The sequence below is a fragment of the Oryctolagus cuniculus genome, chromosome X (genome assembly GCF_051225735.1).
Source record: "Oryctolagus cuniculus isolate XC-2025 breed Fujian yellow rabbit chromosome X, ASM5122573v1, whole genome shotgun sequence".
Taxonomy (NCBI): domain Eukaryota; kingdom Metazoa; phylum Chordata; class Mammalia; order Lagomorpha; family Leporidae; genus Oryctolagus; species Oryctolagus cuniculus.
This window is the reverse complement of record NC_142888.1, coordinates 27,386,823-27,675,180: the sequence shown is the minus strand read 5'-3', so window position 1 is coordinate 27,675,180 and position 288,358 is coordinate 27,386,823. Positions and strand designations below refer to the sequence as shown.

The 288,358-nt window shown below is 42.2% G+C and overlaps 1 protein-coding gene, 2 long non-coding RNA genes, 1 other non-coding gene and 1 pseudogene across 8 annotated transcripts; 3 read left to right on the top strand and 2 right to left on the bottom strand.

Moving 5' to 3' along the window:
* Positions 1–78,871: 78,871 nt before the first annotated feature.
* On the bottom strand, positions 78,872–78,953 carry LOC127485035 (small nucleolar RNA SNORD82). Its single transcript, XR_007912236.1, has one exon. It is a non-coding gene; the product is annotated as a small nucleolar RNA SNORD82 (small nucleolar RNA).
* Positions 78,954–93,263: 14,310 nt separating this feature from the next.
* On the bottom strand, positions 93,264–231,764 carry LOC149119586 (uncharacterized). 5 transcript variants are annotated; one of them, XR_016228558.1, is made up of 6 exons: positions 231,609–231,764; positions 229,843–229,944; positions 198,670–198,764; positions 123,628–123,710; positions 122,308–122,357; positions 120,807–121,529 (listed from the first exon to the last, which is right to left on the bottom strand). It is a non-coding gene; the product is annotated as an uncharacterized LOC149119586 (long non-coding RNA). The 5 variants fall into 5 exon arrangements; XR_016228556.1 differs by lacking the exons at positions 120,807–121,529; positions 122,308–122,357; positions 198,670–198,764 and adding exons at positions 93,264–93,900; positions 94,750–94,814 and having other exon boundaries at positions 231,609–231,763; XR_016228555.1 differs by lacking the exon at positions 198,670–198,764 and having other exon boundaries at positions 231,609–231,763.
* On the top strand, positions 161,897–163,154 carry LOC100344605 (casein kinase I). Its single transcript, XM_051826896.3, has one exon. The coding sequence runs from the start codon at positions 161,897–161,899 to the stop codon at positions 162,920–162,922; it is 1,026 nt and encodes a 341-aa protein (XP_051682856.1). The 3' UTR covers positions 162,923–163,154.
* On the top strand, positions 206,035–206,731 carry LOC100344352 (inhibitor of growth protein 1 pseudogene; annotated as a pseudogene).
* A 13,663-nt stretch (positions 231,765–245,427) lies between the features above and the next one.
* Positions 245,428–247,845, top strand: LOC149119585 (uncharacterized). Its single transcript, XR_016227574.1, has 3 exons — positions 245,428–245,630; positions 247,521–247,581; positions 247,721–247,845. It is a non-coding gene; the product is annotated as an uncharacterized LOC149119585 (long non-coding RNA).
* Positions 247,846–288,358: the final 40,513 nt, after the last annotated feature.

Sequence of the window (288,358 nt, the reverse complement as noted above, 5' to 3'; positions counted from 1 at the left end):
AGCTGTTATACCATAGCTTTTAGGGAATAATGACAAGGAAAATGTCCAAGTGTAGTACACATGCACTCTAATTTTTCGAATATTTTCCATCTGTAGTTGATTCAATTCATGGATATAAAACCCATGGATGTGGAGCTCTGACTGTTGTGTTAATAATAATGATAGCAAGAAACTCATAAACTTCCATTCTCCCTTACATTGCATATTAGCAATTCATGCATAACAACTTTATGGAATTAATCAAATGTATCTGCCTAAGGCCATCTTGTTTCTCTTTTATTATATTTACTTTTGCTGGTTTTTAATCTTACCTCCCTGTAAAAATATTTAAGCCATTTTTGAGCATTATTATGAATTAGCTAGAGAGAGCAAGAAAGGGAGACAGACTGTGAACAGGGAAGACACACTCCTGAATATATAAACTAAAATATGGATGATATATTTTCAAGAAGCAGTTGACTCAAGGAGGAGGTGGTTGCATGAAGCAGAAAGGACAGAGGACATCTGAGCTTTAATCTGCAATCGAGAAAAATGCCCATACATGGAGGCCTTTACAGCTGAAGAAGCCAGAGAAAACTCTTGGAAGCCACACTGACCAGGGTATGGGAGCCCTGCCCTATGTATGCAGACATTTCCATACACATGGGTAATCCCAACCCTGTTGGAATGACAAGGCTAGACTAGGTTTCTTTGCTAGGGTATTGTTCCAGTTATAAGTGGAAATGGAAAAGCCTTGTGGGAATAGAAAATCATCTGGTCATTAATGCAGTCACCACAAACAAATTGTGTGGCAAGAAAGAGGCTAAAGCCTCTACTAAAAACAAGGCTACTTTGACATCTTTAAAAGGGTGCAGAAATCCACACCACAGATAACCATGAAGCTGCTGACCCTAATCCTAAATTATAACAGCATAAATACCCCCCTCTTTGTTTTGGAAGGAGGCTCATACTATCTGAGTCTCTCTGCCTCAGCCATTATGATTGTTGGCTACCAAAGAGCCCCATTTTCTATTATTATTTCCAGTGCCTTGGCAATGTAAGAGTGAATCCTCCACATTTAGGACTCTTGGCTGTGTTATGCAAGATTGTCAGGGTCATTCTGGTAAACTTTACGGGGGTTAAATACCCCTCAAGTAGATGGAATGCTCATTTAGGTTCCTCATATTCTCTTCTATTAGGAAGTAAGGTTTTTTTTCAGACCATCCTCCAGTATTTGTAATCATTATCAGGTTCCAACAAAACTGCTTTTTAATGTCAGAAACCAAGACAATGACATTGTGACGTCATCAAGGACCAAAAGAGAATAGAAGTATGAGTGGGTAGTGCTAATATCATATCAAGAAATTGTTAGACCCAGAAGACACCAGGTTGCTTGCACACTTAAAGGGTAAAAATTCTCATCTGGGGCCAGCGCTGTGGCGTAGCAGGTTAAAGCCCCAGCCTGCAGTGCTGGCATCCCATAAGGGCACTGGCTTGAGTCCCAGCTGCTCCACTTCTGATCCAGCTCTCTGCTAATGCACCTGGGAAAGCAGCAGAGGATGGCCCAAGTCCTTGAGCCCCTGTACCCATGTGGAAGACTCGTAGGAAGCTCCTGGCTCCCGGCTTCAGATCAGCTCAGCTCCAGCTGTTGTGGCCATTTGTGGAGTGGACCTTTCTGTGTGTGTGTGTCTCTACTTCTCTTTATAACTCTTTCAAATAAATAAAAGAAAAGAAAGAACTCTCATATGAAAGAAATAGCAAAGATCAATATCGGCCATGGTAAACAATAATAGCAAAAATTATTATGTGAATAATCAAGTCTACCACAGTACCATGTCTAAAGTACTGTTTTTAACGACTTATTTGTTTATTTGAAAGGCAAAGTATCAGAGAGAGAGAGAGAGAGATTGACTATCCATTCTTTGCTCCATTCCCCAAATGTCCCCCAACAGCCTGGAGCTGAGCCAGACTAAAACCAAGAGCCAAGAACTCCATCTTGGTCTCCTGTGTGCATAGCAGGGTCCGAAGCACTTGGGCCATCATCTGCTGCTTTCCCAGGAACATTAACAGGAAGCTAAATAAAAAATGCGGCAGCCAGGACTCGAGCTGGCACTCCAGTGTGGGATGCTGGTGTCACAAGCAGTGGCTTAACCCACTGTGCCACAGCACAGCCCCTCAAGTACTGTTGTAAATACTTTCTTTATCCATTTAATTCTTTCAACACGGCTATGAAGAAGTGCTAGTATTATTCCTATTTCACAAATAAGGACACTGAGATAAGAGGTTAAGTAACACTCACCTGGGAAATGTTCACAGATACTTTTTATCCAATATTCAACAAACAGCCCGAGGGTGTAGATAAGAGTAGTGGTGTGGGACATGTGGTTTAATTGAAGATATTCCCTTATAAAGTAAAAGAGAATTCAAATTTATTGATTATGACAACCTAAGGTGTTCAGTGTCTGAGCATTCCTCTTGTCTAGTAGCCAATAAGTCAACTAACCTTTGATTGTTTGCTATTAGCAGACACTATGCTGAACCTAAAAATACTCTACTCTGAAGCAAGCTAATCATCTAACTCTGAGTGATCAACCATAACAGTCATGACTGATGACCAAGGATAGCTATTGCTGGGGTCTGTATGTTTGAGTCCCCCTAAAATTTGTTTGTTGAGGGTTGGCATTGTGAAGCAGTGGGTTAAGCCACCACATGTGATGCTAGCATCCCATATCTGAATGCCATTTCTTTTTTTAAAGTTTTCCTTATTTATTTGAAAGTCAGAGTTAGAGAGAGAGAGAGAGAGAGAGAGATCATGAATTCCATTCATGAGGGCTCTGCTCTCATGATCCAATGACATCTGAAGTCCCCACTTCCTATCACCATCAGAGTTGTGGGTAGGTTTCAATAAATGAACTTTTGAAAAAGATTTATTTTGTGAACAGCAGAGTGAGAGAGACGGGGGGGGGGGAGAGAGAGAGAGAGAGAGAGAATTTTCCATCTGCTAGTTCACTACTCTCCAAATGGCTTCATGGATGGCAGGATCCCAAGCACTTGGGCCATCTTCTGCTACTTTCCCAGGCACATTAGCAGGAATCTGGATCAGAAGTGGAGCAGCTGGGACTTGAAGTGGCACTCAGGAGGCCAGAGTTGTGGTGCAGCAGATTAAGCCACCACTTGCAACCCTGGCATCCCATCTGAGCACTGGTTTCTAACCTGGCTGCTCCACTCTTTATTCAGCTCCCTTCTAATGTATCTGTGAAAGCAGTGGAAGATGGCCAAAGTACTTGGGCCCAATCCACTCATCTGGGAGACTCGGATGGAGTTCCAGGCTCCTAGCTTTGGCCTAGCCCAGCCCTGACTGTTGTAGCCATTTGAGGAGTAGTGAACTAGCAGATGGAAAATTCTCTCTCTCTCTCTCTCTCAGCTGTTCATATAAATAAGTCATTTTTAAAAGTTTGTTTTTTGAAACCTACTCACCAATGTGATGGTGTTAGGAAGTGGGGGCTTTGGATGTCATTGGGTTACGTGAGCAGAGCCCTTACAAAAGAAGCCACAGAGAGTTGCCTTGTCCCTTCCACTCTCGATAAACCAGGAAGTGAGACCTTACCAGACACAGAATCTGCTGGTTCCTTGATCTTGGACTTCTTAGCCTTCAGAACAGTAAGAAATAACTGTGTGTTGCATATGAGCTATCCAACCTCTGTCAGATTGTTACAGCAGCACAAACGGATTAAAACAGATGTTGAAGAGTCTGGCCATTATTAGAAGCAAGAATTGCTTATGCAACTTCTAGTGGAAACTGTTCGCAGTGTCCCCAGAATCTTTAAGATATTCATTTATTTGATTCCTAAAATTACTTTTATAAAAGCCTGTAACTTACCAAAACTGAAGTCTAGCTAAGTGCAGCACGGGTGGAGCTTCTAAACTGTCGTGTGAACTGTGTGCACAAGTACTTCAGAGTTTATGGATTAATGATAATCTATTATTTTTTCCTAAGCTTCATATGGAAACATCCTGATTATATGCTAATCAACAAAAAAAATCATCAGAGATGTCCAGACTAGCTTTTAAAATTTTTATTATACAAAATGTCCACTGTATACAAAGTAGACAGACTTATATAACAGACCTTATCACTCACTCAGCCTCAATAACTACAACATTCTTGCTTCATCATACACTTTCTTCCATTTTTCATCCACTATTATTTCTATAGAGATATAAGGTATATACATCAGAAGCAAAAATCTTAACTGTACAATTTTGACAAATACACAATATAATCACAGATATAAAGTAAGAGCATTCTCATCACTTCAGACAGCTTCTTCATGTCCATTTCCAGTCAATTTCTACCCCCAATCATTGTTCTGGTTTCTTTTTTCTACACCACAGGTTAGACTTACTGATTCTAGAATTTCATAGATAGAATTGTGCAATATATGGCCTCTTTGCTCTTTTGTGTCTAGGATATTTCCCTCAGATAATGTTTGTGATACTTATCCATGACAATGCATTCCTTTTTTCCCTAACTAGGATTCCAATGTATGACTATATCACAATTTATTTGCCTAGTCTCTTAAAATTGGACATTTAAGTCATTTCAAGTTTTTCAATATTATAAATAAGACTGCTATGAACATCCTTGTAATTGTGTGTATGTGCTTTGTGTGTGTGTGTGAGAGAGAGAGAGAGTGAAAAGAGAGAGAGAGAGAGAGAGAGAGAGAGATGCTTTTTCTTTTCTTTTGAGTAAATATCTACAAGTGGAATTCCTAAGTCAAAGGGTAAGTGAAATGCTACTTTATAATATATAAATTAGCTTTCTAGGTTTCCACAAGTGACTTGCAAATATTTCTTTTGAGAAAACCAAAGCATCTTTTAAATTGTTTTTCTGGATAGAGTGTCCCTCAAGAATACATTTTTGCTGTGGCAGGGAGCAACATGATATATGAAGCTACTACTTGCTAATTAGAAATAATGAAATAGTCCTCTAATTTATATGTGGAAGCTAAGTAAGTCCTGGGGCCCCCTGTGACCCAGTTGCAAAATTGCAAATGTTCTCTCCACTATCTTTTACCCTTGATAGTTCCATCTATTTGTATATTACATAATAGAAAAATTTAATAGAAAATTAATTAAATGAAACTTTAAGAGGGAAAGAAAAGAATGAAGAAGGGGAAACAAACTGTTTGCATTTGTTCTTCTTCAATAAAGTTCTAGAATGAAAGAGAAACCCCAAAGCAACCATGCATTTCAAGGTAACTTAGCTGAAATTACCAAAACAATTTGTCTTCTCTAAGCTGATTTTTCAGAAAGAGTTGGTCAAGGATTGTTTCACAGGAATGCCCTTATATACATAGCAATAAATTCATCTTGTTTTCTATGTTTAATCAAGGCTTACAATCCAGGTAAGGTTTCAGGTAGATGAGTAAAGTCAACTCTCTTCTATTACTACAGCACTGCCCCCATCAACCTTAGTGTCAACAAATAATTTGGAAAGTTTGTTAAAATAGATTCCTGTTCCCCACTCCACACTTACAGCATCAGAAACTCTCTAGTTGGAAAGTTTGGGAAAATGTCTACTTCGACACAGTCCTCATATGACCCTAATGCTTTTGGAGGACGGCATTTTGAAAAATAAGCCTTATATAATATCTTTCATACACTGCATTGCAATCCCAATTTCCTATTCACCGTTTGGCTTTCTTGCATTGGATCTACTTTTCCTAAGAATTGGCCACTTGCATAAGATTCAAAAGAATCACATTTGGGTGTTAGCATAAAAGGATCAGAAAGACTAGTTTCAGGTTTTAGTCTTACACAAAAGGATCTTTCATGCTACTCAGTTTGGCTCACCGGAAGTCATATTGGAATTCAGGTTAAGTATCTCTTATGCAAAATGCTTGGTACCAGAAGTGTTTCATATTTCAATTATTATTTTTTTATTTTAGAGTACTTGCATATACAAAATGAGATTACAGTGATGGGACCTACAGGCTGTAGGTAGTTTTATTTTTGTGCATGAAGAAAAGTTTTTTTGATGTGGAATTTTCCACTTGTGGCATCAGGTCAGTGCTCAAAATGTTTTAAATTTTGGAACATTTCTGGATTTGGGATTTTCATATTAGGGATGCTTGGCATGCAATAATACCAAATGGCCCTAACTGCTGGGGCTGGGCCAGGCTGAAGCCAAGAGGCTGGAACTCCATCCAGGTCTCCCACATGAGCGGCAGGGGCCCAAGCACTTGGGCTTTTCCAGGTGTGTTATCAGGGAGCTTGATCAGAAGTGGAGCAGCTGGACTTGAACAGGGTCCCATATGGAATACTGGCATTGCAGGTGGTGGCTTAACCCACTGCATCACATTGCTGGCCCCTCACTACTATCTTCCAAGCCTTACATACTCAGTTATCTAGAATAGGTAGCACTTTACTGATTAGTGAAACAACCTTAGGGGTACAAGAAGGACCAGCACACATGGTTGTATACAACTCCAGGGATTGTATATCTGTGTAGGTGCCTTACAGAGTTGTGTGGTATACACTCTGCACAACTATTCACAGTGTACAAGATAATATGTATTAGAACTGATAAGTGGTGTTTTATTAAATTAAACTAGATTAACATGACTGCCTTCATTTTCTAAGTAATTTTACTTGTAACTCTGCCCATCCTATTTTAGCCTCAGTCCTTACATTTTTTGACCTTTGCTTATCAGTCCTTCCCCCACATCTTTCCTATATATCCTCATCCCAAACTTGAAAATTTCTGTTCTACCTCCCTCTCTGCCTGGGGCTCAGGTCTATTTTTTTTATTTGTCTTTACTTAAGCTAAGAGATATTTCTATTGGACAATTGTTTTCAAGTTTTCAACTCTGTGAATTTTTAGAAACTGATTTTTCTCTGTTGAGTTGCTCTGAAACTTTTCTCAATGGAAAACGTTTATAAGAAGCCAGATCCAGCTGTCACAAGTAGACATTTTTATTCATGGCTCCTTTTCCACTGCTTTTGGTTCAAACGTCCAAGGATTAATTAATGTACTTGGCCCCAATACAGTGAGAAAATATTCCTTGCTAGCACACAACATGGCACATGGAATAAAAAACTTGGACAATAAAGGGTGAACAGAACTGTGGACCAAATACCACCTAGACCTCAGCTTTCTCATGTGCAAATGATATGAGCAAAAGTGAGTCCCAAGCCTCACTCTTCCATAAGAATCCCTATTGGGTGCTGAAAATAGAACTCTCAACATATGAATTTTGGGGGGACACACTCGAACCATAACACTCTGTACCAGATATTTTTCTTCTTATGCCATACACACTATGTAGTTGGTAAAAGCAAAGCAAGTGAGTTCCAGTTGCAGTAAAATTGCAGTAAACACACTCCATCCTGTCTCCCCAAATGATTACAACTAAGAATATTAGTAACTGTAGCGCAGTTTGAAAGAAAGTAACCGCGCAGTAGAAAAGTAACCACTCTAGAGCGTGTAACTTTGAAAAGGGATGGCCTGATCAGACGGCCTAACCGCAAACCACAAACCAACTGTCATAATTGTCGTCCCCATGACTACGGGACCATGGGAGGTCAGCGGGTAGGCAGGGCTAGCCTCTAGAAACTGTATATAAGGGGACCCTCAGACGCTGTAAACCAGAGGTTGCTCAGCCTCTCTCCCGGGTCTGTAGTGCCTTGTGCCCGTGGGGAGAAGCTCCTGGTCCGTAGTGCCTTGTTCCCGCAGGAGTAGGCTTGAGAGATCTGCTCCTCCTAGTCGCCTAGAGTACCAATAAAATGTGTTTAGCTTGACTTTTTTCAGTCTCCTCGACTCTTTCTTCACTGCAACCCAGCCAGTTCCCGGAGGGTGAGAGCCTGACAAAGAATCCTGTAAGAAATACATAAAGCGGCCACTTGGGGGGTGAAGCAATGGAAAAAGGAAGATCTCTCTCTCTCTCTCTCTCTCTCACTCACTAACTCTGCCTGTCAAAAAAAAATACATAAAGTAACTATCAGAAGACTGAAAGGATGATAAGAGCAAGTGGGCTGGATGTAGAATTCAGTACTCAAAGGACAAGTCAGCAATGAGTAGCCTGTTTTCTTCACTGTTTTCTATACCCCGGCTTAAGCTGTATGGCGACCTGAAATCAAAACTGGGAACAGGCACAGATAAAGTGAGATTCAAAAGAAGCTCACTCTGTTTAACCACAGAAGCAGGAATGAGGTTGGCGTGGAACAAACTCATTCTGACTCTCAAACCTTAGGAAGAAAACAGAGTTCCTTGTCCTCAAGTAAGATGGCCAGCAAAGGAAAGGCAGCCGACTCTCCAACTAGTATGGCAGCGACTGCCCCTCTGCAAGGAAGGAGCCTTTTTTTTTTCTTTGAGAGGCAGAAAGAGAGAGAGAAAGAGTGCCAAGGTGGGAAGAAAGCTCATCAGTTGCTCACTCCCCAAATGCCCACAACAGCTGGGGCTAGACTGAGGCTGAAACCAGGAGTCAGGAACTCAATCTAGGTCTCCCACATAGGTGACAAAAATCCGGGTACTTGAGCCCTCACTACTCTCTCCCCGGAAGCACATTAGCATGCTGCTGGAATCAGGAACAGAGCTAGGGCTGAAATGACTGAAACCTGGGCATTCCAATAGGCAAGCAGCATCTTAACTGCTATGCCACCGCCCCCACCCCCAGGAGTCCTTTGTGACTCCTTGTACACGACTTTTGGCAAAGGTGGTATCCATAGGGGCAGCGGTGGTAGTCCCAAATGTTCTTTGCTGTCATTATTTTGTCCCAAGTGGGCCCAGTCATAAGAAGTACATGCAAACGTGGGAAGGCTAAAACTGAATTTGTAGCCAGACTGGAAAAGGGATATCTGGGGATTGGAGAGAACTGCTGAGATGATGAAGCTGGAGAAGGGGGATTTAAAATCTCTGTGTGAAGTCTTGGGCTCCCTTCCAAGCTGCTTATGTTTGAAACCAGCTGAAATGGACACCGTAAAGGTTTTACTAATTGAAACACACCACAGATCACCACCTAGGTCCAAGATTGGCAGTAAGAATGTGAAACAGAGTGCAAACCAGAAGTGGACTTCAATAGCTTTGAAAACTAAACTGACATTGGAACCATAGCTTACATAAACTGGTTCAAGACTTGCAGTCCAGATTCAACAGACTTGGCTGCTTGCTAGAACAGATTTACTTATTTATTTGAAAGTCAGAGTACAGAGAAAGAGGGGGACTGCGTTCCACTGGCTCTCTCCCCAGGTGGCTGTGATACCCAGGGCTGGGCCAGGCTGAAGCCAGGAGCCAAGAACTACATCGAGGTCTCCCACATGGGTGCAGGGACTCAAACACTTGAGTCATTCTCTGTGTATTTCCCAGGGCATTAGCAGGGAGCTGGATTGGAAGTAGAGCAGCCAGGACATGAACTGGCACCCATATGGGTTGCTGCTGTAGCAGGCTATGGTTTTACTCACTAAGCCACAATGCTAGCCTGAGTCACATCATATGTTTAAAAATGGATTAAATACTTAAACTTGTAGGAAACAAAACATAGGAAAAACTCTTTGGGACTTCAGGCTAGGCATAGACTTCTTACATATGACAGCAAAAGCACAACGGTAAAAGAAATTGAAAAAGTGGACATCTAATTTTTTTTAGAGATTTATTTTATTTATTTGAAAGACTGAGTTACAGAAGAGAGGTAGAGACAGAGAGAGAGGTCTTCCATCCACTGGTTCACTCCCCAGATGGCCGCAATGGCTGGAGCTGCGCTGATCTGAAGCCAGGAGCCAAAAGCTTCTTCCAGGTCTCCCATGCGGGTGCAGGGGCCCAAGGACTTAGACCATCTTCTACTGCTTTCCCAGGCCATAGCAGAGAGCTGGATCAGAAAAGGAGCAGCCGGGACTCGAACCGGTGCCCATATGGGATGCCACACTGCAGGCCAGGGCTTTAACCCACCGCGCCACAGTGCCGGCCGCTAATTTTTAAAATTTTCTTTGTGAAAAATACAATAAAGTAAATGAAAAGACAAACTGCAAACTGGGAAATACATTTGAAAGTCACATATCTGACAAAAAATTATGTAAAGGTGTGTAATAAGAAAAATAACATGATTTTAAAAGGTGGGCAAAATAATTGAAGAGATATTTCACCAAAAAAGATATATGATGGCAAGCATATAAAAAGGTGCTCAACATCATTAGTCTTCAAGAATATGCAAATTAGGGTGGGCATTGTCTTCCAATGTTCAAGGCCATGGAATACCTACATACCATATCAGAGTGCCTAGGTTCAAGCCTACCTCCACTTCTGATTCCCCTTCCTGGTAATGCATACCTAGGGAAGCAGGAGAGTCTCTGCCATCCACATGGGAGATCTGGATGGAGTTCCTGACTTCCGGCTTAGGGCTGGCCCAGGTCCAAAAGTGGAGGGCATCTGAGGAGTGAACCAGTAGATGGAAGATTCATTCTCTCTCTCTCTCTTTCTCTCTCTCTCTCTGTCTCCACCCTCCCTCCCTGCCTTTCAAATAAATATTTAAAAAGGAATATGCAAATTAAAACCACAATGGGATAGGATTACTCTCCTGTTTAAAATAGCAAATAAAAGGTACTGATAATGCCTACTGCTGGTGAGGCTGTAGAACTACTGAAGCTCTCATACATTGTTGGAGGGAATGCAAAATGGTATTGTCACTCTGGAAAACTGTTTGACAATTTCTTATAAGTCTAAACACACACCTAAAAATGTTAAACATACAATTAGCATATGATCAAATAACCCCACTGCTAGGTATTTACCCTGGCGAAATGAAACTTATATTCACATAAACACCTGTACACAAACATTTATTTGCAGTCATCAAAATGCTAAAACAACCCAGTGTCCCTGAATAGGTGAATGGATAACCTACCCCAGCAGTCAGCAATCCAAAGGATAGATGCAACAGCACCTATTGATAGACGCACAACAGGAATGAATCTCAAACCCATTAAACTGAGTAAAAGAAATCAATCTCAATACTAAAGAATTTATTTCATATGGTGTTCTTTAGAAGGCAAAAGTATAGGGACAGACAGATCAAAGCACCAAAGGCAGGGAGAGTCTCTAATTGTGAAGAGGTCCCAAGTAGGAATTTTTGGAGAGTGTGAGAATTGCTCTATATCCTGTCAGTGGTAGTTACAAAGATCTATGCATGTGTTAAAATTGAAAACTGAATTTTACTATACTCATCTATAATGTAAAATAAGAATCCAAAACAACAATTAGCAAATCTGAGCTACTGATATTTTAATAAGTATATCAAATATATAATGCAAAATTATGTGAAATGAAATAGAAAGACAATAAAAAGAAATGAGAGCAAAGTAGGAAAAAGGCATCATGGAAGCAAATATAAAGATATAATAGGGGGCTGGCACTGTGGTGTAATGGGCTAAGCCTCTGCCTGCAGTGCTGGCATCCCGTATGGGCGCCGGTTCGAGTCCTGGCTCCTTCACTTCCAATCCAGCTCTCTGCTATGGCCTGGGAAAGCAGCAGAAGATGGCCCAAGTCCTTGGGCCCCTGCACCCACATGGGAGACCCGGAAGAAGCTTCTGGCTCCAGGCTTCAGATTGGCCCAGCTCCAACCATTGTGGCCATTTGGGGAATGAACCAGGGATGGAAGACCTCTCTCTGTCTTTCCTTCTCTCTATAACTTGGCCTTTCTAAGAAATAACAAATCTTTTAAAAAAATAAAAGAAATGGTCAATATAGGGGCAGGTGTTTGGAGTAGTAGTTAAGATACCAGTTAGGACATCCACATCCCACATCAGAGTACTTGGGTTCAGTACTTGAGTTCCAGCTCCTGACTCCAGCTTCCTACTAACCTGGACCCCAGGAGGCAGTGGCTCAAGTAATTGGGTTCCCACCAACCACATGGGGACCCGGATTGAATTCTCAGCTCCCAGCTTCAGCCCTGGCTGAGTCCCTCTCCTTCTACCTCTCTACCTCTCAAATAAATAAATAAATAAATAAATAATTGTAAACAGCCAATTCAGAAGACATATACAGACATAACCTAGGATTAAAGAAAAATTATCCTACCAGATAATGTCCCATTTTTTTCATATTTATAAAGATAGCTTTTTGTTTCTATAAACCTGACTACAGTTTTTAAAAGTAACCAAACATTGTGATTTATTTAAAAAAATGTTTCCCCAGCAATTATATGAATTCTTCCAAATTGAAAGGATGAGAATATTTGTAGTGAATCCAGTTTGAATAACGTGGTGGCCTTGTTTCTGCATTTAGAAAAGATGGTTTCATCAATCACAGGCAATGACACTTCTGACAGAAAGAAAATAAGATGTAAATTAGCTAGAGGAGAGAACAGAGCAGTGACTATTCCATTTGGAATAAGAAAGGCTCAGAAAAGCAAATTGTCATGCAGGAATTATGATCCTGTTGCAGTTCCATCACCTAATTTCCAAATGACTTGCAGCCTTCCTTCCAATTATGAAATCTGCAAATTTGGCTTGTTAAAACTGGCCAAAAGTGAAGAGAATCATTTGGCAAAGGCTGAAAGGGAGCAACCTTTTAGGAACCTGATGCATTTCTAGAAAGAAGCACTGTTCAATAGAACCACTATAATATAAACCATATTTTAACTTTTCTTGCAGCCATATTTTAAAAAGTAAAGAGAAGTGAGATTGATTTTAATATTTTATTTAATCCAATATATCAAAAATAGTGTTATTTCAACATGTAGTCAATATAAAGGTTATTAATGAGATCTGATTTTTTTCATACTAAGTCTTAAAAATCCTGTGCATATTTTACATTTATGGTGTGTCTCTATTAAAAGCAGCTGCATTTTAAGCACTTTATAGTCACACATAGCTAATGGCTAACATTGAACACTGCAGCTCTAAAGAGTTTTGTATCCATGGAAATGGGAGGCAGGATCATTTGCTTCACTCAGTAGTTGAAACTAAGGATAAATATTTAGAGGTCAATAAAAATTGGAAGAGAGTTGTTCAGACTGACTTCCTTGAAAAAGATGATAAAATATGTCATTAGGTGTTAGTAAAATTGATGTTATCATTTTACCATAGTTAAGGGTCACAATGAACATCAGGTCATATATTTTGTTTCCTTTGAGAAGAAGCTAAAATCTCACTTGCACCATGAGGCCTTTCTTGATTACTTACAGCTCCCTATAATACACCAATTGGTTCGATTTGTTTCTTTTCCTCTTCTTTATTTTCTGCCCTGCCCCACCCATGACAGGTAGTGAGGGACAGTGGCAACTGCACAGGTTGTGAAGTGAAATGACAGAGAAGCGCTCCTCCTAGCTGAGTCTCACTTACTGTCTCTTGCCCTCCTTATCCTGGTGCCTGGTATTGTAAGTACCTGCTCACCAAATCTGTTAGAGGACAGAGGCAGGACACATAATAGGAACCTCAGAGTCCTCATGGGTAGAGCTTAGACTCAACAACAATGATGAGCATTTCCAGACCTCTTATGCTGATCATAGCACTGAGTTTCTGCCTGGGATTCTCCGCTGAACACTCTTGGAAAACTCAGTGTCTAAGCTTTCATTGCTATGATTTGTCTACTGGAGTAGACTTCACTTTGATGCTCAGTATCACCCGAAGCACGCTCAGACTTGCTCAGCCTGTCTTGCTGGGGCGATTCTCTGCAGCTAGATGAGTTTGCCAAATTCCCTGTGTCTTCCTGTTAGAGATCCCTCCCATCAACCCCCTAATTTCACACCAGCCTAGAGCCCACTAACAATATGAAGACAGAGTAACTGTATTACATTCAGCAAATAATTCAGCCTTGACTTTCTTATTTGTAAAGTTGAAGTTAATAATAAGTGTTTACGAGATTATTATGAAGATCAATGAGACAATGCATGAGGAAATGTTTTGTAAACTATAAAGAGCTAAGCATTAGTTGCTAAGTTTTTGCTTAGTATTTATTATCCTAATGGCATTATACTTAAAAATAACAATCCAAGAACCACAAGCATTGCAGAAAGTGATATATTGCTGAAATGTTTACATAACACTCTTTGAATGGGACTGTAGGCTGTTATTTAACTGATCATTTTACAGAGAACTTTAAATAGTCCAAGAGAGCAGATTGGAAGCAAGATTATTGAAGTCAGGAGCACCATATATGACTCATAATTTAAGATTTCTCATTTTCAAATGTTGTTTCTTCCATATCCTCCCTTGATCAAGTTTATATTGGGTACTTAATACTTCAAATGGCAAATATAGTTGAAAATATGAGAATTATATATTTTATTCTTAGAAAGGGTTTAGGACAACCTGAATTACAGTGGGCATTGCAAAAATAGTTTTTTTCTACAATTTCCAGAGAAATAAATATTAGTAACCACAGATTATTTGGGTAGTGAGACAGATTCATAAATCACCTCACCAAATAAAAACTATAAAAAACCAGATTTAGACTTGGTGTCATGGTGTTCCCATCCCAACCAAAACCCTACAGATCTAGTCAAAGATTCATTTGTGCATCTGATACTATACATTTGAAGGAAGAAACTCTCTCAACCATCTTTTAGAAGCAATTGATTCAGATACCAGGACTGCTGGATTACCCAACAGATGAATCTCCTTGCCCATGGTGGCACAGCAGACTCTGACTCAATCTAGTATGGCATCCCTTGCCAAGTGAGGCTACTCAAGTATGTGGCCACGATGAAGCATGTAGTCAAGTTATGTTAGGCAGATCCTGGCAGGAAAACATCATCCCAGATGGCTCAAATTAAGAGACTTTATCTAAGGTCTACTTATAAAATTGAGAACAGAATTAAGGGAATAAAAAAATGGACATTGAGTCATACAGAGACTGGCAACAGCAGGATGCCATTAGTATTCCTAAGCTTAGGAGAGCCAGAGACTTGAAAGAAGGGCCATCTTTTTAAATCTATTTTTTATCTTTTACCCAGAAGCATTTTATTTAAGGAATACAAACTTCATGCATTTCATAAATACAACTAACTTTGGGAATATAGTGATTCTTCCCACTTTATCAGCCCTCCTCCTCCCACCGACACTCCCACCTGTCTACCTCCTCCATTTCCTATTCACATTCTTACTTTTTACTAAGATCTATTCCTATTCACATTCTTACGTTTTACTAAGATCTATTTTCAATTAACTCTATACATATATTATTAACTCTATACTAAATAAAGAATTCAAGAAATTGTATGAAAAAAAATACTGTTCCTCAACAGTCCACACAAAGGCTATTCAAAGTCATGGCATCTCAAAGTGTTAATTTTACTTCTATAGATTGCCTTTTAGGTGCTCTATTAGTTATCACAGATCAGGGAGAACATATGGTATTTGTCCTTTTGGGACTGGCTTATTTCACTAAGTATGATGTTGTCCAGGTTCATCCATTTTGTTGCAAATGACAGGATTTCATTTTTTACCACTGTAGTATTCCATGGTGTACATACCCCATAGTTTCTTTATCCAGTCTTCAGTTGATGGTCATTTGGGTTGATTCCATTTCTTAGCTATTGTGAATTGAACTGCAATAAATGGGGGTAACAGATAACTCTTTCATATGCTGATTTCATCTTAGTTGTATAAATTTTGAGGAGTAGGATGGCTAGGTCATATGGTAGGTCCATATTCAGATTCCTTACTGTCTTCCACAGTGGCTTTAACAGTTTGCATTCCCACTAACAGTGAATTAGGGTACTTTTTCCCCCACATCCTCCTTGTTTGTAGATTTCTGTATGAAAGCCATTCTTACTGGGGTGAGGTGAAACCTCATTGTGGTTTTGATTTGCATTTCCTGGATGGCTAGTGATCTTGAGCATTTTTTCATGTGTCTACTGGCCATTTGAATTTCTTCTTTTTGAAAAATGCCTGTTTATGTCCTTTGCCCAGTTCTTAACTGGGCTGTATGTTTTGTTGTTGTGGAGTTTCTTGGTCCTGTGGGAGCCGTAGACAAGAAGAGATGCTCCTGCAGCTACAGCTGAGTACCCAAGCAGGGAGCTCCTGCCCCCAGATCCGATACTGGAGACTCTCATTGGCCTAATCCAGATAATAAATACTTTAGGCTTTGCGAACCAAACAGTCTGTGTTACAGTTACTCAATTCTGTTTTTGTAGTGTGGCAACAACCATTGATGATAGATAAACAAATGAGTATGGCTGTGTTTCAATAAAACCTTACCTACAAAAACAGGTAATGGGCTGGATTTGGCCTGTGAGCCAAAAGCTATTCAAAAAGGAGCCCAGCTGAGGCAGTCTGACAGAGTCAGCCTATTGAGAAACAGAACTGAACAGAGAAATGGACAGAAATGGAACTGGGGCCAGGGGAAAGGCACAAACATCTAATAGCCAGCATACAGTTGTTCAGGTGGCTCACATAAGCATACAGAAATGACTTCGTCTTCACATAGAATGTGAAGAGCAATGTTCACTGCCAAAGGTGCAAGGAGTGGATCTAGGAGGAGTTGGGTCAGGGAGCAAAAGATTCAGTCAAGGAAGGAAGCTAGAGCTCAGGATGTCATCCAGAGCTAAAACAGGCAACAGTCTCCTAATCAGGGAGAAAGCTAGAAATTCAGCCACACACCTGAGGCCTACATGAGAAAACAGAAAATAAAGACTGGTGCTGAGCGAGCCTGGGAGTGTCTGGGACTCATGCCAGCTAGTGTTTCAAAATTCTCAGCAGTTATTCATCTCTGGGACTCAGAAATGAGAAATCAGAATTTCTGAGCATTCTCAGGAATTCTCAAATTCCCAATGTATTCTTAAAATACCTCTGACAGCCCTCATACTCTTTACTCATTATTGCTAACATCTGGAAAAAATATTTATTACATAGCAATGCTACGTTTTATAATATTTACAAAGGACTGTAGCCAGTAGCAAATCTTATTGAGTAGTATTTAATATAACATTTGTATCTCCTAGCTAACTTAATAACACTACATAGAATCACATATCAAAATTGCCAATTTAAGGACTTATTTTGCCCACAAACTTGTTATTTCTTGGAATACCACTCAAAGCATTTGTTTAGAGTATGCAATGTATATAAACTGACTAGTATTTATTTTATTTGCAAGGATGATTCACCACTGGCCCCAGTCATGCCCGCTTACATGAAGGCAACAGCTGCAAGTCAAGCCAATCAATTTGACTGTGACCACTTCTCTTCTATCTGTTCCTCCTCCCAAAGTGTTGACCTTGATCTCCCACTCAATCAGGCCAATGTTTCCTGCTCTTGCCTTTCATTTGAAACCAGTGAATTCCTTCCAATTGGTAACACCTCTTTGTTGCTTGTTAAGCTCTAATTCTTGCAGGAGAATTATTGTAACACATTTTCTAATTTTCTTGATTTCTCCACTGATTTTTATGTGGATGCTGGAATTGAAAAAATATGTTAGGCTTCTTGGGAAATTCTAGGAAAGAACTTCCACATGAAAACACACTACCAGGCCCAGCATTTGCAGGACTCATGGTAACTATGTTTGTTTCCACTCTGCCTGTCCATGGGACAGGTCTGAATGAACTGCCAGGCTGGGCCGCATGCATTTAGGGACTGAGTAAGTAGTTTAAGACCTTTCTGTTGCAGTGGGGCTGGAGTAGTCACATAAGGAGCAGTCATACTGATTATGGATTGCTGAGCTTTCTGATAGTCAGTGCCATAAATATGAACAGAAATGTCCATGATCTGTCATGCCAAGAAAACATTCCAATATGGACCCTGCTCCAAAATGTCTTACCAGAACCCAAGTATATGCTCAGTTCAACAATATTAGGAAAACTGAAATATTACTAGGGTAGAATGATTTCCATTTTAAATTTCTGAATGAAAATCATCATATGTTCCATCATTAAGAAACCAGTTCTGTATTCTAGTTGAACATGATTCCATTCTTTCCACAGATACCCTTTTCCCACCTCCTGACACTTCTTTTGTAGAAAATATTTGTCTCTCTATTTCTTTTTTTTTTTTTTTTGACAGGCAGAGTGGACAGTGAGAGAGAGAGAGACAGAGAGAAAGGTCTTCCTTTGCCGTTGGTTCACCCTCCAATGGCCGCCGCGGCCGGCGCGCTGCGGCCGGCGCACCGCGCTGATCCAATGGCAGGAGCCAGGAGCCAGGTGCTTTTCCTGGTCTCCCATGGGGTGCAGGGCCCAAGCACCTGGGCCATCCTCCACTGCACTCCCTGGCCACAGCAGAGAGCTGGCCTGGAAGAGGGGCAACCGGGACAGAATCCGGCGCCCCGACCGGGACTAGAACCCGGTGTGCCGGCGCCGCTAGGCGGAGGATTAGCCTAGTGAGCCGCGGCGCCGGCCTCTCTATTTCTTTTGAAAGGTAGAATGACAAATGGAGAGAGAGCCAGAGAGGGAGACAAAGATCTTCCATCCTCTGGTTTTCTCCCCAAATGGTTGCAACAGCCAGAGCTGGCCCAGGCCAAAACCAGGAGCTAGGAACTCCATCCTGGTCTCCCACATAAATGTCAGAGATCCAACTCTTTGCACCATCTTCTTCTGCTTTCCTAGGTGCATTAGCAGGGAGCTGGATGAGAAGTAGAGAAGCCAGGACTCGAACTAGCACTCTGGTGTGAGATGCTGGCATCGCAAGTAGTGGCTTAACCTGCTGCACCACAATGCTGGCCCCTTTCCTGGTACTTTTTTTCAGTAGGGCTCCAGAACCCCCAGATTGTGTTTCCAATCATTCATTTTATTTATTCATTCAACAAATGTTTATTATATGCTAGGTACCACACTACCTTCTGAAGACAAACTATATATATATATATATATATATATATATATATATATAAAACCTGCTTTTAGAAATCTTAATATATAGTAGGAAAGATAAGCAATATACAAATAATGATGCAGAATAATTAGTCAAATAATGTACTCCTCTGAAAAGTAGAAATTACAAGCTATAAGATGTGCTCCGAGCAGAAGAAGTAACTTTGTATATAATGGAAGATGAGGTGGGGGAGAGGGAATGCTGGAAGAAAAAGGAACAGCAGACATAAAGGTTTGAGGGGGAAGAGCATTCTAGGAGTTTTGAGAAAGTGGATAAATCCAGTGTGCCTGGACATAAGTAGACACTGAGAAGAGCCACCCAGCTCCCCTCCAGGTAAGTACTTGTCTCAGCTGTCTCCATCATCTGCCAGGGCTGCAGAGATCTTCTTTGCCCACCTTTGTGTCTGAAGTCATCCCAAGATCATGCTAGACAGGATACAATGGCCTGAAGCAGGACAACTCTGAGAGGCAAACCTCTCTCTAGAGCCTCCCACTATTTGGCCTAGGATTTGTTGAGGCTGTATCAGAGATTGCCTTCTTCCCCTACCCCATCTTGATTCTTCCTCCTTTGTTTTCACAAATTTGATGTCTACTAGTAAATACTGTGTGCCCTAAGCTCTGTCTCAGTGCAAACCTAGATGGAGTAAGTTACAAGATGAGCACGCAAAGGAGTCAAGTCATTCAAGTCTTCGTTAAACATTTGGGTCTTTTATACTAAGAGCCATTGAAAGTCATGTAAGCGTTTTAGGCAGACAAAAGGTATTATTTGAGTTACACAGTTGAATGCTGACTTTGGTTGCTGTATGAAGAAGGTTCAGTAGGAAGAGTGGTAAGAGTGGGTGGTAAGAGAGGAATAAATTGTGATTTTTGCATTGAATATGCTGAGTTTGAGGTGCCTTTGAGCCATCTAAGTAGAGGTACTTGGATGGCAGTTGGGTCTATGGATCTATAATGCAGAGAAGTCTGGGTTAGTCATCAGCAACGTAACAGGGCTCCCAATACAAGGGATCTTCAAAAAAGTACATGGACAACATGTATAACGAAAAAACTATGCTTGGATTTCATTTTCTTTTTTTTCTTGAATTGAAATAAACTTGTCATTTAATTCCTTTTTCCATGAACTTTTTGAAGTACCCTGGTACTTACCTGCCAACTAAAATTGAAAAACAAAGTAAAAATAAGCAACAGGAAAGGAAACATAGTACAATAAAAGTACTTCCCATCTGCCCTAGAATACACCTGTCTTTTATAGCTTCCTTCCTTCATCTGTGAGCTCACAAACTCTCCTAAATTAAGCTTCAAGATTTTTTAATGTATAAATGGAACCTAAGACAGGAGGTAGAATATTACAGCCATTTTTGTAAGCAAGGATTCTTGTCAGCTGGATTTGGTTATATGGGGAAGCTTTCTATATAAAGAAATTCTTAAAATAAATTGGAGATCAAAACCAATGCTCAAGATGCCATGGGAAATTCTACTCTGTCCCTCAAAGGACCTTCCAGGGGGCCCCCTTGAGCTAGCTTTAGGTTTCTGTGAGATCCTGATACCCCAGAGCTACCACACGGCCCTTCCCTTGGGACTGCCAGAAAGGTTAGTAGGACAAGGTAAAGGGAAGAAACTGCAAGGAAGAAGCTGCAGAAGGCCTAATCCTCCACTGCCAACTCTTTGAGTGGCTTCTGTTAGCATGGGGCTCCATTTGCAAATAGGCCAATCAGATCATGTAAGGTAACACCTGTAACCTCTTGAATTTCTTATATCTTCAAAGAAGGACCATATTGTTCACCACCCCATGGTAATTTTTTCACTTCCTGAGTCCAACATTATGGGAAGTCTTTAACTTCTGAAATCCTTAGTAGGAATGTTGACTCTTGTAGTGATGACACCCAAAGGAACATTCTGTTAACACAAGGCAAGCATCCAGACTTAGAAAAGCTATCGGCCTTCCTACTGTGGTGCATAATGCAGCTCTCACTATCAAAGACAGAGGACACACACAGCACAGACTTCCAATATCTTATTCCACGGTTTCTGCTATCAGTGAACCACGGTGATTCTACCAAACCTCCTAATAACCATCATAGCACTTCAGCTATTATTCCTGAGTCAGTCTCCCCCCCCCCCGCCATCTTTCCTTTATTTTTCTTTTTTTAAAGATTTATTTGTATTTATTTGAAAGACAGAGTTACAAAGAGAGGCAGAGAGAAAGGTCTTCCATCTGCTGGTTCACTCCCCAAATGACTGCAATGGCCAGAGCTGAGCCAGTCTGAAGCCAAGAGCCAGGAGCTTCTTCTGGGTCTCCCAAGTGGGTGCAGGGGCCCAAGCGCTTGAGCCATCCTCTACTGCTTTCCCAGGCCATTGCAGAGAGCTGGATCAGAAGAGGAGCACCCAGGACTAGAACTGGCACCCCTATGGGATGCCAGCACCCCAGGCTGGGGCTTTAACCTGCTGCAGCACAGCGCCCGCCCCTCTCCTCATCTTTCTTATCTGACCAGTACACATTCTCCATTCTCAGATTAGAATTAAGGAAAATACTTACCAGTTTTAGTTTGCTTCTGATTAGCATTGAGAGGACTTGTTTTTCTTGGCCAGTTCACTTTTTCACAGTTGGCAATCAGTCCTACAGTCATTTTGATTTGGTTCATGAGGTGATGGAGAAGGCCAAATTAACCATTTTTCCAACTTGTGTTTTTCATCTTACTGAAACTGCTTTTCTGTAAGATTTCAAGAAGGAAAATACAATGATTTGTTACTCAATATAAATTACCTGTACCTTTAACCACAACCAAGATAATCACCACATCTTTCAACTCCTAAGAAGTAACTTTTTGATTTCATAAATTTTTTTTGCTCCTAAGCTTCAGAGACATTCTAACCATAACATACAGTTTAATATAATATTCTGTTCAATCTCATTTCCCAAACTTCCTTATAAGTTACTGTTATTTCTCTTTTAGACTGTTCATAAATATTTTCTTTAGGGCTTGAAAGTCCTTTTTAGTCTTACCTTAAACTTGCATTTTGGGCACCATTATCTATGTTGCTTATGACACAATTGTATTTAGAAATGTGAGAGAACTTGAGGTTCCTTAAAATAAGTTGGTTTATTTTTTCCTAAGTCCAAAATTAATTAGTTTACAAATTAAAAACTTCCCACCTAATTGATTCTTTTTATAGAATTTCTTTATTTATTTGACAGAGTTAGACAGTGAGAGGGAGAGACAGAGAGAAAGGTCTTCCTTCCATTGGTTCACTCCCCAAATGGCCGCTACGGCTGGTGCTGCATCAATCCGAAGCCAGGAGCCAGGTGCTTCCTCCTGGTCTCCCATGCAGGTACAGGGGGCCAAGCACTTGGGCCATCCTCCACTGCCCTCCTGGGCCACAGCAGAGAGCTGGACTGGAAGAGGAGCAGCCGGGACTAGAACCCAGCGCCCATATGGGATGCCAGCACCGCAGGTGGAGGATTAACTAAGTGAGCCATGGCGCCGGCTCCGACCACTTAATTGATTCTTAATAACCAATGAGATGCTGGTGTTTCAGATTATTTTGGCAGTGAATCAAATTCATTCAACAATTTAAAATATTAAATATACCAATGTACAGATTTGTTGCCTCTTTCCGCATATGGTATTCCTTCTGTTTTGTTATAGAATTTTACTACAGTAAAATTTTCCAGGTTATACTTTATTTCTAGGTAGCTTCTGGAAAAATCAACAGAATCAGAATCCTCAGTGGCTTCAATGACCATTGGCCAATAATCTTTATGTCCCCTAGGAAGTAAGGATCTCTGCAGGAGAAGCAGCAGTCTTTTAGGACTTTCTCTCCTCTCTGTAGTAGCACAGGTCACTCCCATGCCTCACCAGTTCCTCCTCCATTAAAGAGATTTTAGCAAGGAGATTTTCCTAAACCATAGGGACTTAATCTGGAGACCCTTTGGGTTATAAGCTATGGCACTGGGAGAGACACCATTCACTGACCACAGTCTTTAGTCTTCAACCAAGTTAGTTGCAAACATCAGTGAGGAAACATGAACCATCGATTCCCACAGATCTGCGAGTCATCTGGGAGGCAAATGACCTTAACTGGCTCACCCAGGCAAGTCTGTTTCTCATATGCACATTCCAAGACTCATACTACAGGGACAGAAGTTGTCCAGTACTTAACATGAGATGACAGAGGCCCAAGAGGGTGAACAGAAGCTCATGAGCTTCTTAAGGCCTAGGCTCAGAATAGCACACTGACACTTCCACCTACATGCCATTGGCCAACACAAGTCACATGGCAAGGCCAAAATCAGGAGGAGTGAATATCTTCTTCTCATAATGAGATCATGATAAGGATGTGGATGAATGGAAGGGTGAAAATCTGGAGCTAATAACTGTATCTTCCATCAAAAATCTGATCAACCTATTCCCTACTTTCTGCTAGCCTCCCTATATGCAGTTTTGCTTCCTTTGATTTCAGCTACCTGCAGTTAATCTCAGTCTAAAAATACAATACAGTACAATATCTTAGGAGACAGAGGGAGATCAAATTACTATAATTGCTCTATTTCAGTATTAATGTTATTAATCTCTTATTGTGCCTAACTTATAAATTATACTTTACCCATGGGTTTGTATCTATAGGAAAAAAGAGAATACATATATGACTTGGTGCCTCTGTGGTTTCTAATATCTGTGGAACATCTTGTAATACACTCCCTGCAGATGAAGGGCAACTCCTATCTGGAGTCAGGATCTAAGTGCCCAATGTGCAATTAGAATGCAAGGTGGTATTAGGAAGAACATAACTGACATGGCGGTTTTCACTTCTCAGGTGGATAAAGTTCTATATCACAGGAACAGCCAGTTGGAGAAACAAGGGGTTATTTCATATGTGAGAGAAAAAATCAAAAGGGTCGCATCCGGTGTAATTTCACCTTATTTACTTCTGAATTCATTTTAGGTAATTCTTGGAGAGGTTGATTATGCTGCCTTTCCTCACTCATGGAACCATTGGGAGAAATCACAAGAGATTCTTTTACAGAGATGCTTTAAAAATTCATAACTTGATAGGAATTATATACTACTGTAGTATTAATGAATTTGTGACTACTTTAAAATTTTATGAGTGAAGTTGAACATCTTTTCATTTGATTATTGTTTATAGCCTCGGCATATTTTCCTGCTGGACTATGGGCTTTTTAGTTTTTATTTGCTGAATTTTTTTTTTTTTTTGACAGGCAGAGTGGACAGTGAGAGAGAGAGACAGAGAGAAAGGTCTTCCTTTTGCTGTTGGTTCACCCTCCAATGGCCGCCGCGGCCGGTGCGCTGCAGCCAGCGCACCGCGCTGATCCGAAGCCAGGAGCTTGGTGCTTCCTCCTGGTCTCCCATGGGGTGCAGGGCCCAAGCACTTGGGCCATCCTCCACTGCACTCCCGGGCCACAGCAGAGAGCTGGCCTGGAAGAGGGGCAACCGGGACAGAATCCAGCACCCCGACCGGGACTAGAACCCGGTGTGCCAGTGCCGCAAGGCGGAGGATTAGCCTACTGAGCCGCGGTGCCGGCCATTTGCTGAATTCTTTATTTAGTATACTCATCAAGCCTTTGACTAAAATATAAATTAAAATTTCACTTAAAAAACTAAACTATTAACATTTTTAAAATGCATAATAAAAATCAATGAAATTTTATTATCTCAGCTAAAAGTTTCATCTCTAAGGTTCCAAAAGCTTAGGATTATTTGGGAGGTAGGGCTGACTTTTTCCTCTGTGATGCCAATTTTGGACATAGTTATATCTTAATACTGGTTACCACTTGATTAAATATGACCCGTCTTTCACTCATTGTTCAGGCCTAGCTTAGATTTCACGTCTTGTGGGCAGCTTTTCTCTACCCCACCCCCAAGTCGAAATTGATTCCCCTGATCTGTGCTCCTGTCCCTGTCCCTCCCTCTTTTACTGTTCTGCAATTGATGCTTTCCTCATTATCTACTCCCATTCCACTCTCGACTCTCTCGGTCATTGAAGTAGGCAGAACCTTGCTCATCATTATATGAGCGGAGGGCCTGAGACACAGAAGGAGCTCAATCAGTATCTGCAGATGGAATGAATAAGCCCAGACTCAGGTAACCCTGGAGTCATCCACTATCGCACGACCTTGAGCAACAGGCTTTCCCTTTCTTCTTCTATAAGGTGAAGTACTTCGACGAGATGATTTGTTCTCAATCTCAGTGTCTATTGTGATTCAGAGGTTTATTGTCAGTATAATCATTAGTTATAAAGTTTCAACAAACTCAAAAGAGTTACTTTTCAGAAAATATCTAACAAAAGGTCTATTTATTAAAATAGTGCCACACAGATGGATTCCAGAGAATGTTGAGGGCAGTGACATTACTCTGTATGCTACCAAAGTATATGTCATTATATATTTGTCCGAACCTGTAGAATGTACAACACTAAGAATGAACCCTAATGTAAACTATGAGTTTTGAGTGATGATGATGTGTCAGGATAGGTTCATCAATTATAACCACTGTACCGCTTTAGTGGGAGATGTTGATAATGAGAGGGACTACACATGTGTGAGTATATGAGAAATCTCTGTACTTTCCACTGAATTTTGCTGTGGCCTAAAATTGCTCTGCAAAAAAATCTATTAAAAATAAAAATGTCATACTTATGTGCAGGCATTTTTATATGACTTCTTGAGGGAAGATAAAGATTACTGTCAGTCAGCACACACAAGGAATTCTTGAGTGAGTCTATGAGACCATGTTAATCTCATCAACATCATCCTTCATATATATCGCAGTAAGAAAATAAAAGAAATCCTCATATCCATGGGATCTCCAAATCACTTTCAAATGAGATTTCAAAACATTTCTTCCATGCATTTATATTTTTGCCTCATCATCTTAGAGTAGCAGAGGTAACACTATTAACTAAATTTTGTTAAGATTAATGTCATCTAGGACTTTTGAAAGTTAAAATTAACACAGAAAGAAATAAATACTAAATGAAAATGGAACTTTCAGTACAAGTTTAAGGGCTTTCTGCACAATTTCAGTTATGAAGAAAAATTGTCTGCACATTTTCATCTTCTTTGTGACCACGGAAAATTGAAGAAGTTGTCAGGAAGAGGCGTGATAGGAAAGTCATTCAATTTTCTTTTTTCCTCTCTGATTTATGGTAGCCTTAACAAGGTCAAATGCAAATCAAAAGAAGCCCCTAAAGTGACATGTACCCCACAAAGGTCCACCAGGATAAATACGTGGGCAAAGGGAGGTGATAAAGTGTGACCATTAAAATCTTGTTGGGAGAAAATATGGTGTGTTTTTTTCTATTTAGTTTTATAATCATGGTAATAGCTACCCTTTTTAATGGTTACTCTGTACTAGGAATAGCTTTTTTTTAAAAGTTTTTATTTAATGAATGCATTTTTCATAGATACAACTTTAGGAATATAGTGGTTCTTTCCCTCATACCCAGCTCCCACCCCAACCTCCATCCCACCCCCCTCTCCTTCTCCCATCCCCTTCTTCAATATGGTTCATTTTTAGTTTGATTTTATATACAGAGGACCAACTCTGTGTTAAGCACTGATTTCAACAGTTTGCACACACACACACATACACACACAACATACAGAGTACAGTTTGAGAACAAGATTTGCAGTTAATTCTCATAGCACAACTCATTAAGGACAGAGGGCCTGCATGAGGAGTAAGTGCGCAGTGACTTCTGTTGTTCCTTTAACAATTAACACTCTTATTAATGACGTCAGTGTTCACCTGAGGATCTTACCATGGGCTACCAAAGCTATGGAAGCCTTTTGTGACCATAGACTCCATCAGTATTTGGACACAGCCATAACCAAAGTGGAAGTTCTCTCCTCCCTTCAGAGAAAAGTACATCCTTCTTTGATGGCCCCTTCTTTCCACTGACGTCTCACAGAGATAGGAATAGCTTTTAATGCTTTTCTCTTTGCTAGCTCATCTAATCCTCAAGCACATAATAAAGTATATGCCATTGTTATCCCCATATATACAAATAAGAAAACTGAGACACAGACACAGAGATGGTCAATACAGAGCCAGAATTTAAAGCTGGGGAATCTAGAGCCATAGACTTCGTCACTCCATAGTAATATTCCATCAAAAAAAAACTAGGAACAACTATGAGTCACCGCAATAGGATAATCACATGTCAAGTATCCAGGCTTCATCCCTTTACTCCTTTGTTATTTACTTTGGCCATACTCTTGTTTTAAATCAAAAAGAAAAGAAAAGAACAGGTTCCAAGCTGGTATAGAAAGTAATCAAAATTTATTTATTCGCTCTGCATGATTATTGGTAGATCATCTGGGATTTTTTTTTTCTTTTTGTATGGAAATCTTCACACAAGCACAATTACACCATTCAGAGGCAAAACATGAATGAGAGATCAAGAATGAAAACTATGTTTCATATCAACAAATTATAACTAATCCCTCAGCATATAATGGTGTCCAGAATTGGGTCACTTAACACCTTTGATTATGCCTACCTTAATATATCAAATTGCCCTAATGGTTAAAAGCCTAGGATTGAAAATAATGCAGATCTGAGTTCAAGATCACATGTATTTCCTCCTGTTTGTATCATTTTAGGGTATTCCTCTCTAAATGTATTTTTCTTTTACAAAATGATAATAATGACATTTTCCTTATATAATTATCACGTAGGTTAAATAAAAATAAAATATCTAGCACAGTGCCTGATGTATGGCAAATGCATAGTAAGTACTAACTAAATAAAAAACAAATAGTGGAGGGGTGATGTCAGTAAAAGTGGCTGAATGGGTTTCTCCAAGGACTAGTCCCTCCTTAGAAGCAATGAAAAGTTAGCAAAAATTATCAGAGTCATCTTTGTAGGACTCTGGAAAAAGGTCCAAAATTTATAGCAATCAAACAAATGCTAAATCAAGAAAAAGACAATTCTCAATGTTTTTACCAGCCCTTGTCTCATGCTACTTCCTGGCTTTGCAGTAGTCATAAAGACAGTAGCCTATAGTCCAAGTGTGGGAATCTGGTCTCTTAGTCCAAAGGCCTTTGTTTAAAATAACTACCAACTCTCTCATGGAGGAAAAGAGGCTATGCAGAAGGGTTGTTCCTCAAAAAAATATTCAAAGGCAAATGAACAACACATTGCTGCCTGGAGCAAAAGATTACAGCTGCAACAAACAATAGGCACACAAAAAGCCTGGAAGGGAAAACTGGACACAGACTTTTAAAGAATTGAATCATTGAAAAGTGCCTGTGTATACTGGGAATTTAGCAACCCACACATTTCCAGTGTAGAACTCTAGCTCCAAAAAAGGACTGGGAAGACCCTAAATGTTCACCTAAGACTGAACTTTCTGTTTACTTAAGGCATTCAAGGAAACCTCTGTCAAAGTGCAAGCTAAAGGAACAGGGATTTCTGAGGCTACATAAAAAAAAAGAGAAACAGTCAACAAAATGGTAAGTAAAGTCACTAGACACAGAACCAAATGTAGCCCATACCAAACAACAAAATAATCCTTGAAGAGAGAGGAATAATCTGGTTTCCAGAGTTATCATGTTATAATACTCAAAATGTCTAATTTTCAACCAAAAATTACATAAACAAATGCAAAAAAATACAGACCATTCACAGGAGAAATTGACACAAATTGTCCCAGAGAAGCAAAGACATTGACCTTACTAGAAGATTTTAAATCAATAGTCTTAAGTATTCTCAAGGAGTTAAAAGAAACCAAGAGAATCATGTATGAAAAATAGAGAATATCAATCAATAAAGCTAAAAATTAAAAATGGACAAATAGAAATTCTAGAGCTGAGAAGTATGATAGCTGAAATGAAAAATTCACTAGAGGGTCTCAACCACAGTTTTGAGCAGGCAAAAGAAAGAGTCAGTGAACTTGGAGATAGGGTAACTGAAATTACTTGAGTCTGAGGAACAGAAAGAAAAAAGAATGAATAAGAATTAATTAACTTCAGAAAAAAAAGGTCTGAAAAAAATAATGATGAAAAACTCACCTTTATAAGGAAAGGCACAAATCTATACCTCAAAGAAGCTCAACAGGTAGAGTAAATGGGAAGAGGGTCACATCAAGACACATTATAATCAAATAGTCAAAATATAAAGGCACAAGGATAATTTTGAAAGTAGCAAGACAGAAGCAGCTCATCATATACAAGAGATCATCAATAACATTAACAGCTGAAATTTCAGCTAAAACCATAAAGGCTGAAAGTCATTGGAAAGACACATTTTAAGTGCTAAAGGAAAAGAAAAATATATCAACCAAGAATTATATATCAACAAATACAATCATTCAAAAGTGAATCAGAAAGTAAGACATAGATAAATGAAAGCTAAGCAAATTAACCAGTAGCAGATTTCCCCCATAAGGAATGCTAAAAAGAGTACTTCAAGCAGAAATGTAAGGCTACTAGACAGTGACTGAAAGCACTATGAAGGAACAAAGAACACCGGTAAAGATAACCACATAAGTAAACCTGAGAACCATTTTTTAAATATTTTTGGTGTGTAACTTATTCCTTTATATATGCAATGTAAGAGACAATGCAAACAATGGGGAGAATTTTAATAATGTAGTTTGTAACAACAGCAAGTGGGAGGTAAGACAGCTCCATAGGAACAGAGTTATGTAAATTATTGAAGCTAAGGTAGTATTAATTCAAAATAAGTTATTATAAATTGAAGAAGTTGATAGTAATCCTCAGTATAACTACTAAGAAAATAATTTTTAAAAAGAAAAACAGGAGCCAGCGCCGTGGCTCAATAGGCTAATCCTCCACCTTGCGGCGCCGGCACACCGGGTTCTAGTCCCGGTTGGGGCGCCGGATTCTGTCCCGGTTGCCCCTCTTCCAGGCCAGCTCTCTGCTATGGCCAGGGAGTGCAGTGGAGGATGGCCCAGGTGCTTGGGCCCTGCACCCCATGGGAGACCAGGAAAAGCACCTGGATCCTGGCTCCTGCCATCGGATCAGCGCGGTGTGCCGGCTGCAGCAGCGGCCATTGGAGGGTGAACCAACGGCAAAGGAAGACCTTTCTCTCTCTGTCTCTCTCTCTCACTGTCCACTCTGCCTGTCAAAAATAAAAAAAAAAAAAAAAAAAAAAGAAAATAATTTTTAAAAAGAAAAACAATTAAAATGGGATTAAAATATCACACTACAAAAAACACAAAAGGAGATAGTAGAGGAATTGAGGGACAAAAAGAAATGTTATGTAGAAAAAAAATACCAAACTATTAGTCCTTCCTTATCAGCAATTACTTTAAATGAAAATGGCTATACTTTCTAAATAAAAGTCACAGATTAGCAGAATACATTAAAAATATGATTTAACTGTTTGTTAGCTACAAAACACTAACTTTATATGCAAAGACATAGATAGATTAAAAGTGAAAGAATAGAAAAATATTGCATGCATATATCCATAAAAGAAAGATTAGAGTAGCTATACTAATATTAGACAAAGCAGACTTTAAATAAAAATTTATTTCAAAAGACAAATAAGAATATCATATATTCATAAAAGGTCCAGCACATCAAGAAGATACAATAGTTATAAATTTATATGTACTTAAGAGGAGATAAAAAATGTGAGGCAAAGGAAGCACATAAACAAGTCTAGTACCTGCTAATACTAACTGATAGAATAAATAAAGGGGAGAGTGATCCAACATGGGAAGTGAGATACTCAGCAGACTCATAGAATGGTGGATGTCCTAAACAGCACTCTGGCCTCAGAATCAGCCCTAGAGGCATTCCGATCTGGCTGAAAAGCCCATGAGAGTATTTCAGGCATGGAAAGCCAAGACACTCTGGCAAAAAAAAAAAAAAAAAAAAAAAACCCTAAATGAAAGATCTCTGTGAGTGAGATCCCAGTGGAAAGAACAGGCCTTCAAAGAAGGAGGTACCTTTCTCTGAAGGGAGGAGAGAACCTCCACTTTGAATATGACCTTGTCTAAACAAGATAAGAGTCGATGAACTCAAAGGGCTTCCATAGCCTTGGAAACTCATGACTGGTGCATAGGGAGATTACTGATGCCATAAACAGGAGTGTCAATTTGTAAAGTCAACAACAGGAGTCACTGTGCACTTACTCCTCATGTAGGATCTCTGTCCTTAATGTGCTGTACATTGAGACTTAATGCTATAATGAGTACTCAAACAGTATATTTCGCTTTGTGTTTCTATGGGGGTGCAAACTGTTGAAATCTTTACTTAATGTATACTAAACTGATCTTCTGTAAAAAAAAAAAAAAAAAAAAAAAAAAAAAAAGAAGACATTATCAATTCCCAACTTGACTCTCACTGGGATTAAACATGACAATAGGTCTGATCTGATTTCATCATCATTTAAAAAATCATCTATTATTTTTCACTTTATGTTTGTGTGGGAGCAAACTGTTGAAATCTTTACTTAATGTAAGCTAAACTCATCTTCTGTAGATAAAGAGAATCGAAAATGAATCCTCATGTGAATGGAAGGGGAGAGGGAGTGGGAAAGGGGAGGGATGCGGGTGGGAGAGACGATATGGGGGGGAAGCCATTGTAATCCATAAGCTGTACTTTGGAAATTTATATTCATTAAATAAAAGTTAAAAAATTTAAAAAAAAAACAAAGTTAAAAAAAATGTAAGGCAAACAATATCTATAAAACTGTACAGAAAAATTATTCTGTAAGAGTAGTTGGAGGGGCTGATGTCGTGGTGTAGCCAATAAAGCCACAGCTTGCAAGGCCGGCATCACATATGGCACTGGTTTGAGTCTTGGTTGCTCCTCTTACGATCCAGCTCCCTGTTAATGGCCTTGGAAAAGCACTAGAAAATGGCCAAATCCTTGGGCCCCGTCAGCTACATGGGAGACCCAGAAGAAGCTCCTGGCTCCTGGATTAGGCCTGGGCCCAGCAAGGCTGTTGCAGCCATATTGGGAGTGAATCAGTGGATGGGAGATCTCTCTCTCTCTCTCTTTCTCTCTTTCTCTCTCTCTCTCTCTCTTTCTCTCTCTCTCCCCCTGAATGTGTATGTGTGTGTGTTTCTGTCTAACTATTTCAAATAAATAAATCTTTTTAAAAAAGAGTAGTTGGAGACTTCAACACCTCAGTTTCTTTTTTTTAAGATTTATTTATTTATTTAAAAGGCAGAGTTAGAGAGAGAGAGGGAAAGAGGGAAAGAGAGAGAGAGAGAGAGAGAGAGAGATCTTCTATTTGTTCATTCACTTCCCACATGGCTGCAATGGCCACAACTGGGCCAGGAGCCAGGAGTCAGAAGCTTCTTGCAGGTCTCCCATGTGGGTGCAGGGGCCCAAGCACTTGCAGGAAGCTAGATCAAAAATGGAGTAGTGGGGAATCAAGCTGACACCAACAGGGTGCTGGCACCATAGGCAATGTTTTTATCTGCTATGCCACAGTGCCAACCCCAACACCTCATTTTCAATAATGAATAGAACAACAAAATAGATAAATAAGGAAATAGTGAATTTGAACAATACCAGCAACCAACTACAACTAAGAGATATATAGAACACTGCACTCAAAAACAGGAGAATCAAAAACAGGAGAATGCACATTTTTCTCAAATACACATGAAATGTTCTCCAAAGTAGACCATCCAATAAAGCAAAAAACTCAATAAATCTTAAAAGATTAAAATCATACAAAGTATTTTCTTCACTCACAATGAAATGAAAGTAGAAATCTATAATAGAAGGAAAATTAAATATTCAAAAATATGTGGACATTAAACACAACATTTAAAAACCAAGAGGTCAAAAAAATAAAAATATTAGGAAAGACTTTGAGATGAATGAAATGAAAACAGCATACCAAAGTATATAGGATGCTCAGAAGGCAATCTATAGCTGTAAAAATATTCTACATTTAAAATAAGGAGTAAATCAATAAACCGATTTTACATCTTACAGAACCAGAAAAAAAGAGCAAACTAAACTGAAAGTAGAATGAAGAGAACAGTGTCAGGATCTCCCCCTTTGGGAACTGGCCGGGTTACCCCGAAGGAAGAGTCGAGGAGACTGAGGAAGGTCAAGCTAAACACACTTTATTGATACTCTAGGTGACTAGGAGGAGAGATCGCTCAAGCCTACTCCTGCGGGCACTAGGCGCTAGGGACCAGGAGCTTCTCCCCGCGGGCACTAGGAACTACGGACTGGGGAGAGAGAGGCTGAGCAACCTCTGGTTTACAGTGTCTGAGGGTCCCCTTATATACAGTTTCTAGAGGCTAGCCCCACCCACATTCCAACCTCCCAGGGTCCTGTAGTCATAGCAACGACAGTTTGTGGTTAGGCCATCTAGTTAGGCTCTGTTTTCAAATCTTACCGGCTAGAGTGGTTACCTTTCTACTTTTCTTTCAAGCTGGGCTACTGCGCAGTTACTTTGTTTCAAACGGTGCTACAATTACTTTCTCCATGAATGGTTCCCTAACAAATAGTAAAGATCAGAGACAAAGTAAAATAAGAATATAAAAATAGTATAGAAAATCAATGAATCCGAAAGTTGGTTTTTTGAATCAACAAAATTTACAAGAATTTAACAAGATTTCTTAAGGAAAAAAAGAGGTAATTATTAAAACTATAAATGAAAAGGGGGACATTATTACTGGCCTAGAAAAATTAAAACAAAAAAGACTGTCATAGAATCAATCAGTAACTGTGTCAGTAACAAAATCTTCCTAAGAGAGAAAAACTCAGGACCAGATGACTTTACTGTCGAATCTAAAGTATAATTTGCAGCAGCTCTTCTCAAACTCTTCCCCCCAAAAATATAAGATATCACAATAGACGAAAAATTACAAACAATATCCTTTATAAATAGATGCAGTGCCTGGGGCTGTGGAACAGCAGATGGCATCCAATATTGGAGGGTCAGGGGAGTCCCAGCTGTTCTGCTTCTCATGAACTTCCTTGCCAATAGTCCTAGCAAGGCACTAGAACATGGCCCAAGTACTTGGACACCTGCCACCCACATGGGGGATCCAGATGGAGCTCCTAACTCCTGGCTTTGGCCTGGTCCAACTCTGACCATTGTGGCCATTTGGGGAGTGAACCAGCAGGTGGAAGATCTCAAGACCTCTCTCTCTCTCTCTCTCTCTCTCTCTCTCTCTCTGTGTGTGTGTGTGTGTGTGACTCTGCCTTTCAAATACATTAAATCTTTTAACAAATAGATGCAAAAATATCAAAATATCAAAAATACCACAATATCAGCATACTGAATCAAGTTACATGTCAAAAGAATTATACAGGGCATCTGTTAAGCCACCAATTGGAACATCCTTATCAGAGTGCCTGCGTTCAAATCTCAGCTCTGCTCCAGAATCCAACCTCCTGCTAATGCACAGCCTAGATGACACAAGTAACCTACATGGGAAATCTTGATTGAATTATGAGCCCGTTACTGCTTTGGCTTTCCTCTATCCAGGCTGCTGTGGGTATTTGGAGAGCGAACCAGCAAATGGGATCACTGTCTCTCTCTTCCATCTCTCTCTCTCCCTCTCAAATAAAATAACAAGGGTTCAACATATGAACACCAGTAAGTATAATACACCACAGTAATAGAACAAAGGGAAAAAAATCGCACACACAATCATCTCAATTGATACAAAGTTTTCAACAAATCTAACACCCTTTCATGAAAAAACAACCTGGAAGTTGAAAGAATTTCCTCAACCTCAAACAAGTGGAATCATACAACAACGGAAGCTTTTGTGTCTGTGTACTGTTTCTGAGGTATATGCATGTTCTAGCATGTATCAGTACTTTATACTTTTCTATGGGGAATAATGTTGCATTGAAAATATTCACAATAGGTAACTCGACAGAACACAGACAGCTGAATAATGGTTGCCAGAACCAAGTGGGAGAGGGGAATAGAATGACTGCTTAACTGCTTAATGGGTGAAGATTTGATTTCAGCGTGATGAGAATGCTTTGAAATTTGACAGATGTGGTTGTACAACATTGTGAATATACTAAATGCCACTGAATTGTAAACTTTAAAATTATTAACTTTGTGTTATGTGAATTTCAGCTCAATCTTTAAAAAGGCACAATCTGGCCATCTTTTTTTTTAAAGGATTTATTTATTTATTTGAAAGTCAGTGTTACACAGAGAGAGGAGAGGCAGAGAGAGAGAGAGAGGTCTTCTATCCGCTGGTTCACTCCCTAAATGGCTGCAATGGCCGGAGCTGCGCCAATCCGAAGCCAGGAGCCAGGAGCTTCTTCTGGGTCTCTCACACAGGTGCAGGGGCCCAAGGACTTGGGCCATCTTCTGCTGCTTTCCCAGGCCATAGCAGAGAGCTGGATCGGAAGTGGAGCAGCCAGGTCTCAAACTGGTGCCCCTATGGGATGCTGGTGCTGCAGGCCAGGGTGTTAACCCGCTGCACCACCGCACCCACCCCACTATTTTTTTTCCCAATAAAACTTTATTGACATATAATACATACATACATACATACATAGCAATAATGCGTTGCTCTGAGAAACACACTGTTTGACTATTTCATCTTTGTGCCACCATATAGAGTGTGATTACACAAACCTAGAGGTTTGGTCCACTGCACACCCAAGCAATGTGGTGCAGACCATTGTATAGGATCCACCGTTGAATAAAAGGGCACTCTATGGGGCATGGCCATGTTTGTCTTTCTGTGTCTGGCTTAGTCACATAGCATGTATCCTCCAGATTCATCCACGTTGTCACACATGGCAGAATTTCCCTCCTTTTTAAAGTGAAATAGTATGCTCTTGTGTGCATTGCACGTTTTCTTTATCCACTCATCCACTGGTATGTACTTAGATTGATTCCACAACTAGGCTATGGTGAATAACACTGCAACAGAAAACCACTCTCAGCTAGATCTGGTCAGTGGGCCTTGGCTGGCCAACCTCTGCTGCGTACCCCTAGGAAAGGCACACACGCTCTCAGAATTCTGTCTGCAATGCAGAGGTTCAGAGACCTCTGGATGCCACACTACAGACTTTGCCCTTGGACTCTGGGCTAGGACCTCTGTTTACAAAGGCTCTGTGAACCCTCAGATCTGCTGAGTCTGATGGAGAAGTACCTGACCTTGTCCCACACATCAGCAAGGTGTGGCCAGGGAGCCACAGGATACATTTCTCCTCAAGTCTCATGAAACCTCAGGCCTCAGACAAAGAGAGATCCATGAGGATGGTTGAATGAGGACACCAGGAAAGCCCAGCACACAGCTGGGCCCCATACTTGCCAGTTTCATCCAGAAGCTCCAGGGATACTTCCTGTACAGTCACTGGCTCAGATTCCCCACCCCCAAACACAGCGACTCTCCCCAAGGGAAATACACTAGGGAAGGAGCTCATGGCCAGGGAGACTTCAGAAGCTTTCCAAGAGGCCTCTGTTACTAAAGAGCTTGTAGCTACAACTTGAAGAGAATGCACTTGGATTCAGGGCCAGGGTGAAGGCAGAAGTGGGATAACCAAGATCAGAGGCTTGATATTGAGTGCAGCTGATCATTTCTTTTTAAAAAGAAGCCAGGCCTTCTCAGCAGTCCTTACTTTAAAGACAGTTGGAGGCCAGTGCTGTGGCACAGCGGGTTAACGCCCTGGCCTGAAGCACCAGCATCCCATATGGGCACCGGTTCGAAATCTGGCTGCTCCACATCTGGCCCAGCTCTCTGCTATGGCCTGGGATAGCAGTGGAAGATGGCCCAAGTCCTTGGGTCCCTGCACCCGCGTGGGAGTCCTGGAGGAAGCCTCTGGCTCCTGGCTTCGGATCGGCATAGCTCTGGCCATTACAGCCATTTGGGAAGTGAACCAGTGGATGGAAGACCTCTCTCTCTCTCTCCCTCCCTCCCTCCCTCTGCCTCTCTGTAACTCTACCTTTCAAAATAAATAAAATAAAAAAAAGAAGAGCATGTGGGAAGCAATATATACTGGTATAGTCGGCTTTAGAAAATACAACTGTTACTTGTCCAAGATTGGTTCCTTGCAAACTGGCTTCTCAGAAAAGGAGTTAACGTCTAACAAAGCTGTGTAAAAACCAGCTATGGCCCAGTATTAAGTACAGTCAACTTTTATTCAATTGTAAGCCGTAGGCCCTAGCTCCCTGACTTTGCCAGGGAAGGGACTAACTATTCCCTAATCATGAATGGTGAATTGGTGAATCTTAGCACTATTTGGCTTTCTCATGAACTTGTAACTGCAAATATTATAGTACTTTAGAGACCTTAAAATAGCAGAGGAGGGGCCAGTACTTCTGTAATTGTATCAGTCAAGATTCAATCAGAGAAGCAGAATCAGTAGGAGATTATATAGTTGTGTCCATAGATGCAGATAATATAAAGTAGGAGGTTTATATTATCTGCATCTATGGACATGAGATTGCATACAAGAATATATATATTCAAATGTATCTGTGTATGGATCTATACAAGGAACTATCTTACACAGTTGTAGTAGCTAATTAAGCAGTCTTTGTGAGGATATCTTCATGTCTGATGCTAGATGTTGAAGTCCACAGGGAAAGTAGTCAGGAAAGGAAGAACAGGAGCAGGCTGAGATCCTGTGATCACAACGGGCAAATCCACAATGATGGAGAGAAATCAGTCGTTTCTTGCTGCCCCTGAGACCAGGTGATCCCGGGGAAGGCGGAGCACTTCGTTAAACAGCTAAACACACACACCTAGCCATGAGGGGTCATGCCAGTGAGCAACAGGGTGTTTAAACTATAATGGCAGCTCAGGGCTGGAGCCGTGATGTAGCTGGTAAAGCTGCCGCCTGCGGTACCAGCAACCTAAATGGGCACTGGTTTGAGTCCCGGTTGCTCCAATTCTGATCCAGCTCTCTGCTATGGCCTGGGAAAGCAGCAGAAGATGGCCCAAGTCCTCGGACCCCTGCAGCTGCTTGGGAGACCCTGAGGAAGCTCTTGGCTCCTGGCTTCAGATTGGCACAGCTCCAGCCATTGTGCCTATCTGGGGAATGAACCAACAGATGGAAGATCTCTCTCTCTCTCTCTCTCTGCCTCTGCCTCTCTGTAACTCTGCCTTTCAAATAAATAAATCAATATTTAAAAAAAAAAAAACTATAATGGCAGCTGCCTCCCTGTAGTCCTCCAAAGCTCTGCAAAATCTCTCTTGTGGCCATACTAGCTAGAACCATACAAGAAAGAAATTCCGGAAAATATAGTTTAACCTAGCCAAGTTGACCTATTACAATGCCTTCACACTTATCTTTTTTTAAAAAAAAAGATTTATTTATTTGAAAGGCAGAGTTACAGAGATGCAGAGGCAGAGAGAGACAAAAGTATTCCATTTGCTAGTTCACTTCCCAAATGACTGCCACATCCCAAGCTGGACCGATCCAAAGCCAGGAGCCAGGAGTTTCTTCCAGGTCTCCTTTGCGAGTACAGGGTCCCAAGGACCCGGGCCATCCTCTACTGCTTTCCCAGGCCATAGCAGAGAGCTGGATTGGAAGTGGAGCAGCCGGATCTTGAACATGCACCCATATGGGATGCTGGCACTGCAGCTGGCTTTACCTGCTACGCCACAGTGCCAGCCCCCACACTTATCCTGCAGGCTAAAATCCAGCCAGCCAAGAGTCAGGACACATCATTTGGAATTGAATGTCTGATTCTGCTAGATCACCATGCACTGCCTTAGAATGAATGAGCAAGAGAGGACCTTTCTACCTGCTGTTGGTCTTGGCTCCGTGAGATTTTCATAATGACCAGTGATCCAGCAGATCTCAGGATGTGTGTCATCTGGTACTTGTCCTTGTTTGTATGACAATAGTTTAATAAAGTTAATGCAAAGATTAACTGAAAATTGATATTGAAGGCATAATACTGAGCTTGATGCATAATGTATGTTCAACAAAAGTGAGTTTTGGTTGCTACCATTTTTATCATTATTATTTCTATTTCTCTCTGCCAACATAGCTTTGGAACAGGTTATAGGAATTTCAACCATTCTGATTTTTAAAGGATTTCTTTCTTATTTATTTATTTGAAAGGCAAAATAAGAGAGAGAGAGAGAGAGAGAGAGAGAGAGAGAACACTTCCATTCCACTGATTCATTCCCCAGATGGCCACAAGTGGCTGCAAATGAACACAATGGCCAGGGCTGGGCCAGGCTGAAGCCAGGAGCCAGGAGCTTGGGGTATCTTCTACTGCTTTTCCCAGGCCATTAGCAGGGAGCTGGATTGGAAGTAGAGCAGCTGGGACAGGAACTAGTGCCCATCTGGGACATTGGCTTCACACGTGGCAGCTTTATCTGCTATGCCACAACTCCAGACCCTACTATAATTTTTGAAATAGCTTTTGTCAATTTTCAGCTAATAATTATAATTCTAGTAAGTCTGACAGCAGACATTAAAAAGCGTGGTCGTAGGGACTGCAACAATTCCTGACATTGTCAGGATCCATAACATACAAAGAACTTCCAAAGTTTGTAGAAATGGAGTTAAAAGATAACTTTATTTTACACCAAAATTATTGAAATAAAAACAATTTTTATAATATACATTTTTACATGAACTTTTTGAAGATCCCGTGAATAAGCTTTTTTTTTTTTTTTTTTTTTTTTTTTTTTGACAGGCAGCATGGACAGTGAGAGAGACAGACAGAGAGAAAGGTCTTCCTTTGCCGTTGGTTCACCCTCCAATGGCCGCCATGGCCAGCGCGCTGCAGCCAGCACACCGCGCTGATCCGAAGGCAGGAGCCAGGTGCCTATCCTGGTCTCCCATGGGGTGCAGGGCCCAAGCACTTGGGCCATCCTCCACTGCACTCCCTGGCCACAGCAGAGAGCTGGCCTGGAAGAGGGGCAACCGGGACAGAATCCGGCGCCCCGACCGGGACTAGAACCTGGTGTGCCGGCGCCACTAGGTGGAGGATTAGCCTACTGAGCCGCGGCGCCGACCTCCCATAAGCTTTTAAAAGCACCCTTGTACATGATAAATCGGCATTGAGGAGTTACAATCTCTTGAGTTTAGGTAAAATACTGCTTTTGTGGCATCTGAAGTTTATCCAATTTGGAAGACCTCTTTTTAGAAAGAAAATACAAAATAAAAATGGACATATAAAGGTAAATATCTAGAATGAGAAAAATCACAATATAATATACATTGTTTAACTTTAATAAATATAAATTTCCAAAGTACAGCTTTTGGATTACAGTGGCTTCCCCCCCCAATAACTTCCCTCCCACCCGCAACGCTCCCATCTCCCACTCCCTCTCCCCTTCCATTCACATCAAGATTCATTTTCAATTATCTTTATATACAGAAGATCAATTTAGTATATATTAAGTAAAGATTTCAACAGTTTGCACCCACACAAAAACTTTACACAAAGTGTAAAGTACTGTTTGAGTACTAGTTATAGCATTAATTCACATTGTACAACACATTAAGGACAGAGATCCTACATGGGGAGTAAATGCACAGTGACTCCTGTTGTTGACTTAACAATTGACACTCTTGTTTATGGCGTCAGTAATCACCCTAGGCGCTTGTCATGAGTTGCCAAGGCAATGGAAGCCTTTTGAGTTTGCCAACTCTGATCTTATTTAGACAAGGTCATAATTTTAAGTAGCTGGAAAATATAAGTAAAACAAAATCCAGAAAAATGTACATTTCTTTATTAATTGAAAGCCTGACCCAGCTCTATAATACATTTTCTTCACATTTTTTGTGCATACACTTTGATTACCTTTGCATGAGGTAATGGTTTTGTTGTATTTCAACGGAGAAAGTAGAATGATAATTTTTGTTTCCTAAAAAGGCTGCTCAAATTTTTTTATTATGAATATTTTAGAAAAGCTTTAACCAGGGCTCAGCGTTGTGGCAGGATGGGTGGAGCCACTGCCTGAGACACCCACATCCCATTTGTGCACCAGTTTGTGTCCCTTCCAAATCCCTGCTAATGCATGTGGGAAAGCAGCACCCACATGGGAGACCTGGAAGAAGCTCCTGGCTCCAGGCTCCTGGCTCTGGCCTGGCCCAGCCTGGCCATTGTGGCCATCTGGGAAGTGAACCAGCAGATGGAAGATCAATCTCTCTCTCCCTCCCTCTCTTTCCCTTTCTCGCCAACTCTGATTTTCACACAAAAAATAAATCTTTTTAAAAAGAAAAAGAAAAGTTTTAACCAATAGCTTATTAGTAGCAATTGCATGCGTTTTTTGTTGGTTGGTTCGTTGCTTGGTTGAATTGTCATATTTAGGAAAAATCTTTTTCAAGGAGAAAGCATTCAGTTTTGGTTGGCTTCAGTTTTACACCTTTGATGATTACGAGAATTTTCCAGTGACTGAAGGGCAGTCTCTGGTTGGATGTAATGAAGGTCACCTTTTGAGGATCCTAGGAGTCAGCCAGCCAGCCTTCCCTTCAAAGGAGTTCAGGGCTGATACTTGTTCTACAGCACCCTGTTGTTTCACATGGTTTGCCAAGGGTCAGTAAAAATGTTACTTAAGATGTAAGATGATTGGCAAGATGAAAAACACCATGCACAGAATGTTTTCCAATTTCTCTTGTCCGGTCTTTGATCATCTTAATATCTGCACTAAGGAGTATTTTTTGCCAGAGTACTCCTCTTTCTCATTTTCTTTCGAAGCTGCAGTGAACACTTTTGCACGTCTCCAGAGGAATTGCTGCATTCTGGTGTATGTGCACTTTCAGTTTTACTAGATAGCCCCCAATTTATCCAGCTCCTAATTTACCTCACTCTATAGCCTTAACTTCAAAGACTCCTGGAACTTTAATCAACAACAGTCTAGCTTTCATCTACCTCCTCTAGTTCAGCCTTCTAATCTCTAAATTCTCATGGTCATGTTTTTGTAAATTTTGCAAATCTAAGACATTTTACCTACAATCAAGGTCACAATTTGTTTCTATCCCGACTTTACAACAGACCAGACCAGTTAAGGGGTTATCTGTGTGCTTCCAGAGCTAGCTGATGACAGGACCAAAATTAAGTCCCAGGCAGCAAGGTCTCCCATGTTCCTTCTTTTCTCATTCCTCCTTGTATCCGAGTTTCATCTTACCATAATTTTAAATGTAATTTCATCTTATTTTAAATTTGAGAGACTCAAATCATCAGACCAGCATCTTCCGCAATTATCTCTTACTTTTCTCTCTTGAAGTTATAAAAGATTTTGAGTTTTCAGAACTACTAAAAGTCCAGAGAATAATACCATGAATACTCATGTACTCATAACCTGGCCTAATTAAAACATAGCAAGTAAAATTTAAGTCCCATACATTATCTCTCTCTATTAGTTTCCTACCCTCTACCACCTCCACCAAAGGAGCTACACTCCAGAGTTTGGTGTCAAGTATCCTTATAGGATTTTCATACTTTTTTTTTTTTACAAATGTTAATATCAAAAAACAATACATAATGTTGATTTTCATGTTTTAAAACTATATATAAATGGTTCCATCCTGTATCTACTCTTTTGAAATTTACTTTAACTTTGAATTTCCATGATATATCCAGGTTAACATAGATACTGCTAGCAGAATATTACATTGCATGAATTTATTACAAATTATACATTCTCTTGCTGATGACTAAAAGCTGCAAGGCACCTGTCTCCAGGGGAATTTCTGGATTCTAGGTATATGTACTATCAACTTTACTAGATGCTTGTAGTTTGAACATGAGTTGGCTCCTGAACTCAAGCAAAACTTTAAACTCCAAAATCATAATGATGAATGAAGAAGATGATGATTTAATCCTACCATGGTACTCAGCAGGTGGGCCTAGTGGGAAATCCTTAGCTCATCAGAGGCATGCCCCTGGAAAGTAGTTCTCATGAAAGGGCTGGTTATGAACTGTAGAAGCCAGCCCTCACCCCTTTCCTGGCACACCATGTTACTCTGTCATAATATACATTTCCCATTTGTTGATCATTTTCCCATTTGTTGATCATTCATGAATGGTAGCTTTGATGTAAACATGTTTGAATTTCAAGGTAGTTGAATTTACCATTTTTTTCCCATTATGCTAGTGTTTTGGGGGCCTTGTTTAACAAATAATTTCCTATGCAGGTCATAATGTCTTATGTATTTTCTTTCCTACTAAAATTCCCTTTTCTGCATTTGAGTATGTATTCACATGGAAGTCTGGTTTTAATATGGTGTGATTTAGGAAAGCAATTTTTCTATATAAATAACCAATTACCTCAGCAACATTTATTGAGCACTCTCTTCTTTGCTGCCTGTAGTGGTTTGAATTCTGTTACCCCAAAAGCTATGTCCAAGTCCTAATTCCCACTACCCGTGAATAAGATGGTATTTTGAAACATGCTTTTGCAAGTGCAATTAAGTGAAGGATCTGGAGATGAGATCATCCTGGACTGAGCTAGTGGACCTAAATGCAGCAATGAGCATACTTACAAGAGAAGGAGGGAGAAGACACACAGGGAGAAGTCCATTTGAAGACAGAGGTAGAAATTGGAGTGATACCGCTGCAAACCAAGGAGCACCTGGTGCCACCAGAAGCTGGGAGAAGCAAGGAAGGAATTACTCCTAGAGCTCTTGGAGGGAACAAGGCTCTGCCAGTACTTTGGTTTCTTTTTGTTTTTAAAGATTTATTTATGTATTTATTTGAAAAGCAGAGTGATAGAGAGGGAGAAACACAGAGAGGGAGAGGAAAATGGGGAGGGGAAGGGAGAGGGAGAGGGTAGGGGAGAGAGGGAGAGAGGGAGAGAGGGAGAGAGGGAGAGAGAGAGAGAGAGAGAGATTTTCCATTTGCTGATTCACTCCTCAAATAGCTGTAACAGCCAGGTCTGGGCCAAGTTGAAGCCAGGAGCCAGAAATTGCATCTGGATCTCCCACAAAGGGCAGCAAGGATCCAAGCACTTGGGTCATCATCCTTTGCTTTCCCAGGCACATTAGCAGGCAGATGGAACAGCAGCAGAGTATCTAGGACTTAAATCAGCACTCCAATATGAGATGTCAGCATCACACTGTGCCACAACATTGCCCCCCCCTCAATATTTTGATTTTAGTCTTCTGGTCTCCAGAATTATGAGAGAATAAATTTCTATTGCTTTCAGCAACAAGTTAGTAATCATTTTTTATGGGAACCCTAGGAAACTAACACACTCTCAGTGGTCTGTAGTGCCTCTTCTGTCAAGCATCGAGTCCCCACAGATGGGGAAACTATTAAGGCACTTCTGATTTGTTTCATTCATGTATGTGTATATTTCCAAAATAATACCATGCTATCTTCTTAATTACTGTAAGTTTTAATAAAGCATGTTATCTGAAAAAATAGATCCTCCCAACTCTTCCTAGCATTACTTTGATTATTCTTGACCTCTTTTTTTCTTATGTATAAATTTGACAACAAGGCTGTAAATTTTCATGAAAATTTTACATTGTATTTGAATAGCATGGAAAGAACTAATGTATTTAAAATATAATATATATCATAATATATATAATAATATCATCTATATCTCTTCATTTATTTTGGTCATATTAATATTTTTAATTGAATGTTTTGCAATTTTCTCCAAAAATATTGATATTTTTGTTAGATTGTTCTCTAGATCTTTTGTGTTTATTATTATTATTTTTAGGTTTAATTTTTGTGTGTATTACATACATATTGTGAAATCTCTTTCTTATTTTTCTCTCTTTCCAGTTCATATATGATCACACAATGTTGAATAGAAGTAGTGAGGCTTGTTGCTCTTTTTCTTGATTTCAAAGGGAATAAGCACTTGTTTTTCAGCACTGTTTGATGTTTAATGTATTTTTTCTTTTTCTGCCAAAAGGATCAAGCTGTCTTTGTCCTTTACTCTGTCCTTTTCATGATGATGAAACAGTCCTATATCAGCAATTTCATACGATTCCACATAATACATTAGTAGAGATTCTAATGTTATTCTATCCTTTCATGCCATCATTTCATGAGGCTGACTTGGCCAAGCTGGATTTCTTCAAGTTGGCCAAATTAGTCACATGAAAAAAATACATTACAAAGTATTTTCCTTCTTTTTCTCTTCCCTAGAGTAATGTATATAAGACAGGGATTGTATAGTCTTTGAATACATTGTTAAAACTATCCTGAAAGGTAATCTTCACTTGATATTTTTGCATGTGGAGGGAAGGTGTAGATTTTGTCTGCTAATTCAATGGGTTACTTTTTAAGAAATTTACAATGTTGTCTAAGTTTTTCAAACTCATTGGCATAAAGCTTTTCATAACATTCTGTTATATTTTAGTGTCTGATCTATCATAGATATGCCCTTCTCCTCATTTCCACAGTTGTTTCTTTGTCCTCTTTTTTTCTTGACCTATATTGCCACAGATCTCTCAAGTTTGCCCATCTTCTCAAAGAACCAGCTATTGGTTGATAATGCTTACTCTTGTATGTTTGTTCTTTGTGTTAAAAAGTTTTATTCTAATCCCTTTCATTCTGATATTTGTGTTTCCTTGGGGCTACCATTTTTCATCTTTTTAATAACTTCTTGAGTTGGATACATGAATCATTAATCTTCAATCTTTCTTTTCTAATTTGATATAGTAAGTAAGTAAGACTATAAATTTTGTTTTTAGTATTGATAAAGACTGAAACTCACACTATTTAGTATTTCATTATCTTTTACCTCTTTTTTCTAATTTTAACATTTTATTTGGCTTATGAATTATTTAGGAGGGAGTTTTCTAATTTTCCTTATTTGATGTTTGAGTAGTTACTTAATTCTACCTTATATATTCTACCTTAACTGCACAAGCATACACAAAATCTGTGGGGAGAATGGAATTAAAAGAAATTTATTTTGGTGCAAAAATTTTTGAAATCCATTTTTGGGGTTTTTTGGTAATAAACATTTTTCATGAATGTTTTGGAGACCCCTCATTTAGTAGACTGCCTAGCCTGAGTCTCTGTGATAAGTACACACTTTCCTGATAGCACTTATCACGTTGTGTTAAAATGATGCAGGCATCTGTCTACCTTCTGAGTAGACAGCAGGCTCCTTGAGAACAGAGACTGTGTCTTTTATTACACTAACCCTAGACTTCTCAAAATGGCAATGCAAAGAGTAGGTGCCTAACAAATTCTGATGAAATAGTGAGTGAATAGGGGCTGGCGCTATGTCATAGCGGGTAAAGCCACTGCCTGCAGTGCCGGCATCCCATATGGGCGCCGGTTCAAATCCCGGCTGCTCCACTTCTGATCCAGCTCTCTGCTATGGCCTGGGAAAGCAATAGAGGATGGCCCAAGGCCTTGGGCCCCCGCGCCCACGTGGGAGACCCAGAGGAAGCTCCTGACTCCTGGCTTTGGATCGGTGCAGCTCTGGCAGTTGTGGCCAATTGGGAAGTGAACCAGCGTATGGAAGACCTCTCTCTGTCTGCCTCTCCTTCTCTCTGTCTAACTCTTACTTTCAAATAAATAAATAAATATTTAGAAAAAGATACAAAATCATAAAAAATATTAAAAAAAATAGTGAGTGAATAAACTGTACCATTAATAATTTTGCCTAATTTTATACAGTTTCTATTTTCTACCCAACAGAAAATTGGGTTCAGTTGTTTTAAAATAGCTTAAACAAAATATCTATCTTAAAAATTAGGCAAAACTAGCATATTCAATTAAGTAAGCTAGAGTTAGCAAAATTTCAGTAGCTAGTGGAGGGGTCACGGCTGATCTGGAGACACTTCGTGGAAATGTTGGTCAAGTATCACCTGTGCGATCAAGTAGCGTGTAGTTCACAGCGTCATTCTCTTCTGAAGACGCTGAAGGTGCCTGAGTAAGAGCAGATGATGCCATCAGCTAATGATCTGAAGCTGTCAGGCACTTAAGGTATTAGAAGATAATTTTGAAATCAGTAGGTTGCTTTCATAATGTATAAAATGTGAAAAATAAAGATATCAGTATCTAAATAAGAGAGTTCTAAATAGTGATTAAGCTGTGAAACCATCCATTTAATTTTTATTACTATAAGATTTTATGTAACAAATTGTCTATCTGAGGTATTCAGTAGCAATAGATATAAATAAATGTACTATTTTATTCACTGGATAAAGAAAAAAGCATGATCCATCAAAGAAAGAGATCAAACACTTCTCCACTTAAAAACTTGATCTAATGCATACAATAAATTTCAGAAGTTTTTAGTACATGCAATCATTTGCTTCTGTATGAAAAAAATATTCTCCCAGGCAGAAGTTTCTCCTTTTACTAAGTGTCAAAGCCTTATGAAGCTATTATGACATGAAACTGTCCCTTTATCATGCTGTAAATAGTAAACAACTGTAACAACTGAATAAGTGATGTGACTACCTCTCATGAGCCACTGCAGTTGTGAGGCAAGATCCATTGGATTCCATTCACATTTTAAATTATTGTCAGGAAAATGTTCATCTTTGAAATGGGCCTAATACAGCATTAATTATATTTTTTTGACAGGCAGAGTTAGACAGTAAGAGAGAGAGAGAGAGAGAAAGGTCTTCTTTTTCCATTGGTTCACCCCCCAAATGGTTGCTAAGGCTGGTACGCTGTGCTGATCCGAAGCCAAGAGCCAGGTGCTTCCTCCTGGTCTCCCACATGGGTGCAGGGCCCAAGAACTTGGGCCATCCTCCACTGCCTTCCCGAGCCACAGCAGAGAGCTGGACTGTAAGAACAACTGGGACAGAATCCGGCGCCCCAACCAGGACTAGAACCCGGGGTGCTGGAGCCGCAGGTGGAGGATTAGCCATGTGAGCCGTGATGCCGGCAAGCATTAATTATTATTAAATTGTGTTTCTATGTGTGAAGGGAGAGAGAAAGAGGGAAGGTGTTAGTTCTAACCCCCTGATTGCCACCACCAGAAACTCACGAATTTTTTTAAACTTTTATTTAACAACCAAACGAAGAGCTGGTTTTTTGAAAAAGTAAATAAAATTGACGCCCCATTGGCCCAACTAACTAAAAAAAGAAAAGACCCAAATCAATAAAATCAGAGATGAAAAAGGGAATATAACAAGAGACACCACAAAAATAAAAACAGTCATCAGAAATTACTACAAAGAGTTGTATGCCAACAAACAGGGAAATCTATCAGAAATGGAGAGATTCCTGGACACATACAACCTACCTAAATTGAACCAGGAAGACACAGAAAACCTAAACAGACCCATAACTGAGACAGAAATTGAAACAGTAATAAAGGCCCTCCCAACAAAGAAAAGCCCAGGACCAGATGGATTCACTGCTGAATTCTACCAGACATTTAAAGAAGAACTAACTACAATTCTTCCCAAACTATTCAGAACAATCAAAAAAGAGGGAGTCCTCCCAAATTCTTTCTATGAAGCCAGCATCACCTTAGTTCCTAAACCTGAAAAAGATGCAGCAGAGAAAGAGAATTACAAATTTTTCATTCTGATATGTCATTAAATTTAGTAGAACTATTTTCTACTATAAACCACATCTGAGCACAAAATACACAAGGTATCCATGAACAAGTTGCATAAGAATAATGTAAATGTATAATATATTCAGTTCATGGGGACAATCATTAGCCTTCCTTGACCCATGTGCTCATAATTTATGATGCCACAAAACACAAAACATAAATACAGACATCATTAATACATTTGTGAGGGGCTTAACATTGAGGATAAACTAGATAAATATTTTAACAAGCATTAATTGAGCACTTATGGTATTCTCACCTTGGTGAGAAGATGAGGTTCTTCCCTGACAAAATTTATAATGCAGGTGCAGAAAAACAGCAAACTCAGATCCCCATACTTTTTTGCCTGTCATCCTCTCTGCCAGGTACATTTCATCTAGAACACCATTCATCCTTTAAAGCAAGGATCAGGTAGTGAGTGATCTGTGGGCCATCCAGTCTCTACCACAACTACTCAGCTATGCCCTTGTAGCATTAAAGTAGTCATGGAAAATAGTAAATGAGGGGGTGCAGCTTTGTTCCAAAAAATGCTTTATTTACACAAATCTAAAGCAAGTCATTTGTGACCTGAGGACTATAGTTTACCAATCTACTGTTTAAAACTACATATTTCGAGAAGCAACAGAATATAAGGAATAAAACATAGTCTATGAAGCCTGACAGCCTGATTTTTAATTCTGGCTCTGCCATTTAAAAACTGTGTCCACAAGTAAGTAATATAATACTCTGTGCCTGTTACCCATCTGAAAAATATAGAGTATGATACCCATGGACGTGTAGAGCTTTTGTGAGCTGTAAATGAGTTAATAAGTGCTAACAGAAACCAGCGAAATGCCTGAGATATAGTGTTATGTAGTATATGGGTTACCAATTATGACCATATATCACTCTGTATATTGTCTTATTCTAGGTGATTTAGTATGTTATTTATTTAGAACAGGAATGCAGGAATTAAATAAGAGCTACAGGCAGAATCAATTGCAATAACTCATAAAAGGCCTTGAAATGAGAACACCAAAGTTAATCTAAATAAGGAAAAGGGTAGTTTCCTAACAGAATGAAGGATATGTGAGTACAGCAGTAAGTAACCAGATGTCTCCAGTGCAGTACACTGTAAAAGTAGGATAAAGGACAAAAGTATAAAAAAGGAATGAATGCCCCAAATAACAGGAATAAAGGAAAGGCAGGGAAGTAAACAACTTTAGTATAGTATGAAGCAGAGAGGGGAGTCTATCACTTGAATTCTAGGTTTCACTGGAATACTACCAGTTGTTTTGGTTATATAAAGATCCACCATGTTTATCATAGCTCTATTCACAATAGGCAAGATATGGAATCAACCAAGATTTCCATCATCAGATGAATATATAAAGAAAATGTGATATATACAGACAGTAGAATACTCTTCAGTCTTCAAAAAGAATACAAAAAGAATGAAATCCTGCCATTTGCAGCAAAATGGATTAACTGGAAGACATCCTATATATAGTAAGCCAGGCATAGAAAGACAACTGTCACATGACCTATCCTATATGTGGAAGCTAAAGAAAAAAAAAAAAAAAAACCTCAATCTGAACACAGAATGCTGATTACTAGAGGCTGGGAGGCATGGCAGGGATAGAGGGAGTTTGGATACTGGGTGCCAAATCAGACTTAGATCATAGGAATAAGTTACTAACACTAGATAGCATAATGGTGAGACTGTAGTTCGTAATAACCTAGAACATATTTTATGAAATGAAGAATAAGGCTACAAGTCTCCAACCATAAAGTAATGATAAGAGAGGAGCATGCTGACTACCCTGATCTGATCAGTACACATTGCATACATATACCAAATTGTCACAATATAGCCCATAAATATATATAATCATTGACAATAATTTTTTAAAGTTTCACTTGGTCAAATGGAATAAATGTTGAGCATAACGTTCAGAATTTAAAATCAGGTTCCAGAAACTAATACTTAAATTCCAGTAAGACAGAGACATCTGGCAATTCGTGCAGCAGGCACCTACATTCCATATAGGAGTGCTTGGATTTGAGTTCCAGCTTCCTGCTAATGTGCACTCTGGGAGGCACTGGTGGTAGTTCAAGTGACTGAATCCATGCCACTGACGTGGGAGACCTGGATCAAGTTCAAGGCTCCTGAATTCAGTCTGGACCAGCCCCAGACATTGAGGGTATTGGAGAGTAAATCAGCAGATGAAAGATCTCTCCCTGTCTCTTTTTTTTTTAAGATGTATTTGTTTTATTTGAAAGGCAGAGTTATGGGAGTGCGGAGTGAGGTGGGGGGAGAGAAAGAGAAAGAGAGAGAGAATCTTCCATCCACTGGTTCACTCCACTAATGGCTGCAATGGCCAGGGCTGGACCAGCCTGAAACCAGGAGCCCAGAACTCCATCCGGGTCTCCCATGTGGGTGCAGGGACCCAAGCACTTGGGCCATCATATACTACTTTACCAGGTGCATTAGCTGGGAGAAGGATCAGAAGTGGCACAGCCAGATTTGAACCTGTGCCCTTGTGGGATGCTGGCATCGCAGGTGGCAGCTTAACCCACTTTGTTACAATGCCAATCCCTCTCTTTCTGCTTTTTAAATAAATATAAGTAAATAAATAAAAAAATTTTTTTGACAGGCAGAGTGGACAGTGAGAGAGAGACAGAGAGAGAAAGGTCTTCCTTTGCCGTTGGTTCACCCTCCAATGGCCGCCGCTGCAGCCGGCGCACCACGCTGATCCGATGGCAGGAGCCAGGATCCAGGTGCTTTTCCTGGTCTCCCATGGGGTGCAGGGCCCAAGCACCTGGGCCATCCTCCACTGCACTCCCTGGCCATAGCAGAGAGCTGGCCTGGAAGAGGGGCAACCGGGACAGAATCCGGCGCCCCAACCGGGACTAGACCCTGGTGTGCCGGCGCCGCAAGGTGGAGGATTAGCCTATTGAGCCACGGCGCCGGCTCAAATAAATAAAAATTTTAAAATGACAGAGATAACTTCAGGTTCTAAGAGAGGTACCTGGGTGAACAGGTATCTCACAGTTAGCTAGTATCAAATCAAGAGAAGTTGTCTGTGCTTTGGGATCCTTATTTGAAGATAGTAAAAACAAATGCTAAGAAGTGCCTTTCATATGGCTTCTGTATAAGTTAGTCTATATTAGGTACTGTTCTACCCACAAAAAAAAACCTCAAAACTTCAGGGGCCTTAAACAACAAAGGTTTATTTCTCACTCACGCTACATGACTGTTATAGATTGGCACAGGGTTCTATTCCATGGAGTCCTTACTCTGAGACCTTGGCATATGGAAGGAGAACTCCAGAAAGTTTAGCATTGGTAATTTATGTTCCAGCCTGGAAATAATACTCCATCACTTTCAACTCAACTTCTAAAACAGAATTAATCAGGTGGCCTGATCCAACCACAGGAGGGCCAAGTGCTGAGAAGTTGGAGAGCCAGAAGTATTTGATAAGCAACCAATAATGACTCCCAAAGTTTTCAACTTCATACAAAACACAGTTATCCCAGCTTCCTTCAGACAAGTGGTTTTGAAAACACTGAGGGGCTGGCACCATGGAATAGTGGATAAATGTGGCACTGTCATCCAATATGAGTGTCAGTTTGAGTACTCGCTGTTCCACTTCCAATCCAACTCCCTGCTAATGCTCCTGGGAAAGCAGTAGAAGATGGTCCAAGTCCTTGGGCCCCTGCACCCACGGTGGGGAACCTGGAAGAAACTCCTGGCTCCTGGCTTTGGATCGGCTCAGCTCCAGCCATTGTGACCATTTGGGGAGTGAACCAGCAGATGGAAGACCTCTTTCTCTCTCTCTCCTTCTTTTTCTCTGTAACTTTTTCAGATAAATAAATAAATAAATCGTAAAAAAAAAAAAAGAAGAAAGAAGAGAATACTGAAAGAGTCAGCTTCTAGGTTCTACAAAAAGAATTGTAAATACTACCATGGAGAATCCCTCTTCCACCCAAACAGCCTTGGCTAGTGGAGCAAGCACTGAAAACAGTAACCACTGGCCGCACACCTGGAAGAAGCTCCCCTGCCATTATCAAGCACTCCAGCCACCAAGACCCAGGAAAGAGCAGGACTGAGGTGGTGGGAAGTTTGGGGTCCCAGTGTTTGCTTTGCAGGAATTTGAAGCCAGGGGCTGCCAAGATTACGTCCATGTCCTGGAGGCTTCAGAGGCCCGGGGAAAGTATGAGTTTGTCAGTGCTGTCTCCTGGTGGACACAGGCCTATGCTCTTTTTGTAAGGGCTCATGTCTTGCCTGGAATCTGACAGGAGACTGTGCAGCAAATAGGAAGACTATATTCTCTTCTTAGAAATGAAGTGAAAAGCTATTCGCAGCGCTGGCCAAGATGGAGTAAGCCTCTTAATTATAATTCAAAACTCTGCACAAAATACTGAAAAACGGCAACCCACCGACTCTGAGAAGTAAACAAAAGCAGGCAGATTGTGGAAAGGAATCACATCTTGAAGAAGTGACCCGTATGGCAGAATGAGTTTTCCAGGTGTTTTTCCTCTTTTTTTTTTTTTTTTTTTTCTTGTAGCCCAGAAATGAACACTAGCTAAGAGCTGTGGCAGTGCCTGGATAGGCAATAAAATCTCTAAGAGAGCCATCATCTTTCTAGCCATAGGACCAAAAAAAGAGCCCTCTACAAGCTAATGTGTGTGTCAGTGGGGAGGGAGGGCGGAAGAATCCCAGAGAAGCGAGAGGTGGAGAAGGTGATTTCTGGGCTGGCGCCACGGCTCACTAGGCTAATCCTCCACCTTGCGGTGCCGGCACACCGGGTTCTAATCCCGGTCAGGGCACCGGATTCTGTCCCGGTTGCCCCTCTTCCAGGCCAGCTCTCTGCTGTGGCCCGGGAGTGCAGTGGAGGATGGCCCAGGTGCTTGGGCCCTGCACCCCATGGGAGACCAGGAGGAAGCACCTGACTCCTGCCTTCCAATCAGTGTGGTGTGCCGGCTGCAGCGCGCCGGCTGCAGCGCGCCGGCCACGCCAGCCATTGGAGGGTGAACCAACGGCAAAGGAAGACCTTTCTCTCTGTCTCTCTCTCTCACTGTCCACTCTGCCTGTCAAAAAAAAAAAAAAAAAAAGAAAAAAAAGAAGAAGAAGAAGAAGAAGAAGGTGATTTCTGAATCCCATGTGTCATCTCAGGCAAGACCCGAGCACACACCTGAGCTGTGCATGCTGAGGACAGACCAAAATCAGCAAGGAAAGACTTTGAGAACTAGACCAAGAATCACTCCTAAATCCTGGAATCATCCCGAGTGGCTTACGCATGGGGACAAAACAAAGACAGCGTAGGGAAAGCTTTGAGAGCTGAGATGCACTATAAACCACTTCCTCGTTTCCAGATCGACGCCAAAGTGGTGCACACATGGGACAAGCCCAAAGAAAGGACTTTGAAAACAGAACAGACCTTGGAACCACTAACGACAGAGAATAAAATAACAACTTATGGTCTGTATCTAACTGGATTGATTGTCTGATACACAAAACACATGTACACACACACATAGGTACACACCCACAAACACACATACATGCACACATCATTTTCTAGATAAATTTAAAAGGATTCAGTGTTTCACAACACAAAATTGAAGATGTACAGAATGTTGCCCACAGTTATTTAATGTACAAAGAACTGGAAAAGTATGACCATTTTCAAGGGAAAAAAGTAATCAACAGGAACCAACTCCAAGATGATTGTGTTCTGAGATTATAAGACATTAAAGGAATTGTAATAACTATTTTTGATGAGGTAAAGATATACACACTTGGGGGCAGCGCTGTGACATAGTGGGCTAAGCCTCTGCCTGCAGTGTCAGAATCCCATATGGGCGCCGGTTTGAGTCCTGGCTGCTCCTCTCCGATCCAGCTCTTTGCTATGGCCTGGGAAAGCCATGGAAGGTGGTCCAAGTGCTTGGGCCCCTGCACCCATGTAGGAGACCAGGAAGAAGCTCCTGGTTCCTGGCTTTGGATCATACAAGCTCCTGCCCTTGCAGCCATTTAGGGAGTGAACCAGCAGATGGAAGACCTTTCTCTGTCTCTCCCTCTCTCTGTCTGTAACTCTACCTCTCAAATAAATAAAATCTTTTAAAAAAAGATACACATCTAAGAAAAATTACAGTGAGAAGGAAAAAGTAGTTTATTGTCATATACTTGGATTTCTCACATTCATTTTTAAAGTCTACTTCAGGAGGTACAGTTTCCCCAGGAACTAATACGATTTCTCTTAGGAGTCTTATGTTTGTAGGAAGCTGATTCTGGTTCCTTTTTGGGATTGAGTTGGACAGCATATAGGCACAGAGAGATAAGTGTTTGAAATCTGTGGTTCTGATTTTAATGATTCCCAATAATTGTTTACTATCTTTTGTCTAGGGACTTTAAATAATTTCCCTTATAGAAATCGAATTGGCCGGCGCCTCGGCTCAGTAGGCTAATCCTCCACCTTGCAGCGCCGGCACACTGGGTTCTAGTCCCGGTCAGGGCACCAGATTCTGTCCCGGTTGCTCCTCTTCCAGTCCAGCTCTCTGCTGTGGCCCAGGAAGGCAGTGGAGGATGGCCCAAGTCCTTGGGCCCTGCACCCATGTGGGAGACCAGGAGGAAGCACCGAGCTCCTGCCTTCGGATCAGTGCAGTGTGCCAGCCGTAGTGGCCATTTGGGGGGTGAACCAACGGAAAGGAAGACCTTTCTCTCTCTCTCTCTCTCTCTCTCTCACTGTCTAATTCTGCCTGTCAAAAAAAAAATCGAATTATGTCATTACTGCTGCTACAGTCAATTCAATGTTTTTGGTAACTTAGTGGTCTTTGGAAATTTAGATTTTCATTGCATTAGTTTAATTATTTAAGCCCATTTTTCATCTCTGAAACTTTGCAGTTCTGCTTAGTTCCAGCTATACTTGGAGTCAAAGTGATTAATATGATCATGCCTAAAACAACTTAACCTGGGAGAGATAGGCCTTATTTTTTTTCAGGCTAACAATGTCCTAGGTGCTTGCTCTTTGAAGCATTTGACTGTTTAAAGTTGAATAAATGAAGAAGATCAAGAATGCTGTTGGAACTTCTGAATCTCAAAAGAAAACAATGGCAAGATGTAGCAGCTGTTGGTGTACCCAAAAGGCTGTTAATGGTGTGCCAAGAGGCATCCTTTGCATGATCACACCAGCATTACATAGTTTGGAAGGGTCCATGGGAATAAGAATGCCACTCTTTGTTGAATCTCTTTCAGAATAAGAATGCCACTCTGTTGAGTCTCTTTCTTGGTAAGGAGAGTCTCATTGTTTTTTGTCTTTTGTTGATCCTCTTGCACTGGGTTGGGGGTAGGGGAAGGGCTTAGGATATCTTTGTTTTGACCCAGAATGAAGGAGTTGGGGAGGGAAGAATGATTTAGGTTGGGCTCAGAGGGAATGAAAAAAAAAAAAAAGATACACACACTTGTTATGAATGGAAAGGTACAAGTTCCCAGAAAAGATATGGAAGCTAAAAGAAAAAAAAACTTAAAAGAAAAAATAGTCCCGAAAGCAACCAGGAAAAAAAACAATATGTTTTATCTAGAAGAACAATGAGTTTGAATTGCTACTGATTTTTCATAAGAAAGTAGGAAGCCAAAAGACATTGGAATAATATTTTAAAATCACTTTTGAAGATTTTATTTCTTTATTTATTGGAAAGGCAAAGTGGAAAGAGAGAGAGAGAGAGAGAGAGAGAGAGAGAATCTTCCACCTACTGGTTTACTCCCAAAATGTCTACAACGGCTGGGGGCTGAAACTAGGAGCAAGGAACTTCACCTGGGTCTTCCACATGGGTATCAGGAACTCAAGTACTTGAGTCGTCATTTGCTGCCTCCAAGGCACACTAGCAGGAAGCTGGATTGGAAGCAGAAGTGGAACTGGATCCCAAGCATTCTGATATGAGATGTGAGCACCTCAAGGGGCGGTTTAATCCACTGTGTCACAATGCTCACCTCCGGGAGAGCATTTTTAAGTGCTGAAAGAAAAGCATGTCAAAATTCTAAATAAAGCAAAGATACTCTTCAAAATGAAGGCAAAATAAAAACAGGCTTCAATGAGGACAAAGTAAGGGAATTTTTCACCAGCAAACATACTCTCAAGGAAATGTTAAAGGAAATTATTTAGACAAGAGCAAAATGATACATGACAGAAAATTGCAACTTTAGAAATGAAGAATAGCAAAAATCATAAATATCATAGTCATTATAAAATGTTATTTTCTTTCTCTTAAATTCCTCAAGGTATGTATAATTCTGAAAACAAAAAAAAAAATGTAACATTGCATAGTGGGCTTGTAATACATTTGACAACTGTGACAGAGAAAAGAGTAAGGAAATGTGGGGCCAGCACTGTGGCATAGTATGGTAAGCCTCCACTTGCGGTACAGGCATTCCATATTGGTGCTGGTTCAAGTCCTGGAGACTCAGAGCAAAAAAACTGCTTGCAACATAAGCATAGCTCAAAAATAAAAAAGTCAGGGCCAGCACTGTGGCACAGCGGGTTAACGCCCTGACCTGAAGCACCAGTATCCCATATGGGCGCCGGTTTGAGTTTGGCTGTTCCACTTCCTATCCAGCTCTCTGCTATGGTCTGGGAAAGCAGTAGAAGATGGCCCAAATCCTTGGGCCCCTGCACCCACGTGGGGAACCCGAAAGAAGCTCCTGACTCCTGGCTTCTGATCGGCTCAGCTCTGGCCGTTGTTGCCATTTGGGGTATGAACCACAGATGGATGACTCTCTCTCTCTCTTTGTAGTTCAGCCTTTCAAATAAATAAACAAATCTTTTAAAAAAGAAAAGAAAATGGTCAATATAGGGGCAGGTGTTTGGGGTAGTAGTTAAGATACCAGTTAGGACATCCACATCCCACATCAGAGAACTTGGGTTCAGTATCAAGCTCCAGCTCCTGACTCCAGCTTCCTACTAACCTGGACCCCAGGAGGCAGTGGCTCAAGTAATTGGGTTCCCACCAACCACATGGGGACCTGGACTGAGAGAGAGAGAGAGAGTGAGTCTGTGACTCTGCCTCTCAAATAAATAAATAAATCTTGAAAAATGTACAGTTGTAACTATGTTTACATTTTACTTAAAGTAGTGAAACATTATCAGCTACAAGGAGAAATATATATATATATATATATAAATCCTTAGAACAAAAACAAAGATTAATACAAAGAGCTATAGCCCCAAAATATACCAATCAAAATAAGATACTAAAGAAATTCAAGTAATTCTAATAAGAAAAGAAAAACAAAAAGGAGAGAATAAACAAAACAAAATGATACAGTCGAATCCAAGCATATCAATAATTGCATCAAATTAAATGGTCTCAAAACAAAATTATAAGGTAAATATTGTCATATTGGTTAAGAAACAACATCCAATCACATGTTATATACAAGAAATCCATTTTAAATAAAGAGTGTATATATATATATGCAAAAAATAAAATAATGGGAAAAGCTATACCACGAAATTTCCAATCAAAAGGAAATTGGAGAGATTATATTAATATCAAGCAAAAAAACATACTTCAGAATAAGAAAAAATACCAGTGATGAAGGGGGATATTATCGAATGATGGAAGAGTCAGTTCATCAATAAGACACACAATCCTAAATTTGTATGCACTATCAACCCTAATTTAAAATAAAGAAAAAAACTGATAAATAAAAAATAAACAAATCCATAATTACAGCCAGCGATTTCAACATTACTTTCTTGATAATTAGATAGAATAATTAGAAATTTGAAAGGGCATTGCTATACACTGAATTGTGCTCTCCCAAAATTCATGTTGAAGTACTAATTCCCAGTGCAACTATATGAGCTAATAAGGATGGGTTACTAATCGGATAGAATTAGCGACCTTCTAAGAGGAAAAGAGATTCTCTCCCTCTCTTTCTCTCTCTCTCTCTCTGCCTCTCTTTACACATGCACACCCAGAAAAGGTCAAATAAGCACACAGCAAGAAGGGGACCATCTGCAAGCCAGGGAGAGAGCCCTCACCAGGAACAGAATAAGCCAGCACCTTGATCTTGGATCTTGTCTGCCTTCAAATGGTTAGAAATAAGTTATTATTGTTTAAACCACCCAGTCTATGGTATATTGCTCAGGCAGTCTGAGGTAAATATATAGATATAGACCTGAAGAGCAGTATCATTCAGCATAACCTGATTTGTCTACTGTAAAAGAGGAAAATTCATGTGTTCTTCTTTACCTTTGACATATGGAACATTCCAAAATAGACTATATCCTCAATCAAAAACAGGCTTTAACAAGAATAAATCAAGTGAAATCATGCAAACTATGTTATCTGACAAAAATAGAATTGAACTATAAGTCAATAATCTAATAAATGGCACACATCTAAATAATCCATTGGTAGAAAATATTTTAATTCAAGAAATAACAATATGACATTGCCAAAGACATGGCATGCAGTTGAGCAGTGTTTAAAGGGAAATTTATAGCATTAAATGCTTATATTATACAAGAAAATTGGTCTTAAGCCAATGATTCAATTTTCAATCATAAGAAACAAAAAGAATTAAAACTAAAATAAGCAGAGTGAATGAAGCAAATTTAAGAGCAAAAACCACTGAAATTGGAAACAAAAATAGCAAGGAAATAAAAGATGTGGACATCCTGCCAAAAAATATTGAAAGAAATTCCTAAGGAGGGAAAAAAAGTGTTAAATTTGGTGTAAATTGGTTTCCATATCTGGGTGAGAAAATTGGCCCAAATGGCCTCAGTACATAGTGAACTACAACCGAACTTGATATGCAAGCAGGTTATACTCTAACCTAAGTGGTAGCCAAGCAAGCAAGCTTCAGCCAATCATAGCAGCTAAAAGCTCAGTCAATCCTAAGATGAAAGTTGCCAAATGATGCCCAAATTGAAGCAAATGTCAAACTGCACCAATCAGGTAACTTCTTATGTGATTTCTTCTTTTTCTGGTTGTAAATACAGTTCACCACAGTTGCAGGTGGGAGCAGTCTCATGCATCTTCAGTTAGAAATGCTTCCCTGTTTTAAAACCTTTTTCTTGAAAAGTTGCTAAATTTAACTGGTTTCAGGGCTTTTCCTTCCAACAGAAGGAAAATTATATAGGTCAGAAAAGGACTTATATAAAGAAAATCCTTGAGATCATTAGTGAAGCAATAAATGAAGGTTTAAAAAGTAGCTGTCTATATACGTGTGGATCCATTTACTGATTTTTCATTCTATTTCATTTACCTACTTATCTATCTTGATGTTAATCCCTATATTGACTTGATAACTGTAGCCTTATGATATGTTTTGAAATTAAGTACTGTTAGTCTGCTAATCTTTTTCAAAACTGTTTTTGCTATTCTGGGTACCTGACATTCACACATGAATTTTAGAGTAAGTTTGCCAATGTCTACAAAAAAGCCTGCTGGAATTTTAATGTTAATTGTATTGCAGGTATAAATCAATTTCAGAAGAAGTGATGTCTCAACATTATTGAGCTTTCCAACCCATGAATGTGGTATATCTCTGTTTATTCAAGACTTCTTTAATTTCTTGAAAAATATTTTTGAAGTTTTCAGTAAACTGGTTTTGGTAGGCTGAATTCTAAGATGGCCCCCCAAATTTCTACCTCTTGATATAATTTCCTCTATAATTTCCTTCCCTCAAGTTTGTGACTTCACTTCTATAATTAAGGTACCAATCCGTTGATTTTGAGTTAACAAAAAGAAATAATATATTGGGTGGACCTCATTTATTAGGGGAGTTCTTTTTTTATTTTTTTTATTTTTTTGAAAGGCAGAGTGGACAGTGAGAGAGAGAGACAGAGAGAAAGGTCTTCCTTTGCCATTGGTTCACCCTCCAATGGCCGCCGCAACCGGCAAGCTGCGGCCGGTACACCGCGCTGATCCGAAGGCAGGAGCCAGGTACTTATCCTGGTCTCCCATGGGATGCAGGGCCCAAGCACTTGGGCCATCCTCCACTGCACTCCCTGGCCACAGCAGAGAGCTGGCCTGGAAGAGGGGCAACCGGAACAGAATCTGGCGCCCTGACCGGGACTAGAACTCGGTGTGCCGGCGCCACAAGGCGGAGGATTAGCCTAGTGAGCCGCGGCACCTGCCTATTAGGGGAGTTCTTAAAAGAAGATGAAGCACCAGAGAGACAGTCTCCTGCTTGCTTCAAAGAAGATGAAAGATTTCATGAGTTCTTCAGCTTCCAGGAACTGAATTTAGTCTATACGGTGAATGAGCTTTTAGAGACTTCCAGGGGCCCGGCACTGTGCCGTGGTGATTTGAGCCAATTCCTCTGGCAGCACCGTCATCCCATACGGGCACCTATTGGAGTCCTGGCTGCTCCACTTCTGATCCAGCTCCATGATAATGTTCCTGGGATAACAGTGGAAGATGGTCCAAGTCCTTGGGCCCCTGCATCAACATGGGAGATCTGGAAGAAGCTCCTGGCTCCTGGCTTCAGATCAGATCAGCTGCTGTTGTTGTGGCCATTTGTGGAGCAAACTGGCAGATGGATGTGCTCTCTCTCTCTCTCTCTCTCTCTGCTCTGTAACTCTCACTTTCAAATAAACAAATAAATCTTAAAAGAGAGAGACTCCCAGCCATCAAATGAGACCACAGCGCTCTGACTGACACCTCAGTTGCAGACTTGTGAGTTCTAAGCAGAGGATTCAGTTAAGCCATGCCCAGCGTCCTGATTCACAAAACGTCTGTGTCTCAGTCTGTTCAGGTTACTATAACAGAATACCATAGACATGATGACTTATGAACAACAAATATTTATTTTTCACAGTCCTGGAGGCTGGGAAATCCAAGATCAAGGTGCTGTCAGATTTGCTGTCTGCCAAGAGCCTGTTTCCTGGTTCATAGACTGTGTCTTCTTACTAGACAGGTGCTTTAACCAGCTAAGCAACGGCGCCGGCTAGACTGTGTCTTCTTACTGTGTCCTCACACGGTGGAAGAGGTAAGAGAGCTCTCTAGAGTTTTGTTTTTTTGTTTGTTTGTTTGTTTGTTTGTTTTTGAACAGGCAGATTTAGACAGTGAGAGAGAGAGAGAGAAAGGTCTTCCTTCCATTGGTTCACACCCCAAATGGCCGCTATGGCGGGCTTGCTGCGCCGATCCAAAGCCAGAAGCCAGGTGCTTCCAGTCTCCCATGGGGTGCAGGGACCAAGCACTTGGGCCATCCTCCACTGCGCTCCCAGGCCACAGCAGAGAGCTGGCCTGGAAGAGGAGCAACCCGGACAGAATCCGGCGCCCCAACCGGGACTAGAACCCAGAGTGGCAGTGCCACAGGCGGAGGATTAGCCTAGTGAGCCGCGGCGCCGGCCTCTCCAGAGTCTTTTATAAAGGTACTATCTCTATCCATGGGAATGGCACCCTCTTAACCTAATCACCTTTCAAATACCCTATATCCTTGGGAGTTAGGATTTCAATGCATGAATTTGGGGTGAACACAAGCATTCCAAGATAGCAAATGGGTGCTTTTCCAAGAATTTCTCCCCCAATAAAAATAATCATTGACACTGAAAGGTAGTCATTTGAAAAACGAAGTGGGAGTCAAACCTGAGCATTGGTTGACTGGGTTCTGTCACTAACTTGGCAGGTCTTATGGCCTCATTGGATACAAATTTCTTATTTTTTCAAATAATTGCTTTGCCTATGTTATAGGATAACATCAATGTAAATGGTCTGAATATAGTAATGCTTTACAAATCCAGGACATTATTAAGTCTATTATTAATATGCTAGAACATAACAAAGAGAAATCTGAGCAATGAAGTTACTGAAATTAATTCAATTAACCTCTGTTTGGAGGGTGGCACATATTTATCTATTAATTGCATAAACTATTATACTGAAAACTACCTAACTCCCAGGTATGCTTTGGTGATTTTTACTCATCCATTTAGTAACATTATAAAAAGAAGTCAGACATGATATACCACAAAATTATACCCCTAATGGAAGACTATTGAAAACAATTCAGTTTCAAGGTGGATACCTTGAAATAAGAAGTAAAGAATAACCACCCTTGCAACAATGAAGGTAAAAGTATCACTGAGCCCCTCCCTTGCTGTCTTCCATAAAATATCTGTATCTGTGCCAAGTTCTAAGAAAGGTATTTTTCCTTTTCTTCCCTCTCAGTGGTGGCTGCTGATTTCTGAAACTGTAAACAGTTCCCCAGATGACCTGCGGTCATAGTCAAAGAAAGACAAACACAAAGTGTATATCCTGGGACTAGGGTCATCAGGTGCTGAGCTTTGTTGAGAGGGAAACATTTCAGAAGAAATAAAGAGGAAGGCACTAGTGGTAGATTCCGCTTGAGATGAGAGTGAGACAGTCAAGGAAGAGATTGTTGATAGAGGCAAAGGTCCCAAGAAGGTCAAGGATGAAAGAGCAGACTTGTGTGCCATCTGCAACAAAGAAGTTTTAGCTTGGTAAGTAAGAGACAACAAATGAGTGGTGTTTGTGCTAGCACCCGTCAAAACTTAGCAAAAAATGTTGCACACAGCCTGCAGCAAATATAATTTATCAAAAACCTAGGCTACTATAGATTAAACAGTGGACTGTAATAAGAGAGATGACTCATGCATAAACATTACATTTGAAAATGTCACCTTTTCTAACAAGCCCAGACATTTAGGATTGTATAATTCACCACTGAACACTGAGTTAAAGTTCAAATTTGCTACAGAAGTTCTCAGTTCTAATTGATGATTTTCTAGAGTCCTACAAATAAACTGTATTTTTGAAATCATGATAGAGACTTAGAATACTTAAAGATGATGCATGAACTTTGAAGTGAATTAGTAAACTTTGGAGAAATTAGACATTATTTTTCTTGCGTTCTTCTCTTTGTATTTACGTCTTCATTTGCTTGAGAGAATTAAGCCTGCTTATTTTGATTTGGTGATGGACATAATCATCACGTCACCTAGTTACAACCTATAGCTCGTGGACAATCTTGTTTCATCCACTGCTCTACCCAAGGTCCTTCCCATCTCACACTGCTCTCTTATAAACAATTCTATGATTTCCCATCATGTCATCTGCAAGTATCTCAGTCTGCACCTCCAAAAAAATTATGATCGTTGCATGTAAAATCTCAGTATTTTTCTCCAAATATACCACTGTCACATGTAAAAAAATGTTTTTTATTATCAAATATTCAGCCAGTATCCAAATTTCCCTGATTATCTCCTATTTGTATTTTTAGTGTGTTGATTGAATCATAATCCAAATAAGATCTGTGTGTAGCAATGGTTTACTTTTTTTTTTGGACTTGTTACTTGTCCCATGTTTTCTATAGTCTGGCTAATTGCATCTCATGACATTGTTCCTCTGTCTCCTATATTTCCTACTAATTGACTATTAAAACAAAGTCTTGAGCATATTCAATTTCAATTTTTTGGCAATGATCTATCTCAAGACCAACAAAGACTGATTTTCTCTCTTGTATTTGTTTGTTTGTTTGACAGACAGAGAGACACAGAAAGAGATCTTATGTCTGCCGGTTCACTTCCCAAATGTCCACTACAGCCAGGGCTGGGCTGGGCTAAAGTCAAGAGCCAGGAACTCAATCCAGGTCTCCCACATGAATGGCAGAAACCCAATTACTTGAGTCATCACCACTACTTGCCAGAGTCTGCATTAGCAGGAAGCTGGAGTTAGGAGCCAGAACTGGGACTCAAATCCAGCTACTCTGATGTGGGATATGAGTGTCCCAGCCAGCATCTTAACTGCTGAGCCAAACATCTGTCCTCCTCTCTTTTGGTGATGTTAGCAGTAACTGATAATCATTGTCCAAACCCAGTATTTTATTAGATTGTCAAATAGTAACGTTATAATCCCTTCATTCTTTAGTTTGTCAGCAAATACATTTCTTTAATGAGGAATCCATGCATAGTTCTTTATTTGTTTATTCTGATGTGCTTATTCATGTTGGGAAAAAAAAGAGGATATAGCTAGGTTTTTTTTTTTCTCTTTTTGTTACAGTTTTTAAAACATCTGTTGGTCCTCTAATACACTCCAAAGAAGATTCAAAGGTGATGAGTGAGTTTTATTTTTAAAAGTTTGAATGAGAAAATCAGTTTAACATATATAAATGTTTCAATCCAGTAAAATTTTTATCTTTATTGATAATTAATCTGTGCCTCTTGTGTCCTTTTGAGAAATCTATAGTAGTTTTAGAAAGCTTCTTTGTTTTCTAGTATGACAGAATGTTCTAGGCTTATCTTACACACTTTTTCTGCCCTAGTACTAGCATCAGTCATTTTGCCATCGATCCAAGGTTCCTTTTGATGGAAAATGGTACTTAAAGACCACAACTTGGACATTAAAAGTGTTCACTGATGCAGGATTGGTCATTGTTTTTAGGTCTTTTTTTATATCCAAAGCTAGAAAATAGAGTTTTTAAAAGATAAAATACAATGAGGTTATAATGATATTTCCTTACAAATTTTTATTTAGTATCATCTATGTTATATCCATATCACCTTTTTCCATGCCCCAAGTCTCAGTTCCTTACAATGCCAACATAAATATTAACACACAATATCAGATCATAACACCGACATTACCAAGATATTTTTAGTTTTCAATCCTTTGCACATAATCTCTCTAGGAATGTAAAGTGAAATTATTGTGTTTAATTGAAATCATATGGAATAGTTCTCTGGGTAAGCCAAAAAGTTGTTACATAGTTTGTTTCATCTGTCTCACATTGCTTTTAATTTTAGGAATTGCTTTTTAAACTTAATTTTGTAACATAATTGTGTAAAATAATTTAATGTTTCCAAATTCAAATCTACAAAGCAGGGTATATTCCAAGAAGTTCCACTTCTATCTATTGCTTTTGATGTGATTTTGTTGTTTCCTGCTCCCCTCCTCCATTGATAACCATTTTAAAAATGTTTAAGCTTTAGGTCTATGCTCCCTTTGCTAAAATCAGCAAATACACATATTATGTATACCTATACACATATGAATAGACACATTAATACCTTCTCTTTCTTAGAATAAATGATGGCTTATAATAAACACTTTTCCCACATTGCTTTTTTTAACCTCATAAGACGAAGATGTTTCAAAAATTCATGAAAAAATATAATTAAAAGACAAATATATATTACAGTGAAAAAAATTTGGAATCCATGCATAACTGAGCCATAATATGCCCTTTCCATGAAGTTTTTGAAGCCACCTCATTTTCATGGACTTTAAAATTTTTTTTATTTGACAGATAGAGTTAAACAGTGAGAGAGAGAGACAGAAAGGTTTTCCTTCCGTTGGTTCACCCCCCAAATGGCTGCTATGGCAGGCACGCTGTGCCGATCCAAAGCAGGAGCCAGGTGCTTCCTCCTGGTCTCCCACACGGGTGCAGGCACCCAAGCACTTGGACCATCCTCCACTGCACTCCCGGGCCACAGCAGAGAGCTGGACTGGAAGAGGAGCAGCCGGGACTAGAACCCGGCGCCCATATGGGATGCCGGTGCTGCAGGCGGAGGATTAGCCAAGTGAGCCACGGCACCGGCCCTTTAAAATTATTTTTAACAAAATATACTTACCTTTTGATTTCATTTTCTGAGAACTTCTGGGCATTCCCTTGGGTAAACTGGAAAGCACTCCCCAGTGTACATAAAACTATTATAACCATACCTTTCTATAGCTACACAGCATTCTTTTGTGTAGATATGTGTCGGCTTTCTGTATCTTACTGATGGAATTTGAATTATTTCCAATCTTTCGCTAAAATGTGTTGTAATGAATAACCTTGCCTATAAGTTTATCCTTACATTTTTATCAATATATCTTTGAAACAGATTCCTATAATGAGATCAGTAATTCAAAGGGTAAATGCAATTTTGATAAAAAGGACTAAATTCTCTTACACAGGTGCCGTGTTGCATCCCTACCAGCATTGTATGAAAGCAGGAGAACGCGTTTTGTGTGATGGCTATTTGTGCTAATTTTAGGGAGTAGAGATGTATTCCCTCTTAAATCAGATTTAGAGTTGAAAAATAATGCCCCCGTCCTGTCTTCCAACCCTGTTAGTTTAATACTTTATGTTGGCAGTATCTGGGCATTACCCATAATGCCAATAAATTGCTCCTTTTGGTTCTGCACTCAGAAAGCAGTGGGAACTAATTATTTCAAGGGGCCAGAATTGGCCCATCTCAAACCTTCCCAGTGGGACAGGATGTGATACTAGCTGCACAAGCTGCACACACCTTAGACGGCCAGACTCCGACGGGGCAGAAACCTAGCAGGCGTGCTCTTAGAATGATCATCCTGGATAATGTAGCTTCAGATACACACAGGCAATAAAATCATCTGCTTTGAATGTCCTCATCTTTATATCACTCCCCTGCTGGGAAACCTACTCGGGATCCTTCCCATCTGTGTTGGCAAATGCAGGCTTGTCTGCCCAGTGGCCAGGTTCTCCAAACAAATCGGCCTCCAGTCTGTTCTCCCCTGCATGGCTCCTCTGCTGTTTGCCAAGCTAAGCTGCTTGCCATTCCTTACACTTGTAAAGACATTTTTTTTTTTGCCACTGAGCCTGTGAGAGTAGCATTTCTTGTTCCAAAGATGAACCATAGTGTTTAGCCTGTGCAGTTCATTCACTTCTCCAAGAACCACCCAGTACCAGACTCCACCGGAATTCATTCTCTCTTAGGCAACAGTTGCAGGAACTGCTGGTGATTTAAGAACTGATGTCTTGCTACATCCACAAAAAGTTCAGCATCATGTTAGACACATAGCATTGAATTGATACATGTTGGAAGCCTGACTGCCCAGCACTTAAGTTTATGGCCAAAGTCATAATATTCTTGGAGTTAGATTAAAAATTGCAGCTTTTATTAGTCATTCTCTTCAGAAAGAATAGCAAATTAAAGACACTCATTCATGCACACGGGAGAGCACATCTCCATACCTTATAAAAGCAGAAAAGAAAAATAGGGGGAGGGGCTATAAAAATCCATAAGCCAGCATGTAACCTTGTGATTAAGATATCTGCACCCCACATCAAAGTGCCTGGGTTTGATTCTTGGCTCTGGCTCCAAACTCCAGCTTCCTGTCAATGCAGAGCCTGGGAGGCAGCAGTGACCGCTCGATTAATTGGGTCCCAGTCACCCCTACATGGAAGACTTGGATTGCATTCAGTCTGGGCCTGGCCTCTCCCAGCCTTGGCCATTGTGGACATCTGGAGAATGAACCAATGGATAGGAGCTCTCTGTCCCTCTACCCATCAAATAAATAAATAGATTTTGAAAAGCCCCCCAAGCAAAGCACCAGTAAGAATAAATCTCACAGTGTACATGGCAGATAACCAAATTGAGCACCTTCAAGTTCACCAGATGATAGTGTGTTCAAAAAAAGGAAAATTCAAACCTTTCTAACCACTATGATGACAAATTTACAAGGGAAATTTAGTAGACACAGGTTGATCTTCCCCTATTCTAAATGCTTGGCACCAGAATGTTTCAGATTTCATATTTTTTTGGATTTTTGAAAGATATGCATATATGGAATGAGATATTTTGGGGATATTGCCCAAGTCTAAATACAACATTTCATTTATGTCTCACATACACCTTATAAATGTGGCCTGGAGGTAATTTTGTGCAATGCTTTTAATAATTTTGTGCATGAAACAGTTTCATGGTGTGAAATTTTCCACTTGTGGAGTCATGTTGGTACTCAAAGAGTTTCATATTTTGGAGCATTTCAGATTTTTAGATTAGAGCTGCTCAATCTGTGTCTGATTTGCCCATACACATATTTACAAAAAAATACAGACACGTATTCTAGCAGTATTTCTGAGTGGTGCGTTTACAGATTAATAATTTTTTTTCCTTATTTATACTTTTTAGGAATATAGCACAACTTTGAGAACAGTATGCATTATTTTTATCATAAGAAAAATGTCTAAAACATGAACATTTACCTGAGAAACAGTAAAGTATTTGCTTGCCAAATACACTTCAGATACATAGATATAATGTGGAAATTTGAACTTGATGAACATTTAACGTATCCAAAGGAGGGAAGAGATCCTAAAAACTACTCAAAAGCAATCACTGTTTTAATCTTGAGCCAATATTTGAATAGACATTATTTACAGCCATAATTTTCAAAGATCAAAGCAGCCTTCCCTTCCCCATTGTCAAAACAAAGAGAAGAAATGAGCTTGCTGAATCCACATTTGAAGTACACACAGAGAATGTGCACATGGTGCCTTGCCTCATCTGTAATGGTATGTTGTTGACTAGAAGGAAGACAAAAGCAGAGAAGGGAGGGAAATAGAGTTGTGATGTCAGTGTTTAATCTCCTGCCTTAAGGCCAAGGAGAGGTATTGCCATGCCCCCACCACCATCCAAAAGCAATTGAATGAGTGCAGTGTTTCTACAAGAAAGAAAAGGGATGGGGGAATAAACATATTTCAGGAGTGGGCTTTTCTGAAGAATAAACTAACTGACTTTCCCTCTGAAGCTGATAAAGTAGCAAGGGTAGGAGGCAGTGGAAATTATAGGGGTTGCAGTACTGGAGTCGGATGCTTTTTAATGAGTTGCCCTGGGCAAACGTACCTAATCAGCCTCCACTATTCATTCTGCTACTGCCCACATCTTTGCAAATTGGTTCTCATTTTTATGCCGTAATAAGCTAGAAACACTGGAAACCCTTTCCTATTTTTAATTTTTCAAAACCTACCTAGCCATATGTCATTTCTAAAGACAACCCCTTCTGCCTTGAGTTGTTGGCTCCTTTAGCAAAGACAGAAACAGCTCAGGGGCCTCCCTGGTTTCCCCTTCTTCCAAATGGAGACCTGAAAAACATGATGGGTGATTTTGAGGATATAAGAAAACAGCTTCTCCCACCATACCCACAAGGTCTGCTTCTTACACTAGAGTTGGCAGGGGTGGGCGGTGGTGGTGGGGAGGGTGTGTATTTCCCCACCCACCAAGCAAGCAGTGCTGTAGTATCAGACACCAGCTGGATGTCCTCTAATTCAATTTGACTTAGATGCTGTCTACCTGGGAGAGTGTCAGATGCCACAGGTCGAGGGCTCAGACCCCAAGAATGCCTCCTGTTTCTGATGCTACTCGCAAGCTCTAGGTAGCTTGATTGATCTGTGTTTCTAACCAATCAGCTATAGATTGGGGTTCCCACATCCCCTTCCTCAGGCTCCATTAATTTGCCACTGTAGCTCACAAAACTCAGGAAAATGTGGCTACTGGTTTGCTATAAAGGATCTTCGGAAGGATTCAGGTGAAGAGGTACACAGGGCAAAGTCTGTGGGAAGTCATGCACAGCTTCTACAGCCTCTCCAGGTATGGCATCCTTTAGGAACTTCCACGTGCTCAGCTACACTTAACTCGCTGAACCTCTTACTTCTGGGTTTCTATGAAAGCTCCGCTATGTAGGCATGACTGAATGCGTCACTGACTTTGAGTGTTCAGCTTAGCTTTCAACCTATCTCCCTTCTTGGGAGGTTAGGGGAGTGACATTGAAAGTCCCAATTCTCCTTCTTGGCCTTTTTGGAGACCAACTCCCATCCTGAAGCTACCAGCCACCTGTCAACTCATTAGCATACTAAAAGACACTATCATTTCAGTGATTCCAAGAATTTCAGGAGTTCTGTGTCAGGAAATGGAAACCAAGACCAAATACATAATTCAAAATATCAGCATGACTCCAAACCAGTGAAAAGGATAAATATTCTCTAAATGGAACCTTACTCCCTCCCACCCTTGCCCCAACACATTTAGGCTGCATCTATTTCTGAAGATGAGTAACTGCCTCTTATCCTTTCTCTTTCATTCCCAATCTGTCACTAGAAGGGGCCTTCACAAGTTTGTGGATCATTGCAGCATTACTCACAGTAGCCAAGATATAAAGTCTGCCTAGATGTTCATCGATAGAAGAATGGATAAGAAAAGGTGGTCAGGGGATAAGTGACACAGCAGTTAGGATGCCACTTGGGACATCTGTGTTCCATAGCAAAGTACCTGGTTTGAATCCTGGCTCCACTTCTAGTCCCAGCTTCCTGCTAATGCACATACTGGGAGATGACAGGTGATGGCTCAAGTATTTGGATCTCTGCCACCCACATGGGAGGCCCAGACTGAGTTCCTGGCTCCTGGCTTTGGCATGGCCCAGCTCCTGCTCTTATGGGCATTTGGAGAGTGAATCAGATGATGGGAGATCTCTGTCTGTTCACCTGTCTCTCTCTGTGTCCTTGCATTTCAAATAGAAATAAATTTTTATAGGTGATATATACATGTACACACACACACACACACATATATATATATATATATAATGGAATATTTTAGCCATGAAATTCTGTAGTTTGTAGCAAAATGGATGGAACTGAAGAGAATTTTGTAAAATGAAATAAGCCAGGAACAGGAAGACAAATGCTATATGTACTCCCTTATGTGTGGAAATTAAAAAAAAAAATAGTCCAGCTGAGACTAGTCATTACTGGGGTTGGAAAGGGTGAGGGGATCAGGAGAGAGGGACGTTGGATAACACGTATCAATGCATAGACAGACAGAAGTAACAAGTTTAGTGAGCCACAGAACAGTGGGGTGACCACAGTTCACAATAATGTATTAAGGTATACAGAACTGGAAGAGAGGAACTAGTGATCTCCAAAAACAAAGAAATGGTCAAGAAACAAAAAGGCTATTTTTGGGACTGGTGGTGTGGTACAGGCAGCTAAGCCACTGCCTACAACTCCAATATCCCATATGAGCATTGGTCCAAGTCTCCACTGCTCCACTTCCAATCCAAATTCCTGCTGATGCTGCTGGGAAAGCATCAGCTGTTGCCACCCACATGGGAGACTCCGATGTAGCTCCTGTTTCCTGGCTGGCTTTGGTCCGGTCAAGACCCAGCCGTTGTGGCCATTTAGGGAGTGAACCAGCAGGTGGAGGATCTCTATCTCCGTAACTCTGCCTGGAACTAACGGGAACTGTTATTTCTATCTGCTTCGTACCCTCCCAGGCACATCAGCAAGAAGCTGGGTCAGAAGTGGAGCAGCTAGATCTCGAAACAGCAGCCATATGGGATGCTAGCATTACAGATGGCGGCTTTACCAGCTACGCCACAACACTGGCCCTGGTCATTTTCTTTCTTTCTTTCTTTCTTTCTTTCTTTCTTTCTTTCTTTCTTTCTTTCTTTCTTTCTTTCTTTCTCTTTCTTTCTTTCTCTTTCTTTCTTTCTTTCTCTCTCTCTCTCTCTCTCTCTCTCTCTTTCTCTCTTTCTCTCTTTCTCTCTTTCTCTCTTTCTCTCTTTCCAGGCAGAGTGGACAGTGAGAGAGAGAGAGACAGAGAGAAAGGTCTTCCTTTGCCGTTGGTTCACCCTCCAATGGCCGCCACGGCTGGCACGCTGTGGCCGGCACACCGCACTGATCCGATGGCAGGAGCCAGGTGCTTCTCCTGGTTTCCCATGGGGTGCAGGGCCCAAGCACTTGGGCCATCTTCCACTGCACTCCCTGGCCACAGCAGAGAGCTGGCCTGGAAGAGGGGCAACCGGGACAGAATCCGGCGCCCCGACCGGGACTAGAATCCGGTGTGCCTGCGCCACAAGGTGGAGGATTAGCCTAGTGAGCCACGGCGCCGGCCATTTTCTTTCTTTTTTTTAAAGATTTATTTATTAATTTGAAAGTCAGCATTACAGAGAGAGAGAGAGAGAGAGAGAGAGATCTTCTATCCTCTGGTTCACTATCCAGAAGGCCACCACAACCAGCCCTGGGCCAGGCCAAAACTAGGAGCCAGGAGCCTCATCTGGGTCTCCCACGTGGGTGGCAGGGGCCCACACACTTGCAGAGTGGACAGAGAGAGAGAGAGAGAGAGAGAGAAAGGTCTTCCTTTGCCATTGGTTCACCTTCCAATGGCTGCCGCGGCCAGCGCGCTGCAGCCGGCGCACCGCGCTTATCCGAAGCCAGGAGCCAGGTGCTTCTCCTGGTCTCCCATGGGGTGCAGGGCCCAAGGACTTGGCCCATCCTCCACTGCACTCCCAGGCCACAGCAGAGAGCTGGCCTGGAAGAGGGGTAACCAGGACAGAATCTGGTGCCCCAACCGGGACTAGAACCCGGTGTGCCGGCGCCACAAGGTGGAGCATTAGCCTAGTGAGCCGCGGCGCCAGTCTTGAATCATCTTTCAAGCTTTTCCTACGCCGTTCACAAGGAGCTGGATCAGAAGTGGAGAAGTGGAGCAGCCAGGATACGAAACAGTGCCTATATGGGATGCCAGTGTTGCAGGCAGTGGCTTCATCTGCTATACCTCAGTGCCAGCCCCCTAGGCATTTTCTGAGCTTATCTCAAATAATCATCACAACAACCCCATGAAGTATATTTAAATATTGCTGTTCCCATTCTACAAAGGAAGAAGTTAAAGCGCAGAAAAGTTAGATAAGCCGCCCAGGTTTATTGCTGAGCCAATAGTCAAACTCAGTCTTAGCACAGAGCTTACTCTTGACCATGCTGCTTGGATCTTGAGCCTTCCATCTACACTCTCAGTAAGATGTTACACATATGGAAAAGACTATGGAGTTCGTTGACCATTGATTTTGAATCTGTAATGCCTGGAACACTGCCTGAGTATGATAGATTCTCAATACATATTTGTTTTTAATGATCGGTAGAATAAATAAATACCAGGCCATGTGTTGAGGCCTAATTGCCTCTTTGAATCCGAAGGCATTAGGAGTCAGGGGGATAGTGTCAAGCACGGAGTTTTTGTGAAACACTAATTTAAGTCAATGACCGTATTAAAGTGCTAATGCTTTGGAAGTTAATCTTGCAAGGCAATCTATGTTGAGCAACTGGACTTCTGAGATTTCACAAAGCTGCAATCCTCAAAATTGAATCTAACTGACTTCCAACTGTAAACTGCTCCATCCCAGGCTCCAGGTATGATCATACAGTTTCAGTGTATTTAGGAAGTCCTAATTTAGCAAGTTAAGTATTCTGGCTTGAGCTGGGGAATCAAACTAGCTCTGAACTTGTGTCACAAGTGCAAGAAACAGAATTTGTTCTTGTTTATTAATTCATTCATTGATTCTTTCAACTAGCAGTTATTAAATACCTCTCATTTGCCATTCCATAAGTGTGGTACACAGAATAATAAGATGAGAGAGAGAGAATCCCTGCTGTAGAAAAGCTGGTACTCTTCATGGTCAAGTCTTATTTTGTGCCTCAGTTTGAACACTTCAATCCCATCACATATTGGACTTCCTGGAGCTGAGACTGAGACAGAGATGTGTGGGCAGGAAGTTCTTTAGATAGTGTACTTGGAGCCTACACCTATGAGAAACTGCCAGGGAAGCTGGAGTGGGAAGAAAGAGGACTGGGGCTAGCACACAATTTGTTATGTCCCCTCAAACTGAGCTGTTGAAATCCCAGCCCCCAATGTGTCTGTATGTGGAGATAAGGCCTACAAGGAGGTAATGAGGGTTAAATGAGGTTGTGAAGGTGGTCCCTTAATCTGACAGGACCTGTGTCCTTATAAGGAGAGGAAGAAACACCAAAGTTCAGAGGAGTGGCCATGTGAGGACACAGTGAGAAATGGCAGCTGCAAACCAGGAAGAGAGGCTGCACAAGATACTAGGCATGCTATTGCCTTGATCTTGGACTTCCAGCATCCAGCACTGTGAGATCATAAATTGCTGTTGTCTAAACCACCTACTCTATGGTCTTCTAAGGTCAATCTACAGTCCTGACAAAGGCCTTGGTCAGACCCTTGGGCATATTAGCAGCTGGGCTAGTCTTTCAGAGTTGTCCCAAGTTGAGATGGGGGACCAGACATATCTACCTCAGAATTACTTCAGCATTGGCTAGGGGACATGACCTTGCAGAAGGTAGCTCTCTTCAGTGGACATGAATGTCTTCAATCCCCAAAGAGGGCTGCCAGTGGAGGCCTTCCAGTAACCCTTCTTGCCTCAAGGGGGCTAAATTCTTCATTCCTCTCTGAGAAACATTTATGACCCCTCTAACCCACTTAGTGCCCTAAGATTCTAAGTCTGGGACCCTGCCTCCTTCTCAGAAATCTTCTCACTTTCTGCTTCCTATAAGTAGAATCCTGCTGTTGGACTCTGTCTCCGTGACTAGGGTGTGACAGTTTATCTTTGCTACCAACCCTCTGTTTGCCTGCTGTATCTTTTCGTGACTCCTGAGACTTGTGGCTGTGTGCTGCTCACATGCAAGGATGCTATACTCGGACTTCCTGAGACTGATTGCTTGCTCTTCCTCCTACATATCACTTGCCACATTCTATGTGCCCTGGCCCACCTCCCTGGCTGGAACAATTATTACCACCCATATTTTGATCTGCCCCCAGAACCTACTCTACTCCCATTAGCATGCCTACTCTCTGGGGTTTCCTTCCTTGACAATTCTACTGGTCGTGGAACATCCAGCTCCCAGCTACTACATTCTGAAGCAGTTTCCCATTCTTTGACCTATAGGACATAAATTCACGGCTGTAACAAGATAGGGGGTCTTCCCAACTGCCAATCATCCTGTCATTCTTTGAATATGCTTAAATATTATGCACATATGAAAGCCTCTGTAAAGTCTTTCAGTGAAGAAATTTGCTTAGCTCTTTCTGTTAGCTATTGCTGCACAATGAACTACTCTAAACCTTAGTGGCTGGGAACAGTGTTCTATTCTTTATTGTGACTTTATGGGCCACAAATCCAGGCTGCCTTTATCTACACTCAGGTTATGGCTCCATTGATAAATCCAACAAGGCTTCACTCAACTGGCCAGCACCTCACGTGTCCTCTGCACGTGATGAGCATGATTTTCTCACCATATGCAAATCTCAGAGTAGTCATATTTCTTATATGGCAGCTGATTTCGATGAGGACGGAAGTCAAAGCTGCGAGTCCTCTTAAGGCCCAGTCTTGGAAATCCCAAAATGTCACTTCTTTCACTTTATATTGGCTCAAGCAAGTCAAATGGCTGGCCTAGACTGAAGGAACAGAGAGAGGCAGAGTCCTCTCAGGAGTAGCATGCACATACAAGGAGGAGGAAAATTTAGTCATAGTTAAAGACTATCTACCAACTTTGTAAAGGTCATATTTTTTAAAAATTATTGGAAATACAGAATTTTTTTGCCCATAATACCCATAAGTATCTTGAAAATCCCTTATTCTATATAGCCAGTTTAACAATCATATCACAGTATCTCTAATAACTTGGAAGAAATATACAATTCCTCCTTTTGTGTCAGAAGTGAAACCTCTACCCCCATCCGATTATTTGAGAGCACCAAACAACTCTATTACTACTAAATCCATGAAGCCCATGCTGGGATTGGGTCTCCAACATCCATTTTGCCTCTCATTCAATGAATAAATTTGGAGAAGTGTGGTGAGTTGACTTCAACTCCAGATGAGAGTGACTGATTTAAAAGTCATTCCATTTTTCTTGCCAACAATTGATCCATAAATGGACTTGTGAGCAAATTTTGGCAAGCGGGTACGTTGAGGAATTTGTTGGAAACACAGAAACACAAAATGTAAACAGCCTCTTTATTTTTGGTTCATCCTAAAAGGAAGCAATCCAAAGTCCTGTCAGCTGCTATACCTAGCTCTAAGTCCAAGATCCCTAGTTGACACTGAGTCTTCTTCATCAGCAGTAAATGGCTATAGATTAACAATCTATTGAGCACATATATGATATACAATGGCTAATAACATGTGGACAATCTATTGAAACCTCTCTTTCAGAAAATGAAAAGAGAGAGAAAAGAAATATCACCAATGGTCATCAGGTTATGGTTATATGATATATTTGTGGATAAGATAACATTCTTATTCTGGTTGTGAATGCGGTTCTAGAGTCAGCTAATCTGGCATGCTAGTGTCTCTCTCTGAAAGAAACTTCATTGTTTTCCAATGGCAACATCGGAGATGAACACTGACATTTATCTCATTCTTGTAAGACCTCATGGAAGATGCAAGAAGTAATCAATAACCAGATTTTAATCTATCAATTTTTTAATGTTATAAATTTTACAGCTATATTATTTAATTGGAGATTGACAAATGTTTCTTTTTTAAAATTCATTTTATTTATTTGAAAGGCGGAGTTAGAGAGAGAGGGGCAGACATGCACACAGAGAGAGAGATAGAGATCTTTTCATCTGCTGGCTCCCTCTCTACATGGCCTCAATGGCCTGGTTTGGGCCAGAATGAAGCCAGGAGTCAGGAGCTTCCTCTGAGTCTTTCACTTGATTACAGGGACACAAGCACCTGGGCCATCCTCCACTGCTTTCCCAGGTGCGCCAGCAGGGAGCTGGACTGGAAGCAGAGCATATGGGATATGCCCATATGAGATGGTGTCACAGGCAGCAGCCTCACTCACTCTGCTACAATGCTAGCCCTCACTTCTTCCACATAGCCAATTATATATCTTGAGATTTTTTATTTGACACACCCCACTCTTGGTAACAAATTCTGTATCAGATAGAGTTCTTTAAGCTGTAAAAAATTAAAAATCCAACTGATACCTGCAATAAAAACTAAATGTATTGTTGACCAAAACCTGAGTTCAGCTATAGAATAGACCTTAGGGTTAGCTGAAAAGAACACAATCAAGGACACAGATTGCATTCACTAATGTTGTCAGCCTCATATCACAGCTAATTTCCATCATGGCCTTAGCATATCTCCTAGAGCAACTAAGGCTAATGGTCACTCATTCATTTCAAGTGAGAGCCTGGTTTCCTATGGCTATGCTTAACAAATAAGTTACATTTTCAAAAATTGCCAGAGAAGTTCTTTTTGTTTCTTGTTGGACTAAATTGATGTGGGCTAACCTGCTTGTGAGATAAGACAGATTAGTTTCAATGACTAGATTAGATTCATCAGGGCTCCAAGGTGTAGAGCCAATCAGCTATCTGTGGGAGTGGATAACACCTAAACAAAATCAAAATTTAGTTAAGAATGGAAAAGAGGGGCTAGAAGCCAGGACAACAACCAACATTTCCTGCTACAACTGGTTCAGATGCTTGGAGGTGGGCACGTGGGGGAGAGAAGAGGATCATTCTACTCACCAGAGAGGAGTATTTCCCCCAGAATATAACATACTGACATTTAATTTGTGCATCTTTCTGTTGTGATTATCCTACTTTAAATCAACTCCCTTGTAGTAGAATCATATCTGACAAGGCTGAAGGTCAATCCCAGTCATTGGACCATGTTACATTCATTTAGGTTGGCCCACTTCCTCATCATGATTCCCTTTCCAATTCTTGCAGCACCAAGAATTAAATTATCAGAGCATGAAGGAAAAGAAAATGCAAAAAGTGTGTTATTACTTACGTATATTGACAAACTGTGTCCACAAATATACATCAACAAAATGATAGCAGGAGAGACATTTGCTATGCTAACATTGATAGCTATTTCAAATGTGTTTTGCTTGTTGTCAGCAAGTACTTCTTTGTATACAACTTAAATTCCTCATTCTCCACTGTAGGCTTATTTCTTCTCTCTAGTTCTTCAAATGTTGTCAAACAGGATACATATTGTCATCTGTCTCACATATGTACAAAAGGCCCAGCTGGAGAGAAAAGGATTTAGTCCTACACCAATAAATGGGCTCTCAAAATCCCTTCCACTGGTAAAAGCCTATGAAACAATTTTACCTTGATTATTAGGAGAAGTAAAACTGAAATATCCTAGAATATAGATGTCAAACATCGAGCCTGTGGGCCACCCCCCATCTGCAGAAGATCATCATTCAGTGACACTACCTCATTGAAAACAGCTTTACTTCAGTTGTCAGTGTTTTTATGAAATACTAGTTCAGTCCACCAGGAGTTTCATGAGGGGAAATTGGTCCATAAGTAAACTTGAGTTGACACTTTTGTCCTGAGGAAACAAAATGGCATTTTTGAGAATGTAAGATTAATGCATTAAGTGATTGTTATTTACCCCAAACTAGGCCCTTGGAAATTCCAGGAAAATTGAGGCGTCAAATATCAGAAGCTCCAACACTTCAGGCCAGTGTGTGTGTGTGTGTGTGTGTGTGTATGCACATGAATGTGCACTATCTAAATAGCGGAATCCTTCCAACAAACCACATGTGTACATGGAGCAAAATCATATTTTGTTTATGAATTTATCAATCTGCTTTTTATACAGTGTTATTCATAGTTTCCCCTAAAACTTTTAAGCTAAGACAAGCTTTTTCAAGAGCCAATTTGAAATGAAGATTGATTTTTGCATGATGTCACCAAAAGATGATGTCACTTTCTTTTCTCTCCCTTGTCTCAAGAAAAATGAACACTAGCATTGGATTTATTTGTCTCCTTAACATACAGTCAGTCTCTATAGACACATATCAGCCAACCTGAAGTTACCAGCTAATGTCTTACGTGGAACCCTGGATAAAGAAAAAACCTTCATAGCTCTCATGGGAAATTACTATGGTTCCTTTCAACTTTCTTTTAGATAACATTATAGTGATTATTTTTTACATTAATACCAAAATACAGCCTTACACCTTATTTAAAGGGAGTTAATCAAATTCCCAAGTAAACATTCAAAAGAGATTTTGTTCATTAAAAAAAAAAACCTCAAATCCTACCCCTAAAGTCTTTTGTTATAAGCATTAATTGATTAATTTATATTTTACACAGAATATCAGCTGTATAAATATCACAGCATAGCATCAGATTTCAGTATTAAGTCCCATTGTCATTCATTATTTGTAGTGTCTATTTTTATCAACATATATGACTGTAATTTTCAATACAATTCTGTCAACTGTTCAAATCGATCATAATTCATTTCTCCAGTGCCCAATGTTTCAAAAGCAATACATTTGCATGCCAATGTGACTAGAAAAGCTGGTAGAAGCGGCAAGAAGAGAAAGGAAAATGGCTGTGGGGCAAGAAGGAGAAAAGAGTTTGAGTCTTTAAGGAAATTTTTTTACTTTTTCCAAAAATAATAACAATAATGAATAAGCTTTTACAGCTAAAAGTCTCATATTTCAAGTTGCCCCTGTATATTTCCTCTGAAATGTTTTCCAAGCAATGAATCTAGTCCAAGGATTTCAAGCCATATTTGGGAAGCATAGCAAAGCCACGTGTAAGCAATAGTAATGGAGAATGTGACCAAAGAAGACAATGTGAAGCTCTGTCTTTGCCCCAACCTGCCCCGCAACCCCAGTTGGGACTTTACATGAGTTACATCCAGCAGTACCTCTCTGGGGAGGCATCTTGATGGTAGAGTCATAACGTCACCTTAAACAAAAGATAAGCCTGAAAGTCATTACCTAAAGGGTAGTGAACACACATATGTAAGCTGGAAGAGCCCCAACTTTGATCAATATTCAGCTTCAAGAAGGCACTGAGAGGTAGAGTAGGTGGAGGAGTAAAGCACTTGGAGGAGGAGAAGCATGTGAAAAGATTTGGTCTTACATTTAACCAATTTCAATAAATTGATTATCATCATCACCCAAGCCTTTGTAATTGAGAAAATCCCAGTTCTGACTCCATTTATTAAAATAGCAAGGAGATAACTTGGATTCCCAATCCCCATTTCACCTTAAACTGTCACATTTGCCTCTGAAGGCAGAGAAGAGTCAAGGTTATTCTAAGCTGGGTCAAGAATATGTTTCTTAGAGAAAATTCTTCCCACTAACAATTTACAGTGAGCCCTGAAAGTATATGAAAGAAGCTTCCTCCTACTATCATCAAAGCCTGCATTATTTTTTACCTACTGCTGGAATAAAGCAATGAAGAAATAACTCCAAAATCAGTAGTTTACAACAGCAATCATTTCTTTCTGACTTGCAAGTCTGGGGATTGTCTGATTATGCTGGACTCTGCTGCAATTTGTTACCTTTGGCTACAGGCAGTGAGTGGGGGGTCAGGAATTTCCCACATGTCTCCACCTTAAAGGATCAGTGGTCACATAGGCCATGACAGAATGCCAAGTGGGGCCAACAGAAAGATGCAATGCCTCTTCATGCCCTAGGTCAGAAATGGCTCACTAAAACTTTGACCCATATTTCCTTAGCCAAAGCAAGTCACATGCAAAACCCATAATCAGTGAGATGGTGAAATAGACTCCACTCATAGCGGACTATGATAAGAGTGAGGAGGGAAGGAAGAATCATAGGCAAATAAAAGGGTATTTCGAAATGGTCATTGAAAATGGAATTTAAATCCATGCATTGTTTTCATAATATGCATTTCCCATGAAGCTTTTGAAAGACACCCCTCCCAATGGATTTCAAAACTTTTTTGCAACAAAATAAACTTATCTAATTTAATTTATTTTCATGAACTTTTTAAAGTACCCTCATCTAATCAACAAAGATTGAGGATTCCCCTCCAGAGGCCCAAAACAAACTCTGATCATTTTTAGGCAACGTTTTAATACTGTAACCCAACAGCTAAGCATCTTGGAGCAGTGGGTTAAGCTGCTGCTTGGGATGCCACATCCTGTATCAGAGTGCTTGGGTTCAATTCCTGCCTCTGGTTCTGATGAGGCTCTCTGATCGTGCACCTGGGAAGCAGGGGATGATGACTCAAGGACTGGAATTACTGCCACCCATGTGGGAGACTTGGATGGATTTCCTGGCTCCTGGCTCCTGGCTCCTGGCTCCTGGCTTCAGCCTGGCCCAGCCCCAGCTGTTGCAGCCATTTGGGAAGTAAACTAGCAGATGGAAGAGTTCTCTCTGTGTATCTCTCTGTCTCTGTCACTCTGCCTTTCAAAATAAACAATTTTTTTTAAAAAGGAAGTAATCCAAATACTTATCAGTAGATGAATGAATAAACAAAATGTGGCATATACATAAAATGGAATACTATTCAGCCTTAGAGAGGAATTAAGTTCTTTTTTAAAAGATTAATTTTATTTATTTGAAAGGCAGAGTGACAGAGAAAGGGAGAAACAGAGAGAGAAAGAGATTTTCCACTCACTGGTTCACTCTCCAAATGGCCACAATAGCCCAGGCTGGGCCAGGTTGAAGCTGGAAACATAGAACTCCATCTGGGTCTCCCATATGGGTGTTGAGGGCCCAAGCAGTTGGCCCATCTTCTGCTGCTTTTCCCAGGGGAATTAGCAGGGAGCTGGATCAGAAGCAGAGCAGCAAGCACTGGGTATCACAGGAGGAGGCTTAACTAGCCGCATCACGATGCAGTTCCCAAGAGGAATTAGATTCTGATACATGCTACAATCATAGGTGCACTTTGAAAACATTATGTTAAGGGAAAGAAGCAGACACACACGCACACACACACACAAAAAAAATATTGTATAATCCTACTCAGATGGGGTACTTAGAACAGGCAGATTCAATGAGACAGAAAGAATGGTAGTTCCCAGCTCGGGTGGGGATCAGGAGTTGTTGTTCAATGGGCACACAGTTTCTGTTTGGGAAGATGAAAAAGTTCTGCAGGTGGATGATGGTGATGTTTACACAACACTGTGAATGTATTTAATGACAGTGAATTGTACTCTTAAAACAGCACATTTGATGTTATGTATATGTTACCAGTATAAAGAAAAGTGAATCAGAGTTAACACAGTGTGGTAGCAAACTACGACTTCACATATGAATTGGATCGTTTTGTCCTCACAAGTGTATTGGAGTTGGATTCCTTCTCCATTCAGGAAGAGGCAGGATGCTAAAGAGATCACATAGCAGAGTAGCCAATACATAGAAGAGCCCAGGTCTCTCCATTACATGCAAATAAAGGTCAGAGATGGCAATCATCTTGACTGAAGTATACTTTGGTATTACTTAGCTGATAATTACATGTACAAGGTCTTTGGCGCTGCCTTTGCCAATAATGCTGCATTCCCTCAAGTGGTAGATGGTAATAGACACCAGATCAACCTACAGAAATCTAGGGTGCTAGTATTTTAAACCTGGCTCTAAATTCCCTAGAGCTTTAAAAAAGAAATTTTTACCTGTGGCATAATGAGTGGAATGAAAGATGTACTTTATTCATTCTAAAGATTATTTTTCAAGTCACCAAATTGGCAGACTCCTTAATAAAGGAAGTCTGCCGCTGAAGCTTTCTCTCTTACTTCAGTCCTGATGTTCTTAGCAGGCACTCTGTATTAACTTTTAGATCTCAACCCTACTGTGTTACATAAAAAGCGTCTTCCACACAGGAACAATGTCAGCGCTTGATGTTCTCAGGGCTAGCTCTGTCAATACTTCTCTGCTTGAAAGGACTGCTGTTTTAATCCTGAGAGACTAGAATTCATGGCAGAAATTGCAACTACACACTGAATGATAATTTTCTACACCTTCCTGCCACAGCTGGCACTAAGAAAATGGAAGAAATTCTCATGGAAAGGGAAAAAGGTGAGAGCGCAGAGGAGCTTGCCTGCATTTCCAGGTGAGCTTACATTTCAATCAGCAATCACTTGAGATGGTTATGAGACAGCAGGGCCATCTTTCTATTTATTATCTGTCCTTTTCATATCAGTCACTGCTGAAACATTGAGCTAATTCTTAAATGCACTGCCTTGCAGGCCTGCAAATTGAATGAGTGCTTCATTATTCAGTTATATCAAAGAGTATGCCGACAGATACCTGAATAACGCAATAGCCACTGGACCTAATGAATGGATTTTGATGCTATCTTACGAATATTGACAAAAGATTTTATTTAGTGTACTGTATAAAAGTACCTTTCTGAGAGACAGACAGAGAGAGAGATCTTGATGCACTATTAAATGCTTGCCTCTTCTCTTGCCTTCTATTTCTTTCCTACTGTTCTACTTAGACTGGAACATGAACCCTCAGGAGATCCTGGGACTTCCTCTCCAAAACAAGAATTCAACAAATTCAAGATACTTCTATAACTGTATTTAAAACTATAGTTTAACAGTAGATGTCATGGTCAGATGATAGGGTTATATAGAAGAGGACAGTGCTATGGCAATAATATTTACTGATTTCTTGTTATGTCATTTGCTGTTCCAAGTGCTTTAAAATTATTAAGGCACTGAAGCTTCACAATGCCCCTTTGCAATAGGTAGTTTTCTTATCCTCCGTGTATGAGGAAACTTCAAAAAGTTTGTGGAAAAATAGAATTAAAAGACAAGTTCATTTTGGTGCAAAAATTTTGAACTCCACACACATAAGGAGTCTTCAAAAAGTTTATGAAAATGTATATTATGAAGCACTATGCATGGATTTCACTTTTTGGCACTAAAATAAACTTATCTTTTATTCCATTTTCCATGTGCTTTTAGGAGTAGCCTCTTACAAAGAAACTGAGGTACAGAGAGGTTAGGTGACTAATCTAAGGCCACAGAGCTACTAAATACCACGGCTGGAAGTCATTTCCAGGCAATAGGGCTGCAAAGTCCTGCTCTCACCCTTACGCCACACTGCTTATCTAAGGAGAAAAACAGCACAGTATTCTGGATATCAAGTACTGCATTATACTGCCTCAGAAACCATTAGAGAAAGATTTGATGAATTTATCTAAAAATTTAAAATTCCTAAGATCACTAACCAAATTTAAACAGGAACCACAAACTGGGAAAAAAGGGAAACACCTGAAACATGTCAAAGAATTTATGCTCTTATTATTCATCATTCAAAAACTAATAAGAAAAATAAATGAAACGTACGAACAAAAAAGGCTAAAATGGCAAATATACCCATGGAAACCTTTGACAACATAAACAAAAGAGTAAGCAAAGAGTTCAAGGATTGTTATACCCAGTGTTATTAAGGGCATGAAAAAAACCAAGCATGCTCAGATATAGCTAGAACAACAGCTGTAACAAAGTAAATGTAACAGAAACACACAAAGTACCAAAGTCAAGTATCTAGTTTTCAGCTTTAGCATCTCATTTCAAAAAAATATGTTCATGTGGAAAAAATGCAAACTATGTCATACCAGTACACACATACACAATTTGGAGAGAAAAAAGAAAAAGTATTTTTAAGTGTAAAAAATTTCTGGAAGTGGGATAAAGGGTGTATGTGAACTCTATACTACTACCTGACAATTTTTGTTTTGTAAATTGAAAATTATTCAGAAATAAAAATGTTAAAAGAAGAAAACTTCTGGAAGGCCCTATGCTAGAATGTTAATTACAATTGCTTATTCTGGGGTTAGTGGAATAACACATTATTTTGTCTTCACTTTTTTATTATATCTTTCAATATTTGAATATTTAAGTATTGTTAATTAATTTTATAATTACACACACACCCCACATGCATGCACACAGGTATGTGCACACACACACACACACACACGAACCAATCAATATAAATACTAAGGCAAGCACGCCTGATGGTAGCCACTCTTATTGCTGTCAGTTCAAAATTTATTCTACATCTTCCTTGGCCGGATGTTTTTGGGTGGCAATGTGCCCATCCCCAGAGATGAAAAATAATGGGTGCAAGCCAGTTGTGGAAATCTCATTAAATTGATCCAGAGCTAAGCATGTGACCCAGTTCTGGCCAAGAAGACATAGAGGAAGCTTGTTGATGGGCTTCAGGTTAAGATTTCATCCTAGTTAAAAAAAAGAGTGGTAGATCATTTAGAAAGCATTTTACTCAGTAACACCTCCATACTTGCTTTTGTTCTTAGGATGCCATTGTAGGAAGATATTTAGAGATGTGGCAGCCTCTGGGGACCATGAAGGGAGATACCACTGACACAACAAAGAGGAAGAATGGAAAAGATAACATCCAGTTCAGAGGTTTGGCGATACTAATGAGCTCCTGAAACAACCCTGGAACTTCCAGCTTCCAAGCTTTGTGTAATACAGATTGATTAGATTTCTTCCTTTTTGATACTCTGTTGGTATAGCATTTTGTTCCTTGGAACCAAATATGTCATGTTTCAATAGTTCATACAAAATAAAGGTACACAAGTATATAGATCTTAACTACATAAATACATAAAGATACATTTATAAATCCCATCACCTCCTGTTTTCTCAATAGTATTAGTGTCCTTACACCATCTCTCTTGTATATAAACGCTCCTCCACTTAACTGGATACTTCTCATCACTTGAAGCCCTTTCTTTTTTTTTAACTTTTATTTAATGAATATAAATTTCAAAAGTACAACTTTTGGATTATAGCAGTTTTCCCCCCATAACCACCCTCCCTCCTGCAAACCATCCCATCTCCTACTCCCTCTCCCATCCCACTCTTGAAGCCCTTTCAGTTCCCTCCCAACCATTCCTCAGTTGCACTTACCACTTCATATTCTGCCCCCTTCAAAACCAAGCTCTTTAAATAGTTTGCTCTGCCCAATATCTTCATTTTCTCAACTTCTATTCCTCTACCCATTCCAATTCATCTGGACATACATCACTTAATCAAAACAGTATCTGCTGGTTTGCTTATGAGCTATGACCTCAGTTTTTCTACCCAAACTAATTTCTTCAGTTCCTTTCACCACTCCGTCTTTATTGAAATATCCTGTTCCCTTAGTTTCTGAGTCTTTCTTTCACTTCTGTCTCAGCTTCCTTTGCCATCTTGTATGCTCATCTGCCCCCACTGGCCCACTAAATGCTGGTAGTCCTCAAGGCCTATTCTATTTATTTATTTGACAGGTATTTATTTGACAGGTAGAATTACAGACAGAAAGAGAGAGAGAGAGAGAGAGAGAGAGAGAAAGGTCTTCCTTTTGTTGGTTCACTCCCCAAATGGCCACCATGGCTGGCGCTGCACCTTATCTGAAGCCAGGAGCAGGTGCCTCCTCCTAGTCTCCCATGCGGGTGCAGGGGCCCAAGCACTTGGGCCATCCTCCACTGCCTTCCCGGGCCACAGCAGAGAGCTGGACTGGAAGAGAAGCAGCTGGGACTAGAACCCGGTGCCCATATGGAATGCCGGCGCCACAGGCAAAGGATTAATCAAGTGAGCCACAGCCCCCTCAAGGCCTATTCCTGAACCCTTTACACTTCCCATATTATAGTCTGTCTTAATATTATCTTTGGTATCAGTTTGCATTTATGTGTGTACCTCAGATCCATAAATCCAACATTTATTTGTAAACATTTCAGTTCAACATCTTTGCATGCTGTCTTCCTAATCAAATTTGAACCTCTTCCAATCTTCCTTGTCACAATGAGTGGTACAAACTTTGCTCCAGCTATGTAATCGCAAAATCTAAGGACAGTCTTTTATACCTTCGCTCATCATCATTACTAAATTTAATTCCTTAATGTTTTAGTCTGTTTTCCCTGGGTATAACAAAATAATTGATGCTAGGTAATCTCTATAAAGAAATGAGGTTTGCTTTGCTCATACTTTTCTAGGATCCAGAGCATGATGCCAACATGTGATTGGCTCTCTTGAGGACTTTTCTGGTTATGTCACACGGTGGTAGATGGCACCATGGCAGGAACATATATGAGAGGCAGAAGTCACATAGTAAGACACAAAGCCAGAGAGAGTGGTGCGGAACCAGCCTTGCTCTTTTATAACAAGCCCCTCATGAGAACTAACTGGGGCCCCATGATACCTACATCAATCCCTTTCAAAGGCAGAACTCCCAATAACCTAATTACTTTGCACTGGGCTCTACCTCACCATGGTTCTACCATCTCAACCCTATCACCCTGGAGACCAAGCCTCCAACACAGGAAATGTGAGACAAATAATATACAAACCATAGTAATCACTAAATCATTAAGTACTATCAACTTATCTCCTAAATATTTTCAAGTTTAGCAACCTATTTTTATACCTACCTGCTACATTGTTCTTTTAGACATCAGAAGTTCTTTATTAATTTACAAGTTCATGTCGTAGGACTTTGCCTGTAGCCCCTTTCTGTTCATCTTCCCCCATCTCTCCTCAGTATACATTTTATGGATCCTTGAGCCATCAGATTTAAGCAAACTTGTTAAAATTATCTTTGAAAAAGTGATCTTTTAAAAAGTAAGGTTAAAACATTCTTACACACCCTAGCTTTCATATATAGAATTACTGTATATTAGTTTGTGAACATTCACTGAGTTTAATTGCATTTCCACAATGCTCACAACAACATTAAACCAGGATGCTTATGTCCTTAAGTTTCTATTTGTGTAAACATTGACTTGTGATGGAAAGACTTAAGGGGATCAGGGTCTCACCATTTGTCCTGAATTCATGTGAAGACCATAAGACACTGATAGCACTGAGTCTTGAAAAGATTTAATTACATGAGTGAAGATTTGCTTTCTCCATTGGAGCATCAAGTAAGCTAAAACTATCAACATTGTAAACCAAACTGCCTTATTTTTCTTCCAAACATCATATATGCCTATCAGGTTATATAGGCTTGAAATTGATATTGTTTACCACCTACATTCTAGTTAAGCTATTATCTTCTTTTGGGTTAATTACACAACAGAGGACTCTCAACTGGTCTTTCTATATGAATTCTTATACATCCTCATTTTGCCCCCACATTGAAGCTAGTGTAAATTTTCTTTAAATTCAATTCAGATTGTATCATTCCTTCACTTAAAACTGGTCAGTGGCTTTCCACTGCTCTTAGGATGAAGAATAAAGGCTTGAACTTGATCTAAAAGGCTGCAAGAGGTATGTTTCTTACCCTCTAAGTCTCATTCCCCATCATACTTTTCAGCACACACCTACCTTTCTTAAGAACCTCACACCCCCACCAAGCTTACTCTATCACAGAACTTTCATGCATGTTCTTCCACCTAACATGCTCTTACACCTCCTCATTGTTCTTGTAACCCCTATTCATCCTTCAAAATGCAGCTTAATACTCTTTCCTGACTTGCATCTCCAGATAAAATCTTCCTTGTTTCAAAACCTGATGGTTTGGAATTCTTACAATGACCCTTAAGACCCCAAAGCAGACACTGCTGATTGTCTTCTTGACTGCCATTTTTCTTCATTTTTTATGTTAACATAGCTCTTATTTTTTAAAAAAGATGTATTGGGGCCGGCACTGTGCCACAGCAGGTTAATGCCCTGGCCTGAAGCGCCGGCAACCCATATGGGCGCCGGTTCTAGTCCCGGCTGCTCCTCTTCCCATCCAGCTCTCTGCTATGGCCTAGGAAAGAAGTGGAAGATGGCGCAAGTGCTTGGACCCCTGCACCCACGTGGGAGACCTGGAGGAGTCTCCTGGCTCCTGGCTTCGGATCAGTGCAGCGCCAGCCTTTGCGGCCATCTGGGGAGTGAACCAGCAGATGGAAGATCTCTCTCTCTCTCTGTGTCTCTACCTCTCTCTGTAACTCTGTCTTTCAAATAAATAAAATAAATTTTAAAAAATAAATAAATAAAAAAGATTTATTTTCACTTATTTGAAAGACAGAGTTATAGTGAGGCAGAGGCAGAGAGGTCTTCCATCCACTGGTTCACTCCCCAGCCAGAGCTGGGCCAATCTGAAGCCAGGAGCTTCTTCTAAGTCTCACATTTGTGTGCAGGGGCCCAAGCACTTGGGCCATCTTCTACTGCTTTCCCAGGCACATTAGCAGAGAGCTGGATCAGAAATGGAGCAGCCGGATCTTGAACCGGTGTCCATATGGGATGCCGGCACTGTAGACAGCAACTTTATCCACTACACCACAGCGCCATCCCCATATAACTCTTATTATGTTTAGGTTCTGGACAATTGTGCTTTAGGAGCTATTCTCCAGCCCCAAGGAGGAAATGCTTTCTAATATAGGCCAATCATGTCAATTCTATTCTTCTTGCCCGTGTTTGGATTAGGAATTGGCTTCTGGAACAAAAAACTTTTATAATGAAAAGTAAAATGGCATGGAAATGGGGAATGCCCCCCTCCACCACCGCCAAGAAAGGAATAAAAGAGAACTCACGTACAACTAAAGCAGAGTTGCCCAAGCTCACTTGCAGCACCATGAGAATGAGAATCAATGGTGACTATTTGGGGCCGGCACTGTGGTGTAGTAAGTAAAACTGCCGCCTACAATGCTGGCATCCCATATGGTAAATCTTAAACAAAAATGCTTATTGTTTTATGCCACTGGATTTGAGGCTTATCTACTATGAGGCATTACTATGGCAATAGTTACCAGATATACCAGCAAAAACATCTTAACTGTTGTAGTTATTCAACAATCATATAATTGAATATAATTCTCTTTCACTAGATCATAAATTCCAAAGGGCAGAAATTGCTTATTTTTGCTCTTCATTGTATCCTACCCCCTCACCCACAATTGCATAATAAATATTGATTAATTTAATATTACTTATGAAAAAGAAAGGCTGAAATAATACACAGCAAAAAAATGTTAAAATCAGATAGCAGGATAATAAGGAATATTTATATTTTCACTTTTATCTTAGTATAATACCTTTCTGTATTTTAATAATACTTTTTATAATAAACAATGAATTGCTTTTATAATTGAGAATAAAAGCAGCAAAGCAATTTCTACTAAGGAAAAAATATATAATTATTTGTAAAGAAATACTCTCATGGGTCAAACATGAAGTCATTTGCATGAGTTAAAACTTGCATGGAGTTCCAGATTCAGAAGACTATAAATTCACACAAACGAGATGAATATTTAGGTGTCAGGACAGTAAATAAAGTCTTGGTTAGCACCAAGATTTAAGATCTAGCTGAGAAACACTGCACTTTGCTTTGTTTTGCCTTGCTTCCTAGGGTCAGAGAGAAATGTCTCTAGTAAGCCACAAGAAGACAGAAATTTAGGAAGACTGGATCAAATGGAAATGCTAAGAAGCTATTTGTTATTACCTCATTGTCTCTAGAGCTCACTTTACACATTTTTGTAGCCCGGGGACATCTCTCCAGCCACATTGGCTTTACCTTTGTCTGCTTCCACCCCCAATTTCTCTGCTATCTGCCCTCACCCCATTCTCTAGGGTGAGGATTTTTGCTCTCCTCTTAAGCTCCTTCAGACCAACCCTGGCTTCCCGTCGTTCTTTGCGTTCCTGGATCTCAGGATTCAAGGGTACAGAAATAAAAAAAAAAAGGAACCACAATTCATACTTATACACAGCCATATGGATCATTTTTTTTTTAAGAAAAAGATTTATTTGCTTGAAAGCCAGAGTTACAAAGAGAGGGAGGGAGGGAAGGAAGGAGAGAGGGGGAGAGAGAGAAAGAGAGAGAGAGAGAGAGAGAGAGAATGAATCTTCTCTGTAGGTTCACTCCCCCAAATAGCTACAACTGCCAGGACTGGGCCAGGCCAAAGCCAGAAGCCAGGAGCTTCATCCAGGTCTCCCACATGAGTGGCTGGGGCCCAAGCCTTTGGGCCTTCTTCCACTGCTTTCCTGGGTACATTAGCAGGGAGCCAGCTAACCTGCTGTGCCCACAATGCCAGTCCCTGAAACATTCTACAGAAACAGTATTGAATGAAAACCACAAACTAAGAAAAAGTTAGATTTATTATAGAAGAAAATTTATATAAATTTAAAACATATGGAGCTGGTGCCGGTTCCAGTCCTGGCCGCTCCACTTCTGATCCAGCTCTCTGCTATGGCCTGGGAAAGCAACAGAGGATGGCCCCAGTCCTTGGGCCCCTGCACCCACGTGGGAAACCTGGAGGAGGCTCCTGGTTCCTGGTTCCTGGCTTCGGACCAGCTCAGCTCTGGCCATTGTGGCCATTTCGGGAGTGAACCAGCAAGATGGAAGACCTCTCTCTCTCCACCCCTCCCCCCGTAACTCTTTCAAATAAACAAAATAAATCTTTAAAACAATAAAATGTATAAGTTCACATATATCTCTTAGATTAGCTACATATAAAAGAACTTGTATTAAACATTTTGAAAGGGTGCCCAATTGGAGGAAAGAATTAAGTGTGGGCACAGAGAATACATGGTGGAAGGGCTGTTAATGAAGGAACTGCTCACAGTGGTGTGGGGAGGGTGAAAGATGGGAAGGTGCGTTGTTTTTCTATTGCTTCTGCAATAGAAATCATGCCACATTTAGTAGCAAAAAAATAGGGGCCAGTGTTACAGGGCAGTGAGTTAAGCTGCCACTTGCCATGTTGATGTCCCATATCAGAGTGCCGATTCGAGTCCCAGCTGTTCTGCTTCCAATCCAGCTCCCTGCTAATGCACCTGTGTGGGCAGCAAAAGATGACCCAAGTCCTTGGGCCCCTGCACCCATGCGGGAGACCAGGATGGAGTCCCCTGGCTCTTGGCATCAGCTTGGCCCAGCCCTGGCCATTGTAGCCATTTGGGGACTGAACCAGCAGATGGAAGATTCTCTCTATCTCTTGCCCTCTCCTTCTCCATCTCCTTCTCTGTCTCTTTTCCCTCTCCCTCTGCCTCCCAAATAAACAAATAAATACCTCTTTTTAAAAAGTGAATTTGTCTTACAATTCTATAGCTGTGATCATTCCCTTATGTGTTAACTGACTGGACTAAGGGATGTGCAGGTAGCTGGTAAATGTGTCTGGGAGGGTGTTTCAGGAAGATCTGAGCATTGGAAACAGCAGACCAAGTAAAGAAGATGCACTCTGCCTGATTAATTGAGGCTCAGATAGAACAAAGAAGCAGAGAAAGGGAGAAGTCTCTCTCCTTGAGCTGAGACACCCATCTTCTGCCTTCAGACGCTGATGCTTCTGGTTCTCTAGCCTTTTGGACTCTGGGACTTCCAGAAGTATCCGCCAGGTGCTCAGGCCTTTCGCCTTCGACTGAACTACATCACCTGGTTTCCTGGGTCTCCAGCTTTCAGATCTCAGGTTTTGCGACTCCTCGGGCTTCAGAATCACACAAGCCAATTTTCTTAATAAATCTCCTCTTACGCAGCAAAATACAGCTAATTGATTCTTTGTCTCTGGAAAAACTCTGGCTAATACAGTAGGTCAGAAGTTGTATGTGGGTCTCCCCAGTCTAAAATCAAAGTATTAGGAGTACTACCTTCCTTGTAGACGCAAGAGTCTTGCCTTTTCCAGCTTCTAGAAGCTATCTGCATTTCCTGGCTCATGACCCCCTTTCCCCATCATCAAAGTCAACAACATCTCATCTAATCTCTCTCACCCTGCTCTGTTGTCACATCCCTTTCTGATCACAGCTGGGGAAGGTTCTTGGCTTTTCATCACCTTTTATTATTGAATAGGGCCCAGGCAATCCCTGGGAGATCAGAGTGGAAAGATTTCTTGCTTTTGTCTCTTAAAATGAGCAAGGAAAGATTCAGACTGAGGTAAATCAGCATGCAGGCTACATCCCATTCACTAGTGTCTCAACTTGTCCGTTCCTAAGCTTGTTGTGCAGTGGGGTCAGGTAGAAATCACCGAAACGGAAGAAGGTAGGGAGGTGGGGAGAAGTACAGGGAAGAGAATGAAGACACAGCAAGAATGTGAGCAAGGTAACATTTCTGGGAAGGCCTAGTGCAGCAACTCTTCCAAAGCGGTGCAAATATTAGCGATCCTCTATGTCCATGAAAGATTTTCACTTGGAGTCGGTTTCATGTTGATTTATAAAGTACTGGCAGTCTATGTCAGTGGAACAGGACCTTCTTCTCCACAAACTGCTAGCTTCACTCTGAGCAGGATTCCAGTCTGAAGCCCTCTCTGGGTTTCACTTCTGTGATTGCTACTCCCACCCCCTATTCCCTTGTTTCTAGAGGACACTTGACCCCCTTTGACATTCACTTAATTTTCTATCCAGACTTTACATTCCCCCCCAGGCACAGTGCCTGAGTTTTCTTTAAACACAAAAGACAACCTCATTTGAGAAGAAAAAGAGAAGGAGGAGGAGGAGGAAGAAGAGGAAGGGAGAGATCTTCCATCTGCTAGTTCATTTCCCAAATGGCTGCAACAGCCGGGGCTGGGCCAGGCTGAAGCCAAGAGCCAGGATCGTCATCTGGGTTTCCCATGTGGATGCAGGGACCCTAGTACTTGGGCCATCTTCTTTAATACCGGATATCAGCATTGCAGGTGATGGCTTACCCCACTGCACCACAACACCAGTCCCCTCTCCACATGACCTTTTAAAAAATACATCATATTCCACGTAATAGCAGAAATGATCTTTTATTATTTCTGTTTAGTGTTCATCTAGAATGAACCAAGAAATATGGTAGGTATCAAAAATACAATGGTAAGCAAAATAATAAACAATCCTTGTCTTACAGAGTTTATATACTATTGAGAGATACTTAAAAATTACACAAATAACATTACAAACATAAATGCTGTAAAGCAGAAGTGCAGGATACTATGATACAGGACAACTGAGGGGGCACAGCCTAGTCTAGAGAGGTCGGCACATGCTCCCTAAAGAACAAGCAGTTAAGTTGAAAATCTAAAACATAAGGAGGAGACCACAGTACTTTCCTCCTTCACTCTTCCATTCCCCTCTGTTTCTGGCTAAGAAATAGGTCATTGTGAAGGTCATGAGGTAGAAGGAATGTGGTTCTTTGGTAGAACTGAGAGATGGTCAACATGGCTGAAGATTTTAAGGCTGAGTTTTGGGAACTCGGCACATAAAGATAAGAAAGAGGAGAGGACATTTGGTGCAGAGGTTAAGACGCTGTTGGGGACGCCCACTTTCCATATCAGAGTGCTTGATGTCGAGCCCTGGCTCCCCTCCTCATTCCAGCTTCTTGGAGGCAGCAGGTGATGGCCCAAGTGCTTGGTCCCTGCCACTCACATGGGAGACTTGGATGGAGTTCCAGGCTCCTGGCTTGGGCCTGGCCCAACCCTGGCTGTTCTGGGCGTTTGAGGAGATGGAAGAGCTCTCCCTGTACCACCTTTTGAAATAGATAAAAATAAACAAAACTTTTTTTCAAAAAGGATAAGAAAGAAAAGAAGGAGCCATGAAACATAACCAAGGAATGACCAAAGGAAAAACTGGTGTCATCGAAGCTATATACTGAATGTGGCAGAGAGGCCACTTACAATAGGATTGAAAAGTATTTATTGTGTTTAACAAAATGGAAGCTATCAGTGACCTTATCAAAAGTGGCCTTGGGGTCTGTGCCATGGCTCACTAGGCTAATCCTCCACCTGCAGCACCGGCACCCCAGTTCTAGTCCCGGTTGGGGCGCCGGATTCTGTCCCGGTTGCTCCTCTTCCTGTCCAGCTCTCTGCTGTGGCCCAGGAAGGCAGTAGAGGATGGCCCAAGTCCTTGGGCCCTGCACCTGCATGGGAGACCAGGAGGAAGCACCTGGCTCCTGGCTTCAGATGGGCACAGTGCGGCAGCCTCAGCACGCCAGCCGTAGCAGCCATTTGGGGAGTGAACCAACAGCAAAGGAAGACCTTTCTCTCTGTCTCTCTCTCTCACTGTCTAACTCTGCCTGTCAAAAAAAAATGGCTATTGTAGACAGTAGGCAACAAAATGCCAGAGTGGAATGAACTGAAGAGTAAATTAGTCACTATAAACTATATGTTACTATTGTAAAAATCAGCAAAATTCCAGTGGTTGAACATGCAAAACTTTCTTGGTCATGTAACATATACTACGTAGATCTCCAGTGGTTTCTACCATGGGGCTACCTAGGATGACAGAGGCTCTATCATCTGAAAATTGTACCACCTACAATATCAACTGCCTCAGTTTCTGTGACAAAGGAAGAAAGCATGGAAACTCGTGCACTTACTCCTGGGCAGACTATTCATGAGGTCCCATGGGATAAAAGAGCCAGAAGACGGAGATTTCCATCAGCTGGGGAAAAAAAGAATCAGACGTTGATGATCTCTAGTAATAACTACATTAAATAAATAAATAAGAAAATGGAACAGAGACAGCAAGTGTAGACTACAATTTTGGGAAGCTTGGTTGTTTTTTTCTTGAAGAGATACATGATGGGAGCTAGACAGGGAATGATACCAGGGAGAAGTAGAGTGGATTTGTGTGCGTGTGTGTGTGTGTGTTTATGTGTCTTTTTACTTCCATTCTTTGATAGCATTACTTAAATCAAGTTTAAATTTTCAGCAGAAATTCAGACTGTAGAAATTGGGAAATTTAGACTGTGGTAGTCTAAAGACACAAGAGAGAAAAAAGAAAAAAAATAATGAAATGAAGTTCCACCACAAAGCAGAAATGATGGAATCCATAGGAAAGTGGAGGTTTTGACTTTGTTATAAGGAGCACATTGCCCATTGTAAAAGTGAGGGAAATGAGCAAATAAATTAAAAGACAAGTAAATTTTGAAAGTCATTGGTCAGAGGTTAAGGGAGTTCCCTGCCAATAGCAATCAATTTCTATATGAAGTATGAAATAAAGTAATCCACTGAGGGTCAAAGGGAAAGTGGAAGTGGAAGAGATCATCAGAAGTTCAAGGAAGATAGAAAAGGTGTGAGATGGTAATTTCAGCAAGTACAGGATGAGCAAGTAGGCTTGCTGGGCAGACATGAAAGCCTGGTTAGACTTGATGATCACAAATTTATCATGATAATCTACTCTGTTTAGAAGTTCCTCCAGCAATGGTGAGCTATACAATTGACCAACATGGAGATGGCAAATCTCTGAATTCAGCCAGGAATTAGTGATGTGGCTGAAGGAAAGGGAGAAAGGGTAGTTAAGGATATTTCCAGGAGTAAGGGGGGCAAGTGTTTGGTCTAGTGATTAAGACACATGCATCCGACATGGGAGTGCATGGGTTTGATTCCTGACTCTAGCTCCCGATTCTAGTTTCCTGTTAATGCAGACACTGTGAGGCATCAGTGATGACTCAAGTAGTTGAGTCAATGCCAACCGTGTGGGAGACCTAGACTGAGTTTCCAGTTCCCTGTTTCTGTCCTGGCCCAGTCTTGGCCATTGTGAGCATTTAGGGGGAGAGGGTGAACCAGCAGGTGACAGATCTTTTTATCTATCTCTCTCTCTCTCTGCATTTTTCTAATTATTTATCTCTTTGCTCCTCAAATTTAAAAAAATAAATATTTATTTACAAAGGATAGGTTGTAATCTAATCTACACTGGACAAAGAAGGGAGTGAGATCAGGATAAGGGTGGTACATAGGGAAAGAGTATAGATGGATTGAGGGACTTACAAAATTAAAGAACTGTTCTAGTGGGTATATTTAAGTAATAAGCTGGAAAGCTAGGAAGCTGTGAATAGAGTGAGAAGTCCAAGAGTAACTGAGGAGATGGTATGTTTTCAGTGATGATGTCCCATGTCTGACTCTGGGCTTGGGTGGCTAAGGGGAAGTAGGGAAGAAAATCATTGCAGATGAAGAGGTCAAAGAACTGAACAGCTATGAGTCTTCCATGAAGACATTTAATTTACTCCCAGAATAGCAAGAATGAAAATTGTGATATAGCAGCTAAATTTTTAATAAATTAGGGGGACAGTATATGGGAGGCTAACAAATAACTCCAAGGAAAAGAAGGAAAGAGCAGTACACTTGCTAAAGAGACGGAGAAGAAGCAATACTCTAGAGGTGACCAACAAATCTGAAAGTTCTCTAACTAAGTCCTTCTGGAGAAGTGTAGATCTTATACACTCCATACAATGTCAAGACTCACATCAGTGTTCTCAAAAGTTGATTAATGACCAGCACTTCATCTAGAAATGTGTGAATTTGTATGAATAAAGTTGATTAAACTACATTTGGACTGTTTTGGTATTTATATCAAAATCTGGAGCAGCTGTAGGCATGTGGAATTCTGACCACATGGGGATGGCGTTCCTTGCAAGAGCGAGCTGTTCATACCTTCTTCTCACTCCAGAAGGGTGACAGAATACAAGGAATACCTTAATCATTTTTAATATTTGCAACTCATTATCAAATTTTGATACTTTAAGTATTACTAACACATTACTTTCTTTTAACCTTACACTTGAATAAGGGCCCCAAAATATAAGTCTTAGTTAGACCCCTCAGGCTATTCTTACAAACTTCCTTTTCCTCTTTAAATTTGCTAGAGGAAACTTCCTGAGCCTGCCTCAGATTTGAAAACCTGACTTTAAGTTTCAAATCCCTGGTAGCAAACACCCCAGCCCCAGGGCGCTTCTGCCTAAGGATCATTAAGGTGGTATAACAGGAGTGGCTAAGACCCTTTTGCATCACAACACCCTACCCCTTGCCCACATCAGCTCATCTGCTCTGTACCATCCACTCTGTACCTCAGCTATATATACACCTCCCTTTTACAATACAGTGAGACCCTGCTTCGACTGGGCTCCACACCGCGCCTGATTGTCCCCCGGGTTTGGGGAAGGCTGAGTGGCGGGTGGTACACTTTCCCCTCCTCGGTCAAGGCAAGCTCCTGGGCAGCCTGCCTAATTCTCTGGCGATGGCGAGGAACAGTCACCACAGCTGGCGCCCAATGTGGGGCACACGGGGCACGACCAGAACGTCCGGCCAAAGCCAAGCGGTTTGCCGGGATAAGTGAAACCCTAAAAATATGGGTAATGCAACTTCAGCAAGAAATGACCCAGCCCTGAAGGCCTTGCGCCTCATGCTCAGGTCCAGAGGTTTGGAACACTTTTCCTGGACCACATGGGCAAGGGTTGAGAAAATAGCCATAGATAGAGAGAAACATTTGGGGATCGCCCCTCCACTGGGGTTCTTCCCTGCCATCTCAGCTCTCAAAGCTCATTTCACCCGGAGTGCCTGCTTCCCCCTGTAAGGGAACCAGGTGGTGAAGCCTCCTCCCCAGCCTGCAGCGAAGCTGCTAAGACATTCTCCCAACATCAGGGAGATGATAAGGGCCTTGTGATGGGTGCCTTAGGTCCGGCCTTCCCGGGGGTTGGAGAAGGGCTCACCCCATTGTTGTTGCCAGGAGGGTGGGCTGGATCAGGTGTCAGCCACAGAGAAAAGAGCACAGGGAGGAAGAAGCATGGGCTGACTTTAGCAAACAGCGAGCCGCTCTGAGCCTGAGGAAGGCAGGGGCAGGGGAGGCAGGCATAGATGTGCCTACAGCCACAACTCCCCTTCCCCCTGAAAGGGCTCAGGGACAAAGGGAACTTCCTGCCTCCTATGTTCCGCAAGTGGCGGCTAAGGTGGGGACGGGTGACCTCAAGTCGTGGTGAGATCCTGGAGGGGATTGGGCATGTGCATTGGATCGCCCCCCTCCTTCTCCTCGGGCGGGAGGGGGCGGTTCACGACCAGTACCAAAACCCAGGCCTTCCCGGTCAACTTAGAGCCTAGGGGAGCCAGGCCGCAAGCTTGGTACCCCTGGGAGGCCAAAGACCTCAAGGAGCTCCGCAAGGCGGTTACTGAGGACGGCCCCAATTCACCATGGGCGCTTACTCTCCTTCAGGACACAGCATATCACCCCTGTGTGTCTAAGGATTGGCTTGATTGCGCAAAGGCTACTCTCAGTGGCCCACAATTCATTAAACGGGTGGGTGGCATATTAACAAGGAGAAATACAGGAATCGGCCAAAGCTAATAGGCAGGCGTGGCCAGATGTCTCTAGGGAGAGCGCTCTAGGTCTGCTTTTTTCCTCTCCATTTACAATTCAATGCCCTCCTCACTAGGAGTGGGGAAGGGAACTGGCCTTACCTAAGGAAAGAAAAACCTCAATCCATTAACCGTGCCCAACCTGATGAGTCTTTCTTTGCAGTTCATAAAACTTTTCCTCCAGCCCTACAGAAGTCTCTCATTCCCTGCCGCTTTGTTTCAGGATGTGTTTCCCTGTCCTAAACCATAGGCTCCTACGCTGATGACCAGCTCTTTTCTGTGCTGCTATAGCTAACTTATCTGAGAGTTTGCAGGTGTCTTGAAGGTTTCGCGTTTTATTGGATTTGTCTGTCTTTAATGTTTGAGTGATTACCTAACCCTAATCAGATCTACCCCACAGCCTTGGTTAAAATACTCAGGTTATATGTACTAGTTTTTGGCTGAGCGGTTTGACTCTCTAACAGTTTAAATACTCAAATGCAGTCTACCAACTTTGGGACTTCCAGTCGGATCCCTGGAACTCTCAAAGGATGGGACTCTAAATTTGTTAAAGTAACAACTGTTTGAGTCAATTCAAATTATACAAAATGTATTAAAATATTGTAAATGATGTCAGACTTATGTTGTATTCATGTTTTTGCTTTCCAGCTAAAGTGGTCTTAATTCTGTGTATACAAGTCTTTACATGTCCTTAATATGCTTTAAACTTGTTTCCTTTACCGATCTGTTTTTGCAAAAACTGTAGTGTCTCTTTTTAACAGTGTCTACTTAATTGGTTACTCTGCCATTTCTAGATTTAGGTCCTGTAAGCTCTTTTTAGCTCTGTTAAATAGTTCTGAGCTATGTAAGGATTTTGTGTGCTAACTCCTATGTTTAAGGTTTTTATTTCTGGTTTATTCAACAACAAAAAACATAAATTCATGTTCTGCCAAGGTAATCTATTGTATACTCTACTGTCTCAGTTTAAATTAATAAAAAAATTAAGTCTTAAAAAGCTACATAAATATCATCAAATCTGGTCTAAAGATGTTAAAATCACCCTAATTAAATGACTGTCATTTCAGGATGTTAAAAAATTCTATTTTAACCAGATACTCTAAGTTCTCTTGGCACCTTTAACAAACTTTCTAAAAATCAAAGGTCTAAATTCTCTAAAATTTTGGCATCTCCAAAAGGGCCCCTGGAGATGTCAAAAGATGTATCTCTCATCTTAAAGAGATAATAACCAATCAAAATGTTTAGATTAAAAGTGCTGCCAAGATGTAAAATAATTCAACACTCTACTAAAATTCCTCACAACCCACAGGGACAGGCTATTGTGGAAAGAAACCATCAATGCCTCAAGAAGCAGTTATTAAAACAAAAAGGGGGAGTGGCTACCCCCCATCTACAGTTACATAAGGCCTTGTTTATCATCAATATTTTAAATTTTTCAAAAGGGTCAAGGGAATCAAGATTCCAAAAACATTGGGGACATTTAACCCCTAAACCACAGATGCTTGTTAGATGGAGAGACCCTCTCACCTGACTCTGGAGAGGGCCTGACCCACTGATTCAGTTGGGAAGAGGATTTGGCTGTGTGTTCCCCTTAGGGGAGTGACTCCGATTTGGATACCAGCCAGAAATATCAGGCCTATGCCTGATACAAGTAACAACCCACCCAGGGAGCGGTTTGCCCCTGAGGGAGATCCCCTTGTCTTTCCTCTTCCAGAAACGGACAGAGATCTAGAGGCAGGTGATGATGCAGACGCTACTCTTCACTGTGATCCTGACAAGAAGTGCCCAGCCCAGTGATGGGGGATTCGATGACCCAAACATGATCATCAAAACACTTCAGGAGGACCTGGAAAAAGACGAAGAGAACTCCAAGAAAGCCCCTTTTGGATGGGCCTTAATGGACTCTTGCCCTAGCTCCTCCCTCTTCTTGGACTGCTTCTTGCCCTGCTTTTAATCCTTGCTATTGGCCCATGCATAATGAATAGGCTTATACAGTTTATACAACAGTGCCTAGAGGCAACAAGGGTAAGACAAGTTGAGATTCACTACCAGAGGCTGGTAGCCACAGAGGGTTACGATCCCCTAAACTGGGGAAGCGCCCCTGGTGCTCTCCACATTGCCAATGACGGGTAAGATTCCGGATGGACCGGAACAACCTAAGACAGGCTGTGGAGAAAGCTTACCACACTCCCATAATTACAAGTCACGCGACACCCCAAGACGGGTAAAGCACCCAGCGTCCTGTACCAACCTAAGACAGGGCTCATGGCCAAGCTGCCTGGGTTACCAATGACGGGTAAGGGCAAGGACTGCTGGGGGCAACCTAAGACAGGGACCGCGTGTTAAAACAAAAAGGGGGAGGTGTGGGGGACGCTGAATCCAGAGAGGCCTAGAGGAACTTCCTGAGCCTGCCTCAGATTTGAAAACCTGACTTTAAGTTTCAAATCCCTGGTAGCAAACACCCCAGCCCCAGGGCACTTCTGCCTAAGGATCATTAAGGTGGTATAACAGGAGTGGCTAAGACCCTTTTGCATCACAACACCCTACCCCTTGCCCACATCAGCTCATCTGCTCTGTACCATCCGCTCTGTACCTCAGCTATATATACACCTCCCTTTTACAATACAGTGAGACCCTGCTTCGACTGGGCTCCACACAGCGCCTGATTGTCCCCCGGGTTTGGGGAAGGCTGAGTGGCGGGTGGTGCACTTTCCCCTCTTCAGTCAAGGCAAGCTGCGGGCAGCCTGCCTAATTCTCTGGCGGTGGCGAGGAACAGTCACCGCAGACTTGATTAGCTCTTGTCCTGACTTGATGTACAATGTAATACTTTATCCATTTTAGTATTTTTTTTGTCCTAGTACCATTGGTTGAACTCTGTAATTAACACACAATTATTCTTAGGTGTTTAAATTTTAACTGAAAAGTGATCCCTGTTAGGAATTTGGAAAACATTATGCTGAGTGAAATAAGCCAATCCCAAAGGGACAAATACCACTTGTTCTCCCTGATAGGTGACAACTAACTGAGCACCAAAAAGGAAACCTGTTAAAGTGAATTGAACACTATGAGAAACAGTGACTTGATCAGCCCTCACCCTGACTGTTGATGAGCAACTTAATATGTTATCCCTCTTAGTATTTTTTTTTGTTTGTTCTACTTAATACTTTTGGTTGAATACTGTAATCAATACACAATTTTTCTTAAGTGCTGAAACTTAACTGAAAAGTGATTGCTGTTAAATATGAGAGTGGGAATAAGAGAGGGAAGAGATGTGCAATTTGGGACATGCTCAAGCTGACTTACCTCAAATGGTAGAGTTAGAAACATACCAGGGGACTCCAATTCAATCCCATCAAGGTGGCATGTACCAATGCCATCTCACTAGTCCCAGTGATCAATTTCTGTTCACAATTGATCATAATGATAGGACTAAGAACCAAAGGGATCACATAAACAAGAATAGTGTCAGCAAATACTAGCTGATAGAATAAAAAAGGGAGAGAACGATCCAACATGGGAAGTGAGATACACAGCAGACCCATAGAATGGCAGATGTCCTAAACAGCACTCTGGCCTCAGAATCAGCCCTTAAGGTGTGCAGATCTGGCTGAAAAGCCCATGAGAGTATTTCAGGCATGGAAAGCCAAGACACTCTGGGGAAAAAAAAAAAAAAACCTAAATGAAAGATCTCCGTGAGTGAGATCCCAGTGGAAAGAATGGGTCATCAAAGAAGGAGGTACCTTTCTCTGAAGGGAGGAGAGAACTTCCACTTTGACCATGGCCTTGTCTAAATATGATCAGAGTTGGTGAACTCAGGGGGCTTCCATAGCCTTGGAAACTCATGACAAGAGCCTAGGGTGATTACTGATGCCATAAACAAGAGTGTCAATTTGTGAAGTCAACAACAGGAGTCACTGTGCACTTACTCCTCATGTAGGATCTTTGTCCTTAGTGTGCTGTATATTGAGATTTAATGCTATAACTAGTACTCAAACAGTATTTTTCACTTTATGTTTCTGTGTGGGAGCAAACTGTTTAAATCTTTACTCAATGTATGCTAAACTGATCTTCTGTATATAAAGAGAATCAAAAATCAATCTTGATGTGAATGGAAGGGGAGAGGGAGTGGGAAAGGGGAGGGTTGCGGGTGGGAGGGACATTATGGGGGGGAAGCCATTGTAATCCATAAGTTGTACTTTGGAAATTTATATTCATTAAATAAAAGTTAAAAAAAAAGAAAAAAATAAATTTGCTTTTGTTGTTCTTAGTGACCAATTGAAAAATGGGATTAGAGGAGGGTGAACTTCCATAAGGTTCTCCAGAACTGGCCTATGCATGTCCACAGTTAATTTTCTAAACTCATTTACTTATTTTTCATTTTAGAGGTGGAGAGAGAGAGAGAGAGAGAGAGAGGATCAAGCTCCCAAATACTGATTCGCATGCCAAATGCCCACAATGGCCAGGACAAAACTGGGCTGAAGCTGGGAGCTGGGAACTCAATCAGTGTCTTGTACGTGGATGGCAGGGATCCAATTATTTGAGCCATCGCCATTGCTTTCCAGGATCTGCATTAGCAGGAAGCTAGAGTCAGGAATGAATCTCAGGTACTCCAATGTGGGACATGGACCTCCCAACTGGCATCTTAACCACGTAACTCCTGCCCCCAGTTAATTATAATTATTATTTCCCTGACTTACAATAAGACAGAAGCTTAATTTCAAGAGTTGTCCTAAGGCATAATTCCTTTCAAGAAACTCAGAATTGTATCTGACTTTGGTGTGACCTTCAAGTGGATCATTTGAAACACTGTCACTTAATTTTATTTTCATAAAATCAAGATGAGCTGACTTTAAAATGGGAAGTCACAGGGCAGCAACAACTTCCTGCTGTTGGGATTTTCGGTGTGCTGTCCCTTCCCTTTTTGCTTAACTTTACCCCCCCACCCCCACCCAGGAACTCTCTGATAAACTTTCTGACAGTTAAAGCCCTCTGAGAGTGCCACTTGTTTTCTGCTAGGCCCCTGACTCTGCCCTTACTACAGAATTCAAATTATGTTCAGTGTTCAAGCTCTCCTGACCCAGTTAAGGGGCTTGGGAATGAGTAATAACAGGCCAAAGCGTTCTTCCCGGAAACTGGTTCTGGAGCACACGAAGGACAGCCCTGCTGTGTTAGGTTCTGAATATATCTCATAAGCAACTGGGCATGCGTGCCTGCAGAGTTGCAAAGGCACTGCACATGGGTTATGCCTGCTCTTTTCTTACACACAATGGGCAAAAGAGCAAGATGGCACCAGTAGTATAAAAGTAAGTTGTAGAGCCAGATCACGGTAGTATGGTGTGCTAAAAGCAGTTTCTGCAGCATGAAGCAAGACCCCTACCTTACACCTTACACAAAAATCCACTCAACGTGGATTAAAGACCTAAATCTACGTCCTGACACCATTAAGTTATTAGAGAACATTGGAGAAACCCTTCAAGATATTGGCACAGGCAAAGAATTTCTGGAAAAGACCCAGGAGGCACAGGCAGTCAAAGCCAAAATCAACTATTGGGATTGCATCAAATTGAGAAGTTTCTGTACTGCAAAAGAAACAGGAGAGTGAAGAGACAACCGACAGAATGGGAAAAAATATTTGCAAACTATGCAACAGATAAAGGGTTAATAACCAGAATCTACAAAGAGATCAAGAAACTCCACAAAAACAAAACCAACAACCCACTTAAGAGATGGGCCAAGGACTTCAATAGACATTTTTCAAAAGAGGAAATCCAAATGGCCAACAGGCACATGAAAAAATGTTCAAGGTCACTAGCAATCAGGGAAATGCAAATCAAAAGCACAATGAGGTTTCACCTCACCCTGGTTAGAATGGCTCACATACAGAAATCTACCAACAACAGATGCTGGCGAGGATGTGGGGAAAAAGGGACACTAACCCACTGTTGGTGGGAATGCAAACTGGTTAAGTAAGCCACTATGGAAGTCAATCTGGAGATTCCTCAGAAACCTGAATATAACCCTACCGTTCGACCCAGCCATCCCACTCCTTGGAATTTACCCAAAGGAGTTTAAATTGACAAACAAAAAAGCGGTCTGCACCTTAATGTTTATTGCAGCACAATTCACAATAGCCAAGACCTGGAACCAACCTAAATGCCCATCAACGGTAGACTGGATAAAGAAATTATGGGATATGTATTCTTTAGAATACTATACCGCAGTAAGAAACAACGAAATCCAGTCATTTGCAACAAAATGGAGGAATCTGGAACACATCATGCTGAGTGAAGTAAGCCAGTCCCAAAGGGACAAATACCATATGTTCTCCCTGATCGGTGACAACTGACTGAACACCAAAAAGGAAACCTCCTGAAGTGAAATGGACACTATGAGAAACGGTGACTTGATCAGCATAGCCCTGACTGTTAATGGACAACTTAATACATTATCCCTCTTAGTATTTTTTTTGTCTGTTCTACTTAATATGACTGGTTTAATTCTGTAATTATCACACAGTTATTCTTAAGTGTTGAAAATTAACTGAAATGTGATCCCTGTTAAACATAAGAGTGGGAATAAGAGAGGGAAGAGATGTATAATTTGGGGCATGCTCGGGCTGACTTGCCCCAATTGGTAGAGTTGGAAACATACCAGGGGATTCCAGTTCAATCCCATCAAGGTGGCATGTACCAATGCCATCTCACTATTCCAAGTGATCAATTTCAGTTCACAATTGATCATAATGAAAGGACTAAGAGTCAAAGGGAGCACATAAACAAGTCTAGTACCTGCTAACACTAACCGATAGAATAAATAAAGGGGAGAGTGATCCAACATGGGAAGTGAGATACTCAGCAGACTCATAGAATGGCGGATGTCCTAAACAGCACTCTGGCCTCAGAATTAGCCCTTAAGGCACTCGGATCTGGCTGAAAAGCCCATGAGAGTATTTCAGGCATGGAAAGCCAAGACACTCTGGCAAAAAGATCTCTGTGAGTGAGATACCAGTGGAAAGAACAGGTCTTCAAAGAAGGAGGTGCCTTTCTCTGAAGGGAGGAGAGAACCTCCACTTTGACTATGACCGTGTCTAAACAAGATAAGAGTCGGAGAACTCAAGGGGCTTCCATAGCCTTGGAAACTCATGACTGGTGCATAGAGAGATTACTGATGCCATAAACAGGAGTGTCAATTTGTAAAGTCAACAACAGGAGTCACTGTGCACTTACTCCTCATGTAGGATCTCTGTCCTTAATGTGCTGTACATTGAGGCTTAATGCTATAACGAGTACTCAAACAGTATATTTCACTTTGTGTTTCTATGGGGGTGCAAACGATTGAAATCTTTACTTAATGTATACTAAACTGATCTTCTGTTAAAAAAAAAAAAAAAGAAATTATCAATTCCCAACTTGACTCTCACTGGGATTAAACATGACAATAGGTCTGATCTGATTTCATCATCATTTAAAAAAAATCATCCATTATTTTTCACTTTATGTTTCTGTGTGGGAGCAAACTGTTGAAATCCTTACTTAAGGTATACTAAGCTGATCTTCTGTATATTAAGATAATCAAAAATGAATCTTGATGTGAATGGAAGGGGAGAGGGAGTGGGAAAGCGGAGGGTTGTGGGTGGGAGGGACGGTATGGGGGGGGGAGGCCATTGTAACCCATGAGTCGTACTTTGGAAATTTATATTCATTAAATAAAAGATAAAAAAAAAAGCAGTTTCTGCAACCATACATATAAGGTGGCGTTTTGGATGATATATTTGGGGGCAAAAGGGACTTGGCCCTGTGATCTAGCAGAACCCCTCTCAGAAGAGATGGAATATTTTGTTGCCACCAACCAGAGAGTTCTCCTGCAAGAAACTAGGGCAACCAGGCGTTCTGCTCACCAAAAGTCTCCTAGTGATCTCTGCTGGGAATACATCCTTTGTGCTTAACACAGGAAACTATGACTTTTACAAGATTTATGTATCAGAGGGTTATCTTTCACAGCACGTTCAATCCAGTCCTTTGTGGGGTATTGCATGCTCTTTGGTAAGCTGTTACAGCTTATTGGGGGAAAACCAGGTAGTATGATCAAACATATCTGGAAAATACTATTAAACAAAACGAACCATTTTTTTTTCTGCAGAAAAGCTCAAGTTTGATACATTATTGTGCATTGTGCATCTCCAAGCAGGGACTATGGTGTGAGAGTTTTCCAACCTGAACAAGAGAGCAAACACTTTTTGACAACAGCATTCCCATGAGACTTTGGGCAACAGTCTCCTATGGTTGGAAACATTATAGGTGCTTGGTGGCAGCCAGGGAGGGACTCTGTGGAAAAGAGCCAGATTGCAGGCCGGTCTTCAAAAGAAGAAGTTCAGTTCCCATCAGTTCTCTGGCTTGTGCTGAACCAAGAACGTGAGTCACTCTGAAGCTGACCGAATTCCACAGCTTATTGAATTTACTCTGAACACTTCATTTGAAATTTGGCAGCATCCTTGATTGTCGGAGGTTTTTTTTATCTGGTACAAAAGGTTAGAGAGGAATGCTCCTGTGCAGATCTGGCAGCCCGTGGAAGGCTTTTTAATTCACTTTAAAAGGTCTATGTGAGTCCTGCATGTGACAAGGTCTGTAAAACACACACACCCAGCACAGAAATGAGAGAAACAACTGGAGCCCCCTCCAAGGCCATTTCACTAACATCTGGAGAAGGGCAAATTTCTTGTTTAGAAATTCAAGTTTACAAATTATTACATTTTAAAAAACAAAATAAAACCTTACTAACCTGAGCTACAGAGAAAATGGAGCCTTTATTCCAACTATTATTTAAAGATTTTATTTTTATTTATTTGAGAGACAGAGTTACAGAGAGAGGTAAAGACACAGAAAGACAGAGGTCTTCCATCCACTGGTTCACTCCCTAAATGGCAGCAAAGGCCAGAGCTGGGCCAATCTGAAGTCAGCAGCCAAGAGCTTCTTCTGGGTCTCCCATGCAGGTGCAGGGGCCACAGTGCCGGCCCCTCCAAGTATTTTTTCAGAATAAAAATCGACACTGAGTCTTTTGTACTTAAACGAATGACACACACTACCACTACCACCACCACCACAACTGCCACCAGGTCCTCAGGTGGGCTTCCTATGGTGCGGTTCCTGTGGTTGGAAGGAAGGTTGGTGTGGAAGGAACCACACCATAGGAAGCCTCATGTAGCACAGGCAGGAGAAGATCATCACAGAAGAGACTAAATAAACGATGCCATTAGAGCCACTGTGACCTTAAGACGTAAGTAAACCCCCTCAGGAAAGGGAAAACTGCAAGTCTGATGTCCCTCTGATGATGCGATAGGGACATGGCATGCTGACACAAGGCTGAAACATCTGCACAACAACCCCAAATGGGTCCTTCTGTCTCCGCGTTGGTATAGATGGGTAGGTTCTGGTAGTCATTGTGAGGATATTTTTCCTGCCTTGTCCCACCCATCTCGAGAAAATGTAGGCATTTAACAAACTGTGTGTTGTTGAGGGTAGAGTTAGAGGACTATCAGGTGCTAAAAGAGTTCACTCTGAAATGCTGTTTCAGCCTGCATTCTCAGCCTTTGGACTGTAGGCTTCATGGAAGGGGGTATAGAAAATCATGAATTCATTCATGGACCAGTTAAATAAATTATATACCTCATGCATGTAGGAGCTATTAATTTTTTTCAAATTATATATAGGTGCTGCTGTGACAAGTAAAGTTAAAAATCTAAGTAAGTCAATAAAGTGATGTTTTAAATGATCATATCTATAATATATTTCTTTTTTTAAAAAAGATTTATTTATTTATTTATTTGAAAGTCAGTTACACAGAGAGAGGAGAGGCAGAGAGAACGAGAGAGTGGTCTTCCATCCTCTGGTTCACTCCCCAGATGGCTGCAACGGCCGGAGCTGTGCCGATCCGAAGCCAGGGGCCAGGAGCCTCTTCCAGGTCTCCCACATGGGTAAGGGGCCCAAGGACGTGGGCCATCTTCTACTGCTTTCCCAGGCCATAGCAGAGAGCTGGATTGGAAGAGGAGCAGCTGGGACTAGGACCGGCGCCCATATGGGATGCCGGCGCTTCAGGCCAGGGCTTTAACCCACTGCGCCACAGCGCCAGCCCCTATAAAATATTTCCTCAATCAGTGGATACTGAAAGAATAACCACTGCAGCAGCTTCCCTAAATACATGGATTTTTAACAGGTTTTTCAAAATAAAAAAATCTGAAAAGACTGAGAATTGCTACTCTTATCCTCCCCTTGTTTTAAGTCAAAGCTGCTCCAAAACCTCCTCACATATAATTTCTTTTTTTTATTTGACAGATAGAGTTAGACAGTGTGAGAGAGAGACAGAGAGAAAGGTCTTCCTTCATTGGTTCACTCCCCAAATGGCCGCCATGGCCGGTGCGCTGCGCAGATCGGAAGCCAGGAGCCAGGTGCTTCCTCCTGGTCTCCCATGCGGGTGCAGGGCCCAAGCACTTGGGCCATCCTCCACTGCACTCCCGGGCCATAGCAGAGAGCTGGACTGGAAGAGGAGCAACCGGGACTAGAACCCGGCGCCCATATGGGATGCCGGCGCCTCAGGCAGAGGATTAACCAAGTGAGCCACAGCGCCGGCCCTCACATCTGATTTCTTAAACATCCCTCAAAAGGGGAGGTCTTCAACAGGGTGCATCACTCAACAAAGAACTGTTTATGGAACTGAACACCCAGAATTCAGTAGTTGTAGACTACACAGCAATTCACTTATGAGGGGTGTAAGTAATTATAAGTAATTCATAAGTAGTTCACAGGCTTCCTGCAAACCTGCTGACAGACAGCATGACAGTGTGTGTGTGTGTGTGTGTGTGTGTGTATAGGGAAGGGGGAGTGGGCAATCTGGAAGCATATGGAGAGAATAACTCTGCCAACTACAGTGAGAACCAGGACTGCCTTCGGGATGCTTCCCAGTGCTGACTGGAAAAGTTCCCCTAGGCTTAGTACATGGAATAAATCATCATCTCTGGCAAATGTATTAGCAAAGACTGTGTCGGGGACTGCACTTTCCAAGCAGACATGGTTTCTGTTGAACCTGCATCAAGACATAGAGTGCTGACATGGAAAAGTCCAAAGCTGCACATCAGCAGGTTTTTCTCATAATCGCTTGAAGCTCAGCTGTACTTGTGACCAGCCCAGCTATCCAGCCCCAACTGCCAATTGCCTCAAAGTCAGAAACAGTCCAAGTTATTAGCTAGGATGGAATTACCCACCCTGAGATCCTTACTAATTTTCTTACATAACCACAAGGAAATGATTGCTATTAAGTCACCACTTTGCAATTTTTCCAAAAGGTTATTTATAATATGGAATTGTCTGAACCTGAAATGAGACTAAAGCAAATTGAAGTCGTACACATTTAAAACCACAAAGGAAAGGCAATGTTGAGGCAAAGCTGACAGGCCAGCATCACCACTTCCCCCACCCTCCACCCCCTAATTTGCATCTCCTCTTGTTGGACTCAGAGCTGGCACTTGTTTCATTGAACATGACTTCAGAAGTCATTACATTTTTTTTAAAAAAACCAAGGGTTTGTTAACAGAAGAAACAATCTCATCTTTCAGAAGTTCTTTGCCTCCTTAAAACTACAGCTCAGGGGCTGGAGTTGCTGCACCATAGATTGGTTAAGCTGCTGCCTGCAACCCGTGCCATCCCATATGAGTACCAGTTGCAGTCCCAGCTGCTCCACTTCCAATCCAGCTTCCTACTAATGCACCTTGGAAACCAGTGAATGATGGCCAAATTGCTTGGCCCCTGCATCCAAGTGCGAGACCTGGATGGAGTTCTGGGATCCTGGTTTTGGCCAGGCCTAGCCCCAGCTGTGTGGCTATTTGGGGAGTGAATAAGTGGATGAAAAATCTCTCTCTCCCTGTCTCTCTCTCTCTCTCTCTCTCTCTCTCTCACTCTGCCTTTCAATTAAGTAAATAAATCTTTAAAATAAAACTAAAGCCCAGTCTTATTTATATTTATTTTTATAAATAAATTTTACAAATATATACTGAAAATATGTTATTATAGATATACTTATAAGTACATGTTATAAATAAAATGAACATCAGTTTATTTATACGTATTTGCCTCTGTGTTTAAAGGAGTGATGGTAGTCATCTAACTACATATTATACATAAACTGACCTTAAATATGGATTCAAATGCTATTATTAGCTAGGGTTTCCCGGCTCAGTTTCCAAGAGTTGCCAGTAAAGCTCTCTAGTCACAAAGCATTTTCTGTGTCTAGACTCAGTGTGCTAGAGGCACACTCCCACTTCAAGGCATAGGACTGCTCTTGCTTCTCCTGGGCCTGGAAATTTCCTCTCCCAAATTCTCTGCCCAGTCATCCCCCTCATCTCTTCCAAAACTTGGTTCCAGTGTCACTTCAGTCTCCCTTGACCACCCTGCTTACAGCTGCAACCTGCCTGCCACCTTCCCCAGCGTTACCTATCTCCCCTAATTTGTTTTTTCTCTACAACACTTTTCACCCTGATATAATGCGTAATTTCTGTACTCTTTGATGACTATTCTCATTCCCTTTCTCTCCCCTCACCCCACAGCAGAATCCAGACTCCAAGAGGACAACAATATGCATCTGTTTTCTTCACTGCCATATTCCTGGCATGCAGACCCATGCTTAGCACATTGTAGATGATCAGTCCGTGTTTGTTGGGAGAGGAGAGGAGAAACAGGCAATGACAGACTAGAGAGGCATAAAAGACTAAAAGTTATGTCCTAGGTGTTTTCTAAATCTTGAAAATTCTTCATATGCTACCTATTCAAAACAGAGACTAACTAGCAAAGGGAAAGCTTGTTGAATAATTTCACTTTGTATCATGTTGTTGTGAAACCAAGCCTACCTGTAACAACATTTGTGAGTGAGACTTATGATTCAGTTACTAAAATCATAGGTACAAGGGAATGGTCTAGAACTAAACAGGTGGTTTTTAGACTTTAGCTAGCATCAGAATCCCCTGGAGTTGAGGGTGGGGTGCGGCCACTGAGTATTTAGCATAGCAATGAAGACACTGCTCAGGATTCTTGTATCCCATATCTTACCTCGAAATCCCTGGGTTCAATCCCCAGCTGTGGCTCCTGATTTGTTTCCTGTTAATGCAGACCCTGGGAAGCTGTAGTGATGACCCAAGCCATTGGGTGCCTGCCAACCAACTGGGAGATCTCAGCTGAGTTTCTGGCTCACAGCTTTGGCCCTGGGCCAGCCCTGACCACTACGAGCATTTGGGTAGTGAACCAGCAGAGAAAAGATCTCTCTCTCTCTCTCTCTCTCTCTACTTTTCATATAAATAAACTTTCAAATAACTTATTTATATAAGGTGAACAAGTTTCATGTATTTCATATATACAGATTTAGCAACATAGTACTACTTTCCCCCCTCCCACCCACCCATGCTCCCAACCCCTCCTCCTCCTTCCTTTCTTACTATTCCTTTTAATTTTTTTTTAAATTAATGACATACTTGTGGTTTATTTTATAATTATAAGCCTAACTCTGCTAAGTGAAGAAGTCAACAAATAGAAGAAACACCACTCTTCCTCAACAGTGGAGACAAGGATTGTAAACAATAATCAAATCTCAAAACATCAATTTCACTCATACACATTACATTTGTTTCTACACTATTAGTTAACACAGATCAGGAAAACATATGATATTTGTTTTTTGTGGACTGGTTTATTTCACTAAGTATAATGGTTTCCAGTCACATCCATTTTTCTTTGCAAAAGACAAGACTTCATTCTTTTTATGGCTGAGTAGTATTCCATAGTGTATATATAGCACATTATCTTCATCCAGTCATCAGTTGATGGACATCTGGATTGATTCCATATCTTAGCCATTGTGAATCGAGCTGCAATAAACATGGGAAGTAAGAAAAAGAATTCCCTGGGGTGGGGGCTTGCTAAAGCACAGAGTGTCAGGTCCACCCAGACAATTTTTGATTCCACCGGTCTGGGGTAGGACACAAGAATGTGCATTTCTAACAAATACACTGGTGATATTGACATTGCTGATCTGGGGACCATGCTCTGAGGATCACTCGTCTAGACATTTCAGAGTGAGCAAAGGTCAGTCATTGCTGTTTTCTCATTCATTTTTCTCTCTGTAACTTTCTGCAGGAACCAATGCTATTTTCTCTTCTTTCTACCTCTGGAAATAAATATACATTAACACAGTTTGAATGTCCTCAGACTTCATTTCAGTACTTAACTTTTACCTGTCTAGCTTTTTAAAATTGTATTTATTTTTTATTTATTTGAAAGGCAGAGAGCCAGAAACAGAGGCAGAGACAGAGAGAGCCCCCATTCACTGGTCCACTCCCTCAAATGCCTGCAAAAGACAGGACTGAGTAAGGCTGAAGTCAGGAGCCTGAAACTCAATCCTGGTCTCTCATGTGGGTTCCAAGAACCCAAATACTTGAACCAACACCTGCTGCCTTCCAGAGAGCACATTAGCAGGAATCTGGAGTTGGAAACAGAGCCAGAACTCGAACCCAGGCACTCTCATAGGGGTTTCAGGCAACCCAAAGTAGTGTTGTAACTACTGTGCCAAATGCCTACCCTTACATATCTAGCTTTACACAGAAAGGAGAGGAACAAAAAAATGACCAGTCAGCCAGCTCAGCAGGCAAGTAAATGAAAGACCTTTTAATTGGGCTCCTTTTGAATTTTCTGCATCCTTTCTTTTCACTGTCAGCTCAGTGCCACACAAGTACCTTCGATGTGAGATGGTCTAGTTCACCCAGAAATTCCACATGTCAGCTCTCTGAGTCTTGTCAAATGAAAGGCTCTTCCTCCTTTCCCTGGTTAGAAGACACTTTTGAGTCCCACACCAAAGACCCTCAGCACCCTCTGATTTTGACTGTGGCAGATTGTGTTTGCTCGGTTTGGATATGCTGTATCCCCACCGAAACTAATGTTGAGGCTTGGTTCCCCATGCAGACATGCTGAGAGGTTGTGGGACCATTAAAAGATAATTAGGTCATGAGGGTTCCACCTTCATTAAGTGATAAATGTGCTTCCCATGAGAATAAGTTAGCTATTGTGCGAGTGGGCTGTTATAAAGCAGGTCAGCTCCTTTTTAAAAAATACTCAGTTTTATTTTTTTTTAAAGATTGAATAGTGGGAGAGAGACAGAGAAAGATCGTCCATCCTCAAATGCCTACAATAGCCAGCATTGAGGCAGGCTAAAGCCAAGAGCCAGGAATTCCACTCCGGTCTCCCACAAGAGTGGCAGGGACCCAAGCACTTGAGTCACCACCTGCTGCCTCCCAGGGTGCGTGCTAGCAGAAAGCTGGATGGGAAGCAGATCCAGGACTCAATCCCTGGCCCTCGGGCACAGGGCTATGGGATGCTGTGCCACAATACTTGCCTCTAGGTCAGCTCCTTTGTCTCCTCTCTCAGGTGCTGTTTCTGTACACACCCACGGCCCTTTCGACATTTTCTGCCAGGACACGAGCACCAAGTGGCTTTCATGAGAAACCAAGGAAATACTGGTGCTGTGCTCTCGGACTTCCAGAACCATAAGCCAACATAAACCTGCTTCCTTGGTAACTTCCTCAGTGTCTAGTATTTTGTTATGGGACCAGAAAGTGAAGTAAGAGAGGGTGCTTGCAAGCTGCCCAGAAACCCACCGCAAGGGCTGCTCTGATTTTCTGCATTAGAGTACTCACAGGAACCTTGACAAATTGCCCAGTTTATGTACAGAACAGCAGTGAGCCTGGAGTCACTAGTGTCTCTAGGGATAATCCTTAAGTAACTGGGGGCAGTAGCATATAGATAAATAACCCCCAATGTCCTGTGCTCTGGTGAGATAAATCAGCCACATTCTATGTACTCCTCAGACATCCCCAGAGGAACTGATCCCCGGTTGCTTACAACAGGAAGCAGCTTGATGGCACACTTTTATTGGCCCTTTTCCTTTCTTATTTTACTCCTCCTACTCCTTCACTCTCTGTATCTACAATTACCGTCCTAATAAAACTATCTGCACTTGAATCCTCCTTGTAGACTCTGCTTCCAGGAAAACCAATCCAATACACAGTTGGCACCCTGCATCCATAGGTTCTTTGTCAGTGGCTTCAATCAACTGTGCATTGAAAATATTTGGAAAAAGAAAACTACATCTGTATTGAACATGTACTCACATTTATTGCTTGTCAATATTCCCTAATCAATACAATATAGCAGCTAGTATATAGTATTTACATTGTATTAGGCATTATAGAAATGATTGAAATTATACTAAAGGATGTATATAGGTTCTCTGCAAATACTACACCATTTTATATAAGGGACTGGAGCATAAAAAATTTTGGGAATCTGTAGGGTATCCTGGTGCCAGTCACCTATGAATACCCAGGGAACACTGTTCTCTTAGATTGGGTTCCTTGGAAGTTGACTCTGAGACAGAGAGTCATATACAGAAGCTGTCTTGGAGAGAGACCTCAGGAGCTTCACCTGGAAGCAGGTGAGGAAGGTGGATATGCTCTGCAAGGTGGTTGCAGCGAAGACCTCAGCCAGTCCTAACGGGGCCCTCTGGAGCTGGCATGACCCCTCAGCGTTGTTGCAAACAGAGGCAGGGGCTCAGCCAGTCATTGCCCACCCACAGTGGATATTCCCAGCCACAGAGGCACGAGTGTGCTGGCCCTGAACAGGGCTCTGGGATGAGCACAACCGTGTCCACTACAACCTTCCCCAGCCGTGCAAGTTCAAAGGTGTTTGTCCATCTCCTGCAGCCAGTTTTTACTCACAGAGGGAAATTACCCCAATGGACTTGGTGCATAGAAAAAAAAAAGTTACATTTGGCATACTGAGTAAATATGTTAATGAAATCTAAAATCACAAGTGTTAAAAACTGGCTACAAGGTGCTAAACTTAAGTGCTCATACATAATTAAATTCCATCAGCAAAGTGAAGTTATACTCAAAACAGCCTTTCTCAAAAGGGTTTCTCTTCCAAGCTGTGGTGTTTGGGGTTGTGGATGTTTTTTCCCCCCACACATGAGTTGAAGACAAAAGTGTCCGTCAACTCGCTTGTAATAAAAGGGCAATTAAAACATCCTGGATCCGGTATGACTAACGGGTAAGAGCCTTAGTGCTCCTGAAAATACTCCACTAATTACAGTCTCATTTAGTGGCAGGCCCAAACAAAAGCGAGCTACCTCATTTTTCAGATTTAAATAAGGAGCTTTCAGTACTTTAAGAACTCTCTGTGGCAGCAGCAAAGCATGATCTCCTGCATCTCACCGTCTGTCAAGGAAACCTCCAGAGTCACCGTCCTCTCTAGGAATAAAGTGCGACCCTGATTCCCTCAAACACACGTCTCTCCCAGGATGGCAGGATGGAGACACCATGGATGTGCTTCTCCCTGAAATAGACTCTTTTTTCAAAGAATTTTTTCCTGAGATAATTGTAGAATCACATGCAGTTTTGGAAAAATAATATAGTGAGACCTCATGTCCCCTTTATTCCATTTTCCCCAAAAGTGACAACTTGCAGAATTGTAGCTCAGTGTCACAACCAGGATGGTTGCATTGATACAATCCACCTATTGTATTCAGATCATCCCATTTTACTTGTGTTCATGTGTATCTGTGTGTTTAGCTTGAATACAATTTTCCCACTACTTCTATCCCCTCTCCACCCTCTCTCTGTCTCACAACCCCCTCTTTTTTTAAAAAAAAAAGATTTTTCTATTTATTTGAAAGGCAGAGATACAGAGAGAAGAAGAAGAAGAAGAAGAAGAAGAAGAAGAAGAAGAAGAAGAAGAAAGAGAGAGAGAGAGAGAGAGAGAGAGATATCTTCCATCTGCTGGTTCACTCCCGAAATGGCTACAATGGTTGGGGCTGAGCCAGGCCAAAGTCAGGAGCCAAGAGCTTCTTCCAAGCCTCCCACATAGATGCAGGGGCCTAAGCATTTGGGCCATCTTCCACTGCTTTTCCCAAGCCTTAGCAAGGAGCTGGATAGGAAGTAGAGCAGCTGAGACTTGAACCGGCACCCATCTGGGATGCTGGCACTGCAGGCAGAGGCATAACCTTCTATGCCACAGTGCCGGCCCCATAACCCTAGTTCTTAAACTGGGGCAACGATTAATTTGTTCTCCATTTCTAAAATGATATTTCAAAAACATTACATGCACAAAATCACACAGTATGTAACCTTTTAGAATTGCCCTTTTTCACAGAACGTAATTCCCTGTTAATTCATCCAAATTGTTGCAATAATAGAAGCTCTTTCCTTATTATTGCTGAGTAGTGTTCGATGGCATGGATGTGCCATAGTCTAACCATTGCATCAGTCCACTTTTCATTACCTTAATTAAAATGCCCGAGAGAAATTTCCTTGGGAAAGAAAAGGTTTATTTCAGCTTACAGTTGGCGGTTACAGGATCAGGTGGCCCCATAGTCTGGTGTCTGACGGAGGATGTCCTGGAGGGCACAGAGGCACAATCTCATGGTGAGTCAAAAGGGGAGAAAAAAGAGGGGTCAGCATTACCATGCTGCAGGTTAAGTCACCTCGCATCCCATATGGGTGCTTGTTTGAGTCCTGGCTGCTCCACTTCTGATCCAGCTCCCTGCTATTACACCTGGGAAAGCAGTAGAAGATGACCCAAGTGCTTGGGCCCCTGCAGTCATGTGGGAGACCTGGATGGAGTTCCTGGCTCCTGGCTTTGGCCTGGCCCAGCCATGGCTGTTGCAGCCATTTGGGGAGTGAACCAGCTGACAGAAGATTTCTCTCTCTTTCTCTTGCTCTCACTCTGTAACTGCCTTTTAAATAAACAAACATATCTTGAAAGAGAGAGAGAGAGAACCTAGGCTGAACTCGAAGAATTGAACTTACCACAAGAACCTCCTTGCTCCAAAAGGCACGTATCCAATGACTCAAAGATTTTTCATTGGCCCCACCTCTCAGATGCCATCAATAGATCAAGTATCCACCCAGAAGTAATCAACTATTAACATGAAGACATCAGAGTTTAAACCTCTGCATGAGTTAAGGAGAAACAAGTCCTACTGTACTCATAACAGCCATTCACCAGTCAAAGAACATCTGCGTTGTTGCCAGTTTGTGGCTATTACAAACAAAACTGCTGTGGAACAGCCACATATGGTATTTTGCGTGAACACATTTTTATCTCCCTGGACTAAATGCCCAAAGGTATAATTACTGGGTCACATGGTGGTTGTCCATGTCCTTTTTTAAGAAATTTCCAAAATGTCCTCCAGAGAGGCCATGTGGTTTTACATTTCCACCAGCAATGTATGAGTGACCCAGGTTTGCTACATCTTCACCACCATTTGCTGTCACCATTATTTTATATTTTGAGCCATTCTAATACATGTTTAGTGATACCGCATTATGGTTTCAATCGGCCTGTCCCTGATGGCTAATGATAGAAATATCTTTTTTTTTAATATGCTGATTCACCATCTGCATATCTTCTTCATCAAGTGTCTATTCTATTTCTTTACTGAGACTTTCTATTTTTCTAATTGAGTGTCACCTGAGGGGCAGAAGGAATTCACCAGGCCGGCAAGTTGTGTCTCTTCATGGAGGAGGTAGTCTTTGGTCCACAAAGCCAAAGAGGCTTCCTGGTTTTCTGAGCCAGCTGTGTTGATGCCTGGGCCTCTCTCAGGAGGGGAGAGAAGTCTCAGGCTGAGCAGAGAAGGAGTCCACTTCCTCTGACCACTTACTGGGTGCTGTGTCCCATGCAGCTCCCTTAGCGATAGGACTGGGCTTGCCTAGTGCTGTGAGAGGGACTTCTCTCTGATCCATGAGGTAGAATGAACCTACCTAGGCTGCCTTTTATTGTTCGATTGGGATCCAGAAACATCAGACCTGCTCACCTTCTTTTGGGTGGGAAGACATAATGCACCCTGCCACTGCTCTGCTCATCCAACTCTGGGCTCCCAAACCAGTTTCCTTTCCTCTTACCACCATTCAGAACTCTCATTTTATTGCCTTTTGCATCATTTGCAGGGTTTATAGTTGTACTTAGCTAGGAAGAACAGGGAGAAATGTGTCTACACCATATTGCTTGCACCAGAAGTCAGATATGCTCATTTAAGGGTGTGTTTCAGCTCAGTGACTGCTTAGTGTCATGTCATGCTCTGCCATATACAAGGGGTCTCCAAATTCATGGAAAGTGTATATTGTGAAAAATCCATCCATGAATTTCAATTTTTGCACTGAAATAAACTTGTATTTTAATTCTATTTTTCTATGAATTCTTCAAAGGACTTTTATTTTGTCAAAAGAAATAAAAATATATGTGTATGCAAAGCTTGGACACGATGAATGTTCATAGTGGCTTTATTCAAAATAACAAAAGCTGGAGGCAACCTAAATGTCCACCATAGGTAAATGGCTGAACAAATTATAGTATACGCATACAGTGTATTACTACTTAGCAATAAAAAGGAAGGAATGTACAACATAAATAAATCTCAAAAGCTTGATTTGGGGCAAAAGAAGTCAGACACTGCATAGATGCATATTATTCAATGTGCATAAAGATCTTAAACTGACCTTGATGATTACCTATTTCCTCCTTGGGACTTAAGCATAACACTCCCTTCTTAAGATATTCGGTTTACAGAATTATTTTATTGACATATAAGATGATCTCAGGATCCCAACTCATGCTATGTAGTTCCTGAACCCTATACTGACTTTCCATGTCTGTAAAATGGAACAGCTCGTCTTGGTACTGAACATGACCCTAAAACTATGAAATCACAATGTATGGGAGAAGATAATTAGAGTTGCTAAATGGACAGGAAATGCAATGCAGGGATAGGGCTAGAGGCACTGGTACCCACCTAAATTACACAGAAATGGACAGGTTAAGGGCCAGGGTTCTGGCCCCGTGGGTTAAGCTGATGCTTGCAATGCTAGCATCCCATAATGGAGTGTCGGTTCAAATCCAGGCTGTTCTGTCTGATCCAGCTTCCTACCAATACACCTTGAAAAGCAACAGGTGATGGTTCAAGTACTTGGGCCTCTGATGCCCATGTAGGTGACAAGGACAAAGTCCATGGCTCTGGGTTTCAGCCTTGCCCAGCTATTACAGGGGAGTAAACTATTGGAAGAGCTCTCTCACTCTCTCTCGCTCTCTCTCGCTCTCTCTCTCTCTCTCTCTCTCTCTGTGTATGTGTGTGTCTGGTTCTCTGCCTTTCAAATAAATAAATAAATCTTGAAAAAAAATGGACTGGGTAAGGGGTAGGAGTCTGATGATTCATGGGTCCTTCAGACACCTAAGGAGAAAAGCAGCCTCATCCATAAGTTCCCATCTGTACTTACCATCAGTAGGGTAGCACACTCTGTGTCACAGATCTGTCCACACGGAATTGGCTCAAGCCCACATGTGAGCTAAGAGCAATCATATGTGGATCGAGTAGGGAATCCAGAGCACCCTCAGTAGGGGTGCAACAACTCGCTCTAATCCTCTCTTTCCACCCCATTTCTGTTCAAGAAGAATAGGCCGGTTCCTCTGCTCATGGCTATGGCCCCAAGTTATTTAAAGCTATGCTCTAGGTTCCCAATGAAGCCCACAGCTCGTATCTCAGCCCAGAGAACCAAGCTCTCACAGGATTATGCTGCTGAAGGGGCAAATTCTTCTCCCACCACAGACTCGTCTGCATGCTCAGCTGCAGATCACATTTGGCAAAATAGGTATTTATCGTATCCTTTCCCTGGGAGACTCAGAAATCTGACCAGCTGGCCTAAAGGAGCCTGGAGTCATGGAAGAAGTTTTCCCTTCAGTAGGCACAGAAAAGTAGAAGACTGGAAAGATAAACTGCGGGCTGCCTCTTGATAGAACTATCTAGAAACATTCTGCCAGCTTCAAGAGATGAGTCTTCCACCTCATTTCCATCCTTCATATCTCTGCAAAGATGGATCAAAATTAAGGCCTTTCACTCCACTGACAAGGATGAATACTGATCTGTATGGTCAAACTTTAAGACTCTAGTTGGATAATATTTTCTAGTAGGTGAAATCAGTGTGTAGTAAAAAGTCTATCTCTTACACCACTCAGGGGGACAGGGCAGCTCAAGACCAACTCTTCTCAGAGGACAGTAGGGGAGCAGGAGGAAGATATCAAGTTCTCTCGCCTGCCTACAGGGGGTGGTAGGGATAAGCAGTCTTTTCGCTCTGCCCAATTTTCCGAAACTGCCCATCGCTCACTAGAGATCAAGCACAACACCTCTCATTAAAACTTAGAATAAGAAGGAACTTGAAAAACTTCTTAGGAAATAGAATGAAGAAAGGTTTATTTTGATGCAAAAGAATCTTAAAATACATGCATGGCTTTTTCATAATATGTATTTTCTGTGAACTTTTTGAAGATTCTCCACCCTATGCCCATAGTGAATCACGGGGGAGGGGAGAAAGGATCAAAAATCAGGGAGAGCAGAGTGATTGTTCAAAAATAATTGGATCACCTGTGGCCCATGCTAGTCTCTAAAGGTCAGCGTTCCTGGTTCCCTAATCTTTGATTATTGATGATTTGGGATTTTATCCTATTCATCATCTTCTTTCAGTCACAAGCCTGGCTAACCCCAATCAAAAAGTCTCTGTGGAATTAAAGGAATAGTTCACTAAGTGGCCTTGGGAAAGGCAGGAGATACAGTGACTCTAGGAAGCTTAGTCAGAAACTAACAGAACAGGCCGGTGCTGTGGCTCACTAGGCTAATCCTCTGCCTGCGGCGCCGTCACACGGAGTTCTAGTCCCAGTCGGGGTGTCGGATTCTGTCTCGGTTGCTCCTCTTCCAGTGTAGCTCTCTGCTGTGGCCCGGGAGTGCAGAGGAGGATGGCCCAGGTGCTTGGGCCCTGCACCTGCATGGGAGACCAGGAGAAGCACCTGGCTCATGGCTTCGGATTGGCACAGCACGCTGGCCACAGCGGCCATTAGGGGGTGAACCAACGGAAAAGGAAGACCTTTCTCTCTGTCTCTCTCTCTCTCACTGTCCACTCTGCCTGTAAAAAAAAAAAAAAGAAAGAAAAAGAAAAAAAAAACTAACAGAACAGTTCTGAGCATGAAGACATCAGATTCACTTGGCCCTGCTGCATCTCTGCCCTTAGGGGCCTGCTTAGGAGTCAGAGACTCAAGACAGTGCTGAGTGTTTGGCCTAGCACTTAAGATACCCATGGCTTAGGTTGGAGTACCTGGGTTTGATGCCCACCACCAGCTTCTGGCTCCCCCTTCTTGGTAATAATGTGCGCCCTTGGAGGCAGCAGTGATGATTCAAGTGATTGGGTTCTTGCCACTCATGTGAGAAAACTGGATTGAGTGCCTGAGCTCCTGGTTTTGACTTGACTCAGCCCCACTGTTAGCATTTAGCAAAGAAACCAGTAGATAGAAGCATGCTTTTTTTCTCTCTGCATCTCAAATATATATATATATATATATATACACACACACATATATTTAAGCATTCAAAAGTCCTCAAGACACATATTCGGATTAACCTAGCTTCTGTGGTGTCCCCAGCCCTTGACCATTGGTACTGTATAGAAGGACGGACAGTGGGGCTGGTTATCAAAAGGGAAGAGGAGAGACCAACATTGTAGCAACAGGTTAAGCTGTTGCTTGTGACTCCCAGCATCCCATTTCAGAGTGCAGGCTGGAGTCCCAGTCTCTCTGTTTCTGATCCCCTTTCTCTTTCTTTTCTATTTGTCTAAATATTTAACTTAATTTAAAATTTAATTTAATTTAATTTATGTGAAAGTCAAAGTTAGAAAGAGAGAGAGATACCTCCGTCTGCTGGTTCACGCTCCAAATAACCGCAATGGTCAGGGCTGAGCCTGGTGAGGAGACAGGCATTTAAACAGAGCAGCACGTGAGGAAAATGAGAAATCATTTAATGTCCATCGCCTCACCAGACTGAAAAGCTCCATGACAGCAACCATCGCATCTATTCGGTCTTCAACTCTCTCCCCGGGGCCTGGCGGCTAAGGTGGTGCTCAACACATAGTTAGTAAAATTACAAAGGAAGGGGAAGTTTCCTCAGGAACACAAGGTAGGAGTTAAGTGCTGTTCGTCCTTTGAGGAGTAAGATTTTGCTTTGCAAACAGACACTGTAGGTCTCTAGCCAAGACCTTGAAGTCAGTGGTTCCCCAGGGTTCAGCACTGGGATTTGGAGAGGAAAGATAAAACTCTGACCAAAAACTACTGCCTCGCCACTATTTGCCACTCCTGCTTCCAGGATAGCACTTCTCCAGGGGTTGCAGACAGTGGTAGGGCTGAAATATCAAATTCCCAGTGTCATCTCATAACATCCCAAATCACCACAATTTCTCTCATCTGCCTTTGAATGTCTTTTATTTAAACAGAAAGATGAAATAAGGGCAAGAATTATTCCATGCCCTTTGTGGTACAGGTTTTAAATAGCATATGAATAAATATATATACAGTTTCTCAACAATGCCCAGTGGGAAGGGAGGTCAGATCTAACAATGCCATCATTTAAAGAGAGAGTTATAAGTTCAAATTCAGTGCAGGTGTCATGGTTAAGTTGGCGAACTCTGCACCAGACAGCTCTGGGTTTGAAAACAGGCTCAGTTACCTGTGTGACCTGACTACTTTACTAAACCTGTCTGCACTCTATAAAATGAGACTAAAATTCTAAAGGGTCATTATAATTCCACATTGTGGAGAGAATGGTAAATGACTTAACACAAGAGCCTGGCCCCTGGAGAACATGAAATGTCAGTTGGCAGAGATCATCAGCCTAAAGCAACTTGCATGGTCACGTGTGTAGCAGCGTACCTTCCTGAGTCTGGGTCCCTGTAAAGGTAGACTGGAAGACAGTGTGAAGTTAGGTGAGAGGAACAAAACTTTTCTGCTTTAGAAATGAATATAAATGTGGGTGTTCAGAGACTGAGGCCAAGGCAAGAAGCAGCCATTTCTACTACTGAGAATTTCCCTCTGGCTGAAGGATTTGTGACTTAGAAGAATGTGGATATATAACAGTCAATTTTATGTTGTTTGCTGTGGTGGCTGAGACTCCTAAAGGCTGCTACATACAACTGCCTTGGGTGGGTGATGCTTCGGGGGGATCTGGGAAAGACAGACCTTTCCTTTTGGAGTCCAAATTGGAGTCTCTGCAGAGGCAACAGTCACAAAGCCCAGAGTGACAGTCAGGGTCCCGGAGCAATCTAGAGAAAACATGGGAAAATTCTTAGACTCCGGAAAAGATAGGTTTCCTCCCCCGAAAGGACCTGTTGGGCTTCTGGCCATGGGAAGGGTAACTGGGATACTTCAATCAAGCACAGTTCATGAAATGATCTAAACTCACATTTGCTGTTGTTTTATTATCCTCATTCACCCCTTTAATGTTAAAGAGATGGAACTTACTCTCCTTAGCTCCCAATAAAATGACTTGGAGGCCCTTGAATTTTGTGCTCGCACATTCTGAGCCTAAGGCTAACCCTGTGCTCACATAGCACCCCAGTCTAAGTCAGGAAGCAAAACTGTGCACTTGATTGAACCCTGTAACTTCTCACTTTCCCAGCTGGAGCTTCAGATCGTAATCTTGCAAAGGAAAGCTATGCAAGGTTGGCTTCTCCACCTTACATGTCAACTCTCTTCGTCCCACCCTTTCCTCCAACCCCTAATAAGCTGACTAGCCAAGTTCCAGCCCTTCCAGGGTGATTGTTTCAATTATCTACTGCTGCACTAAAAAGCACCCCCAAAACTTCCTGATTTAAACCATGATGTATTACAGCTCGTAATTCTGCAATCTGGCATGGGTTCGGCTGGCAGATCTGCTTCACCTAGAAACTATTGAGGTTTCAACATTCAAGGTGACTTCTTCATTCATTTGTCTAGCACTTTAGCCAGGATGGCTGGAACAGCAAGGGGTCTGGCTAGGCATGTGCTTTGGCTCTCCTATGGGGGCTAGCTTGGCCTTCCTCAAGGCATGGTGGTCTTAGGATCCTCAGACTTCTTACCTGGCTGCTGGCTGCTAAAAGAAAGAAAAATCCAGGATACCAATCCACTTAAAGAAAAAAAGTCACTTCTACTATATTCTGTATTACGCTGAGAGTCACAAGGGCAGCCCAGATTCAAGGAGAGAGGAGGCAGACACCGCTTCTTTCTGGGTGGACCCAAATGTATATACAGGAATGGGAAGAATTACTCACAGGCATATTTAGAGACTGTATACCTCAGTGGTGGTAGTGACAGGTTGGGGTAGGAAAATCTGAATTCAACAACTGGCTCTCTGTTCTGTGGTCTTGGCAGATGTTCAAAAATGACTTTCTTTCATGGTGTCTCAGAGAGTTCAATCACTAGGCATTTCTCCCTGTAGTTTCCCTCATTCAGGCAACTGTATCTCTGAACTCCTTGGTCACTTGGGATTACTTCCTTACTCATTAAGAATCTCAAGCAAAAGAAAAATTAACTCAAATCTGATCTGGGTCAAAATGTTTTTCACAGGTAATTCACAACTTCATTCCTCAAAAATGCATAATCAATTTTCTGATAAATTTCGTGGAAATAAGTTTTGGCTCTGGAAACTAATCTCTCAGCCACCCCATTCACTGGCAGCTAACTATAAGTCAAGAGTCTAGTAATATCAGACCATCTGGTCATTGCATTTTGTATCAACAATTATTATCTAACCATTCTCTTTTCTTATAGAATGATCCTACCAAAAATGACTCTATGAATGGATCCATGAAGGTTCTCTTCCTTCACATACATGACTGTAATATAAGTGTGAAAGATGTGCTCATAACTAAATTTAATTAATTTCCTTTAGCACTAGCATACACACTATGTTGCTGCTAAGGTCTCTCTACTGGGAAAAATATCACAGAATAACTCATATTATCTCTCTCTTCCAGACAGCCTATACCTGTCAGGTTCTTGAGAAAATCTGCCTCAGAAAGAGAGAGAGAAAGGGAGGAAAGGAGGGAGGAAGGATAACACAGACTAACAATACATTTTAAGGATTAAAAGACTTAAGTGACCCAGGTATGACCTGAAACCCCCTACTGACTCTTTGATGATTTGGGTTCCCCTCTCCCAAGCATTTCCTTAAAGTATGGGCCACTGACATAAATGGTTGCAAAGGACCAGAATGCCCTGGTCACAAGATAAGGAAGGACCTAGCCGATGACTGAACATCTGGGAGACCTTACCCCATACATGATTGTAGCCATGTAGCTAAACTTGCATTTCCCTAAAAAAACCCTGACCCACATCCCTTTGGTGAAGAGTTGGATGTTAAGGCGCTAACCTGTCACCTCCCCAATTGCTAGCATCCTAAATAAACTTTCACCCTTTCTTTTCCCCAAATCTGCATCCTCTGAGTCATTGACATCTATTGTGACTAATGTCTGATTTCAGATTTGGTAACAGAAGTAAGGAAGGGGTAAACAAGGGAACAAGGGAGGGAAAGGGAGGGAGGGAGGGAAGATGGAAGGAAAGAAGGAAGGGAGGGAGGGAGGGAGGGAGGGAGGAAGGAAAGAAGGAAGGAAGGAAGGGAGGAAAGAAGGAAGGAAGGAAATGTGATTCTATCTCTTGGTAGGAAGAGGGGCAAGGTCACATTGGAAAAGCGCATGTAACATGTAAAGTTGTTGCAGCCATTTTGGATAACAGCCTACGATTCAAGATTACAACCATAAATGAAAGGATAGAATCTTTACCATTCAGTTCAGCAAACTAAAGAAACACCCTCGCTTAAGTACTACGTCTTATTTTATTTTATACTTTAAAAAAATCTTTTATTTATTTATTTTCATTTATTTGAAAGGCAGAGAGACATAAAAAAAGACAAAGACAAAGAGAGCTCTTCTATCCACTGGTTCACTTCCCAAATGTGCACAACAGCCAGGACTAGACAAGGTTAAACCCAGAAGCACAGAGCTCAACCCAGATCTCCTATGTAACTGACAGAGACCCACATACTAGATTCAGTATGTGGGTCTACTGCCTCCTAGGTTTCACATACGCAGCAAGCTGGAACGGAGACTGGAGCCAGGACTCGAATCCAGGCACTCCAACATGGGATTTAGACATCCCAAGTGACATCTTAACTGCTGTTCCAAACACCTGCCCCAGGTACCGCATTTTATAAAGGGTTATTGGTCAACACGAATATCACAGACTAAAAATTGCAAATGGTCATTAAACAAGGAAAAGAATGTGCAATGCCAACAGTAATGAAAGCTGAAAGAAGGGGGTATTCTTCATCTGCTAAAGTGTCAAAGAGTTTGAAAACTATGCAAGGGAGCAGAGGATCTACAACATAGATATTTGAGATCTCAACTACTTGAAAACAACTCAAAGTCTAGAGTTGACCTGTAGTAATTTTAAAGTTTGCTGAGGCTCACATTTAAATACCACATGCTAGAAATGCAGAATTGAGTCACCAGAACTAGAAATGGAGCCCTGGAGAGCCCCTAAAACATAAATCTCAATTCAACTTTACTATTTTCTGCTACTTCTGCATGTTGGTCTACTTACAAACGGGAAGGAAGGATGCCAAAACATCAAGAAGACTTGAATAGTGGATGATTTATACTGTTTCTAAAAGTTTTTGTACTTTTCAAATGTTTTGTTTCCACATTTGGAAAGTAAAACATTTTTTTTTTTACTTCTATGCTCAGCCAAAAGCAGTAAGGATAAAGCCTAGAATTGAACACAATATTCCAATTTGAATTTCTCTTTTCATTTTTATTAAATAAAACAAGCACATCTCTCATGCAAGATTTTGTACTTGTGGTTCCCTCTACCTGGAATATTTCCCCCAAGATATCCACCTGTCTTCTTTACTGTCCTCAAACTTTGTCCAAATGCCACCTTCTCAATGAAGCCATCCTTAGCCACCCTATTTATAATTGCAAATAACCCTTCCTATTATGTCACTGCCTTTCCCCCTTTCCCTGTTTATTTTTTTTTTCTGTAGTTCTCATCTCCATCTAATAGCTCGTATAACTTAGGTATATTCATAGTTTCCCAAACCCCCCAGACCCCATAGAATCAAAACTCCATGGGAACAAGGATGTTGTACTCCTGGAGCCTAGACTAGAGTATACAATTGGTCTTCATTAAGTGTTTGTTGTGTGAATAAATGTGCTATAAGAATGGGATTTGGTCTAGAACAGGACTCAGAGACTCTGGCTGAATGAGACCTGCATCCAATGTTTCTCTTCATGCAACCTCCAAGCACATTAGTTTACTGAACAGCTATACTACAACAACTACGTCTTATAAGGTTTTCTGCCTGTGAAACTCACAGACCTTTTACACATACTCTATTCTCATATCCTGTCCTGGTATAAACTGTAACTTTACATTTACTGTTATTAAATTTTGAGCTCAAATCCATGCACTAATCTTGCAACAGTTGACTATCCTTCCAGTAGATCAAAATCTTTTTTGAATCTTGATTGCAACATTTCTTATATCAGACACATCTCCAAGTATTGTCTCCAAATACCTTAAACATCTTGATTGCATTTTTGTGACATAGAGCCCAATGAATACCAGCAAACTGTTGAATCAGTGGTGACTTGTACCAGATCATTTATGACTATATGCATCCTCCCACTTAATCTTTTCCATGACCCTGTTAAATAGATGTTATCTCCAATTTAAAGGAGCATAAACTGAGGCTCATATAAATAAGCAACTTTCTTAAGGCCCCGTATGTGCTAGGTGGTAGAACCAGGATTCCAACTTGGGTCACCAAAACCCACATGCAGTTATGACCTAAAGACTCCCCTAGGTCTCTCCTAAGCCTCTGGGAACCCCTAAGTCTCAGAAGTAAGTTGTTGGCTCCAATCTCAACAGAATTCATAAACATTGCACTCAAAGCAATACTTTTAGGCCAATAGTTTACTCTTACTCTGCACTGGGCTCACCTAGGAAGCTTTCAAATAAGACAAGAATTCTCAGTTTCAACTCCTCAGGATTTCTGATTTAACTAGCTGTATTAAGGCCTAGGCAAGCTGTTTTATAAAAGCTCCCCAAAATGACTCTTATGTACAGCCCAGGGTAAGAACTACTGTGTATAGGGAGAGGAAATGCAAAAACTTCCAACATTCAATTATTAATAAATGAGAGGAACGCTGCATCTTCAGAACCTTCCAGATGCTCTCAAAACCTCAGGCATACATTATATATGTATCTATAACCAAAGCCAAAATTCTTCTCTTCTTCCCTCTCTTGACTCCACCAGCATTTCCACCAGCACCTCCCTGGGGTGGTCTAGATCCTTCTCAGCTCCTTACCATCACCCTCCACACCCACGCACTTCTCTGCCTAAGTTAGCCTTAGGCATCTGCCTGCCTTACCCTGTCAGGATGAGTAATGGGACAACAATTTTGATGCCCTTAAAATCCTCCCTTGACTTGAATTCTAATGTCATCTAGCTTTCTCCCATGCAATTGTGTCTAAATTATGCAGAGAAGCAAACATTTATAACAATGAGTGTTAAATGAACAATCCATTTTCTGTACTGCTATTTTGTTTTTCTATACAACCTTACTTAATTCCTCATGCTCAAATCAACTGATTTCTAAAATATAATCTGAATATGAACCTACAAGTGGCCTTCAAAATGTTCATGGAAAATGTATGCAAACCTATCTTGTTAAGTCCATTTTCCACAAACTTTTTGCAGGCACCTTGGGGTTATATACTTGTCAGTCACTCCTAGCTTTTATTGTTTTACTCCTTAATTTTGTTTCCCTCTCACTCCACATTACACTGTGATTTCTACCGTCAAAATCCAAAAGAGTGATGCAGAGTAAATTAAATTTTTATAAATGCTGAACTGACCCAGCTGTGAAATAATCAGGCAAAGAATAATTTACAATTCCACATTACTGGGGATGTATTTCCCAGAGGTTTGGTTTTGTTTTGTTTTCTTCCTCACTCTTATGAAACTTCAAACCCCTAGCCAGGTGACTTTTAAATGGTCAATCTAAACCTACTGTAAATATGTTTATGTTTAATATTAGTGGACCCTACCTTTGTGCAGTGAGCAAATAAAGGCCTTCAGAGAATGCAATGAAACTACAGCAAACATCAATCAAAGCCCTCTGAATAGTAGAATGCCTTTCATACATTTTCCCTCTTGAAGATATAAAGTATAATGCTGAGAATTTAGCCATGCATATTCTGTGTCCTGGGGATTGTAGACTGTAGGTTGCACCTTGCATTACTCAGCTAATGAGTACAAAGAAATTAGCCAAGTATGGTTTGATGGAAAGGAGGAACCAGATACAGAAAATTCTTTTTGCTTAGACTTCTCTGATTCTCTGTTTAGGATCAACCACAATGGGTAACAGAAAATGTGTTTTGAAGGGGACTCCTTTCTTTTGTAGACCTTCCTCCTGATCACATCACTCAGGCATATAAACACACATCATCCTCGAATTCTCAAGCTGGTCTCTTGCTGCAGTCTGCCTGATCAAGCTGACAACACCTATGAAAACTTTCATTCAAACCATTCAACCAAGCAGCTGCCATTGGTCACCTATTAAGAACAATGTAGTGGGTTATATACAGAATATGGGAAACAAAAATAGTCCTCAGGCCCTTTATGTCACTAGTGGTAGTGCAAAGATTTGAGATCATATAAGTGTGTTATTCCCATCTTACAAATGGGGAAGTAGAGGTCCAGAAAGCTTACCTCACTGGTCCAAGGTCACACACAGCTAGTAAGTGGTAGACTAAAGAAGAGCTCAAGTCTGTCTGACTGCAAATATCTTCTGATACTCCCACATAAACTCTTCCCCTTGTGACTACACAGAGACAAAGACATGTAGACAGTTTTCCCAGATACTTAAGTAGGGTCCCAAGTTCAAAGGGCTTTAAATTCCAGTTAACATTTACATTTCATTGAGAAAATAGCAAAAGTCTTTGAGAAGTATGCTTTTGTAGATCTTGGAGCAGAATAGTGTGTTTAAATATTTTGTGGAGCTCAATCTAGCAGTGGCCTGCAGAATGAATTAGAAAGAGGGAAATGAGTGTGAACAGACCATTCAACAGGCAATGATACAAAAGTAAGGAGCTAGCCTTTGGAGTTGATTGGATCTAGGTCTCAATCCAAGCTGTGTGATCTTGGGCACATCACTTAACTTCTCTGAGCCTCACTTTCTTCATCCTGTACAAAAGGAGAAAAGAAGTTCCTACCTCACACAGCTATTGAGAGGATCACATGAGAAAATGTGCTTAGCATATATTAAGTGCCACTCTCTTGCCAGATGTGGTGGTATGTTGAAAGAAAGGGGTGGGAAGGAGAATGGAATGGAAAGAACCAGATCAGCTGTGAAGGAGAAACCATGTATATTTAATAATTCGATAAATGATTGATGAAGTTGAGAGACAAGAATAGAGCAGGACTCAGGTCTATGCCTTGGTGAGTCCCCCCTCAGTGACACATCCTAGTAACCAATACCATAACGCTAATGAGAACGAGATTGGTCACCTGTATAGCACCTTTGACTTTCCAAGAGCCCTTTCGTATTTCCTATTTTGTTTCACTGTAATATTATGATCCATACCAGCTTAATAAGATAATCATTTCTGGGAGCAGTCTGATACACATTTGCACATTAATAAGTGGGCTGATGTGATCTCTGTCTAATATTCCCTCCATTAGTCACTGCTTTCAATCAAGGCATAAACATTATGATTGTCCTTTCGGGATCTCCAATCCCCTGACCTATCCCATAAAATGGACAGCCCAATTATGTGTCCACACACAACCTAGTGATATTCCCACAACTATGCATACACATTATAGGGCTGTCTGTCCATTGTGGTAGGGTTTGTAATAGAAGAAAAAAATGGAAAGAGCATACATAAGTAACTATCAAAAAGGAAAAGATTAAATTAATCATGGTATATCCATGCCTGGAATACTATGTCACTGTTAAAAATAACAAAACATGTAAAGATTTCTGCTATGGAGTAATCTCCAAGGAGGGTAAAGATAAGGTACTTAACAACACGATCTTTGTCATATTTTTCAAAGAAATTGGGATAAATATATAAATATAGGCATCAAAAATTCTTACAAAGATTCTGAAAGTGAATAACAGGTTTATTTCTGAGGAATGGGATAGAAATTAGAGGGAAGAAGAGTCTACAGATTTCATTTTATAAAAACCTACTCCACTGAAAACAGACTTGTGAGTGTATTAGTTTTATCCTAACAAAGGAAAGCAGTTCTGAAGAATTCCCATGATTTTGTGAAGTCCTGCAGGCTGAAAACACTCCATCAAATTCAACAGCTTCAATTAAAGAGACAGATGCGCCTCTTGCCCAAGTCGATGCTTGTGTTTCTATTCTTTATGCTATTAGGTATTTGTTTTCCTCCAGAGGAACTTTATTTGATTTCAAATTAGAGATAAGTGAGCTATATTCACAGGGCTTTGTATTGATACAAAGTGAGGGAATTGAACCTCCTATTGGCAAAGGCAGCTTCATTGATTGGTGCCCTGAGCAGACGGTTTTAAGATGTCTGAGTAGTAGTATGGACAGTAACAATATTAATGCAAGAAAGTCAGCTAATCTTTGGGTGTGCTTAGTATGTGCCCAGCAGGGTTCTAGATGTTTTGCTTGCCCAATATGTACTCAGCAGAGTTGTCTAGTTGTCTGTGTTTTGCATGCATTATCTCATGTACTCCTCCAACACCCTCTCAAGGCAGATATTATTAATGTTGCTTTAGTGATAAAGCCAACTATTACCTTCCTAGCTAAAGAATTCCTTTGAATAATGCTTTCAAATGTTTTAACTTGCAGTTGCTAAACCTATATTTAGAAATTACGCTTAATTCTCGCCTCAGCTTTGAGGAACTTGGCACTTCCCCAATGCCCAAGCCCTATAACACGCCAACATGTCCAGGAGCTCCTCCTTTCCAAAAACCCACTTGAAGGGGCCCTGGAAGTACAGAAGACAATTGGGTAGATTACTGAACCCCTTTCTGGCCTCAAATCCTTCATCTCTAAAGTGGGAGTAGGAATACTCTCCTAACCAACTTCAGAGATTGTTTACAAGATTAAATAAGGTAATTATGCCAAGATCCCAAGTACAATGGTGAAACAAGAGAGGTATTTGGCTTTTCTTCACAGAATAAGATTTATGGTTGACAATAATAAACTGCAATGCATTCACTTCCGAGGATCAAAGACTTTTAGTGCTAGAAAGATCCTCGAAACTAGATATTCCTGACTTTATAGTCATGAACTCTCCGGTGAAAAGAGCCAAAGTAACATATCCGACACCACACAGCAGAGTCAGCCCTCAAAGAAAAGTCTTCTGAGTCCAAATCTCAGACACCCCGCACTTCCTTAGCCGTTTCCCCTGGTGTCCTCCTTTCTGCCATCTTAGTGCCTTCTGTGCCATGCACTGGAAGTCAGAAATGCTTCTCTGGCCCTCGGTTTCTTCAGCTGTATGATGAGGTGAGTGAGAAAGACCTCTGGGCCCTATGATTGTATGTCCCACAGCTAGTTCATAGCCGAGTCGGGACTGGAAGCCAGGTCTAGCCCCCAAGGCTCTTCCCACCATCCCCAGTAGTCATTGCTTCCTGAATAGAGTGAGTTGTGTTCACAAGGTAAAGAGGCAGGGAAAATCTCCATGATGATTGAAAATTGCCCTTTAAGGAGTTACCTCAGCATCAACAGGGCCAAAACCTGTGAAATACCACTAGTACAGGGTCATCCCTTTCAGTTAATGTTTGGGGTCTCAAGTCTCTTTTAATGTGCAACTATGCCTGAAAATGATACTAACAGTGGCCACTTTGAGCATGAACTAATGAGCCTAGAAACCTGGGAAATCAATATTGGCTTGGGAGTTTCACCTGTGCCTATATCCCATCTCTACCAGTTTCCATTTATGAGATTTTGGGAAAGATACTGACTCACTCCAAGCCTCAGTTTTCACACCTATGTAATGGGTATGATAATATCTCAGCAGGGTGGAGTGATGAAAGTTAAAGGGTGAAGGTATGTGTGGTGTGTCTGACTAATTAGCACTCAGTAAGTGGTGTTGTTCTTACTGTAATTATTGATGTTACATTTTAAGTTGTTTTCTTTTTTTAATTTTTATTTAATGAATGCATTTTTACATAGATACAACTTTAGGGATATAGTGGTTCTTTCTCCCATTACCACCCCCCCCCCAGCTCCCATCCCACCTCCCATTCCCTCTCCCATCACCTTCTTCATTATGGTTCATTTTTAGTATGACTTTATATACAGAGGACCAACTCCATGCTAATCATAGACTTCAACAATGTGCACCCACGCCCACACACAACATCTAGAGTACAGTTTGGGGAGAGAATTTGCAGTTGATTCTCATATTACAATTCAGTAGGGACAGAGGTCCTATATGGGGAGCAAGTACACAGTGACTACTGTTGTTCCTTTAACAATTAACACTCTTTTTATGATGTCAGTGATCATCCAAGGCTCTTGCCATGGGCTGCCAAGGCTATGGAAACTTTTTGTGACCATAGACTCCATCAGTATTTGGACATGGCCATAAGCAAAGTGGATGTTCTCTTCTCCCTTCAGAGAAAAGTGTCTCCTTTAAGTTATTTTCTAAAAGGATGATGGAGTGCAGGAAAGACCCCGAGGGATTGGGTTTGGTGGGTAGGGGGAGGGAGGGAGGAAGAGGATCAAGAATATTAAAGCATACTAAAATATCAGGCATGGAAAATGACACAAGATTTTATTAAAGGGTAATTTTTTAAAGAGGATATAAGGGCAGCCATTGAGGTGCAGCAGGTCAAAACGTACTTGGGATGCCCACATCCTATATCAGAGTGCCTGAAATTGAGTTCCACTTCTACCTTCTAATCCAGCTCACTGCTAATGCACCTGGGAAGGCAGCAGAAGATGGCCCAAGTCCTTGGACCCCTGCCACCCACATGGAAGACCAGGATGGAGTTCCTGGCTGCTGGCTTCTGTCCTGCCCAACACTGGCTGTTCCATCTGTTAGGGAATGATTCAGCAAATGGAAGATTAGTCTTTTCTCTCTTTCCCTCCCTCTGTCTCTGTCACTCTGACTTTCAAATAAGTAAATAATTTTTAACAGGGGATATAAATATAACTCTGTTACAGAAACAAAATGAACACATGTAAAATATTTTCTTGAATTCATTAATTAATGAGGGAACCAATAAGATGTTGCAACCTATTTAAAGAACCACACGTACATAGGCAGGTAAAGACAGCTAAGATGCAAAATGAAAAAATCAATTGCATTCCATCAGACACACTAACTTGCATTTCTACAGGAAAAATAATTTGTATTATTGTCAGTTTCCAACAACTTAGTATGTAAAAGCTCAGAAACAACGAATGGTGCAGATAACCATGAAAGGTATGCTAACACTAGGCACTAAGTAGTTTGTTTGTTTTTTCTGTCATGAAGACAAATCCTACAAAGTGTTCTGGGCCCATAGTTTTTCATCGTGATCAAGGCACTGGGAAAGGAAGGCAGAAGAGGGACAGGGACTTGGAGAGAGGTGATGAGAGAGAACAGGATTCCCCTCTTTTGATACAGAAGGACAGCATGTAATATAATATAATGCCATCCTGGCTAGAGGTCTGTTTGCTTTGCCCTTTAATAAAAGCTAAATAGTGTGTGACAGAGTTAGTTAATTAACTCCTGATATCTCTTCTCTTCTTTCTTAGTAACAGAATCCTCCCTTTTTAGTTGGACACAGGACCACCCAGAGTAAATACTTCTCCGTCTCACTTGTAGCTAAATGGGATTACATGGGAGATAAGCTGGTAACTTCCACAGATGGTCAGTACAGGAAATGGACATGCCTTTCTTTGACCTTTCTGTTTTCCTGCCAGCCCCGAGATGGATAGGGTAGCTGAAGCATGAACGACCACCACACTGAACACCACCATGGAGTACAGCTGAGATCAAGATGGCAGGATGCTGTGACATCCTAACTTCCTCAAACTGCCTTGTACGTAAGAGTGGAATAATAGCTCTTTGCTTTATCTTCTACTCTGAGCTTTTCACGCTGTTATTTTGGGTGTTCTTTCATATATAGCTGGACCTGATCCTAACTGAGGGGAGGAGGAGCCCTGAGGAAAGTTCCGGTGGTTTGTTTTCCTGAAGATTTTCGATTTACATGCGCAGTTGTTACCCTGAGAAACACACTTCTATTTATAGCTAAATTCAACACAACATCACTCTCCATTCCTATCCTCTGTTCATTCACACATATACAATTTTCTGAGGATAGAGTAATTTTTGCCTGTGACCTATAAGGGGTACTTGGAGAGCTCGCCGGATACTGCCGGTAGCAATTAACAGTAACTGTGGAGTGGGAAACCCCACGTAGTTCAGGGTTTATCTTCCCTCTGGCATGAAACGCAGGGGCATATAAATCTTACCCGCTCCAGAGACTTGGGTGGGTTTGGGGCAGGAAGTAGCCTGTTGGAAAGCAGGGCTGTAGGAAGACTAAGAAAAGGAAGTCCCACGTGCTGGGAGGGACAATTTCACTCCATTTCTGATTATCTGCATTTTTATAGCCTGAAGAATCCAAAACCACAACCAAACAAAATCCAGTGGCATCTGGCTTTGGGACACATTCATTCCTGGAGCAGCTGCAGATTTACCTTGGTGATTATATTTTCCTGGAGCTAATATTAGAATTGGTTGGCATTCCCCAAGCACTTGATAACTAATTGCAAGCAAAGCATGCTGAAGAAGCCATACTGGGATTAAAATTTTGTTGCACATAATCAACAAGCTGAAAAATCCACCCACTGGTAATCAAACTGGCCAAACTATTTACTTTTCCACCTCTGCTAGTCCTTCATATATCCATTTCCTATGAGATGGAGGATAGCAGCCACCAGGTTCATCTTTCACTTTTTTTTTTTTTAAACAGAGCTCCAAATTCCATTCCCTTTAAATGTGTTTTGAAAATTCTACCCTCTCACTTTTCATCAATGTGAAAATTATGGCTTTATCTTTCAAGCTCCATTAAAAATCCATACTTTAAGGAATTGTTTGAAGCTTTTTCTCAAGGAGTAAGATGATATTTTACAGAGAAGCCTAACCCTTTTGCAGACACTGCAACCCTGGGAATCACATTTCCATTTGACTGATTCCGAAAGGCTCCCATTGCAGACTTCCAAAGAGATATGATTAAAACATTGAAAAACAAAACCATACATTATTTCACTCGTTTCCGTTCATAATTCAAAATTGTTTCCTATACTTTTTCTGCTTGTTCTGGAAGCAGAGTAGAAAATCTGTCAATTTCAATTGCTGTACTTTGACACTGTCTTTTATTTTTACTCTTAAAAACCCCATGAAGGCATGAATCGGCAGAGCACAGAGGATCTCTAGGACAGTGCAAGCACTCTACATGATTTCGTAGGGGTAGACAGATATTCTTATACATTTGTCCAGATCCATGGAAAGTACCACACCAAGACCAAACCCAAATGCAGACCACGGACTCTAGGTGTCAATCATGTGTCAGGGTACGTTCACTGATTGCAGCATCAGCTCTCAAGAGAGCTGCTGATAAATAGGATGAGGAGGGGGGGTGTCTGTGCACAGGAGGGGTAGGGGGTATGTGAGAAATCTCTGTACTTTCTCTTTTTTTTTTAAGATTTATTTATTTATCTGAAACACAGAGTTACAGAGAGGCAGAGACAGAGAGAGAGGTCTTCCATCCGATGGTTCACTCCCCCAATGGCCACAATGGCTGGAGCTGAGCTGATCCGAAGCCAGGAGCCAGGCGCTTCTTCTGGGTCTCCCACGTGGGTGCAGGGGCCCAAGGACTTGGACCATCTTCTACCGCTTTCCCAGGCCATAGCAGGGAGCTGGATTGGAAGTGGAGCAGCCGGGACTCGAACTGGCGTCCATATGCGATGCCGGCACTGCAGGCAGCGGCTTTACCAGCTACACCAGAGCATCAGCCCCTGTACTTTCTTTTATATTTTTCTCTGAACATAAAACTGCTATTAAACAAATGAAATTTGTAAAAATAAAACCCAAAATAGCCCAGATGGGGTGGTGGGGAAGAGACCTCATCCCATGTCAGCACCCCATGAGGGTATTTACGTCTCTAGTTTTATCTCAGGCTCTGTGCCTAATATGAAGAGTCTTCAAAAAGTTCGTGGAAAATGCATACTGTGAAAAACTATGTTTTTTTTTTAATTTTTGCACCAAAAATAAACATCTTTTTTGAAAAGATTTATTTGTATTCATTTGAAAGGCACTCCAATACGGGAGAGGGCATTTAACCTCTAGGCCAAACATTTGTCCCTCCACTAACTTTTTGAAGTGCTCTTGTGTGTATATCTCCAAAGCCAATCCAGAGGTCAGGGGCAAAGGCTCCAAGAGGCCATCTCCATTTCCAGAGGTAGCTGACGTGGTGTTCACAGTCCACTCCTCCCTAGGAATGTACAAAGTCCAATTTCTGTGAAAACCACTAGAGTCAGTCTCATGAAATAATAAACAAAAATATCCACATTATTTTCGAAGACAGTAATTTTCACCTCTTCACTTTATCATCCCCTGGCTTTCAAAAATTTCTCTCTTTCACTTTCCTTAAAAGACTTCTTGATTTATTTGCATCATCCCCTAGACTTTCTCCTTTTTGGTGACAAATTACAGTACAGTAGTCCTACCTTATCCATGGTTTCACCTTCCACTGTTTCAATTACCATAGTCTGAAAATGTTAAATAGAAAATCTAAAAAATAAAAAAATCTGTGTTTTAAGTAGCTTTTATTACAATTTGGTTTTCAATTGTTCTATTTTATTGTCGTTAATCTTATACTGTGAGCAATTTACAAGTTAAAGTTTACCAAAAGTATGTATGTATGTATAGGAAAAAACACAATATATACAAAGTTTGGTACCATCAGGATTTCAAGCATCCTATGAACATCTTGGGGCATGTCCTCTATGAATGGGGTGGGGGGGTTACTGTAAATGGTTTCAGGTTGCTGAAATTAAAATTGAACTCCTACCATATTAATATAATAGGAAGGTCTACGGATGGGACGGGAGGGTTACTGTAAATGGTTTCAGGTTGCTGAAATTAAAATCAAACTCCTGCCATATTAATATAATAGGAAGGCTTAAGCCAGTGGTCCTCAAAGGGCGATTTCCAGGCCTATGGCAGCAGCATCACTCTGTTAGAAATGTCAGAAATGTCAGTTCTCAGGCTCCACCACTGACTTTCAATATCATTCTCTGGGAAGAAGGGAGAGAATGGGGCCAAGCCCTCCAGGTGATTCTGATGCACACTCAAGTTTGTGAACACTTCCCTAAAGCAACGGTTTTTATTGAGATCACCAGGCAACTTTCCATGGCTGGCTCCCTGTGCCCAGAGTAGATTTACTACATCTGAGATGGAGCCAGAATGTATAGTTCCAAAAAGCTCCCAGATGATTATTAGACACCATTCTAATTAAAAATCACTATGTAGTCACCCATTAGAGTTTTAAGCAATGCATTTGACCAACTACCTTATTTTCACAATATTTTATTTTAACAGGATAGGGGGAGGGGGGACTGGATGATGAGTTGGCAGAACAGTAAAGGAAATATCCAAGAGTTTGGCTTTGTCTCTAGTTAGAATAGCTGATATATTTGGAAAACCTCACTTGAAATCTTCTCAGAACCAGAACATAACACTATAAATAACCAAAGATCAAGGTCATTTAGTCCCAAAACTTCCCCATTTTCTCCCCTTGACATAATAGCCTTCCTTTAATGGATTTCCATCTTTAAATGTTCTTCTTTGGGGTAGCAGGAAAGCTGAAAAAGGAAACTGACATTGATATACCAAGTGCTTTATGCTGAGAGTCTCAGTTTATCATCACAATGGCCCCCTTAAGGAGCTATTATTATCTCCTCTCATCGAAGAAACTGAGGTTCAGACATTAGAAACATGCCCAGTTTCTATAACTACCAATTGGCCGAGATTCAATATGAACCTAAACTTGCCTGGCTCCAATGCCCACACTGGTTTCTTTTGTTCTCCACATGGCCATCTACTTGTATTTTGTGGCCGTTAACATCATTTCCAAGTAGTAATGTGTTTTCCATGCAAAAATATGCCTCAATTTATAGTTTACAGAAAACTTCACTTGTTTCAAAATGGTAAGGGTTGAGCAAGTTGAAAAGTCAAACCAAAACGGAGAGATCAAAGACATCTGCATTTATTCAGCCTAGAAAAATGATTTAAGATTGAGAGTACTTTAATAATAAGAGTTTGGAGGATATGAAGGATAAATTCCCATCATAAAATTGAAAATATGATCAGCAATTCTCTATCATCACTGGAAACTAGAAAAAAAGAACTCTCCCAGCCCTGTCTTGTGTGGATCTTAGGTTCGAAATAGGCACATCTGCTACATACCTTGTGAAGTCCTGTTTGAGCCACCACATTAGAGATGAGAAATGAAGCTCAAGCACTTTTAAAAAAAGGATTTTTTAAAAACCTCCAGACAGCACCTAGCATAATGCCTGAACATAGTTGATGCTTTTAATATATGCATATTGAATAGATACAATTGAATTTCTGAGCAATTGTTCACAGAGAAATAGGATCACCTAGGACATCCCTTGAGAAGCTGACAAGTTAACAAATCAACCAATGAATAGAGATGTTCCTTCAGCTGTGTTGGCCAAAATAGGCTTTCCACAATGGTAGAGACTGAGCAGAATTACCTACATCTCTAAGTCAATGCTGGCACAACTATTCACCTATCTGACTATACCCCCTTCACATTCAGCCAGTTGCCAAAGCAAAGATTTTCCTTTCGTTCTGGAAGTTTGCAAATCAATCCATATTAAAACACATAGACATGAGAGTGGATGCTATACATTACAAAGACAGTGATCACTACAGTCACGTGTCACTTAACAAAGGGGACAGATTCTGAGAAAAGCCTTGTGTGGTGATTTCATCACCGTGCAAACGTCATAGAGGGGACTTATGCAAACCAAGACCACTGTGGTGTAACTTGGTGCTAAAATCTTATGGGATCACCATTGTATGTGGTCCATTGTTGACCAAAATGTTTTTCTTTGGTGCATGACTGTATTTTCAACAACGGATTCATTATTTCCATTCTCATAAACTAACATGCTTGATCCTCATCCTTTGAAAAACCTAAGATTCAGAATGAATCAAGGGGGCTGGCATGGTGGCAGAGCAAGTAAAGCTGCTGCCTGCAGTGGCAGCATCCCATATGGGCACCAGTTCCTGTCCCGGCTGCTCCACTTCCCATCCAGCCCTCTGCCGTGGCCTGGGAAAGCAATGGAAGATGGCCCAAGTGCTTGGGCCCCTGCACCTACGTGGGACACCAAGAAGAAGCTCCTGGCTCCTGATTCCAGATCAGCTCAGCTCCAGCCATTGCAGCCATCTAGGGAGTGAACCAGCAGATGGAAGACTTCTCTCTCTCTCCTCTCTGCCCCTACCTCTCTGTAACTTTGCCTTTCAAATAATAAATAAATCTTTAAAAAATGAATGAATCAAGAGAACTCTCAAATGCATGAACTACCTTCTAGTCCAGCCCGTAGGACTTTCTTTCTCTTATTGAAATATGCTTATCTTTTCACAGGGGTTTCATGGTGACTAGACCTCCCTTGCTTCCGCATAGACACACCACAGTGAGCTATCCCCAGAAATCCCAGGCAGAAGGAATTTGCAAATACCTCAGGATACATATGATAATTTCAAGTGCACATCCCTAGTCGGTCATTTGCCAACTGAAGCAGAGAATTACTAGCAGATGACCTTGTCTTTGGAGCAGAGGAATCTTCTCCTGAAAGACTGGAGCATAAACGCAAAGCATATGCATGGCAGATGCTCACACATAAAGAATGAAAATTCTTCAGCAACTTGGAGGAAGGAATGGTCCTGGACACTGACCACTGGAGACAAAGACCGGCACTCTGTAAGGTGCATAACAGGCATATCTGGGTGCTGTGCAGTCTGACAATGAGGCAGGGGGCTATCTGGATAGTCATTACCTGAAAAGATGATTCGAAATGTGGGTTCACCCCCAAACTTCCTGAATCAGAATACTCAAGGGTAGGGTGTGGGAGTGAGCATCTCTAACAAGCACCCGGATGATTCTTCCTGTGACACTCCAAGCCTGAGAATCACGGCTGGCAGAACTGAAGAACCTTCATTCCAGCTGATCAGGAGAGCTCCATTGCCATGGCAACATACTTTACAGCCACTTAGAAGCAACTTGCTCTAATGTCACCACTGGATGGGAAGCACGCTACTGCTCTGAGTGATTAAGGAGTGATCCAGTCATCATGTGGGGAGATTCAATCAGCACTACAAACTGGTTTGCTGAGGCCAGAAAACAGAACTAGGCGCTTCTAGGAAATCAGAACAATACAGAAGACAGGATTTTTGGAGTTGAAGAATTTAAATCAGATGGTCAGTTTTAATCTATTTTTTAAATGGGAAATTCAGAATATTAGCACAGTAATATCCTGAGATCTGTAAGGGAGTAAAAGTAGGGAGAGGAAAGCTCACACTGAAGTCATTTTCCAAAGGCGAAGTAGTTGCTTTTTCCCTCCTATGCTTGGAAGCTTTGCCAGAACCCAGCCTATTTTTGAAGGCTCTGGAAACCCGCTTAGAGTGATTGCCATAGGATGTGGCCACAAACCACGCCCATGCCACATCAGATCCTGAATAATATACATATGGATCTGGGCAACTGTAAGGGGAAAATTTTTTAACATGAAAGAGCTAATGAAGCTCTGGCATGTGTGAAGTAACAGCCCCAGCACCCACACCAGTCCAGATGTTTTTCCAAAGGGATTTAGTTTTATACAAAGGCTGAGACAGACTAAGGCTTCTATTTCATCTCATCATGACCTTAATGTAGGCAACATGTTTCAATTAAGTAATACCACACATGGATTAATTACTATTTTAGGATTATCTGCAATAGGCCAACTTTCTTTTTTAACACTTTGAGGTCTCCACTGTTTCCAAGAAGTTCATGCATTTTCAGAAGAAAAAAAAATGCAATGGGTAAGTGGAAATACAGAATAAAGGTGTTCTCACTGAAGTGTCAAAAACGGGGAGGGGGATGAGAAAATTTGTACCATGAACAGCCTTTCAAACAAGAATGACTCTAGGTTTTTAAACCTCCTCCAGTTAGTTATTTGTCTTGGTTATATAGAGAAAAAAGAGAATAGTAGCAGTCATTAAACTGAAAGAGGATGTCAGAAATCACAGCATCTGGGGCATGCATTTACCCTAACGGTTAGACGTCCATTTCCCACACTGGACTACCTGTGCTCAATTCCCAGCTCTGGTTCCTGCTCACAGAGACCCTGGGAGGCAGAGCTGTCAGCCTGAGTAATTGGGTGGCTGCCTCCCACATGCGACACCTGAATGGAGTTCCTGGCTCCTAACTTCACCATCTCTAGTGATTTAGAGGGAACCAGCAGATGGGAGCTCTCTGTGCATGTCTTTCACTCTCTCCTTAGCAAATGAATTATTTATTTATTTATTAAAAAAAAAAAAAAAAAAGAAACCACACCATCTTCCAGTTTTCTCAGGTAGCCTGTGCTCAAAGCTTTCCAGGATGCAAACAAGTGCTCCCTTTCCCACCTTCCATTTCTACTTCCCTGACAAATTGGCATCCTCTATGTCTCCCATGCTCATGCTCTGCATTGCCACCTGTGACCCTTTACTCCCTTTCCATCACTTCTGTGTCCTTGACATCTCTCTCCTCCTCTCCTCTAATCATCTTTTTTAGAAGATTTATTTGAAAATCAGAGTTACACAGAGAGAGGAGAGGCGGCGGCGGGGGGGTCTTCAATCAGCTGGTTCACTCCCTAATTGGCTGCAATGGCCAGAGCTGAGCCAATCCGAAGCCAGGAGCCAGGAGCTTCTTCCGGGTCTCCCACGCAGGTGCAGAGGCCCAAGCACTTGGGCCATCTTCTACTGCTTTCCCAGGCTACAGCAGAGAGCTGGATCTGAAGTGGGCAGCCAGGACTCAAACTGGTGCCCATATGAGACACCGGCATTGCAGGCAGTGGCTGGTAAAGCCACTATGCCACAATGCCAGCCCCTCTTTTGAAAGTGGCCCAAATTCCTCTCCTCTGTCTTCCACCAGCAGGCGTCCTACCAGCTTCCTGCTCTGCCATTCCTGGGCAGCTACTGTCACTCTCTGTTATGAATGTGTCTCTCCTCACTCTCACAAACTCACATGTTGAAATCTAGCCCCCAGGACTTCAGAATGTGACCCTATTTGGAAACAGGGCAGTTACAGATGTAAATAGTTAAGATGAGGTCATTTGGGTGGGCTTCAATCCAATATGACTGATGTCCTTATAAAAAGAATGTCATGTGAGGCCGGCGCTGTGGCTCAATAGGCTAATCCTCTGCCTGCGGCACCGGCACACCGGGTTCTAGTCCCAGTCGGGGCGCCCGATTCTGTCCCGGTTGCCCCTCTTCCAGGCCAGCTCTCTGCTGTGGCCAGGGAGTGCAGTGGAGGATGGCCCAAGTGCTTGGGCCCTGCACCCCATGGGAGACCAGGATAAGCACCTGGCTCCTGCCTTCAGATCAGCGTGGTGCGCCGGCCGCGGCGGCCATTGGAGGGTGAACCAACGGCAAAGGAAGCCCTTTCTCTCTGTCTCTCTCACTGTCCACTCTGCCTGTCAAAAAAAAAAAAAAAAAAAAGAATGTCATGTGAAGAATGTCATGGGAGAAGACAATGTGAAGAAACAGGGAGGAAGCAGGCATCTATACCAGCTGTTAAGATATCCATGTTCCACATCAGAATGCCCCAGTTGGAGTCTCCCCTCCAGTTTCCTGCTAATACAAACCCTGCGAGGCAGCAGGTGAAAACTTAAGTAGTTGAGTCCCTGCCACTACATGGGAGACCTGGATTGACTTACTGGCTCATGGCATCAGCCTGGCCCAGCCCAGCCATTGTGGTCATTTGGAAAGTGAAGCAGTGGATGGGAGCTCACTCTCTCTCCCTTTCAAGTAAATAAATTCTTTTAAAAGCGTGAAGGGGGTGCACAGGGAGAGGGTTATTTGGCATAGTAGTTAAGCCACTACTCGGGACATTTTCATCTCGAATCAGAGTGTCTGAGTTCAAGTCCTGGTCCTGTTCTCCATTCCAGTTTCCTGCTAATGTGCACCCTAGGTAGCAGCAGGTGATGAGTTAAGTACTTAGGTTCCCCCATTCTGGAGACCCCTATTGAGTTCCTGGTTCCTAGCTTTGGCCTGTCAGTCTCAAGTCTTGCAGGCATTTGGGGATTGAACTAGAAGATGAGAGATAGATTTCTTGCTCTCGCTCTCCCTCTCTCTCCATTTCCTTTTTTAAAAATATTTATTTATTTATTTGAAAGGCAGAAATACAGGGATAGAGGGGAAAGAGAGGGAGAGAGGGAGAGAGGGAGCGGGGGAGAGAGACACATCCTCCATCTGCTGGTTCACTCCCCAAATGGCTGCAATGGCTGGGGTTGGGCCAGCCTGAAGCCAGGAACCAAGGACTTCTTTCAGGTCTCCCATGTGGATGTAGAGTTCCAAGCACTTGGTCCATCTTCTGCTGCTTTCCCAGGTGCATTATCAGGAATCTGAATTGGAAGTGGAGCAGCTGAGTCTAGAACCAGTGCCCACATGGGATGCCAGCACTGCAGGTGGAGGCTTAACTTTCTATGCCACAGCATCAGCTCCTCTCTACTTCTATCTCTCTTTTTCTTTGATTTTTTTAAAAAGGATTTATGTGAAAATCAGAATGAGAGAGAGAGAGAGAGAGAGAGAGAGAGAGAGATTTTCCACCTACTGATTCACAGCCCAAATGCTTGGCCAGAGACAGTAGTTGGAATTCCATCTGAGTCTCCCACTCAGGTACAGAGGACTAAGCACTTGAGCCATCATCTACCGCCTCCATTAGCAGGAAACTAGATAGGAAGCAGAATAGCTGGGACTCAAACCAGCATTCTGACACAAGGTGCAGGCATCCCAAGTGGTGGCTTAACCTGTTGTGCCAAAATGCTTGTTCCTCTATAAGAATTGGAAAGAAGCCTAGAACAGATCCTTCCCTCACAGCCTTCAAAAGGAACCAACCCTGCTGACACCTTGATCTTAGTCTTCAAGCCTCCAGAACTGTGAGATAAAGCATTTCTGCTATTTAAGCCATTCAGTTTGTGTTACTTTATTATGGCAGTGCTAGCTGACTAATCCAATAATCCGCACTGAGGATTTACCACTTGGGGTAAATCACGATCACACTTTGATACCTGAGGCCCTAGACATTTGAGCCATTGTGGGCCCTTTCCTCCAATATTAAAAATTATATTTTATAAATTTTTGTTATCAAAGTGAATGTAAGAGTACTATTTATTTAAACATATTCCTCAACTTATAAGTTCACTTTTCTTGTGATTTTTAAAGAGATTAAAACATTTCCATGGGCCCCCAAAAGTATCATGAATCCTAGTCACTATGCTTGTTGCATCTAATGAATAGGTTGGCTCTGTTAACAGCCTTATGAGCAGCCACCTTGGGGATGATGCCCTGGGCGGCTCACACTGCCAAGTAGATCATAAGCTTCAGGGGGAGTGAAGACCACGTATAACATCTTCTGCATTCTCCATCTATAGCAACTGATCAAGAAACATATGTCAATTAATCCATCTACTTTAATCCTCTGTTTTAGGGAGGGCTTGCTATAACATCTAAAATATCCAAAACATTCTACCACACTGTTTCTTTTTAAATCCCCAAGGATGGTGACGCCAGTGTTTATCAGAGCTTACCTCTGGAATCATCTTCCCATAGATCAGCAACATACCTTTCAAGCCAACACACGCTAAGAGTATTCCTGATGATACCTGTTTCCAACTCCATAAAACCTATCAGCTCAGTGTAAGCTTGAACAATCACATGATCATTGCTTCGGACCTCAGCTTCCACAGACGTGACTATAGCTTCACATGATCACTTATGGGCCTTTCAATGAACTAACTCAGCAAAGACTAAAACCCGGCTCCCTTACATAACATTTTCTTACATTTAAAAATGAAGAATTCCAGCCATGACAGGGAAGCCCACATAACCTCGTGCCCACTGATTCTGCCAAAATATGAGCTAGATGCCCTGCTTGTAGGTTTCCTAAACCCCACCCATTCCTTTTGGCTTCCCTAGATTCACAAAATAATTGTGGTTGGCTTTTTTTCTTCCCTTCACAACCTGACTTTGGGACCTGTAACCATCTAATTATAAAAGGATCCTTCCCTTGGAACCAAGGGCAAGAAATTGTGCAGACATCACTGTCATCCCCAGCAAATGATTCTGCTATCCCCATACCCATTCCTGATTCTCAAGTTCATGTGCTAAAATTATCACAACTTACCAGGATTTCGTAAGGTATGTGTGTGTGTGTGTGTGTGTGTGTGTATGTTTCGTTTTGGTTTTGGTTTGGGTTTGGGTTTGGGTTTGGGTTTGGGTTTGGGTTTTGGTCTGGGCAGCAACATTGTAATAAACATACTACAAACTGAGTTTTAACTGGAATTCACTCCTTCATTGTTAGTGAGGGAAAAAATAATCCTGGAAAATTAAAACTAAATTTATGGCACTAAAGAAGTGATTAAAAATGGAATATATCCACGCTGTGAAGTATTATGTATCTACAGAATATACCCATACTGTGACTTGCTAAAAAATAATGAGATAGGAGCCAGTGCTGTGGTGCAGCAAATTAAAGCCCTGACCAGCAGTGCCAGCATTACATATGGATGCTCGTTCAAGTTCCAGCTTCTCCACTTCCAATCCAGCTCCTGCTAATGTGCTTGGGAAAGCAACAGAAGATGGCACTCACATAGGAGACCCAGGAAAAGATCCTGGTTCTTGGCTTTGGAACGGCTCAGCTCCAGCCATTGAAGCCATTTGGGGAGTGAATCAGTGGATGGAAGATCTCTCTCTCTGTCTCTACTTCTCCCTGTAACTCTGTCTTTCAAATAAATAAAATAAATCTTTAAAAAATAATAATGAGACAAATCTATATGAACTGATATGAGATCTTCAACACTTGTTTTTGTTCCAATCAGTTGCAAAATACGTTTACATATATATATATATGTGTGTGTGTGTGTGTGTGTTTGATATATATATACACACACACTATTTTATATATATATATATATATACACACACACTATTATATCTACAGTTGTCCCTTGACATACAATGGGGATTGGTTTCAAGTCCTGCCATGCATACCAAAATCCATAGATGCTCAAGTCCCCTGTATAAAATGCAGAGTATTTGCAGAGAACCTACATGCATCCACCTGTATAGTATAAGTCATCTCTATATTACAGTACCTAATACAATGTAAATGCTGTATTCTTTAGAGAATACTGATGAGAAACAAAGTTGTACATGTTCAGGACAGAAAAAATTTATTTTTCTGAATATTTTTCAATCTGTGGTTGAGTAAGTCCATGGATATAGAACTCACAGATATGTAGGACCACATATAGACTTTGATGTGGAAACCCTGAGACAGAAATTAAATTACAAGTAATTTATTTAGGAGATGATCCCATGAAATGCCAACAAACAAAGAAAGAAGGAAACCATAAAAAATGCACTTCCAAACAGTTTGCCACTGTAGCCAACTGGTGGTTAATTTTTGCTGAAACCTCTAGGGACACCCTAGACCACACATTAGTGTTATCGCAACTGATGGATGAGGAAGCTGGAGTATAAGATATCAATGCTCATCAATTATTGGTCAAGGACTGTTCCTGGGGCACACTAAGTCCTTGGCACTGCCAGTTTCTCACATGCAGACAAAACATGCTCCTATTGGTGAAGAAGACCCATAAATAGTCCTATTTGCTGGAAGTTAGAAGTTACACTAGTATGTACAGAATCAACAAGTTCCAGGGACATTTGCTATAAAATACTTGCATATGTGTGTTTGCAAGCACACAGGAAAGGTTGAAAGAAGCCCACTAAACTATTGGCAGAAGTCACTGACCTAGCTGTTTTCCAAGACAGCTCATGACCACTACAGCAGACAATAAAACAACACTTCTGGTTGGGAAGACAAAATCCACTTTAATCTCCTCGAAGTCCACCACACTGCTCATGTTCTTCTCTGTATGCAACAGCACATTGCATAGTGGTGTATATCTATCATGGCAACTGCAGAGTAACCATGATGGATTATAGGACTGATGGAATAGCCCTGTTCTTGTCCCCTTGTGGGAACCTATACTCAACACAGCTAACACATTTATTTTTTTTTAAATCAATCATTTATGTCAATTGAAAAATATTTTGACAGGTGGGTATTCAGCCTAGCAGTTAAGACACACACATACCACATTGGAAAACCTGGTTTCAATTCTCAGCTCTGGTTACTGATTCCAGCTTCATGCTAATGCATACTGTGGGAGGCAACAGAGATGGCTCAAGTAATTGAGCACCTGCCATCCATGTAGGGCACCTGGATTGTGTCCTTGGCTCTCAAGCTTTGGCTCTGACGCAGGCACAGCCCTTATGGACATTTGGGGAGTGAATCAGCAGATGGAACTGGAACTCCTTCTGTGTGTGTCTGTCTCTCTCTCAAATAAAAAATGTAAAAAGCTGTTTGAGGATGTCATGATTTTCTTCCTATTCCATCCTACTCTAATCCTCCACCTCCACTTGTCTACTGTTTCATATGCTGAGCCTCAATACTATGGACACAATATTACCTTGACCATTCAGGTAGCACTAACTCACTGCTCATGTGACAGGAGTCTATGACTGTTCAAATTCATCCTGCCCTCTACCCAGGGCTTTGGTCAATGAATAACATTTCCTAAGTCCGAAATACTGTAAGGAGCCCCTTGCCTCTTTCTAGCTGGCTCACCAAGCAGAAACCAGCATAAGTGGTGGGTTAGTCTGACTTCTCCCTAACAGACCCAAAGAAAACTGGTCTGAATAAAAGCATTATTCTCTAGGCTGTCTTTTAAGAAGTTTAGCCAAGGAGAAGGCATTTGGTACAGTCATTGTCATTGTCACCACTTTGGATGTTCACATCCCATGGAAGAATATCTGGCTCAAGCCCTGGCTTGACTTCTGATCCAGCTTCCTACTGGAGTACTGCCTGGGAAGCAGCGAGTGAAAGCTCAAGTACTTGGGTCCCTGTCACTCATGTGGGGAACCTGAAATGAGTTGCAGGCTCCCGGTTTCAGCCTGACCCAGTCTGGCTGTTGCAAGCATTTGGAGAATCTGTGAATCAAAGATCTCTCCTTCCCTGTCTGTCTGTCTCTATCTCTGCCTCTCTCCCTCGCCCTCTCCTTCTTTCTCCTTCTCCCTCTCCCTTTTAAATTAGTTTTTAAATAGTCTATCTAAAGAACAAAAGGATAAAATCTGAGATCCCCAACAAGAGACATCTTTGTTGTCTTGGTTTTGTTTGGGATCAGTTCATTCATTCATTAAAACACTCATTGAGGGTTTGTGCTGTGCCAGGCACTACACTGAGAATGTTACCAACTCATAGTACACACAAAGGCATGGACTAGACTAGAGTCAAAGTACAGGGGGCATTTCTGGACTAAGTTCTCTGTCAATCCTATCTCTTTTATAATAACACAGGCCTGCCAATATCCCTCTAACTTAACCTGCTTCTGTATTTGTCAGGCAGTGTACAATTCTTGTTATGGCCATTTCATAAAGCCCAGAATCCAGAGGGCAGGGATGCATTCCATGGCTGGAGGGTCTGCCCCTATGCCTGTAGCCAGCACAAGATGGCATCTACAGAAGCCAGCTTGTTCCAGCCTCACCAGTCACTGTGACTGGTGGGGCTGTTTTATCTTGAGTTCTCAGTAGCTCTTTACCTGATCCTTCCTTATCTTCTAAAATACAGCTCAAAAATTTGCTCACAAGTAACAGAGCAGCCCCATACAGGCCAATAGCAGAGCTGCTTCTTAAGCTGACATTATTCCTTTATGGAAAAACAGAGGCTGGGGGAGGAAACAGGAAACGAGCACAGATTGAAATCCAGGGCCTTGAGCTAAAGCTTCAGGACCCCGAATGTGTGATTTATTATAGAACATGGACCAAAGATGCTTAGTTGAGCCACCAACTCTGGCTTGGTAACAATATGATTCAAATAGCATCCCTGGATGTGAAAAGATCCATTAAGCCATACAACCTCCACATCACACCTTGCAGTTAAACATGTATTAGGGGAGTTAGGACAAAACAGTGCCTACAAATGCTTTATTCTAAAGGGACAGTCCCTTTGAATAGAATTGCTTCCTTAACAGGAGATTGGGACCAAAGAATGAAAATTGATATAATTTTCTACTCTTTGTGAAGAAACATTTAATTTGACATCTTTTATCCAGTGGAAATCAGGAAACCAACCGTGGCTCATTATCGGTTCCTTCTTTGATGCACCCCTCCCACAGCTACACTTTAAATTATACCTCCCATTCTCCTTAAGCAGGAGATTACAGGTAGATAATGAAAAAAAATAATTGCTCTGGTTAAAAGGTAACATTAAACTGGAGACTGAATTTAGGTGACTGTAGTTCTGAATTAAGCAAGCAGACGCAGGCATCACTCTCAAAGAGCCTTCCTTCAACTCTTGAGACATTCAAACCACTGCTTACCAGAAAGGTACAAAACACCTTCAAGAATCTTTTTTTCCCCTGTATCATGTAATTGCCCAAGGTGAAGTTCCCATAAGCAAGTAGATTTATAGCGAACATGAAGTGGATTCTAAAAATCCAGGTGTGCAAATAAATGTGCATTGTTTTTCAAAACTAAAATTATACCTAACACCAACTCATTAGGGATTTCCCTCTTTTTGATGACCGAAAATTGTTCAAGCTCCTCCAAGGGTTTGACACAGCCCTACAAGGTCAGGGAAAGCTCTCTGGTCTTCAGTTCATCTTCACTACCACCAGTGTTGGGGGCCCCATGGTCCCCGGAACATAGATCTCCTGTCAGTGCCTGAGGATCTACTTCCCACGCATCCCTCCTAGTTGTACCCTTCTCATGTTTATTTCTACCATCCAGGCACTGTGAAAGCCAGGACTATGAGCCCTCATTGCATATGAAGCTCATTTCTCCTCTCAGAGAGATTTCCCTTCTTTTCCTCTGTAGCTTTCTGAGTGCAGAGAAGGATGGGTGAATGCTAGAAACCAAGTACTTAGAAAGTGAACAGTGGCTGGTGCCGTGGCTCAATAGGCTAATCCTCTGCCTTGCGGTGCCGGCACACTGGGTTCTAGTCCCGGTCGGGGCGCCGGATTCTGTCCCAGTTGCCCCTCTTCCAGGCCAGCTCTCTGCTGTGGCCCGGGAGTGCAGTGGAGGATGGCCCAAGTGCTTGGGCCCTGCACCCCATGGGAGACCAGGATAAGCACCTGGCTCCTGCCTTCGGATCAGCGTGGTGCGCCGGATGCAGAGTGCTGGCCTTGGTGGCCATTAGAGGGTGAACCAATGGCAAAGGAAGACCTTTCTTTCTGTCTCTCTCACTGTCCACTCTGCCTGTCAAAAAAAAAAAAAAGAAGAATGTGAACAGTGAGATCTAGATGGTGAGCAATGGGAATTCACTATAAATTTTTTTTTTCAATTTTGCTGTATGTTTGAAATTTCTCATAATAAATGGTGGAAGAAAATACAACTCCTTCCCCAACCTGTAACATTCCATGCTGTGCTTTTTGAAAACAAAAATCAGAGGGGGCGCGGAGCCAAGATGGTGGAATAGTGAGGGCGTGCAGCAATAGTCCGGGAAAATTTAGTTTAATGAAAGTAGAGTTACGGTAGCCTCAGAAAAAGGATCAGGAAAAAATTGCAGAGGAAACTCTTCCGGATCTAGTGGCTGTGACTCGGAGGACCCACGGGGAGAGCAAGGTCGCCCACTGCGTGGAAACCGAGCTGCGGGATCCGCAGGGTCTGTGCGCCAGTGCGGGAAGGGGAGTGGATGCCACACAGACACCAGTGGGGAGAGCAGGGACGCCCAGGGCTCCGAGTCCACACATCGGCGCTGGAAGGGGAGGTGAGCTCAGTAACCAGAGACATTGGCGGGGAAGCGGGCTTTGAGGTGGGAAAGTTCACCAGACTGACTACAGGAGAGAAGGAAAAAAAAAAAAGGGTGGGGGGGGTACTGGTACAAACAAGTTTCTCTCTCCGCCAACCTTGCAAAGGCGAGCAAGAGACAAAGAGCAGGCCACACTCGGGATATAGATAACAAAAGGGGAGAGCTAAGGCTAAATTCAGTAGCCTAGGCAACCCAGTGGGAGTCCGCAGGAGAAACTGAACCGGCACAGACTCTTTGGGTAGAAGCCAGAGATCAGAAGCTAAATACCATCAATTCTGCTCAGCCGTGCGGTATTACTTACCTCCTGAATAAAAAATAAAATAAAATAAAATAAATAAGTAAATAAATAAATAAATAGAGATTTACCACGCATAACCTGAGGGTGTCATCTTTGCACACCCGTAACCCGGAAGAACCAAGCAGAGCTCTCAGGCCACACCCGTCTCAAGCCTGCAAGGCACCTCCAACAGCAGGAAGTCCACTTAACACAGACATAGTATTTAAAAAAAACCCACAGTGAGGGAAAAAGAATTAACTATGCCAAGCAACAAACACAAGAGACATCCTAGTACAGGAAGCTCATAGAACCCCCAGTAAACACGACCAAAAGAGATCCTCACCACGACACGTTGTAATTAAACTCACCACAGTGAAACATAAAGAAAAGATCCTAAAATGTGTAAGAGAGAAACATCAGATTACTCTCAGAGGATCTACAATTAGACTCACAGCAGACTTCTCATCAGAAACACTACAGGCTAGGAGGGAATGGCGAGACATAGCACAGGTGTTAAGAGAGAAAAATTGCCAGCCCAGAATATTATATCCTGCTAAGCTCTCATTTGTGAATGAAGGTGAAATAAAGACCTTCCATAGCAAACAGAAATTGAAGACTTTGCCGCCACTTGTCCGGCCCTGCAAAAGATACTTAAAGATGTGCTACACTCAGAAACACAGAAACACAGCCATCAATATGAAAGAAGGTAAAGGAAGAAGACCTACCAGTAAAAGAGCATGGGAAGTTCAAAGCATATATTAGAAAATATCTCTGGGAAAATGGTAGGGCAAAGTCACTACATATCAATAGTCACATTAAACGTTAATTGACTTAACGCTTCAGTTAAAAGACACCGATTGGCTGATTGGCTTAAGGAACAAAACCCAACTATTTTTTGTCTACAAGAAACACATCTCTCTTACAAAGATGCATGCAGACTGAAAGTGAAAGGTTGGAAAAAGATATTCCATGCCAACAGAAACCAAAAAAAGCACGTGTAGCCATATTAATATCAGACAAAATAAACTTTAATACAAAAACTGTTAAGAGAGACAAAGAGGGACACTATATAATGATTAAGGGTTCAATTCAACAGGAAGATGTAACTATTATAAATGTATATGCACCTAATTACAGGGCACCCATCTATTTAAAAGATATGTTAAGGGACTTAAAGGGAGATTTAGATTCCAATACAGTAGTACTGGGGGACTTCAATACTCCAATCTCAGAAATAGACACATCATCCGGACAGAAGATCAACAAGGAAACAGCAGATTTAATTGACACTATTGCCCAAATGGATCTAACAGATATCTACAGAACTTTCAATCCTACATCTAAAGACTTTACATTCTTCTCAGCAGTGCATGGAACCTTCTCTAGGACTGATCACATACTAGGCCATAAAGCAAGTCTCAGCAAATTTAAAAGAATTAGAATCATACCATGCAGCTTCTCAGACCACAGCGGAATGAAGCTGGAAATTAGCAACTCAGGAAACCCTAGAAAGTATGCAAACACATGGAGACTGAACAACATGCTCCTGAATGAACACTGGGTCATTCAAGAAATCAAAAGAGAAATCAAAAACTTTCTGGAAGTAAATGAGGATAACAACACAACATATCAAAACTTATAGGGCCGGCGCCGTGGCTCACTGGGCTAATCCTCCGCCTAGCGGCGCCGGCACACCGGGTTCTAGTCCCGGTTGGGGCGCCGGATTCTGTCCCGGTTGCCCCTCTTCCAGGCCAGCTCTCTGCTGTGGCCAGGGAGTGCAGTGGAGGATGGCTCAGGTGCTTGGGCCCTGCACCCCATGGGAGACCAGGAAAAGCACCTGGCTCCTGGCTCCTGCCATCGGATCAGCGCGGTGCGCCGGCCGCAGCGCGCCGGCCGCGGCGGCCATTGGAGGGTGAACCAACGGCAAAGGAAGACCTTTCTCTCTGTCTCTCTCTCTCACTGTCCACTCTGCCTGTCAAAAAATAAAAAATAAATAAAAAAAAATAAAAAAAAAACTTATGGGATACAGCAAAAGCAGTATTGAGAGGCAAGTTTATAGCAATAGGTGCCTATATCAAGAAATTGGAAAGGTACCAAATAAATGAGCTTTCAGCGCATCTCAAAGACCTAGAAAAACTGCGGCAAACCAGACCCAAATCTGGTAGGAGAAGAGAAATAATTAAAATCAGAGAAGCAATTAACAGGATTGAATCCAAAAAAAATTACAAAAAATCAGCCAAGCGAGAAGCTGGTTTTTTGAAAAAATAAACAAAATTGCCACCCCATTGGCCCAACTAACTAAAAAAAGAAGAGAAAAGACCCAAATCAATAAAATCAGAGATGAAAAAGGAAATGTAACAACAGACACCACAGAAATAAAAAGAATCATCAGAAATTACTACAAGGACTTGTATGCCAGCAAACAGGAAAACCTATCAGAAATGGATAGATTCCTGGACACATGCAATCTACCTAAATTGAACCATGAAGACATAGAAAACCTAAATAGACCCATAACTGAAACAGAAATTGAAACAGTAATAAAGGCCCTCCCAACAAAGAAAAGCCCAGGACCAGATGGATTCACTGCTGAATTCTACCAGACATTTAAAGAAGAACTAATTCCATTTCTTCTCAAACTATTCAGAACAATCGAAAAAGATGGAATCCTCCCAAATTCTTTCTATGAAGCCAGCATCACCTTAATCCCTAAGCCAGAGAAAGATGCAGCACTGAAAGAAAATTATAGACCAATATCCCTGATGAACATAGATGCAAAAATCCTCAATAAAATTCTCACCAATAGAATACAACAACACATCAGAAAAATGATCCACCCAGACCAAGTGGGATTTATCCCTGGTATGCAGCGATGGTTCAACATTCACAGATCAATCAATGTGATTCACCACATTAACAGACTGCAGAAGAAAAACCATATGATTATCTCAATAGATGCAGAGAAAGCATTCGATAAAATTCAACACCATTTCATTAGGAAAACTCTATGCAAATTGGGTATAGAAGGAACATTCCTCAATATAATCAAAGCAATTTATGAAAAACCCACGGCCAGCATCCTATTGAATGGGGAAAAGTTGGAAGCATTTCCACTGAGATCTGGCACCAGACAGGGATGCCCACTCTCACCACTGCTATTTAACATAGTTCTGGAAGTTTTAGCCAGAGCCATCAGACAAGAAAAAGAAATTAAAGGAATACAAATTGAGAAGGAAGAAGTCAAACTATCCCTCTTTGCAGACGATATGATTCTTTACTTAGAGGATCCAAAGAACTCTACTAAGAGACTATTAGAACTCATAGAAGAGTTTGTTAAAGTGGCAGGATATAAAATCAATGCACAAAAATCAACAGCCTTTGTATACACAAGCAATGCCACGGCTGAGAAAGAAATTCTAAGATCAATCCCATTCACAATAGCTACAAAAACAATCAAATACCTTGGAATAAACTTAACCAAGGATGTTAAAGATCTCTACCATGAGAATTACAAAATCTTAAAGAAAGAAATAGAAGAGGATACCAAAAAATGGAAAAATCTTCCATGCTCATGGGTTGGAAGAATCAACATCATCAAAATGTCCATTCTCCCAAAAGCAATTTATAGATTCAATGCAATTCCCATCAAGATACCAAAGACATTCTTCTCAGATCTGGAAAAAATGATGCTGAAATTCATATGGAGGCACAAGAGACCTTGAATAGTTAAAGCAATCTTGTACAACAAAAACAAAGCCGGAGGCATCACAATACCAGATTTCAGGGCATACTACAGGGCAGTTGTAATCAAAACAGCATGGTACTGGTACAGAAACAGATGCATAGACCAATGGAACAGAATTGAAACACCAGAAATCAACCCAAACATCTACAGACAACTTATATTTGATCAAGGATCTAAAACCAATCCCTGGAGCAAGGACAGTCTATTCAATAAATGGTGCTGGGAAAATTGGATTTCCACGTGCAGAAGCATGAAGCAAGACCCCTACCTTTCACCTTACACAAAAAATCCACTCAACATGGATTAAAGACCTAAATCTACAACCTGACACCATCAAATTATTAGATAACATTGGAGAAACCCTTCAAGATATCGGCACAGGCAAAGAGTTTCTGGAAAAGACCCGGGAGGCATAGGCAGTCAAAGCCAAAATCAACTATTGGGATTGCATCAAATTGAGAAGTTTCTGTACTGCAAAAGAAACAGTCAGGAGAGTGAAGAGACAACCGACAGAATGGGAAAAATATTTCCAACTATGCAACAGATAAAGGGTTAATAACCAGAATCTACAAAGAGATCAAGAAACTCCACAAAAACAAAACCAACAACCCACTTAAGAGATGGGCCAAGGACCTCAATAGACATTTTGCTTTTTTTTTAACTTTTATTTAATGAATATAAATTTCCAAAGTACGACTTATGGATTACAATGGCTTCCCCCCCCATACCGTGACCTTGAACATTTTCAAACATTTTCAAAAGAGGAAATCCAAATGGCCAACAGGCACATGAAAAAATGTTCAAGGTCGCTAGCAATCAGGGAAATGCAAATCAAAACCACAATGAGGTTTCACCTCACCCCGGTTAGAATGGCTCACATGCAGAAATCTACCAACAACAGATGCTGGCGAGGATGTGGGGAAAAAGGGACACTAACCCACTGTTGGTGGGAATGCAAACTGGTCAAGCCACTATGGAAGTCAGTCTGGAGATTCCTCAGAAACCCGAAGATAACCCTACCGTTCGACCCAGCCATCCCACTCCTTGGAATTTAACTTGGCAAACAAAAAAGCGGTCTGCACCCTAATGTTTATTGCAGCTCAATTCACAATAGCTAAGACCTGGAACCAACCTAAATGCCCATCAACGGTAGACTGGATAAAGAAATTATGGGATATGTACTCTTTAGAATACTATACCGCAGTAAGAAACAATGAAATCCAGTCATTTGCAACAAAATGGAGGAATCTGGAACACATCATGCTGAGTGAAGTAAGCCAGTCCCAAAGGGACAAATATCATATGTTCTCCCTGATCGGTGATGACTGACTGAACACCAAAAAGGAAACCTGTTGAAGTGAAATGGACACTATGAGAAATGGTGACTTGATCAGCATAGCTCTGACTGTTAATGAACAACTTAATACATTATCCCTCTTAGTATTTTGTCTGTTCTACTTAATATGACTGTTTAATTCTGTAATTAATACACAGTTATTCTTAAGTGTTGAAAATTAACTGAAATGTGATCCCTGTTAAATATAAGAGTGGGAATAAGAGAGGGAAGAGATGTATAATTTGGGACATGCTCAAGCTGACTTGCCCCAAATGGTAGAGTTAGAAACATACCAGGGGATTCCAATTCAATCCCATCAAGGTGGCATGTACCAATGCCATCTCACTAGCCCAAGTGATCAATTTCAGTTCACAATTGATCATAATGAAAGGACTAAGAGTCAAAGGGAGCACATAAACATGTCTAGTGCCTGCTAATACTAACCGATAGAATAAATAAAGGGGAGAGCGATCCAACATGGGAAGCAAGATACACAGTAGAGCCATAGAATGGCAGATGTCCTAAACAGTACTCTGGCCTCAGAATCAGCCCTAAAGGCATTCAGATCTGGCTGAAAAGCCCATGAGAGTATTTCAGGCATGGAAAGCCAAGACACTCTGGCAAAAAAAAAAAAAAAAAAAAAAGACAAAACACTAAATGAAAGATCTCTGTGAGTGAGATCCCAATGGAAAGAACAGGTCTTCAAGGAAGGAGGTACCTTTCTCTGAAGGGAGGAGAGAACCTCCACTTTGACTATGACCTTGTCTAAATAAGTTAAGAGTCAGAGAACTCAAAAGGCTTCCATAGCCTTGGAAACTCATGACTGGAGCATAGGGAAATTACTGATGCCATAAAGAGGAGTGTCAATTTGTAAAGTCAACAACAGGAGTCACTGTGCACTTACTCCTCATGTAGGATCTCTGTCCTTAATGTGCTGTACATTGAGATTTAATGCTAAAACGAGTACTCAAACAGTATTTTTCACTTTGTGTTTCTATGTGGGTGCAAACTGTTGAAATCTTTACTTAATGTATACTAAACTGATCTTCTATATATATAGAAAATTGAAAATGAATCTTGATATGAATGGATGGGGAGAGAGAGCGGGAAAGGGGAGGGTTGTGGGTGGGAGGGAAGTCATCGGGGTGGGGGAGCCAATGTAGTCCATAAGCTGTACTTTGGAAATCTATATTCATTAAAAATTTAAAAAAAAAGAGTCCGGCGCCGCGGCTCACTAGGCTAATCCTCCGCCTAGCGGCGCCGGCACACCGGGTTCTAGTCCCGGTCGGGGCGCCGGATTCTGTCCCGGTTGCCCCTCTTCCAGGCCAGCCCTCTGCTGTGGCCAGGGAGTGCAGTGGAGGATGGCACAGGTGCTTGGGCCCTGCACCCCATGGGAGACCAGGAAAAGCACCTGGCTCCTGGCTCCTGCCATCGGATCAGCGCGGTGCGCCGGCCGCAGCGCGCCGGCCGCGGCAGCCATTGGAGGGTGAACCAACGGCAAAAGGAAGACCTTTCTCTCTGTCTCTCTCTCTCACTGTCCACTCTGCCTGTCAAAAAAATAAAAAAAAATTAAAAAAAATTAAAAAAAAAGAAAACAAAACAAAAGCCAGAAAGGGAAGTGGAACACAGAACGGAACTCAGCCGTGTTACATAAATATCCCCCAAGATGGCAGAAATGATCTAGCCAGTAAACCCTCTTGGAACCTCAAAAGCAAAAAGAAAGTGAGAACAAAGCACAACTTAAAATCTCAATGGATTTCCCTACCATATTTTTATAAATAAAAGAGAACCAGGCGTGGTTGTCCATTCCCATTTCTCATTACCACCTCTGTCTGAAATCTCGTTGGTCACATACCATAACCACCTTTGTATCACTCAAAGATGTTTAGGAATGAAGCAATAGCTCACTCTCCTCACTTCTGCATCCCACATCCAGGATGGAAGGATGAGATTTTGACTGCAAGACACACGAATTGAAGACACCCCAAATTTAGATGCCCAACAACTCAAAGAAACTCTCAAGTAGCTACTGAGGTCTGAAAGCACCCTGTCCATTGGTTATTAGGGCTGTATTGAAAAGATCCTAGCATTGGCCTGCATGTTAGGAAATCATGAGCTCCAAAGGCACTCCTCACTCTTTCTGCCTCAGTCAGAAACAGCTGTTGGAAAGTTCAGATCAGTCAAAGCTTAGGGTAAAAATCAAAAGTTTCTCATTTAAGTAAATAAAATCAAGTTTCTGGCTGACTGCCATCACGTCATGTGGAAATGACTAGATGGATTTTCAACAAATTTGGAAGTTATGTCTTGAATCGTCTGATAAAATAAATGCCGAGCAGTTGCTGTGGTTTGAATATGATTTGGTCCCTGAACTCAGTCAAGACTTTAAACCCTGAAGTCATAATTTAATGGTGCTAAGAAAGTAGAAACTTAATCCAATTATTGTGTCTAGGAGATGGTCCTAGTGGGAAGTACTTAGGTCACTGGGGGCTTGCCCTTGAAATGTAGCTCTCATGATAGCATTACGGAAGCTTGAGTTTGGAATAAGCCTCTCACTTGCTTCCTTACTATCCATATACGGTCCTTCCTCTGCATGCACTTTGCCATCCACCTCTGGGCCTAACTGCCAGAGGCCAAGTCTATACCATGCTGTTTGGACTATGAGCCTCCAAAGCTGTGAGCTACATGAAGCATTTGTTTGTAAGGAAACTGTCTCCGATATTTTATTATAGTAATGAAAATCTAACTAACGCAGTGGTATATAGAAGACACATATTGAATTGTGCACTACAGCCTCCTTCTCCATAAGAGAAGTAGTCAGCCTCTAGAGCAGGTAAAAAAAAAAAAAAAAACCTGAGGTACAACCATACACTGATGAGACTTTGAGTGAGAAGAGAAACATCTGGAAAATATTGATTTCAACTCTGAGTCCCCAATTGGGTTCTGTGAGCAAGCACTGGGTTATAATTGGGATGTTTTTCACTTGGGCAGCTCTCAAAAGGTGCTCCATGATGAGCTGCAGCAAGGATTCATTGATTTATTTTAAAATGACCAGTGAGTGATTCTCCTGTAATGTTGGGAGGCAGAATGGCAAATAGGACGGGGGAAACTCTAGTTAGACCAGCAGTGGACCACAGGAAAAAGGACTTAACTTGCTCCTACATAGTTTCATTTACTCTAAGTCTCAGCTACATTCCTGTATTATATTTGTTATTTATAATCTAACCACCTTACCAATATTAAAGTTCTCTATTTTTCTCTCTCTCTACATCTACTTCTTTCTCTCGTTCTCTCTGCTGCTCTCTCTCTCTCTCTCTCCCTCTCTCCCTCTCTCCCCTCCCTCATACACAGTTGCTGGACAGATAGTGTTTCAGCTTCTCCTGAAGTATAAGTTGTTACGTTTGCGAGGGCTTCCAAATATAGTTCATGCAGATTAGGCTTCCCAGAGTGCTCTGCTCTGTGAAGAGGTGGTTTCTGGGAACTAGGGGCATTCTGTGTTGGCAGGAGCTGGAGTGAGGAGAAGGCGGCAGCGGTGGAGTGACAGGGGTCTCTTCATTCCAGACCAGAGTCACTGGTGGCAGCAGTATCGTCACCCAAACCCACCGCGCCGCTTTTCCAGCCCGCAACACTGTAGTGGCAGCGAGGCAGCTCGCCGCTGTCCAGCAACCAACAAGTGGCCGAGCGCACTGTCCCTGAGGAAGCCCCTCAGAATCGGCCGCCTCACGAAAAAGAATCCGAGTGAGTACCCAGTGACTGAGTCCCTGTGGGTAGGTTCTGGGTCCCAAAACGCCGGGAAAAGCCTCCGGTGGCCACTTCCCGCTACCCCTCACCTCCTCAGCGTTGCCGCGTAGACGAGCCCCAGCGCCCTCGGTTCTCCCCTCAGAGGTGCTGGGATTTTACCTCAGCCTCCATCCTTGTCTTTCAGGATGGCGAGCACGGGTGGCGGCAAGACCGAATTCATAGTCGGAGGGAACTACAAACTGCTGAGAAAGATCGGGTGTGGCGCCTTTGGCGAAATTTATCTGGCAGTTAACCTCAGCAACGGCAAGCAGTTGGCCGTGAAGCTAGAGTTACAGAAGGCCAAGCACCCCATGCTGCTGCACGAGAGCATGCTCTATACGATTCTTCGGGGTGGCGTCGGCGTCCCCCGCATACAGTGGTTCGGGCAGGAAAACGAGTACAATGTGCTGGTCATGGATCTTCTGGGACCTAGCCTCGAAGAGCTCTTCAACTTTTGTTCCAGAAGGTTCTCCATGAAAACTATCCTGATGTTGGCTGACCAGATGATCAGCAGAATTGAGCATGTGCATATGAATGATTTCGTACACAGAGACATTAAGCCGGAAAACTTCCTCATGGGCACTGGATGTTACTGTCGAAAGTGCTTGGAATCTCCACCGGGAAAGAGGAAAAGAAACAGGCTTCAGGGCTCAGCTGCCTCGTCACGAGAACAGTTATACCTTATTGATTTTGGCTTGGCCAAAAAGTACAGAGACAGCGATACAAATGAACACATTCCGTACAGAACGGACAAGAACTTCGCTGGCACCGCCCGATACGCTAGCATCAACGCACAGTGTGGCATCGAGCAGAGCCGCCGAGATGACCTGGAGGCCTTAGGCTACATTCTGATATACTTTAATAGAGGCAGCCTGCCGTGGCAAGGCGTAAAGGCTATGGCAAGGAAACAAGGCCTTAAAATGACTTGCGAAAAGAAGATGGCCACGCCTGTTGAAGTTCTGTGTGAGGGCTTTCCTCAAGAGTTTGCCACCTACTTAAACTACTGCCGTGGGCTGCAGTTCGACGAGACACCCGATTACACCTATCTGAGGCAGCTATTCCGCAACCTTTTCCAAAACCTGAACCACGAGTACGACAACACCTTTGATTGGACAGTGTTAACGGAGGAAGAGGAGGAGGAGGAAGCATCTTCCAAGAGGCAGGGGCAGTAGACCCAAACCCCCGCAGGCAAGCAACCTGTCCAAACCAAGAGTAACGAAGAAAAAGTTTCTAAGCATGAATTGTGCAGCAGAAGTAGAGCCGATGATCAGACCAGCATTTGTTTCTCCCCTATTCTAGAAATTCTAGTTCACATGTACACTAGCCAGTGGGTATGTTGTGTAAATCGCTTAATTTCATTATAAACTGGTCCTGGGCCATATTGGTGATGCTGCATGCATCCTAAGTTGTAGCCACTGTAATTGTGAATATTAACTGAGATAGTGAAACATAGTGTCTGGTTTTCTATTGCATTTGCTCAAGTGGAAACATTTACTAGATGATTGATACACATTGGCAGAGAAACTGTGCATATGCCAGGTTTTTTGTTGTTGTTGTTAAGATCTTTTATTTTAAACTATAGTGCTTTGAAATCTTATTTTCAGAAAAATGGCATGAACAGTATTCAGACACAGTTGTAATGACCGTAAATTCTCACAACTGTGGATTCTCAGGGTTTTTCTACCCCTAAGGGTTGCAAGTTATTCACTTAAAAGGTTCTTGTTTTTTTTGTTTGTTTGTTTGTTTGTTTGTTTTTTGACAGGCAGAGTGGACAGTGAGAGAGAGAGACAGAGAGAAAGGTCTTCCTTTTGCCGTTGGTTCACCCTCCAATGGCCACCTCGGCCAGCGCGCTGTGGCTGGTGCACCACACTGATCCGATGGCAGGAGCCAGGTGCTTCTCCTGGTCTCCCATGGGGTGCAGGGCCCAAGCACTTGGGCCATCCTCCACTGCCTTCCCGGGCCACAGCAGAGAGCTGGCCTGGAAGAGGGGCAACCGGGACAGAATCCGGTGCCCCGACCGGGACTAGACCCTGGTGTGCCGGCGCTGCAAGGCGGAGGATTAGTCTAGTGAGCCGCGGCGCCAGCCCACTTAAAAGATTCTAAGACAGTTGGCTTTTGTTTTGTTAAATATTTATTTATTCATTTGAAAAACTTACAGAAAGAGAGAGAGAGAGAGAAAAAGAGAGGGAGGGAGAGAGAGGGAGATCTTCCATCCGCTGGTTCACTCCCCAGATGGCTATAATGGCCAGCACCGGGCCAGGTAGAAACCAGGAGCCAGGAACTTCATCCAGGTCTCCCATGTAGGTGGCAGGGGCCCAAGGACTTTTTCCAGGTCATTAACAGGAAACTGGAGCAGCTGGGACGCAAACCAGCACCTTTATAGGATGCCAGCATCACAAGTGGTGGCTTTTACCTGCTATGCCACAATGCTGGCTCCAGATTCAAGTGTTTGAGCAGATGAAAGACTTTGCCTGCTTACCTGTGTTAGAAATAACATCCATCTATTTACACTTGATTATTGTTTATAATCCTTGCCTATAGTACAACTTAACTAGGATCTTTTCACTTTTACTTGTTGATCTCTTCTTTTAGTGGAGCATTAAGTCCTTGACTATAATATTAATTTAAAATGTTATCTCAGAAATTAAGAAAGAAAGGGAGAGGAAGGTAGGGAGGTAGTATATTATATTATTAGCATTATATTATTAGGATTGTATCTATAAACCACATGGAATTTGTTACCTTTGTTTAGTATTACATTAACATGAAAAACGTGTCAGATAAAAAAAACCTTAGTGATTATCAGATAACCATTAGGATTCTGCATTAACTCGATAATTTTTTTGGTGTTTTAAAAAAAGCTTATTTGTCACAGAAATGTAGTTAATGTTTTACAACTGACCATGTATATATGTTGCTTAAATAAATATAATCACTGCAAACATCTGTATGATCTGCGATCTTATTTTTATTTTGAAATGGGAGCTTTTTTGTTGTAAGCTCATTGAAATCTTAAAAACTGTTTCTGTAAAAAGTATTGAAAGGGGACGGTTCTGTGGTGCAGCGGGTTAACTCCTTGGCCTGAAGCGCCAGCATCCCATAAGGGCGCTGGTTCAAGACCCGGCTGTTCCTCTTCCAATCCAGCTCTCTGTTGTGGCCTGGGAAAGCAGTAGAAGATGGCCCAAGTCCTTGGGGCCCTGCACCGACATGGGAGACCCAAGGGAAGCTCCTGGCTCCTGGCTTCGGATCAGCGCAGCTCAGGCCATTGCGGCCAATTAGGGAGTGAACCAGCAGATGGAAGACCTCTCTCTCACTCTCTGCCTCTCCTCTCTCTGTGTGTAACTCTGACTTTCAAATAAATAAATCTTTTAAAAAATGTGGGGGGGGCAGAGCCCAGATGGCTGAATAGTGAGGACGCGCACCGATAGTCTGGGAAAATTTAGTTTAATAAAAGTGGAGTTACGGTAGCCTCAGAAAAAGGATCAGGAAAAATTGCAGAGGAAACTCTTCCGGATCTAGTGGTTGTGACTCAGAGGACCTACTGGGAGAGCAGGGTCACCCACCGCGCGGAAGCCGAGCCACAGGAGCCGCAGGGTCTGCGAGCCAGTGCGGGAAGGGGAGTGGATGTCACACAGACACCAGCGGGGACAGCAGGGACGCCCAGGGCTCCGAGTCTACACATCGGCGCTGGAAGGGGAGGTGAGCTCAGTAACTGGAGACACTGGCGGTGAAACGGCAGACAGAATCTAGAGGAAAGCGGGCTTTGAGGTGGGAAAGTTCACCAGACTGACTACAGGAGAGAAGGAAAAAAAAAAAAAGGGTGGTGGGGTACTGGGTACTGGTACAAACAAGTTTCTCTCTCCGCCAAACTTGCAAGGCAAGCAAGAGACAAAGAGTAGGCCCTGCGCAGGATATACATAACAAAATGGGAGAGCTAAGGCTACAATTCAGTAGCCTAGGCAACCCAGTGGGAGTCCGCAGGAGAAACTGAACCGGCACAGACTCTTTGGGTAGAAGCCAGAGATCAGAAGCTAAATACCATCAATTCTGCTCAGCCGTGCGGTATTACTTACCTCCTGAATAAAAAATAAAATAAAATAAAATAAATAAGTAAATAAATAAATAAATAAATAGAGATTTACCATACATAACCTGAGGGTGTCACCTTTGCACACCCATAACCCGGAAGAACCAAGCAGAGTTCTCAGGCCACACCCATCTCAAGCCTCCAAGGCTCCTCCAACAGCAGGCAGTCCACTTAACACAGACATAGTATATAAAAAAAAAACTCACAGTGAGGGATGAAGAATTAACTATGCCAAGCAACAAACACAAAAATCAAGGAAACAAGATCAATGATGACACTATGACGCCTCCAAATAAACAAAACACCCCAAGCCAAGATTATGAAGATGATGAGATAGAAGAAATGCAAGATACGGATTTCAAAAAATTTATGATAAGAACATTTAGAAGTTTTCAAAAGCAAATCCTTGAACTACAGAAATCCTTATTGGACAGGATTGAAAATCTCTCTCGTGAAAATGAAATTTTAAGGAAGAATCAAAATGAAATGCAGAAACTAGTAGAACAGGAAAGTGTGATAGTGAAGAGAAACCAAAATGAAATGAAGAGCTCAATAGATCAAATGACAAACACATTAGAAAGTCTAAAAAACGGAGTCAGTGAAACAGAAGAGAGAATATTGGACTTAGAAGACAGAGCACAGGAAAACATACAGTCAAACCAAAGAAAAGAAGAGGAAATTAGAAATCTAAAAAATATTGTCGGGAATCTACAGGATACTATTAAAAAAACCAACATTCGCGTTCTAGGAGTTCCTGAAGGCACGGAGAGGGAGAAAGGATTAGAAGGCCTTTTTAGTGAGATACTAGCAGAGAACTTTCCAGGTTTGGAGAAGGACAGAGACATCCTAGTACAGGAAGCTCATAGAACCCCCAGTAAACATGACCAAAAGAGATCCTCACCACGACACGTTGTAATTAAACTCACCGCAGTGAAACATAAAGAAAAGATCCTAAAATGTGCAAGAGAGAAACGTCAGATTACTCTCAGAGGATCTCCAATTAGACTCACAGCAGACTTCTCATCAGAAACACTACAGGCTAGGAGGGAATGGCGAGACATAGCACAGGTGCTAAGAGAGAAAAATTGCCAGCCCAGAATATTATATCCTGCTAAGCTCTCATTTGTGAATGAAGGTGAAATAAAGACCTTCCATAGCAAACAGAAATTGAAAGACTTTGCCGCCACTTGTCCGTCCCTGCAAAAGATACTTAAAGATGTGCTACACTCAGAACACAGAAACACAGCCATCAATATGAAAGAAGGTAAAGGAAGAACACCTACCAGTAAAAGAGCATGGGATGCTCAAAGCATATATTAGAAAATATCTCTGGGAAAATGGCAGGGCAAAGTCACTATGTATCAATAGCCACATTAAACGTTCATGGACTTAACTCTTCAGTTAAAAGACACAGATTGGCTGATTGGCTTAAGGAACAAAACCCAACTATTTGTTGTCTACAAGAAACACATCTCTCTTACAAAGATGCATGCAGACTGAAAGTGAAAGGTTGGAAAAAGATATACCATGCCAACATAAACCAAAAAAAAGCAGGTGTAGCCATATTAATATCAGACCAAATAAACTTTAATACAAAAACTGCTAAGAGAGACAAAGAGGGGCACTATATAATGATTAAGGGTTCAATTCAACAGGAAGATGTAACTATTATAAATGTATATGCACCTAAAAGATATGTTAAGGGACTTAAAGGGAGACTTAGATTCCAATACAATAGTACTGGGGGTCTTCAATACTCCACTCTCAGAAATAGACAGATCATCCGGACAGAAGATCAACAAGGAAACAGCAGATTTAATTGACACTATTGCCCAAATGGATCTAACAGATATCTACAGAACTTTCAATCCTACATCTAAAGACGTTACATTCTTCTCAGCAGTGCATGGAACCTTCTCTAGGACTGATCACATACTAGGCCATAAAGCAAGTCTTAGCAAATTTAAAAGAATTAGAATCATACCATGCAGCTTCTCAGACCACAGTGGAATGAAGCTAGAAATTAGCAACTCAGGAAACCCTAGAAAGTATGCAATCACATGGAGACTGAACAACATGCTCCTGAATGAACACTGGGTCATTCAAGAAATCAAAAGAGAAATCAAAAACTTTCTGGAAGTAAATGAAGACAACAACACAACATATCAAAACTTATGGGATACAGCAAAAGCAGTACTGAGAGGCAAATTTATAGCAATAGGTGCCTATATCAAGAAATTGGAAAGGTACCAAATAAATGAGCTTTCAGCGCACCTCAAGGACCTAGAAAAACTGCAGCAAACCAGACCCAAATCTGGTAGGAGAAGAGAAATAATTAAAATCAGAGAAGAAATTAACAGGATTGAATCAAAAAAAATTACTAAAAATCAGCCAAGCGAGAAGCTGGTTTTTTTGAAATAATAAACAAAATTGCCACCCCATTGGCCCAACTAACTAAAAAAAGAAGAGAAAAGACCCAAATCAATAAAATCAGAGATGAAAAAGGAAATGTAACAACAGACACCACAGAAATAAAAAGAATCATCAGAAATTACTACAAGGACTTGTATGCCAGCAAACAGGAAAACCTATCAGAAATGGATAGATTCCTGGACACATGCAATCTACCTAAATTGAACCATGAAGACATAGAAAACCTAAATAGACCCATTACTGAAACAGAAATTGAAACAGTAATAAAGGCCCTCCCAACAAAGAAAAGCCCAGGACCAGATGGATTCACTGCTGAATTCTACCAGACATTTAAAGAAGAACTAATTCCATTTCTTCTCAAACTATTCAGAACAATCGAAAAAGATGGAATCCTCCCAAATTCTTTCTATGAAGCCAGCATCACCTTCATCCCTAAGCCAGAGAAAGATGCAGCACTGAAAGAAAATTATAGACCAATATCCCTGATGAACATAGACGCAAAAATCCTCAATAAAATTCTCGCTAATAGAATACAACAACACATCAGAAAGATCATCCATCCAGACCAAGTGGGATTTATCCCTGGTATGCAGGGATGGTTCAACATCCGCAAATCAATCAATGTGATTCACCTGTGATGAGCCATTCCCACTGTTCTGATGACATGACTTCAGATATAACTCCTCATCACAGTACAAAACACTGTTACCAGCCCCTCCCCCAGAGGGAAAGGTACTTTGACTTCCACCTTAAACCTCTGTTTCTGCCTCTTTTCCACAGCCTCAGCTTTCTCTAATGATCTCACACCAGAGCCATGCTTTTAAATGTTCATCATATATTTAATTAGAGAGAGGTAGAGAGACATCAAGCTCACATCCACTGGTTCACTTCCCAGATGCCTACAATATCCAGGAGTATGGTAAGCCAAAGCCACAAGCTTGGAACTCAATCCCATCTCCCATGTGGGTGACAGGATCCAAATTACATGAAGCATTACCACTGCCTCCCATTGTCTGCATTACCAGGAAGCTGGAGTCAGGAGTCAGAGCTGGGAGTCAAACCCAGGCACTTCAAAGTGGGACATGAGCATCTTAACTTGAGCTTTAATTACTAGGCCAAATGCTCACCTCGAGAGCTGGTTTACTTCCAGTTTTGCTTCTTTTTTTTTAAAGACTTATTTATTTATTTTGAAAGAGTTATAGGGAAGGTGGGAGAGAAGGGGAGGGGCAGAGAGAGAGAGAGACTTCCATCTATTGGTTCACTGCTCTAATGCCTGCCAGAGCCAGAGCTGGGCCAGGTCAAAGCCAGAACCCAGGAACTACATCCAGGTCTCCAGGTCTCCCATGTCAGTGGCAGGGGCCCAAACACTTGGGCCATCTTCCACTGCTTTTTCCAGGCCATTAACAGAACTGGATCAGAAGTGGAGCAGCTGGGATGTCACTCCCCCTCTTCGTGGAGGAACGACACAGGACCCTGCGCTGTTCTTTCGTCTGCTCGGCCCTCCCCGGGTTTGCTGCTGGTTCTTCCCGGGTTGGCTACTATCCCTTCCACCTCCGTGGAAGGGCAGTTCCCCCTGGCCACATTCCCCACTTCCGCAGGGGAGCGGCACACCGCCGGCTGGCTCTCTGGGGGGCTGCACAGGTGTTCCCCTTAGATGTTCCCCTTAGATGTTCCTGGTGCATGCCGTCTCTCTCCTCCTTTATAGTCCTCCTCCGCCAATCCTAACTCGGCTGCCCACACGCCGAGTACGCTGCTCTCCTCCAATCAGGAGCAAGTCCTACAGTTTATTAGCTGAACTGGAGGCAGCTGTGTAGAAGCTGTTTACTTCTCTCCCAGCGCCATATTGTGGGAGAGCAGATGCATAGAATAAGTCTTAATTCCAGTAACTTAGTCCAGTCCGGATTACTCCCCACACTGGGATACAAACTGACACCCATTTTTGATGCTGTCATCCCTGCTATGCCACAGTGCTGTCCCCCCAGTTTTGTTTCTTGAAAGAGAAAAAATTTCCAATCAGAAGGGAAGAAATCGGATTTACAGAAAGAGAGGAACAAATAATCGGCAAATTATAGCAGTTTTTCAGTGCTGAACTCTCTGGTTACAGTGTCATTATTATGAAATAAATATCAGGAAAAAAACCTCACCATTTCAGTTATTCCCCTGTGCACAAGGTAAAGGCAGAATGGAATTGCCAAACATTCTATTATTAAGATAAGTGAGTGACCAGCAAATTTATGAACAAATGCTTGGAATCACAAGTTATCAGGGAAATGTAAATTAAAATCACCTAAATATTTGTTAAAATGGCTATTATCAAACAATAAAAAGATAATAAGTGTTGGCAAGGATGTGGAGGAAAGGTAGCCTGTACCCACTGTCAGAGGAAATGTAAACTAGTACAGTCATTGGGAAGAACAGTATGGAGGGTCCTCAAAACACCAGTAGAATTACATATAATCCAGCAATCCAATTTCTGGGTATGTATCCAAAGGAAATGAAACCAGCATATCAAAGAGATACCTGCAATTGCATAATTATTGCAGCACTATGGGCAATAGCCAAGATTTGAAATCAGCCTGAATGTCTATACACAAAAAAATACTACACAGCCACAAAAAAAGAAGGAAATGTTGTTATTTAGGATAGGATGGATGAACCTGAAGGATATTACACTAAGTGAAATATGTCAGCCATGGAATGAATACTACGAAATCTCACTTACATGTGGGATGTGAAAGAGTCAAAACTCATAAAAGCAGAAAGTAGAATGGTGGTTACAAGAGGCTGAGGGGGTGAGACATGAGCAAAGTGTACAGAGTCAATTAAATTATATTTAATAATAATGCACACTTCAAAGTGGCTAAAATAACATATAAATGTTCTCATTCTAGAATTAGGTAAGGTGATAGATATATCAATCAGTATGATTTAATCATTCCATATTGTGTATATATACATCAAAATATCATATTGTACCTTTTCAGTATACACAATTACTATGTCAATTAAAAATAAAATAAATGGAGTCAGTGTTGTGGCACAGCATGTTAAGCTGCCACCTTAGATGCCAGCATCCCATACTGAAGGGCCAGTTTCAGTCTTGGCTGCTCTGCTTCTGACCCAGCTCCCAGCTAATGTTTCTGGAACACAGCAGAAGATAGCCCAAGTGCTTGGGCCTCTGTCAGCCACATGGGAGACCCATATGGAGTCCCAGGTTCCTGGTTTCAACCTGGCACAGCCCTGACTGTTGCAGCCATTTTGGCAGTGAAACAACAGATGGAAGATTCTCTCTCTCTCTCTCTGCCCCCCCCTTCCTACCTCTCTCTGTAATTCTGCTTTCCACTTAAAAAAAGATTTATTTATTTATTTATTTATTTATGGCAAAGTTAGAGAGAGAAAGGGAGAAACAGAGATTTTCCATAAATTGCTTCACTTCCCAAGTAGCCACAGTAGCCAGGGCTAAAATAGGCTGAAACCAGGAGAGAGCTTCTTCCGGATCTCCCATGTAGGTTCAGGGGTCCAAGCACTTGGACCATCCTCCTCTGCTTTCCCAAGCTCATTAGCAGGGAGCTGGATTGGAAGTAGAGCAGCTAGGACTGGATCCATGCCCATATGGTGGCTTATGAGAACCATCAAAGGTGGTTGCTTAATCCGTTGCACCATAATGCCAGCCCCTATCTCTGCCTTTCAAATAAATAAATCTTTAAAAAAGAAGAAGAAGAAAAGTGAGGACTTTGAGGAACAGGTATTTGGTCTATCAGTTAAGAGTCTCACACCCCACATTGGAGTACCTGAGTTTGATTCCCACCTTCAGCTCCTGACTCCATCTTCCTGCCAATATAGACCACGAGAGGCCACAGATAATGGTTCAAGTAGTTAGGTTCCTGCCACCACCCTGGACTGATTTCCTGGCTCTTAGCTTTGGCCTGGCCTAGGCCCAGGCTGAGCCACTGGGAGCATTTGCACATGGGAACGCTCTTACTTACTCGCTTTCTCATTAAAATTTTAAAAAGAGTGTGGATTTTGGAGTGATGCAGTTGTATTTGAACCTTGACTATGTGTGCCCTTAGGAATGACATTAAAAAAATAAGTGAATATAAAATTAAATGCAGAGAAGTGTGTTCCAGATAATGTGTCTTTGATTGCACTGCATTAAATAAGTTACAGTTACCCAGCCTCTCATGATCACATTAGATTTCCTTCTTGCTTATAACTCATTTGTGCTCATATTCATTGTTAGAGAGCTCTGGAAGCCAGCACAGAAGATGAGCCAGAAGATGAAAACCTCAAACCAGGTCAGTGAGCGTGTTAGACTAATTTGAGATTCTAAGCAAGATTTGTCATCATAAGAGTAATGTTTCAACTAGCAGATATGAGTTGTAATGAAGAACAAAAAGAAACAAGAACCACCTTAACAGCAACCACAAGATTTCACCTTTGTAGACAAAAACATACCTAATTCCTCAAGGAAGCAGTAGCAAGTTTGCATTCTTTAAAATGACCACCGTCTGGCAACAGTCACCACAGTGTTTACACGTGATTTAGCCGCTACTCGGGAAGTCACTAGAAGCATAGATTCCTAATTCCTCCAGTCTGGGTTATGGTATTCCTCAGAGAATTAGCCAAGACTCTTCAGTTACAAGCTACATTCCTGCCATCTACATGGTGGGCACTCAAGGCATTGAGTGAGTGAATGAATGCATGAATGAATATGCATTCCCATATTGGCATACCCTGAAAATTAAAGTATTCACACTGTGTTCTTCCAATAAGGAACCCAGAACTCTGAAGACAAAAAAGAAATGGCTCGCTGAAAATAATCGCAGGGCAAACCTTGGTAGGAAAAAGCCATAAAACCAAAACCAAAACCCAGAGACCCAGTTCAATGTCTTTGAACTCGCTAATGGCATTGATGATGTCTACCCTGGCATTATTCTGCTTTCTAGTAGGAGCCAGAGTGAATGAGTGACAAAGCTGGGCCTCTCATTTTCACCCTACATCTGTGGTTCCTTCTGCTAATGATGAACCCACTGAACATGAATGCTTCCCGGCTGGCACCCCAGTGCAGCTCTGCCATGCCCTGAGGCCCTCCACATGTGAGCGCATCCACATGGCAGGATGAGAGAAGGGAGTATGCCAGAGAATAAGGAAAAAAAAAACATGTAAATATCTAATCTGCCCAGTCCAGCCATAAAGCTGAAGAGCACCCGCCTGACATCACCACTGTGATTTTACATAAATGACATTCAGGCTGGCTACAAAACCCCATGTGAGTCTCAACATTAAAGCCCTCTGGGTAATTCACCAGCTGGCTAGCTGATTTTAGCACAGTTAGTAAAACACTGCATTAACATTTAGCTTTTGTGTGTAGAACAAGCTGTGCAGTAAATTTTTCTAAATGTTACTGAAATATATTACCTGCTAACTATGAGCCAAACTGAGACAGCAACAGGAAAAGTCTCTGTTCTCAGAAAGCCCAGGTTCTAGAACACATTTAAAATGCATATGGTGGATGCAGACAGCTGGCCCACAGGAAATAGTTCTTAGTAGTGAATGGATAGTCTGCTTGCCTAGGATGTGGGTATAAATTCTACTATGGGGTACTCATTCATTGGATCCATTGCCTCATATATACCTGTGCTTAGTGCCTGAAAAGCCCTTTATTAGGGGTCAGGTAGTTGAAGGAGCACCAAGGGCAAGCTTAAAAACATATCCTGATGGAGGAAAGTTGCACTGGAATCTGTCCTAGGGACTGATTCGGTGTCAGCTGCTGTCGGTCTTGCCCCATCTCCTCACTGTGCATCTCTGAGTCCTTGGCATGCCAAGAGCTTCTTACTAGAAACACTTGCAGTTTCCACTGGGGTGATTTTGGCTTAGAGCAAATACTTCCCCTAAGCACTAGCAAACTAGAAGTGGAGGGGCAGTTACTGTCCCCAGAACCAGCTCTCAACCAGTTGCAGACTGGAACTGGGGAACAAATACTCTAGGTTCCTCACCACTCCTAGGTTTGGATGTTAGTTTGGATGTTGAGTGTCCCCCAAAGGCACATGTGTTAAAGTTTTGTTCCCTGAAGTCTTATGTTAGTGGTACTAATAGGGTGGGAAATTTATCCATTATGGTGTTTGGAGGTGAGGCCTTTGAGAGATGATTGATTTGGATTGGATTGGGCTGTTAAAGGTGAGACCTCAGGATTAAATGCTAGTGGCTTTTTTTTTTTTTGACAGGCAGAGTGGACAGTGAGAGAGACAGAGAGAAAGGTCTTCCTTTTGCTGTTGGTTCACCCTCCAATGGCCGCCATGGCTGGCGCGCTGCGGCCAGTGCACCGCGCTGATCCGAAGGCAGGAGCCAGGTGCTTCTCCTGGTCTCCCATAGGGTGCAGGGCCCAAGCACTTGGGCCATCCTCCACTGCCTTCCCGGGCCACAGCAGAGAGCTGGCCTGGAAGAGGGGCAGCCGGGAAAGAATCCGGCGCCCCGACCGGGACTAGAACCCGGTGTGCCAGCGCCGCTAGGTGGAGGATTAGCCTATTGAGCTGCAGCGCCGCCCTCTAGTGGCTTTATAAGAGTCCACAAAGTCCTAAACATTGGCACACCCACTCCCTCTTGCCATGTGACCCTCTGTGCTACTTTGTGACTGCCAGCAAGAATACTATCATCAGAGGCTGAACCAATGGGATCTACCAAATCTTGGACTGTGAACTTTCAAAATCATAAGACAAAAATGAATGTTTTTCCTTTCTAAAGTTAGTTGTCTTGGATATTTCATCATAGTAATGAAAATCTGACTAATACACCCCTCAAGTGGCAAAAAATTAAGGCATGTTCCTTCATCCTCTCTCAGAGTTTTAGTTACCCACCATGGTAACTAGCTCAGGAATTCTTACCTGTTGTCTACCTCATCATAGTCTGTCCTCTACCAGTGCTTTCCTGGACTGTATACTTCTCAAATAAACTACCTCCTCTCCATTCACATCCTTGACTTAAAGTGGGCTTCCTGAGGATCCCATCCTAAAACAGACCATATCTCTCTTTTAATCGAACTCACTCTTTCAACACAAATCATTGTAGAATCTCAGTCATGTGCCAAGTCTTCTAATACCTTACTTGGACTCCTCACCAAAAATTAATTAATTGATTAATTAAGCCAAATATTTTCTGGAAAGAACCCAAAATTCACTCATGCTGAGGTATAACTGATGCAGAGTGTCAAAAAGTGAGCCCTTCACCCACTAGGCCAACAATGGTTCAAGGAGTACAGAATCTTGGCCTGAACCTGCAGAGACCTGGCTTCTTAAACCAGAGAATTAACACCACAGTGACATCTGTTTACTTGAATTTTCACAAACGTGTCTCTGGGAGGTAGTGTTTTAGTCCATTTTTTGTTGCTAAAACAGAATCCTTGAGACAGGCATTTATTTTAAAAAGAAGCTTCATTTGGCTCATGGTCCTGGAGGCTGGAAAGTCTAGGAGCAGGGCACTGGCATCTATCCAGCATCTTGTGAGGGCCTTGCACTGCTTCAACTCATGGCTGAAAACAGAAGGGCATGTGGGTACATGTGCAAGGGTAAAACACAATGGGCAGTCTCACTTTGTATCAATAAAGCAGTAACTCATCTGGTCCTACAAGGGCAGGAACTCCTGAGGGAAATGCATTCACCCATGCATCAGGTCTCTGCCCTTGTGACCCAAACAACTCCCACTAGGCCCCACCTGCCAGCATTGCCACATTGGGACAAAGCCTCAACATGAGATTGAGGATGGGGACAGACCATATTGAAACCAGAAGTAGGGGATGTGAGAGGATGTATAAAAGGACACGAGGTAGGAGTCCAGCTTTGGTGATCCCAATTTGACATCATTGCTGAAGGTTGACTAAAGATCAGAGAACACAGTGCAGCCCATAGTGACCATGACAGAAAGGACTAAGAGTGCTGGGGCAGAGAAACTGGCCTTAGTAGCAAAGAAACTGGTAAGTACAGGCAAGAAAGGGCTGAGGTGCTGGGAACTGACCAGCAAAACCAGGGCAGAAAATGAGTGTAGGAGGTACAAAAGGACCTTATTTATCCAGAGATCAGTCTCCAGAGAGACCAGAACCAACAAAGATATCTACACAAATAAACACCAGCCAGGGAAATCAGGAAACAGTCATCTATTTTTAACTCTCCTCAGGTTGATTATCTAGTTGGTGGGTGATCAATGGAAAAATTTCCACCCTATCTGATTTTGTTCTCACATCTACCTTGTACCTGATGACTTCCCCAAACATGGGCTGATATATATTCAGAAAATGCAAAGCCATTTTAAGATAAATCTGATGAGATAAAGATATTCATGTGCATGCAAAAGCCCAGGAGAAACTATTTCTGATTATTCTGAGTCATTTTAATTATTTGGGCTCACAGCTCCCTTCCATTTGCATGGAAGCTCAGGAGGTAACTAACTCTGCACAGGCAGCTTTGCCAGGAGACACACACTGGGGAGGAGGGCTGGCCAACTTGCAGAGGCTTTTGACTCAGACCCGACTGCAAATATGCAGCTGGATAGATTTGAAAGCAACAACATACATGAAAAGAATAGTATATTTTCCATGCAGTCCCACCAGCATGCCTGGCTTGGTAATGTAACTATTCAACAAATACCTCTTAAATATTTATCATGTGCCAGGCTTGAATCTTCAAGGGACTTCAGTTTAGTAAATTTTGTCCTTCATTTCTAAAAATATCCATTCTGCTTTTCTGCTTATGTTTTTAAAGCCAACTTTCCTACTGGTGCCCCCTCCCCCAATACAGAAAGAAAGGAAGTATAACATAGGTTTAGCAATTCCACTTAGGAGAAAAGACCTTTGTTCAAAACCTCACTTTGCCACTTTAGTTATACTCCGAACCCTAGTTCTACTATCTTTAAAATGGACAGTAGTCATAAGACCTACTACTCAGAGTTTCATTTTTACAATTAAGTAAATTAATAAATATTAGGGCTTAGCAGTATCTCATACATAGTAAGCTATAATACAAGTATTAATTTCCTATTGCTGCTTTAACAAATCACCACAAACTTAATGGCTTAAAACCAGCAACACACAATTCTTATCCTGTAGTTCTTGTATTAGTTCATTTTCCATTACTATAATGTAATGCCTGAGGCTGAGGCTGGGTACTTTATAAAGAAAAGTTTATTTGGCTCACAATTTTAGAGACTGAAAATATAAACAGCATAGTTTTGGTTCTTGTGAGGGCCCCTTTACACTACATAATGGCAGACAATACCATAATGGCAGGAGTATGGGTGACAGGGAGAGAGCACATTATGAGACAGGAACCAGAGTAAGGGGAGAAGCTTGCAATGACCTCCCAATAATAGCTCCATCTCTTAAAGGTCCCACCACCTCTTAACATCGTCACATTGCTTGTGTACCAAGCTCCCAACATATAAGACCTTGAGGGACACACTTAAACCACATCTAAATCATCAGTTTTGAACTCAGAAGTCCAACATGGGTCTTACAGGGATAAAATCAAGGTGCCAAAGATCTGTGTTCCTTCTGGAGATTCCAGGGGAGAATCTATTCCTTGCCTCTTCCAGATGCCAGAGGCTACCTGTATTACTTGGATCATAGCTGCACCACTTCAACTTCTGCACCCTTCATCACATCTCTTTCTCTGACTCTGATTCTCCTCCATCTCTCTTATATGGTTCCTTGTGATTACATTAGGCCCACTCAGAAAATCCAGAATAATTTCCATCTCATAAGATCTTTTTTTTTAAAGATTTATTTACTTGAAAGTCAGAGTTACACAGAGAGAAGGCGAGGCAGAGAGAGAGAGAGAGAGGTCTTCCATCCACTGGTTCACTCCTCCAGATGGCTGCAAAGGTCACAACTGCACCAATCCGAAGCCAGGAGCCAGGAGCCTCCTGCCAGTCTCCCACGCGGGTGGAGGGGCCCAGGGACCTGAACCATCCTCCACTGCTTTCCCAGGCCACAGCAGAGAGCTGGATCAGTAGCCGGGACTAGAACCTGTGCCCTTATGGGATGCTGGTACTGCAGGTGGCGGCTTTACCCGCTACGCCACAGGGCCAGCCCCCATCTCATAAGATCTTTAATCACATCAGTAAAGTCCCTTTTGCCGAGTTAAAAGGGAACGTATTCATAGGTTCCAGGAACCAGGATATAAACATGTTGGGGGACGGGGGCCAATTATTCAGCCTACTACAGTGTTCATTAGTTGTTAGTTTAAAAGAATAGTAGTCTTTATCCCTAGAAGCCTTTGAGTCCCTTTACCTATTTTCTAATATATAGGTTGACAACTTGCAGCAATTGTGGCAAAGATTTTATGTCAATCATCCGTTGCTGTTCTACTCCCCCTCACTCACCTGCTGCCAACTCTAGAATGACAGCCAGTGACCAGCTTGGGCTCTGGTAGTTTCTCACACCATGCTACCTCATTCTCAGGAAGTCAGAAGGCACTTCTTACATCCAGGCCTAACAGCACATATTAATAAGTGTTTTAAAATGTCTTATATTGGCCGGCGCCGCGGCTCACTAGGCTAATCCTCCGCCTTGCGGCGCCGGCACACCGGGTTCTAGCCCCGGTCGGGGCGCCGGATTCTGTCCCGGTTGCCCCTCTTCCAGGCCAGCCCTCTGCTATGGCCAGGGAGTGCAGTGGAGGATGACCCAGGTGCTTGGGCCCTGCACCCCATGGGAGACCAGGAAAAGCACCTGGCTCCTGGCTCCTGCCATCGGATCAGCGCGGTGCGCCGGCCGCAGCGCGCCGCGGGCCGCGGCGGCCATTGGAGGGTGAACCAACGGCAAAAAGGAAGACCTTTCTCTCTGTCTCTCTCTCTCTCACTGTCCACTCTGCCTGTCAAAAAAAAAAAATAAAATAAAATAAAATGTCTTATATTGGCCGGCGCCACAGCTCACTTGGCTAATCCTCCACCTGCGGCGCCGGCATCCAGGGTTCTAGTCCCAGTTGGGGCACCAGATTCTGTCCTGGTTGCTCCTCTTCCAGTCCAGCTCTCTGCTGTGGCCCAGGAGTGCAGTGGAGGATGGCCCAGGTGCTTGGGCCCTGCACCCGCATGGGAGACCAGGAGGAAGCACTTGGCACCTGGCTCCTGGCTTCAGATCGGCGCAGCGCACCTGCCGTAGCAGCCATTTGGGGGTGAACTAATGGAAAGGAAGACCTTTCTCTCTGTCTCTCTCTCTCACTGTCTATCTCTGTCAAAAATAAATAAAATAAAATAAAATAAAATGTCTTGGATTATGATGACCATCCCATTACCTTACTGACAATACAAAAGTGAAAATGTGCATAACCACTTGGTAGAGAAGGCAAACCAGAAGCTGATGCACTATTGTTTTGGGGGTTATATTTTAAAAGTTGAGTTAAATTCACATGGATCTGTTACCCTAAGAAGAAATTTCACGTCATGTCAGTGGTCTTTGATCTTTTGAACATAACAGAGGAACTGATAGGGATTTTTTTTAACAAAATGAACCCTCACAGATTTTCATACACTACTAGGGCCCTCTCAGCAATAGGGGAGAAATACATTTAAGGAAGTCAACAAAAAGGATCCGTCACAATCCAGTTTTCCTCTTAAGCCAGAGGGTGATGTTATTCCAAAATACATAAGCTTCTCTGATTATAGAAATGATTTTGATTCATGTGTCTACTGCACATATCTCCACTTGGATATCAAACAGGCATCTCAAACTTAACATAGCCCAAACCAAATTCTGATTTCCAAACCAGCTCTTCCCCAGTCTTCTTCTTCCCAATAAGTGGAAGCTGTTCACAATAGCTTTTAAGATCCTACAAGAGCCATCCCCCAAAGCCATCCTGTACCACTCTCCTCTGCTTACTCTACCTCAGTCACACTGGCCTCCATTCTGCCTCTCAAACCTGCCAGGCGTGGTCTTTGCAAATGTGATTTCCCCACACAGATAGGGCTCTTCTTCAATAGCTACATGGCTCACTTGCTCCATTCTCATAGGGCTTTGCCCCTAGTCCCCTGTCTGAGATCTTCCCAGACCTCTCCACTGAAAGATGGAAGCCTTTCCCAGGCACTGCACCGATTTCCTTTTTCTCCACAGTATTCACCCACCCCTAACATAGTACATATTGGTCTTGGTAAGTGCCTGCCTCTCTCGCTTGAATATAAACTCCATTAATACAGATATGTTTGTCTTGTCTGTTCATTTGTGATTTCCTAGCACCTACAGGAGTATCCAGCACACAGTAGCTACTCAATAAATAAATAATGTCAACAAATTAACAATGAACAGAGGCTCTTCTAGGATAGTGATATTAAATAAAGTGAAAACAAATGGCGAGAGTGTCTTAGAATCTGCTTGATCCTAAAATCTAATTTAAATCATCATCTATGATTTGGGTCATAATTTAAGGTCAATGTATTTGTTTGCCTAAAAACTTGGATCAGGAGTTTTTAATAAGCAACGTTTAATGATTTGGGGGTAAGGTTGTGCTAGCAGAGAGTAAATGTAAATATTGGTCCCAATTCCTAGCTAAATTTTTCTTTTCTAGTGAAGAAGTGAGTAATGGGAGTGCTGAAAATTTTCCTCTGTCCATAAGGATTCATTAATTCTCCCTTTGTCTGAACAAAATATAAAAGATACCCTGCTCTCATGGATTTTTTATGCTACTGGCAGACACAAATAATAAATAAAATTCAAAAAAACATGCAGAGTATGTTAAATGATGACCAATGCTAAGGTTTTTTTTAAAAAGGAAAGAAAGTTGGGAAGTTGGGCTGGCAGGAAGGGAAAAGTATTCTAGACAAATGTAACAAGAGTCCAAAAACAGTCCAGAAGCTGAGAGTCAGGATTGTCACTGGCATGGGTCCCACTGGGCAGGTAAATGATGGGCTCCTCAGGAGAGGATGCAATCAGAAGGGTCACAGGGCAGTGAAATATGGGGGTGGGGGATATAGCAGGGGCAAAGGCATTCACCCTGTGTGTCATGGGAGGCCTAAGAGTGTTGGCAGAGGAGTGACATACTCCTATTTACATTTTAATAATGCTACAGTACTCAAAATTGGTCCCTCTGCTAGAGCTTTCTTTTCTAAAAAAAAATTTATTATTTATTTGAAAGGCATGGTTACAGAGAAAGAGAGAGAGGGAGAGAGAGAGAGAACTTCCACCCACTGATACACTGCCCAAGTGACCACAAAGGCCTAAGCCAGGAGCCTGTAACTCCATCCAGGTCTCCCATGTGAGTGCAGAGTCCCAAGCACGTGGTCCATCTTCTGCTGCTTTCCCAGGTGCATTAGCAGGGAGCTGGGTCAGAAGTGGAGTAGCCGGGACTCTGGAACTCGAATTGCCAGCCATATGAGATGCTGGTATTACAGGCAGCAGCCTAACCAGTTTTGCCACAATGCCAGCCCCATGCTAGTTTTCTTAAAAAGGCAGATCTGTACAGAGTTTAAGTTCCTTGAAGGCAAGGGATGCATTCAACACATCTCCTTTTCCTCTTAAACCCTAAACTTTCAGCATCCTCTGCACCCAGCTGCTCCTCACCAGATGTTCAGGGATTCACTCTCTAGTTACCTAGGCTGAGGTGTACATTGGCTAACTCTAATCAGCAAATATGAATAGATCCAATCAGACAGAGTTGGCATAGCTCCAGTGTTCCATCCAATGTGGCACAATGGGAAATTCTCTCTCTTTGGGAAGATCATAATCTAAGACCCCCCCCCTCTACAATATTAAATCTCTTTCCTGCCCAATAGATAGGAATTCTTCACACCAAAGTGACATATTTAAGAGATTCTAGATCAGTGAACACTGTCAGTAGCAAACACAGTCTATACAGTTCTGTCATCAAAGCAGATAAATAGATGAAGCAAATAGCAGGGGAATTACTCAAAGTTACCAAGTCAATCACTAAAAGGAATTTGCTGCCTTTCTGCCTCATTGAATAGTTTTGATCCAAGATCTCCCATAACTTTAACTTCAAAGAAAATAGATTGTCAACTTGACATTCAACTCAATACAGTATTACATGTTATAAGACAATCCATCCCCTATATCATTTTTATCTGTACTAGAAATCTATTATGATGCCTCTTTGCAACTCAAATTATTTTTTATTAAGAAATTCCCCAAAGCCAAAGAAAAGGTGAGTTACTCAAAGTACAAAAGCTCACCTAAATTAATTATTAAAAATCTGGGGGCCGGCACTGTGGCGCAGTGGGTTAAAGTCCTGGCCTGAAGCACCGGCATCCCATATGGGCCCTGGTTCTAGTCCCGGATGCTCCTCTTCCGATCCAGCTCTCTTCTATGGCCTGGGATAGCAGTAGAAGATGGCCCAAGTCCTTGAGCCTCTGCGCCCATGTGGGAGACCCAGAGGAGCCTCCCAGCTCCTGGCTTCGGATTGGCCTAGCTCAGGCCATTGAGGCCATTTGGGGAGTGAACCAGCGGATGGAAGACCTCTCTCTCTGTCTCTACCTCTCTTTGTAACTCTGTCTTTCAAGTAAATAAAATAAATCTTTTAAAAAAATGTGTCAGGTTGGGGTGGGCACAAGGCACAGCACTTAATTTGCTGCCTGGGATGTCCTCATCCCATATCAGAGTACCTGGTTTGAGTCCCAGATACTCTGCTTCTAATCCAAATTCCTGCTAATGTGCTCCTTGGGAAGCAGCAGTTGACGGCTCAAGTACTTGAGTCCCTGCCAGATGAAGACTGTAGATGGAGTTCCTGGCTCCTGAATTCAGCCTGGCCCAGCCTGGCTGTTGTATGCATTCGGGCAGTGAACCAGTGGATGTGATCTTTCTCGTTCTCTCTCTCTCTCGCTCGCTCTCGCTCTCTCTCTCTCTCTCCGTTTATCTCTCAAGTCATCATATTTCCAGTACCTCCTTTTCCCACACTGCTCATTTTCACCACCAGGTGCTGGAAGACATATAGGCAATCTTAGCAGTTAAACATCTATGAAAACTCCAGACGGGGTGTTTCATATGATTTTTCTTTGACCACATTAGTTTCTATTTAGAGGAAAGAAAAGGACAATGATACAAGAAGCAGTGAGCACAGATTCTCCTAAAGCACGGCTCTCAAACTTGAACATACATCAGAATCCCTGGTATGTTTGTAGAAAGAGTGCTGAGCCTTACCTCAGCGTTTCTGATTCAGCTGGTCTGGAAGGGGGCCCCAAGAGTCTGCTTTTCTATCAAGTTCCAGGTGTGCTGATGCCACTGGTCCAGGGGCAACATTGTGAAAACTACTGGATTAAAGATAGAACACGGGAAACCTCTAATTGCGGGATAAAATACTCAGTTATGGGCAGGCAGTTAGCCTAGTGGTTGGGACACATCGTAGTGCCTGGGTTTCATTCTCAGCTCTGCTCCTGACCCCAGCCTCCTGCCAACGCAGACCCTGGGAAGCGGTAATGATAGTTCAAGTAGTTGAGCTCCTGCCAACCACACGGGGCCTGGTTTGAGCTCCTGATTCCAGGCTTCAGCCTGGTTCAGCCCTGGCCATTGCAGGCATTTGGGGAGTGAACCAGCATGTGGAAGTGCATTCTCTCTCTCAAGTTAATTAATTAATTAATTTAAAAAACCCAGCTGTTTGAGCATAGATGTAATTTGGATGAGAATTTGTAAGGGTAGTTCAAAAAGTTTGTGGAAAAATGGAATTAAAAGATAATTTTATTTTGGTATCAAACATTTCTGAAATCCATGCATACATGGAATCGTTCAAAAGTTTGTGGAAATGTGTATTATGAAGAGTTATGCATGGATTTCAAATGTTTTGCACCAAAATAAACTCACCTTTAATTTCAGTTTTCCACAAATTTTTTTGAATTCCTTCATATACTCGTATATAGCCTAATATATATGGGCACATTTATATATATAATACATATATGTATATGCATATATATATACATATAATATATATATACACACACATACATACAGAGTCACTCCAGAAGATCCAGGAATTGTAATATCTTCCTTCTTTAACCTCCTTTATGTCTTCAGGTCTCCTTAACATGTCTGTCTTGCTCCATAATACATCTTCAGCATCCAGCTCCCTAAACAAGGTGTGGCACGTGGTGAGTTTCCTTGACCTGAAAGCCCTGGACCCAGAAAAAAGCAAGCAATGCCCTTTGAAGACTGATATTTCCTGATCACCATTGTGTTAGGACTTGCCCAGCTAGAGCCATGAAATGATTTTTGTTTCCAACTATTTTATTAAATCGATGGTTGAGCACTTGTTGATACGATGTTGTGATCAAAGGCTGAGCCCCCATCTTCTGAATTCCCCTATCAACCCTTTAGAAAACATCATAAAAACACGTTATCTGTTGAAAGAGATTCAACATCATCCCTGGCCTCCTCCCAAACCCTCAAGGATACCCCACATCACACAAATAGCGCAGCTTCTCCTGAGGTTCCCCGCCCTCCACCCTCACTGGGAAAACACCCTTGGAAATACCCTAGTGGAACACAGGACCCCTCCATTCCAGCTCTGCGGCTGCCTCCTTTTATCTCACAGGACCTGAGGGCCTGGCACATGCTCTGCTTTTATTCTCTGTTCCAGTGTGAGAGAAGATTTCTATGCCAATCGCATCATGATCACACTGCCAGGGCTCTCAGGAAAGAGCAGAAGGCCTGAATCAGATGTGTGTTCCCTAAGACAGACCTTCAGCCCACCACAATTAACAGATTATTTGAGAGGCCTCAATTGGTCGGCTGCCAAAAACAACTTGGGAAAAATGCAAAACGCAATACTGAATTGAAGTTAAAAAAAAAAAAAAAAGGCCCCTAACTCACAGGCTTTGCTGCTGTTGGTATGGGCGTTGTTGTGGTTTTATGTTGTCTTAAGGGAAGGTAGAAGATGCAAATGAATTTTTCCTGGCTGGGAAAGGCGGCAGTGGTAGGTAACCACGTGGTTAGCAGAGCAGCAGGTGTAAACAAATACAATAGAGGCCTAGAATTTACATTGTTATCTAAAACCAAGAGGCTTAGAAATGTGAGGGTATCTGAAAATTGCTCTTGCTTCTCTCTCTCTCTGTGTGTCTCTCCCTCTCTCTCTCTCTCCTGAGATATGGAGAAAGGGCTTTCCAAATGTCACAGGAAGGCTTCATTTTACCTGCTTTGAAACTCTAGAAGGAAAAGTCACAAAATCAAATCAAACCTCTGATGGAGGAAGAATTGCTTTCAGTATCTGACGTCCCAAGGGGACCAAGCAGCATTATAAGTGTTGTCTCCCCTGGAATCAGATGGGCCATGGAGAGGGGTGGACAAACATAATCATTCTCATTCAGAAAGAATTCTAAAGGGACTGCAACCCTTTTTACAGAGGCCAGCACTGAGAACAGAGTCCCAGGGGAGGCCTGAGGAGGCTGGGAGAAAGTTGACTCTGAGAGTTACCTCAAATGTTTGTGACCAGAGCAGTTTCTAACTGTTTTAAAGAGACCATGCATGGCTGGGATGCCAGCCTAGGAGTCCATCTGCCCACAGCCAGCCTGGGCCATGGTCAAGAGATGAGCCTCATCCCTGGAGCCTGGACCACAGCCCAGTGGAGGACAGTGTCCATGCCCAGGGAAGCTGACTTAGCCTGCACCCAAGGACATAAGTGGGAGAGAAAAACAATTTGATCCACCCTGGGAGTCCTGCAGTGAAGGTGAAACCTGATCTGATTTTTTTTTTACAAGAGTCCTTATCATTCCTGAGATCAACCTGCATCTCTGTATGCCCCAGCATGAACAAAGCACAGTCTCCTGGCCCACACTGTAGGGACCCTTAGTCCCTAGATGCCTTGAAACCGTGTCAGGTTCACACTGATGCCAGAGAATCTCACGTGATGATGATGCACGGCAGACGCAAGAGAAAGCCGATGTGCACCTGGGGGCATTGGGTTTGAGTTCTCCAGCTGCCGATAAGGGACCACGTGACCCTGGACACATTACTTTACCACTTTGTGGACGAGATTGCTTCTTATATAATGAAGAGTGACTACTGCCCTTTAAGGTCTCCTTCATGTGTGTTAAAACTGTGGGAGGTCAATGCTGTGGACTGAGTTCTCCTGCACCAGGCTCTAACAGACCAAAACAAAATGGAATCACTCATGCTCAATGTGACATAATCAAGCTAAAGCTTTAAGGAAGCAAATAGAACCCAAAACAGATCTGGGATTTTGTTTTTGTTTTCCCTGAAAATAAGATATTCTAGTCTACCTGAGTCAGCCTAATAAGGAAGTCACCTTGGCTTTGACCCTTACAAAAAAAGTAACCTGCAGCAGCCTGATGTTGACTAGTGCTTTTCCTATTGTCCTGTTCCCTTAATCTCACCTTACACAACTCAGTGTTCTGCTGCTGCCTGGTGGGAGCTGAATTCAAGCAAGTCCATTTACCATGGGCTCAAAACCGAAAGATTAACCCAAAGGATGAAATTGCTGAATGGAAATAAGTTTGTCCTAAACCTGCCTCCATACAGATGTCAAGTGTGGCTTAAAAGTTTCTCCTCATAGTGAAACTGCAACCTAACCTAATGTGTACACAGACTGTAACCTACTCTGGTAACAAGTAGCTGAGTTTCAGCCAATCACAAGTGGCCAACTGTTCAAACCATATTCTGATAAGACAGATGCCAACTATAACCTATCAGGCTGTCTCTACTTTGCTTCCATTTTCTGTACTTGAACATCCCTTCCTTCTCTCTAGCTGTCAATAGAACTTGCCCATGTGGAGGTATGGAGTGGCTCTGAACCTATTCTGATTCTGGAAGACAGATGGACTGACATGGAAGAATATAACGATATAGACAGTTGAATTTACACAAGTTAAATGCCTGTGTAATTGGTTTATTGAAAAGCCTTAATTTGACTAGGTACAAACAGTAAGTGGCTATATTTTCCTTCATTGCTGCCTTCCATGTTGTTACATTAAGCCAATTTCCCTGCCTCCTGACAACATCTTAAACAAATCTGTGAGTTTTAGGCTACTTTAAGAACAAGCCCCATTTTGGTATGTAAAAATTCAATTTAAGTCAGTACTTTAATCTCCTGCCCAATTTCCCTTGGCCCAGACCTGACCCCCTTGTTCACAGAACATGTCTTATGAATAAGAAGCCATGTCAGTTCCTTTTATTCTTTCTTCTGTGGTTCAGCTTCTGGGTTAACATGGAATTTAATTTCCCAGGATTCCCTTCTCTGTATGGATCTGAGTTAAGGTAGAGCATAGGAGATATTTGCATAAGACAAAAATGAAGGAGCCAGCATTTTTAATCCTGAAGTTAAGCAAAAGGTTCCAGGCACTGTGGCAGCTCACAGACACTGCTGCTAATGTACTGACCGACCTGGCTGGTGTGTGTAGCACCTGGGCCTACAGCTCCTGCAACTCTCACTGGATCCCCTCTCTCAGCTTTTCTGAGTCCTAAGCCAAGCCTATGTGCCACGTTGTAGAAGACACTGCCAGCTTCTCCTGTAGGTCATGTCTGCCATCAAGGTTGAAGGAGTTGAGGGTTCCAGTTTGACTTTGTACGTTTCAACTTGTCCCTGCTCTCTCTCACTTCATATTCAACTGCCTGTGCTGACTAGCTGGCCTGGCTGACTCATAGAGACAATGGCCCCAACACCAAACACAGATCAACCAACCATCCCATACAGATTTTGGTACCAGCTCCCACAATGTGTAAGGTTCGATTCTTATAACAAAATCCCCACTTTGTATCACTCACAATCATTCTACTCCTCTCATAGAACCCAGGATGATACACCCTAGCTTGCTTGCACACTTCTGCTTGCTTCTCTGGGATAGAGAGAAGATTATGAAGAAAGGAGCCGCACCTCATGTCAACGATGCTATTGTAACATGCCTCTGTAACATGTCAATGATGCTATTGTAACATCTGAGTGCTGTCTCTTCCATGGGCTGTGGAAGCTCGTCTAAGGGACTCTTAGGATCTCTGAAGAGTCTACAGAGACTTCTGGGTGGCAGGCTCCTGACTCTGCTGACACACACTCTGAATGATCAATTCTGACCCCCTCAGATGTTTCACCCAAAACAATTCCTGAAGCCTCTTACTTCCAAGATCCCTTTGCCCCACTAGGCCACCCTTTGGGGAAGAGTCCCAGAAAGATGCCTATACCTACCCTGCCCATGTCCTCTTAGCCCCAGAAACTAGATCATGGTTCATTAATTGGTAGTTTTCACCTGTTCTCGTCCCCTCACTTTGAATCACTCTTGTGGCTGCCCAGCCAGCCTCTCCCTTTGAGATTTGGGCAGGTGAGAAGCAGACATCAGTCTCTTTGATCTCAAGCAGCTCCAAAGTCCAGAGGAAACACACAAATTTCTCCTGAGAGCTGCAGCATAGAGCTTCTGACTCATCCCAAGAAGGCACTGGGAGAGTTGAAGAAGAGCCAAGCACTTAGCATTTCCTTGCATCCCTTCCTTGAGTTTACAGTCTCATCTTCAGTATGAGGAGTCTTCAAACACTTCATGCAAGTGTGTATTATGAAAAAAGCTAGGCATGAATTTCCATTTTTGCACCAACATCAACATATCTGTTCATACCATTTTTCCACAAGCCTTTTGAAATACCTTCGTATGCTGTGGGGTGTGATAGTCACTGGATAGTGCTTGTTCAATGTTGATGAGTTCTGTGTATGTTCTTTGGAATGTATGCAGGTTTTATAACCTACTGTATGTCGCTCCCCGTCTTCGTGGAGGAACGACACAGGACCCTGCGCTGTTCTTTCGTCTGCTCGGCCCTCCCAGGGTTTGCTGCTGGTTCTTCCCGGGTTGGCTGCTGGTCCTTCCCGGGTTGGCTGCTGGTCCTTCCCGGGTTGGCTACCGTCCCTTCCACCTCCGTGGAAGGGCGGTTCCCCCTGCCACATTCCCCACTTCCGCGGGGGAGCGGCACACCGCCGGCCGGCTCTCTCGGGGGCTGCACAGGTGTTCCTCTTAGATGTTCCTGGTGCATGTTGTCTCTCTCCTCCTTTATAGTCCTCTTCCACCAATCCCAACTCTGCTACCCACATGCCGAGTACGCTGCTCTCCTCCAATCAGGAGTAGGTCCTACAGTTTATTGGTTGAACTGGAGGCAGCTGTGTAGAAGCTGTTTCTCCCTTCTCAGCGCCATATTGTGGGAGAGCAGATGCATAGAATAAGTCTTAATTCCAGTAACTTAGTCTAGTCCGAGTTGCTCCCCACAACTGTACTTCAATTTTGGTCTTCAGTTTTATTCCATATCCATGTACTATTCCTCCTAACCTCAGCACTGAGCAAAACGATCCTTAAAATTAATCAGTATTATCTACTCCATAGTATAATTTCAGGAATCCTAGGATGGTCTGCCTACCTAAAAGTCTCTCCCTCCTTTCTTCCACAATGCCTTAGACTCCACCATTAGAAACATTAGGCCCTCAAGGGTTCTTGGGATAGCATTTTAAAGCTATGATCCTGTATACCAATACTTTGTCACACAAAAATAAGTCAGATTGCATTCTAGAGAGACAACTGGTTGAGTAATGGGAGACAGTTCAGGCTGCTACAAAAAAACACCCTAGACTGGGTGGTTTATAAACAAAAAGCTACTTCTCACAGAGCTAGAAGCTAAAGTCTGAGACCAGGAGGCAAGCAGAATCAGATTCTATCTGTAGTGAGGGCCCACTTTTGGCATGTCCTCACATGGCAGAGGGGCAAACAAGCTCCCTGAGACCTCTTTTCAGGGCACTAGTCCCCTTCAGGAGGGCTGTACCCTCATGACCTAATCGCTTCCCAAAGCCCTCTCCCTCTTGATACCATTACACTGGGAGTGAGGATTTCAGCGTGGGAATTTTGAGTAGATACAGGCACTCAGAGCATAGCAGTAGGTGAGTTTTGATGAGAGAAAGCTAAATTTGTGCCACAGGCTCTTTTGGGTGCCAAGCTGGCTGAGTCATCAGGAACCAACATCCTGTCACCTTAAAGGGACTTTTCTTTCTGCGACTTAAGCTGGAAGACCACCATGGAAAGACTCAGAAGAAAGAGATATGATCTGTCTTTTGTTCATTCTTGGGCAACAAGGTCAAGTTCTGACTTGCAACAATTGTGAGGTCCCAGCTCCCAGCACGTAGAAGGAAAAAGGACATTTCCGCCACAGAGTGAAGAAACGGAGAGAAAACAGCTTCTGTTGCTGTCTGTGGCCCCCATGGCTATGTGGCCAGAGGCAAGGGAGCTTAAAACACCCCTAAAGCCTTTCAGAGGACTCTCCTGAGTTATTAGACACAGAAAAAGCACAGGGACAAATTATTGGTTTGATTTTGCATTTGACTTTGGTACTTTTTAAGTTCATCCAAAGTGGCATTTCATTACTTCAAAATTATAGTCTTTTCAAATTTCCTTCTCAAAATGATAGATTGTGCCAGTTAGGCAAATAGAGAATATTCATAAGTAAATGAAGCAGGTGAGGTATATATTTATAGGCCAAAGTACCATTAAAGGGACAGATATGCTGTAAAGAATTGGCAAGGCTGAATAAAAGCCAGCTTTCTGCCAACCCCAAGATCCTAGTTTCCAGTGTCATACCCAGAATTGCTGAACTCTAGACTGAGACCCCATCCATATCTCCCTGTTGCCACTCACTAGCCTGGCCCAGATTCCACATGCACAAATATTTGTAGGTTTTTGTTGGCTTTCTTTTGTGCCGTTCTGTTGTGGCACATTAATACCAGAAAATACAGACTGTCACTCCCCGTCTTCGTGGAGGAACGACACAGGACCCTGCGCTGTTCTTTCGTCTGCTCGGCCCTCCCTGGGTTTGCTGCTGGTTCTTCCCGGGTTGGCTACCGTCCCTTCCACCTCCGTGGAAGGGCGGTTCCCCCTGCCACTTTCCCCACTTCCGCGGGGGAGCGGCACACCGCCGGCCGGCTCTCTCGGGGGCTGCACAGGTGTTCCTCTTAGATGTTCCTGGTGCATGTTGTCTCTCTCCTCCTTTATAGTCCTCTTCCACCAATCCCAACTCTGCTACCCACATGCTGAGTATGCTGCTCTCCTCCAATCAGGAGTAGGTCCTACAGTTTATTGGTTGAACTGGAGGCAGCTGTGTAGAAGCTGTTTCTCCCTTCTCAGCGCCACATTGTGGGAGAGCAGATGCATAGAATAAATCTTAATTCCAGTAACTTAGTCTAGTCCGAGTTGCTTCCCACACAGACTAAAAAGTGACTCTCTGCATCATCTCGAAATGCCTCATTTCTACTATGCAGTAGGAACTAGGGCCAAATACCAGCTACTGTCAACGGGATCTGGAATCAAAAGTTTTGAAGATCAAGGCTACAGATACCACCACCTCCCTGACCTCACCCAGAGCAATTCAGGCATCCACTTGCTCTCCTGCCAGTCAATTTCCTGGCCAGTCACTGTAGGCTGGAAGCTGCCACACATGTAATCAAACCCAATAACTAACACTGGTTTTACTTAGGCATATCCCAGGGCACAATACCTATCCCTTGCAAAGAACCCTCCTTTTGCTAATGGATAAGAAAAAAATCATCTTACCAATGATTGTTTGAGATCAAAAAGATGAATTAAACTTCAAGACTTCTGTGCCTTTGAATCCGATTCTGATTTACTTTTTCAATGACTGAGGCACATCTACAGTTGAAGCATGCAACGAAACAGTTACAAGTGTTTTGTACTCAGCACAGAGGAGGGGCCTTCCTTCTAATTCATACTCTGCTGTCCACTTTCTGTGTGGTGCAGACAATTTCCCATTTCTGGGCTTCTGTTTTCTCACCCAAAAAATACATTGATTAGCCAGAGTGATTTTAAAGCCTCTTTCCAGCTACAATACTCTGTGCTGTGTTTTTGTCAAACAGAAGGCTAATAAAAGGACTCATGATATTAATGGTAGCAGAGTGCTTGGCACTTAATAACATTTAGCCCTTTCAACATGATATAATAAAGTCTCACTCCTCCCACCAACTTGCAAGGGATGCATTGTTGACTCCATCATTCTGTTTACTACTGTAACTTAAAATAATAACAGGTTTGAATATCAATAAAATTGTTATTAGTATTATAACTATCTAATGACAATAAAGTCATAACGATATTCTATCTGATGGTTTCTGAGAGTTGGGAATTTGGGTGGTTCTCTTGGGCTGTCTTGGGTCTTTCATAAAATCATATTGAGACAGAAGTGGAAGCTGCAACTGCAGGAGGCTGAACAGCTAGGGACTGAATGAGCAGCTTTCTCTCTCTCTCTCTCTCTCTCTCTCTTTCGTGTACAGTCAATTCTCATTATCCATGGTAGTTTTGTTCTGTAAAGTCACCACGAACACTAAATGGTGAATATTGAACCATTGCTCCTAGGGGAATTACTGGTCTCTGATCACAGTATTTTGGTCACCTGCTCAGTACATAACCTTGTTCTATGTGTGTTTGTGTTTACAGATACTTTCTTTGATATATACTGTTGACTCATGAACGCTGAACTTAAGAGTCAAACAGCAGTATAACTCATGCAGGAATGAAGCTTATCTAGCATCATATTTTCTCATAAGCACATCACAGCCTTTCTGAGCTTACGGACACGAGATAGCACTTTAGTGCTTTACTTTGGGACCACTTTAAACGGCAAAATCACCAACAAAAAAAAAAAACATAAAAAATGGAGAAAACATATCACTAAATGGCCACAAAAAAGATGCTTGTTTACGGTGTGAGAGCTAAAGTAAGAAGGCAGAGCATCACCTGTCTCAATGAGGAACGTGTACATTGTGTGACAAATTATTCACCTCCCTGCACACGTTCATGAATGGCCTTGAACATGATGCAAGTATTAATTTTGGCTAACAAGTAAATTTTAGTGAGCAGGCAGATTCACAAATACAAAACCTGGGAATAATGAGGATCGGCCACATGGTGAGAGCTTCTTCATGTGGTTTCTCACATGAGTGGACCTGGGTTTCTTCAGAGCATGGTGGGTTCTGGGCAGCTTTGCAAACAACTTCCTTGACTGCTCAGGGCTCCAACGTTAAGTGTTCCAACAGGGAAGGCAGAGACTCCATCTTTCCTGACCCCATTTCTAAAGTCATACAACATTATTTCCTCATCTTCAGCTAATTATAAGTAAGTCACAATCCTGTCCAGAATCAAAGGAAAGGGCATAGTGCTCTCTTCCAGAGGGGGAGTGACAAACTGCTAGAAAAGCATGTGGGATGGGAGAAATCTGGGGGGTTGTCTTTAGGAAATATAATTTGCTATGCCCATTTTGCAGATGAGGAAGTTGAGGTTTGGAAAGTTGAAAAGCTTGCTTAATAGCACACAGTTTATATGTAGTGGAGCCAAAATTTACACCCAGAACTATCTGACTCCAAAGCCTGTGCTCTAACTACTCTGACTCCTGCTCCAGATACCAGCCTTTTGGTTTACAATCTACAGTTTCCACATAATACAAGCTAAAACTGGAGAGCAGCAGTGTGGTTGAGCAAAGGGCTTGGTGAAATGGATAGAATTTCAGAAGGAACCTGCTGTACAAAGGAAAGGAAATTGCATGGCAACTGCTGTTGAGAAGATTGTTCAAAGCAATGAAGGTGAATATGAAGAAGTCAGGGGAAATGGAATAAAGGTCAAGCGAAGCAAATATTTATCTTAGGTACAGTGCGAAGAAGGGCTAGAAGAGCAATGACAAGTCCCCAGGCCTGACAAAGCACACAAAACAGAACCACATGGGCAGAAAAGCAATGGAATTTTGGCATCAGAGGTGGCAACGACACACATAGGTAACTCATTCAGCACAGAATGACCTTCAGAACATTCAGGAAATTATTTGTATCTTCCAGTTGCTATTTCACTCATCACTGGAGAGGCAGCACCTGGCTCTGAATAAACTGAAAACTACAATGTAGAATTCAAGGAAGCCAGAAGACCCCACTTTTAGGGCCTTTGTCTATAAAAATGGGGAGGGAGGGCAGCATCTTAGCCCATTTTCTGTAACAACACAGCAACTGAGGCTGCATAGTTTATAATAAATAGATATTGGGGCCAGCGCTGTGCCATAGAGGATAAAGCTGCCGCCTGCAGTGCTGGCTTCCCATATGGGTGCTGGTTCGAGTCCCAGCTGCCCCACTTCTGATCCAGCTCTCTGCTATAGCCTGGGAAAGCAGTAGAAGATGGTCCAAGCCCTTGGGCCCCTGCACCCATGTGGGAGACCCGGAAGAAGCTCCTGGCTCCTGGCTTCGGATCCGCACAGCTCCAGCCCTTGCAGCCAATTGGAGAGTGAACTAGAAGATGGAAGACCTCTCTCTCTCTCTCTCTCTCTCTCTCTCTCTGTATAACTCTGACTTTCAAATAAATAAATAAATCTTTTTTTAAAAAAAGAAGTAGACATTTGTTTGGCTTATAGTTGTCAAAGCTGACAAGTTCAAGGTTAAAGGCATGGTGTCAGCCTCTGCTTGGCATCTGATGAGGGTCTTCTTGCTTTGTCAAAACATAGCAGAGGGTATCACATGGTGAGATAGAGCACATGTGGTAGCTCCAGTCTATCTTGCTCCTCTTATAAAGCCACTAATGCCATCACAAGGGCCACACCCTCATGACCTGGTCTAATCCTAACTGCTTTCCAAAGGCCCACCTCTAATTACTACTAACATAAGATATGGAGGATTAAGTTCCCAACACATTAACTTTTGGGGGACACATTCAAACCACAGCAGGAAGAGTACCTGCTCCTAGGTGAAACAGAAGTTATACAATATAGCACAGTGTTTTATGATATCTCTCCCTCAGTTCAGGCAAAGGAATTTGTTGATAATAGGACAGGGCATTGATCACTACCTTCATTGCAACTATTAACATTGATAGTCCTTGACATAATTTCTCCCATAAAAAATGATCATTTGGGGGAAGGCGTTGTGGCACAACAGGTTAAACAATTCACATTCCTTGTCAGAGTGTCTGCTTTGAGTCCTGGCTACTTCACTTCTGATCCAGCTTCCAGCTGATACATACCCTGGGAGGCAGCAGATTATGTCTCATGTGGTTGAGTCCCTACCACCTACATGGGAGAATGTGATGATGGAGTTCTGGGACCCTGGCTTCAACTTCTTTGTTGTGGGCATTTGGGGAGTAAACCAGTCAATGAAGATATCTCATTCTCTCTCTCCCCTCTCTGTCACTTCACTTTTCAAATAAAATAAATAAGTAAATGTACATTTTTAATAGTAATTATTAACATTCAAATACTTGAACTCATCTCAACCAAATGTCTCATCATGAAGGAGGTTTCCATCTCCATTGGAAGCCTAGAAACACAAAATCCATGATGAGGGTCTCTCTGGGGGCCACCCTGCTGTTGACAATTCTCTCTGAGTCTCAGAGTCCTCACTACTCATATTGGTTGCCCAATATTCATTTTCTCCTTCTTTCTGAGTGGTCTCATCCTCTATTGCTGTGCAAACTCACTGGCTTAAAAATAATCATTCACTTTTTTGTGCAATGTTGTAAGTCAGAAATTCAGGTAGGACTTATAGGAATAATTCTTGCTTGCACTCTCTCATGTGGTTACAATCAGGTACCAGCTGGTACTGCAGTCATCTGAAGGCTTGACTGAGCTAGACTTTCAAGATCACACACACACACACACACACACACACACACACACACACAGGCTGGTGCTGACACCAGCTGTTGGCCAGGAGCTCAGGTAGGTCTCTTGACTGATGCATCTACATGTGGCTTCTCTAAGATAGTGACCACCCAAGAAAGCCATGCAGGGGTTGCAAGGTTTGCTATGGCCTTACCTTGGAGGTCACTTCCACCATACTCTGTTGGTTGATGTCATTGCAAACGATCAGATTCTAGACAAGGGGCATAGATATCACCTCTTCACACGAGAAGTGCTGAAGAATTCAGAGGTCATGTTTTAAGACTTCCTATCATGGACTGATTTGTGTCCCCAACAAGATGTTGAGATCTTAACCCCCAATACCTATTGGCAATAAGGTCTTTGCAGAGGATTGAGTTAAAATCAGATCATTAGGACTGGCTCTAATCTCACATAATTATGTACATACAAAAGGGAGACATTTGGACACAGAGCTAGACATGTGCTGATGGAGAAGGTCATGTGATGACAAAGGTAGAGATCAGGCCGATGATGCATCTATAAGCAAAAGAATGCCAATGATTACCAACATGGCACCAGGAATCAAGAGAAAGGCCTGGAGCAGATCTCTCATATAGCTCTCAGCAGGAACCAACCCACTGACACCTTAATTTCAGACTTCTAGCCCCCAAAACTGTGAGACAACATATTCAGGTCATTTAAATGTATGGTACTTTGTTTTGACGGCCCTGGAGAACTAATATACCCCCCACACTGGCTACAAGGACCAAGATTTTAAGAGAGCGAGCACATGTGAAAATATCTATCTTTCCAAACTTTCTCACTGCTTCAAGATGCTCATATAACACTGATTTGCCAGGGATTTCTGGGAAAACATTGATTACCAGGTACAAGGTCATCCCTTCTTCTTTCTTCATGTTTCCCTTCTACTATTGTTACTGCTTGTGAGGACCCAAGCAAATCAGAAAGATGGAAAGAACCCGAGTCCCCGAGGACAGCCTCCACAGTTCAACAAACAGGTTACCATTGATTGAGCAGCTCTCGTGTACCAGGCACTGTGCTAGGTGCTGAGGACACTGTCTCCCCTCTCTTCCCCCAATCATGTCTTTAAATTTGCAGGCAGATCACATCCACGTGCTAAGATATACGCAGGGATAAAGGTGTGGATTGATGTGGCCTCCCAAGGGGAAGCCTCCCATCTCACCTGCCAGGAGAGCTTCCTGGAGCTCTTCTTGGCAAGGAGCCCAAGAGACATGCAGCCTTAAATGCCTCTGTTAGCTCCTGGGGAACTGAGAGCCAAAGGGATGTTCTCCTCTCCCTCAACAAGAAGCACACCTTCCTGGGGCATCAGGTGCTCGATGTAGGGCTCTCTGAAGTCCCAGAGTGCTGGGTGCAGGATGGCTGGGACTGCCTGCAGTACTCATGGCAGCCATATCTCAGGGCTCTAAGCAACCAGGGCCTCCCAGGCCACCCTGGGAGACACTTCAGGCTGCTGTGGAGTAGCCAAGCCACCACTGTTCTCAAGAGGGCTTATCAACAGAAACCTGAAAAAAGTTACACTGTGGCTAAAACCCAGCAGGTCCAGAACTTGGCTGCTTGCTGCCTTCCGTTCAGCCAGGAAGCCCTGCAGTCAAGCTCATTTTCTCACCAACCATCACCAAAACCCTGAGGAAGAAGCCACAGCTGTAGCAGCAATGTGACTTCCAGGGTTTTCCACACACACACAAAAAAATGGGACAATATGTTTCCTGCTGAATCTGGTCTGGCTTTCCTCATGCCACAGGGAATCCAGTGTGGACCTAAAGAACCTGAAAGAGGAAGTCACCCAAGAAATTTCACGGCTCTCATTGCTTCCAGAACTTCTGCCAGTCAAAGGAAATTGCCACACTCCACAGCACAGGCAAATGTGCATGCTTCCTTTCAGAGGTATCCATTTACCAGAACCTGTAGACAAATTCTTTTCATAATTTCACTTCCCTAACCCCCTGATCCCTCTGAGAATAACTGTAAGCAGGACTCTCTGAAGAGCAGCAGGATGAACACGGGTTTTCATGGTTCCTCAATCAATGCATATAAAGACAGTGAAGGCCATAATGAGGTTAAACAGCAGCCAAACACACCTGTCTCCCCATCTCTAATGTGTATGGCCTTGCTCAAGTGACTGAAACTCTCTGCGCCACAATTTCCTCATCTATAAAATGAGATGCTTACCATTATAGTCACAGAGAGAATTAAAGATGGAAATTGATGTACAGCATATGGCACGCTACCTCATATATAGAAGTACAGACTCGACAACCAATGGCCCCCTTCCATCCTTCCCTCTTCATGACTGAGATTTCTGAAGTCTTCCGGGAAAAGAAATAATGAGGGATGGAGGTGCCCTTCCATGTTCCTTCAAGAGTAGCATCCACGTTATCTCTTTTTCACGTCCCCCGTGGCATTTGCCATGGTTGCTTAACAACAGAGTATACTCAAAGTCACTGTAACGGAGGAGTAAAGATGAGAGAGGGAGGAGCAAAGGGGAGGGCAGGAAAGAAATAGTCTCATGGAAATGGCACTTGCAGTTAAAAGAACATTTTCAAAGCTGGGGTAAAACCAGTGCTACAATTGATCTTACAATAAAAGTTGGCTCTGCCTAGCGTGCTGCACACAGCCCCATATTTTTCCCATAGGCAGAGTGAAAGGGGACTGCAAGCAGAAGGCAGTAGCAGGCAACTTGGAAACGAAGCCTGCAGTCCCTGGCGATGCTTCCACTCCATCCATGCTCTCACTGGGTGCATATAACTTCTCCCCCTGCTAGCCTTCTCACTTTCAGTCACACTTACCCTACTCTCTCTTCTCAGGGTCACCACCAACATCTCAGTCCTCATCACCTCTCATCTCCACTCCTGAACACCTCTGTCCAAGCGGCTCTGCCACCCTTTTCCCATCGAGAGAGAGAGAGAGAGAGAGAGAGAGAGAGAGAGAAAGTTCAGTCACCTTTATAAGAAAGGCTCACTCACTCACCTCTGAAACAATGTATCAAGGATTCTACCCCAAGCAGCCTCCTCCAGAGTTGCGTCCCTAACCACTATATATGCTGCCTCTGAGAAGGAGCAAATTTGAAAAGGAAGTTCAGGGTGAAATCATAGACCATGCGGGCATGCATTGGACATAGAAGTTAATATGTCCACATCCCATATCAAAGTGCCTGGGTTCAGTCCCAGCTCTACTTCCATTTCCAGCTTCCTGGTAATGTACACCCTATGAGACAGCAGTGATGGCTCCAGTACACGGATCCCTTGCAACCACGTGGGAGACCCAGATTCAATTTTAGGCTCCTGGCTTCAGCCTTCCCTACCCTTGGCTGTTTTGGGTATTTGAGGAGTGCACCAGAATATAGAAAATCTCTCTTTGGGGCCAGCATTGTGGCACAGCAGTTAAAGCCACTGCCTGCAATGTCAGCATCCCACATGGGTGCTGGTTTGAGACCCAGCTGCTCCACTTCTGTTCCAGCTCCCTGCTAATGTGCCTGAAAAAGCAGCACATGATGGCTAAGTACTTGGACAGCTGCACCCACATGGGAGACCAGGAAGAAGGTCCTGTGTTGCTCCCCATCTTCGTGGAGGAACGACACAGGACCCTGCGCTGTTCTTTTGTCTGCTCGGCCCTCCCCGGGTTTGCTGCTGGTTCTTCCCGGGTTGGCTACCATCCCTTCCACCTCCGTGGAAGGGCGGTTCCCCCTGGCCACTTTCCCCACTTCCGCGGGGGAGCGGCACACCGCCGGCCGGCTCTCTCGGGGGCTGCTCAGGTGTTCCTTCAGATGTTTCCCTTAGATGTTCCTGGTGCATGTTGTCGCTCTCCTCCTTTATAGTCCTCTTCCACCAATCCCAACTCTGCTACCCACATGCCGAGTACGCTGCTCTCCTCCAATCAGGAGTAAGTCCTACAGTTTATTGGTTGAACTGGAGGCAGCTGTGTAGAAGCTGTTTCTCCCTTCTCAGCGCCACATTGTGGGAGAGCAGATGCATAGAATAAGTCTTAATTCGAGTAACTTAGTCTAGTCCGAGTTGCTCCCCACAGTCCTGGCTCCTGGCTTTGGACTGTCCTAGCTCCAACCATTGCAGCCATTTAGGGAGTGAACCAGTGGATAGAAGGTCTCTCTCTTTCTCTCTCTCTCTCTCTCTCTCTCTCTCTCCCTCTCTGTAACTCTGCCTTTCAAATAAATAAATAAATAAATCATTTTTTAAAAAAAGAAAAAGAAAATCTGTTTCCCTCTCTATTTTAAATAAAGGAATAAATATAATTTAAAGCATAGACCATAGATTAAACATCATCCGCAGAAGTTGTTATCTTTCTCTTGGCATTAAAAAGTCATTGTAGAAAATATGTATATGAGCCGGCGCTGCGGCTCACTAGGCTAATCCTCCACCTGCGGCGCCGGCACACCGGGTTCTAGTCCCAGTCGGGGCGCCGGATTCTGTCCCGGTTGCCCCTCTTCCAGTCCAGCTCTCTGCTGTGGCCAGGGAGTGCAGTGGAGGATGGCCCAAGTGCTTGGGCCCTGCACCCCATGGGAGACCAGGATAAGTACCTGGCTCCTGCCATCGGTTCAGCGCGGTGCGCCGGTCGCAGCGGCCATTGGAGGGTGAACCAACGGCAAAAGGAAGACCTTTCTCTCTGTCTCTCTCTCACTGTCCACTCTGCCTGTCAAAAAATAAAAAAAAAAGAAAATATGTATATGACTGCTCATGGCAGTAATATTTCAAACAGAAAAAAGGAGAAAGGCTCCAGCCTATGTATCCAGACACCTGCACACTCCAGGCACTTCCATGCTCCTGCATTGTCACCTTGCTGGGGCTCAGCCTGCGATGCCCTTGCCCTACTTCTCTGCTCAGCAAATGCTCACTCAGCCTTCAAGGCGAACCTTTCCTCCCTATGAACACCTTCCTGGATCCCCTGAGTTGAAATTGATTACCACTTCACCCCGTGACTTCAGATTGCTTTGTTAGCGCAACCAGCATGCGTTTTTCATCCTTTCTTATTTTTAGCTTTATCAATATCTGACTCTTACCGTGGCAGCTTCTTCCCTCGCAAAGATCCTCTGTGTCTAACTAACTCCTCCTGCCTTATGGTACCTGGCACATAGCGGAGACTCACTGACACTGACTTGAGTTGCCCATGCCTTTAATTACACAGTGCATCATGCTTTAGAAAGCACACTCAGATATGCGCCTTTCATCTGTATAATATTAGAAAGCAGCTTAGGTGAAATTCTGGTTCCCATTTTAGACCTAATGAAACTGAGACTCAGAATGGAGTTTTCCAAGGCCGGCATTGTGGTGTAATAGGAAAAGCCACTTCTTGCAACACCAGCATCCCGTGTGGGCTCCAGTTTGAGTCCCAGCTGCTCCACTTCCAATCCAGCTCCCTGCTTATGCACCTGGGAAAGTAGCAGAAGATGATCCAAGTGCTTGAGCCCCTGCACCTATGTGGGAGACCTGAATGAAGCTCTGGGCTCCTAGTTTCAGCCACTTGGCGAATGTAAGATCATTCTCTCTGTGTGTCTCTTCCTCTCTGTCTTCATGACATCAAGAAGGGAAGAATGGGATCCTATAGCAGGCATAAGGACACATCTGTGATGGAAAGGCACACCTGCTTTTCCTAACTCCTTTTTATAATTGCTCTCCTTCATTCTACTTGATAAAAGGCCCAGTTATCATCCTTCTGGAATCTTCCACTTGTACACTGCCCCAGGCAGTAAAAATGTCTTAGGCACAAAACAGAGACAATTTCAAATTTGGTTCTAGTATTAACAAAGTCAGTAATGCTAATTACTGAGTAACAGATTTTTTTCTCTTTCTTTAAAGATTAATTTTATTTATTTGAAAGACAGAGTTACAGAGAGAGGTAGAGACAGAGAAAGAGATCTTCCATCTGCTAATTCACTCCCCAGATGACCACAATGGCCTGAGCTGCGCTGATTCGAAGCCAGGAGCCAGGAGCTTCTTCCAGGTCTCCCATGTGGGTGCAGGGGCCCAAGGACTTGGGCCATTTTCTACTGCTATCCCAGGCCACAGCAGAGAGCTGGATCAGAAGAGGAGCAGCCAGGACTAGAACTGGTGGCCATATGGGATGCCAGCACTTCAGGCCAGGGCTTTAACCTGCTGCGCCACAACGCCGGCCCCCAGATTTTTTTTTTCTAAGTCAGGTGCTGTCCAATCCTTTGTTTTCAACAAAACTTCAGGAAGACCTACTAAGGTTATCAGTTGATCATTAAAAATGATGTTTGATAATAACTTACTACAGGATCTTTGACATATGATATTGAAGGAGTTTAGAGACCTGAGTAATGTTGCTATAATAAAACTTTTTCCACTTTGATTTGCACATTTATGTGAACAAAGTGTCTTAGTACTCAGACCTATAGGTATGAAAAATGGGAATATAATTTGATGCTGAACTCTCTTTCTAGCAATAAATAATACTCACCTATAGATATAGATTATAAAGAGATGCATCTCTAACAAAATTTTACTTTCATGTGTAATAATCCTTATATTATTTACCAAAATTTGATATAAATGTGTGTTGTTTTGCTCAATTGGGCACTAATATTACAGTAATAATAATTTCATCGAGAAGAGATTTTTCTTAACACTAAGAGTCTTACTAATTATTATCTTACTAATTTATTATTTACAACATGAGTGAATCCCCTGAAGTCAAGGCAGGTTGATACAGTTGTATATTTGATACTTCTATGGGGATGCCTAATATCTCAAACTTAACATTGTCAGAATTCAACTTCTAATATTCCTCCTCAAACCAGCTCTTCCTACGGGCTTTCCTAGCTCAGCCAAGGCATTGTCATCCTTACAGCTGCTGAGATTAAAAATAAATAAATAAAACCTTAAAGTTGTCCTTGACCACTGAAGTAGCTGTGACAATGTGCCTCACAGACCTCCCACACAGGGAGTATAATTGGCCAAAGGCCCCAGATGCTGTGCGTGAAATCCATTACTGCATTCACATTGAGGTCATCTCATCCGTGGGCTGCTCCACACCAATAATTGAGTGTGCCAGGGACACTAAGACAGGCACATTCCTGGGAGACATAGGACTCTTTCGTTGGCCAAGTTGGCCTCAAGAATCCTCCAAAGGTTTTGCAAAGCTGTCCTTAGATTACATGGTAGTCTTGGACACTTCATACACCCCTCCCCCCCCCCCCCGCAACTTTCCCTCTCCCCTTCATCAAAGTAAAATTCCATTGCAGTCTGATGGTCCTCTCAGCTTTCCTTGGCTCTTTCCCTGTTTCTTTTTTACGCAGGAAATAATAATAATAAGGGGCTTATCTGCTTCCCAGAAGACACAGATTAACACAATTCCTCTTTTTCCCTTTCACACTTCATATCCCATCTGCAAAACCCAGCATCTTTCTTCGAAACATAACTAGGACCCAACCACTTTTCACTATCCTCACCACCATCATCCTGGTTCAAGACATTAGCCTCCCTCACCTGGATTACAGCAGTAGTCCTTGTCTCAATCGGTGTGGTGCATTAAAGATGGCCATAAATTCACTGTGCCTTTCTCTTTCCGCCAAATATAAGATTGGCCTCTGACTGCTTTAACGAACTGCACGTACAAATAGTGCAAAAAATTAAGAAGTAGTGAGTGCAAGTTCCAAATCTAGCCTTTGAGAAAACTGTCAGAGGTTGGTGTTATGGCATAGCAAGTTAGTCTATTTCCTTTGACATTAGCACCCCAGATGAGCACCTGTTCAAGCCCTGGCTGCTCTGTTTCCTATCAAGCTCCCTGCTAATGTGCCTAACAAAGCAGCAAAAGATGGCCCAGGTACTTGGGCCTCTGCCACTCACATGGGAGACCCAGATGGAGTTCAGCCTCCTTCCTTCAGCCTGGCCCAGCCCTGGATCTTGTACTCATTGGGGGAGTGAAACAGCAGATAGAAGATATCGCTCTCTCCTCCTCTATCTTCATAACTTTGGTTTTCAAATAAATAAAATAAATATTTTTTTAAGAACAGGATGACTGATGGCTTCTGCTTCCTGCTTCTTGGAGCCCAACCTCTGCACTATGTAGAATGCCTAACAGCCCAATTAGAGAAGAACCAAACCCCCAGCCCCCAGCCAAACAGCCCTGGCTTAGCTCCCAGATGACAGCCAGCACCAACTTGCCTGTCATTTAAATGAGCATCTTGGAAGTAGATCCTTCATCCCCAGCCACCCTAACTGCTATAAAGACAAGTCATCCCACCAAGACTTGTCCAAGTTGCAAAATTATGAGTAAATCAATGATTGTGGTTGTTTTAAGCTTTTAAGTTCTAAGGTAATTTTTATGCAGCAATAAATAATCAAAAGAGTCAGGGTCCCAACAGGAAACAGATGGCACACTGGAGGAGTAACTGATGAGAGATTCATTAAGGGATGATTCTTACAAAGGTATAGCCAGGGTTATGAAGACTAATAAGGAGTGCTGAATCACTGAGACTCACATCAGCGAGGTGTCAAACCCACTGTTATGTATAAAGGAGCAAATAAGAGAGCAATTACCAGAGTCCCAAAGGGGGAAGGACTACCTGACAGGAGCTGTGGCCTTAGGAAGAGGACGTGGCCAACCTGCAGTGAATCAGCAAGGAAAGAGCCAGAGGAATGGATGGAATAAATGGCCAGGCTTCAGTCTTCTCTCTGTCTCTCTCCAATATTCTGTTGTTCCCCATTGGCTGAAGCCAGTGGAAACCGGAGGCAAGTGGCCGCACAGGTCAGCTTCCCAGGGTATCGAACAGAAAAAGGGTAGAGAATAGATCGGAAAGGCCAAATAAAAGATATCTAGCAACTCATCTGCATTAGTCAGGGTTGTACAAAGAAATAGAACTAGTAGGATATATAAATATTCGTGCACACACATATGAGATCTCATCTCTATGACTTGGTTGACAAAATTACAGAGGTCAATAATTCCCAAATCTGGCAGTTGCAAGCTGGAGACCCAGGAAAGCTTACAGTATAATTCAGCTGGAGTCTGATGACCCACGAACCAGAAATGCCAATGTTGAAGAGCAGGAGAAGACCGATATTCCTGCTCAAAAAGAGAGAAAATAATTTATTCTTCTTGGGCTTTTTTTGTTTCATTTGGTCCTCAGAATATGGGGTGACGTCTGCCACATTGATGAGGGCAGATTTTCTTTTCTCAATCTAATGATTCAAATACCAATCTTTCCCATAAACATCCTCACAGACACTCCCCCAAACAATATTTTGCAAGCTATCTGGACATCCCTTAATCCAGTCACATAAATGTAAGCATCACATCGACTAGCAGCTCTCCCTACTTTAACCTATACCCTGTTGCGGTCTATTTTTCAACACAGAACTCAAAAAGATATCATTAAAGCTTAAATCAAATGACAATTCCTTTGCTCAAAACCCTCTAAAGTCAAGATAAAACCTAAAAATACTTAAAATATTCTCCAAGGTGCTAGATAGTCTAGCTGCCCATAAGATGGGCGCTCATCTCCAGGGCTCCCATTCTCCTTTTGACCCTTGTCAAAGTTACCTTCTTGCCCTTCTCCAAATATGACCACCCACTCTAGCCTTAGAGTGTTTATCCCAGCTGTTCCTGAAGCCTGATAGGCTCTCCCCTTATACGCATATAACGGAGTCTTTTGCTTCCTTCAAATCCTTATGCAAAAGTCATCTTTTCAGGGATGCCACCCCGTCTAAAATGTCAACACACTTGCCACCTGACATTATATATCTCCTTTCTCTGCTTTGTCTATACTAGATTGATGTTTAATTTATATCTAAAATTATGTAGCTCTTAATTATTTATTTTGTTTATTAAATTTCTCTACCAACATAAAGTAAGTTTCATTAAGGACAGGGATTTTTGTGTTTTTTTAAAATAGAACAGCACTTCGAACGATGTCTGTCACATAACAAGCATTCAATAAATACATGTTTACTAAATAAATTAAAGATCACTGCTATGGTTTAAATGTGGCTTGTCCCCACAAAGTCCATGTGCAGGAAGCTGGATCCTTGGTGTTATATTGGTGTTATAATGGGAGACCCTTTAAGAGGATGGAACTCCTTTCCCAGTGCAGCTGAGACTGAGCCGTGGTGCCTGCAGTCCAACAGGACTATCACTGGAATTTATTTGGTTGAACCTAACTAAATCCTGAAGGATTGGATGAATATTACAAGAAGTCACAACACGAGAGTGATGGTATCCAGAAGAAGCAAGTGCTACACTGCATTCAGAACGTCTGATTGGCAGCCAGTAACTAGGTGATGAGGAGTTCCAGATCATGAATCAGATGCTGGAGCTGATGGAAAACTGGGTCAGACAGGTAGACAATCATGTGGAACCCTTTGAAGCACATCAGTGGATCAATGGCACCACTGTCAAAAGTGGGAAAGACGGTCAAGGTAAGTCAAAGAATAAGACAATTTCACACACACACACACACACAAAAAGCCAAATAACAAGAGGTCCCAGCAACAGCACAGCAATCAGAATTCAGAGAATGCATCTAATAATCATGATCACAATGGCATCACCTCAAGAACACCCAAAGAGAAGAAAGCAAAAGCCTAGAAGTCAAAGAAATGCACCAAGGCTAAAGCAGAGAGAGAAGCATCCCCTGTAGAACTTCCCATGTGCCAAAACAAGCCAACTTACTGTCTGAGCAATCAGGTCTCCAACACAGAAATGATAGGCTGCAATGAGGATGAGTGTCCCATTGTCTCCCATGAAGTGATTCAACTTCTCATATACGGGGATTGATCATAAACCACAGGGCAACGGGTATTGTACCCAAATATTAAGAGGGAAAGCATGGGCTAGGCATTGGAGGAATCCAAACAAGAGAGGGCTTATAACAAGTAACTTGTGGGCATTAATGGTGAGGAAAACAAAATCAACCATTCAATAAATATTTGTATTTTATCACATTGTCACCTTCATTGAGATGTGAGGATTATAAAACATACATTGTTAAAGAATATTAGACAAGTATTACTTTTATATGGGTGACAGTGATTCTTTGCCTTTTCTTTTCCTTGGTACACATGTAGCAAGAAAGTGGTCTGGGGTCAGTATTTTAGAAACTACGAATATAGGTTTTTTAAATACATTTTTTAGCAAAGGAGGTCCTATTATGAGGTGACTGGGTCATTAGGGGGTACCATCCTCAGAAGGGATAAAATGATTCTCATGAGACTCCAGTTAATTCCCTAAAGAGTGAGTTCTGAAAGAGCAATATTGGCCCCGCCCCCACCCTCTGGCTTTCTGTCTAAAAACGTGATTCCTCTCACTTGCACTCCCACATGTTGCCATCTGCCATATGACACAGTCAGAGAGGCCTTCATGAGAGCTGAGCAATTGTCAGTGAGATGCTCTTGAACCTCCAAAACTGTGAGGTAAATAAATCTATTGCTTTAGGCCGGCGCCGCGGCACACTAGGCTAATCCTCCACCTGCGGTGTCAGCACCCCAGGTTCTAGTCCCGGTTGGGACGCCAGATTCTATTCCAGTTGCTCCTCTTCCAGTCCAGCTCTCTGCAGTGGCCTGGGAGTGCAGTGGAGGATGGCCCAAGTCATTGGGCCCTAAACCTGCATGGGAGACCAGGAGGAAGCACCCGGCTCCTGGCTTCAGATCAGCGCGGTGCGCCAGCTACAGCATGCCGGCCGCAGCGGCCATTGTGGGGTGAACCAATGGTAAAGGAAGACCTTTCTCTCTGTCTCTCTCTCTCTCACTGCCCACTCTGCCTGTCAAAAATAATAAATAAATAAATAAATCTATTGCTTTAGACATCAACCATCCTCATGTAACTTGTTAGAACAATGGAAAAATTTACTAATTTTTACATAGAAAATGGCATGATTTAATTAGGATATAATATGTATGTGTGTATACATACACAAAGATGATGCAGAAAATTCTATCAAGATGATAAATATGAGTTTCAAGCATAAAGTATGCTTCTTAGGGAGAATAGAAAGAAAATTCAAGTTCAAAGAAAAAAAGGAGTAATACAAAATTTCTATCTAGCTGTTCCAACAGCTAAGATGTGGAATCAATCCAAATGTCCATCAATTGTTGACTGGATAAAGAAATTATGGTGTATATATATATACTATGGAGTACTGTTTGGTGGTAAAAAAAAAAATGAAATCCTGTCATTTGCAACAAGCAACTGGAAACCATTATACTTAGTGCAATAAGCCAGTCCAAAAATTACAGATATCATATGTTTTCCCTGATCAGATGTAACCTATGGAATAGCTAAAATATAATGTATTGGAGAGAAATGGACGTTTTGAGAGTTGATGATTGTTTACAGCCCTTGTCTCTTCTGTTGAGGAATGGTTTGGGTTTTTTTTATCTTCATACTACTTGTTGAACTCTTTTATTTCATGTAGGGGTAACTATACAAGCATTAAGTGAACTGAAAATAGATCTTTGTAAAAATTAAGAGTGGGAATGTGAGGGGGAGGAGGAAGAAGGGTTGGAGCGTGGGTGGGAGGGAGAGTGGGAGTATCACTATATTCCTAAATCTGTACATATGAAATACATGAAACTTGTATAACTTAAATAAAATGTTTTTTAAAAGTATAGTTAACATAAAACACTGAAAAAAGAATAGCTTGTTCATGTGCTTGTAAAACGCATAGTGGAAGTGGATTAAAAGCTTGGGACATGGTGTGCCCCGCCTTTTCCTTTTTGGCCTTTTGCTAGTGTGGGCCCATGCAGCCTTGCGCCTCCAGGGCGTGTGGCCTTTGGGCCACCCGCCCCATGCTTCCTGGCCTACGTCCTCCTCCACCTGATGGCTCCTGGTACTCAGTATGAACCCAGATTTCCCTCTCTCTTTTAGATAGGGCCCTCACTCTCCTATACGTTTCTCTCACTGAATAAAAAGCTTAAAAACTTAAAAAAAATGTTTAGTGGATAGCAAATGACTATAGTATTTAGATTCCACATCCAAGAGTGATGTAACAAAAATATTTTGGGGGATATTAAAACAAAAAGTTTGAAGGCCACTGCTATTGTGTGTATTGAAATAACTCTGGCCTAGGGTCAGAAAACCTCACTTCATTCTCTTAGCTCTGCCACTAACTAGCCATGTGACCTTAGAGAAGTCAGTTAGCCTCTCTGGGCCTCAGTCTTCTCATCTGTGAAATTAAAGGAGGAGAGAACATGAAATCTGAAATCACTTCCAATTCTGAAACCCTCTGTTCTGTGACCTCTAAAATTGGTTTTCTGCCTCTTTACAATTTTATTTCTTCCTAGGATTCTCTTTCTCCCCTCTGCTCCTACTCCTTTGGCTACATGTCCACCTCTATCATTTGTAGGCTGGGGAATGAATACAAATAAAGGCCCCTAGCCTGCAGCAGACTCCCTCTTCTCTTCCCATGAGGAGACTTGCATGCATAAGCAGCTCAACATGCACTTCCAAAGTCTGTGCACTCTCCTCGTGCCCCATCCAACTCCCTCTCTACCATCACAGACCATTAGCCTCAGGTTCAAGGGTGCAGCAGTCTACCGGCAGGAGGACTGATTCAAGGGAAAAGCTCAGGCACCCTCCAAACCATCTGGGCAAGGGACTTTCTGGGTCTGAGTGCCCAGGAAAGGGTTCTGAGTAATCACATTGCTTTTGCCCTGTAGCCATCTCACTTCATAGGGAAGGATGTATGTGGAAGAGCAAAGGGTCTAAAGCACAGAGCCCAGAGCAGAGTGCCAGTTGCCCAGGTCTAAGATGGCACTGTCTGGCCCTAACTCTTGGTGGGCCAAAGGCCACATGCCCTGGAGGCGCAAGGCTGCATGGGCCCACACTAGCAAAAGGCCAAAAAGGAAAAGGCGGGGCACACCATGTCCCAAGCTTTTAATCCACTTTCACTATGCATTTTACAAACACATGAGCAAGCTGTTCCTTTTTCAGTGTTTTATGTTAACTATACTTTTAAAAAGCATTTTATTTAAGTTATACAAGTTTCATGTATTTCATATGTACAGATTTAGGAACGTAGTGATACTCCCACCCTCCCTCCCACCCACGCTCCAACCCTTCTTCCTCCTCCCCCTCACATTCCCACTCTTATCAGAATGAACTGATAAGCACATGTGTATATCTATACAACAAACTACTACACAGCACACACACACACACCAAGGGATAAACTGCTAATCCACAAAATATATGAATGAATCTCAGAAGCCATGTTATGTAAAAAGAAACCAGGCAGGCACAAAAGAGTCCAAATTGTATGGTTTCACTTATATGAAATTCTGGCATATGGAATCTATGGTGATAGAAACAGATTAGTGGTTACCTGGGCTGAGAATGGAGGAATTGGTTGTGAAGAGCCATGAGAGAGCTTTCTGTGATGATGAGATTGCTTTACCACTTGATTTTCATGGTATTTTCACAGATGTGTACATTTGTCAAAACCCATCAAATATAAAATGTGCACATTTTTGTATGCAACTTATACTTCAATTAAGTTGATTATGCAGAACAAGTAACAAACAAAAGGATTGCCTGGCTGAACAACATCTCTCAAGAAATATACTTTGCACATCATGGTATGGTGTTTCTTGCTCTACCCTAATATCTATACATACATGTTAGATATGTGTATACATATCGGGGAGTGGCTGTCACCATCAGTCAAAATTAGGAGCTGATTCTAAGCCCCAGACTTTTTCCTTGATCCAAGTCTATCTACATTTTGAAATCAAAATATCTTCATTGAGGAGAATGTGAATACAACAGAGCTAGGTTCAAGTGCAAGGCCTGCCTCTTATGAGCTTCAGTGCCTGTGAATAGTGAGTAGTCGACAGCAGGAGTCATGCATATAGGATCCTATTTGATCCTCACTCAAACCCTGTGAAATAGGTGACTTTGATTTCGAGCATTCTACAGATGAGAAAACTGAAGCTAAGATTCCACATTTAACCAGCACTATTCCAGGATTCCAATCCACGTCTCTTAAGTTCCACGCAAATTACCTAATTTCTAAACATAGAGTACTCTTTCTCCTAAAGCTAAAATGATGCTGCTTACATTTGGGATCATTTTGAGAAACAAATAAGGTGCTTTCATAATTAATGCGTGCAATAGATTACAACCATCTAGTACTGTGGCTATTGAATTTCCAGCCATTTGCAGCTTTTGACTTAAATACCAACATCAGTACTTCCTGCTCACCTTTCACCCAACACCCTCTCCAGTGTGAGAAACTAGAGATTAATCCTGGAAGGTTCTAAAGTGCCCAGCAATTCAATTATAGCCATTAAATAATGTTTGGTCAGTCTGAGAAGGTGCATACTATGAAGCAATTTGCTGTTTGAAGTCTATTACATGATTTCTTCAATTCCAGGAGGAAGGATTCTAAAATATTAAAAACTTTGCTAGAAGAAAACTTAAGTTCAGACAAAAGAAGTTTAGACCTTCCATCTAAGGTTCCTCTTATGGCTCCTTGATCTCCAAAACAGAAGACCTCCCCCCATAAAAAATCCCCCACAAGCACACTCATTCTCTGCTTCAAAGTACCAAAATATTTTGGGGTGGTGAGTTCTTCTCTAATATAACTGTGCTGTCTTACTTCAAACAAGGTGTCTAACAACCCTGGGACTTCACTTCACGTCCCAAGAAACAAGGAGGTTCACGATGATTCCTCTGTACAGGGGGAAAAAGATACAAAAATTCTTAATGTATATCAAGCTAAACTGACATTTTGTGATTTGATTGTTGTCTATAACCCTTGTTTATACCCCTGCAGAACAGTAATCTACTTATATTTTACTTGTAGTATTCCTTGGTTAAAGGAGCATTGAGCCTCTATATAAAGAAAATTGAAAGTATAGTGCCACAAAAAATTAGAAGGAAAGAAAGGAAGGAGGAGGGAGGGAGGGAGAAAAGTGTCATTGTATTCTTGGAACTGTATCGATGAAATTCATGAAATCTCTAGATATTAGTAAATGAAATAGGTAATGAAAAAGAAAACAATGAAAAGGATAATATCTGAATAAGAAGCTCTGTGGTTAGAAACCCACCCATCTTATGGGACTTGTCTTTGTCGAGTGTCACACCAGTGCTATGAGATCAATGGAAGAGGTTGGCAGGAGCATTCTGGCATGGTGCCTGGCACACTATAATAATTCAATGATGGCCAGTTTCCCTCTAAGATCTGCGTGAGCAGGATTTTCTCAGAAGCACCAGGCTTCTTTATTGCAGCAACTGAGAAAGAGGAGATGCATCTACCTTAACTTTTGGGAAAACAAGGCAAGCAAAATTGCAGTGAAAGTGCCATCGTGTTTAGGCCTAAATGCCCATCAATTCTTCACAAGAAACAGAGTGAAGGAAGGCTGTCTTGCAGGCTAATTAACAGACTTAAAAGAATAAAAACAAACCACCAACTGGCACTGTTCTTTTTCATCTCCTTTTGGAATTGTGTAGCTAAGAGAGAACATTCCCAGCAATAGCAGCCTACTCTCCAGAATAGTTACTGGGGACAAATTTGGCCTTGTAAGTACGAGATATCAGATAGAATCTGCATCCTGAGATTGTGTGCACCCAAAAGCTCCCTCTAGTGTAACAGAGGTGACCACTGTCTCCTCCCTATGCATGAGTCTTCTCAAATCTTCCAGGAAATTTTCTCCCGCCCGGCTAGAGAGCCTCACTAGCCTGCCCACAACTCCGTGAACTGGGGAAGGCTTGGATCCAAGCTGGGCTATGGTTTCATACCTGAAATTTGGAAATGGGATTCAACTGTGTAATCAGTCAACTACAGGTGATGGATTTGTAAAGTGATACAGACTTGGAGGCCCAAGGGCACCACTGGGGCTAACCTATTTGGCTCATGTGTTCTCTTTCAACTTGGAAGAGAGAAAAATGATACAGAACCACAGAGAGAATAAGAGAAAAGAAACAGAGAAACTTGAAGGACAAAGAGAAAGGCACATTGGATGGTCTTTCATGTAGCCTTGCTGCATTCAACCACTACTGCAACCTCACTCTCATCAATTCCAGAATTCTAATTCTTGGGATTTCATTCCTTTAGTTTAACATGTTAGAATCCTAATGCCCCAGGAAAAGAAACCACATTAAATCTTATTATTGGTCACTGACACCTTCATGAGATCTTGGAACTTATGTATCTTGCTTATCAATCAGATTTAACTATTCCTAATGCATTTTCTAAATCTTGTGCCTCAAATAGCTAAAGCAATCTTATACAACAAAAACAAAGCTGGAGGCATCACAATACCAGATTTCAAGACATACTGCAAGGCAGTTATAATCAAAACAACCTGGTACTGGTACAAAAACAAGTGGATAGACCAATAGAATAGAACAGAAATGCCAGAAATCTACGACCAACTTATATTTGATCAAGGAGCTAAAACCAATCCCTGGAGCAAGGACAGTCTCTTCAACAAATGGTGCTGGGAAAACTGGATTTCCACATGCAGAAGTATGAAGCAAAACCCCTACCTTACACCTTAAACAAAAATCCACTCAAAATGGATTAAAGATCTAAATTTACGACCTGACACCATCAAATTATTAGAGAACATTGGGGAAACCCTGCAAGACACTGGCACAGGAAAACAGTTCTTGGAAAAGACCCCAGAGGCACAGTCAGTCAAAGCCAAAATTAACAAATGAGACTACATCAAATTGATGTTTCCTTATGGCAAAACACACAGTCAATAAAGTGAATAAGCAACTGACAGAATGGGAGAAATTATTTGCAAACAATGCAACTGATAAAGGATTAATAACCAGAATATACAAAGAGATCAAGAAACTCCACAACAACCAAACAATCCAATTAAGAGATAGGCAAAGGACTTAAATGGACATTTTTCAAAAGAGGAAATCCAAATAGCCAACAGACACATGAAAAAAAGTTCAGGATCACAAGCCATCAGGGAAATGCAAATCAAAAGCACAGTGAGGTTTCACCTCACCCCAGTTAGAATGGATTTCATACAGAAATCAACAAACAACAAATGCTGGCAAGGATATGGAGAAAAAGATACCCTAATCCACTGTTGGTGGGAATGTAAACTGGTAAAGCCACTATGGAAGACAGTATGGAGATACCTAAAAAATCTGAATATAGACCTACCATATGATCAAGCCATTCCACTCCTGGGAATTTACCCAAGGGAAATAAAATCAGTAAATAAAAGAGTTATCTGCACCCCCATATTTATTAAAGCTCACGTCACAATAGCTAAGACAAGGAGTCAACCTAAATGCCCATCAATCAAAGACTGGATGAAAAAATTATGGAATATATACACTATGGAATACTACACAGTGATAAAAAAGGAAATCCAGTCATTTGCAACAAAATGGATGAATCCAGAAAACATCATACTTAGTGAAATAAGTCAGTCCCAAATGGACAAATACCGTATGTTCTCCCTGATGTGTGATAACTAATAGAGCACCTAAAAGGAAATCTATAGAAATGAAATTAACACTTTGACAAGCAATGACTTATTTTTTCAGTTTTTTTTTCTTCATACTATTTGTTAACTCTTAACATAGAGTTAATCATATGTGTACGAAGTCAATTGATGATGGATCTCAGTAAAAAATAAGAGTGGGAATGAGGGAGGAGGAAGTTTGTAACTGTAAAGCTGTATAGTTCTGCATAGATTCCTATGGGCTTACTTCTAAGGGTACAGTTTGAAAACTTGTCATGAAACCCTAAATCTCATTAAACTGGGTGGTCAAAATGCCATCTTTAGTGTTAAAGTGATCATATTAAGTGCTAAAATGAACATATAAATAGGATCAAGTTTCTGGTAATAATAATAGATGGAATTAAAAAGGAGAGAATGTTCCAACATGGGAAGTGGTCCACACAGCAGACTCATAGAATGACAATCACTTTAATAACACTGTGACATCAGAATCAGCCCTTAAGGCATTGTGGTCTGGCTGAAAGCCCGTGAGAGCATTTCAGGCATGGAAAGCCAAGACACTGTGGCAAAAAATTTCCTACATGAAGGATCACTGTGAGACCCTGGTGGAAAGAAGTGGCCATCAAAGAAGGATGTGCTTTTTCTCTAAAGGGAGGAGAGAACATCCACTTTGCCTATGGCCTTGTCTAAATACTAAAGGAGTTTGTGGATTCAAAAGGCTTCCATAGACTAGGCAGCTCATGTCAAGAGTCTTGGGTGGTCACTGACGTCATACATAAGAGTGTTAGTCATTAAATTAACAACAGGATTCACTGTGCACTAACTTTCCATGCAAGACCTCTGTCCTCAATGACTTGTCTTATGAGAGTTAATTGTAAAACTAGTTCCCTAACAGTTTTTTTGTATGTGTGCATGTGTGTGCAAATTGTTGAAATCTTTACTTAATATAGAGTTGGTCTTCTGTGTACAAAGTTAATTGAAAATGAATCTTAATGGAGAATGGGACTGTAAAGGGGAGAGAGAGGAGGAGGAAGGCTAGGAGTGTGGGTGGGAGGGCAGGTACAATGGGAAGAATAACTATATTCCTAAAGTTGTACTTATGACATTTGTATTCCTTGATAAATAAATAAATAAATTTTTTAAAATAAATAAAATAGAAGACCTAAAAAAAAAAAAAAAGCTGTGGCCCATGAATTCTCACCATTCTTCTGTAAGGTTTCTTGTTTTATTTATGCTGGCTCCCTCTTTCCATATGCTCTGGAACCTATGCAAGGCCATGAATAGTGACTGATTCATCTCTGCGACTCTAGTGCCATGGAGATTCAAATGTCGAAAAACGTTGGATGGGTGGTGAGTGAGCTGGATCCCAAGATCCCTTCCAGGGCAAATACTGCATGATTTCCTCAATGAAAGTATAAGGGTCCTTCAAAAAGCTCAGGAAAAGTTCATGAGAAATGAATTCTAGGAGAACAAAGATCTTCCAAATTATCACCAAGAGCTGTGGTTTCAATGATAATGCCCCCTACTACACATTGCCTGGATTTGATATCTGCCCCTAGCTCCAGTTTCTAGCTTCCTGTTATATACCATGAGAGGCAGCATGTGAAAGGACTAAATTGAGTCCTACCTCCTGGTTCAACCTGGCCCAGCTCTGGTTGTTGTAAGCATTTTGGGAGTGAACCAGTGGATGGAAGACCCATATGCATGTGTATATGTGTGTGTGTCTGTGTGTGTGTGTCTCCATCTTACTGTCTTTCAAATTAAAAAAAAAAAGAGGTGTGGCTTTTAGGAGGCATTTAGATCATGGGAACTTCACCTCCACGAATGAGATTGGTATTCTTATTAAGTTGAAGTGAGCGTTCTCATTCCCTTCCATCCCTCTGCCATGTGAACACAGCATCCATCCCTTCCAGAGGACACAGCTTGGCAGCAGAGAGCAGCCCTCACTGGACGCCAATTCTACTAGCACCTTGATCTTGGGCTCCCTGGCCTCCAGAACTATGAGCAATACGTTTCTATTGTTTTAAAATTATAAAGTCTGGTATTTTGCTACAGCTGCGGAAACAAAGACATCAGGTAGCCTGAGTACCCAGGAATTAAGCTGCCCAGTCAGATTCTTCATAAGGAAATGGATATTAATGATCATAGTGCCTGCCTTATGGAATACAGCTAGATCACTTTATAAATATGAGGGGCAGGAAATGATCCCGTTTCTTATCTTGCCAGATGAGAGCCTGGAGTGTTGAGTGGTGAACAGTGATATGAACTGGTCACTAAGCTTCTTGCTACCTAAGGTGGTGTGACTTCAGGACCAGCTGCAACAAACATCACCTGGGAACCTGTTAAAAGTGGAGAATCCCTTGGCCGGCACCGCGGCTCACTAGGCTAATCCTCCATCTGCGGCACTTGCACACCAGGTTCTAGTCCCGGTTGGGGCGCTGGTTCTGTCCCAGTTGCTCCTCTTCAAGTCCAGCTCTCTGCTGTGGCCCGGGAAGGCAGTGGAGGATGGCCTGAGTGCTTGGGCCCTGCACCCACATGGGAGACCAGGAGGAAGCACCTGGCTCCTGGTTTCTGATTGGTGCAGCCCGGCACAGCGCGCCAGCCGTAGCAGCCATTTGGGGGTTGAACCAATGGAAGGAAGACCTCTCTCTCTCTCTCTCTCTCACTGTCTAACTCTGCCTGTCAAAAAAAATTTTTAAAAAGTGCAGAATCCCAAGGGCCTGTGTTATGGCACAAAGGGTTAAGCTACCGCTTGCAACATTGGCATCCCATATTACACCTGTTCAAGTCTCGGTGGCTCCATCTCTGATCCAGCTCCTTACTAATGCACCTGGGAAAGCAGCAGTAGATGACCCAAATGCTTGGGTCCTGGTACCCACACGGGAGACCCGGATGAAGTTGCAGGCGCTTGGCCTTGGCCTGGCCCAGTCGTAGCTATTGAGACCATTTAGGGAGTGAACCAGCAGGTAGACGATCTCTCTCTCTCTCTCTCTCTCTCTCTAACTCTGACTTTCAAATAAGTGAATAAATCTATTTTAAAAAGGAGGGAGGAATGCCTTCACTCAATGTGTTTTTCTTCCCTTGGTATAGCCTGCATCCAATGACTAACCCATGATGGGCCAAGAATATCTGTTCACCAGTCTCAGGTTCACTCTGAAGCATCATCCCAGTTCCAGAGCTTCCTGTGAGACTGGCTGAGGTCCTTTTCACACTGCATCGTAGATCTTCTCCTTCTGCCCAATGCTGCTTCATCTATCTCCAACAGATATTGTTTCTAAGAACACACTCCACAAAATCTCCTACACAGTGATCACCACTTCAGAGTCTGTTTTCTCCGGCCACTTAGGGAGTGAACCAGCATATAAAAGATATTCTCATTCTCTCTCTCTCTCTCTCTCTCTCTCTTTCTCTCTCCTTTCCAACTAAATAAAATAAATCTTCCCCCCAAAAGGAAAATTTTTAAAAAGTACTACAGAACCCCAGCTCCATATCTGATCCAATGAAACAGCATCTACATTTTAACAAGATCCCTTGGTGATTGAGATGCACTGATCGGCCTCTGAGTTCCCAAGGTGGCTCTTAACCCTGGCCACACATTGGAATCACCTGCGGACGCTTGGGACTTACAAAGAGGGTTAGTCATTTCCCCTATAGCAGAATGGTAAAAAGGTGACAGATGGAAAACACAAAACCACTCTTCTCAAGTCAGCACTGTGTAAGGAAAAAGCCAGCAAATGGGGCTTCAGCAATACCAGGCTTTATCAGTTCAAGTTCTCAAAATGAGCCAGTGAGAGGAAGGCTGAGGACTACAGGGGAGAAATGAAAGAATGACTAGCCTGCGGATTCTGCGGATTCTCCTCTTGATTATCACCATCAGGATTAAAGGTGTTTGTGGCTATCCGGGATGCTTGTGCCCTGTTCAGGCTAATTTCCTTCTGTGAGCTTAACAGCAATGATTAGGAGCCATAAACCCCTGAAGTTCCCAGAAAGTGCAAAGGGAAGCAGAGAGGGTACTTTGACCATCCTTAATGAAGTTGCTTTACTCATTCTGAATCTCAGGCAGGAAATAGTCTTCATTCAAAGTTCTACAGTGAGAAGTCCCCATAATAATCAAGTTGAAGCTCTCATTATCACAGCCTACAGCTGCTATTTTTAGAAATGCTGTGCTGTGAGCACAAGACGATTAGGTTAGTACCAGGGGCCTGCAAGTGTGGGCCCAAATACTTGTCATAGACATAGTCTGACAACTGCACTCCAACAAGCTGTTTGGCACAAGGCTAAGATTTCTTCAAATACGAAGTACTGCTTGCGGATCTGGCAGGTTCAAGGGGATCAAAGAGAGGTGTCAGGTGCCAAGAAAAGTCACTAGGCGGAAAACTTTAAAAAGGTTGATAATGTAGCTGTAAATTGATGATTTTTTTGAAAGTAAATTAGGATAATTTTCACTGCCATAATGAACAATCCCCCCTTGTATGGTGGGTCAGAATAATAGTAGCTTATCACATTTGATTAGCTAGAACTCAGTGTCTTGGCCATATGAAATTCTAAGGGAGGGGCCGGCTCTATGGTTAAAGCCCTAGCATGAAGCACCAGCATCCCATATGGGCGTTGGTTCGAGTCCTGGCTGCTCCTCTTCTGATCCAGCTCTCTGCTATGGCCTAGGAAAGCAGTAGAAGATGACCCAAGTCCTTGAGCCTCTGCGCCCATGTGGGAGACCCGGAGGAGCCTCCCAGCTCCTGGCTTCGGATTGGCCTAACTCAGGCCATTGAGGCCATGTGGGGAGTGAACCAGCAGATGGAAGACCCCTCTCTCTGTCTCTACCTCTCTCTGTAACTCTGTCTTTCAAATAAATAAAATAAGTCTTTAAAAAAAAAAGAAATCCTAAGGGAGGCTGGAAATGTAGTCTAGTTGTGTGCTCAGGAGAGGAAATGGGTTTGGTAAACAATTTTTCCACAGTAAGTCAAGACCATCAATTTAGAATAGATCAAGATTTGACCCAGAATAAAGGGCTAGTATAGTTTTGGAAAAGCCTTGTTTCAGTCCTCTATATATGAAAAATTTTTGAAAAGGTCATGGAAAATGTGTGTTCTAAATTTGGGTGCTGAAGTAAACGTATCGTTCATTTTTCCTTTTTTGAAGTCCCTTTGTATTTGCATGCATGTATATATGTAAAATGTATTTCTTATACTAAGTCATGGTCAAAAAGTCAAAGCTACTCTATCCAAGAAAAACCTCTGTGGACAATATTAGAAGAGAGAGCAAAAGGAAAAGGGGGGAGGGCTCAAAGCCTGAAGGGGATTTTAAATCAATGAGAAATTGGGCTAGTGTGAACATGCTTAAATATTCATAAGTGACAATAATATCAAAAACCCAGATACAGCTGTGTAGACTGGTCTGATCCTGAGAAACATCAGCAAGTGAGTCAGTACTCACTTGGGTATAGGTACCCGCTCACTCTTCTGACAGCAGCCAGCCCCAGTCTATGGCGACCCCATCTGCACCCCACACATACACACAAAGTATGAGGGGATAATTTAGCAGCTCCTAGCAGAATTTTCATGAAAAAAACATTGTGAATCAAAAGAATCAAGTTGCAAATGAGGAATAAAGATCTGTTTTCCTCTCACTTTGGGGCAGACTCTGGTCTCAGGTAACTTCCAATCATACCACACAAACAGCAACTGGATACTGCACGGTGTCGTATATGAGTGCGAGGGTGTATGCACATCTGTGTGCTTGAGCATACGTTGAAACCCAGGAGAGGTAGATCAGTAGGAAGATCCAGAACTACTGAGATTTTTTAGCATTAATGATATGAGAGGCTAGGTTGATCCATTGGGAAAGGACTTCAAGTAGGAAACTATGTCAGCGTGCTTTTCTGTGAAGAGGCAAGATACAGTTTACAAGGGCACAGCAGGGACAGAGGTTTGGCATGGCGGTTGTGATGCCCACATCCCACATTGGAGTGTCCGGGTTTGAATCTTTGCTCTACTCCCAATTTCAACTCCTCGCCAATGCGCACCCTGGGTGGCAGTAGTGATGGCTCAGGTATTGGCTTCCTGCCATCAGATGGGAGACCTGGAATGAGTTCCTGGTTCGTGGTTTCATTCAGGGACTGAACTAGAAGATGGGAGCACTCTCTCACGCTCTTACTCTCTCTTTCTCTCTCGCACGCGCGCACATGCAGGCACTAACACTCTCTCTATATCTGTCAAATAAACAAAAAATAAACTCATCATAGATTATATTTCAAGTACAGAGATCTACGGTGAACCGTAGAACATGCTTTAGAGTTAAATTTAACAGACTTGTATCTGACTCCCCAAAAACTTATTCTTCCCATTATACAGGTTAGGAAACTGAGAGTCACAGAGGTAACACACATGGGTCTTCAACTCATAAGAAGAACTGGCACCCGAGGAAGGTGACTCAGTAGTGGAAAAAGACAAGAATTTACCAAATAGGATTGTCTAGCTGAGGTGCAGAATGTTCTGGAACATCAGGAAATTCAGACAGTGGCTACGAGCCGCTCTCCCCATCCAAGAGAGGGTAAGTGGAGCTCTTGATCTTGGGGACAGACAGAAAGAGCCATCCTTTCCAGCGATCCCTGGGCAGATGTTTCACCAGGAAGAAAGGACAAAGCAAAGAGTGACATGCAAAGGTGGTTAGCATTCAAGGAAATGCCATCAGTTACACATGTCTCATCTCTTCGCTGCTATCCTAGGCTCCAAAATAAAAAAGAAGGCACTGAATCACCTGTAAAATGGGCAGCTGACTCAATTTTCCCATGTAGGTTTATAAATCCAGCCCCTCCCTATCCATTCCCTCTTCCATGGCCTAGTGGACCTGGGCCAGAGACAGTCATTTCTTAGAAACACTAAAAATATACATTACATCATTCCTCCCCCAGAGCCTTCAACCCCCTACAACAAGCCAAGTAATTTGAGCCCTTCTGCAAGGTCTTCCATAGCTTCCCTTTGAGGTCTGTATTTTCCCTATTTATTGTACCTGGGAGACAGACAGACATATGTTTTATGATGCATTATATATTAGGCTTGGCTAGCGGCTCCATTTCCATTAAAGATGACTAAAGCACTAAGTTATAGCTGCCATTTGTCCTCTGAAGCTATTCTCTGAGCTGTATTTCTGTCTTGTAGTGAGACATTTGCTCACAAAACAGACAGAACGTGGCTGTCCAGAACTGAAGACTCTCGGCTTCTACAATATTTGCTTAGAACAGAGCTCTAGAGCCCTTTTCTTGAGTTGCTTCAGTTCGCGGTTCTCACAATTGCCTGAAATAGATGAGCACTCCCCAAAGCTGCAACATCACATCTCTCTTTAAGACATGAGCTAACAATGAGAAAGACAAAACAGATCCACTTTTTCAAAATGGGGTTCTGTGACTTGCTGCTGCCTTCAGGCAATTGTTCTGCATAGGTGTGCAGTTACTGCAGAGTAATTGGTTAAGCGCTCACCTCCGTTCATAATACACATTTGTAGGGATTGCTGTTTTTAAATGCATTTTTTTAATTTAGAGTGATGACTTTAGAGCAATTTAGATGCCATGTTATTGCACAGGTAATTAGTAAAATAAGCAGAAGACAGTGCATAAAAGCAAAAGCATTATCAGGGGGGAAAAACAACTTTCATTAACATTATAACCTATGAATTAAGATTGGTAAGGGCGAAAAGTAACTTGATTTATCTCTGAACAAGAGTCACTGATTAATTGAAAAGCCCATCAAACAGCTGTATTTGCATTTATAGCATCTCTGGCACCCCGAGGAGCTTTCTGTGGAGAGGGCCTCCCTATGGCACACACACAGACACACAGAGACCTCTCACAATACTACAGAAGCCATCATTATCCTTCAACTAAGAAGGATGCCTAGCTACATGAGTATACTTACAAGCATGCCCAGAGAGACTACAGTGTTGAACCATGGGTTCACAGACACAGAAGCATATATATACATTAGTAATTTTCAATTTTTTATTTACTTATTTTCATTTATTTGAAAGTCAGAGCAACAGAGATATACAGACAGAGGCAGAGAGATCTTCCATCCACTGGTTTACTCCCCAAATGCCCACAATAGTCAGAGCAAGGCCAGGCTGAAGCCAGGAGTCTGGAACTCAGTCCATGTCTCTATATGAAGGGAAACATCCCCGTCTTCAATATCACCCATCCTGAAGACTGGCCATGTGGAGCCCCATCCACACCAGACTTCACAGTTACTCTCTCAAAAAATGTCAAAATTCTGTGGCAATGATTGCTCACCTGTTCTCTGAATGTGGGATTCTTCATGATGCTTTTTCTTCTTTTGAAAGTTCAGGACATTTGAAGGAGCCACATAATCAGAACTTGATCCATCCTTGCTCCACCCAAGATGAAAATATACTACACTAGATAGGAAGTTCTATATCCTGAGATGTCCCGAGAAGCCGCTTACTTTGGGTGTCATTTACACCAAATGCAGACTCAGACACTAGCCATTCCCAGGGCACGACTTCTAGAATAGCAGAGTGAGGAGCACAACAAATCCTCATCCCCCAAAACAAGAAAAAAAGTGGGCAAAAATGTTATCAACAATCATTTCTAGAATCTAAGTTATTCGAGGAAAACTGAATCTCAGGAAGAGTGAGGAGAGTTTGATATTTTCGCCTTAGGCTGGCCCATGCCCCTCCCTGATCAGTTCCATGGCACCACAGATCCACCAGGGCATGGCAGGCCTCCAGAACTGACCACTGCTAGAGGGGTTGGCGTGATTTGGAGTGGAGCATAGAAAAATCAGTGCCCAGGGGCCTTGTTGAAAATAATAGCAATCTTGGGGGCAAATAATCAGAGAGGGCCAAATTTGCAGCTAGGCAGGGATTGCCATACTGGCGGAGTCTAACATCATTCCTGCAGAAAAGGAAGAAATTTAGCAGCAAGAGCCCGGAATTAAGATGGAGTGGGCCTTGGTAAGCTCCCAGATATCCCTGGGGATCTGGATGGTTCCGCATGGCTGTGCTCGTGATCAGGAAAGACTGGAGAAGGCCAAGGAGAGCCACTTGTCCCCAAATGAATGTGAGGCTTTACAAGCACAGAAAGTAAAGGCTGTGACACAACTATAAACTGCTATTTCCCAAACCATACACAGAGTCACCAGCAGAGGGTAAAAGTTTGATTGGCATAAGGTGTTTAAACACAACCTCTGACAAATCTTTGGCTGAACACGAAGCTACGCTGACCCAGACATAACTCGGAAAACCAGGTTTAAAAATAAAATTATTTTTTTAAAAAAGTGAACTGAGGGGTCAGCACTGTGGCACAGCAGGTTAAAGCCCTGGCCTGAAGTGCTGGCATCCCATATGGGCGCTGGTTTAGTCTCGGCTGCTCCACTTCTAATCCAGCTCTCTGATATGGCCTGGGAGGGCAGTAGAAGATGGCCCAAGTGCTTGGGCCCCTGCACCCGCATGAGAGACCTGGAAGAAGCTCCTGGCTCCTGGCTTTGGATCGGTGCAGCTCTGGCCATTGAAGCCATCTGGGGAGCAAACTTGCGGATAGAAGACCTCGCTCTCTGTCTCTACCTCTCTGTAACTCTGTCTTTCAAATAAATAAAATAAATCTTTATTTAAAAAAAGTGAATTGAGACATCAGTGACCACACACTGCTGGGGAGACAGACACTACAGTTATTCTAAGCAAGTCACTAGACAAACTCCAAGGAGAGAAGAATCAGAATCCAGAGTTAATACAATCTATTATCAAAAAGATCCAATTTTAGAAATCTAGAAAGCAATCCCATTCACAATAGCTACAAAAATATAAATAAAACACCTAGAAATAAAGATAACCAAGAAGGTGAATGACCTCTATAATGAAAGTTATAGAATATTTATGAAAGGAATTAAAGAGGACATAACTCCCAAAAATGGAAGGACATTTTATGTTCATGGGTTGGAAGCATTAATATTGTTAAGATGCCTATACAACCCAAATCTATCCACAGATTCATTGCAATTCTTATCTAAATACTAATGGCGTTCTTCACAGAAATGGAAAAACAAAACCACTCCTAAAGTTTATATGAAACCACAAAAGACCCTAAATAGCCAAAGCAATCCTCAGCAAAAAGAACAAAGCTAGAGGTATTATAATGCCTGACTCCAAAACACACTACAAAGCAATAGTAACCAAAACAATATGATACTAGCATAAAAAAAAAAAAAAACGGATACACCAATGGAACACAACAGGCCAACTAGAAATTTCCATTTTGTTACAGATGAAACTAGGGAAACCTGAGTAAGCGCTATGGATTGTACCTATGTTGATATTATACTATAATATTATTCTGTAGTTTTTGCAAAATGTCACTGTTGGGGAAAACTAAACAAAGCATACCAAGGGCTACTCTGTTATTTTTTAGAATCTATTATTATCTCAATAAATATTTCAATTAAGAAAGGTAAAAGTATTAAACAATCAAATCAAGAGGCATATACTAAACAAGACCTAGCTATATACCATCTACAAGAGACACACTTAGATTCAAAGACACAAGTAGATTGAAAGTAAAAGTTTAAAAAAATACCATGCAGAGAGAAGGCATGAGCCTAGCAGTTAAGAAACCTGCATAACACATTAGAGAACCTGTGTTTTATTCCCAGCTCAAGTTCCTGACCCCAGGTTCCTGCTAACACAGACCTTGGGAGGCAGCCATGATGGCTCAAGTTGTTGGGTTCCTGCCTCCCATGTGGAGGACCTGAATTTCTTTCCCCATTACTGGCTTCAGCCTCAGCCCAGCCTTGGCCTTAGTAGGCATTTGGGTAGAGAACCAACAGATGGGAACTCTTTCTCTCTCTGCCTTTCAAATAAATAAAATTTTAATTAAAAATGCCATGCAGGGTGGTCATCTGGCCTAGCAGTTAAAACATTGGTTGGGATGCCTGCATCTCATATCAGAGGACCTAAATTCAAGCCCTGGACCTGCTCCCAATTCCAAACTCCTGCAAATGTGCACCCTGAGAGGCAGCAGGTGATGGCTAAAACCCTCAGTGAGTGATATGGGCATAGCACCTACTCTAGGGTATATTAAGTCAGAACCTGGCCATGCGGAGAGTAGGAAAAGAGGGAAGCAACTCATTTCCCTAAAATAAAATATGCCATAACAGAATTCTTAGCAACATACCAAGATGAAGAGATTCTAAACAAGTCTTACACTTTCCTAGGAACAGAGTGTCTTAAGTAGACTCTACTATCAAATCCACCTTGCCTTAATCACAACTCAAGACACCTTATAGAGTTCACCTTACAGATCAGTGAGAACTCAAACCTGGCCAACTCTGGCTCTTAAACCTTCTACCCACATCAGTAGCATAAAACTGAGATTCCAAGTTCAGAAACACCAAAGGTCCTTTCTGTTCACTTTCTAATTAAAAGCGCAAGTTCTTATTTGAACCATTTTACCAAATGAAAAAAAAAGTAAATTATTTCCTGCCTACATATTTCTATTGACTAAAATGAAAACATAACCCTTATTTTTTCTTCCCTGAATCATTCTGGTATTTTATCTTGCGCTTATTTGAGTACAGTTCTTTTCATTTGCATTAATCTTGGTAATCCTACCAGACTCCCCCACAGTTCATTTCTCTACAGAATTACCTCTATTTGCTTAGATTTTCTGCCAGTGTAAGTGCTTGGGCTGATCACAAAGGTGAAGAAGGGATTGCGGAAGCCCACACGGAAGGTTTTAGTCATGTGTCTTCTCAATTCTTTTCTTGATCAGGGAGATTATATTGTAAGAGTTTTCTCTATCTACTTAAGAAGCGAGCCTGCAGGTGGCAAGGCATCGTAGAGATTCTGTTATTGGAGGGTTGTTACAGGTTATTCCTTTTCCCTATCTTTAACCACTGTGTTACTAAGACTACTCCTTTAGGAAGCCCATGCTTCAAAGTAGACCTTTGAGGTATAGATATCTGCTCAATATTTCGAAATCAGAACTTCTAAATGCCAGCCACAAGCCCCACCCAACTGCTTCTCCCCACAACCCCTACCCCTTTCTTGCCATTAACAGAAAAAAGGTACCTCCTTCCTCCCAGCTGCTTTAGCTTAAAATCCAGCGTGAACATTTAATTCCTTTCCCCATACACAATATGGTAGCAAGTCTTACCATTCTGCTTCCAAAATAGATCTAAACCATTCACTTTTCTCCATCTCCCTGCTCATAAGGCATCATCTTCTCCTATCTGAACTATTACAGTAGCCCTTAAATTGATGTCTTTGTTTTCTTTTTCCTTTTCCAATCTATTCTCCACCCAGAAGATAGATGATCTTACAGAAATTTAAAACAGATCATGTCCTTCCCCTGCTTACAGAATAGATTTCCATTATAGTTACAATAATGATGTCCTTGTTCTATAAGGTTCTATAGGGGTTGCCCCCAGCCACCTCTCCCAGCTAATCTCCTCCTCTTGTACCTTACTTGTTCCCTGAACTTGAGCCACAATGCGCTTTTTATCGATAAATACACCTGCTTTTTTCTACCTAGTGACATTATTTCTGCCTAACACTCTTCCAAACCAGATCTTCCCATAAATAGCTCTCTTCTGGTCTCAGCTCATGTCACCTCCACAAAGAAGACTTCCATAACTGCCCCATCTAATGCTCTTGGCACACCCATTCACTGTCATATTCCCTTGTTTCATTTTCTTCCTGGAAATTAAGGACTTCAGGAAGTATCACTCCAAAATGTGCCACTTTGGCATGCTGATTACCTCAAACTAAGGGTATCTGGCTAACAGCAAGTTGCCTAAACTTCTCTTACCTAATGATAGACCCTCCAAAAGAAATGCAATTGTCATGAATCTGTGCCCCAGGAATCTCATCAACCAGGGAAGATTGGCTGAAAGATTACAGGAGAAGAGACTAGAAGTTGACACTATGCCCAGACTGCTGAAGGCTGCTCCAAGATAACTTCTATTCTTTGAGTGACACTATCTGCACAACAAGACCACCTTAATTCATCATAAATGTCTTCTCTTAAGCCTCTCATTACAGATGTGGCCACTGCTAACGCAGAAATCAAAAGCCCCTATTCTCTTCTGCAGCTCAGGACATGAGGTAAGCTTCAGTCATCTGACTCTTCCTGGACTCTTCTATCAGTAGGACTCTTGTGCATACGTTCATAATTAAATGTTTTTTCCTGTTTATCTGTCTATTGTCAGTTCACCTGTCTATTGTCAGTTCACCTCATAGGCTCAATAATCAAACCCTCAGAAGGTAGAGGGCATTTTTCCCACCCCTACAGTCACTCCCTCAGAGAAGCCATCAATGATTGCCCAATCTAATGTCCCCTGTCTACCTAGAACTGAGCCTCCAAATAGTTCCTGCGGAACTTGGCTTCAGACGCTAGATATGATCAGGCCCCAATCTCCTAGCCACCCTCACTGAATTGAGGGAGTGTTACAGCTGGCCCTACAAGATTCCAATCACCTAACACATGGGGTCACGTGCCTCTCCAATAACTAGCATGTTGGTGGCCAGTATTGTCTCTAGGAGTTTCATATAGGGAATTCTAGGTCTGGAAAGGGGAATTCCAGGTCTGCAGAGGAGTGCTTCAGGGCTGGACTGCTGGATTCCCACTCACCAATGTCCGAAGGTCCACAGTGCCTTGTTCTTTATCTCACAACCTGATCAGATTAAATCTAATCTCACCACATGTGGACCTCAAGGACGAAACAGAGAAGGAACGTACAAGCCTCGGTGCCTACCACAGAAGACTTAACAGCTCTCTTGCAATTTTGCCAGTCTAGCTCCCTGTTCTTGTAGCCCCTTTTAAAACTTCAAAACACCTTCATTCAACAAAGTGGTAGTTTTTTTTCTTTTTAAATTTATTTATTTATTTATTTGAAAGGCAGAGTTAGAGAGAGAGAGATAGATCTTCCATCTGCTAGTTCACTCCCCAAATGGCTACAATGGCCAAGGCTGGGCCAGGCCAAAGCCAAGATCCTGGTACTCCATCTGGGTCTCCCACATGGGTTCCAGGGAACAAAGTACTTGAATCATCTTTCTCTGCTTTCCCAGGAGCATTAGCAGGGAGCTGGATTGGCAATTGAGCAGCTGGGACTTGAAAAGGAACCCATATGGGATACCAGCTTTGCAGGTGTTGGCTTAACCCACTGAGCCACAGTGCTACCCCAGGCAGTAGTTCTTGAGATGGAAGTCTGATATCCCCTTATTTGTCAACAGATTAAATATTCTCTTCCTCAAACATTGTCCTTGTTATTTTGATTTGGCACCTGGAACAGGACTGAGCTTTCAGTAACATACCCATTCATTATTACATTATCCTGCTTCATTTTTTGTTCACAGCACTTGGCATTATTTGAAATAGTTTTTGCTTATCTGTTTATTTTTTCATCTACTTAAAAGAGTGACAGGGAGAAAAAGAGAAAGAAACTGAGAGCTATCTTTCATCTGCAGTCTACTCCCCAAATGCTGGCAACAGCCAGGGCTGGGCTAAACTGAAGCCAGGAGACAGTAACTCCATCAGGGTCACCTGGGGATGGCAAGGACCCAAGCACTGGAGCCTCTGTCATCTGCTGTCTCCTAGGACACAGAAGCAGGAAGCTGGACCAGAAGCAGAGCAACCAGGGACAGAATAAGCACTCTCTTGGGGCCAGCGCTCTGGCTCAGTGGGTTAACGCCCTGGCCTGAAGCGCCAGCATCTCATATGGGCACCGGTTTGTGTCCCAGCTGCTCCTCTTCTGACCCAGCTCCCTGCTGTGGCCTGGGAAAGCAGTAGAAGATGGCCCAAGTCCTTGGGCCCCTGCACCCTTGTGGGAGACCCAGAAGAAGCTCCTGGCTCCTGGCTTCAGATAAGCACAGTTCTGGCCGTTGTGGCCAACTGGGGAGTGAACCATCAGATGGAAGACCTCTCTCTCTGCCTCTCCTCTCTCCGTGTAACTCTGACTTTCAAATAAATAAATAATCTTAAAAAAAAGAACCAGCACTCTGATATGGGATGCAGGCCTCCCAGGTGGAGGCCTAACACACTGTACTGTAACACTGAAATTTATTTGTTTATTTTCTTCCCTCCATTGAAGTGAAAGCTCCTTGAGATCAGGAACCATTATCCTATTCACTGCTGTAAGGAACTACCTGGAAGAGTGTGCGACACCAAGAAGCACTCAACGACTAGTCAATAAATGGATTGGCATACCACACTATTTCTGACTTCCTTTGTATATCCACTAATATACAGATAATAAAAGCTACTAATCAAATTTTTTTTACGTAAGCCTTTTTCTAGTGCCCTCAGTAGAGAAGTTTAAACTTACTCCTTTACTTTTCAATTTTTGATCATTTCAGTCTATAATATAAACTGATAAACAATAGGGAAAAAGGACATGAAAACTGTATTCCATGCCTAAGGCATGGGAGGTATTGAGAATCAAACAGGAGTGAGATGGCTTATATACAGTTTCAAAAGCACAAAGGCTTGGAATTCTGGGGGTAGGAAAGGCCATGGACACTCTGAGGAGGAGATTCACAGCAAGCAAGTGTTACCTTTTTGTGCAGGTGAGGTCTCCAAGGTAACGGATACCTATGGCAACCTCTCTGGACCAGGGCTCAGACCTCTAACCTCTTCTTCCTGTGGAAAGATTCCTCCTAGGTAGAAAGGAGAATATCAGATATAAATGTCTTAAGCTGTATCCGCTGCATACTTTACTAATGTAGATAGATGTAAATCTCTTTTTAAAAAGGATAGCTTTTCAGAACCACTCCTGTGACTACAGAGGTCTACAATATCTCTGAATAACTAACCTGAAATATGCTAAGAAAAATAACTGGGGCGGGATATTTTATTCTCCCACAATGACATCAAAGATATGAAAACTATAAAAATATAATTCTCAGGAATTAATTCTACCTTACTCTACTCTTGGCACACTTATTTTTATTTTTTAAGATATATTCATTTATTTGACAGGTAGAGTTACAGAGGGAGGGAAGAGAGAGAGAATATTCCATTGGGCTCCCCAAATGGTCACAATGTCTGGGGCTGGGTATCCCACACAGGTGCAGGGACCCAAGCACTTTGGCTACATTCTGCTGCTTTCCCAGGTGCATTTGTAGGGAGTTTTATAGGAAGTGAAGCAGCCAGGATTTGAACTAGCACTCAAATAGGATGCCGGCATTGTGGGCAGCAGCTTAACCCACTGCACCACAACACCAGCCCCAGGATTTTATCACAATTCTTTGATTAAGAAAAAAGACACTGAATAATTAGCAAAAGCTTGGCCTTGTGCTAATAACCATTACCCAACTGGAACGTTCAGTTCTTACATTTGTTAACAATTGGTGAATACTGTATACTTGATGCAACCAAATGTTAACTTCAATTATGTCTTTAAGAAGACATTTATTTCATTTATTATTGCACAGAGAGCTGATAATAATTTTTCATTACTTAGAAGGAGTGTTATACCAAACAGGAATGTTGAATTTTTTTTTCTACTAAGAAAAACTAAGAAGAATTAAATGGATGAAATTGATACTATGAAAATATAAAATTTAAATATGAGGGGGGAGGTTAGAATGGAGAATTGATTTTTTTTCCTACAAACTTGGGAGGGGGAATTTCTTTGAAATCTGCAGCACATAATTTGCTGCAGGAAAATGTACACAGAAAATTCTGGAATCCAAAACAGCAATTCTAGGACATCTGTTTCAATCACAAACAAGTTTTGGTTTCACCATGAAAATTCAGTAACTCAGGGCTGGTGCTGTGGTATAGCAGGTAAAGCCAATGCCTACAGTGCCAGCATCCCATACGGGTGCCAGTTATTGTCCTGGCTGCTCCATGTCCTATCCAGCTCTTTGCTATGGCTTGGGAAAGCAGTAGAAGATGGCCCAAGTGCTTGGGCCCCTGCACCTGTCTGAGAGACCTGGAAGAAGCTCCTGGCTCTTGGCTTCAGATCTGCTCAGCCATCTGGGGAGTGAACCAGTGGAAGGAAAAACTCTCTCTCTCTCTCTCTCTCTGACTCTGCCTTTCTGTAACTCTGCATTTCAAATAAATATATAAATCTAAAAAAATAGAAAATTCAGGGACCCGCAGGAGCCGCAGAGTCTGTGCGCCAGCGCTGGAAGGGGAGGTGAGACAAAAACCTCTCGGTAACCCGAGACATTGGCAGGGAAAGGCAGAAAGAGCCTGCAGAGAACGAGGCCTGAAACCCCATTGGGGAAAGTTCACCAGGCTGGCTGGAGGAGAGAAAAAAAATCGAATAAATAAGGGGAGCCAGCACGGACATTTAGCCTCTCTCTCCACTCACCTTACAAAGCCGAGCAAGACAAAGGGCAGGTTCCATTTTACTTAAGTAAAGCAGTGTGCACCATTTTGCATATGTAAAGCGGGTGCCCTCATTAGCCAAGCAGAAAAACCTGACTCTGGTAAGCAAACGAATACCCACAGAGGCCAGATTTCATACATCAACTACTCTCAATTCCATTCAGCTGTGTGGAATTACTTACCAACTGAGTCAAAAAAAAAAAAAAAAAGAGAGAGAGAGAGAGAAAGAGCGATCGAGAGCAAGCCAGAGAACAATCAGGGTGAATCACCTTTGGCACACCCTTAACCTTGTAGAACCAGAGCTCTCTGGCCACACCCATCACAGCCTCTAAGGATCCATCAAAAGCAGACAGTCCTCTTAATCTAGAGTCACAGTATAATGAGAAAAAAAAAAACAAAGAATATATCCAAAATGCCAAACAAACGCAAAAGCCGAGGTAACAAGAACAAGGAAGACACTATGACGCCTCCAAATGAAACAGACACCCCAATTCAAGATTATGAAGATGATGAGATAGAAGAAATGCAAGAAGCGGATCGCAAAAAATTGATAAGAATATTAAGAAGTTCTCAACAAAAAATTCTCAAACTACAGAAATCCTTAATGGACAAGATAAAAAATCTCTCTCATGAAAATGAAATATTAAGGAGGAATCAAAATGAAATGAAACAACTAGTAGAAAATGAAACTGTGATAGTGACAAGAAATCATAATGAAATGAAGAATTCAATAGATCAAATGACAAACACATTAGAGAGCCTTAAAAACAGAATGCGTGAAGCAGAAGAGAGAATATCAGACTTAGAAGACAGAGCACAGGAAAACATACAGTCAAACCAAAGAAAAGAAGAGGAAATTAGAAATCTAAAAAAATATTGTCAGGAATCTTCAGGATACTATTAAAAAACCCAACATTCGGGTTCTAGGAGTTCCTGAAAGCATGGAGAGGGAGAAAGGATTAGAAGGCCTTTTTAGTGAGATACTAGCAGAAAATTTCCCAGGTTTGGAGAAGGACAGAGACATCCTAGTACAGGAAGCTCATAGAACCCCTAATAAACATGACCAAAAGAGATCCTCACCATGACACGTTGTAATCAAACTCACCACAGTGAAACATAAAGAAAAGATCCTAAAATGTGCAAGAGAGAAACATCAGATTACTCTCAGAGGATCTCCAATCAGACTCACAGCTGACTTCTCATCAGAAACCCTACAAGCTAGGAGGGAATGGCAAGATATAGCCCAGGTACTAAGAGAGAAAAATTACCAGCCCAGAATATTATATCCTGTTAAGCTCTCATTTGTGAATGAAGGTGAAATAAAGACCTTTCACAACAAACAGAAATTGAAAGACTTTGCCGCCACTTGTCCAGCCCTGCAAAAGATGCTTAAAGATGAGCTTTCATCTCAAGGATCTAGGAAATCTGAGCAAACCAGACCCAAATCTAGTAGGAGAAGAGAAATAATTAAAATCAGAGAAGAAATCAACAGGATTGAATCCAGAAAAACATTACAAAAATCAGCCAAATGAGGAGCTGGTTTTTTGAAAAAATAAACAAAATTGACACCCCATTGGTCCAACTAACTAGAAAAAGAAGAGAAAAGACCCAAATCAATAAAATCAGAGATGAAAAAGGAAATGTAACAACAGACACCACAGAAATAAAAAGAATCATCAGAAATTACTACAAGGACTTGTATGCCAGCAAACAGGGAAACCTATCAGAAATGGATAGATTCTGGACACATGCAACCTGCCTAAATTGAACCAGGAAGACATAGAAAACCTAAACAGACCGATAACTGAGACAGAAATTGATACAGTAATAAAGGCCCTCCCAACAAAGGAAAGCCCAGGACCAGACGGATTCACTGCTGAATTCTACCAGACATTTAAAGAAGAACTAACTCCAATTCTTCTCAAACTATTCACAACAATCGAAAAAGAGGGAATCCTCCCAAATTCTTTCTATGAAGCCAGCATCACCTGAATTCCTAAGCCGGAAAGAGATGCAGCATTGAAAGAGAATTACAGACCAATATCCCTGATGAACATAGATGCAAAAATCCTCAATAAAATTCTGGCCAATAGAAAGCAACAACACACAGAAAGATCATCCATCCAGACCAAGTGGGATTTATTCCTGGTATGCAGGGATGGTTCAACATTCACAAATCAATCAATGTGATTCACCACATCAACAGACTGCAGAAGAAAAACCATATAATTATCTCAATAGACACTGAGAAAGCATTTGATAAAATACAACACCCGTTCATGATGAAAACTCTAAGCAAACTGGGTATGGAAGGAACATTCCTCAATACAATCAAAGCAATTTATGAAAAACCCATGGCCAACATCATATTGAATGGGGAAAAGTTGGAAGCATTTTCACTGAGATCTGGTACCAGACAGGGATGCCCACTCTCACCACTGCTATTCAATATAATTCTGGAAGTTCTAGCCAGAGCTATTAGGCAAGAAAAAGAAATTAAAGGGATACAAATTTGGAAGGAAGAACTCAAACTATCCCTCTTTGCAGATGATATGATTCTTTACTTAGGGGACCCAAAGAACTCTAAGAGACTATTGGAACTCATAGAAGAGTTTGGCAAAGTAGCAGGATATAAAATCAATGCACAAAAATCAACAGCCTTTGTATACACAGGCAATACCACGGCTGAGAAAGAACTTCTAAGATAAATACCATTCAGAGATTACTGATGCCATAAACAGGAGTGTCAATTGGTAAAGTCAACAACAGGAGTCACTGTGCACTTACTTCTCATGTAGGATCTCTGTCCTTAATGTGCTGTACATTGAGACTTAATGCTATAACGAGTACTCAAACAGTATATTTCACTTTGTGTTTCTATGGGGGTGCAAACTGTTGAAATCTTTACTTAATGTATACTAAACTGATCTTCTGTAAAAAAAAAAAGAAGAAATTATCAATTCCCAACTTGACTCTCACTGGGATTAAACATGACAATAGGTCTGATCTGATTTCATCATCATTTAAAAAATCATCTGTTATTTTTCACTTTATGTTTCTGTGTGGGAGCAAACTGTTGAAATCTTTACTTAATATATGCTAAACTGATCTTCTGTATATAAAGAGAATCGAAAATGAATCTTGATGTGAATGGAAGGGGAGAGGGAGTGGGAAAGGGGAGGGTTGCGGTTGGGAGGGACGTTATGGGGGGAAGCCATTGTAATCCATAAGCCGTACTTTGGAAATTTATATTCATTAAATAAAAGTTTAAAAAAAGATAAATCCCATTCACAATAGCTACAAAAACAGTCAAATACCTTGGAGTAAACTTAACCAAGGACGTTAAAGATCTCTACGATGAAAATTACAAAACCTTAAAGAAAGAAATAGAAGAGGATACCAAAAAATGGAAAAATCTTCCATGCTCATGGATTGGAAGAATCAATATCATCAAAATGTCCATTCTCCCAAAAGCAATTTACAGATTCAATGCGATACCAATCAAGATACCGAAGAACTTCTTCTCAGATCTAGAAAAAATGATGCTGAAATTCATATGGAGACACAGGAGACCTCGCATAACTAAAGCAATCTTGTACAACAAAAACAAAGCCGGAGGCATCACAATACCAGATTTCAGGACATACTACAGGGCAGTTGTTATCAAAACAGCATGGTACTGGTACAGAAACAGATGGATAGACCAATGGAACAGAATTGAAACACCAGAAATCAATCCAAACATCTACAGCCAACTCATATTTGATCAAGGATCTAAAACCAATCCCTGGAGTAAGGACAGTCTATTCAATAAATGGTGCTGGGAAAACTGGATTTCCACGTGCAGAATCATGAAGCAAGACCCCTACCTTACACCTTACACAAAAATTCACTCAACATGGATTAAAGACTTAAATCTACGACCCGACACCATCAAGTTACTAGAGAGCATTTGAAAAACCCTGCAAGATATAGGTACCGGCAAAGACTTCTTGGAAAATACCCCAGAAGCACAGGCAGTCAAAACCAAAATTAACATTTGGGATTGCATCAAATTGAGAAGTTTCTGTACTTCAAAAGAAACAGTTAGGAAAGTGAAGAGGCAACCGACAGAATGGGAAAAAATATTTGCAAACTATGCAACAGATAAAGGGTTGATAACCAGAATCTACAAAGAAATCAAGAAACTCCACAACATCAAAACAAACAACCCACTTAAGAGATGGGCCAAGGACCTCAATAGACATTTTTCAAAAGAGGAAATCCAAATGGCCAACAGGCACATGAAAAAATGTTCAAGATCACTAGCAATCAGGGAAATGCAAATCTATGTGGGTGCAAACTGTTGAAATATTTACTTAATATATGCTAAACTGATCTTCTTTATATAAAGAGAATTTAAAATGAATCTTGATGTGAATGGAAGGGGGTAGGGAAAGGGAAAGGGGAGGGTTGCGGGTGGGAGGGAAGTTATGGGGGGGGGGGGAGCCATTGTAATCCATAAGCTGTACTTTGGAAATTTATATTCATTAAACAAAAGTTAAAAAAAAAGAAAATTCAGTAACATTAAAATTGCACAGAACAATTCAGTGTTGAAGCTAGAAGAAAACTTGGTACTCTCATCCACTTTTTCAATTAAAACAGGAGCTCAACGCAGCCAGACCATGACAAGCGGCTTGTCAACATTTCACAATAAGGGATCAAGTTAACAATCTGGTAATCTGGCTCACTGGCTCTGACATACACCGTTTGATGTCTATACAACTGCACATTCAACCAACCTTCCCAATCCACCACTTCCTTGTGAATGAGAAATTAAGTTACTGCTGTCACAGTTTCTTCTGCTTGCTACAGGACATATTACTAAAATGTACTACAGCCCAGAGGTTGCTGAGAGATCTTCTGGACAGTGTCCCGGAAGATCCATACCCAGCATGTTCCTATCTCTCTCCCGACGGAACCATCGCATGTGGGGGATCCCAACTCCACCTTGAAGGATTTTGTACATGCTGCTGTCCAAGAGCAACTTAGGGTGCCTGGTGTTATGCGGCTCCACCTTCACTGCCACTTCCTCACCGCTCATGACGTCCATGGCCAGATAAACCTCCCCAAAGGAGCCAGACCCCATCTTCCGCAACACGTGGTATTTACCTCCCACACTGAATTCGGACCCGGAGCCAATACTGGTTCCCACCCCCAGATTCATGGTGACTGATGACGGCAGCTAGGCACGCAGAAAACGCTGAAACTATGGCAGAAGCCTCTGGGCTGGGGACGCCGGGCACTGCTCACGGAGGAGGAGGACGGCAGGAAACGTTAACAGAGGCCTCTCCCGGTGTCAGTAGGCTCAGAATTAGTGGACAGGGTCCTGATCACCCCACCTCTGCTATGTTTCCTTGCCAGGCCGTAGGTTGTGCGTGTGTGATCGTGGTTTCTGGGCTGGGCCACTTACTTGATGTTGGGAGGCCGCCGCTGCTTCGATGTCTGATGTTTCGGTGTTGACCCCGGCTGGAGGAGGGGCGAGGTGAGTTGGGGGCCACGATGTCACTGCCACCACTGCCACACACTTTGGCGGCCAGTACTGACCCTTGTTAGTAGGCCAAGGCCACCATGTTGTTATGCAGATCAAGCTTAGCGCCGCCCAGGGCTCCAGCACAGGTTCAGTGTGCACATGCGCTTTCCTGGAGTCGGGGTAACCTATCAGCGGCCAAGCTGTGGTCTTGGGCGCCATGTTCAAAATGTGTTTCTGGGTCTCGCGAGTAGGGTGCGTGGCAGGAAATGGAGGTAGACAGAAGAATCTGCGATCACAGTTCTCCTCCCCAAACACGGAGCTGAGCAGCCCTTCTCCCTCTGAGTCACATCCTGGACTTCCCCAGGCCCTCGTGAAACAAAACAGCCAGGGTCTAGAATGATTTGGGGAACTTTCACAGCATGCCATGCAACACTATGCTTTCAAATAATGAAACCACAAAAAAAAATCCCCCATGGGCAGGGGGTTGTCCTAGGCATATTCGACCCCTTGGGAGTGCCTTTTGTAAAGAGATGAGCCAGCCTGCTCTAGTAGAGAATACAAATGGCTACATACCTTCGCTTAGAATATAGTGACTGTAACATCTCCCTCAGAGGCCTTCACATTGGCCTCTAGACTAAACTACTGTCACCCTTTTCATTCCCCTGCACCAGTTTCTCCCCTGACAATGTCCATCAGACAAAATGAGAAACATCACCAACCAGGCTCAATGTCAACTCGCGTTAGGGGCCAGAGAGTGGGTTATGATTATCGATCTGCCCTGTGGGGAGTCACTGGAGAGCTAAGGGCACACTCACACCCGGGCTGCTCACTCTCCATGCTTTCTCCTCTGGGACCGGGACCTGGCCTGGCCCAGCTCTGTTGTTTCCCATCTCAGGAAAATCTGATAGCAGCAAGACATTTCCTGATCAGGAGCATAGCAGTGATTAATGAAGCATTTCCAGAGTGGTGGTAGCAGCCTTGAGGAGGAAAAGTCAGCACAAGAAGGTGGGTACTTTCCCATCTTCAGTAGGATCTGCACTGACTGACCGTGCCTGACACGGACAAGCTCATTAGGAACCTGAGGAATTGCGGGAAGAAATCAAGAGTCTTTACTGCATGGCCTTACACCAGATAGCTCCTTTGCCTTCATCCTTGGCTTACTCATAGGGAAGTTCAAGGCACTGTACATTTATAAGGAACCTGCTCTGAGCATCTCATTGCCACGTCTTACCCCATAGATTGATACGGCAATGGCCTCCATGGTCGTGTGACTTGACAGCACCTCAATTCTGCTCACTGTGTGTCTGGTTCCCTGAAGACAGTTCTACTTCTCTGATGCAGAATCTTCCTGATGCTACAAAAAGGGCTATATCAATTGTCATGGAAACATGAGGAAGTTTGCAATCCGTGGAGCAGTGCTGGACCAATGGGGTAGAGAACTTGGACTTCATTAGCTGATCAAGTTTTCTCAGAAAGACAATTACAAGGTGCAACTACATAGCTCCTCAGAGGCCTTCAGCAGTTCTGAACTCAGTAGCAGCGTCCAGATTAACAAGGAGTCTCTGAATAAGCTCTTCTGTCACTCGGCCTTTGTGGTGATCTTGAACCTTGCTTGACACTCCTTCCTTCTATGGATGACATTTGCTGCCGTTCCCTTCCCTGAATCCGGCAGATTCATAAACACCATGTTCAATAGGAATTGATATAAGTAATACAACATGGTTACAAGGCAGGGCCACACAAGCCCATGCAGCAAGCACTTTGTAGTTCTGGATCATTCCTTCCCGATCTTGAGCTACTATGTATAAATCTGACCATCTTGAAGCCACCATGCTAGAGAGGCCGTGTACAGCATTCCTGGTCCTCCATCACAGCTAAGCCCAGGCTTCCAGCCACACTAGACACATACTATGATCTAAATGTTTCTGTCGGTACCCCATAGAAAACCCTGATACATGCAAACTGAAACCTAACCCGATGGCATCAGCAGTAGGGAGGTGATTATGTGTGCTGAGGCTAGGTGTTGTGAATGGGCAGTGTCCTCATAGAAGAGACCCCAGAAAACCCGCTGGCACTTCTGCCCTGTGAGGACACAGTGCAGAAACACCACCCCTGCACCCAAGAGTGAGCCTACACCAGAACCAAATCTGTCAGCGCCTTGGTCATGGACGTCCAGCCTCCAAAACTGTGAGTAATAAATGTCTGTTGTTCAGAAGCCGCCCAGGTAATGGTATTTTGTTACAATAGCCTGAAGGGCTATGGCAACATATAGGTCAAGCTTTCTTGGGTCTCCCAGACCACTTCATACACCAGCTGAATACCTGAAAGTGTTTCCATCGAATCAACAAGAATACAGAGGAATAATGCAGCCAAGTGGTACCCAAATCCCATGTATATAAACTCATGAAATATAATCACATGTTTGATTTTTTTTGGACAGGCAGAGTGAGACAGTGAGAGAGAGAGACAGAGAGAAAGGTCTTCCTTCCGTTGGTTCACCCCCAAGATGGCTGCTACGGCTGGCGTGCTGCACCGATCTGAAGCCAGGAGCCTGGTGCTTCCTCCTGGTCTCCCATGCGGGTGCAGGGCCCAAGGACTTGGGCCATCCTCCACTGCCTTCCCGGGCCACAGCAGAGAGCTGGACTGGAAGAGGAGCAACTGGGACAGAACCGGCGCCCCAACCAGGACTAGAACCCAGAGTACTGGCCTGCAGGTGGAGGATTAGCCTAGTGAGTTGCAGCTCTGGCCCACATGCTTGTTTTTAAGTCACTACATTTGGAAACCATTTGTTCATCATTAATGCATAACTAAAATGCTCCTTGAGAGTAGGGAAGAGAAAGACTTCTAGGGTCCAGGGCTACTGCAACTGCCTATTTTCTCTAGGTTTCATGCCTATATTCTGTGTCTCTTGTCCTAAGTGACTTCACATGGATACCTCTAAATTTTCTGCCTCGTTCTTCATTTAAGTAAACTCCAAGTGTCTGAACTTAATATTAAAGTGGCATATCTGTGTTTGTGCGTCAGCCCTCTTAGAAATTTGTTTCTATCAAATAGGGATTCAGAGTACCTGCTGGTGTGGGGGAAGCACTATGTCATCATGTGAACATTGTTTAATGCATTGTAATCTCAAGGTATGCACACTGGGAAGAAAACAGCACTGTTCAAAGGCCGCTTCGGGCTGAAAATGCAATAACTGGGAACTAGCAGGAATTCTTAGACATAAAACAATAGTTACTGGCTTTTATGCTTCTGTTTGTCACATGAAATGTTAGGAATATTTTACATTTGTATAATTCTTTACTGTTTAAAGAGCACTTTTGTATATGCTTGCTCATATCCTACAAATCTTCTGTTTGTGATCTCACCTACACCCATGACTTCAAGGCATATCACACCCATGGAAGTAATTTCCATATTTCCCAACCATCTCTCTCTCTCTCTCTCTCTCTCTCTCTGTGTGTGTGTGTGTGTGTGTTTCTTAACTTCTAATTGCCTCCTATTCCTTTCCACAAAAATCCTGTAAACATGCTTCAAATTTGTTACTTGAATAGCCATTGCAATTTCTCCACCACCCCCTAACACACACGCACACACACACGCACACACACACAAACCATCTCTTCCACCTCCGTTCCCATTTTAGATCATGTTACCACTGTCTTCTCAGCCTCCAAAGTCTGAAGTCACCTTCTCTTCCCTGACAAACAATTAGTTGGAACCTCCTGGGAGCTGTATTCCCATAATGCCTCTTAGATCTGTGCTCTCCATTCTATTCCCCCAAATGCTACTGCTAGTTCAGGCCCTCCTCGCCTATCTAGACCAGAGTTGGCAAACTAGCGCCCTTGGACCAAATCTGGCTCACATTGTGTTCTTGTAGATGAAGTTTTAGTGCAACGTAGCCGTGCTTCTTCATTTTTGTATCCTTGTCTGCGGCTGATTTCACACTGTAGTATCAGTGTTGAGTCAAGTTGCTGCAGATCCCAATAGCCGCCAAAGCCTCAAATCTGGCCCTTTCCAGAAAAATTTGCCAGCCCCTGCTGTAGACAGCCTGAAGGAATCTGCAGGAGAAGAGACTCTCCTCAACTTCTCCCTGCTCAGATGTAGTTTTTACCACCAAAGAGAATATGCCAACAATTCTGCCTTTGAAGTGTCCAGTGTATGGCTTGTGTGTAGTTTATAATGTTGATTCATCACAGTTTCTATTACTTAAAATTACTTCCTGTAAGTGAAATTCATCCCCAGGGACCTTGTTAACTCAGCATGGACCTGTAATTCTGCACAGCACATCACAGGTGCCTCAAGACTAAGTCAAGACTCCTCGCTGGGTGTCCATGGCCAGAGCTGGAGGCCCTTGCCACCCTGCATTACTGCTGGCTCCCTTGTTGCTATTGGGTTTTGATTATTTATTTTGCTTCCTTTGACATTCTGAAGATTTTTCAGGCATAGTCCTACAATAATGAAATTTGGGCTCATGGAATAAATAGAGACAGTGATATTTACTCCATACCACCTTGCTCCAGAGTTACATAGACAGTTTCTGTAAGATTCCAATACAGTCGGTTGAAAAAAGAAATGGTTTCTGTGACTGTTTCCTTTTGCTGAATGCATTGTCACCAACTCCACAGCATAAAACAACACAAATGTATTATCTCAGATTTTTTTAATTGAGATACTTTTTTAAAAGATTTATTTATTTATTCAAAAGTCAGAGTTACACAGAGAGAGGAGAGGCAAAGAGAGAGATCTTCCATCTGCTGGTTCACTCCCCAGTTGGTCACAATAGCTGTGCAGAACCAAAGCCAGGAGCTTCCTCTGGGTCTCCCACGCAGGTGCAGGGGCCCAAGGACTTGGGCCATCTTCCACTGCTATCCCAGGCCATAGCAGAGAGCTGGATCAGAAGTGGAGCAGCCGTGTCCCGAACCGGTGCCCATATGGGATGCCAGTACTGCAGGCAGCGGGCACAGCGCTGACCCTGTCTCACAGTTTTTTTAAGTTAGAGTCTGGGCCTGTTGTTTCTGGATTCTGCACAGCATCTCCTTGGGCTGACATCAAGGTGTTGTCTGGGCTGTGGTTCTCATCTGAGGGTTGGGGTCCTCTTCCAGGTTCACTGAGAGTTGACAGAATTCAGTTCCTCCCAGTTACCAGACTAAAGTCCCCAGCTTCCTGCTAATTCTTGGGAGAGGAGTGCTCCTACTTGGACATTTGCTTTCTCCTGGGCCAGAGTATGTATCTGATACTCTCTTCAGCATTGAGTGGGAGAAGACTCCCTCCTTGTACAGGGCTCGGTGATAAGGCCGAGCCCACCCTGGTGATGTTCTTTTTTTGAAGATTTATTTACTTATTTGAAAGTCAGATTTACACAGAGAGAGGAGAGGCAGAGAGAGAGAGAGAGAGAGAGAGAGAGAGAGGTCTTCCCGCAGCTTCAGTCCCCAACAGGCCGCAACGGCCAGAGCCGCGCCAGTCAGAAACCAGGAACCAGGAGCCTCCCCCAGGTCTCCCACGTGGGTGCAGGGGCCCAAGGACCTGGGCCATCCTCCGCTGCCCTTCCAGGCCACAGCAGAGAGCTGGATCAGAAGTGGAGCAGCCAGGACTCAAACCAGCACCCATATGGGATGCCGGCACTGCAGGCAGCGCCCCCACCCACTACACCACAGCAACAGCCCCCATCGTATGCTTTCAGAGTCCAGTGTTGTGTCATCATGTCTATTATAATAGTACTTAAGGACTTCCAAACATAAAGCTAAAAATAAACTCTGTGCTTATCACATGTATGTAACTATAAAAGCTATTTTATGAATTAAATACAAACAAAACTACAGGGCCAATAAAATTCAAGTGATCAGCATTTGTGCAATATGATGGATTACAATGCTTTGCTAAAACTAAATCACCATTGTTGAGTTCAATAGTAGAAACATGTAGTCTTAGCTGCAGTTCTATATGTAATCTGTTCCTGTGTTGTGGGTGACCCTAAGCCTGGCTGGGAGACTGCCTGCCTAGCCCATGCAGGAGATTAACCTGACTGCTGGCAGGCAGCAGCAGCCCAGGCACATTTCCCCCACCCCCACCTTCTGTTGAAGAGCCTTATAATTGCCAATCAGGTAAACTGCTTCAGGGTGTGGCCCAGGCCCACCAGGAAAGCTACTGTAGCCTAGTGACCTTCAAGCTGATCGGACAAGCATAGTGGCGCCAGTATCACATTTATCCTATAGAATTAGTGTTGCCCTGAATTAGCTACGCCCACTCTGCCTGCCTTTTACAAGGTGTACTTGATCATTAATAAGTGGTCATGTTCACCGAAACTTATCCCCGGTGCTTCTTGTCGAAGAACCACGTCACCCCACCATCCGAACAGTGCACGGGCCTCGCAGGACAAGTCCACACTTTGTTTTAACTTTATACAGGGAACGTCTGTTTACATGAGATAGTTATGCAAAAATAATAACTTCATGGCTTTGCTTGCTAGTTCAAGGTAATCAGAGTATATATGTTAAATGAAACTCTTCTAGTGAGCTATCTTCAAATGCCTGTTTCAGTTAGGCACGATGACATCCATGTCAACCTGTTTCCCAGATAGAGCAGAATACACAGTCCTGTGGTGGAAGGCTTTGTGTGGAGGAAGCTGAAGGGACAGCAGGGATCACAATGATGGAGGTGAAGAGTGGGAAGAGATGAATGGAGAAAGTTAACTGGGATCCTGCCATTTAGGGCGTGATTGGTCACAGTAAAAATTTAAAAATTTGTTTGCCCCTGAGATAGGAATTTATTAGAAGCTTTCAGCAAAGTAAGCACTAATCTGATGTGTTTTTAAAAGGCCCACTTAGGCACTGTTTGGCAAGGGGGAAATAGCGAAAAAAGAGAACAAGTAAAGAAACAATACTCCAGGCAACCTGATGGAGCCTTGGAGCCGATGGTAGTGATAAGGGTGATAAGATTGTCCAGGTTCCAGATATATTCCGAAAATAGAACTAAAAGGGTTTGCTGACGGATTAGATGGTGGGCCATGAGAGAAGTAGTGGAGTTCTGATGAACCTGAAGGTTTCAGCCTGAACAACTGGTTGAAAGGTGCTGCCTTTCACTGAGGTGGGCACTGAGAGAGGAGTTGATTCGGGTGGGACTGAGAAACAGAGCCCCTATTGTAGATGTGGTAAATTAGAGATGCCTGTTGGACATGCGGTGTTTGAATGAATACACATGAAGGGATTACAAGAATACCTGGCATACATAAAATGAATAATCCATTTTAGTAATTATTCTTACTAGCCAAGTAGAGATATCAAATAGTCAGCTGCATGTCTAAGTCTGGGGTTTGGGAGAAAATTCTGGTATAAAAGCCACCATCGGTGTGATCACTTACGAATTGTGTGTAGAAAGAGAGGGAAATAACTTTGATGACTTAGCCCTGAGGCTGTTCAAAATGTACAGGTTGGGAAAATTTGAAAGAACCCCCAAATGCAGTTGAAACAAAACAGTCAGTGAGGTAGAGGGAAAACCAGGAGGTGATGGTATCCCTGAAACCAAGTGAGGGAAATGTTTGAAGAAAAGAATGCTGCAGGTGGGTCAAGTAAGACAACATGGAGATACAGAGATCTTGACAAACGCAGTATCTGTGAAGTAGTGGGAGCTATGGCAGAAGGGATAAGAAAGAATGAGAATATAGAGAGGGCATCTGGTGTGGTGGTTAAGCCTCCACTTGGAACTTCTGCATCTCATATACAAGTGCCTGGGGTTCAAATCCTGGCTGCATTTCCAGTTCCATCATCCTGCTATGCACATTCCAGGAGGCCATGGGTGACAACTCAACTGCTTGGGTCTCTGACACCTGTTATGGACACCTGGATTGAGTTCAAGTGTCCTGGCTTCAGCCTGTCCCAGCCTGCCATTTGGAAAGTGAACTAGCAGATGAGAAACTAGAAGAAATTCTGTGTGTGTCTGTCTGTCAAATATAATGAAAATAATTGATATATTTTAAACAGTTTTAAAGAACGAGAAGAAAAGTGAAAAAATAGGAAAAGTAGGAAGTCAAGGAATACAGAAAAGTCTGTCAATGAGCTTTCTGTAAAGTGAAGCAGGAAAGGGAGTTGCTGAAGAGTGATGCATACCCAGAAGGATAATTTTTAAGTGAAGAATTTTGTTCCCATGTTTTCACATCAGTGAGAATGAAGCAGCAGGAAGAGAGAAAATGACAGTGCAAGAGAGAAAAGGGAAAACTGTAAAGGTATTCCATTGAGTAAGGGTGAGTGGAATCTACTATAAATGATGTGGGAGAAATAGGCAGCTAGTTAGTTCTGGGGAGCTGGATAAATAGGCAGGCAGCTAATTAGGTCTGTGGTGCCGAAAGTGACATGCCACTCCCCCTACGCAGGCCCCACATACCATACTTTTCAATCAAAACTATCCACCTTCCCATGATGCATGTGTTGCATCCAGGACCTGTGTGCACAGGAAACAAAAGGTGGAGAGCACTGTTTCTCCCTTGGATCTCACTTGAAGGTACTTCACCTATCTTCTGGCACTTTAGTGGGGGCGTATTCACTCTGTTGCTCTCCTGTTCTGAGACAGATTTCCCTATCATAGGTACCATTTTCAGTTTCTGTTTTTCTCCCTAGTTTATGGGCCCTTTCATGTTGTGTATTTTCTCTGTAAGGCAGCCCACACTTACAAGTCACTGTATGTTTATTCTCCCTCTGCCAAATAAACTTGGTTTCTCTTTGTGCACAATATACCACTCTCTGCTTAGTAGTTCTGTGTCTGTGAGAGACAAGAATCTGAATTTAAAACTAATAAACTCAATGCCCACATCACAAGGAGGAGTGGAACTTAGATGGGGATATCTACAACTCACCATTGTAGCAAAGGGGTGGGCTTGTATGTACATTACTGTATTGGTTGAAGAAAAATATGGAAGTTCTCCTCTCATTGCTTCTATTTTTTTTTTCAAATAAATCACAAGGTTATCAGTCAAGATTGAAGGTAGGGGGGCTGGCCCCTGTGGCTCAGTGGGTTAATCCTCCACCTGTGGCGCCGGCATCCCATATGGGTGCCCATTCTAGTCCCAGCAGCTCCTCTTCCCATCCAGCTCTCTGCTATGGCCTGAGAAAGCAGTAGAAGATGGCCCAATTCCTTGGGCCCCTGCACCCATGTGGGAGACCAGGAAGAAGCTCCTGGCTTCGGATCAGCACAGCTCTGGCCCTTGCAGCCATTTGGGGAGTGAACCAGTGGATGGAAGACCTTTCTCTCTGTCTCTCCCTCTCACTATCTGTAACTCTACCTCTCAAATAAATAAAATCTTAAAAAAAAGATTTAATGTAGGTAAAAGGAGTTAAAAGAGCATCATGAAGGCATGAAAAAGGAACATTTCTATTGTGAGCTGATGTGAAGCTCCCTGGAGATTTGTGATGATAAATGTAAAGTAACACTATTCAGCTTACTTCTCAGTTTCTTCCCAGCCTCATTCAGCTACTCAGTTGCAGACCTGGAGCAGGTGATGGGTAGCCATCTCCCCAGGTTCTCCCCAAAGCTGAGCCTCTCGTCCTCAGCTGCCAGGGATCTGGGAGGTTCATAACTCTCAGCTGAATCGCTCTCCAGGAATTGCCCTCAGCTGAAGATAACTGCCTCACACCCCTTTCCCAAAGCATCCCTCATTTAATGAGTGGTCAATGAAAAGAGTGAAAATGTTCGGTAATATTAGCACAACATTGGGATGGTTCTGAGGGGTCATCCCTGCTCCTCGGAACACCTATTGGATCAGTAGATGCTTCTAAAATGCATCCATTTCAGCTTCTCCTTTGGCCCCATCCTGCTTCTCTCACCTCTCCCACTTTATGTCCTGAAAAGCATGACCCTATAAAGCTCTTGCATACAAATATCACAGTCTGTTTCCAAGAGAGTGTGACCTCAGACACCAGAGTTGCAGTTGTGCCAAGTCACTGTGGTGGAGGAAGAAAGAGGGAAAGGAGTTAAAAACTTAAGCAAAGGGAGGGTTGTAATCATATACCATGGATTCTAATAAAGATTTATGAGACTATTTTAGGGGATGAAAAAGGGATCATGCATCGGAGATCCTAGTGATGTGAAAGAATGTTGGAGTGAGTGTATTTGAAAAAGTAAACTAAAAACACAGAAAGTAGTAGGCAAAGAGTGAGATGTGTGAGACCGAATTTGAAGGGGTGAAGCTAGTTGAACATGACCAAGACAAAAGGTGGCTGACATGGGGTGGAAAACATAATAGAAAATGATGAGATCTCAGGCTTGAAGACAATCTTCAATTTTCTCTATCCTAACCTAGATATATGTCATGGTCTTATATTTTATATAGATCTAGTCTTATCTAGATACAGTATTATCTAATATAGTCTAATATTATGTTTCATCATTTTACAGATGAGGGAAGTACAACCAAAGAACAAATATAAATATACCAAGTTCATACAAGTTCTCTAAGGTAAGAGCCCAGATCCCCTAACTTCCAGTGATATGGGGTAGATTTCTCTACGATTGACAAAGGATAACAAAGACTAGATTATATTTCCCAGGATCTAGGTGATAGTCTTTTAGTCTTCATATTTAAATTTTCATTGCAGGTCCTCACCTGTTGGAGCAATCTCAGGGTGGGGAGGATAGTTTCATGAAAGGATTTTCTCCTCCAACCTCTGCTTGTGAAACTCATATAAAACATCACAACAATGCATCAAATATACCTGAATCCACACTTACAATTATATATTTCAAAGCATTTCAATGATGCTGTTTTTAAAGTAATAAATTAGTCCTTTTACATAATTATCTAATGTGATTTGTCTGCATTTGCTCCTTGTACCCATTTACCTTTTCTGTGTAGAACAGCGATTCATTAATCTGTCATTGTTAGGAAAAACAGTGTACTACATAAATTCAACTTCCTAATAATTGGTCACTTGAGATGACCTCAGAATCTGTGCCTTAATATTAAAGATCATTCTAGGGGTGGGTGTTTGGTGCAGTCACTTGGGATACTCACATCCCACATTGGAATGCCTGGTTCAAGTCCTAGGTATTCCACTTCCAATCCACTTTCCTGCTAATATGCATCTTGGAGACGGTGGGTACTTGCCTGGTACTTAGTTCCCAGACAAGCAGATTTGGATTCCAACAGGTCAGAAAACCAGAGTCGTTTGTAGATTTATACCTCCTTTATTCACAGCAACAGTGAGAAATACACAAAACACAGCCATTGGCCTATAACAGCAATTGGGCCACAGGAGATATCTGCCTTTGTTTCCTTGGAGGCAGTTGGACATATGCACGAGAGACATATACATACATCCACACATATGCTTCCTCATGTCCACATCCATCTGCCAGCATCCGCATCTGCATGTCCACCAGTTGCCGCAATTAACTATGTCCCCCAGTTGCTTATATTGGCTTACAGACAATAATGGCTCATTGCCAAACAGTTACATAACAGAGTTGTGGACAGCTAGCCAAGGCAGGTGGGCCTGTTGGTTACCATGACATCTGTTGCCATAGAGGCACAGATAAGGAGGCACAGAAAAATGGCAGAAAGGCATGGAAATTTGATAAATTTCACTTCTCAGCCTCACCTTTTTCCCAATAAGCAGATAGTGGCTCAAGTATTTGGGTCCTTTCAATCCATGTGGAAAACCTGGATTGAGTTCTGGGCTCCTGGTTTCATCCTTGCCCAGCCTTGGCTATTACAGGAATTCAGGGTGTGAGAGTGAGCCAGTGGATAGAAGATCGTGCGTTTCTCTCTCTCTCTCTCTCTCTTTCTCTTCCTCTCCTCTGTGTGTGTCACTCTGCCTTTCAAAATAAAGAAATACTTGGGAAAAGGTGAAAAAAGTGAGGAAATTCCAGCTCAGAGTAGTGTGATGGTTTCTCCAAAGTCGCAAAAACAAATATCACAGATGGTACTGGATCTCACAGTTTCTGCAACTACCCCATATTCTTTCATCTGACCTCTCATCTCTTGGACCACATAGTTTGGAACAGTGGTTTTCAACCTTTAGTGCTAATGAGAATCACCTGAAAACTTTGTTAAACTTCTAGATTGCTGGGTCCCATCCCTATGGGTTCTGATTCAGTAGGTCTTGGGTGAGCCCAAGAATTTGCATTTTTAACAAGTCCTCAGGTGATGCTGGTGCTATTGGCATAGATACCATGCCAGTGGGTTGAGAATGCTCTCTTAGAAGATATTGAACCAGGGGACGTATTGGTTTTATTCTAAAGTGTGGCAACTGGAACAAAATGAATTTTCACCCAGGCAATTACTAAGATGAAAAGAGAACTCTTGAAGGCTCATTAATGTTAAGACATAGTGTTTGAGGTGATCCCAGTTGAACAAAATTCTTAAATGGAATAGATTTAATTATCTCAGTTAATACCTAATAGGCATTCTTTTTTTCTTACTCAGCAGTTTAATAATGAAGCATGATTCTCATTGGAGACAAAGAATTAAAGATAGTACTTGTTAATGTTGATAAGCCTTTTGTCATGTGGAAAAATTGAAGTGAGATTTCTGTCTTATCTAAAGTAAGAAAATGGTTTGATTATTCGGGTATTAAAAATAATCCCAAACCAAAGGATTCTTTACCTGACCAAGTAATAGATGTAATACTTCTGGAATAGAGTTAGTTGAAATCCTAGGGTTAAAAATGCTTTAAGATACATAATTATATTGACTTTTGAGAAGTATAATATACAAATCTTCCAGGAAGCTCCTCCTTCCACGTCAGCCTATTTTATCCCAGGCTCAGATAAACACTTCTCAAACTTTATAATACATTTCAATCACCTGGGGATTTTGTTAAACTGCAGATTATAAGTCAGTGACCCTGGCGTAGAACTCAAAACTCTGTTTCTAATAAACTTCCAAATGAGGCCTATACCTCTGGTCCATGGATCCACTTTGAGTAAAAAGAGTCTACACAACTCTGCCACCACAGGTCGGTGAGGCTTGCTTTACAGACACATTCTCCAGAATCCACCTTTCTCTCCTTGCCTTCATCTGTGACATCTGAAGCACATCCACCTCGGCTCAGCAGCAAGACAAGAGCCACTGTGCTTTGCCTAGAGAATGGTCTAGGGCTTCCCAAGGAGGCCTTATAGCACATTGATTCCCCAGGCATGCCCCAGTTTGACAACCCCCTGAACTCCGTTTTGCTGCTGCAGGCTTTGGCCCTCACTAGCTCTCTATTAAGTCATTCTCTCAAGTCATTCCCGTGTGATAACTTGTTCTACCTCTACCTGAAGATATCCCAAATTTGCTCTCAGACAATGGACCATCTGTTCATACATTCCTCCTCTGGGTTCCCAAACTCTTTCCCAAGGTTGTGACTCATGGTTTTGTTAAACAAAGCAAGAGTCTAGAGCCTGGGGTTGGCCTAGCATGGGTGGTAGATAATTTTGGTGCGAGCTATAACACCTCTTGGCGGTTCTCTGGGCATGCCAACAACCTCACATCCCTCTCACCTCATCCCTGAAAGAAGGGTTGCCATTTCTCAGTTCTTATTCCTTCTCTGCACACCCCACCCTCTAAATGCTTACATCTCTGCAGAAGTCATGATTACAGAAGCAGTAATGATTAATATGAGCACTAAACACGTTCTACCTTTATAAATATTATCTTAAAGCTGCACAACTAACTCACAAAATAATTATTTCTTTTTTAAAGGTGTGCAAATGAAGTTGTAGGGATTAATGAACTTGCCCAGGGTGGCACAGATGAAACTGGCAGAACTACTATAACTCTGTACGATCCCACAGGCAATGTGCTGCATTGCCTTCCTGAAGACATTTCAAGGAACATTTTCTTTGACCTACATTCATGGACATTTCTCTGCCCTTGCATAGCCTGCACTGATAATGTAGGCAGTTTTCTCATTCTGACCATTTAGTGACCTCATATTCTCCTTTTTAGATGATGACTACTAAGAATCTAAGTGTTTACAATTAGTAGAAAGGAATAACACGTCAGTGGCCCAGACTCTGCAGATCCAGTGCCTCCTCCCTCATCTCCACCAAGATATAGCCCACACATATAAACTAGGGAGAAAGACAAATGAGGGCAATGTGAGGAACATAAGCAAATAATCAGAAATTCATTAATTTAAGAAATAAAATAGGGGCTGGCGCCATGGCGCACTTGGTTAATCCTCCGCCTGTGGCTCCGGCATCCCATTTGGGCGCCGGTTCTAGTCCCAGCTGCTCCTCTTCCGATCCAGCTCTCTGCTATGGCCTGTGCTTGGGCCCCTGCACCCACGTGGGAGACCCGAAAGAAGCTCCTGGCTTCATATAGGCACAGCTCCGGCCGTTGTGGCCATTTGGGGAGTGAACCAACGGAGGAAAGACCTTTCTTTCTCTCTCTCTCTCTCTCTCTCTCTCTCTCTCTCTCTCACTGTCTGTTAACTCTACCTGTCAAATAAATAAAATTTAAAAAGCCTTCTCATTATACAGAAGTGTAAATTACATGTCAATAAAATAACATTAATAAGTCAACAAGCAAATATATATTAAATTACTATAAGAAAATACAGAACAATGGGCATTTGATCTAGCAGTTAAGATGCTGGTTAGGACACCCACATCCCAAATCAGATTCCATGGGATGCCAATGTGGCCCCCTTGAGGCAGTGAGGCTGTGGTTATGGCTTAAGTAGTTGAATTCCTGCCATCCCCATGGGAGATGTGGATTGAGTTCCCAGCTCTCAGCTTCAGCCTAGGCTGTTGCAGGCACTTAAGGAGTAAACCAGTGAAAAATCACTTGGTCTGTCTCCCTCTCTGTTTCTCTTTCTCTAATAAGTAAACAAACATTTTTTTTTAAAGAAAATGAAAGTATAGGGTGATAGCGTTGCAACATAGAGCTAGAGGAAGCCCTCCTAAGAGCCAAAAAACAGAAACAACAAGAGAAAAAAATGATGTATTTGACTACAGACAAATAGAAACTTCTATATGGCAAAAGATACCATAAGCAATGTTTAAAAGACTGGTAAGAAGTACATGCAATAAATATAACAGTCAAATATTGACTTCTAGTGAAAAGGACTCCTTCAGATTAACCAGAAAATGACAAACAATCCAATAGAATAAAAATGATTGTAAGAAAAAAACAGTCCTTTTACAGAGGATGAAATCTAAAAAGTCATTAAGCATCTGAAAAGACATTCATCCTCACCAATAATTAGAGGGAAATGTTTTATGAGATCGACAAAGATAAGTCAGACAACATCAAATGTTGACTGCATTGTGGGAAAACAGACACTCTCATCCTCTGCTTGTGGGAGCAAGTTGGCTCAGTCGTTTTGGGCCACACTCTGCCAGGATCTATTGAAACTGAAAATGTGCACCCACTCTGAAACAGCAGTTCCACTTCCAAGCATCTGTCTTAGAGAAACACATTCATAAGAAGACACGTGCAAGGATGCAGCATCGGTTGTAATATCAAAAGGCAGGGGGTACCGAACGCCTGTCACCTAATATACCATGTCAATGAAGAGTAGTATGTACTGGGGCCAGCGCTGTGGTGTACTAGACTAAGCCTCTGCCTGCAGTGCCGCCATCCCATATGGGCGCCGGTTCTAGTCCCGGCTGCTCCTCTTCCAATCTAGCTCTCTGCTATGGCCTGGGAAAGCAGTAAAAGATGGCCCAAGCCCTTGGGCCCCTGCACCCACATGGGAGACCCAGAGCAAGCTCCTGACTCCTGGCCGCATATCGGCGCAGCTCCAGCTGCTGCAGCCATTTGGGGAGTGAACCAGCAGATGGAAGACCTGTCTCTATAACTCTGCCTCTCAAATAAATCAATAAATCTTTTTTAAAAAGGATATGTTCAGGGGCCGGGGCTGCGGTTCACTTGGTTAATCCTCTGCCTGTGGCGCCGGCATCCCATATGGGCTCCGGGTTCTAGTCTCAGTTGCTCCTCTGTCCAGCTCTCTGCTGTGGCCCGGGAAGGCAGTGGAGGATGGCCCAAGTGCTTGGGCCCTGCACCCGCATGGGAGACCAGGAGAAAGCATTTGGCTCCTGGCTTCCGATCAGTGTAGTTCCGGCCATAGCGGCCATTTGGGGGATGAACTAACAGCAAAAGGAAAACCTTTCTCTCTGTCTCTCTCTCTCTCACTGTCTAACTCTGTCAAATAAAAAAATATATATATATTCACCAGTGATATACTATGGAGCAAGGGTGAAACTGTTTGTATGAGTACATAATCATAGCAGGAGGGGCAGGGGAGAGATTTCAAAACTTCATTGTTGATGAAAAGGCTAGGAGACCAATGTTTTCTTTAAAAAAAAAAATAAAGATAGAGAGAAGGGAATTGGCTTAACAGTTAAGATATCACCTGGCTCCTGGCTTTGGCCCAGCCCAGCCCCAGCCATTGTGGCCATCTGAGGATGAACCAGTAAATGGACGATCTCTCCCTAAGTGCCTTCCAAATAAATAAATAATAATTCCCTTAGAAAAGAAAGAAAGAAAGAAATAGGAATACGTCCAGGCAAATCTGGCAAATGGGAATGTAGCTCTTCTTGGAGCGAAAGTATAGGCATCAGAGCCAAACGTCTTAAAAACAATTAAAAATTCTCTGCTCTACAAAATACACTCTCATGCGAGTAAGAAGACAAGACACAGAGTGGGAGAAAATATTTGCAAAATACACATCTGATAAAGAAGCATATTGAAAATATACAAAAAGAACTCTAAAACTAAACAATAAGAAAACAAATAGCTGGTTTGCAAATGAGCAAAAGACATCAACAAACACTTCACCACGGAAGATATGCAGATGACAATTAAGCATATGAAAAGAAGCTCGACATCATTTGTCACTGGGAAATTGCAACTTAAAACAAAATGAGCTACTACTACATACTTTCTTGAATGACCCAAATCCAGAACGCTGACAATACCATATACTAACAGGGATATGGAACATTCCTCATTCATTGCTGGCAATAATGCGAGATGATACAGCCACTTTTGAAAACAGTTTAGCAGCTTCTTGGGAAAGTCAACAATCGCTTACTAAATGATACAGCAACTGCACTACTTGGTATTTACCCAAGGGAGCTGAAAACTTGCATCCACACAGAAACCTGGAAATGTATGCTTATGGCAGCTTCATTCATGATTCCCAAAACATGGAAGCAACCAAGATCTCCTCCAGTGGGTGAATGGATAACCTATGGTACATCTAAATAATAAAATATTAATTAACGCTAAAAAGAAATGAGCTATCAAGCCGTGAAAAGACATGGAGGAAGCTGAAATTACTCAGTGAAAGAAGTGAAAGAAGCCATTCTGGTAAGACTGCCTACTGTATGATTCCAACCTTATGACATTCCAGAAAAGGCAAAACTATGGAGAGAGTAAAAAGATCCAGGGTGTTGGGGGTAAGGAGGAAGGATGACTAGGGAAAGCATAGAGGAATGTTAGGGCCATGAAAGCACTTTGCATGATAGACTCTAGGTGCTAATGATGTGTCAATGTAGGTTTATTGATTATAGCATCACTCCAGTGGGGGATGTTGGTAGTGGAAGAAGTTGTGCATGTGTGGGGCTCAGGAGTAAGATATCTCTGTATATTCTATTCTATGTTGCAGTGATCCTGAAACTACTTTAAAAAGTAAAGCCTATTTTAAAAAGAAAAAAAAAACCATATTTCATATGCCTATATAAGATTTTTAAGGAAACATTGATTAAACCTCAGTTGTATCAGATTCAGTGCTAGGTGTGGGGACATGGCAGAAAGCAAGACTACAAGATCCTAACAGTGTCCTATAGTCATGGGACTTATAGAAAGGATAAGCAAAGTATAAAGCCACACATAATGTCTGGCAGCAATAAATGTGAGGATGAAAACAAAACAGGGAGATATGTTCAAATTTGACTAGGAACTATTTAGATTACCTATCAGAGAAGGCTTGAGGCCAGAATGATAACAGGATAGGGCCCATGGTGCTGAGGACAGAGAGCAGGACATTTGGAGGAAGCATCAGATACTGAGGCCCTGGGAGGGTTAAAAGAAACTCCGGTTTTATTTTAGAGGAGCAAAGCAGTCAGTGTGGCTAAAATTCACTGAGCCCGAGGAAGAGTGATTGCAATGAGGACAGAGGATGAGGCATGTCCCAGATCACGTTCGACCTTGGTGGGCCACAATGGTGAATTGTATTCTAAGGGAAATGGGAAGACACTAGGGGAGTGACAGTGTGGAGAGAGAGCTCCAGAGGAGCAAGAGCAGAAGCAGTTAGACCAGTTAGGAGGCTATTGGGAAAGTCCCAGTGAGAAGAGATGGTGAGTTGATACGGGAAGTGGTGATGGGATACGGAGGTGTGGGAAGCCTGGGGCTATGTCTTAGAGTCAACAGAATTGCTGTTGTGTGCATGTGGAGAATTTCTTAACTAGGCGGGAAGCAGATACTCTGAACAGATAAAAGCTGTTAATATCTCTGGACTGGGGCCAGGGTGAAGTAACTGCAGCACTTTATTCAAGAGGCTCAAAATGTAAAGGAGTGACAAAATATTCAATTAACAAGATAGATGACATGTAATGAATTATTTTAATAGTCAGATAATGCAAAAAATCCATAATTGACAAACTATCAAAAATCTTATAAAGGCAGGATGCCCTCAAATAGAATGCCCTCAAAACTGGTGGAAGGAGTTGCTGCTATAGAATCTCTAAAACTGGATTCACTTGCCCAATATCCACAAAGTCAATCACTAACACCAGTGGGTGGTAAGAGAAAGGAGATGTTTATTGTAAAGTGCAGAGCAAGGAGCCAGACAGCGATCACTTAATTCCAGATCTCCCAAGGGGTTAAGGATAAAGGTTCTTATAGATTGAAGTTGGAGCTGAGAGGTTCATGTTCAGCTTGTGTCCAAGTTCCTGGTTGGTCTGCAGTGTTCATGGCTCTCCTTTGATTGGTCAGCAATATTAGATTCTTTAGAGAATTGTAATGGTGGCAAAGTGGGCTCCAGTCAAGCTGGGAGCTGCATGCAGCTGGTAGTTACTTTTTGCTTGCAGCCTGAGATTCCTGGAAAAGAAATCGCTGAAGTTAAGACCAACATCAAGATGTTATCTACAGGGGAGATAAATGACTTCATGAGTCCAGTGATGAGGGATCTTATAGGGCTGGCTGCAGCATCCCTCGATTCAGTGAGTTAGTTTTAGTAAGAGGTGGATTTATAGTAATAAAGCCATGGCAAGGAAACTAAGCTAAGGGAAGGGAGGCTGGGAGCTTGTGGGAGCCCCTGTGTAGGGGCTCAGTTTCAATATCATTATTACTGATTTTTCCACTGGCCTCAGCCCCTAACATGACTCAGCACAGCATAGATACTGATCCTGTATTGATTTAAAATGTTGATATTTTGTTCATTGAGCACTTTTTACACTAATTTTTTTTTTGACAGGCAGAGTGGACAGTGTGAGAGAGAGACAGAGAGAAAGGTCTTCCTTTGCCGTTGGTTCACCCTCCAATGGCCGCCGCGGCTGGTGCGCTGACTAATTTTGATTTTTAAATATATAGCGTGCAAACTTGGTTATGATTTGGACAGGATTTGGCTCTCCAGCCCATGAAGATATTTAAACCTCAAAGCTTAACAGTTAATGGATTAATGCTAATGACTGATGGATTAAGGGTGGAGACATGATACAACTCTGGTGTCTAGGAGATGGATCCAGTGGGAAGCCTTAAGGTCACTAGGAACTTGTTCTCAGAACGTAGTTCTCATGAAAGTGTTGGTTATTTAAGCTGAGTTTCGTTATTTAAGCTGAGTGTGTGTGCGCGCGCTCTCTCTCTCCCTCTCTCTCTCTCCTTCTTGGTTTACCATCTGATCACTCTCTCTATAATCACTTGTCCTCACCAGGTACCTGAACTAATGGGACTGCCCAGTCTTGTACCATGAATCTCAAAATTGTGAACCAAAATAAATATGTTTTTTTAAATAAATAGCTTTTTTCAGGTATTGGTTATGTAGGAAGGAAAAGCTGACAAATAGCCGGCGCCGTGGCTCAATAGGCTAATCCTCCACCTTGCGGCGCCGGCACACCGCGTTCTAGTCCCGGTCGGGGCGCCGGATTCTGTCCCGGTTGCCCCTCTTCCAGGCCAGCTCTCTGCTGTGGCCAGGGAGTGCAGTGGAGGATGGCCCAGGTGCTTGGGCCCTGCACCCCATGGGAGACCAGGAAAAGCACCTGGATCCTGGTTCCTGCCATCGGATCAGCGCGGTGCGCCGGCTGCAGCGGCGGCCATTGGAGGGTGAACCAACGGCAAAGGAAGACCTTTCTCTCTCTGTCTCTCTCTCTCACTGTCCACTCTGCCTGTCAAAAATTAAAAAAAAAAAAAAAAGCTGACAAATATAAATACTATGGGTATTGATTGTTGAGTTTTTTGGTGACCAGTTAAATTTTGCACCTGAGGCAAGTCCCTCACTTTCTTTGTCCTAATCCTGGTCTTCTGGAGCCACAGAATTCAGACTAGGAACAGAGGAGGTGGTCCAAGAAACTTTATTTGTAATGAACTAACTCTTCAAAGATTATGTGTTCTTATATGTGGAGGAAATGCATATTATGAAAAAATTCTGTATGTATTTCAAAATATTTTCACACAAAAATAAACTTACCTCTAATTCCATTTTCCATAAACTTTTTGAGGTTTATTCAATTAATTACTTAAATAATTACTCAAATAATCTTTTTTTAAAAGATATTTTTATTAATTTGAAATGCAAGGTGACACAGAGAGAGGGAGATACACACACACACACACAGAGAGAGAGAGAGAGAGAGGTCTTCCATCTGCTGATTCATTTCCCAAATGCCCATTAACAGCTGGGGCTGTGCCAAACCAAACCCAGGAGCTCAGAATTCCATCCAGGTCTTCCACATGGGTGGCAGGAGCCCAAGCATTTGGTCCATTGTCTGCTGCCTTTCCAGGTTCATTAGCAAGAATCAGAGTAGCTGGAATTCAAACCAGCACTCTGATATGGCATGCAGGCATCCCAAGTGACAGCTTAACCCACTGTGCCTGCCCCTCAAGTAATCTTTAAATAAACACATAGATGAAAGACGGGACTCAAATATGTTGAAATGTCGCCACAATTTATTCTAGGTAAAAGGAGTAGGAGTGATGGTTCTTGGCATCACTGTACTTGCTTGTGCCATAGTGGCCTGTAGTACTCCACTACATCTCCCCTTCAGGACAAGGCACTTGTTCTCCCAGCTGCCAGGAGTTTGGATTGCTGACAATTGAGTCTCTAGGCCTTCCTGTCTATTAAAGAGAGCAGCTTCATTCAAGGTTACTCTTCTCTGGAAACAGCCCTCATACCAGCCAGTGTAGAGATCCAATCTCCCTTTATTTGTCCCAGTTTCCTTGAGACATCTTTGAAGGGCCAACCCAACTCCAGAACTCCCCGTGGCATCATCACTGTTACAATTACAGTAGTACCCACCGCCCTAAGACAGTTTTGCTTTCCACATTTTCAGTTATCTGAGGTCCACATTGATCTGAAAATACTAAATGGAAAAGTATAGAAATAAACAACTCATAATTTTAGAATTACACACTGTTCTTAATAGCATGAAGAAATTTTGCACCATGCCACACTCTCTTTCCCACTCTTTCCTTCCCAGGTTGTGAATCATCCCTTTGTCCAATGGGTCCATGCTGTATATACTACCCATACGTTAGTCACTCAGTAGCCATCTTGGTTATCAGATCAATTGTTGAGGTATCACAGTGCTTAGATTCAAACAATCCTTATTTTACTTAACAAATGACCTCAAAGCACAAGAAATAGTGATGCTGGCAATTTGAGAATGCCAAAGAGGAGCTGCAAAGTACTTCCTTTAAGAGAAAAGGTAAAAGTTCTCGATAATAAGAAAAAAAGCATGTGCTAAGACCTACAGTAAGGATAACTCTTCTGTATTTGTATTTGAAACCATGAAGGAAAGAGAATTTTGTGCTAGATTAGCTGTCATGCCTCAGATTCCAGGAGGTAAAACCACAATGTATGGTAAGGGCTTAGTTAAAATTTAAATGACGTAAAAGTTTTGCTACTATGCTACTCCTTGGTTTCAGTTATCCACTGGAGTCTTGGACTACTGTTCATTGCAGCCCAGCTTCTTCCTCTACCTGCCAATGCTTCCCTCATTCCTTCATACCTCCCAGTAAACCTGTTGCATGTAAATCTCCATCTCACAGTCTGGTTTCAGGGAACCTATCGAAGACAAGTGTTTCCCCAAGTTCCCAGAAGTCAAAAACATATACACATCCTCCAAACAAGAGTGATTGTAATTTTTACTTCAGGAGTAAAGATTGTCAGAAGGATTTTAGATGGTCTTAAGAGTAAAGATGAGGCCAGTTTTGATCTGTTTCACTTAGTGAGTACTATGGTCAAAACGGGATTAAAAACAGACAAGAACTGCTATCAGTAGCTGCTACTATAGAGGGAAGCTGTGGATTTCATTTGTCATGATCTAAAGCAGAGGCCCAGCATGTCTCTGAGGTTAGTTTTTGCATGAGGAAAACTGTCATTTGCTCACAATTATAGGAAAGGAGCTAGAAAGGGGTCAGCATTGCTCTCCTCAATTTGAGAGACAGATTATCTTTTTAGCAACAACAGCTGCCAATGTTAATTTTCGGTTAAATTAGATAGTCTGCCTCAGTTGAACATCTGTCATAGGGAAGCTCACAATTATTTAGATGCTATGATACAATTCAAACTGTAATGCAACATAGTCTGTACTGAAAAAATTTCCAAGTTCGAACCCACATATTTCAAATGACATTTGATACCAATTTCAATACAAGCAAAAACTCTGAAGTTCATTGTCATGAGCTTTACCCATAATACTGCCATTTTGTATATTCATAAAGTACTTTTGAGTCAAGGATCTCTAAGAGTTTTACAAGCCTTAATTAATTAGACCTCATTGTCTTAATTGAAGGTAGAAATGTGAAGTGGCTTATTGTATGTCTCAGTGACAAGCCAGAAACTCAAGAGAAAACGCAAGAGGGAGAAGATCCAGACTTACACAAGAAACATTAAGTTTGTAAAAAACAAATCATTGAACATGATTTCATATTATTCTATCTCACTCATTTTATACTATTCCCCTCTGTTTCTTCTGAAACACCCAGTTGTTTTACTATAGATTCACTAAAAGAGGGGTAGAAATTAGAGGACAAAGGAGACAGAAAGAAGAGTAGTAGAGGGAGAACCTGTGTTTTCCCCTGCCTGGAATCCCTTTCCCTACTTTTTGGAACAGAGAGAACTCTATGGAAAATCCATTCTCTGTGGTTCCATGCCCATAGAATGGCATGTGCTCCAGACTAGGCCAGAAGAGTCCTTCCACTTGACCACAGTTGAGTAAGGGGTGTAATCAGTCAGTTCAACTGGCATCCTTTCTGGGATTTTGCTGCCAGCGCAGTGGGGTGCAGGGAGAGGTACTCTCTCTGTTGGAGCTGCCCAACTGGCAGGAAATGAACTTGGAGTTAGTAGTGGTCAGCCATTAACTCTCTCACATGGACATAGCCTGTCAGAAAGATGGAAAGGTAGATAGAGTCAACCCTGGTGGCCTTTTTCCGGGCCATTCTACCTCTAGACTTATAGATGATAGATAGATGGATGGACAGACAGACAGCTAGGGAAGATGCCAACAATCCTCCAGAGTAGCATGAAAATTACTTGAAACTGAAACATCTGAAAAATTGCAGCCACAGAAAGAAACCTTATCTAAACTTAAGCAGAACCTCATGAAAAGCCAGTTACCATTAACACCGCCCCACCCCCACCCCTCGGCTCCACATCCTCCTTCTGAGGGAGTTTCCTGTTTGGGAGATTACTGACCCTCTGCACTGGGAGATGTGTGAATTCACTGCCATAAATCCCCCTGGGGGAAGGGAGAGCTTCCCGCTGGAAATATTCTTTTTCAAAGGGATGAAAAAGTCCGGTAGAGCCTTCCATACTTTTCCATTGAAGCCCTAAGACCCCTCCTTTTGTTAAGATGGTACATAAATATCTTTGGCTATTCAGCAATAGCTATAGCAATAGTCACTCCTAATGACTATTCCCACATGCATGTGACATACACTTTTCTCCCATTAATATCCCTGTTGCCAACTAATTTGCAGGCCCCTACCAGTTGAACCTAAGTTGGTAGAGGAAAAGCTCTCCTCCCAGCAATAGATAGCAAGTAATCCGTGTGTGTGTGTGTGTGTATCTATATATACGCAAATATGTGTCATGAGTCACTTAAAAAAGGAAAGCTCCAAATTCGGGAGAAACATGGAATTTCATTGTAACAAACATCATTTAGTTCAGGCCTCAGAAATATGTAAAAATATTTTCATTCTCACTATCTTTCACCATAAATTAAACATCTATTGATTATGTGTACCAGACAGCTTTTTTGTATTATGTTGCAGTAACAAATAACCTCAAAATCCCAGTAGAGGGGCCAGCATTGTGGTGTAGTGAGTTAAGCCACCATTTGTGATGCCGGCATCCCATATGGGCACTGGCTCTTGGCCCAGCTGCTCCACTTCTGGTTCATCTCCCTGCAATCTGGAAAAGCAGCAGAGGATGGCCCAAGTGCTTGAGCCCCAGCTGCCCTCGTGGGAGACCTGAAAGAACCTCCCTGTTTCGGGCTGGCCCATTGCTGGCCATTGCAACCATGTGGGGAGTGAACCAGTGGATGAAAAATACCCCCCACTCTGTCTCTCCCTCTCTCTCTGTAACTCTGCTTCCAAACAAATAAATAAATCTTTAAAAAGAAAGAAGGAAAGAAAGGAAAAAAATTCCAGTAGTTTATGACAACAAAGAATGATTTTCCCTCAAGATTTTGTCCACCATGGTAGGCTCCAGCTTTCTGTTTTAATTTTAGGACCTAAGAGGAAGGAGCACACTCTATGTGGGACAGAGTACAAAGAGTAAGAGAGCCAACAAAGACACTTAAAGCTTCTGCTCATATTTCACTGGCCAAAATAAGTCTCATTGTCAAAACTGACAATGAGGCCGGCGCCGCGGCTCACTAGGCTAATCCTCCGCCTAGCGGCGCCGGCACACCGGGTTCTAGTCCCGGTCGGGGTGCCGGATTCTTTCCCGGTTGCCCCTCTTCCAGGCCAGCTCTCTGCTGTGGCCAGGGAGTGCAGTGGAGGATGGCCCAAGTGCTTGGGCCCTGTACCCTACGGGAGACCAGGAGAAGCACCTGGCTCCTGCCTTTGGATCAGCGCGGTGCGCCGGCTGCAGCGCGCCAGCAGTGGCGGCCATTGGAGGGTGAACCAATGGCAAAAGGAAGACCTTTCTCTCTGTCTCTCTCTCACTATCCACTCTGCCTGTCAAAAAAAAAAAAAAAAAAAAAAAAAAAAAACTGACAATGAGATAGGGAAATGCCACCTTCCTCTGGAGGCTTTGGTCAGTCTACCTGACAACAGGTGAGGATATATAATTCTCTTATGTGGAAGGCATGACTGATTACTGAATTCGGAGCAACGAGACAGTCATCCACAATGAATAGAAATGAAGCTCCTTTAGCAGACTTTGCTAATATTCCCACTCAAATAAAACATGCACAATAATGTGGTAAAAGGAATCTTCTCCCTCTAGAGCAAATGAAAAAGTAAGATCAAGGGAGGAGGAGGGAGAAGAGTAGATAATAACTAGAAATAATATATATTGAGGTCTTCCATGTGGTGGCTGCTCTAGGACAAGTTCTCTGTAAATAGCATCTCTGTAAAATAGAAAAAAAAAATAAGCCTCTTACCCTGACAAGGCTTGCAGAACTTTGATGACATCCTTACTTCCAGTATTAAGTACACAGTTTATACTGTAGCTATTTTTACTCCATAAATCATCAAGTAATAAAACCATAAGGAACTCTAAAAGGTCATTTCTGGAACCTTTAAACTCTTTCACATTAGTTATGGGAACAATTGAGGCATTCAAGACATTTTTATATTTTTTTCATAGAAAAAGTATAAACATTTTCTTGAATAATTCTTGACGTAGAATGACAAACCCTTCCATACTTCAATGTTTAATCATTGATAAACTCTTATGTAAACCCAAGTATCTCTTGTTCTCCAATAAGCTAATCATCAAAAATAACCCTGGTGGCATCTTTTTCACTACTCTGATTACAGTCTCCAGGTATCTGGAGTTGCACTTGCCTATCTGGACTAGGGTGGTCTTTCTAAAACACAAATCTGACCATAACATTTCACCACTTCCAGCCCTCTGGTGGCTCCCCATGCCTATTCTATTTGATAAAGACCTAGTGACTGTGTAATGCATTCAGGACCTCCCGCATCTATAAGTTCCTCGAGACCCAGACCCTGCTGGTCCTGTTCACTGCTCTAACGGAATATCTAGAACACTGCCTACCACACTGCAGACACTCAACAACTATTGGTTAAATACAGGAGGAAAGAAGTGAATGAATGACTATAAAGCCATCCATGAGCAGTCCTCAACCTCCTCTCCAGTAAACCCGAAAGACTGGGCTTTCCCTGCGCACAGGCCACATGGCTCTTACCCCCTCCTGGGCCTGGCTAACTCCAAGCCATCCTCCAGCACCTGGCTCAGGCTGCACCCCTCCCCATCCAGGAAGCCTTCCTTGAACACAGTAAGTGCTTTCATAGCACTGTGTGCTTGCTAGTTCTTAGACTTGTAAACAGGTTAGAGTGTTTAGCATTTCAAATGACATACTGCCTCCTCTATTTTTTCACTGTTATTCCAAAATGATTACCCCCATTGAGATGGTATAAGCATGTTTGTCAGTTTTTCCATTCCATTAAATGCCATTATGTCTCTTTCAGTTGTATACCCTGTGTCTTATATCTTGTCTATGATTCCACTGGAAAGTGTGCCATACCCTGTACACCACAACGGGCACCCACGCAGCTCCTGAGACTGTCCGTGATGTTTTGAGAACTAAAGAAAATAACATGTGAAAAGTCCATCCCGTACTCAAAAATTAAGCTGCCTGAACATGCAACAAATTGCCATTAGCTCTTCTGACCCATTCACCACCCTTCCATGTGTTTCAAACCCTCACTTCTGGCACTGAGGAGCTAAAGAAAGGCCTGACCAGTGTGGCAGACTGTACTTTTCATTTTGGCTTGAGTTGCTACATATTCAGAGCATACTTACTATGTTCCAAACAGTTGCGTATCTATTCCTCTTTTTTTTTTTTTTTTTTAACCTTGCACGCTTTTCCTGAGACTCCGTTTTCGTGGTTTGGATAAAGCACATGTTTCTTGACAGCAGAAAGGGATTGTTTAAGTGTCCAGGGGCCCTTTATTTACAGTTTTGGTAGCTGTTCGGAGTCCAGAGGCTACAAGGGATGGCCAGATGGATTCGATTACGGAAAGGGATTTATAAACAGGAGACAGTTCTGTTGATTCAAAAGAACTAAAAGAAGCCAAATTCGCTTAATCATTTTTATAGATGACTGTGAGGTGACCGAAAGGAAAATACAACGCTTATAAAATTATCTGTTTAAAGGCCAGCGAGAGGTCTAATATGAACACTGGAGAAATTTTCTGCCCAAATACAAGATGAACCCTGGCATGGGACTGGAGCAAAGCACCTCCATGAATCAGAAGGGGAGGAAAATAGTTGAGCTGACATCAACAAAAGGAGTTAGCCCGGCTCAAACAGACAACGGGACAATCACAAGCTTTCCTGGGAGAGCGGAGCCTCCTCTGCCGTATGTCACAGGGAGGTCATTTCCATTGTCTTGGCATGGCTTTCTCCAGGAAGGGGGATTTGTAAATCCTAGGGAACTTTCTGCATCGTGGAAATACATCAGCTAGACTCTTCAGATGGCGTCCCCACGTTCCAGCTGTAAAGCCTGACAGTGTTTCAGAATTAAAGAGCCTTCTCTTGAGCCAGATGTTTAAGCGCGTTTCAGGGAGAAGTCTTTTTCTGGATGTTTAATGAGGTATTGACCAATATCCTAAATGTGAGATTGAAGGGAGACAGGCACACAGTCTATGAGGAAAGGAAGGGGCGGTTCTCTCCCTCCCCAGCCAAACCAGGTTGCCCCATCATTGGCACTCATATCCGTATTGTCACCCAGAGATGACAATGGCTCCTGGAATTCTGCAAAGCTGCTCAGAGACCTCCTGCTGCTCATCAGATATGACTTGGAAAAAGAATTTTTTAGTCTCTCTGGCAAACCTTTCTAGAGAGTAATTTATGGCAAAGAAGTCATGGATGAACTTTGTAGTGTTTCAAATTAATGAGAAAGCCTGTATCTAAATTTCCCCCTTGGGTGCAGTAGAAATGGGATTTAAACACTATTGTTAAATAATGATTGGACGGAGTGTTCCCTAGCTTGACAAAGAAATTTACCTTTCAGCTAAGACCAAAACCAGGCAGTTTCTGCTAAGTGGAGATTTCCCCACTTAAAAGTGGGTAGCAGGGAAAGTTCATTACGTAACCCTTTTCTCCTAAAAACGCTGCGTCAATATTTAGCTGTAACTAGCAAACTGCATGTGCAGTAACTATGTATGAGATTTTTCTACTTTTTTTCTTTTTAGAGTTATGGTTCATTTCAAACCAACTAAGCTGGTAAATAATGCTCCCCCACTTTCCTCTAAACTGAGACAGAGAGAGGCAAAATAGTTTTCCAAAGAAAAGTCAGAACACGGAGCTATTCTAAGCAACTTGGAATCGGTAGCATGCTGTAGGTGACTTCCAGCCAACATCTGCTTCTATTAGGATGCAGCTTCAGTCGTTCCCAGAAAAAGAATTTACAAAAATACAGTCCCATGGCAATAGAAACTTAATAAGACATATTCCCTTTGGGATATTATAAAAGATAAATGAGATAATATATGTGAAACGCTCCAAGCTCCTCAGAAGAAAGGTACCGTGCAAATTCAAAGGATTGTTATGAATAATAACAATAATTAAAAAGAAAGCAGCTTTCTTTTATCTACTTATATAAAACACAGCAGCAGCTTTTGAATTTAGCACTCCAGAAATATACTTCTCAATCCATGTTTCTGTCACTTGGTCAAAATTTTATGTGGGTCTTCTGAATATGACCCTTTGTGGCTTCTATATTTTCTACCATTGTTAAGTTGGCTTTGTCTTAACAGTGCTGTTAGTGCAAGCAATTTTTGGCCCTGCTTATTTCCAATTGTCTGTAGTTAACAGCTCAGATGCTTAGTGAAATTCTTGGTGATCAGCACTCAAATTATAGAAATGTTGGTGTTCCTATTCCTTTTTGCCATGGAAGTTTGAAATCCCTCAGAATTACAAACTACTAGAAGATGTGCCATCTTCATGTCTCTCACAGCACCACATGCTGAGTTTGAAAGCACAAATGAGAACTCACAGAGCAGTGGGGGCCTTGAACATGTCCCCTAGACTCCTGTAGTTCTGACCTGTCAGCTGGCATTGTGGCACAGAGCGTAAACCACCACCTGCCACGCCAGCATCCCATATGGGCATCAGTTCGTATCCCAGCTGCTCCTCTTCCGATCCAGCTCTCTGCTGTGGCCTGGGAAAGCAGCGGAAGATGGCTCAAGTCCTTGGGCCCCTGCACCCATGTGGAAGACCCAGAAGAAGCTCCTGGTTTCAACCTGGCTCAGTTCTGGCTGTAGGGGCCTTTGTGGGGGGGTGCGGGGGGTTGTGAACCAGCAGATAGAAGATCTCTCTGTCTCTCCCTCTGTGTAACTCTGTCTTTGAAATAAATAAACCTTGAAAGAAGAGAGAGAGAGAGAGAGGGACAGAGAGAAAATAGCCCTGTCAGAATTCCCTGCTGAAAGGAGCTGATTTCCTGGTGGCTGTGCCAGACCCTAAGTGCTCGGGTCACAGCTGGAGCACTAATATAGCCCCCAGCTTTCTGTCATTCATTCAACTGGCTTTCTCTAAGCTGCTCAGAGATGAAGAAGTGCTCCCATACTTCTTCAAAGCCCGGAGAAGATGGGCTAGTGCCAGTGGCTTTTTGCCACTCAAGCCATGTATACTTATACTAGGCTCCCCCAGAAGCAGAGCCTGAGGGCAGGTCTTCAAATGCTTATCTTTTATTTGGAAAGTAATCTCAGGATGCACAAGTAGGGGAGAGACAAGTGAGACAGAGAGGGAAAGGAGAGGGCAGGTAATTGGCCCAGGGGTTAAGATGCTTGTGTGTGATACCCACCTCCGGCTCCTGACTTCAGCTTCCTGCTAGTGCAGGTGCTGGTAAGCAGTGGTGATGCCTCAAATCACTGGGCTCCTGCCACCCACATGGGGGCCTGGATTGAGTTCCTGGTCCTCAGTCACTGCAGGCATTTGGGGAATGAGCTGATGAATGGAAGATCTCTCTGTCTCTCTGCCTCTTAAATATATAAATTTCTAAGATTTTTTTTTTTTTAGAAAGAGAGAGAAGGGGAGGAAAGTAATAAATGGAGCACAATTCAGAAACTCTGCAAGACAGAGTGGAAAACACCTTGGAGTTGTTCCTGCTGAGAGGCTGGGAAGCTGGGGATTTTGTTGAGCAACTCAAGGAAGTCATTGTGTAGGACTGCTGTGGGGAGCGGGCGCTTGGGAGAATCAACTCTGACATTTCTGGGGTGCTCTTGGTGCAAGCCAATCAGCTGCCCACAGCCAGAGAAAACCAGCCAGCAAATCTGACAGGCTCTCACATTTGGAAGCTGATGGGCCACTGGCTGTGCCCAGGCGTGCAGACAGGCCAGTGGTAACCAGCACGGGTATAAAGACAAAGAACCTGAGAGACCAACACTTTTCCATTTGCACGGGGGCTCCTGCTTCCTTTCCTCTTCAGAGGCCCAGCACTGTGGAGGAGAATCTTCCAGATGGATTACCCCTCTCTCCATTGGCCCTCAACAGTGATGATGTTTGCCTTGGGGGCAAGGGGTGTCCTTTGGGGCAAACTTATTAATCTACTCAGTTAAAAGCTACCCATCAGTACAAACCGCCAATGCCCAGACAGATCCCAGAGGCTGTGGCCCAGGAACTCTGTGACCTCACTGATCTCCTGGGCACTTCCAGCACCATGACCTTCCCGCCCTTCCTTGCCCGCATGCCGTTCACTCCTCCAGACATGAAAAAATAAAAGTAAACCATCCACAGAAAGCTTACAGAACATCGTACATTATGTATGAATTATCACACTTGAAGACCAGGAGTGATAGTATTGTGTCTTCCCTTCACATTTATTCTGAAGAGAACATCTTCACTGACTGCTGTTCCAGAAGCTTTCTGACAGCCTTTGGCTCCAAGCACTAAGATTCTACCCTATCTACCCTGTCTGGGTTAAGTGTCAGCAGCTGAAATGGAAATCCTAACGAAGTTCAAACTATTTCCACTGAACTAACTCAGCAACTCTGGTGACAGCTCACTGCACACGTTTGAAGAAATGTCCCAACAGAGCTCAGAGCAAAATTAAAAGAAAAGAACCGCACGTGTGGTCCTCTTCTTTCTTCTTTCCAGACCGTCACATGCCCTCTCCAGGCCCCAGGAGTCCCAACAAACGCTCTGAGGAAAGTGAAAGTGGAGAACAGTTATGAGGTCCTGTTGAGAAACTGATCCAACTGGTAGAATTAATTCCTCTTCCTCCACATCAAACCCTATATTCCTGGACAAACAGAGAACAGCCCTGGAGAGTGTATCACTGAGTCAACCCATGAGAGTCTAATGATGATAGTAGCCTGGGATTTTGCAAAGACCAACGAAGGGAGAGCTTGGAGACCAGTGCTCAAGAGTGGTCTTCTCTTTTACGGGGACTGGCGTGATCATGCAAAAACAGTCTGGATTCAGAGGCACAGAAAGCTGAGTTCAAATCTGGCACTGTTCACTTTGGAGTTGCCAATTAAATGCCATGTACATCATACCCCCAAGGAATTGTATATTCGAGTTTTCTTTCTAACCCCACCCCCACAGCTCAAAATTTACAAAAATAAATCCAATTGCCTTATATATTCATTAAGAGAAGCATGGAGTTAGCCTCTCTGACAAAGAAATCAGAAATGTGTCCTTCAGTCCACCCCTTTTGGTTCTCCCTCAGGAACTGGCTTCTTTAGGGAGGTTCTAGATGAGCTAAGCCAGGTAGAACTTTCCTTCATGCAGCTTAATCCCTGGAGCTCCAGGGGCCAGAGCTTGCCGATGAAGCAGTGGAAGAGTGGAGGAATTTTGCTTTGGCCTTCTGAAGATTTGATATGTGACTCTGTGGAATAAACTGACAGCACACAGATTAATAGGAGAAAAGGCATACAAACTCATTACATGCGTATGCACACGAAATATAAGACTCAAGGAAGCAGGCACCAGATGGCTGATGTTTACAGAGCGTCTAAGCTACAGAAAGAAATAGGGGTTTGGGATTTCGGGGTGGGGGGATGATACGACTACAGCTTATGGGAGAGTGAGGGGAGGAAATACGTGGTGAGCAAAGGTTGTCTCATGCAGATAAAATCTCTCATGTTACAGTCCACAAACGAATAGGTGATGTCAACACTCGGTCTGCTGGGAATTAATCTTCCCTGTTGGATGAGATTATAGAGAAAGGGCTCAGGACAATTACATTCCTTCTGCCATCGGATAAGGGAACTTCAGAGAAAGGCCCTCCCTTCCTTCCACTTCAGGGGGGAGAAAGGTCAGAGAAGGGAAGCAGGCGGAGGCCAGAGAGACCCCTGTTCCTGAAGCCTTTCCATTGCCTCTAGTTCTAAGTCCTCAGCCAGCCAAAACACCTTACTTTGGAGTGTCATACTTTCTTTCCTTTTTAAAAAAGTATTTATTTATTTTTATTTTATTTGAAAGAGAGACAGACAGACAGAGGCAGAGAGAGGTTTTCCAACCACTGCTCACTCCCCAAATGGCTTCAACATCCAGGGCTGGGCCAGGCTGAAGTCAGGAGCCAGGACCTCCATCCGAGTCTGCCACTTGGGTGGCGGGGACTCAAGCACTTGAACTACCACTGCTGCCTCCCAGGACGCACATCAGCAGAAAACTGACTGGGAAGTGAAGGAGCCAGGACTTGATCCACACGTTGTGATATGGAACGCAGGCGCCCCAAGCAGCAGCCCATCTGCTGCACCAAAAGCCTGCCCCTGGCCCCAACCACCGCTGCCTCCGCAGAGTGATAGATGACAGAAGCCTTAAAAGGACTTGTAGGAAATTTTACCTACTAGTGTGTTTTGACACCCGCTCCTCAGTAATCTCCAGAAAATTTCAGTTAAAAAAAATTGGATCTTGAAAGATTTTTTTTTAAGAGTCAGCTTAGTATTTTCTTTCGGATGTGATGCCATGCCTTGATGGATCCAGGGACCACCTCATGAACACACAGTCTGTGCAGCCCCACAGATCCCATGCTCAGAAGGGTACCAGACATAGTTTAATGCTCTGCTGTTGCCATCTTGAAATTATACTTTAAAAAAAAAGATTTATGTATTTGAACAAAGTGACAGAGTGAGAAAGACAGAAACAGAGACAGACATATCTTCTATCTGCTGGTTCACTCCCCAAATGGCTGCAGTAGCCTGGGCTGGGCCTGGCTAAAGGCAGCAGCCAGGATCTCCATCCAGGTCTCCCACATGGGTGATGGGGGCACCAGCACTTGAGCCATCATCCCCTGCCTTCCCAAGGCACGTTAGCAGGGAGCTGGATCGGAAGTGTAACCAAGACTTGAACCAGCACTCTAATGTGGGATGCAGGTGTCCAAAGTGGTAACATAAACTGCTGTGCCACCATACCTACCCCCAATAATTTTATTTTTGAAGTTATGCTTTGTAAATGAAGTCCAATGGGAACATAAGCAGAGGAGATGCATACTATAGACATTTCAACCCATTCTTGCCACCCCATTAAGGCACAGCTTCTATGATGCCCCATGAGCAAGAATTCCAATGGATCCACAATGTATGGGAGTTGAGTGAAGCTCAAGGCTAGTATAAGGTGAGTGTGTATAAGTGTAAGTACTGTGTATAAGTACTTGGGGATGCTGACAGTTCTGGGAAGTCATGTTTTCTATACAAATCAACATTTGCTTTGAACACAGAAAAGAAGCAATGACATTCAAATACATCCAAAACACCTAGAAACCCTGTCTTACTTATGTTATTTCTCCATATTGACCAACCACTTACACAGGGAATGATAACACAGAAGGAAAGGCAAAGACAGGGAAACACTTCTCCTTTATTTTCAGCCCGTCTTTACTCATCAGTAAGCTGGAAGTAGACTCTTGGCAGCAGGTATGTGCATCAATAATTTTTTTTTTTGACAGGCAGAGTGGACAGTGAGAGAGAGAGACAGAGAGAAAGGTCTTCCTTTGCCATTGGTTCACCCTCCAATGGCCACCGCAGCTGGCGCGCTGTGGCTGGTGCACCGCGCTAATCTGATGGCAGGAGCCAGGTACTTATCCTGGTCTCCCATGGGGTGCGCAGGGCCCAAGCAGTTGGGCCATCCTCCACTGCACTCCCGGGCCACAGCAGAGAGCTGGCCTGGAAGAGGGGCAACCGGGACAGAATCCGGCGCCCCGACAGGGACTAGAACCCGGTGTGCCGGCGCTGCAAGGCAGAGGATTAGCATAGTGAGCCGCGGGGCCGGCCATCAATAATTTTTAACAATGGGCTGTTATCGTGACACAACAGGTTCACCCACTGCTTGCAATGCCGGCATCCAAGATGACAGCAATTGTTCAAGAGCCAGATTCCGATCTGTCTACCTGTTCATGTGCCTGGGAAGGCCGCAGAAGATGGCGCAAGTGCTTAGGCCCCTGCCACTCATGTGGGAGACTTGTTTTTTTGCAGCCATTTGGGGAGTGAACCAGCAGATGGAAGATCTCTCTCTCTCTCTCTCTCTCTTTCCTTCCTTCCTTCCTTCCTTCCTTCCTTCCTTCCTTCCTTCCTTCCTTCCTCTCTCTCTCTCTCTCTCTTGTTTTTTAGAGAGACAGAGAGCTCTCATCCACTGGTTCACTCATTAAATGCCCATAATGGCCCTGGCTGGGCCAGACCATTATTGGGAACCAGGAGTTCAACCCAGATTTCTTAGGTGGGTGATAGGGCCCAACCACTCAAGACATCACCTGCTGCCTGCAAGGTGTGCATTAAGAGGAAACTTCAACCAAGAATAAAGCTTGCTCAAATCTAAAGTTCTCCAACGTGATAAGTAGGCGTCCCAAGTGGCATCTTAACTGCTATGTCAAATGCCTGGCCCCCTTTGTAGTATTGTGGTAAAATATATATAATGTAAAATTTATACCATTTTAACTATTTTTAAGTGTACAGCTCTGTGGCATTAAGTACATTCACATTGCTGTACAACATCGCCACCATCCGTCTTTCAGCTTCTTAATTAAAACCAGAACCTGCTCATGCCTGTTCCTCCAAATTGCCCAACTTGGGTTGCACTGTGAAGTTAAAGAGGGTAAAGGGAAAGAATAAAAAGCATGAATAAAATATTGGCCAATGTGGCTAAATCTATGGCTAGGAAAGGCAAGATGAAAAAAATGTCACCAGCATGAATCTCAGAAAGTGAGAGATAAGGGGGCTTCCAAGTGTAGGGGGTCCAGGCATCCCCTTTTACATATTATCAAGTCCTCAAAAATGTTCCCAGTAAAACATGTAACCAAGCAGAGCAGTTTATTAGACTCACCGTGATGCAGAAGAACACTGCCTTGACAGTCTTAGTAGTGTCTCAGAAGAGGGAAATTGGAGAGGATCTTTATGGAGTTTCAGGCCATGAGCTAGATGATTATAAGGTATGTTTTGCAATGTGAGAAACTGGAATTGGGTTAAATTTATGACATAATAGCTCTGGATTGGTGGGCACAGCAATAAATAAACTGTTCATAAGTGAATGAGTTAATATTCTGATGTTCTAGTCTAGGAACTAATATTTCCTGGAGCAAGAAACTTAAGTTATTTTGACTTGTTCTCAATATTTGTAACATGAGGACAGGAAAATGTGTCCAGTCTTGGCATTGTTAATCACAAGAGCAAGAACTGTTGTTGGTTTCCGTTCTCAATGTGAGGAAACCAAAGCGGGTTTAACAATCTCAAAATTCCCTGGCCCAGAGCTGAGGTTGAACCCAAAGGCTTCAACTTCAAATTCAGAGCTTCATTACCACCTCCTCAACACACACGCACGCACACACACACACACACACACATGCACTTGAGCAAGGTGTGTGCTCTCTTCAAGTTCCCCTTTGTACTCCTCCACTGTCAAGAACAGTCCTTGCTTTTGCTAAAAAAAGCTCCAGGCATCTCTAATCACAGTGGGACCCCAGGAATTCTGCTAGAACCATGTAGTCTGAAAAGCAATTTCAACAGGCACAGGCCCCAGAAAATGGCTTTTCCCACTAGCTCAGCTTGACCCTAAAGCAACGTCATAAGGCTCTCAGTCACACCCATCCCTCACATTCTGCTTTTTTCTCCCTCTTCTTTCGCTCTCCGTTTCCCTACTCCCCTCTCTCTGCTCTTGGCAGAAGCCTATGGAGCCCTTCCATGCATAACACACTTCTTTGGGGGCTCTTAGTCCAATAAACAGCAATCCCTTTACTAGAATTAGGATCATATTCTATAATAGGTGCATGTGAAAGATCATTCATTCTCAATAACCTCATTCTCAGAAAAGGAGTTCCTGAAAAGTTTTAAGGCAAATTGCTATTAACATAATCATATCTAAAATGCACTAGAGAGCCTGTCAGAGGCACCTCACTGTGAGACCTTTTGTAAGTCAAATACTCATTTCAATTTCTTCATCCTCTAAGTAGAAATGGTCCCATGTCAAGTGCTCTGGTACTGCATTTGAGTGAACATTACAGAAGACATTCTTCTGAAATCTGGCATTCATCATTACGTTCAAAATAATACAGTATTATTAAGAATAACATTCCTGTGAGAGGAGTCCTAACACTTCAGTAGCAGTGGAAAGATCTGGACTTCAGAGGAAACATTGACAGACGTAAAAATCATTTAGGAACTGATCTCCAAAGAAAGGCACCATTCCATGAGAATGGTATATTTCACCCTGGATATATTTTCAACAATGCAGATTGGCATTATCTGACACTCTAATTAACAGTTTCACTGTTGATGGAACAGTCCATCATTTCTCATCATTCTGGTCATTTCTCATTATTCAGCAGTGCTGTGACACTCCACAGCACATTGTATCAGCACAAAGGCAAGATGTCTTTATTGGACAGAACTTTTCAGCCTGCTCAGCCCTCTACTTAATGATGTGTGCACTATGCATATTACCCTGTATCCACACACATAAGCAATCAGGTTTGGCTTGATTTTGAGAAGGTTGCTCAATGAGGGTATGGGCTCCAACAGTGTAAAGTCTGGGAGGGTTAATTATAAAAGGTGTTAATTATGCTAACAATTGCCCAAGAAAATGTGCTGGGATCAACTAGTTACCTCCTGGAGGAAATGTATTTCACTACCTCAACTTGGATACTTTGCTTGTTAATGAGGCTATCAGAACTTTAGATCTGAATCACAACTGGACAAACTTTGCTTGTCAAAATGACCCCACCTGCACTGAATCTGTCCCTGAGAGATCCTCTGAAAACTCCCAGGAAAGTAAATGGATTCCAACCAGGAGCCATTTCTTTGCCACTTATTGTGATAAAGAGAATGATAATGAATGAGTCAGCAAGAGGTGCCCTTCTAGGCAGAGACAACTTCTTATTAATCCTTGATGCCAAGGCAGTTAGGGCAGTAACTAATACTCATTACATACTCTGCTTATTTAGCTACCTAGTTAACTCCTACATAGCTCAAAAGTCCTTTTCTTAGCAAGGCCTTGCCATAGCCACCAGAAGAGAGCAGGTGGCCCTGTGATGTGCTGTGATACTCCTTGCACAGTGTCTTTAAGGGTTCTTTATAATTACATATGTGTATTTACTTAATTAATATCTAAATTTCCTCACTAAACTCTCAGCTCTGTTCATGCATAGAACAGGTTTATGGGCACTCGAGACATGTTCATTGATGAGAGTCAAAAACTCAACAAGTGTACCTTGACTCAGAGCTAAGCTGTTCTTTTGTTGATTATCCACAGCATAAGATCCACACCGTCCACTGTAAGATTTGATAGCACACAATGGACACATCGCTTGGTTAGTTTGGTTTCATCTTTGTAATTTGTTTAAAGCACCTGTGCTTTCCAGGTAAACGCCTGCTGAAACTGAACTATTTCTTGCCTGTAAATGTAACTGCAGTTTTAAGTCAGCTCCACAGATGCAGAAGAGACATCAATAGAAATTGACACCCACTTGACCTGCCAACTCATTTTTCTAACTTTGTTCACAATAGACAAGCAGCTTTTCAGAAATGATAAGTTGGCTCCATAAGTGCAAACTTTAAAAACAAGAATAAAAGAACTTTTACATAAGTGTTTGTAGCAGTTTTATCCACAATGACTTAAAAGTCCATCAACAAATGAATGTATAAACAAAATGTGTTTTATCTGTACAATGGAGTCCTATTCAGCTATAGAATGGAACAAAACACTGATACATGCTACAACATGGATGAACCTTGGAAACATTATGCTAAGTGAAAGAGGTCAGATACAAAATGCCACATGTTGTATGAGTCCACCTATACTAAATGTCCCAAGTGGGCAAATCCATAGTTACAGACAGCAGATTAATGATTACCAGGGACAGGAGATAGGCAGAAATGGGGATCTGGATACAGGATTCCATGTTAGGTGGTGAAATATTTATGGAACTAAATAGAGGTGATGGTTACACAACATTATGTCTTTAATGCCTCTAAATGATATACTTTAAAATCTTCACAGTGATAAATTTTATCACTGTGAATATGTATCCTACCACAATTTTTAAAAAGTTTAAAAACAAGACTAGATTCAAATTTCACAGGTTCAAAAACAACCCACCAAAAATCATTCTTTATAAAAGAAACTGTTAGCTGGAGATTATCAATTCACATTTCCATACACTGAGTTTGCTTACTACTCCTGCTGCTACTACTACTACTACACTTCTATACAACCAACATTGTTTCCCAGTCAATGCTAGTAATTTCAGGTTTAGAAGATCAATTACTGTGTTTAACTTAACTGTGTCTATATTTAAGAAGATAAAAATTTGAATGATGAAATTTATAGAGGAACATATTTCCCTAAATATTTTCTTTGGCCTTTGGCATCTCTGAGGACACAGCTAAGAGAACAAAGAACTAGTTTTGTGAACCTGGGCAAGTCATGACCTACTCTGGTCCTCTACTCTTTTGTCTCTGGAATGAAAGGGTTCCATAATGAAAATTTTCATTTCTAAGAGAACCTCCTAAGAATTAAGGCCCATAAATTGATGGTGTGGTTTTTCATGGCAATCAGGGGTTTTATCAGCCAATTAGTTAGGTCCAGTGATTTCTAATAAAGGAAGCTTAGAGCAAGAATAGCAAACTCAGTGAGGTACACGCCTCTCCAGGCCAGGCAGGTAATTAAGTGAGACGTGCTAGGTGGTGACAATAATGAATTGAAGAGCTACTACTCCATTGAAACAGGGCAACCCCTTTTCAATTCCTGTCAATTACTACTACAAGGAAACATGGACCCAATGATGCCAGAGCTTCATTTTTCAGGACAAGCCAGAAATTCAGGTATTTACATGCAATCGCAACATCTTGAACTCTTTACATATAGCTCAAGTTTTTCTCAAAAGATTGTACAGGCCAAACTAAACATTTCTGCCAGGTTCTTTGTGGCCCAGAGTCACCAATTCTCAACCTTTGGTTGTAATGCCTTTTCACACACATAGCTAGCATTACTAGTGGGAAAGCCTTTATAGGCAGCCAGGGCTTCTCTAGCACCTTGTCATGAGATACAGTATAATGTAGCTTAACTCAACCCACTTAATCATTCAATTATTTGTCATGTATTCATTGAATACTTACTGTGCTATGGACAGTACGAACCACTCTAGGCATACAAGAGTGACTAAAAGTGACACAGTTCCTGACTTCTTAGAACTTACAGTCTAGTGGGGTAGATAGCTCTTAATCAAATTATTGTAGTACCAGGTGAGTCATTATAATATGTGCAAAGTGCTCTCAAGGAAAAGTACCCAGTGCTAGAGAAACACGTAACATGTAGGTTCTAGAATGATCTAAACTAGGGCATCAAGGAAAGCTTCCCTGAGCAAGTGGCATTTAATCTTTGATTCAAACCATGAATAGAAATCAACTGGGTAGAGGAAGAAGGAAGAGAGGATTGTTCTAGGCAATCTGAAGCAGCAGAAGTCCTGTCTCAGGAGTGAATTTGAGGAGTAAGGGGGGGCGAAGAATGGAGAAAGGGGGGAAGAGTAAAGCTGAAAAGAAGGGTAATAGTCACCCAAGGCCAGATGAACATTTTGGTCTTTGTTCAATGAGCAATAGAATACCACTAAAGTATTTTTAAACATTTATTTATTTAAACATTTATTTATTTGTCTATTTTTTTAACTTTTATTTAATGAATATAATGTTTATTTATTTAAAAGGGAGGGGGAAGAGAGAGCTCTTCTATCTGCTGGCTCACTCCTCAAATGCCTGCCACGGCTGGACCAAGCCAATGCCAGCATCCAGGAACTCCATCTGGGTCTCCCAGGTGGCTGGCAGGAACCTAAGTCCTTGGGCCATTACCTCCTGCCTCCCAGGATTCATTAGCAGAAAGCTGAACCAGAAGCAGAGGAACCAGGACTCAGACTGGCACTCTGAGATGGTGCACAGGCATTTAAAGCAGAGGCTTAACCCATTGCACTACAATACTCACACACCACTGGAGGCTTTTAAGAAGAGAATAATGTGATGCTACTTATGACTATAAAAGTTCACACTGGCTCAAGTGGAAGGTATGTTGAAGTGGAAGACAGAGTGGTCTCAGATTCAGGTTGAATTTGTGATACTGGTCAGGATGGAAGTTGTTAGTAGCTTGGACTTGTATGAAGAAACAAATGGGCTTAGGAAATATTTTAAGAAGTAAAGTTAACAAGAAATTAATGGACTTGATCAAAGGAATTAAGACAAATAGGATCATCGCGACTATTTCTGTAGCTTCTGGAATGCATAAATGAATGGCTGGTAACCAGGGAATTTGTTGGAGGGAAAAGATGATGAATTCAGTTTTGCACATTTTGGGCTTCTACCGTTTTGGGGACATCCCAGTGAACATGTCAAATAGATGGCTGGATTTCTGGGTCTGTTATTCAGCACGCAAGCATCCAGACTGGAGACAGAAATCTAGGCACCATTAGTATATAGACGTTATGAGTACCTAACAGGGTCACTTAGGGAAAGAGCATAGAGTAAAAACCAAAAGTTCTAAAATCTCCAGCATGTGGGCATCTAGTACAGTGGAACAGGAAACTGAGCAGGAATAGCTAGAGGAAAAGTTGTCACAGAATTCTGGACAGGAGAGCATTTTAAGTAGAGGGAGTGGCTGATGATATTGGATACAGCTGAAAGCACTGGTCAGCTGAGACCAGAAGACTGACCATTAACTAGCAACATGGGAGGCCCTGGTGACTTAATGAGCACTATTTGGTTGCAGTGAAAGAGGTGAGAACTAGATCAGAGGAAGATGAGTGAGTAGGAAGTCATTGCGGTGAAATTTGACTCTGAAGTTTGAACAGCAGGAGGGAGATGGAGTAACATTGGGAAAGTGTAGAATAAAGGAACGAAAGTTTTGGCTTTGATTGGATTTTGTTTCACAAGGAATTCCATGTGGAACAGAGCAGAATATTCTACTCCTGTTTCTGTCTGACCCTCAGCTCATTTCCCTCCCCCTCATGAGAGGTTTTCAAATATTTCATGGAAAATGTGCATTGCAAAAAAAAAAATCTCTGTATATATTTCAAAATGTTTTTCACCAAAACTTATCATTGAATTCCATTTTCCATCAACTTTTGAACCCCCCACACAATCCTGATCATCAGCCACACCTACCTCCAAGCAGTTTGGCTCGCTTTCAAAATGCAGCATTGTGAAAGAGAACGGAAAATGGTTAAGTTCTGCTTTCTCTTTCATCCCTTTTTCACTCTGAGCCCTCTTTTTTTTTTTTTTTTGTTCTAGTTCTTATATTACCTATTTGCTCCTTCTTATCCTAGTCTACCTAATACTCACACATGCCCTTGTTAACTCTTCCCTGGACTATTATAACAGCTTCCTAAACATTATCAGGTCTTGAGTCTTAGTTTATCACTGCCAGAGTAATCATTGCAAAAGGCAGCTTCTGGGGCTGACGTTGTGGTGTAGTGTGTTAGGCTGCTGCCTGAGATGCTGGAATCCCATATGAGGGGCAGCTCCTCCACTTCCAATCCAGCTCCCTGCTAACGCTCCTGGGAAAGCAGCAGAAGACGGCCCAAATACCCGGGCCCCTGTCACCCATGTGGGAGATCCCAATGGAGTCCTGGCTCCTAGCTTCATCCTGGCCCACGAAGTGGGGAGTGAACCAGCAGATTAAAGATAGATAGATCTCTCTCTCTCTCTCTCTCTCTTTCTCTCTCTCTCTCTGGCTCTGCCATTCAAATAAATCATTTTTTAAAGCAACTTTTATTACATTGATTGCAACCTGGCATCTGTGCTGGCCCACAGTCCATCCTCCCTTCCTGGCTAAATTCTCAAGTATGTTCTAGCCAAATTCTACTTGTAGTTCTCTCATTATGCCCTTTTACCTCCACACACCTCTCCTCAGGCTGGTTTTTATTGTTGGTGTACTCTTCCCTCACATCTACTATTGAAATCTTACCTATCCCTGCCTTAATTTAGGTGCCACCTGAAGCTAGAAGCCTTCCCTGCTACCCACTCCACCCTCCATTTCAAACCAAAGAGCAAGTAGTCCACAACTTGTAATGGTCCAACTTAGGATTTTTTGGCTTTACAATGGCACAAAAGTGATATGCATTCAGCAGAAACCATACTTGGAATATTCAATTTGTATCTTTTCTCAGGCTACTTCTGTGCAGTTGGAAGCAGTCTGATGATGCTGGGCAGCAGCAGCGAGTGTAGCTCCCAGGCAGCCCCTTAGTCACTAGGGGAAGTCACTGCTGCTCTACAGTGTAAACTCTGCTGAGCTGGCATGGGCCCTGGGTTAGGGGACTACATGCATTCTCCACCCATGGTTTTGTGGTTTTTTTTTTTTGACAGGCAGAGTTAGACAGTGAGAGAGAGAGAGAGACAAGAGAGAAAGGTCTTCCTTCCATTGGTTCACCCCCAAAATGGCCGCCACAGCCACACTGCACTGATCCGAAGCCAGGAGCCAGGTGCCAGGTGCTTCCTCCTGGTCTCCCATGCGGGTGCAGGGCCCAAGGACTTGGGCCATCCTCCACTGCCTTCCTGGGCCACAGCAGAGAGCTGGACTGGAAGAAGGACAACCAGGACAGAATCCAGTGCCCCAACCGGGACTAGAACCTGGGGCACCGGTGCCGCAGGCAGAGGATTAGCCTAGTGAGCCAAGGCACCGGCCCTCCACCCATGTTAATCTTGACATACAATGAGATTATCAGGACATAACCCCATTATAAGTAGAGAAACAAATGTACTCTCTCCTTATGAAGAGTCCTAAGCAGTTGGGCAGGGTCGGGGGCCAGGCTGTCACAGACACAGCATAGTAGGGATTTACATGGCAGTGCCCGGTAGTGTAGCTTTTGGTTTATTTACCTAATCCTTCGGAGAATGTACCAGACTCCTGGAGGATTGCAAGATGTCCAATTCATTTTTGGATCCATTATTGCGCTCATCGGTGTGCGTTCACGGGAGAATTCATAGAAGGAAGGAATGGGGGGTGGGGGATGGGAGGAGAGGGAAAAGAGGAGATCCTAATGCCAGATCTGCCAGGCAAGGAGCCAACAGAAAAGCACATTAGAAACTCCCACATGGTGAGGATTTCTGAAGCCCTCTCCAGGCTCTCCTTGTAAATTTTGGCAAATATTTGCAGTGCCCACAATATACTAAGATCTCTCTCAGGCAGATTAATTGAAAGGGACCCCACCCCTCTGGCTACCATTAATAGCAAATGCTGACTTCAATGCTGAAAGATTTCTCTCGATAGAAGAGACATATTGAGAACTGAGCTTTGAGCCTCTGCCAAGCTCTGGATGTGCTCAGCTTCAACCCTTCCTCCTCACAGCTCCTTTGTTCCCCCAGGTCAGACTCAGGAGTTTTCTCAGTGATGTTAGAAAAATAGCTTTGTGACTCATTTACCTGTGTGGCTGGTCTCTTCTCTATACCCAATCCATCCTTTACTAACTACTATATCATTCATCATTCTCTCTTTGTAAAAATTATTTTTTTTATTTGAAAGACACATATAAACAGTCATCTCCAATCTGCTGGCTTACTTCCCAATTGTCTGCAAAAGCTGAGGCTGGACCAGGCCAAAGCCAGGAGCCTGGAACTCAATCCAGGTCTCCTCCATGGGCAGCAGGGACGAACTACTTGGGCCGTCATCTGCAGCCTCCCAAGATGCACATGATCAAGAATCTGAGATGAGAAGTAGAGCCAGGACTCAAATCCAGGCACTCCAATACAGAGGGCAAGTGTTCCACATAGTATCTTTAACTGCCATGACAAATGCCCACCCCAATCCTTCTTTTAAAAGATTTTTTTTTCACTACAAAGTCACCAGAATGACAATAAATTGGAGAAACACAATACTAAATGTTGACAAGGCTGTGGAGTGAACCCAACCCTCATCTGTCATTGGTGTAAGTATAAATTGATACAATCACTGTGGAGAACTTCTTATCAGTAACCACTATAGTTAAACATAGGTTTACTTGATGACCCCATGACCCTTAATCCTAACCTATGCCCCCAAAGAAATGAGTGTGTGTCTACCAACAAAAGTTACGCAAGAGTGTTCACAGACTTTTTTTTCAAGATATCTCACAACTAGGAACAAGACACATTTACACAAAGGAGAATGGATAAACCAACATTAGTATATTCATTCAATGGAATGCTGCATAGCATTAGAAAAGAAGAAATTACTTGCCTCAAAATTTGAGTGGAAGAAGCCAGTCACAAAAGAATATATCCTGGGGCTAGCGCTGTGGCACAGCAGGTAAAGCTGCCGTCTGCAGTGCCAGCATCCCATATGGTCGCCAGTTCGAGTCCCAGCTGCTCCACTTCTGATCTAGCTCTCTGCTATGGCCTGGGAAAGCAATGGAAGATGGCCCAAGCACTTGGGGCCCTGCACCCATGTGGGAGACCCAGAAGAAGCTCCTGGCTCCTGGCTTCAGATCAGTGCAGCTCTGGCCATTGCGGCCAATTGGAGAGTGAACCACCAGGTGGAAGACCTCTTTCTGCCTCTCCTTCTCTCTCTGTGTAACTCTGACTTTCAAATAAATAAATGAATCTTTAAAAATAAGAATATATCCTGTACTGTTCAATTTCTTTTTTAAAAAAGATTTATTTTATTTATTTGAAAGAGTTACAGAGAGGTAGAGACAGAGAGAAAGGTCTTCCATCCGCTGGTTCACTCCCCAGATGGCCACATCGGCTGGAGCTGCACCGATCCGAAGCCAGGAGCCAGAAGCTTCTTCCAGGTCTCCCACGTGGGTGCAGGGGCCCAAAGACTTGGGCCATCTTCTACTGCTTTCCCAGGCCATAGCAGAGAGCTGGATCGGAAGAAGAGCAGCCGGGACTAGAACTGGTGCCCATGTGGGATGCCAGTGCTTCAGGCCAGGGCATTAACTCGCTGTGCCACAGCGCCAGCCTTGCATTGTTCAATTTGTATGAAGTTCAAGAACAGTTCAGGGGCTGGTGCTGTGGCATAGTGGGTAAAGCCACCGATTACAGCACCAGCATCCCATTTGGGCACCAGTTCAAGTCTTAGCTGCTTCGCTTCCAATCCAGCTCTCTGCTATGGCCTGGGAAAACAGTGGAAGATGGCCAAGTGCTTGGACCCCTGCGCCCATGTGGGAGTCCTGGAAGAAGCTCCTGGCTCCTGGCTTCCGACTGGCCCAGCCCCAGCCATTGAGGCCATTTGAGGAGTGAACTAGCAGATGGAAAGATTTCTCTTTCTCTCTCTCTCTCTCTCTCTCTCTCTCTCTCTCTGTATATCTTTAATATAAGTAAACAAATAAATCTTTTTTTTTAAAAAAAGCAAACAGTTCAACAACTTTACTTAATATATATTAAATCGATCTTCTGTATATAAAGATAACTGAAAATGAATCTTGATGTGAATGGAAGGGGAGAGGGAACGGGAAAGGGGAGGGTTGCGAGTGGGAGGGAAATTATGGGGGGGGGAAGCCATTGTAATCCATAAACTGTACTTTGGAAATTTATATTTGCTAAATAAAAAAAATACAAAAAAAAAGTAATGGTGGGGCAATAATTCACTGAGAAATCGTAGAGGGGACCTTTCTTGAGTGATGGAAATGTTCCATGTCTTTATCTTGGTGGTAGTTTCTTGAGTATACATTTGTTAAAATTCATCAAACTATACATTGGGTATTAATCATCTTATTTTTCAAGATTTATTTTATTTATTTGATAGGGAGAGTTACAGAGAAAGATGGATAGACAGAGAGAGGGATCTTCCATCTACTGCTTCACTTCCCAAATGGCCACAATGGCCAGGGCTATGGCCAGGCTGAAGCCAGGAGCCAGGAGCTTCATCTGGGTCTCCCATGTGGGTGGCAGGGGCCCAAGCACCTGAGCAATCCTCCACTCCTTTTCCAAGGCACATTAGCAGGGAGCTGGATCGGAAGTGGAACAGCTGGGACTTGAACTGGCACTCATGTGGGATGCCTACATTGCAGGTGGTAACTTAACCTGCTGTTCCATAATGCCAGACTGACCATATTCTTTTATGTAAACTGTGTCAGCTAAAAGTAAACAATCTCATCTTAACCAGAAAATTCAAAAATCTTTTGAAACTGCCTTTTCCCTACTTTGAAAATTGAATCCAGTTCCAAGACCTCTAGCTGACTGTCAAGATCCCCCATCACTTGGAACTACCTGGTCCTCCATCAGGTCCCACCTGATCCATTTCACCAGTCTTCCTTTGCAATTTAAGAGCTAACAGCATACCACCATCACCCTGCTCAGGCTGTTCCACTTCTCTGCACTTCCCTGCCTCTTCCTGTTCTGTGAGCCACAATTCTTCAGATCAGGTACAGTGTTGTACTGCATAACAACCTTCTGGCCAACAATGGACTGCCTGCATGACAGTAATCTGAAAAGATTATAATGAAGCTGGAAAACCCCTGTCACCTAGTGGTATTGTGGTCATCATGACATTGTCATGCATCGCTCACATATTTGTGGTGATGCCGATGTAGGCAAACCTACTGCACTACCAACTGTATAACCTATAGCATGTATAGTTATGTTCAGAACATAAAACATGATAATGATAGTAACCAACTATATGACTCATTTATGTATTTACTGTATTGTAATTTAATTGAAAGGCAGAGTGACAGAGAGAGGGAAATAACTTCCATCCATTGGTTCACCCCCCAAATAACCACAAGAGCTGGGGCTGGGCCAGGCCAAAGTCAGAAGTCAGGAACTCCATCCAGGTCTTCCAAATGGGTGGAAGGAATGCGGGTACTTGGATCATCTTCTATGCCTTCCCAGGTGCATTAGCAGGGAGCTGTATTGGAAGCAGAGCAGCAGGGACTCAAACCAGCACTTGAATATAGGATGCCAGCATCACAAGCAATGACATAACCCACTGTGGCAAAACACCAGTACCTGGGCTATAATTTGAATCATCATTTTAGAGTATACTGCTTGTACTTGTAAAAAAAACTTCTCTGTAAAACAGTGCACTATGTTATGCCAGCAGCAACCTTTGGCCACATCTCTCGATGCAATCAAGGTCACAAGAAGTGATTTATCTAGGTTTGGGGAAGTACCTTCTGTTACTTTTGCACAATGACACAACTGCCTGACTGCATTTCTCAGAACATGTCCCCATCATTAAGTGACACATAAGTATACTAAATTCACTTTTGCCTGTGCTATTTCCTTTATTTATCATTCTTTTATCAATATTACATATATCCTGCATGACATTGCTTTGCATTGGCTTGTATATAGCCTTAAATTTAATTTCTAATAAATTATAAAATGCACCTCTATAATTTCTAACATATGACTTTTCTCCCTCTGTTAAAATTTCTAGAAATCGGAGCCTAAATTTCCTCTATCTTCTGAATCCCTCTCCTCTCTGCCAGTGTCTAGTTTAATGTTGCACACTCAGCTGGTGCTCACAGGTGAACCCTGAGCCTCAAGGTCAAATTTAAAATAATAAGTACTAGCACAAGGTGGAGTAGAGGAAGACCTTTGTTATAATGTTCAAATTATCAGATTCTCTATTTGACATTGGCAAATATATATAAATCTTATTAGTAATCCCTAAAGATTATTTTCTTAGCTATACATACACATAGCTCAGTAAGTCGTATAGTACTGAAAGGTTTATAAAAGGTCAGTTGTCCTCAAATACACTTTTTTCCCATTTATTTAGAGAAAATAGTCTAACCCACTCATTCCTCAGGTGTTACAACTCTAAGTCATGTTCTTCACCGAGACAGGGTCTCAGTTGCCTACACCAATTACTTGCTTATTTTTCCTTGCTTTCTCTTAGTTTCCTTCTTTCCCTAATAATTCTGATTTTATCATTTCTCAAATATACCCCTGGTACTCAAATCCTTGTCTCAGGGTCCACTGCTGGGGAAATCCTACCTCAGATCATTGGAGAAGACATCTTTGTCATTTGAAGGTGAAATATTTCTAAAGATGTGGTTAAGAAAAGGAGAGGGGCAGAGAAAGAGAGTGAATGGAAAGAACCAGAATGTCAGTTGTCATGACAAAGATGTTACCATTAACTACACGCAGTGCTCACACTTGAAACTTCCCACTAGACAAGATTCTTTAGGGTCTAGAATTCTTTGAATTCACACCAGAGGCACACCTTGCACAACCACACTCTTGATCATGCTGTTTTGCTTCTCTTAAAACTGGATCTCGGTGCCAGCACTGTGGCATAGCGGGTAAAGCTGCCGCCTGCAGTGCCAGCATCTCATATGGGCACAAGTTCATGTCCTGGCTGTTCCATTTCCGATCCAGCTCTCTGCTGTGGCCTGGGAAGGCAGCGGAGGATGGCCCAAGTGCTTGGGCCCCTGCACCCACGTGGGAGACCCAAATGAAGCTCCTGACTCCTGACTTCGGATCGATCCAGCTCCAGCCATTGCAGGCAATTGGGGAGTGAAGAAGCAGGTGGAAGACTTCTCTCTCTCTCTCTCTCTCTCTCTCTGACTCTCCTTCTCTCTCTGTGTAACTTTGACTTTCATATAAATAAATCTTAAAAAAAAAAAAAAACTGGATCTAGGGGCTGGTGTTGTGGTGCAGCAAGTTAAGCTTCTGCTTATGAGGCCAGCATCCCATATTGGAGCATTGGTTCAAGTCTCAGCTATTCTACTTCCAACCCAGCTCCTTGCTAATGAGCCTGGGAACACAGCAGAAGATAGCCCACGTACTCGGGTCACTGTCTCCCATGTGGGAGACGAAGATGGTGTTCCTGGCTCCTAGCTTCAGTGTGGACCAGCCCTGGTCATTGAGACCATTTGGGGAGTAAACCAGTGGCTGAAAGAGCTCTTTATCTGTCTCTCCCTCTGTGTCACTCTGCCTTTTCAATAAATAAAATAAATCTTTATTTAAAAAATTGTATCTAATAGTTCATGAACTGAAAACCGTCTCCCTACTCACTTGAAGCACCAGTGGCCTTTGCGGGAGGTTTTGTGACTTCAGTATCCATTGTAAAAGATTTTGGAGAGGAAAGGTTGTACAAAGGTTAAATATTATTGTTTTAACTATCTTGGGGAAATGTCTTGTTTAAGACATTTATCACAAAAGAAAAGCTGGAAAAAAAAAACCAAGCAAGTGATACAAGAGGAAAAACGTATCTTTACTAAAAAAAAAAAAATGTGACCTTTCCTTTGCCCAAAATGACTTCAGGAAATCAGTATAATCTGGCAGGTGAACTTTCAAACAGTAATAAAGGAATCAATTTGTGCTTTAAGATATAGCAAAAGTCTGGTGAAATCAGAAAGCCCTCTAGGAGCATAATAGTTTCCCTAATCCTTTTCTAACCATCAAGAAAGGAGAACCTGAAATGATTCATTTTCTCCTATTAAAAATCCACCTTTATAAATACTTGAAGGAATACCGTGAAGGCCATAGTTAGTGATGCTCTCTGTCCTCCTATCATTGGTATTGTCTTATGCTGTTTTTCTTATGATGTTAAGGATCAACCTCATATACTCTAGTGCCAGACATAACTTTGTATCCATTAAGATTTACTTCCCCAGAGACAGGCAACATATACAGAAAACACTTCACTTCTACAAGGTAGAACTTTATTTTATTTTCTTATAAAAGTCTGGATATATCCATGACAAAGATATTATGATAGTTCTGCTTACTAAGTCTTTAGCAACACAAATCATTGTTCTTCTGTCCTGAAGATCTATCCCTTGTCTTCATGGTCCAAGGTGGAAACATCTGGAATATAGGAAACAGGACAAAGGGATGACTTTTAAAAGCTACATAATACTTCGTATTACATACTGTTGGGCAGAATATAGACACATGGCCACACATAGCCATAAGGGAGGCTGAGAAATATATTTAATTTTCTGAACAACACATGCCCAACAAAAAATCCTAATACTGTGAAAAGAAAAAAAAACTGTTCAAAGCAACCATTTGTAATTGTCCACAAATTCTTTATTGGCTTCCCATCAATTCCACCTTCAACAATTCTCTGAGAGAAGGAATCTAGATAAGAGTTCAATTCCAGACTCACCATGATATATGAAAATGATCTACTCCTTCAGGGCCACGCAGTCCACTACCATCACTACGAGATTAGCCCTACAAAATGATTCTGAGTATTTAAAGTAATGGAAATATGAGAACTGTTGTAAAAAAGCAGAAAAAGTCTGGAGAGCTGGCCATGATTTGAAGTGAAACAGCCTACCCTTTTAATACAGACCTACACCCACATACACACACACACACACACACACACACACATCCTTTCATTCATTTCATTCATTTAACAAATATTTGTTGAACTAATATGCAGTGATAAAAACAGGAGAGCTCTGCCCTCAAGAGGCTTCCCTATCATGGGAGAGGCAAATGACAAAGAAATAAGTGTCTAAATAAAAATCCAATTACAAAGTATAATGAATACCAGGATGAAGAAGAACAAGAGTTAGAGGGTCAAAAGCAA

What these genes read in the sequence shown, in the direction of transcription:
- LOC100344605 (XM_051826896.3), top strand. Translation starts at nt 161,897, where the DNA reads ATGGCGAGCACGGGTGGCGGCAAGACCGAATTCATAGTCGGAGGGAAC.